A 272,787-nucleotide genomic window follows, 5' to 3' on the forward strand; every position below is an offset into this window, starting at 1 on the left:
CCTGTCCTGGGGAGGAGATTCCAGCTCCTCCTGGTTCCTGGACACATCCAGCCTGTCCTGGGGAGGAGATTCCAGCCTCTCCTGGTTCCTGGACACATCCAGCCTGTCCTGGGGAGGAGATTCCAGCTCCTCCTGGTTCCTGGACACATCCAGCCTGTGCTGGGGAGGAGATTCCAGCCTCTCCTGATTCCTGGACACATCCAGCCTGTCCTGGGGATGCTCCAGCCTCTCCTGGTTCCTGGACACATCCAGCCTGTGCTGGGGAGGAGATTCCAGCCTCTCCTGGTTCCTGGACACATCCAGCCTGTCCTGGGGAGGAGATTCCAGCCTCTCCTGGTTCCTGGACACATCCAGCCTGTCCTGGGGAGGAGATTCCAGCCTCTCCTGGTTCCCGGGACACATCCAGCCTGTCCTGGGGAGGAGATTCCAGCCTCTCCTGGTTCCCGGGACACATCCAGCCTGTCCTGGGGATGCTCCAGCCTCTCCTGGTTCCCGGGACACATCCAGCCTGCCCTGCCCTGCCCCGGAGGCTCCAGGCCCGGAACTCCCAGCCTGGCGGGGCTTTTCTCCCTCCTGGCACTCCCGTAAGGATGTCATTCCACCCAACAAGTCCGGGATGATCAGATTTCGCCATGGCAACGCGTTATTATAAATGCAAATGGAGACCGGGCAAGGGGGAAGCCTTTGGTTCTCCTAATGAGATGACAAAAGGGGATAACAGTGAAATATTCCCCGCGCTTTGAATCTGGAAAAATCCTCCTCTCCTCTGCCATCTTTTTTTCTGGAGAGCTGCTCAAGATGTTTTGGCTGGAGCCCCTGGAAGAAATCATTTGGTTTAATTTTATTTTTGTTTAGCCAGTGGTGGGGCTGACACTTCACCTGCACCGTCGGGAGGTCTGAGTGGCTGCTGCTGCTTTGGGAATTTGATCTCCAGAGGGACAAGGAAAAGATCAGTGGGAACATCACTCCTTTTAAACGAGGATTTCACAGCCAGAAGCTCTTCTACCCCGACCTTTCATTTGTGTTTACAGCACCTGAGCCACTCCCACGTTCATTAGACATTTTCTGCATGTGGAATAAGGGAACTAATTGGGTTTAATTTTGACAAAGAGAAGCCCTAGGATGTGTGGAGGTCATTAAGGGGGAAACGCTGTGCAGGACCTCGTGCAGGGAGCACCTGTAGCATCTTGTTGTCCGAGTTCTCCAGCAGTATTTACCTTCCTCACTTGTGCAGGAAACTTTAAAGAGTTCCGTGCAAACAGCACCGAGCAGCCTCAGCACCAGCTCACTCCCACCGCGGGGGGAGAGGAGAAATTGGAATTATTGCACGTGCCCATCCCAGCTACTTTCCATGCCAAAGAAAGGAAAAATGCCCAAAGCCCAGGAGGGCAGGGGCGGGAGCTGCCCCACTCCCACGTGTGAGGAGCAGCGTGTGGGGACACTTCCCCCGGGAGCCTCCGCAGGGATTCCCGAGGTTCCGAGCCGATCCCAAAGCTGGAGCAGCTGCTCCTCACTCCCCTGGTCGGGCTGCAAACCCCGTCAGGCGCTGCCCCATTCACGGAGCCCTTTCAAGGTCCTTTAAAAATCCATTTCTTTAATGCTCCTGCAAACTCCCCCCTGCCCGCCCAGCTTTTTTTTTTTTTTTTTTGCTAATTTGATGAAGACCACACACATAAAATCAAATGCTTTTGTCATTTGCTTCTCATTGTCCCCCCTTGGTGAAAGGAAGCATCGCCCGCGTGGCCTGATCATAAACATCAGAGTTCAGAGCCTGGCTCCTCTCCAAATGTTCATTTTTCAGGGCAGCATTTGGGATAATTGTGGGGCTTCATGGCAACTATCAGTTACGGGAGTGGCTGCAAGCACCAGGACAGTTCCTGTGTGCTGGGAGTGTCCAGGGCAGGGAACGGACCTGGGAAGGGGCTGGAGAATCCCTGAGGGAGCTGGGAAGGGAATGGAGAGTTCCTGAGGAGCTGGGAAGGGGCTGGAGAGTTCCTGAGGGAGCTGGGAAGGGAATGGAGAGTTCCTGAGGGAGCTGGGAATGGAATGGAGAGTTCCTGAGGGAGCTGGGAAGGGGCTGGAGAGTTCCTGAGGGAGCTGGGAAGGGGCTGGAGAGTTCCTGAGGGAGCTGGGAAGGGGCTGGAGAGTTCCTGAGGGAGCTGGGAAGGGAATGGAGAGTTCCTGAGGAGCTGGGAAGGGGCTGAGCTGGAGCAAAGGAGGCTCAGGGGGACCTTGTGGCTCTCACAGCTCCTGCCAGGAGGGGACAGCCGGGGGGTCGGGCTCTGCTCCAGGAACAGGGACAGGAGGAGAGGGAACGGCCTCAGGCTGGGCCAGGGCAGGCTCAGCTGGGACAGCAGCAGCAATTTCCCCATGGAAAGGGTGCTCAGGCCCTGGCAGGGGCTGCCCACGGAGCTTTGCAGTGCCCATCCCTGCAGGTGTCCCCTGGAGGTGGCACTGAGTGCTCTGGGCTGGGGACAAGGTGGGCATGGGGCCCAGCTGGGACTCCCTGGGAATAATTTTAAAGAATAACAATTGTGAAAATCATCCTGACTCCAATCTCACCCATTTCTTCCCAAATCTTCACAATTCACTGCTTTTGAGCCAACCCCTACTACTGGATTGGGATCCAGCCCTGAGAAGGAAATAGGGAATAGGTGAGATCTCATTTTAGAAAGGAAAAACGTCTTTAAAAACCCATCCAGCAGATGTTATGGAATGAAATGGAGACATTGTGCCCAAATCCACCTGTTCCCTGAAACTTGGAGATTTTCCCACTCCCAGTCTGTATTTCAGCTCCCCACTCTTTGTGGCAGGTGGATTTACACCAGCAGCCTGGTGGGTGGGTTTGTTCCTTGGTTGGAATCGCTGCTGGAATTTGGGATCCAATAAAGTGTAAGAAACCTGACTCTGTTCTTGTAAGTGCTTAAAAATGGTCACATCCAGAAAAAATACACTTACTTATTCCAAGCCTTTCATTCCAGTGTTTGCAGCTGGATATGTCACAGGAGCAGACCCAGATCCCAGAATCCCAAATCCCGGGGCTGGCAAAGCCCTCCCAGCCCAGGGAGTCCCAGCTGGGCCCCATGCCCACCTTGTCCCCAGCCCAGAGCACTCAGTGCCACCTCCAGGGGACACCTCCCAGCTCCCTCAGCCCCTTCCCAGCTCTCTTCCCTGCCCTGGACACACTCCAGCCCCTCGGTGCTTCTCCTGAAGACACTGAAGAAATGTCTTCATGAAATCCTGCTTTTATCTTAATTTTATTTGCATTCCCTGTTCCCAAGCACACAAACCCAAGAAAGCATCTTCATGAGGCAGTAACCCCAAAGGCTCAGCCAGAGGGACAGGTCACAGGATTGTTCCTCCCTGTTAAACATTCCCCTTGCCCTGGGTGTGAGCTCTTCCCAGCCCCCCAAACCCCTTATCTGGGAAAAAAAGGAAAAGAGCAGAGGGAAGGAGTGGATTGGTGAGGAAGGAGTGGATTGTGAGGGAAGGAGTGGATTGGTGAGGGAAGGAGTGGATGCTGAGGGAAGCAGTGCATTGCTGAGGGAAGCAGTGGATGCTGAGGGAAGCAGTGCATTGCTGAGCAGCAGTGCATTGCTGAGGGAAGCAGTGCATTGCTGAGCAGCAGTGCATTGCTGAGCAGCAGTGCATTGCTGAGCAGCAGTGCATTGCTGAGGGAAGCAGTGCATTGCTGAGCAGCAGTGCATTGCTGAGCAGCAGTGCATTGCTGAGCAGCAGTGCAGCCTAGGGGCCACCACGATGCCCATCCTGCGAGGCTGAGCTGGGGTCACTGCTGGAATGGCCACTGGCAACCTGGACTGGGGTCGCTGGGGGGCACCTGGGGAGCTCCTGGAGTTCCTTGGATTGCTGGGGGAAGCTGCAAGAAGCTCCTGGCTCAGGATCTCAGCATTTAGCCGGGCACAGTGAATGCCATGCCAGGAGCCCCTGCCCGAGCTGGGACGGCCCAAAGCTGCCAGGAACACACCAGCAAGGACCCAGGGGCCGTGTCCTGAGCCCCAGGACCCCTGTCTTGTCCCCACAGCGCCCTGTCCTGTTCCAAACTGTCCTGAGCCATCTCGTCCCCCTGTCCTATTTCCCTGGCGCCCCATCCCATTCCTCCCTGTCCTGTCCCCACAGTCCCATCCCATTCCTCCCTGTCCTGTCCCCACAGTCCTGTCCCATTTCCTCAGAGCCCCTGTCCCATTTGCCCTGTCCTGAGCTGTCCCACTCCCCCAGCCCGCTGTCCCATGCCCAGCAGCTCGGGTGGGGATCAGCCACGGCACCCCAGCAGCCGCCCCGGGCCCGTCCGCTCCGGTTTGCGGTGACAGAGCCGCGCCCCGGGGACAACCGGAGCTGCCTGGGGACAGCAGCGAGGGTGAAGAGGAATCCCAGCAGGAGGAAAACTGGAGCCATCTCCGTGCTCCCCGGCCCGGGAAGCCAAGCCGCGGAGGGGCAGCGCGGCCGGAGCTGCCCGGGAAGCAGCGGGAGCTGCGCGAAGGGCAGAGCCCGCGGGGGAACCGGGACCGGGACGCTCGGGGAGGTCAGGGGAGGTTCGGAAAGGTCAGAGGAGGTTCGGGGAGGTCAGAGGAGGTTCGGGGAGGTCAGAGGAGGTTTGGGGAGGTTCGGGGACGTTTGGGGAGGGTCGGGGACATTTGGGGAGGTCAGAGGAGGTTTCAGGGGTCTCAGGGGTTCGGGGACATTCGGGGAGGTTCGGGGACGTTTGGGGAGGTCAGAGGAGGTCTGGGGAGGTCAGAGGAGGTTTGGGGAGGTCAGGGGAGGTTTGGGCAGGTCAGAGGAGGTTCGGGGAGGTCAGAGGAGGTTTGGGCAGGTCAGAGGAGGTTTGGGGAGGTCAGAGGAGGTTTCAGGGGTTCGGGGAGGTTCGGGGACATTTGGGGAGGTCAGAGGAGGTTTGGGGAGGTCAGAGGAGGTTCGGGGAGGTCAGAGGAGGTTTGGGGAGGTCAGAGGAGGTTTGGGGAGGTCAGAGGAGGTTTCAGGGGTTTGGGGACGTTTGGGGAGGTCAGAGGAGGTTCGGGGAGGTCAGAGGAGGTTCGGGGAGGTCAGAGGAGGTTCGGGGAGGTCAGAGGAGTTTCAGGGGTCTCAGGGGTTCGGGGACATTCGGGACACCCGCGGGGGGGGCGCGCTCCCGACGGCGCCCGCGACACCAGCGCCCCCCGGCGGCGCCGCGCGGAACTGCAGGACCCCACCGGCACCGGGATCGAGGGGACAGAACCGGGCCAGAACCGGGCCAGAACCGGGGATCGATGGGCCAGAACCGAGCCAGAACTGGGCCAGAACCGGGGATCGATGGGCCAGAACCGGGGATCGATGGGCCAGAACCGGGACAGAACCGGGGATCGATGGGCCAGAACCGGGCCAGAACCGGGGATCGATGGGCCAGAACCGGGCCAGAACCGGGCCAGAACCGGGGATCGATGGGCCAGAACCGGGGATCGAGGGGCCAGAACCGGGCCAGAACCGGGGATCGATGGGACAGAACCGGGGATCGATGGGCCAGAACCGGGCCAGAACCGGGGATCGAGGGGACAGAACCGGGCCAGAACCGGGGATCAATGGGCCAGAACCGGGGCAGAACCAGGGTTCAAGCGCTGGCACAGAACCGGACCAGGGTTTGTGAGTCGGGCCAGAACCGGGCCCAGCCCGAGGCCGTTCCCTCTCCCGTCGCTGTCCCTGGAAGCAGGGAGTGCCCGGCTGTCCCCCCTCCCCGGAGCTGTGCAGAGGGACAGTGCCCCGTGTCCCCGTGGGAAGCAGCACGCACCTCCAGCACCGCTGCTCCCTGCCCACCACCACAGGAGCGTCCCAGCAGCAGCGCCCGTTCCTTCAGCATTCCACCTTTTATTGAGTTCTCGGGGTGGGGTGTGGTTCACGAGTTCAATAAATACTGCAGAACTGCCTGGACCCCACTGAGTTCGAGCAGGGAGTGAGTACAGGAGCAGTAAATAGATAAGAGGTTGAGAAAATCTAAGAACTACCTGGGGTGAAGTGGATCTCCCTGAAAAGAGGTGGCAGGTGATCTTCACCAATGGCGTGTGGCCCTCACAAAATGGCACCTGACCTGTGGCCAAGGACAGCATTGGCCCCATGGCAGGAAACTGCCCGAGCAATTGGATCAAACCAGTGAATTTCATGCAGAATAAAATGCAGGGCAGCAGCTCTGCCTTTCTGTCCCCACTGGAGGACACCAGCCCGTGCCAGGCTGTCCTGGCCAGCTGAGGGAGAAGAGCACAGGAAGCAACACCCCTGCCACCCATCTGCTCCTTCCAAAGGTGTTCTGGAAAGGCCAGAGGACAAGGAGAGGGAGCAGCAGTGGGAGGAGGAGGCTCTGGCAGGCTGGGGACACTGCAGGTGTGTCAGGACACAGCTGCCTGTGCCCTGGCAGACACTGACCACCCTCCCCCGGGGGGTTCCCAGCCCAGGAAACGGGACCAGCCTGTGCTGCTCCCTCTGGCACACGAGGAGCAGTGTCTGGTGACTGCAAGGCACGGCCTGGAGTGCCCAGGACAGAGCTGTGAGTGGCACCAGCACCTCGCTGTCGCCAGTCCCGCCTGCAGGGTTCTGTGGAAGGCCACGCCAGAGCGCTGAAATCCCTGGAAAGCCCAGCTACTAAAGCAATACTCAGCCCATCCCCGTGGATGGGGAAGCTACACCACCCCCTCCCAGCCCCAGCCCCAGCCCCAGCCCCCTGACGTTCCTCCAGATGCTCCTGTCCCTGCAGCTCCAGCCAGGGGCAGAGGCTCTGCCGGAGCCGTGGGCGATCCCTTAGGAGCCACACATCAGGCACTCCTCCCTGTTCTCCAGGGAGCACACCATGGCTGCCTTGTTCCTCTCCTTCTCCTCCTCCTCCCTGGACGCCTTCTCCCGCTCCCGCAACTTCTCCTTGTTGAGGGTGAACTGGATGGGGTTGGCAGCGGGCTTTGTCCGGAGGTAGTACATGCCAGTCTTCAAGCCCTGGGGACATGGGGGGACCTCAGCGCTGGCAGCAGCACAGCGGGCACCCCCAGCTCCGGGGATGCTCCAGGGGAAAGCAGGATTCTTGGAAGGAAACAGCTGTTTGCCCTTCCCAGAATCGCTGAGACCAGCTTGCTGTGCCAGAATTTATCAGTGCCAAACTTGCCAGGCCCTATTTGTTGGGAACAGCCCCCCAGTCCCAGGTACAGCACTTGTTTTTTGGGAACAAGCCCTCCAGTCCCAAGTACAGTTCCTATTTGTTGGGAACAAGCCCCCAGTCCAAGGTAATGCCCCTGTTTTTGGGAACAACACCCCAGCCCCAGCCCCGTTTTGGGAAGGAGCCCCAGGAACCCCCTCTGCTGCCCCGTTTTGGGGAAGGAGCCCCAGGAACCCCCTCTGCTGCCCCGTTTTGGGGAAGGAGCCCCAGGAACCCCCTCTGCTGCCCCGTTTTGGGGAAGGAGCCCCAGGAGCCCCTTCTGCTGCCCCAATTTGGGGAAGGATCCCCAGGAACCCCAGCTGCTGCCCCGTTTTGGGGAAGGAGCCCCAGGAACCCCCTCTGCTGCCCCGTTTTGGGAAGGAGCCCCAGGAACCCCCTCTGCTGCCCCGTTTTGGGAAGGAGCCCCAGGAACCCCCTCTGCTGCCCCGTTTTGGGAAGGAGCCCCAGGAACCCCCTCTGCTGCCCCGTTTTGGGAAGGAGCCCCAGGAACCCCCTCTGCTGCCCCGTTTTGGGAAGGAGCCCCAGGAACCCCCTCTGCTGCCCCGTTTTGGGAAGGAGCCCAGCTGTACCTGTTTCCAGCCGTAGAAGTGCATGCTGGTGAGCTTCCCGTAGTTGGGCTCGGCGATGTGGATGTTCAGGGACTGGCTCTGGTCGATGAAGGCCCCTCTGTCTGCAGCCATCTTCAGGATGGTTTTTTGGGAGATCTCCCACACGGTCTTGTAGAGCTGCTTCAGGTCATCGGGAATCTCAGGAATGTTCTAGAAGAAGAAGAGGCGTTTTCCAGGCTGGAAAGCACTGACTGCCCAGATATCCCTATTTATATCATGGAATTCTTCAGTGATTGCTGGGGCTCCAGCAATCCTGACTGGAACTGAGGCCTGTACAGCTGAGCTCTATCCCTGAGTCCAAACATGGAATCCCAGAATGGTTTGGGTCTGGAGGGACCTTAAAGTTCACCCAGTGCCACCTCCCACTGCCATGGCAGGGACACCTCCCACTGTCCCAGGCTGCTCCAGCCCGTGTCCAACCTGGCCTTGGGCACTGCCAGGGATCCAGGGCAGCCCCAGCTGCTCTGGGAATTCCATCCCAGCCCTGCCCACCCTGCCAGGGAACAATTCCCAATTCCCAATCTCCCAGCCAGCCCTGCCCTCTGGCAGGGGGAGCCATTCCTTAGGTCCTGTCCTCCCAGCCCTTGTAAACTGTCTCTCTCCATGTTTCCTGTTGGCTCCTTTAGGTCCTGGAAGGCTGCAATTAGGTCACCCCTGGAGCCTTCTCCAGGCTGAACAATCCCAATTCTCTCTCCTTTCCTTGCAGGAGAGGTGCTCCATCCCTCTGGTAACTTGGTGGCCTCCTCTGGACATCCTGAGTCTGCAAGCACCAAGCACACCTGCAGACAGCCTCATCTCCCCCTCAGCAGCTACATGTGGACAGGCTGGAGAGCAGGAAAGGCTCTTCCCCAGAGGTGCTGGCACTGCCCAGGGAATGGGCACGGCCCCGAGGCTGCCAGAGCTGCAGGAGCCTTTGGCCAGCGCTGCCAGGGATGCCCAGGGTGGGGTTGGTGGGTCTGGGCAGGGCAGGATGGCACTGGGGGGTCCCTGGGGGTCCCTTCAGCTCAGGAGATTCTATGATGCTCCCTGCTGTGAAACCACCCCTTTATCACCTTCCTGCTAGGTGGGGATCCAGGAGGTGCCTGGCAGGAATCCCTGCCCTGCTGGCCCTGTACCTGGATGGAGCCGTTGTGGGCGATGATCTGGTTCTTCATCTCCTCGTTCCACAGGCCCCTCTCCGTCAGATCCTTCAGCAAGTGGGGATTCACAACCTGGGAGGGACAGAGCCAAAAGACTTTAAATGGCTGAACAACTTCCTGCCCATTCCCTCCCCCCTGAAGTGTTCTAGGCCAGGCTGGACAGGCAGGAGCAGCCTGGGGTACTGGAAGGTGTCCCTGCCATGGCAAGAGCTGGAACTACATGATCTCTAAGTCCCTCCAAACCATTCTGGGATTCTGCTGGACATGGCAAATCAGCAGGGGGCTGTATGGAACTGCCCTGCATGAGGAACTCCAACATGGGAAAACAAGGGATCTTCCTGTTGTTGGGCCACTGGCCACAACCCGAGTTCCTAAAGAAGGGTGTGAACAATCAAGACTGATGTCAGCAGGGGAAAAAGCAGACCAAGGGCAGGCTGAGTATTGGGAAGAAAACACAGCCACCTTTTCCTGCTGCGACTGGGGTCCCTGTCCCCCAGCCCTACACAGGGAGGCAGAGCAATGATCCTCCTGATCCACCTCCCCTCTCCTGTCTGATCCTACAGCCAGGAGGAATGGAGAGCACTGAGACACCCCAGAGGGGATGGACACACCTCCCAAACAGGGACAGCCTCCCCTTGTCTCCACAGGGGGCTTTGCTAACTCCAGCCTCCAGAACTCATCTTGTTTCACTCCCTTTCCTGACTGACAGACCCCTCTGAGCCTCTGGAGCTCTTCCATGGCCCCTTCAGACCCTTGAGTGCTTCACAGCTCGCTCTCAGGACCTGGTTTCAGCCACTCTTCCCATGTCCCTTCCATGACATCACCACCCCCTCAGCAGTTATTCCTGCAGCCCACCTTGAGGCTTTTCCCAGACAAAAGCAGAACTTGTTTACAACTTCACCTATTCCATGGTGACTGTGGAACACACAGAGCTGGACTCCTGCAGCAGCAGTGCTCCAGGTCCCCCTGGTGCTTGGACACAAGCATCCAGCTGAACTGAGCCCCCAGGTGTGAGGCCTCCCCTTGCCTCTAGCCATAAAAACTCAGCAGGAGCAAAGCTCGTGCCCAGAGCTCACCTGGAACTCCCCCGAGAGCACCCTGCGGGTGTAGATGTTGCTGGTGTAGGGCTCGATGGACTCGTTGTTGCCCAGGATCTGGGCAGTGGAGGCCGTTGGCATGGGGGAGATGAGGAGGCTGTTCCTGACACCGTACCTGGGGACAGCAGGCAAAGGTAGGGAGCTGCAGCCAAGGGACACAGGACAGGAGAGAGCAGGAACAGCACGGACTGGGAAATCTGGGATAGCCTGCAAAGCCCCACATCGCCCACAGGGAACAGGGAAGCACCACTGAGCTGGCACTGTGGGCAGATCAAGTGGAATTGCTGTTCTCACCCCTCACCAGAGGCTTTCCCAAGTGAGTCAGTCACGGATGGGGTGCAGGGAAGACAATCTGCCAGGCACTGCACGATCCACAGCCCTGAGGCAGAACTGAACCAGCAGCCCATGAAGAGGCTGAAACCTCTCCACACACAGGACAGGGAACAGATTTACAATTAAAAATTAGAGCCAAACAGACAGAATTAGTCAGTGACAGGCACTTAACACTTCAATGATTCCTGTCTTGAGGATGTTCAAGGCTCAGCTTTTCCCTGGCAGCAGGGAAGAGCCCCCAGCTCATGGCTCACTCCTCACTACATTTGTTTAATGGGAATACAAACCTTCCTGCTGGATGCATCTAAAATGGAATTTAGAGCTCAGCTACAGCAGAGCAGTGAGGGTGTGCTCCTCAGCCTTGGAAGAACAAGAAGGAAAGAAAGCCACCCAAAAAACAGCTCACAGGAAAGATCTGCTGGGGTGGGGGGAGCACATGTTTTCACACTTGGACCCTGCCTTTAGTTCTCAGTAGACAGATCATATCAAATTCATATCCAAAGCCAGGCTGGACGGGGCTTGGAGCAGCCTGGGACATGGAAGGTGTCCCTGCCATGGCAGAGGTGGCCCTGGCTGGGCTTTGAGGTCCTTCCCACCCAATCCAGTCTGAATTTTATCTGACATCTACTACAAACCATGCAGGGTTACTCACTTGGCAATCTTCTCCTTCAAAGCCTTCCAGTCCCAAAGGTCAGAGGGGGTGACATTCCACATGTCATACTGAAGGATCTGAGGAACACAGTTTGGTCCCAGTTAGAGAGGGCACTCTTTTCTCCATGTTTTATAAACCCCATTGGAAATGAACCTGTTTTTCCTCTTAATTCTTCCCTCCCATTAGATCTCAGTGAAGCTCTGGTATGACCTAACAAACCCTCCATCTTGTGACTGCTCCAGGACACAGCCAGAGTCTGATTGTCTTTTCAAATCACAGAATCCCAGAATATCCTGAGCTGAAGGAACCCCCAGGGACCCCCCAGTGCCAGCCCTGCCCTGCCCAGACCCCACCAACCCCAGCCTGGGCATCCCTGGCAGCACTGGCCAAAGGCTCCTGGAGCTCTGGCAGCCTCGGGGCCGTGCCCATTCCCTGGGCAGTGCCAGCACCTCTGGGGAAGAGCCTTTCCCTGATTGCAGCCTGAGCTGGCCTGGCCCAGCCCCAGGCGCTCCCTGGTGCTGTCCCTGGCCCAGAGCAGAGATCGGAGCTGTCCCTGCAGCCCCGGGGAGCTCTGACCTCAGGCTGCTCCAGGCTGAGCTGCCCCAGGGACCTCGGGGGTCCCTCTGGACCTTCCCCACCTCGTGTCCCTCCTCTGGGCACTTTCCAACAGCTTCTGACCTTTTATTGAGACAGCCAGAACTGTCCCCAGCGCTGGAGGTGAGGCTGTCCCAGCCCAGAGCTGAGTGGGACAATCCCTTCCCTCTGGGCAGTGATGGTGGGCCTGGTGTCCCCAGGACAGGGATGTCCCTCCTGGCTGCAGGGCACTGCTGACTCACATCCCACTTGCCAGAACCAGCTCCCTGCAGGTCTCTGCAGCAGCCCAGGCACAGGACCAGCTCCCCAGAGCTTTCCCTGTCCCATCCTGGCACACACTCACCCCCTTGCTGACGGGCGAGCCCTGGTAGGTGTCGTAGGGGCCCTGCTCCCGGGCCAGCTCGCAGCTGGCCTCCAGGGCCCCGTAGTAGATGGTCTCGAAGATGTGCTGGTTGAGGCGCTGCGCCTCGGCGCTCTCGAAGGGGAACCTCATGAGGATGAAGGCGTCGGCCAGGCCCTGCACGCCGATGCCGATGGGCCGGTGCCGCCGGTTGGAGCGCTCGGCCTGCGGGACAGCGCGGACACGGCCTCAGCACAGCTGGGACACGGCACAGCACAGCTGGGACACGGCACAGCACAGCTGGGACACGGCACAGCACAGCACAGCTGGGACACGGCACCTCAGCACAGCACAGCTGGGACACGGCACAGCACAGCTGGGACACGGCACCTCAGCACAGCTGGGACACGGCACCTCAGCACAGCACAGCTGGGACATGGCACAGCACAGCTGGGACACGGCACCTCAGCACAGCTGGGACACGGCACAGCACAGCTGGGACACGGCCCAGCACAGCTGGGACACGGCACAGCACAGCAGGGACACGGCACAGCACAGCTGGGACACGGCACAGCACAGCTGGGACACGGCACCTCAGCACAGCAGGGACACGGCACAGCACAGCTGGGACACGGCACAGCACAGCACGGACACAGCACAGCACAGCTGGGACACGGCACCTCAGCACAGCTGGGACACGGCACCTCAGCACAGCTGGGACACGGCAGCAAAGCCTCTGCTGCTGCAGCGTGCCCTCAGCTCTGCACAGTGCTCCTGCCAGCCTCACACTGCCTGCTGCAGCCCACACTGGGGGATAGTCTCAGCTCAGAGAGAAAAAAAGAGAGATCTCTGCCAGGCTCAGCCTGGGAAAAAGTCCGGGAGCAATGTAAACTATTATTATCTCTCTGTTCATATTGTCTATAGATAAGTTGTACCACACTGACCTAGGTCCAGTGCACCAATCAGGTGAAATGGTTTTACTTTAAGACCAATGGAATTAATGTTCACGATGTTCTCTATAAAAGAGAGAGGTGTTTTTGAATAAAGATGGTTCTTTGCCTTCATATTGTTTGTAGATATCTCCTACCACGCTGACCTAAGTCCAGTGTACCAATCAGGTGAAATGTTTTTACTTTAAGACCAATGAGATTAATATTCACGATGTTCTCTATAAAAGAGAGGTGTTTTTGAATGAAGATCATTCTTTGCCTTTTGAAGATGGACTCTCCTCATTCCCATCCCTGCCTCAACAGCGACACAGACTGAGTTTGTCAGACCTGAGCACACTCAGTTGTTTAACCCAGCAAAGGGAGCCAGGATTTCCAGGAGAACACTCAGCACCTTCTGATACATGGAGACATTTAACAGAGCAGAATCACAGAATCACTGAGGTTGGAAAACCCCTCTGAGCCCACCAAGTCCAACTGTTCCCCAGCAGAGCCAAGGCCACCACTGACCATGTCCCCAGGTGCCACACCCACATGGATATTAAATCCCCTCCAGGGATGAGGACTTCACCACTGCCCTGGGCATTCAGTGCCAGAGATGGACAGCCCTATCCATTAAGAAATTTTTCTTAATGTTCAACTTAAATCTCTCTTGCCAGGGGTTGAGGCCATTTCCTCGTGTCCTTTTCCTTGCTCTCTGGGAGCAGAGGCTGACCCCCACTCTTGTCAGGGGGTTGTAAAACCAACCAAAATGAGCTACACTATCTGAGGATCTTTCCAGGATCCTTCTCTGCGTTCCACTTCCCACTCTGTTCCTAGTGGTGGTCTGTGCTGCATGGAGATCCTCACGCATGAAAAGATCCCAATGGCAGAAGCAGAGGGGGAAGCTTTCCTACAACTGCTTCACCACGGAGCTGCTGTGGGCTGGAGCTCAGGCAGGCACTGCCAGGTCCCACCTGGGAACAGGTGGTTCACAGAGCTCCCCTGTGATTCCTTGTGTCCCAGACTGCCCTGGGCAGGATTCAGGCCCAGCCCAGCACTCACCTCTGGCACAGGGTAGTAGTTGATGTCAATGATTTTGTTGAGGTTTCGGACGATGACCTTGGTGACCTCAGCCAGCTTCTTGAAGTCGTAGGTGTGCTCGGGGGTCACGTACATGTTCAGGGCGATGGAGGCCAGGTTACACACAGCCACCTGTGGGCACAGACAGGGCATCACTGGGGACAGGCCCAGACCACACAGCTCTGCCCCAAGCACAGGACAACCCGCCAGGGAACCTGCCAGCCAGGGAAAGTGCACCCCTTGGTCCTCTGGCATGCCACAAGCTGTGCAAAAGGTCACAACAATTCAGGGAAGGTCAGTAGAAATTGGTATTACCAGAAAAATCCTGCCCTGGTCAGTCCCACTGCCTGGAAAACAACCTTACACAGAATCCCAGAAGGGTCTGGGTTGGAAGGAATTTTTAAGCCTGATTTGTTCTGTGGAAGGTACATTCTTCTCTCTTTCAAGATTTTTTTCATAGAGAAGCACAGAAGGAAGAGAAAACATTTCAAAAAAATTTCTATTTCTGCTTTTTGTTTTTCTCACGTAGAATGGATTTAGAGAATTGTTTCCCTGAGGTGATTGCTTGATTGGATTCTGGTGAGGATTGTTTGAGCCTGATAGCCAATCCAACCCACCTGGGGCTGGGCTCAAGACAGAGGGTTACGAGTTGTGAGTTAGATACAGTAGTTAGAAAAACTAGGTATACAGTTTTAGTATCTCCTTTAAATAGTATATTAATGTATTATAGTATAGTTATAATAAAAAAATCTTTCAACCTTCTGAACTAGAGTCAAATATCATAATTTCTTCCCACCGGGGTCATCTGCATTTACAATATTGCTCCTTGTCACTTCCCCTTTGAAGGACGTCTTGTGTCATCCCAAACCTGCCACAGGAGTGGGAAGGGAACCCACGGCCCATGGAAGGGCTGTGAGTCCTCAGGTCAGGAGTTTCTCAGCTGCCTGCCCCCTTCCCAAGCAACAGTCAGACATATCCCAGAGAGGTGCCACAGGAGCTCTCCCAGCCAGAGATGCCACAGGAGCTCTCCCAGCCAGAGAGGTGCCACAGGAGCTCTCCCAGCCAGAGAGGTGCCACAGGAGCTCTCCCAGCTCCCCAGTGCTCCGAGCTCCCGCTCTGCACCCACCTCCTCCTTGCTGGTGTATTCCACGATCTCGGTGCACAGGTTGCTGCACTTGATGGTGCCCAAGTTCTGCTGGTTGCTCTTCCTGTTGCAGGAGTCCTTGTAGAGCATGTAGGGGGTGCCAGTCTCGGTCTGGGACTCGATGATGGCGTACCAGAGCTGCTGGGCCTTCACCACCCTGCGCACGCGGCCCTGCCGCTCGTAGCTGCAACGCACCCGCAGCCCTGTCAGCCCCGAGCCCCAGAAACCAGGGAAAGCCTCAGGGCTCCTCGGGCCTGGGGCAGCCACGGCCCTCCTCACTGCTGAGCTCTGCACGGGCAGCCCTGGGGCAGGCAGCAGCACTGTCCTTGGGTAAGGGAAACCAATCTCCCACCACAGCAGTTCCACACGGAGCCACGGAGTGCCCTGAGTGGGGATCGCTGCAGGATGTCCCTCCAGCAGGGACACTGTCCCTCTAGCAGGCTGAAAGGGTCATTCACACACAGCTCCACCCTGACAGGTCACAGCCCCACCCTCACATTTTTATGCATGTGGCAATGAGCCACGGCCACCTCTGAGCCCCCTCCCACAAGCCCGTGCCACGGCCCCAGATCCCACGGGACACGGGCAGCTCTGGCAGGCCACGGCACCACTTACAGGTCTGCTCACTCTTCTTACCTCTCATAGAGCTTCTCAAATTCCTCTCCCCAGACATCATCCAGGCCAGGACACTCATTTGGGCACATTAAGGACCAGTCCTGTGCAGGGGAAAAATATTCAGAGGAAATCTTTAGGCACTTTTAGTTAAAGCTGTGGCTACCCCATCCCTGTGAGTGTCCGAGGCCAGGCTGGATGGGGTTTGGAGCAATCTGGGACAGTGAAAGATGTCCCTGCCCATGGCAGAGGGTGGCACTGCATGAGTTTTAAGGTCCCTCCCAAGCCAAACCAGTCTGAGATGCTGTGAAATACAAGCAGCCGTAAGAACAATTTACTGAGAAATGTTGATACCTTAAGGAAGCCCCAGAGTCAAAATAGCCCAACAGTCCAAGAACGAGCCATGGACTGTAAGACTAAGTCCTGAAGCAAAACACAGAGCTGGAGTTGCCCAGCTCCATTCTCCACCTGCACAGCCAAGTCCTCAAACAAGGTGCAGCAGCTCTTCCAGGAAGGTCCTGGAAGGAGCAAAGCAGCTCTGCAGCCCTTGCTGAGCTCCTTCCAGGGCTGCTCACGTGCTCCTCCACTAGCAGAGCTTTTCTGTGCCAGCCAAGTTCTCACCTGGTTGGTTTCCACTCGCTTCATGAAGAGATCAGGGATCCAGAGTGCAAAGAACAGGTCCCTAGCTCGCTGCTCTTCTTTCCCTGTGTTCTTCTTCAAGTCCAGGAACTCAAAGATGTCCAAGTGCCACGGCTCCAGGTAGATGGCAAAAGCCCCAGGTCTCTGGGACACGGAACACAATCCAGATCAGAACAAACTGTCCTTGGAAAGAAACCTGCTGCCCTGCTCCCGAGTGCCCACAACTTCCCAAACCAGCTAGGAACCGGGGGGCAGCCCAGATACCAACACGGGGGAAAATGCCCTTTTGGGATGATGTGTCACCCACAACCACTCCATCAGCTCCCTGGTGTTCGTGGGACAGCCCTGGCCGGTGTGGAAGCTCTCCATGACCTGAGTCTCCTTCTGGACCCTGGTTTGAGGTACCTTGTTTCCACCTTGATCCACGTAGCGGGCGGTGTTGTTGTAGACCCTCAGCATGGGAACCAGCCCGTTGGAATTCCCGTTTGTCTGCAGGGACACAGGAAAACCATCAGTACAAGCAACTCCCTGCAGGGGCTGACCACTTCCTGTGGGTCTTTCCTCAGGCTGCAGAGCTCTTACACTGATCACCACCAATTATTTCTAGTCCCTTCCCCACACCTTCTCTGACAAAAGTTTGCATATCAGCTATGTGTCCCAGAGTTAATAAAATGCCCTTCCTAACTTCTTGGCCCTATGTTATGTCACCTAAAGGCTTGCAGGGTTTACACACACTGTAACAAGAAACCCCAAACGCACATCCATGGACGGTCTGGGGCAATTAGAGACACAGAAAGGCAAGGGGCTAGTGCACAAGTCTCTGGGCATATTCCTAGGCTGCTAACAGACAAACATTGGAATTGTCTGGCCAAACACTGGAACAAGATCCTCTGCTTGGAAGGGTTTCTATTAGGAAGCCGAAACAGGGAGGAAAACCAACCTTCCTGCCTTAGGCCAAGGGGCTGCTGAGGGAGGCTCAGTGCTGTGTGAAGTGAGTGAGAGGCAGCTCTGGTCTGGGCTCTGCTGGGAGCAGCAGCAGTGTCCCTGTGCTGTCCCTGTCTGGGTGAGCCAGGGTGGCACAGGCACTCACCCCAGCGATGTAGCTGCCCGTGGCACGGATGCAGCTCACGGCGAGGCCGATGCCCCCGGCAGACTTGGAGATGAGGGCACACTGCTTCAGGGTGTCGTAGATGCCCTCGATGCTGTCGTCCTTCATGCACAGCAGGAAGCAGCTGAAGGAAACAAACGGTTTCAGTGGTCAAAGATGGAAGGAAAAGTCATGTTTCACCAGGCTGCAAAAACCAGGGCAAAGAGAGGACCTTTAGCGTGCTCCACAAAGCAATCCCACAGGTGTGCAATAAAGGAGAAACCAGAAAACACTGTGAGCAATACCTGTACTGCTGATACCTCTGTATCAAACATTTTCAATCAAAGAATCATGAGCTGGAAGGAACCACAAGGATCAGAGTCCAGTTTATGGCCCTGCACAACCCCAGCCTGGGCATCCCTGGCAGCGCTGGCCAAAAGCTCCTGGAGCTCTGGCAGCCTCGGGGCCGTGCCCATTCCCTGGGCAGTGCCAGCACTCCCTGGGAAAGAGCCTTTTCCCTATAAAACATTGATACAAACCTTCATAAAAATATAATCCTTTTCCTGATATATACGATATCAAAAGTCTATCAGTTATGCTTGCTGCTTTTAGGAAAGACTTACCAGGATTCTACTGGTAACCTGCAGCAGACTATACACATCAGGAACTTTCCAATATAATCCAGCCATGCAAAGGTTTCCAATATCTCTAGAGCTGACAGAAACCTGGGTATTTTTCCCCAAGCACAGCTAAAACTTGCCAGCGGCTGCTCAAAACTTCACAAAACACAGGCAGGAACTCAGCTGCTCATTTCAGAGGCTGTGCAAGCGTCTCGCTTGAGCAGCTGTGATGACCCCCGAGGCCCTCCCTGCGGGCAGGCTGCAGTGAGGAGAGGGGCAGCACCTGGAGAGCTGGGGGCGGTTGGTGCCCGCGTTGAAGAGCGTGGGCGAGGCGTGGGTGAACCAGCGCTCCGACAGCAGGTTGTAGGTCTCGATGGCGGCGTCGATGTCGGCCTTGTGGATGCCCACAGACACCCTCATCAGCATGTGCTGGGGACGTTCAGCAACTGCAGGGACACAGGGCCAGGCAGTTCCAGGGGTTGGCTCAGCAGGGACCTCACAGCCCACCCAGGGCCACCCCTGCCACGGCAGGGACACCTCCCACTGTCCCAGGCTGCTCCAGCCCCAGTGTCCAACCTGGCCCTGGGCACTGCCAGGGATCCAGGGGAATCTGGGAATTCCATCCCAGCCCTGCCCACCCTGCCAGGGAACAATTCCCAATTCCCAATCTCCCACCCAGCCCTGCCCTCTGGCAGTGGGAGCCATTCCCTGTGTGCTGTCCCTCCATCCCTGGAAATTGTCTCTCTCCAGCTTTCCTGGGGCTCCTCCAGGCCCTGCCAGGCCACCCTGAGCTCAGCCCAAAGCTTCTCCTGTGCAGGTGAACAATCCCAGCTGTGCCAGCCTTTCCTGCCAGCAGAGCTGCTCCATCCCTCTGCTCATCCTGGAGCCTCCCCTGGGCTCTCTGCAGCAGCTCCAGCTCCTCCTGGGCTGGGGCAGGGCTGGGGCAGCTCTGCAGGTGGGCTCTCACCTGAGCACAGGGGCACAATCCCCCTTTTCCTGCTGCCCACACTGCAATGTGCCCAGGGCACCAGGATTTTGGGATGGCAAGGCTCGTGGCTGGGACATGCCCAGCCCCTCACCCACCAAGCAAACCCAAAAAGGCAGGGAGGAAGAAGACTCCATGTGACAGTCACAGAGGTCACAGCAAGCTCCAAACGCTGCAGTGGGACACTTGGGAGCCAGAGTTTTCATGGAATCACAGAGATTGGGGCTGGAAGGAACTTGAGTTCTCCAGCACAGCTCCTGCTCAGAGAGCACCAGGCCTGTTTATTCAGGACTTCATGCCATCAGGCTTTGAAAAGCTCAAGGAACAATCTGCTCCAATTCTCAGCTGCTCTCATGGAGCAGGGAAAACCCCTACCTGTATTAACAGTTAAATTCAATCAAACATGCAGCCCAGAATCCAATTATGTTTCAGCTTTATGTTACTGTAATTCATCTCTGACCCTTCTGGTATCCCAGGACATCCAAGCCAAGGGCCTGCCTCACTGGCAGCACAGCACCTAAACTTGGCTTTAATTCAATTGAAATTAACTCAAAATTTTTAAGAAGTACTCAGCACTAGGAACAGCCCTTACCTTTGGAGTTGATTTTCAGCAAGTAGGAGCGTTCCAGGGTCTTTAAAGAGAGGATGGATTTTAGCAGACAGGCAGACTTTAATTTTTTTAAAAACCCTGTCAACTCCAAACTCAGTCATCTCCACACCCCTCATCCCAGGCTTTGCCAGCCCTGCACTCTGCTGCTTCTCTCTTTATTAGCTTAATTAAAATACACAAGTCCACGGGAAGGTTCCAACACTGCTTTGGATTACAGAGTGTGGAGCATGGGCAGGAGGGTCCACACTGTCCTGAGCCCACAGGACCTCCCTGGCAGACCCAGAGCACAGCAGCCCAGCTGAGCTGGGTGTGAGGCAGCAGAGCAGCCCCTGGGTGCTGTGGGGACATCCAGCAGCACGGGCAGGATAAACGTGTGGGGTGACACACTGAGAGAACTGCTCCACTGATCGGTGGGAAAAGCAAAAATCCCTTCTGCGGCTTACTGAGGATTAGAGTATTTCCTTTAGGAGTGGCATCCTACAACACTCAGTGTGATCTGCTGTGAATCCCAGCCCAACAGTTAAAATATTCCAGCAGCAAGAAAACACCATGATTTCTCCCAAAGGGCAGCTGCTTTGCGCAGGTGCCCTTCACCTTCACAGCCCCACTGGTGTCCCACCCCCTCCTGTGCCCCGCTTTGCCCCAGTCCAGATGATCCCACAAGCATTCCCATGCTTCCCAGCAGACCTAGGAGCAACGTGTTCTTTACCTTAAAGCCAAAGTAGTTGTAGGAGAAGTCTCTGTCGTAGATGATGGCAGAGTTCAGGCGCTGGCAGGAAACAACAAAATTTACAAGCTGTAAAAATGCTATTTATACCTGCTGGCATTCCTGGCCCCAAAGCTCTGCTGTGCGAGGGGCACCAGAGCACAGGAATGAAGCAGGAACAGCACTTCCCTCAAAACAACAAAAGCACAGCTTCAACAACCTTTTTTCTCTCGGTTTTTGGCTGAATTTACTGAAATCTGACTGGACAACAAGAAACAGAACAAAGGACCAAAGGAACTTCCCGGTTGGAACACAGACCTGGAATGATCTGGAAGCTGAACCCAAATCACTTCTCTTCCTCCTGTGCTGCCTCACTTTGCTCCAGCACAAGGTACTTTTTCTCAAATTAATTACTTGTGCTGATCGTGGCAATGGGAACATCCAAGAAAACAAATTTTACTACACGACATCCATAGAGGAAGAAAACTCCTATATCCCCTCTTACACTTTCCACTCATGCCCTGCACTGGTTTCTGTGTTGGCTTTTTACCCTAAAACAAGCATGTCTTGCTTAAAAAATAAGAAAAGCACATTATTTAAGTTTTCAAACTTCAGTGCAATAGTTCAGAAGTGTAAAAACCCGACTACTTACATCTTTGTTGGCCAGAACTATGTCGAGAGTCTCTTTGGAGATCATTGGGGAGTGCTTCCCGTTGTGAGGGTTGATGTAGGTGTAGAGATCTTCCATCACATCTGTGAGGGAAAGGGCTGTGAGCAGGACATGTCCATGCCTGTCCCAGCAGCATGTGGCACTGGGATTCAGGGATGGAGTCCTTGGAAATAACCCTCTCCAACACCCCAAACACACAACTGCTCTTCTGCTGCTCAGCACTGCCAACCTGAACAACCCACAAATTCTGTCAAAGCCCCGCTGTAAGAAGTAACCAATGAGGAGGAAAGTGGGTACAACTCGATCTCAACCCATCACATTTTTCACCATTCCATTTCTATAGCCAGGCCATTCCCTTCGCCTTGGGGAACTGCTGGGTTTCTTCTCCACGGCATTTTCGGCCAGCCTGGGCCCTCAGGAGCTCCCACTCGAGAATCTCCCAGTTTGTGTGCCCCAAACCTCTCCCTCTGTCTGTGCCCCCAGCAGGCACGTTCACCCACCACTGAAGGCTTTCTTGGTCTCCTTGTGCAGGTTGGACACGGCGATGCGGGCGGCCAGGATGGCGTAGTCGGGGTGCTTGGTGGTCAGCGTGGCCGCGGTCTCTGCGGCCAGAGTGTCCAGCTCCACCGTGGTGACCCCGCTGTACAGCCCCTGGATCACCTTCATGGTGATCTGCGCCTGCAGGAGGGACACGCCGAGCTCAGGGAGCCCCAGCACCCACAGCTCAGAGGGATCCAGCACCCACAGCACCCCTCGCTGTGCGGGAGGAGCAGAGCGAACTGCAACACCAGCCTGGGAGAGCTGGGAACGCTCCTGGACAGGGATGGAGGGACAGCACCCAGGGAATGGCTCCCACTGCCAGAGGGCAGGGCCGGGTGGGAGACTGGGAATTGTTCCCTGGCAGGGTGGGCAGGGCTGGCATGGAATTCCCAGATTCCCCTGGATCCTTGGCAGTGCCCAAGGCCAGGTTGGACACTGGGGCTGGAGCAGCCTGGGACAGTGGGAGGTGTCCCCATGGCAGGGGTGGCCCTGGGTGGGCTTTGGGGTCCCTCCAGCCCAAACCCTTCTGGGACTCTGTAAGGATGGCTTCTAGGCAGTAGGACTGACCAGTCCCTGCTGAACCTTTGTGAACTGCTGCTACTTTTGCACAACTCATGGGATTCACAGCCTTGCAGGGAATGTTACCACAGGGTTTGGGAGGGTTACTGCTGGCCTGGGAAGCTTCTGGCACAAGCAGATCCAAATCCCAAAGGAGAAACTGAGCTCCAGGAAAAGAGCTCACACACACTGCAAAGTGAATAAGAATTCAGGGGCACAAGGAGGCAGGAGGACTCGGAATTTCACTTCTGTCTTCAGCATCAACTCCCAGTCAAGGGCACTTCCCACTGTGGTCACCAAGTCACCAGTGTCCTCCTGCCATCCATCCAAAGACTTTTGGGTACAGGACCAATGGCAACTGTGTGATGGGTGGGATTTCAGGTGGGAGAATGGATCATGAGAACTTGGGACATGGGAAAAGCCTTAACTGGTGACTCCAAATGAGATTGGCCAATCTGGGTCTGAAACCTGCCTAAGCACCTACAGACACCAATGGATCCAACGGGGAGTCACAGGCTTTGGAAGGACAAGCTTCCATGAGTGGGATCAATGCCCACCCCAAATCAGCTCAGAAAACCAAGCAAAGATGTGGCAGTGGTGGGGAATTCTGTCCTGGCGTTTGACAGAGCTCCAGCTTTGCAGACTGACACTGGGAGCAGCCTGCCAAATCCAAAATATGGGACTTGGAGCAACACAACTCGTTTTGTTAACTGCCAGGGGCCCAATGGCTTCCCCAAGGTTTGAGAACAGGATCTATGGCAGGGAAAGGGGATTCTCCCCTCCACAGCCTCTGCACCCGGGAAGCAAAACCCCTCAGGGCACAAACAATGGCCACAAACCCATTCTGGATGTGTCTGCCGAGAGCTGAGGGAACCACAGGACGTGCTGGGCGGGAGGGGACCCCCAGGAACCCCCACAGGACACCCCGGGAGCTCCTGCCCGTGTTTCCAGCCAGCTTTGGCCAGCAGGAGCAGGGACCAGGGCAGGATCAGTGCAGGGCAGGGGCACTCACGGGATCCACGAAGTCGGCGTTGAGGCCGTAGCAGAGCTTCTGGATGCGCGAGGTGATCTTGTCAAACATGACCCGCTCCTGGCGCCCATCTAGGACACGGCACACAGCGAGAGCCAGGTCAGCACAGGGCAGCACAGAGTGCCCCCGTGCAGCACAGGGCAGCACAGAGTGCCCCAGGGCAGCACAGGGCAGCACAGAGTGCCCCAGGGCAGCCCCAGTGCAGCACAGAGTGCCCCAGTGCAGCCCCAGTGCAGCACGGAGTGCCACAGCGAGAGCCAGGGCAGCACAGGGCACCCCAGTGCAGCCCCAGTGCAGCACAGAGCACCCCAGTGAGAGCCAGGTCAGCACAGAGTGCCCCAGTGCAGCACAGTGCAGCACAGAGTGCCCCAGTGCAGCCCCAGTGCAGCACGGAGTGCCACAGTGAGAGCCAGGTCAGCACAGAGTGCCCCAGTGCAGCACAGAGTGCCCCAGTGCAGCACGGAGTGCCCCAGTGCAGCCCCAGTGCAGCACAGAGTGCCACAGTGAGAGCCAGGGCAGCACAGGGCACCCCAGTGCAGCCCAGTCAGAACCAGTTCAGCACAGAATGCCCCTGCCCAGCCCCACCAGTGCACCCCAGTAAGAACCAGTTCAGCACAGAACACCCCAGTAAGAACCAGTTCATCACAGAATGCCTCTGCCCAGCCCCACCAGTGCACCCCAGTAAGAACCAGTTAATCACAGAATGCCCCAGTAAGAACCAGTTCAGCACAGAACGCCCCAGTAAGAACCAGTTCAGCACAGAACGCCCCAGTAAGAACCAGTCCAGCACAGAATGCCCCAGTAAGAAACAGTTAATCACAGAACGCCCCAGTAAGAACCAGTCCAGCACAGAACGCCCCAGTAAGAACCAGTCCAGCACAGAACGCCCCAGTAAGAACCAGTTCAGCACAGAACGGCCCTGCCCAGCCCCAGCAGTGCAGCCCAGCGCAGCCCCCTGCCCAGCCCTCCCTTGGCAGCTGTGGCATCTCCGGGGCACCAGGCCTGGTACGCGCTGGGCTGGTCAAGGCCAGGGAACGCTCCCCCTGCACCCCAGAGCTCCCACCCAAACCGCACCAGCCCAATTCCAGGGTGGCCCGGGGGAGCTCTGTCACTCTGGGCCCCCCCAGAGCCCAGGGGAGCCCATCCTCCGTGCCAGGGCTCCCTTGAAGGAGAGGGGCACCCCCAGGGCCGAGGGGCGTCTAATCCCCCCTCACACGGCGCCCCAAAGCTGAGGGGGACCCGTCCCCCACCCACCAGGAGGGATCCCTCCAGAGCGGGGGGATTTCCACGCCAGGGACCCCCACGGCAGGCGGAACCCCAGAACGGGGCAGGGACCCCATTTCCACCCCGCGGGTGCCCTGGGCAGGGCAGAGCCCCCCTCAATCCCGACACTCGGGACCCGCGGGGCGGCGGGAGCGCTCACCTCGCTTCACGACGTGCATGGCGGCGGCGGCGGGTGCCCCTCAGTGCGTCTCGGTGCCCTCAGTCCCCTCAATCCCCCTCAGACCCTCAGTCCCTCAGTCTCCTCAGTCCCTCCGGTCCCTCCGCGCCCGCCGCTTCCCGCGCCCGCCGCGCGCGCCCCGCCCCGCTGAGGCCGCCGCCGCCATCTTCCCTCCGGGCACGGCTCCCCCACTCCGCCTCGCCCCTTCCCGCCCCGCCCCGCTCCCGGCGCTGCCTGTGGCCGCCGGCGGACACCGATCGCGGCCCTCGTCCCCGTACTGTCCCCGCTTTCCCCCCGGGAATCGCCGCCCCGCCGGGGAACGGCGCCAATGCCGCCCGCTTCAAAGATGGCGGCGCCAGCGCTCCCGCCCGGCCGGCGGGGAGGGGCCGGAGGGACGGGCCGGGCCGAGGGCGCCAAGGACGGGGCCCGCCGAGGGACAAAACACCTTCGTCCCGGAACTAATTCACTGCGCTAATTGCAATTATCCTGAATCAAGGCCAGGCGCGACATGGGTGATTAAACTGCGGCTCCCGTGCCCGCGGAGGCGCTGGGCTCCCCGGCCCTGGGGTGCCCAAGGAACAATCCGAGGCTCTGCCTCAGCCTCTGGCCAGGCCACAGGAGCAGCAGGGAAGGAGCTGGAATGGCAGAAAGTTCTCTCCTGTGAAAAACGCAGCTTGGTTTTTAAAATTTTACAAGTTTTATAATATGCTAAAATGGTTATAAAAATAGTAATGCAATTAGAGTAATAAAATTTAGAGTTAGGACACTTACAAGACAATAAAAAGCAAAGAATTACCGACGTCCAGATGATCTCGGGCACTTAAGCCACAACAAGCATGCCTTGTGAACAAAGGAATAACCTTTAAAACAATACGCTGTTGCATATTCATATATCCTTCATGGTTATGCATACATTCTATTTAAAACAAGAAATTCAGTCTGTTATATTTCAACTGCTTCTTTTAATCCCCATGGCATCTTCGAGTCTGAGCAAGGCCTGAAGAAATGAGGAATTTTAATTAAGGAAATTAGAATTTTTGTTCTGATAAGAAACCCGTAAAACTCTCCAGCCCCGCTCGGGTGTCCCTGGCAGCAGCTGTGGCCCTGGAGCCAGGCTGGCAGCAGAACATCCCCTGGCTGTGCACTGCAGCCCCTGCCCCACGCTGGCACAGCCAAATTCGGCAGCACCCTGCCAGTGCTGGGCTTGCTCCGTGCCAGGACAACGAGGCACCCACCGGCCTTGGGCACAGGCTGACCCCGAGGGCTCGGAGACAGCCCGGGGCTCGAGGAGCTGGGAATTCTGCTGTGTACTGCCTGAGCCCTGTCCGTGTGTCCTGAGCCCTGTCCCTGTGTCCTGTCCCGTGTCCTGAGCCCTGTCCTGTGTCCTGTCCCGTGTCCTGAGCCCTGTCCGTGTGTCCTGAGCCCTGTCCTGAGCCCTGTCCGTGTGTCCTGAGCCCTGTCCTGAGCCCTGTCCATGTGTCCTGAGCCCTGTCCGTGTGTCCTGAGCCCTGTCCATGTGTCCTGAGCCCTGTCCGTGTGTCCTGAGCCCTGTCCCGTGTCCTGTCCCCGAGTCCTGAGCCCTGTCCATGTGTCCTGAGTCCTGTCTGTGTGTCCTGAGCCCTGTCCTGTGTCCTGAGCCCTCTCCCCATGTCCTGAGCCCTGTCTGTGTGTCCTGAGCCCTGTCCTGAGCCCTGTCCGTGTGTCCTGAGCCCTGTCCCCGTGTCCTGAGCCCTGTCCCCGTGTCCTGAGCCCTGTCCCCGTGTCCTGAGCCCTGTCCTGTGTCCTGAGTCCTGTCCGTGTGTCCTGAGCTCTGTCCTTGTGTCCTGAGCCCTGTCCTGAGCCCTGTCTGTGTGTCCTGAGCCCTGTCCGTGTGTCCTGAGCCCTGTCCGTGTGTCCTGAGCCCTGTCCTGTGTCCTGAGCCCTGTCCTGTGTCCTGAGCCCTGTCTGTGTGTCCTGAGCCCTGTCCTGTGTCCTGAGCCCTGTCCGTGTGTCCTGAGCCCTGTCCTGAGCCCTGTCCGTGTGTCCTGAGCCCTGTCCGTGTGTCCTGAGCCCTGTCCTGAGCCCTGTCCCGTGTCCTGAGCCCTGTCCGTGTGTCCTGAGCCCTGTCCTGAGCCCTGTCCGTGTGTCCTGAGCCCTGTCCGTGTGTCCTGAGCCCTGTCTGTGTGTCCTGAGCCCTGTCCGTGTGTCCCGTGTCCTGTCCCCGAGTCCTGAGCCCTGTCTGTGTGTCCTGAGCCCTGTCCTGAGCCCTGTCCCCGTGTCCTGAGCCCTGTCCCGTGTCCTGAGCCCTGTCCCGTGTCCTGAGCCCTCTCCCCATGTCCTGAGCCCTGTCCTGTGTCCTGAGCCCTGTCCCCGAGTCCTGAGCCCTGTCCTGTGTCCTGAGCCCTGTCCCGTGTCCTGAGCCCTGTCCTGTGTCCTGAGCCCTGTCCATGTGTCCTGAGCCCTGTCCTGAGTCCTGTCCCGTGTCCTGTCCCCGTGTCCTGAGCCCTGTCTGTGTGTCCTGAGCCCTGTCCCATGTCCTGAGCCCTGTCCTGTGTCCTGAGCCCTGTCCTGTGTCCTGTCCCGTGTCCTGAGCCCTGTCCGTGTGTCCTGAGCCCTGTCCGTGTGTCCTGAGCCCGGCCCGGCGCTGCCAGAGCCCGCTGGGGGTTCCCTGGATGCCCCCATGGAGGCAGCCAGCCCTAATGAGTGTTAATGAGCGCTAATGAACTCCAGGATAAGGAGGAGCCCCCCCAGAGGCTGCGGGGTTGAAGTGAGCCCAAAGGCTGAGCTGGAGCTGTGCCCCTGGAGAGGCCCTGGGAGGGCTCGGGAAGAGGATTTCTGCCCAGGAAAGTGTAATTTAAGCAGATTTCTGCCCAGGATGTGATTTAAGCAGATTTCTGACCAGGAAAGTGTAATTTAAGCAGATTTCTGCCCAGGAAAGTGTGATTTAAGCAGATTTCTGACCAGGAAAGTGTAATTTAAGCAGATTTCTGCCCTGGAGAGTGTGATTTCGGCGGATTTCTGCCCTGGAAAATGTGATTTCAGCCCAAACCCAGGCAGTGGGGCTGCAGGGGCTGCCCCGAGCAGCTGTTGGTGAGCCTGGGTGTGCAGAGATGTCAGGAGAGGAACACCCGGGGACATCCCACGGGATGGACGCTGCTGCCCCCCTTGTGCCACCATCCCCAGCCCAGCTGGTGCCAGCCACTGCCCCAGTCTGCCTCATCGTCCCAGAGGGAAGAGGTGACAGGACCCAGCTCTGGCCCCTCCGTTTGGGAAGGACCTTGGGACACTGAGCACATCCAGAGAGGGGCTGGGAGCACAAACCCTGTGAGGAACCCTGAGGGAGCTGGGGGTGCCCAGCCTGGAGAACAGGAGGCTCAGGGGTGACCTTGTCACTGCCCACAGCTCCTGGAAGGTGCCTGTGCCCAGCTGGGGCTGGGCTCTTTCTCCAGGAGCTGACAGAGCCAGAGCTCACAGCCTCGAGCTGCACCCAGGGAAATCCAGGCTGGACATCAGGGAAAAGTTTTTACAGAAATGGTGACAAAGTTCTGGAGTGGCTGCCCGGGGAGGTGGTGGAGTCACCACCCCTGGGTGTGTTTAACCAAGCCTGGATGTGGCACTGGGTGCCAGGGCTGGGTTGAGGTGCTGGGGCTGGGCTGGACTCGATGCCTGGAAGGTCTCTTCCAGCCCAATGATTTTGTGAATTCTGGGAATTCTGTGATTCTGTGACCCGCTGCTCACGCAGCTGCCCCATCTCCTGAAGCAGTTTGGGGGTGGCTGCCTGGCCCTGTCCCGGCTGCCAGCAGTGTCCCCGCGGCAGTGGCAGTGCCAGGATGTCCCTGGGGTGGATTCGCTGTGCCTGTGGAGCCGTGACCCAGGTGCCACGGGAGAGGACGATGGCAGGGCCTGGTCAGGGACAGCCGTGGTGTCCCTGTCCCCGGTGACCTGGCCAGGAACACATCCCCAGCTGGCACCAGTGCCCCGACCCCACTGTGCCGGGAGCCTGGGAAGGGCTGCAAGGAGAGAGCAACAGCCAGCAGCTCGTAAAATAGACTACATGCTTTATTGGATTGAAAAGTTTTATGAAATGACAAAAAACAAAAAAACAAAAATCCACCTTAAATCAAGAGTTGGCAGATGCGTCAACAGTTGCAGTTTGGTGGATCCCCAACCCCTTCTCCAGAAGCATCCACAGGTCTCTGCCACCACAAGCAGCTCCGGCCCCGACCCCGCCGGCCCCGCTCCTGGGGCGCCCTGCCCGTGACAGAGGGGTGCCCCACAAATTGGGGTGCCCACGAACTAGGGAGCCCACAAATTGGGGAGCCCACAAATTGGGGTGCCCATTAATCGGGGTGCCCATGGTTTGGGGTGGCCACAGAATTGGGGTGCCCACGAATTGGGGTGCCCATTAATCAGGGTGCCCACGGAATCGGGGTGCCCAAGGACTGAGGTGCCCACGAATCAGGGTGCCCACAGAATCGGGGTGCCCAGGCAGCAGCCCCAGTTGTGGGGCCGAGCGCGTCCCCCCGTCCCCAGGGAAATGCAGGCACTTAAAAGTCATTGAGAGGAATTTTTCAGTTATCCCAAAGCAACAGTGAAATGAACTCCCACCTACGGAACAGAAAACACCTTTGTAGCCCTTCCTGAATCGTCAAGACACAAATATATTACTCTGGCATAAAGCAAGGCCCCGGGGCTCTCGGCATCCCGCCCGGCCTCCTCTTCCTCCTCCCCCCAGCGTGCATCCTCCTCTGCCTCGGCAGCAGCCCCCCAGCCCCGGGATGTGTGCGATGGGGAGGACAGGGACCTGGGCTGGGGGCTCGAGTGGGGTGCGGGCCTTTGGGGGCTCCCCTGCAGCCCCGGGGCGGGGGGATGCTCCCGGAGGGGCTGGAGAGGGGGCACGGCTCAGCCCCGGGGCTGGGGCAGGGCTCAGGTGGCCCGAGTGGGGACCCCTCCACGGCCGGGGCTGTGCCAGGACACCCCGGGGCTGTGAGCAGCAGGACGTGACCCACAGAGTGCCGAGGGAGGACGGGAGAGCCCTGGCTCGGCTGGCACAGCCAGGGACACCCGGCGTGTGCCTCGGGGGCACTGCCTGAGCCCCCTGCGTCCCTGCGGGCACAGAGCCCCAGCACCGGCCTGCGCCAGGGGAGCGCTGCCACGGTCCTGCCAGCCGGGCACAGCCTGCCCCTGCCCGGGGAGCCCCGCTCGGCCTGGTCCCTCCCTCTGGCCCTGCCCAGGGGCCACGGGGACTGCCCTGCTCCCGGGAGCCCTCTCCTCTCCTCCACTCCCTCCTCTCCTCCTGTCCGTGGGATGTGGCAGCCGGACCGGGCTCTGCTCCAGCACCACTCGGGATGGCGCTTCCCTCTCTGTCCCTGTCGCTGGGCACGGGGGCACGGCGGAGGCTGCCCAGGGAAGTAAAGGCAGGGACAGGCGTGGGCTCCTCCTGCCGTGTGTCCCGGCCTGCCGCAGCCAGCCCAGCGGGCAGAGCAGCGCGGGGACAGCGCCGTCCCCACCGGGAGCACACGAGTACCGGCCAGGGCAGCGTGTCCCTGCTCCTGCAGCGAGAGCTGCGATCCCCAGCCAGGGGATCCCCTCCCCGGGGCCGCAGCCGAGGGGCCGGGCTGCAAAAGGGACTCGGAGAAAGGAGGGAGAAGCGCTGGAGTCACCCCGGGCTGCAAAAGGGACTCGGAGAAAGGAGGGAGAAGCGCTGGAGTCACCCCGGGGGGAGCGGCCGGCGCCGCCCCGACCCTCCCTCGGCCTGTGCAAAAGTTGGAGGAGGCAGGAAAACAAATTAATAACAACAATAAAAAACAAAACAAAATTAAAAAAAAAACCCTAAAACCACATTGAAACCAAACCCAAAGGCCGCGTGGCTGAGCAGAGCAGGAGTAACTGGAAGCCATGCACAGCGAAGCCGGGACCGCAGCGCTCCGAGGGAGGGCAGGGGCGGCTCTCCCCGCGGGGAGGCGTCGCGCTTCTTGTCTCGGAGATGAGGAAATAAATAAGTTTAAACGTTTAAATAGCTCCTCCCGTGCCGGCGCTGGGGGACTCGGGGCCCGGGGGCTGCCGGGGCCGCGCTGCGCTCCCGGTGCACGGCCGGCCCCGGGCCCGGCGGGACGCGTCCGGGGGCTCCCCCCTACTTCTTGGGCTTCTTGAAGATCTTTAGGGGGAACTTTTTCTTGCTCTGGCCGAGGTCAACCTCGTCGCCCGTCAGGCTGCTGTCCTCGTCCCCCGGGCTCTTCTTGGCGGCCAGCTGCGGGATGCGGGTGTTCCGGGCGCCGCCGGGCCGGCAGTCAGAGATGGGGGAGGGGGTGTCGGGCTCGGTGGAGCTGGGGCTGTGCGACCGCGACGAATCCGAGGGGCTGGGCTTGCCGGCCGTCGGGTGGCTGATCTCCCCCAGGCTGGAGGACTTCTCCATGCCGTGGTTCACCATCATCATCTTCTTCATCACCATGGGGCTCTCGGGCAGCCGCTCCTGCAAAGCCGCCAGGGCGGGGGGCTCCCCGTGCCGGCTGCCGCCGTTGGGGGTGGGCGCGCCGGGGCCCGGGGGCCCGGGGACAGCCTCCTCCATGGACCTGGTCAGCAGCGTGGGCCGGGCAGCCAGCAGCTTGGGCGCCGAGCTGGGGATGCGCTGGTGGTCGCTCAGGTGCGGGATGGAGGAGTCGGAGTCGCAGCGAGTTAAATCTCTGCGGTGGAGAGCGAGAGACGGGTCAGCCCCGGCCCGGCCCGCCGCACACACGGATGGCAGCAGCGGCTGGGGGGCGAGGGGACCCCAGACCCCCGGGAGAGGCTGGCAGAGAGCCCTGCCCACCCCCGGCGCTGCCCCGCTCTGCCAGGGGTGCCCGGGCCGGGGCTCACCCCGGGGAGCTCGAGGGAGCGAGGACAGGGAACCGGGACAGGCTCGTCCCTCCCCGTGGATCCCAGGAGATCCCTCATTCTGGGATGGGATCGGTCCCTCCCCGTGGATCCTGGGAGATCCCTCATTCTGGGATGGGATCGGTCCCTCCCCGTGGATCCTGGGAGATCCCTCATTCTGGGATGGGATCGGTCCCTCCCCATGGGTACTGGGAAATCCCTCGTTCTGGGAAGGGATCCATCCCTCCCCATGGGTACTGGGAGATCCCTCATTCTGGGATGGGATCGGTCCCTCCCCATGGGTCCTGGGAGATCCCTCATTCTGGGATGGGATCGGTTCCTCCCCGTGGATCCAGGGAGATCCCTCATTCTGGGATGGGATCGGTCCCTCCCCATGGGTACTGGGAGATCCCTCATTCTGGGATGGGATCGGTCCCTCCCCGTGGATCCCAGGAGATCCCTCATTCTGGGAAGGGATCCATCCCTCCCCATGGGTCCTGGGAGATCCCTCATTCTGGGATGGGATCGGTCCCTCCCTGTGGATCCTGGGAGATCCCTCATTCTGGGATGGGATCGGTCCCTCCCCATGGGTACCGGGAGACCCCTCATTCTGGGATGGGATCGGTCCCTCCCCATGGGTACTGGGAGATCCCTCATTCTGGGAAGGGATCCATCTCTGCCCATGGATCCCGGGAGATCCCTCACTCCGGGATGGGATCCATTCCTGCCCAAGGATCCCAGAGAGATCGCTCATTCCGGGATGGGATCCTTCATTCCAGGATAGGATCCGTCCCTCCCCACGGATCCGGGGGGCCGGGAGCGCTCCCATCTCACCCCAGGTTCCCCAGAGGGTCCCTCAGCCCTCGCCACATCCGTGTGTGCCCGCGGCCCCGAGCCCTGCCGTGCCCCTGCCCGGCCGTGCCCCTGCCCGCTGCCGGGCTCCAGCCCCCGCGGGAGGACCCGGAGCCGGCCGTGCCCGCACGAAGCCATGCCCAGCCCCGCCGCTGCACGGGTTTGTGCCCAGCCTGTGCCTACCGCTGCCGGGCTCCCTGCGGAGCGGAGGGCAGGCTACGAGGGAAATGACAAGTCACAGCTCGCTGTCCCGGCTGGATGGCTGCTGGCCCCCTCCCCCGGCGCCTCCCAGGGGTGCCACAGCAAGGAGAGGCTGCCCGGGCAGCGGGATGGGGCCAGGGGCACCGGCCCTGCCCCACGCACAGCAGGGTGCAGCGGGATGGGAGGAAATGGAGAGGAAAGGAGCCGGGGAAGAGAAGCGGAAGGGGATGAGAAGAGATGGGAGGTGCTGACCTGTCCTTGCCCTGGAGCCCCCCTGATCTCTGCTCCTGGCACAGACCCCTGCACAAGGGTCACCAAACCTGCCTGGCACTGCCCCGAGCCCCCAGGTCATCTCCTACGGTACCACCACCAGCATCAGCCTGAGGCAGCTGCAGACACCGGCAAGACAAGGGAAAACCTTCCCAACAGAGCTGGAGATGCCCAGGCAGGACTGAGGAGATGTTTGGGGATCCCAGACTGGTTTGGGTGAGAAGGCACCGGGAGCCCACCCAGGGCCATGGCAGGGACACCTCCCACTGTGCCAGGCTGCTCCAGCCCCAGTGTCCAACCTGGCCTTGGGCACTGCCAGGGATCCAGGGGAATCTGGGAATTCCATCCCAGCCCTGCCCACCCTGCCAGGGAACAATTCCCAATTCCCAATCTCCCACCCAGCCCTGCCCTCTGGCAGTAGGGAGCCATTCCCTGGCTCCTGTCCCTCCATCCCTAGAAATTGTCTCTCTGCAGCTTTCCTGGGGCTCCTCCAGGCCCTGCCAGGCCACCCTGAGCTCAGCCCAAAGCTTCTCCCACCAATGCCCAGCTCCTGCTCCCCAGGGCTGCTCCCAGTCCCTTCTCCCAGGCTGTTGGTGCTGGGATTGCCCCGAGCCAGCTGCAGGACCTTGTCCTTGGTGCTGCTGAGCTGCAGGAGGCTCACGGTGCCAGCTCTCCAGCCTGTCCAGGTGCCCCTGGATGCCCCATCCCGTCCCTGCGCTGTGTGCCACAGCTCCGTGTCCCTGCCAGGTGCGGGCTGCCCTGGCTCTGTGTCCCTGTGGATGTTTCCAGCGCTGCTCCCAGCCCTGCCCTCTGAGGAAGGCACTCCTGCTGCTCTCCACAAGCTGATGGCACACGCTGGCGTTCTGCCACGGGCAGCCCGGACAGGCCCAGAACATTCTCCTCATGCTGGAACAAGAGCTTTTCTTTAACAGAAGCCACGGAGCAAAGCCAGGCCCTCGTTCGGCAGCTCCAGGGAACGCAGAGGAAAACGGGATCCTGTGGGTGCCTGGATTCAGCCCGGGATCTACCGGGGGAGCCCAGCTGTGCAGAACACCTCAGCTTCCTCTTCCCCAGCAGCAGAGGGCCATGGGCACTGCTGGCACTGTCCTCGTCCTCCCACGGAGCCAGCCCGGCCGATGCCCGAGTGCCACGGCGCATCCCGGGTGAGCCGCCAGAGAACGGAGCAGTCCAACGGCGTCAATGAGTCCCAGGTTATCCTGCCAGGGACACCGCTGCCACCACCACACCTGTGGGGCCACCAGCAGATACTGCAGAATGTCACCGCCACGGCCCACGGTGTCACTGGGTCACTGGTGTCACTGGGGTCACTGGTGTCACTGGGTCACTGGTGTCACTGGTGTCATGGGGTCACTGGTGTCACTGGGGTCATGGGGTCACTGGTGTCATGGGGTCACTGGGTCACTGGTGTCACGGGGTTACTGGTGTCACTGTGGTCACTGTGGTCACTGGGGTCATGGGGTCAGGGGGTCACTAGTGTCATGGGGTCACTGGTGTCACTGTGGTCACTGGTGTCACTGTGGTCACTGGTGTCATGGTGTCACGGGGTCACTGGTGTCACTGGTGTCACTGGGTCACTGGTGTCACTGGTGTCATGGGGTCACTGGTGTCACGGGGTCACTGGTGTCACTGGTGTCACTGGTGGCACTGGGGTCATGGGGTCACTGGTGTCACTGGTGTCATGGGGTCACTGGTGTCACTGGTGTCACTGGGAGCAGCAGCAGCTGTGGAACACAGTGGAGCTGAATGAACTCGGGGTGCTGGAGCCCACTCCAAAACGTGCACGCACCCACAAGCCCGGGCTGGGACACCTCGGGACACTGCCAGTGCCTGCAGATGGAATGTCACTGCCACCGCAGCCTCCAGCTCCTTCAAGGAATTCAGGAATCTCCGGCTCTTCCCAAATGTTTCTCACTCAGGGCTTACCACACCTGCAAAGGGGAATTCCTGCCGGAATTCCTGCCTGGACACTCCTCTCCCAGGGAAGTGGCACAAGTGCCCACCTGCACATGCTGAGCCCTTGCTGAGGTGCCACCAGAGTAGAACATCCACCTCTGGAGGTTTATTTCCTGCACAAATCCCTGGGAAGTGCCCCTTTCCAGGAGAACCGAGCAGACTTGGGCTGCAGAGGCTGGCAGCAGCCCAAGGGCCGGGAAAGGAGCGAGGCTGCGGGGCAGAACCTTGGCAGGGGAAGGATGGTGCTGGTCAGAGGCAGGGCCAGGCAGGATCAGATCCTGGCAGGAATGCAGTGTCCGCTCTGCACTCAGGAGGAACAGGAGGTGGGGAGCCCCGAGGGACCCCCACGGCCCCGGCTGGGGATGGGGCACAGCGACACCTGCTCCCGGCACAGTCACCGTCCCAGCTCCAGCACAGGATCTTCTTCTCCAGGAGATCCAACCCGTCCCTTCTGGCTGCCACAATCCCAGAGGCACAGATCCGGCTGAGGGTCGCTGGTATAAACCCTTTCAAACAGCAAGAGGGCAGCAAACGCAGGAGAAAATGGATTTTTTCCAACTGAGGAGACTTCAAGGATGTGTGAAGAGGGCGAGCGCTCCTCGCTGGGCTCCAGAGCTGCTCCTCTCCCGCAGGGCTGGCAGGTTCCAATCCAGCAGGGACCAAGGCAGCCCTGCAGCGTGTGCAGAAGGTGGACAGCAGATGGACAGGCAGGCTCTGCTCCAGGAGGGTTTTCTGCCCCAGAGCAGGCGCTGGGAACCCGATCCCAGGACAGCTGGCCCGCCCCGGTGACACCAGAGCAGCATTCCCACCGTGTCACCTCCGGGGACATCCTGCTCTGCCTGTGGCACAGGGCCCTGGCCCCACTCCTGGGGTGGCTGTTCTCTGGGACCCTCGGCCCCGCAGGGGATGCACCACCGGGGTTCCACCTCCCTGAGCCCCAGCTCATGCTCTGGTCTCATCCGGGGCACTGAAGGAGCTGCTGGCCAGGAGCACGCCACTCCCGAATTCCTACTCTGCTCGTGCACAATCCCTCCAGCTGTAAGTCAGGAATCTATTCCTGAAGGACACAGGGAAGAGCTGGTGACAGCAGCACCCACCAGAGCAGCAGCAGTGCCCACCCTGCTGTGCCAGGCTCCAGGACATCCTGGCACTCAGGAGACACCCACCACGCCAGGACAATGCAAGGGACACCTGGCACAGGCAGAGACCTCCTGCATTCCCACTGGGGCACCACAGGCTGATTCTGGGAGCTGAACACCGATGGCCAGGAACTTGTGGGGTTTCCTTCAGCCCCAAAGAGCCTTTTCCTGGTGGTTCCCACAAGGAAGTGCACAACGGCAGGACAGGATTCCTGGGGCCACACGGGCTGGGTCACAGGCAGCAAGAGGAGTGGGCACTCCTGAGTCCATGCCAGCACCAGAGGAAGGAAAGAGCATTCCCAGGATACTGCCATCATCCCAGGTGAGGCTCAGCCACTGATTTCCATGAGGATTATGCTCCTGAACTGTTGTGGCACACTGCCAAGAGGAAAAGCTATCCCAGGACAGGCTGGCCTTGATGGGATCCCAGGAAGGATCCCAGGAAGTGTTTCTGCAGAGCAGCAGGAGCCCCTGGAGCTCATCCCTCCTGGAAACCACAGAGCAGCAACTGGACAGGGAAGTACCTGGGAGCCTTCCTCCACGCCAGCAGTGCTCCCTGCTCTTTTCCACGGATCCAGGCACTCCTGCAGCTCCACACAGCGACCCTGCCAGCACTCAGCTGCCCAAGGCAGGACGGATCTGCTCCCCTGGCTCCCTCCCACCCCACCAGGATCCACCTGAGCCGGGAGGGAGGGAGGGAGGGAGGGTGAGGAGATGGGGATGGTGAACAGAAGCAGCAGAGAGCAAAGCATGGAATAAGGAAAGCCTGGAGTACAGGAAGCCTGGGAGTGGAGGGGGAGCAGGGAGGAGCAGGAGGAGGATGGAGAACCAACACCTGTTTTTCCCCAGCCCTGCAGCCCATGAGGGGCTTCTCTGGGTGTCCCCACTGGGTCCAGCCCGGCATGGCCCAGGAGCTGCCCCGGGAGTGCTCCAGCAGCCACAGAGCCCCGGCTGCCTCAGCCCTCTGTGTGTGCCTCAGGAGCACCCTCGGCTGCCGGGCTCCGTGCCCGTGGCACCAGGGACCAAGGCTTTTCTTAAGGCAAACTCCCAAATTTGCTGTGGGGCTGAGCCTCAACGAAGACCCGACAGCAGCTTCCTCCCTTCCAGCCTGCAAGAGCTGTGAATTACTCATTTCCCTGGATTCCTGACTCTCTCCCTTCCCTGAGCTTTGGCTGCCGCCTCCCTTCCTGGCTGGAGAAGGGCCTGGGCACGGGCACTTGGTGCTACACTCCCATCTCCGTGGTTTCACCCAGCTGAGGCAGGCACTGGCAGCAGAAACCTCTGTGCACACGCAGCCCCTCCAGCCCCTCTCCCCCCGGGGACCCCCCGAGCCCGGACCCGCTCTGACCTTACTGGCGCCGGATCCTCTGAAGCCAATTGCAAAAGAGAAGCAGAGAGTGAGGAGGTGAGGGAGCGGCTCCCTGCCCGGGAAGGCGGGCAGGACTCCGGAGACAGCGGCCGCAGCCTGCAGGCTCGGGGCAGCTCCTGGAGAAGCTGCTCCCGCGAGCTCTGCCCGGCCTGGGCTCTGCTGGGCGCGGGGCAGGCTCCAGCAGCCACCAGGGCACCGTCCTCCCCCGAGGGAGCCAGGGCTCTCTGGGGCTCTGCTCCGCGCACCGACTCCCCGAAGGGCCTGCTGAGGCTCCCCACCGTCCTGCCTGCCTCCCCGGAGGCCGAGGGCTGTCAGCAAAGGCCTCGGGGAGCGGGGCTGCCAAGGAGGAGCAGCAATCGCCGGCCCGGCAGCGGCGCTTTTAGGGACGCGTCGGAGCAGGGCGTGCCGGCGACGCGGCCGGGTGAAAACGAGCATCAGCACGCCGCAAACCCACGTCTCCGGGTGCCCAACTCCTCGTTCCTGCTGCTGGGCTGGGCAGGGCGAGCTGCCTGCTGCGGGGCAGCCGCAGCAAAGCCCAGCGGGGACGTTCTCGCTCCGTGGCTTCTCCTGCGGCACCGGCCGGGCTTTGCCACGGGAGCAGGGACAGGACTGTCCTGCTGGCACCCAGGGGTGGCCAGCGGGGCTCTGACCAGGGCAGGCCACACTCATCCCCCCCTAAGGACCTCTGCCACTGTCCCCTTCCCTCGCTGGGGTCCCCACACTGGATCCCATCTCCCTCTGCCACTCTCAGGGGGTCTGCAGGGATCAGGCTTTATCCCAGGCAGGAATTCTACGTGTCCCGGGCCTCAGTGGGAATAAATCACATTTAAGCAGCTGTTTTGGACACAGGACATGAGCCCCAGGCTCCCTCCTGCAGAGCCAGGGAGGCAATGGAAGCAGGGACCAGCAGCATTCCCAGCTTTTACCAGTCAAACTGGGACAGCTGCAGTTGAGCTCCCGCTGGTAGGAGTTAATTAATTACACTGCTTCTCATCATCCCCAACCAGCCATTACCGAATTAACTGAGATGCTGCTCTTTCATTCTCCATTGTGGAGCAGGTGCAGGAATTGCCCCCTCGGTATTCCAGACTCCGGAATGTGCCTGGGGCTGCCCAGCTTGGAGGCACACGGGGCGGGGAGGGGGAGCAACATCCAAACCAGAGCCTGAACAAGGCCAGGAGAGATCCCAGCACCTGAGGGCAGGGGTACCCACAGGTGAGGGGATAACGGGACACCGGGCTGCGATGGGTGAGGATGTGGTGACTGGGAATGTTTCCCTGCCCGGAGAAATGGTGGTGGAAGGGCATTTCCCCCCTCCTCTGCCTCACCTAGAGACTCCCAGCCTTCCCCCAGCAGTCTGCTCCCCAGTCCTGAGGAGCAGCAGACTGTTTAATTTTGCCATGGAGAAAGCATGGAACATAGATGGAATGACCTGGCAGGGACAGGATTCCCTGGTCCATCACAGCCTTCCCACTGCCTGCACGGAGTGCCTGGGACACCTGAGGCCACGAGCACACATCCCACTGCCCCAGGGAGATCCCACAGGGACACAGCACCCTGGGACTGGCTGCACCCCTGACCCCGGGGCATGAGGACAGGGATGTCACTCGGGTGAAAGCCACCCCAGGAGCCTGATCCTGTGCTTGGGACACACGGCATTCCTGTCAGGATGTCAGGGCCCCCCTGGAGCACCAGGCAGGATTCCTGCTCCTCCCTGTCACCAGCCCTGTGAGCTGGGACAGCTCTGGGATTGAGAGATGGAGGATAACCAGTCCCCAGGGTGTGCCAGCTCTCCAAAGAGCCAGCTGAAAGGGACCAAGCTAAAGCCAACCAAAGCAGCTCCAACTCCCTCCTCGGACATTCCTCAGCCAAAACACCCCCATTCCTCATCCCTACAGACCAGAGGCAGAGTCACTCCAGAACACATTCCTGAACTGCCACTCTAGCGCCTCCGAAAACAATCCCAATTTTCTCCAACTGCTACCTCGTGGTCCCCCACCCATCATGTTCCCTTTGCAATTCACTCGTGAGGACCCCAGGAGATGCAGGCTTCAAATCAGGCCAGGTTTGGTGATCAGTTCTGTTGCCTCCTCATATCCCCCTGTTTAGGGAATACCGAGCACCTGGGAGCTCTCATTTGCTCAGCTGCAGTAGAACACCACCCGAGCACCTTGGGAATGCCCAAAACCGAGCTCGTGGGCGTGGGGATGGCCCACGGAATCCTCCTTAGAGGCTCCAGCGGCTCGGGAGAGCAGCGGAAGGAACGAAAGCGAAAAATCGCGGAACGAAGGCCCAAAAGGAAAGGGCAGAAGGAACGTGGGAGAAAGAGCACCCCAGCAAGCGTCAGCTCTGAGGCACGGCAGGCAGGAGGCAGCTAGAAAAGAAACAGCAATATACCCAAAGCTCCCAGTGCGACAGCGAACTCCAGAGGTGACATCAGGAGGGGGCAGGTCGGGGATGGAATCCATCTGGAGGAAATAAGAGGTGGTGTGATGGTAATAGATAGGGTGGACATGGCAAGCAGGAGCAGGTGCGGTGGTGGTGGATGAAGAGCAGGAGGTGGAGGTGGAGGCAGGCGATGGGCTGGAGCCGGGCAGGTCGGAGCTGAAGGACTGTCCGGAGGTGAGGCTGTGCATTCGGCGCAGGGACACTCGGCCCGCCCGCAGCGGGGCCGCGGGGCCCGCCTCGGGCTGCCCCGGCACGAGACTCTCTACCAACCTCTGCGATCCGTGGCCGTGCTGCGGCTCCACCAGGCGCTGCCGGACTGTGCTGGGCAAGGCCGGAGCTGCAACGACACGCGGGGCACGGTGAGGGAGGGCACGGCCGCGGAGCTCCGACCACAGACACTGAGCCGGCCCGCGGAGCTCCACCAGGAGAGACTGACCCAGCCCAGAGAGACTGACCCAGCCCGTGGAGCTCCACCAGGAGAGACTGACCAGCCCATGGAGCTCCACCAGCAAAGACTGACCCAGCCCGTGGAGCTCCACCAGGAGAGACTGACCCAGCCCAGAGAGACTGACCAGCCCAGAGAGACTGACCCAGCCCATGGAGCTCCACCAGGAGAGACTGAGCCAGCCCATGGAGCTCCACCAGCAAAGACTGACCCAGCCCGTGGAGCTCCACCAGGAGAGACTGACCCAGCCTGTGGAGCTCCACCAGGAGAGAGCGAGGGCACAGCCTGTCCTGCAGAGCTCTGCCAGGAGAGACTGACCCAGCCCAGAGAGACTGACCCAGCCCGTGGAGCTCCACCAGCAGAGACTGACCCAGCCTGTGGAGCTCCACCAGGAGAGACTGACCCAGCCCAGAGAGACTGACCAGCCCAGAGAGACTGACCCAGCCCATGGAGCTCCACCAGGACAGACTGAGCCAGCCCATGGAGCTCCACCAGGAGAGAGCGAGGGCACAGCCTGGCCCGTGGAGCTCCACCAGGAGTGACCCAGCCCATGGAGCTCCACCAAGAGAGAGTGAGGGCACAGCCTGTCCTATGGAGCTCCACCAGCCCTGGCACCAGCACAGCAGCACCACCCCATTGGCACCATCCCAGTAGCATCATCCTAATCCCACCAGCACCATCCCAGCAGCATCATCCCAGTCCCACTGGCACCATCCCAGCAGCACCACCCCAGTCCCCCTGGCACCATCCCAGCAGCATCATCCCAGTCCCCCTGGCACCATCCCAGCAGCATCATCCCAGTCCCACTGACACCATCCCAGCAGCACCATCCCAGCGTCCCTGTGCCACCAGCACTGTCCCACCTCGTGCCAGCAGTTAAGGCCTGTTTAATGCAGAAGCAGCTTTAAGCTGGTGCTGAACATGCTGGGTTAATGCCCAGCCCATGGAAAACTCCAGCATTGGTGATGCAGGTGCCTCTGAACACCTTATCTGAGCATCTTGCCTGACGCAGAGAGCGGCTGCATGATTCATCCCACCTGGAGCCACCACCTGGCTCCTGGAGAGCCAGAACTGGGCACCTCCAGGGCCTTTCCACCCTCTCATGGTCCCAGGCCTGCTGCCCGGGTGGGACCCTCACAGCCCAAAGCAGAAGCCCCAGGTGAGCAGGGCAGTGTTGGCACCTGAAGCTCTGCTGAATTCACTGTGTGGGGGCAGCACCAGGAGCAGAGCAGTGGCAGCACAGAATCATACAGGGACTGGGTTGGGCTGGAGGGACCTTAAAGATCATCTCCTCCCACCTCTGCCATGGCAGGGACACCTCCCACTGCCCCAGGCTGCTCCAAGCCCAGTGTCCAACCTGGCCTTGGGCACTGCCAGGGATGTGGCAGTTCCCTGTTTGGTTGAAAATGTTTGGGTTGAGGATATTTGGCAGGAATTGTTCCCTGGCAGGGTGGGCAGGGCTGGGATGGAATTCCCAGAGCAGCTGGAGCTTCCCCTGGATCCCTGGCAGTGCCCAAGGCCAGGTTGGGCACTGGGGCTGGAGCAGCCTGGCACAGTGGGAGGTGTCCCCATGGCAGGGGTGGCACTGGGTGGGCTTTAGGGTCGCTCCCATCCCAGACTTTCTGGGATTCACTCCTGATTCCCCCATGCCTGCACTGGTGACTGTGGCCCCCGAGCGGCCTCAGCTGCTGCCAGCCTGTTCTGTGACCACCGTGACTGATCAGAGACCCCCTCAACCTGAGAAATATCCTCCTCTGGCTGCTAATTCCCCTTGGTTTGGGGAACCACACGGGAATGTCCTTTGGAGTCCCAGCCCCAGCTCCTGCCCTGCCTTCAAAGCTCCTCGGGATCTCTCCAGCCCGGTGGTCACACCTGGCTGGAACTGGAGCCCAGCAGCCCCTGAGCAGCTGCCTGTGCCCCACACCTGCCCCCAGGGTCACCCCCAGAGCCAGGGGAGGCCCCCTCACCTGCCTGGAGCCTTGGGAATGCTCCCCTCCATCATGGAGAGCGGGATCCCAGGGCTGCAGCCCCATCCCCAGCCAGCCAGGCTGGCTTTATTCCACCCCCTGCTGCCATTGCATACAAGATGATCCTCCCTTGGCAGGAGATAAGGTGTTCAGGATTGCTCAGGATTTCTTATGTGCATAAGAAATGAATGTTCCAATGGGTTAAAAAGATGCAGAGACAGGAAAGCTCAGAAATGGAGGAGAGCTCCTTTGGGAATGGAAGAACCAGCAACCCCTGCTCTGGAAAATCCCAGCTGGACACACAGGGCTCCTCTGGCAGAATGACTCAGGACTGAAAGATCCACAGGGATGCATTTCCAGTGGAAGAAGGAATAAGAAGGAATAATTCTGACAACTTGGCTGTCTCCACAGCCCCAAGGTGAATCCCAGTCTTTCCCACTGCCCCTTGCTCCCTACAGTGTCCATCCATGAACGTGGAATCTTACACCATCTATTCTATTGCAAGAATTTTTTTTTTTTTTAGCTCCAGAGCTGCAATTCCAATTTGGGAATCTCACTGTGGAGGGTTCACAGGGATCTGACTGCAGAGTAACTCACTGGGGTGATGGGTTTCTGCTACAGGTTTCTTTTTCCCTTGGGCCACACTTTTTCCCCTAAGGATTCCCCATTTTTTTCCTGGTGTTCCACCTCTCATTTCCCAACTCAGTACTTCCCTGCTTTGTGTTCTCCTTCTCCAAGACTTACCCTGCCATGAGCTCTGGAGGGGGACCTGGCTTCCCAGACCCACGTTTTACCAACATTCCCCAAACTCCCTGCCCAGCACCCCAAGGAAAAGCCCTCCCAGCACGAGGCTGGCACATCCAGCTCCTGTGCCCCCTCCGAGGGGAGGCTTCCAAAGGAAGCCAAGGCCAGGAGGCTGAGTGCCTCGCCAGGGCACACAGGGACAGCTTTCCCTAAGGCTGGCACTGCTCAGTTTATCCCTGCTCAGGGATTCTGCAGGGAGGGATGGGGCAGCAGGGAAGGAGGTGGGATGGGACAGGGAATGCTGTCACCTCCTCCCGCCCTCACTGGGTCCTTCATCTCCAGCTCAGGGGTGAAATGGAATAAGTCCAACCCCCCAGATTCCCTAGCTGCACCCAGGAGCACGTGGGAGCTGCAGCTGAGATTCTTCTTCATCCCACCAGACTCTTCCCGGGGTTAGTGCAGGTGGCGATGGCTCAGTGAGGACAGAACATTCATTAGTTCCCGTGCCAGAAAGATGGAAAACTGGTGGATGTATTTTAGTCCAGAAAAAGGCCAGAAGGCAGAATAAAAAAATGGAAATAAAATTGAAGAGAACCAAACCAGGGTATTTCCAGAGGGACTGATCCTCCGAGGACAGCGAGGAGCGGTCGCTGAACCTGCGCCCGAAAAGCCAGGCTGCATCTGGGGGCCAGCCAGGTGGGAACAGGAAAGAGAGAGATGCCATTTACTGGGAGCAGCACCAGGGGTCCTCAGCAACACACTTGGGCAGGAGAAACTCGGCACTGCTCTCCTGAGGCAGGGTTTGCACACCAAGGAAGGAAATCCTACAGGGAAAGGCTCCCTTGCTTTGGGAACTGCAGTGCCCAGTGCTGGCTGGAGGTGCTTCACTTCAGGGAGGGCGGTGGGCAGGAGGGGCAGGCAGCTGGGCAGGAGGGTGGGCAGGCTCTCTGCCCAGCTCTGGATGATGGAAGTGCTCCCTGGAAATGTCTCACTCAAGGAGTCTCAAGTGCCAAGAAGCTGAGGCTGAAATCGGGGCTGAAGGCTCACACGGGGCCCAGCTGAGGTCCTCAGGTGTCACCTGGGACTGTCCAAGCATCCCTGCCACCAGTGTCCAGCTGGGGCTGTGCCAGGGCTGGACAGAGATGTCCACCTCGATTCTGAGGGCGACTGGGAATGACAAGGAGCAGGATGTGTCCCTTCCCTGAAGCTTTAGTGTCCCAAAACACAGCTGATGCCACAAACTGGCTCCAGCGCCCACGTCTGCAGGGCCCTGGGAACACACAGGTAACCCCCTTCCTCCTGCCCCACCAAGGCCTCCAAGCTCTGCCTCCCCTGGCCCCTGCCCCTGGACCTCCCCCAGACCGAGGGGACGTGGCCCTGGCACACAGGGCACCTCCTGCAGCACACAGTGCCAGCCCTGAGGCCCTTCTGCTGCCCCAAACAGCCCTGCCTTGGACTAAGTCACCCAGAGTGGCCCCGAGCAGCTGGGGCTGCCCTGGGTCCCTGGCAGTGCCCAAGGCCAGGGGCTGGAGCAGCCTGGCACAGTGGGAGGTGTCCCTGCCATGGCAGGGGTGGCACTAGAGGAGCTTTAAGGTCCTTCCAAGCCCATCCACTCTGTGATCCCATGATTCCATGACAGTGCCTGGATCAGGGTGCTGTGCCCTGCCAGGTGCTGTCCCCAGGCCCTGTCCCTGCTCTCCAGCTCCCTCAGCCTCTGGTGCAATACCCAAGGGGAGACTATTTGGAAGATGCCCTTTTGGGAGAAGCAAGCAGGGCCTGGGCCAGCTGCAGGCAGGAACAGCAGCCAGGGCTGACCCCCAGGCGCTGCAGAGAAGGTGACAGTGCAACCCAGCCCAGGAGCTCAGCAGCTGGGGGGTCACAGGCACAGGGTGAGCCACACTCAGCCCTCCCTCCATGGGCTCTGGGCCTGGCAGAGCAGGGACAGCCACGCTGGGAGTGACCAGCAAGGAGGGACAGCCACCTGGGAGTGACCAACGAGGAGGGACAGCCACCCTGGGAGTGACCAGCAAGGAGGGACTGCCACCTGGGAGTGACCAACGAGGAGGGACAGCCACCTGGGAGTGACCAGCAAGGAGGGACTGCCACCTGGGATTGACCAACGAGGAGGGACAGCCACCCTGGGAGTGACCAACGAGGAGGGACAGCACCCTGGGAGTGACCAACGAGGAGGGACAGCACCCTGGGAGTGACCAACGAGCAGGGACAGCCACCCTGGGAGTGACCAACGAGGAGGGACAGCCACGCTGGGAGTGACCAACGAGGAGGGACAGCACCCTGGGAGTGACCAACGAGCAGGGACAGCCACGCTGGGAGTGACCAACAAAGAGGGACAGCACCCTGGGAGTGACCAACGAGCAGGGACAGCCACGCTGGCTGACCCCAAGCCCTGCACAGAGCTGGAGCTGGGGCAGCCTCTGCTCCAGGGAGTGTCTGACAGGTCCCTGAGGCTGGCAGACTGCTGCTCCCACAGGAGTGCTGCAGGATGCAGGTCCAGCTGTGCCTCAGGAGAGGGCAGCTTTGAGTCTCTACATCCCAAGAAAGTGCTCAGGCCAAGGGGACACCAGGATAATCCCGTTTCCTGTCCCACTGCCGTGTCTACCCATGCCTTTGGTGGGGGTTTTGGTAAATGCTTGAATCCCTGAGTTGACCAGAACAGCACAGGTAGAAGGAAATGATGACTAACCATCCCTAAATTACAGTTCTGCTGCAATGAACGGGCTGCAGACAACCCCAGAGTGGGGCCTGGCCTGTCAGGGATGCTCCTGACCCTGATGGACCAGCTGTGTCTTTGGGCATGGAAACCCCAGCTTGGGTCCATGAACCCCTCCTGACAGGTGAACTACAGATCCAGCTCTGCTCTGTGCCACAGCCCCAACCCCGCAGACACAGCCCCCGTTCCCAGGGAACTCCCAGAGCCCCATTCCCAGAGAGCTCCCAGAGCCTCTATTTTCAGGGAGTCCCCCATTCCCAGGGAGCCCCTGCATCCCCGGGGAGCTCAGGGAGCTGCATTCCCAGGGAGTTTCTCCCATTCCCAGGGAGCCCCCCGATTCTCCAGGAGCTCCCGTTGCCCCATTCCACAGAAGTCCCCCATCCACGGGAGCCCCCTGTACCCAGGGAGTTCTCCGTTCCCTAGGAGCACCCCCATTCCCAAGGAGCTCCCAGAGCCCCCATTCCCAGGTAGTTCCCCCATTCCCAGGGAGCCTCCACTGCCCTATTCCCAGGGAGTTCCCCCATTCCCTAGGAGCTCCCCATTCCCCAGGAGCTCCCCCATCCCCGGGAGCCCTGCATCCCCTAGGAGGTCCCCATTCCCCAGGAGCCCCCCATTCCCAGGGAGTCCCCCCATCCCCAGAGCCCCCCAACCCCAGGGAGCCCCTCCATTCCCCAGGAGCTCCCCCCATCCTCAGAGCCCCCCAACCCCAGGGAGCCCCTCCATTCCCCAGGAGCTCCCCCATCCCCGGGAGCCCCCCATCCCCTAGGAGCTCCCCATTCCCCAGGAGCCCCCCATCCCGGGAGCCACGTACATTGGATGGACATGGGTGACACCAGCTCCTCGTCCAGGTCATCCACGTCGTCGGTGATGACGAAGTGCGAGGGGTTGGGCCGGGGCGTGCCCATCCAGGCGGGGTCGATGTTGAGGGCCGAGGCCAGCGAGTGCAGGCCGGGGTTGGTGACGATCTGGAAGCCGCAGAGCAGCTCGATCTGCTGCCAGCGGTGCAGGCGCTCGCGCAGCGCCGCCGTCACCTCGCTCAGCGCCTGCCTGGGGACGGCACAGGGACAGGGCAGCGGGGTGGGCACGGGGCACAGGGACAGGGCAGCGGGGTGGGCACGGGGCACAGGGACAGGGCAGCGGGGTGGGCACGGGGCACAGGGACAGGGCAGCGGGGCATGGAGCACAGGGACAGGGCAGCGGGGTGGGCACGGGGCACAGGGACAGGGCAGCGGGGCACGGAGCACACGGGACAGGGCAGCGGGGTGGGCACGGAGCACAGGGACAGGGCAGCGGGGTGGGCACGGGGCACAGGGACAGGGCAGCGGGGCACGGAGCACACGGGACAGGGCAGCGGGGTGGGCACGGGGCACAGGGACAGGGCAGCGGGATGGGCACGGAGCACACGGGACAGGGCAGTGGGGTGGGCACGGAGCACACGGGACAGGGCAGCGGGGTGGGCACGGAGCACACGGGACAGGGCAGCGGGGTGGGCACGGAGCAGACAGGACAGGGCAGCGGGGTGGGCACGGAGCACAGGGACAGGGCAGCGGGATGGGCACGGAGCACAGGGACAGGGCAGTGGGATGGGCACGGAGCACACGGGACAGGGCAGCGGGGTGGGCACGGGGCACAGGGACAGGGCAGCGCCGCTCCCACCCAGCACCGCTGCCCACTGGCACTAACGCACCGATGGGAACATCTCATAATGTAACAGATCTTTAAATGTATCATGTTATAAAATAATATTATAAAAATAATAAAAGCACTTTATAAAATAATAATATTAAAAATTGTATAATACAATTAATTTTAAATTTGAATATATTATATTATAAAAAGAATAAAATAATATTAATAATTTTATAATAGAATATATTTTTAAAATAAATTTTAAATTTATTATATTACAAAATAATGTTATGAAATCTAAAATTTATTTTAAATATGCATTATAAAAATATTATAAAAATAACAAAATATTATAAATTAATAATATTAATAATTTTATAATAGAATTAAAATATATTTTAAAATATTCTATTATAAAATATTATTAATAAATTTAAAATTTATTTTTAAAAGTATTATATTTTATAATTTTGTAAATTTTAATAATATATACATATTCTATATTAATATATAGAATACATAGCATATATGTATTATATTATATGTATTATGTATATTATTAATATATAATATACTATGGACAATATATATTATACATTATATATAATATATTATATATATTATATATATATTATATATTATATATTATATATTATATATTATATATTATATATTATATATTATATATTATATATTATATATCATAGATTAATAATATATGGACATAATATATATAATATACATATTTTTATAATATAATACATTTTTAAAATGTACTATATAAATCTATCAAATCACTCAGAATCTAGTTATAAAAACAGCTCCATGAAAGTGTATCAAAAATTAAAGTTGATAGCAGAACCTAGATAAATAGGGCAGAGCTGGCTGGGAGTTGGGAATTGGGAACTGTTCCCTGGCAGGGTGGGCAGGGCTGGGATGGAATTCCCAGATTCCCCTGGATCCCTGGCAGTGCCCAGGGCCAGGTTGGACACTGGGGCTGGAGCAGCCTGGCACAGTGGGAGGTGTCCCTGCCATGGCTGGGTGGCACTGGCTGGGATTTGGGGTCCCTCCCAATGAAGCCATTCCAGAACAATCCCTTAAGCATCCTTCAGCCTCCTGAACCTCGTTGTGGCAGGACCTTTACTTGCTCCACGTAACTGTGACCCCTTGTTTCTCCCAGTAAAATCAGAAGGCCGCTGATGAAGAGGAGCAGGTCCAAGCCCAGGTCACTGAGCAGGGCAGAAGTTCAGCACAACGAGCCCCAGAGCCCTGTGAGGTGAGGATGCTCCTGCCTGGCCCAGGGGAGGGCTGGAAGGGGGTGCTGAGCAGACACTCACTTTGCAGTTAAGATTTTATGATCCACATCATCCAGAGAGGAACTGTGAGCAACGTGGAACGTCCCAAAGAGGGTGTTTCGCTTCTTTTTGATCTTTTCAGCCTGGAATATCAACAGAGAAGGGTCACAGGAAGAAGACAACCCGAAGGTTCCTCCAGGCCTTGGACATCCTGGATGGGCTGGGACAGGAACAGTCCCTGCAGCTGCCTGCACGTGGGGGAATGGTGGGAATCATGTTGTTACTGAGGAATGTTCTTCTCCCTGACACTGGGCTGAAGGGACTCCCCAGCAGCAAGTGGCAGGTGGGGATTTCATGCTCCCTTCTCCCAGTTTCTCAAAAATCTGAGGGAAGGCTGAACTTTCAGGGCAGAGTTGGAGTCCCATCCCTGGAGGGATTTCACAGCCCTGTGGATGTGGCACCTGGGGACACGGGGCAGTGGTGCCCTTGGCACTGCTCGGGGAATAGGTGGACTGGAAGGTCTCCGAGGGTTTCTCCAACCCAAAGCATTCCATGATTCCATGACCCAGGCACCTCACTCAGTGAAGGGCTCTCACACATTGGCTGGTCTCTCCTATGAATAACCACCAAACACACCCCAGGGTGTGTGCCCAGGAGGATTTCTGGTTGGAGGCTGAGTTTGTGCTGTTGTGTCAAAAATTAAAGTTTCCTCCCACAGCTCTCCCATTCCCACTCCAGTGGCATGAACCTGGGACTTAGGGAAGCCAAGGATGTGGGTGCAAGAATTGACACAGCCAAAGGAAAACTGCTGGAATGTTAAAATGTTCCCAACCAAAGCAGATTAAGGCAGACAGTTTCCCCTGCTGCCAGCTCAGCTCCATATGGCCATGGGGACGAGTCACAACAGCTCCCTGGGCTCATCCCTCAGGGCTGGCACCCGAAATCCCAGATCAGGAACGCAGCGATGATTCAGGACCTCGGGATTCCACTGCCTGTGCACGCTCATCACCCAGAGCAGGGAGGTGCTGAGAGGTGCAAAGCTCACCCAGCACAGCAATCCCTGCCCCAGATTCCCAGGGCTGCAGGCTCCAACAGCACCCAGCTTGGGAGCTGCCCATCCCGAGAGCCCGTGGCTCAGGAGCATCATCCTCATCCTCATCCTCATCCTCAACCCTGCTCACACCTCGCTTGGGCTGCACTTTTACAAGATGCAAATTTAAGGCATGAAGAGAGAAACTGCCCTTGAGCTAAGGGAGGGCAAGGCTGGATGGGAGACTGGGAATTGGGAATTGTTCCCTGGCATGGTGGGCAGGGGCTGGGATGGAATTCCCAGAGCAGCTGGGGCTGCCCCTGGATCCCTGGCAGTGCCCAAGGCCAGGTTGGACACTGGGGCTGGAGCAGCCTGGGATATAACCAAAGTTGTCCCTGCCCACGGAATGAGCTGAACGTTAAGGTCCTTCCCAGCCTAAGCCCTCCTGGGATTCCACGATGCCACAAACCCAAGAGGATGCAGAGAAACCCTGCAGGCTTCACCCCCAAACCTCCCCCAGCCCCAGCACGGGGCCGCTGCAGCTCTCACCCCTTCCTTGGCCACCAGCAGCTGCTTCTCTGCGTTCTGCTTCTTGATGTTGTAGTACTGCACCTCCACCTCGTGGGTCAGCTGCAGCCACTTCTGCAGGGCCTCGGGGGCAGCCCAGCTGCAGTGGGACTCCAGCTCCTTCTCCGCGTTCTTCAGCGCCATCCGCACCTGGGGAGTGCCCGCGACACCGTGGGGCGGCCGCGGGGACACGGCCTCCGCTGCTGCCCGCTGCTGCCAGCCCCTTCCCGGGCAGCTGCACCAGCCCCGGCAGTGGGGAGCCCCTCTGGAGGTGCCCTGGTATGAGGGAACCCTCTGCACCAGCCCTGGCAGCAGGGAATCCTCTGGAGGAGCCCTGGCATGAGGGAACCCTCTGCATCAGCCCTGGCAGCAGGGAACCCTCTGGAGGAGCCCTGGCAGCAGGGACCCCTCTGGAGGAGCCCTGGCAGCAGGGAACCCTCTGCATCAGCCCTGGCAGCAGGGAACCCTCTGGAGGAGCCCTGGCAGCAGGGAACCCTCTGCACCAGCCCTGGCAGCACAGAACCCCTCTGTACCAGCCCTGGCAGCAGGGACCCCTCTGGAGGGGCGCTGCCACCCCGGGGGCTGTGGCAGAGGAGCTGCCCACGCTGCAGGCTAACCCCAGAGCCTCCCTCGGATGGCTCCTGCCACCCTGCAGCTGAGCTCCCTCCCCAGGAATTCCCAGCCTGACCCCTCCACGCCACCGTGAGCCCTCTGGTTTCCTGGTTTTCCACCAGGAAAACCCTCTGGAGCAGACGGTGCACGAGGCTGCTCAAAGGGAATTAGGCTCGCAGAGAGGACGCTCTGGGGGCGTGCTGCAGCCTCTAGAACCTCTGCAGAGCTCGCTGCCTGTCTGCAAATCCCCCACATCCCCCTGCTGAGGCAGAGCTCCTGACAGGCAATCCCTGCCTCACCACAGCTCCGAGCCAAGCCCAGGGAGCTCGTCAGGAGACAACTTCCACACTGCAGAAAGTGAGAACAATATTTAGACACAAAACATGTGCTGCTGGTCAGGAACAGAAACAGCCTGGCTGGATCAGCCATTCCTGAGGTCTCTCCTTCCAGCCCAGCCCAGGCTCCTGACACCCCACAGAGATGCAGGATGAGAAGGGACTGGCTGAGAAGCCAGCTGAGGACACTGCAGCCTGGCAGAAAAGCCTTTAGGGGTGCAGCCCACCAGGAATGAACTCGTCCTTTGCAGTGCCCACCCTGCGGAGAGGCTCTCGCAGCCCTGGCACCTGGCAAGCCCTGCAGGAAGGGAAGGGCAGGATGGCACCACAACCCCGGGACACGCTGCAGGGACGGGGCTCTGCAACCACAGCCCCCCGGGGCTGCACAGTGCACAGCAGCTCTGCCTCCCACCCCAGGCAGAGCTGCTCCTGCAGCTCCCAGCCCACGGGCACAGCCCTTCCTGGCGGCCGTGGGCGGGTGAGGAGCAGTTTTTGTGAAGGATTGCTCACACTTGGAGCTTTTCCCTGGTTGTGCTCCTCTTTAACTCGGTCACATCTCACCCAGCCCAGCCCAGCGGGGTTTCAGGGAGCCAAGAGCCCCGGGGTACAGGCAGATCCCTAAAATTCTGTATTTCACCCAGAAGGACCACCCAGCCAGGGGAAGCCCCAGGGCACCACACACAAGAGGTCAAACACTTCTACCACTTGTGTGTGATCCAGGGTTGTTCGGTATAAAACTGCCTAAATCAGCCCCAGAGTGCCAAATTCAGTCCCAGACCCCAGGTTTTTCCTGGCTTTTCCCATCACACACCAGCAGCACCTGCCAGGCTTTTTCTGTCAGCTGCTGCTCCCACCTCAGCAGAACTCTGACCATCAAACACAGGTACCTGGGATTTGGGAACACAGAGAAAACATGGGTAGGAAATCTGTCCCTGGTTGGTTGGGGTAGAGGAGTGCTTGTAACACTCACAGGAACAATGTTTTTAGGGAATGGTGGGAAAGGGAAGTGCTGTGGAAGAGGCAAGGACCAGTGGCTAAAATGAGTGTCCACAACCCAAACTCTTGTGGTTCTGCAGGGAATCCATGCAAACAGGAGTTATGTTGTGTGTCTCCATTCTCCTGGGAAGATCTTTAAGACCCCATTTGGATCACTAAGAGCAACAATTTATAAGGAAATTTATAAAGAAGTTATACTCTGCCCTGGTGAGACCCCACCTGCAGAGCCTCCAGCCCTGGGGCCAACATCAGGAGGATGTGGAGCCCTAGGAGCCAGTCCAGAGGAGCCACGGGGCTGCTCCAGGGCTGGAGCCAGGCTGGGAGAGCTGGGAATGTTCAACCTGGAGAGGAGAAGCTCCAGGCAGAGCTCAGAGCCCTGCCAGGGCCTGGAGGGGCTCCAGGAGAGCTGCAGAGGGACTGGGGACAAGGATGGAGGGACAGGAGCCAGGGAATGGCTCCCACTGCCAGAGGGCAGGGCTGGGTGGGAGATTGGGAATTGGGAATTGTTCCCTGGCAGGGTGGGCAGGGCTGGGATGGAATTCCCAGAGCAGCTGCAGCTGCCCCTGGATCCCTGGCAGTGCCCAGGGCCAGGTTGGACACTGGGGCTGGAGCAGCCTGGCACAGTGGGAGGTGTCCCCAGGGCAGGGGTGGGATGGGATGAGATTTAAGATGTCTCCAGCCCAAACCAGACTGAGATTCCATTCCACAATTCCCTCAGTGCTTTCTGGGTCCGTGGCCCTGCTGGGGCCTGTGGAAGGTGACCCAGTGAGCAGGGAGAGATGGATGAAGTTCCTGGGACACTTCTCCATCCGCACACCCAACCCCAGCAGGACCATCCCAAGCCTGCAGCGTGGCTCTGGTGATCAGAACCAGCTGGTGCAGAAGGAGGTGGTGGTTAATGCTCCTGGGAGCAGGCACTGTGCTGGACTGGGGGAGCTGTGGGGTCACAGGGGTGACAGGTTAATGTCACGAGTGTCCTGGAGCCGAGGGACAGTGCTGGGTTAGGGTCACACAGTGCTGCTGGCACTCTGCAGTACTCACCTCCCGACGGCCCGGGCACCCAGAGTCACGGCAGCTCCCGGCTCCTTACGGGAACGCAGGGCAAGGGCAGGGGAGAGAGCTGGGCTGCTCCAGGGCCAGGGCTGGGGGCACCCGAGGCTGCCCCAGCTCTGTGTGCCAGCAGGGACACCCAGGCCCAGGAGAGGCTGCACGGCCACAGAGGCTGGGTAAGAGCACTCCTGGAAACAGGCACTGAGGGGCTCGGGGCTGCTGCTCTCCCAGGCAGGAGGGGAATTTGCTGCTTGCACCCCTGCACTGCCCCAGGGCTCCCAGGACACTGGGGCCAGCCTTGCCAGGGGCAGCCCTGGATCCCTGCCCGGCTTTGTCCCCATCCTCCGTGGTGGCAAAAGAGACTGGACACAGCTGGGAGGATACACACACACGGCCTTGGAACATCCTTGGAACATCCTTGGAACAGCCAGACCTGCACCTGCCTGGCTCCTGCAGGTCTGGCTTTCAGTTTAAACTGATCTGCAACTTGGAGCCAGGTGACAACTGTCCCTCAGGTGAGACAGGAAGTAGCTACTGGGATTGTGGGTTTGGACTTCCTTGTAGGTTTGGGGAGGTTAAGGTTGGATACTGGGAAAATTTCCTTATGGAAAGGGTTGTCCTGGCACAGGCTGCCCAGGGCAATGCTGGAGTCACATCCATGGAGGATGTGGCAATGGGGACATGGTCAGTGGTGGCCGTGTCTGTGCTGGGGAATGGCCTCAGAGGGCTGTTCCAACCCAAGCCTTACACACCCCTCTGATCCACGAGAAAACATGGAAAGTGTAACTGAACTCATTCTAAATCTGCCCTAAAACCATGAACACAAATAAAGAAGGACTGCATGGACTGGGGAGGGAGTCAGAAATCCCAGAGGGTGCAGCTCCGGGCAAGTCCAACCCCCCTGCTCCTGCTGGGATGTCACCAGGTGCCAGCACCTGCCCTGTCCAGCACCACAGCAGCGACTGGGATGTGGAATGGACATGATGGAGAAGAGACTTGGGGCTTTTCCCCCACAAAGGGGAGTGGGAAAGCAAAGGCAGGAGAGCAGCAGCATCACTGGATTCAGGGGGGATGGAGAGCAGAGAGGACTGCTGTCCCTCAGGAGCCAGGACTGGCAGTGGCACTGGGAAATGTCTTTGCTGGTGACAGGGACACAGAGCCAGGGCAGCCCGCACCTGGCAGGGACATGGAGCTGTGGGCACACAGCGCAGGGACGGGATGGGGCATCCAGGGGCACCTGGACAGGCTGGAGAGCTGGCACCGTGAGCCTCCTGCAGCTCAGCAGCACCAAGGACAAGGTCCTGCAGCTGGCTCGGGGCAATCCCAGCACCAACAGCCTGGGAGAAGGGACTGGGAGCAGCCCTGGGGAGCAGGAGCTGGGCATTGGTGGGAGAAGCTCCACTGGCCCTGGCCACGAGCACTGGGAGACCTGAAATCCCCGTGACCTGGGCTGATCCCAGCAGGAAAGGGATTGGGATTGTGCCCCTGTGCCCCTGAGCCCACCTGCAGAGCTGCCCCAGCCCTGCCCCAGCTCAGGAGGAGCTGGAGCTGCTGCAGAGAGCCCAGGGGAGGCTCCAGGATGAGCAGAGGGATGGAGCAGCTCTGCTGGCAGGAAAGGCTGGCACAGCTGGGATTGTTCACCTGCACAGGAGAAGCTTTGGGCTGAGGTCAGGGTGGCCTGGCAGGGCCTGGAGGGGCTCCAGGAGAGCTGCAGAGGGACTGGGGACAAGGATGGAGGGACAGGAGCCAGGGAATGGCTCCCACTGCCAGAGGGCAGGGCTGGGTGGGAGATTGGGAATTGGGAATTGTTCCCTGGCAGGGTGGGCAGGGGCTGGGATGGAATTCCCAGAGAATCCCCTGGATCCCTGGCAGTGCCCAAGGCCAGGCTGGACACTGGGGCTGGAGCAGCCTGGCACAGTGGGAGGTGTCCCTGCCATGGCAGGGGTGGCACTGGGTGGGATTTAAGGACCCCCCCAATGCAGCCACTCTGTTTCATGATTCCCCAGAGGGATGCAGCAGCAGTGCCCCCAGTGCCACGTCCCTGTGCAGTGCCTGCCCCAGGTGAGCCCTCACCTGCTCCAGCTCCTGCTCGGCGTACTTCTGCCGGCTGAGCTCGTTCTCGGTGCCCTCGCGCAGCTCCCGCAGCCTGTGTGCCTCCTGCTTGGCAATGCTGATCTCGTCCTGCAGCTTCTTCTCCAGGTGCACCTTCTCCACCTCCACGGAGCGGTGCTCCTCCTGCGCCTTCTGCAGCCTGCAACGCACACAGAGCCAGGGCAGTGCTGGGCTGGCTCCCCGTGCCCCAGGCAGCCAGGAGCTGCCCTGCAGAGCCAGATCTGTGCCCTGCTCTGTCCATCAGAGCCAGGGCAGTGCTGGGCTGGCTCCCTGGGCCCCAGGCAGCCAGGAGCTGCCCTGCAGAGCCAGATCTGTGCCCTGCTCTGCCCATCAGAGCCAGGGCAGTGCTGGGCTGGCTCCCTGGGCCCCAGGCAGCCAGGGGCTGCCCTGCAGAGCCAGATCTGGGCTGTGTTCTGCCCTGCAGAGCCAGATCTGTGCCCTGCTCTGCCCATCAGAGCCAGCTCTGGGCTGTGTCCTGCCCTGCAGAGCCAGCTCTGGGCTGTGTCCTGCCCATCAGAACCAGCTCTGAGCTGTGTTCTGCCCTGCAGAGCCAGATCTGTGCCCTGCTCTGCCCATCAGAGCCAGCTCTGGGCTGTGTTCTGCCTGCAGAGCCAGCCCTGTGCCCTGCCTTGCTCACCAGAGCCAGCTCTGCTCTGCTCTGTTCTTCTCATCAAAGCCAGCCCTGCTCTGCCCTGCTCTGCCCATCAAAGCCAGCCCTGTGCCCTGCTCTGCCCTTGGGGATGCCAGGGAAACAGTTCACCATGGCTGGGAAGAAAGGAAATTGTCAACTGCTCGGGCTCAGTTTGATTTGTTTATCAAATACCCAGGGTGCATTTTCTTCGTTTCCCACAGCACACCCAGATTTCCTCTAACAAGGCTCAAATTAAGCTCAATTTTCAGTATTTTCACCCAAACGAAGCCTTTGATAAAACAAAGCAGGGGAAGATCTGCCAGAGCACATCAGGCCACCCAGACGGGACGGATCCATGTTCCTCCAAAAACATCCTGCAAACTCAGACATGCCTGCATCTTGCCTGGACCTTCTTATTCCTCTCATGACAGAACTGATCAGTAGGAACTTGTGGCAGCAATGAAACCCTGAATCTCCATGGATCAGTGGGATCCTCCATGAGGAGCTGCCCTGTGCTGAGGCTCCCAGCAGGGCTGTGAGCCTGGCAGGGCACCAGCTGGGCCAGGGACCCTCAGAGAGGATCCCAGTGCCACCTGTCCCCGGGGAGATGGCACCCACCTGGAGCTGTCCCAGGGAATTCAAGTGAGACCAAGAACTGTCCCAGGGGATTCAACAGAGACCAGGAACTGTCCCAGGGGATTCAACAGAGACCAAGAACTGTCCCAGGGGATTCAACAGAGACCAGGAACTGTCCCAGGGAATTCAACAGAGACCAGGAACTGTCCCAGGGGATTCAACAGAGACCTGGAGCTGTCCCAGGGGATTCAACAGAAACCAGGAACTGTCCCAGGGGATTCAACAGAGACCAGGAACTGTCCCAGGGGATTCAAGAGAGACCAGGAACCGTCCCAGGGGATTCAACAGAGACCAAGGACTGTCCCAGGGGATTCAACAGAAACCAAGGACTGTCCCAGGGGATTCAACAGAGATCAGGAACTGTCCCAGGGGAGTTCAACAAAAAGCTGTCCCCAGGGGAAGACATGGTTAGCCAAGACCATTACCAAGAGGAATTCAACAGAGACACGGAGCTGTCCCAAAGTGAAGGTGACAGTGAAGAAGAGGTGCTGCAGAACTGAAAACACGTGTTGACACAGGCTGGCACAGCCCTGCAGTCACCAGGACACCCCACACGCCCTGCTGGCACTGCCCGGGGCCCGTCGTGCCCCACAGCCATGGGCACTCACACAGGTGACACGCTGTGACGTGTCCCCCTCGTGCCTGGCCAGGGGCATGAGCAGAGGTTTGGGGTGACGTGTCCCCCTCGTGCCTGGCCAGGGGCATGAGCAGGAGTTTGGGGCACGGCTGAGGGGTGTTATGGCTGTTTGCAGCTGAGCAGGGCAGGGGCAGCCCCTGAGGCAGCGGCTCCTGGGGGGAGGACAGACCATCCCCAGCACCAGGAACCAGCAGTGAGACCAACCTGCCATGGGGACACCTCCCACTGTGCCAGGTTGCTCCAGCCCCAGTGTCCAACCTGGCCTTGGGATGCAGGGGCAGCCCCAGCTGCTCCAGGCAACCGGGGGCTCACGTTCCAGAAGATTCCACACAATCAGCTCTTCCACACTTCTCCAAAACAGACCTGCCCACTCCTTCCAGGCTTCACTAGGACGTGCCAAGACTTGATGATCTTGATGAGTCACTTAATGGACTGGGAAGTGCCACTACTGCGGGGTGTTCTCAAACGTGCTCTGAAGATGAATAAAGGCTGGGGTTTGGAATGAACATTCCCAACTCCTCAGAGCGTGTCTGAGCTGCTTAGCACATTCCAGCAGCACTGGAGAGGCACTCTGCACCTTCCAGAGGTCTGCTCAGCACTGAGCTTCACCCAGCCACTACAGAAGGGCCCTTCGAGCCCTGGAGAAGAAATCTCTGAGCACAACTTCTCCCCAGGCCCCGGAGCACCAGGGCTCTCCGGAGCTTTCTCTGCTCCTGTGGCAGCTGAAGATCCCCGCTGGACCCCGCTGGGCCAGGACGAGGAAGTGAAGAAGGAGATTTCCCTCAGGAGGCCTGCCAAGGCCCCCAGCTCACCCCCGTGTCCCCGAGCTCCTGCTCGGTGCCCTCTGTGGAGGACGAGCCCGCCGAGCTGCTCCGTGCGAGCACTGGCGGTTTTGTGTTGCTTCCTGAGGGGCTTTAGAGCATTAGTTGAACTTCCCAGGAACATCCACTTGTTTACATGGCTCTGCCCTCAGCAGCAGCGCCCAAGGTCGCTCCCCACAGGCGCAGTCCCAGTTTGGAGCTCGAAGGTGACACCCAGCTGCTCCAGGGATGGACACAGGGAAGGGATTCCTGTCTCCTTCCAGATGCAGGAAAAATAAACCAAACTTTCTCTGGGAGGGCTTCCAAGCTGTAACATTAAACTCCACGAGGCTGTGTGGAAGCAGCTGTGGGCTGGAGCCACAGAAGGGAGCGGACTCTGTGCCAGGGGAAGGTCCCAGCGTGGCTCCATCACCTGGGAGCTCGCTCTCCTCGCAGATACCAACTGGTGCCACCTCACTGGGGAACAGGAGCCCTTCCAGCAACGCTCATGGGCAGGAGGAACCCCTGGGGGCTGTCATGGGCTCGTGGGCAAGAAGTGAGGCTGCAGACCTGGGCCTACACCATTCAGAATCCCAAAACTGGCTGGCTGCAGCTCTGCAGGGCAGCCTGACGTGCTCAGGATCCTGGTGCCCGCACAGGGCACTCACCACACCCCATGATGAGAGCCTGGCATCAGACTCATGTTCACAGAAGTCACTGGAAATGCAGCCATCAGCTCCCAGGGCAGCCTGGTTAAGGTTTGTCCTCCCAAACTCCACTGAAACCTCACGGAAAATCGTTCCAACCCCAGACTATCCTGCTCTGTTATTTGCTAAATCTGCCCTTAAAATATTCCATTGCCAGAGCACCCCATGGGTTTGCCATCACCAGGGCTGATGGCTCTCCCTGTCCCAGAAGATCCCTATGTCCAGAGGCTCTCTTGGAGCACGTTCTCCCATCAGCAGTTCTACTGGAACCATTGCAGTGATTCCTGGGAGTAGAGACCTCATTCCTGAGGCTGCAGGTGTTGATCCATATGCCAAAAGCCCAGATATTCCTATTTAATACTTCAAAATGATGTATGCAACACCCTTTTGACTCAGGTATTGCTTCCCCACACAGCTCCAGGAATTCAAGAAGGGATGTGTAAAATCCCTGACTCTCCCACTGCTCCAACACCCTTTTTTGCCATCAAAAGCCAAGGTGAAACAACCTTGGATGACAAATGCCACATGAGCTGGATGGCATGGCAGGAGTGGGACTGGACAAGCTAAGGTCCCTCTGAACCCAAAGCATTCCCTGCTGCTGTGACTGGGAAAGAACAAGAACAACCTGCTCCAGGAGTCCCTGCAGGAGGAGCCAGCCCCAGCTGAGCTCCAGGGGCTGCTGGCAGCTCTGCCAGTCCCTCAGGAAGGGGCTGACCGTGGTGAGAGGCTCCACGGCAGCTGGAAACAAGCATTTCCTGAAACCTGGAGGCACAGAACCGTGCAGGAAGAGCCCAGCGCTCCAGCAGCATGGACAGCAGGAACCTACCTCTCCTGTAGGTCATGGAGAGACTGCTCAGCCCTGTGGAGACCCTCCAGGTCCTTCATCATCTTCTTCATGTGCTCCTTGGAGTAGCGGTTCTGGATGTAGGCGAACCAGCAGCCGCCCACGCCGATGACGATGGACACCACCAGCATGAAGTCCTTGAGGTGGTTGTGACGAGTCACTGCGAGAGACAGAGACCCTGCTGGAGCCAAAGCACCCAGGGAGAGCTCCAAGGGCTCTGCCTGCACCAGTGGGACAGCAGAACTCGGGGCAGTCTTACAGGGAATCGGGGCACAGCATTCACCAAGGGAAACGCTGAGCTGTGCCCGTATTTCAGGGGGAAAACAGAAGCTTGACAACATTTATTCAATTGGCAGGCACAGCCACAGCAACAAAAAGATGAAATTCCGAATCTTCCAGCTTCAATTTGCCTGGCAATAAGTGGTACAGGGGAAACTGCAGATAGGAAACCCTCCAGAGTGGCTGTGATCTCACAGAGCAGCACAGGTAACTAAGAACAAAATAAACATTTGGAAAAACACTGCTGAGATCACAGAGCTGGGGCAGCTCAAGTGTCCAACTGTCAAGTTGCCAAACTTTCCATCAGACTCACAACTCAGTGTGGAAATTCTCTGTTTCAACAGTTAATTCAAGAAAAGGTGTTGATGCATGTGAGAGGATGAAAGCAATTAAGTGGGGGCTCAAGTGCTAAACAAAGCCCAAAAAGATGAGTCAAGCAGATTTTTTTCCTCTAACTCAACCAAGTGTGAGCGGGAAAAGCCACAAACAAAAGAGCAGCTCAGTCCAGTGAGCTGGGACTTAATGATCAGTGTAATTTGGTTTGGAACCAAACAACAGGCAATTCACACCAGATAGAAGGAAAATGCCTGTACTGAGGGGGCAGGCCCTGGCACAGGGTGCCCAGAGAAGCTGTGGCTCTGAAGCTGTCCCTGCCATGGCAGGGGTGGGTTAGACAGGAGCTGGAGCTAAACCACATCTGTCCCACTGGCAGAGCTGGGGGGGACACAGGAGGGGACCTGGGAGGTGGAAACCCGAGTTGGAAAGGCAGAGCACAGCACGGAGTGACCCGGATGGACACGCGGGGCCAGGGCTGCTGCTCCCTGGCCGTGATGCAAGGCTTTCCCTGCGGAGGGAGAGGGACAGGACCCCTCCCCAGAGCCCAGGAGCCAGCCAAGCACCACCTCCCCCAGCACCTGTGACCCATCACTGCCTGAGAACAGGCAGAGCAAAGCCAACAGTCAGAGCTAAACAAGGCGAGCGCTGGCCCCGCTCCCTCCGGACGGATTCTCACAACATCCTCTTCCAGGGAGCAGATCCTGGCAAGTGCCTGCAGATCCCTCAGCCCCAGCCCCTGCAGGTCCCATCTGGAGAGCAGGGGGCTGACATCTTCTTCCAGGGAGCAGATCCTGGCAAGTGCCTGCAGATCCCTCAGCCCCAGCCCCTGCAGGTCCCGTCTGGAGAGCAGGGGGCTGACGTGTTCAGGTGCTGTGTGTTCCACCCTCCCACAGCCACCACAGCCACCACAGCCACCACAGCCCTGCTCTCCCACCCACCCGGGGCCACTCCTGCCAGCCCCACCCCAGGCTGGTCCCTGTCCTGGCCCTGCTGCCAGCTGTGCCCAGCTCCAGCACAGCAGCACTGCACATCCTCCCTCTGCACCGGCGCTGCCCAAAGACACGGGGATAAGGAAACTGAGGAAAACTCAGCTTGGATGGAAATGCAGAAGCATGGGATGCCAGGATGGTTTAGTTTGGAAAGGACCTCAAATCCCACCCAGTGCCACCCCTGCCATGGCAGGGACACCTCCCACTGTGCCAGGCTGCTCCAGCCCCAGTGTCCAACCTGGCCTTGGGCACTGCCAGGGATCCAGGGGAATCTGGGAATTCCATCCCAGCCCTGCCCACCCTGCCAGGGAACAATTCCCAGTTCCCAATCTCCCACCCAGCCCTGCCCTCTGGCAGTGGGAGCCATTCCCCCTTGGCCTGGCCCCACAGAGCAGAGGGGCTCCAGCCCTGGGAGCATCTCCATTTTCTCACCTTCACTGTAGATGCTTTTTTCTGGTATCTGATCCTGCCAACCCTCCTGCAGCTCCAGACCTTCCCCCCTTGTTCAATCATTTCATTCTTTCAAACACCAAGCCCAGGCAGAGCTGCAAACCCAGCAGGACACCAAGTCCCGCAGCTGAGCAGAACAATCAGTCTGTGATAAAACTGTGCCTGCTCTCCCTCCTGTCCCAGAAATAACAGGAGATGAGAAAGGGAGAGAAGTCTGCTTTCCGTGGTGTATGTGGCTTTTCCCGCAGCCTTTGCAGGTGCGGGGTGAGCCAGGCCTGCCTGGGGCTGGGAGCAGCCACGGCCACAGGGTGCAGGACAGGCTGTGCCAGCCCCTCTGAGGGCTGAAAGCACAGCCAGCTGCACAGAACAGTCTGAGCCTCGGCCTCGGGCTCTGCCCAGGGCACGGGGGCAGCAGGGAAGGAGCTGAAGTGACAGAAAGTTCTCTCCCAAGTTCAAAAGCAGCAGAGCTGCACCTGCAGAGCTCCAGCCCTGGGACACCAGCAGCAGGAGCACCTGGAGCTGCTGGAGAGAGCCCAGAGGAGAGCCCTGGGGCTGGAGCCAGGCTGGGAGAGCTGGGAATGTTCAACCTGGAGAGGAGAAGCTCCAGGGAGAGCTCAGAGCCCTGCCAGGGCCTGGAGGGGCTCCAGGAGAGCTGCAGAGGGACTGGGGACAAGGATGGAGGAACAGGAGCCAGGGAATGGCTCCCACTGCCAGAGGGCAGGGCTGGATGGGAGATTGGGAATTGGGAATTGTTCCCTGGCAGGGTGGGCAGGGCTGGGATGGGAGATTGGGAACTGGGAATTGTTCCCTGGCAGGGTGGGCAGGGCTGGGATGGAATTCCCAGATTCCCCTGGGTCCCTGGCAGTGCCCAAGGCCAGGCTGGACACTGGGGCTGGAGCAGCCTGGGACAGTGGGAGGTGTCCCTGCCATGGCAGGGGTGGGATTTGAGGTCCCTTCAACCCAAACTATTCTAGGATTCCATGTTTCACCTGAAGTTGTGGTATTTTGTGGTAGATAAATTCCTGAACCACAGGAGCAGGACCCCAAAGGGACAGACACAGCAGGAATCACCTCATCTTGCTTACATTATAATTGTACCACGCTCGCTTGCACTTGGATTAATTGCAGAGCTGAAGTGGTCAGACCTGTTTGCTGGAGGAAATGGCAGGGCTGGAGTCTGGCAGCAGGAACCAGACCTGGGGGGATGGCAGGAGCCTGCAGATCCACATGGAAACTGGCCATGGAATCTGGCTGAAACCCCTGCCACGAGCCAGACATGCAGCCCTGGAGCCCTGGGCTGGGCAAAGCTTCACGCAGCAGCAGGAACAGCACTGTGTCCACCTGCTGTGATCCCCACGGGCAGCAGGTGTCTGGATTTAGGAGCCTGCAGGAGGAGGGGGGCTCCAATGGAGGCTGCTTTTATCAATGCTTTTACACCTGTGGTGAACAGAGCTTCAAGAGAGGAGCCAAACCCTTGAACTCTGTTCCTGTGCACCACTTCCCACTGCCAGCAGCTCAGAGACCCCAGCTCCCCTCCAGAGCCACCTCCCCTGGCCATGGGAAAGGAGGTGCAAAGCACTTGTGCAGCTTTGCAGGTCACTGAGCACTGCCCAAAGCTGCCACTTGCTGATGGCTCCTGAAAGGTGTTTTGCAATCCATTCCCGAAGGAATTGGTTTAGATAAACAACCACACCCCGTGACTGGAGACAAAGCCATCCAGATGACCAGAAACCAGCAGATTTTACCTTCTGAAAAGGGATCAATCTCTCCTTCAGCAGCAGATTTAAAGTGTATTTCCTCTTCTCACACACCCCGAATACGCAGTCATAGAACCATGGCTTTGGGTTGGGAGGGACCTCCAAGCTCATCCCATTCCGTGAGCAGGGACAACTTCCACAGCACAGGCTGCTCCAAGCCCCCAGGCAGGAGCTGGGTGAGCAGCCTGGGCTGGAAAAGCCCCAGGCAGGAGCTGGGAGCTGGGTGAGCAGCCCTGGGCTGGAAAGGTCCCAGGCAGGAGCTGGGAGCTGGGTGAGCAGCCCTGGGCTGGAAAAGCCCCAGGCAGGAGCTGGGTGAGCAGCCCTGGGCTGGAAAGGTCCCAGGCAGGAGCTGGGTGAGCAGCCCTGGCTCTGGAGCACCAAGGCTCCCTGCACACTTTGATCTCCGTGCCCCAGGGAGGGTCAGGCTGCAGGGCCAGGGAGCTGCAGGGCAGAACGAACAGCTCCAGCATGGCAACAGACATTAATTCCCAGCCAGTACAAGCCATTCACTCTGCAAATTACATCTGCCATTTACACAGCACAACAAGTCTGTAAAAATTCTGCCCCCAGCACAGGAGTCGCTGGGCTGGAGCCACTGCTGGAGGAGCTCACCCAGAACGGCTCCACCAGCCCTGGCCAGGCCACCAACTCATCAAAAACCTTCACAATTAACACAGGCAATAAATAAAAACCAAACTGTGCCTGTGCAAAAGGAGGCTTCTCAATAACTGAGCAAAAATGGCTGATGGTGCAAGCCAGGCTTGTGATTCCCTTTCTGTGGCTCTGCCAAGCCTCACGCTGTGGTCCACACTGTGCAGGCAGTTTTCCCAGGATTGGGTGGGAATGGCTGGAGAGCAGCCCTGGGGAGCAGGACTTGGGGGTGCTGGAGTGGGAGAGGCCAGACAAGCCCCAGCCACGAGCACTGGAACCCCAAAATTCCTGTAGTGTTCCGTCTCACAGGCAGCAGGAAAGGGGGGATTCCACCCCTCTGCACCCAAAGCCCAGGAGAAAGCCATGCCAGCTAAGCAGAGACAAAAGCACCTTCAGCAGGGAGCAGCCAGGAGCCAGAGGGAACTGGGAGCACCTGGAGCGTGGAGATCCACATCAGAGAGCTTAAGATCCTGATAAGCATCAAAGGAGCCCAGGGCCTCCCAGCAGCCACCCTGAACTTCCCATCCAGCCTGCTGCTCCTGCCCTCCTCCAGAGCAGGGTAGCTGACAGCCTGAGTCACCAGCAGAGCCTCAGGACACAACAGTGGAGCCCCAGGAAAGCCCAGGATCATGAGAGAGCTCCAGGACATGCAGCAGCTGCCCTGGGAGCAGGCAGGACTGCTGCCTCCAGCACCATGGAAGGGCAGCAGGTTATACTGTGCACACAGGAGATGCCAGCAGGACAGTGGCAGATCCCAGCTGCACCTCTGGGAGAGCCCTCTGGGACGGGCATGCCAGCCCAGGATGCTCCAGGAATCCCAGACCAGCCCGCTCCTGCTCCAGGGGACTGTGCTGGGAGGACTCCCCCAGGTGAGGCTGCAGTTTGGGTCACCAGGCCTGGCTCTGGTGCCCGGTCTGAGCACCCCTGGTGGCCTGGGGGTCTCTCCCCAGCCTGGCAGCCGGGTTTGGGTACTCACACAGAGGAGGCCCGAAGAGCACCGTGTCCAGAGCCTTGAGCTGCAGCTTCTGCCGGTGGCTGCGGTCGGTCATCTTGAGCACCGTGCCCATCATGGTGGCGTTGTTCACCGCCAGCCTGCACGGGAGAAACGAGCTGCGGGCACATCCACCAGGGCCAGCAACGCAGCAGGCACCAGGGAGCTGCAGGGCAGGGCCTGGGCGCTCCCTGCTGCCAGGGCAAACCCCTCGCTGCTGTGGGCTCTAACCAGGGTGTCTCTGGGACACTTTGCAGCGGCATTTTTGGGACTGGGAGAGTGCAGGAAAAAACAGGGCCAGGCCTAATTCATGAACCTGAGAGCATGACAGACTGATTTCCCATCAAAACCCATCTTTTGGTGTCCTACCAATCACTAATAACTGTTTTTTAACCAAATCCCTGTTGCCTTTACATCTGGTGTCACAGAGCACAAACCACAGCTCTCCCTTGGAAGGAATGTGGACACATTGTGCTGCCTCAAAAACACCCTCATTTTATCCCCCGTTAATCTCTCCTTCCCAGTCAGCTGAAAAGGCCCTTTTGCAGCAACAGGAACCTTATCTAAAAACAATGCACTGAGGTTTTTCAAACCTGTTACAAGTTTAGGCTGACTCCCAGCCAGTGCTCCTCTTACAGGGAATGGACTTCAAGACCACCCAGTGCCACCCATGCCATGGCAGGGACACTTTCCACTGTGCCAGGCTGCTCCAGCCCCAGTGTCCAGCCTGGCCCTGGGCACTGCCAGGGATCCAGGGGCAGCCCCAGCTGCTCTGGGCACCTGTGCCAGGGCTGCCCACCCTGCCAGGGAACAATTCCCTCCCTGTATCTAACCTGAATTTCCCCTCTTTTCGCTCACAGCTGGAGCAGAACTGGGCAGTGCACAGGCCAAGGAACTTCAGGTGCTGAGAGCAGCTGACTCCTGCCAGGCCCTGGTTCTTTTCCTGCACACATCCCACGGGGACACTGCGGGCACTGACCCGGGACATGGCAATGACCAGATTGACACTGACCCGGGACTGGCACTGACCCGGACATGGCACTGACCAGATTGGCACTGACCCGGGACTGGCACTGACCTGGGCATGGCGTGGCCGCTGAGCTGCAGCTTGCGGAAGGTCTCCTCGTACTGGGGCAGCTCCACGTAGGAAATGAGCCACTGCACCACCTCGTCCACCGTCCAGTTGTACACTGCAGAGAGCACAGCAGGCCCACAGCTCATCCGGGGTGCACGAGGTACCAGGGAGTCCCAGCTTCGGGTGGGGAGGGACGCAGAGCCCACCCAGGGCCACTCCTGCCACACCTCCCACTGTCCCAGGTGCTCCAGCCCCAGTGTCCAACCTGGCCCTGGGCACTGCCAGGGATCCAGGGGCAGCCCCAGCTGCTCTGGGAATTCCATCCCAGCCCTGCCCACCCTGCCAGGGAACAATTCCCAATTCCCAGTCTCCCACCCAGCCCTGCCCTCTGGCAGTGGGACACTCCAGGCAGCCCTGCAGGACCTCAGCCTCCCCCTCGTGGGACCATTTTTGCCCAGACTAGGGAACTCCTGAGGTTCTGCTGCCCCTGAGCCCCCACAGACCCCACATGGCACGGGAACATCTGCCTGGAGCTTTCCCTGTGACAACACACCCCTCTCCCAGGGCTGTTTGCCCCTGTGCTCCCAGTTCCCCAAATTAAAACATGCAACGAGGCCATCAGATAGAGGAGCAGAGGAGGCTCCACCTCTGGCCATGGCACCAGCAGGGCTCGGGCAGGGCAGCCTGGCAGGGCCAACACCCAAAGCAGTGCAGGTGACAGCTGGGATCCCTGGGATTTCTATCAGCCAGCTGATCCTGCTGCCTCCATACTCCCAACAGGGAATGCTCATCCTCAGCACATGCCCAAAGGTCCTGGATTCTGAGGGCAGCCCCCAGATCCTCACCCCCTGCTCCAGACCCATGGCACAGGGTGCCCAGAGCAGCTGGGGCTGCCCTGGATCCCTGGCAGTGCCCAAGGCCAGGTTGGACACTGGGGCTGGAGCAGCCTGGCACAGTGGGAGGTGTCCCTGCCATGGCAGGGGTGGCACTGGGTGGGCTCTGAGGTCCCTCCCAACCCAAACCAGTCTGGGATTCTGGGATTCCCTCTGAGCTCTGACTAAGAAAAGCACATAGGGAGAAATGCCGGGAAAAACCATCGGAAGCAGCTTGGGAAAGGATCTGTGGGAGGAGGTGGAGCAGGAGCTGCAGCCCCAGTGAACCTGGTGAACTTTGCTCCTTAACCTCCTCCCCTGGGCACCTGTGGATTATTTTTGGAGCTGTCATGCAGTTCCAGAGCCATAAATTATGAAACCTTAGGAAATCACGCTCCTGCCTTTGCCACTTTGTTGTGCTGTACTTACAGCAATGCTCTGAAGGCAAACACAGTCCCAGAATCCCAGACTGGTTTGGGTTGGGAGGGACCCTAAATCCCACCCAGTGCCACCCCTGCCATGGCAGGGACACCTCCCACTGTGCCAGGCTGCTCCAGCCCCAGTGTCCAGCCTGGCCTGGGACACCTCAGATGTGTTTATTGGTCAGGGGCTTTGTTACACTTGAATTTATCATCCCCTGGCCCTGTCCTGCTGCAATGCTCACCCTGACTGGGCCCACGAGCACAGAAACATCTTCCCAAGCTCCAGACAGCCCAATGCCTCCCACGGGGAGCTGAGGGTGAGGGAGAGGAGGGATGGGTGACCGGGGAGAGATGAGGGAGCTGGGGGACGTGAGGAAGCTGAGAGAGATCAGGGAGATGGAGCTGAGAAATGAGATGGGAGATCTGGGAGAGATGAGCGAGATGGAGCTCAGAGAAATGAGAGGAGAGATCTGGGTGAGATGAGGGAGATGGAGCTCAGGAAATGAGATGGGAGACCTGGGAGAGATGAAGGAGATGGAGCTCAGGAAATGAGATGGGAGATCTGGGAGAGATGAAGGAGATGGAGCTCAGGAAATGAGATGGGAGATCTGGGAGAGATGAAGGAGATGGAGCTGTGACAGATGGGGGAGATGAGAGCGATGGGTGAGCTCAGAGAGCTGACTGAGCTGATGAAGTGGAGAAAGATGAAGATGAGGAAGCTGAGGGAGCTCACAAACCTGAGGGAGCTGAGAGAAATGAGGGAGGTGGAGCTCAGAGAAATGACAGATGAGGGATCTGGCAAGGATGAGGATCTGGCAGGGATCAGTGAGCTCAGGGATGGAGCTCAGAGCTAACTGAGTGGCTGAAGCTGAGGGAGATGAGGGAGCAGAGGCAGAGCCCAGCTCTGAGCAAGGACAGCAAGGCCCCAGAGAAAGGTGCCATCCATCCCCAGGACGCTGGCACGGTGATCCAGCTGCAGGCTGGCACAGATGAAGCCACCAGCCTGCCCTGGCTGCGGGGAGCTCCGCAGTCCTGCTCGTGCCCCACACCCTGGGGGACTCCTGTGGCTGCGGGCACCCGCGGGATGCCACGATGGAAGGGTGGGAGAAGCCTCGGGCCCTGCGTGCTGGCACCACCAGCACCGTGCCACAGGGCGTGTGCCACGTGCCCAGCCAGCAGCACTGCTGGCCCTGCCTCCCCCGAGCCCATGGCTGCTCTCACTTCCACATGCAGCCGTGCTTGTCGTGGGAAGAAGTCCCTGAGAACCACAGGCACCGAGATGAGCAGGGCCCTGCCCTGCCTCCTCAGCCCAAGGGCTGATCTGGCACTGCTTCCACGGCTCTGGCAGGGCCAGGCTCGCCCAGGTGCCATCCCTCAGACCCAGCACCTTGTAACAGCATCACAGCCTTTAAATTCTGTCAGAATTAAAGGGCAGAAATATCTTTCTCCTTTCCACGTGTGACCAGGGACAGCAGCAATGGAAGGGACGAAGAGCAATGGCTTGGAAACAAATGACACAGGCCCAGGCACACAGGCTGTGGGATGGAAGTGCCCTTCACACCCACAGGAAGGAGCAGACCTTTCCTACAAGCCTGATTCACCACTTCAGTTCAAACTCCAAAATTAGGCTTCAAATTTCCCTGGAAGTGTTCCAGGCCAGGCTGGACACTGGGGCTGGAGCAGCCTGGCACAGTGGGAGCTGTCCCTGCTGGCAGGCGTGGCACTGGGTGGGCTCTGAGGTCCCTCCAACCCAAACTCCTGTAGTTCCATGACATCAGAGCCCCCTTCAGAAAGCAGTCACTTATTCTATCAGCCAGATCCACAAGATGATGAAAGGGAAAACAAGAGCAGGAGTCAGTCCAGCACTGTGCCACGGCAGCCCTGCCAGGGACGTGGATGTCCGTGGTGTGCCAGGGGCAGGGACAGAGCCAGGATAGCTCAGTAATTAGGAGGCCTGGCAAGTATCAGGGCATGTCCTCCTCCATCCCCTAATGATTTCTACCCTTTCCCAGCTGACAGCAGAATACACTCCAGGCAAAGCCGTGTGTAAACAGCCCTGCAATGGGGTAAATATTTCTTACACAAAGCACTCCTTGCACACAGGAGGCAAAGGGACTCAGAGTCATGGAATCACTGAGGCTGGAAAATCCCTCTGAGCCCACAGACTCCAACCATCCCCAGCACTGACCGTGTTCCCCAGTGCCACATCCACAGAGCTGTGACATCCCCCCAGGATGTGTTTCCATCCCTGTCCTGGGCAATTGTGTCACTTCTAAAGTGATCTGGACAAGAATTTTCAACACATCCTTGTCCAGCTCCATGGGAGAGCGTCTGGTCTGGGATACACAGCTCTGGAATCATGACATGGATATCACAGAGACTGCTTTGGGTTGGGAGGGACCCAGAGCCCACCCAGTGCCACCCCAGCCATGGCAGGGGCACCTCCCACTGTCCCAGGCTGCTCCAGCCCCAGTGTCCAACCTGGCCTTGGGCACTGCCAGGGATCCAGGGGAATCTGGGAATTCCATCCCAGCCCTGCCCACCCTGCCAGGGAACAATTCCCAATTCCCAATCTCCCACCCAGCCCTGCCCTCTGGCAGTGGGAGCCATTCCCTGGCTCCTGTCCCTCCATCCTTGTCCCCAGTCCCTCTGCAGCTCTCCTGGAGCCCTGCCAGGGCTCTGAGCTCTGCCTGGAGCCCTCTCTCCTCATGCACAGCCCCACTGTTTCCAGTCCTGGCTGCAAATGCTGCTCTCAGTGTCCACTCAGTGCCCCTGGGACTGGGGACTGCTGCACTCCCTGCAGCTGCCTCCACAGCTCTGGGAACACAGAGCACACCCCACCAGAGGAACTGAAGGGCTAATACAGAAAAGTCAAATACAAACAGGACACAAGTGAGAAACCGAAACTGCTATGGCTGTGAACTGATTAGAAGATTAATATCCAGTATCTCAAGGAGTGGATGTAGGTAGTACTCCTCTTTTAGAGCTGAGGAGCACTGAAATGAATTGGATTAATAATTTCAGTGGAACTACCACAGAACTTTTCACACAGAAAGCACTGGGGAAGCACTTGCCAATCTGAAAAGTTTGTTTCAAGATTCCCAAGTTTCAGGAAGTTTCTCAGCAGAGGCTGAACTGCCACCACCTCCCTGGGTGCTGGGATGAATAACAGCATTTTGGAACAGCTACAAGTTATTTCTATATGGACTGGACTTATGTCACTTCCTGCATTTTACTCTCCCTTCTTTTCAATGTGAAGGAGCTTTTCATGTTCCAAGCGTTTTTCCTAAGGAAAACACAACCTGCAGGAAAGCTCCCAAGCAGCTCTACTGAATATTGAGGATGTTATCACCCCATTACAACTCATCTGGAACCGGGTGCTTGAAGAACCTGGAATTTGGCTGTATTTAACACATTTCTAGGGCAGAGGAACAAAACAAGAACTGATCCTTTGGTGGCCACCCTCAGGTGCAGCAGGAACAGTTTGGAAGGACCAACTCCAAGGAAATCCTGGGAATCCACACCTCCAACAGGGAGCTGGAAGAGTACAAGGCCTGGTCCAAGGGAGGAAAAAAGCACCACATTCCTCCTGAGAGCTGCACACTCTGCCCAGGGCATCTGAAATCCCAACTCTTTGGCACTCTTGGGAAAGGATTTCTTGGCTTTTTGCCCTTTTTTTACCTTCGGATGTTTTCCAGGCCTTCCAGAGATCTTCCACACTGATGAGCTTGTCCTCTCCATGGAAAGTGCTGTGCTTGACTGCTGGGTCATGGTAATTCAAGTCTTCCCTCAAGAACTAGGAGAGGAATTAACAGCAGGATTAACTTTGGTTCATCTTTTAGGGAGATGAGGAGCATAAAAAAAATTCTGAATAGTAAGAATTTTGATGGGGAAGTCGTAATAAATATGAATTAAAACCCATAATGGATATATTAGATATATAAGATAAACACATGTATCTTTTATACAGATATTAAGTATATTCCCTGCAGTACCCCTGAATATTTCTGTTCCTGGGGAGACCAGCTAGGACATATTCAGTAAGTAAATACATTAAATTCATTTTAATACAGAGAAGGGATAATCAATTAGAACCTTTGGTCTTGGGATTCCAGACTTTTCTTTGAATTACAGCAATACCAAAAATTCACCTAAGTGGCACAATGGAACCAGCTTTGTGTCAACGGAGTAAGAACCCAAAAATTATTATTGGATTTGACCTGCACCTTCAAATCCAAGCTGGAACAAATGCCATGGGCAGGAGGGGAGGCAGTTCCATTGAAAAATATAGATAAATCCATGTATCCTAGCTCAGTGGGAGCCCAGAGCAGCTGGGGCTGCCCTGGATCCCTGGCAGTGCCCAGTTCCAGGTTGGACACTGGGGCTGGAGCAGCCTGGCACAGTGGGAGGTGTCCCTGCCATGGCAGGGGAGGCACTGGGTGGGCTTTGAAATCCCTCCTAAACCAAACCATTCCATGATTCCATGGAAGAGGAGCTGTGAGGTGCTTCCCAACCCAAACCAGGCTGTGAAATCCAGCAGCAGACAGAGAAGCACTCACACGCCACGCCCAACAGATGGAACCAAGCTCGAGGATAACTCCACGTTCCCACCCCCAGGACACAATCCCCACAGGCAGCTCCATCCTTGGGCTGCTCCCTGTGCAAGAGGCGATACCCAGACCCAGCAAACACCCTCAGGTCTGGAGATGGTGCTTTAACACCAGGCAGGGCACCGAGAAGGTCTGGGCAGCTCCAGATTCCAGCTCCCTGCAGGGCAGCGCAGCTGCTGCCGAGGCAGCTCCAGCCCAGGGCTCTGCCAGAGGGCAGGAAAAGGGCAGGAAAATGGGAGAATTTGGGAACTCTGTGCTTCCAGCAGGGGCTGAGCCTCGGGGCTCCGCTGTGCCGATCCCGAGGGGCGCCGTGCCCCCGTGGGTGCCGCCGTGACCGTGCCAGAGGGCGGCAATGTCACCGGTGTCACCACCGGCAGTGTCACTGGTGTCACCACCGGCGTCACCGGCCCTGCCCCAGCGCCCAGCACGTCAGCTGCTGCTCTGTAAATTTAGCTCGGGAGCAGAGACAGGAAAAGTGATCCCTCAGCTTCCCTCCTCAGCTTCCCTCGGGCTCACGGCACCCAAAACAAACCCGAGGGCTCGGCGGAGGGGACAGGGCTGGGCTGGGGGATGTCCCAAAAAATGAGCAGGGAGGGGATGCAGGATGGGGCTGGGTAGCTGGGCTGGGCCCACCAAAGCCCAGAGACCTTAAAGCACATTTTCCACCAGTACCTTCTGGGGAAAAGACCAAATCACAGAAGCCCAGACTGGTGTGGGTTGGGAAGGACCTTAAAGTCCACCCAGTCCCAGCTCTGCCATGGACAGGGGCACCTTGCACTGTCCCAGGCACAGGAAGCACGGTGCACAGCACTGAGCCACCTGCAAACCACTGAAAGCAGCGCTGCCAAGTGTTAAAGATCCCCCTGACCCCGGGCCTGGAGACACCCAAAGCTCCAAGCCCTGGACAGAGGGAGGACCAGACCATTGCCAAGGTCCCACACAGACCATCTCCAAGGTCCCATCCAGACACCCCAGCCTCAGCCAGGCTGTGAACCCACAAGGAAACAGTCAAACCTGAGAATCCACACCAAGTTCAGGGAAAGACAACCCCTGGTCAAACCAGCCAAAAGCAACAGGACCAGAACCACTGCTACAAACCCCAGGAGGAGCTGGGATCAGCTGAGTGGCAACACTCAGCCTGGGAATGCTAATCTTTGAGTTCTGGGGCCTCCAACAGTAGGAGAACCTGGAGCTGCTGGAGAGCCCAGAGGAGGCCCCGGAGCTGCTGCAGGGCTGGAGCCCCTCTGGAGCCAGGATGGCAGAGCTGGGGGGGCTCACCTGGAGAGGAGAAGCTCCAGGGAGAGCTCAGAGCCCTGCCAGGGCCTGGAGGGGCTCCAGGAGAGCTGCAGAGGGACTGGGGACAAACTTGCTGGCTGAAGGCACACTCAGAAATGAGCAGATCCACAAAATGGGATTTTCTGGAGGATTTATTTCCCATAGAATCACAGCATCTCCTGAGTTGGAAGGGACCCAAAAGGATCATCAAGTCCAAGTCCTGGCTCTGCACAGCCCCAGCAATCCCACCTTGTGCCTGAGAGCACTGTCCAACCACTCCCTGAACTCTGTTCTGTGGTGTTTTTATCTGCAGAAGCTCCAGCTACTGAAGTGATTTTTCAAAGCTTCCCATCCCTCCCACATCCCTGGATGTGTGCCACCTCCCTCCCTCCCGCTGCGCTGAGCCACGGCCAGGCCCGGCCCCGTGCCGGGGCTCGCTGAGCTCCCCAGCTTCCCCAGCTGCTCCCAGCCCCACCAGAGGCACAGACAGCTCCTGTCCCCAAGGCTCTCCCTGCCCAGTGACCCAGGCAGCAGGACCCGGCCCTGGGAAGAGGCACAGAGACACTGAGCAGCAACACAAACCATGCTTCCTGAGGAAACCAGGCTGGCAGCATCCCAGCGCCCTGGCACGGGCACCCACACCCCAAAGAGCCGGAGCTGCCTTTGCTGTGAGCATGGAGACAGGAATAGATCCCTCATTAGAAGATTTCCCCATGAGGGACAGTTCTTTCACTTTAATCGAGGCCACTTCATTGAAAATTCACTTCCCAGCAGGAAAACTGCAAGGATGATTTATGGACAGCGTGAAGCTGTAGACAAAACTCCACCCATAATTTATTTTAAAAATACTTGTCTTGTCTTTGTGTCCCCTTCTGCCCAGGCAGGGGTTTCAGTCCAAACGAAATACTCCCATCACTTACCCCCAAAGGGCAGGGGCCAAAATAATAAAGGAAAATATAAAGTTCCCAATCAACCAGGAAAATGCCCACCCCTGGAAGTGTTCCAATCCAAGGCTGGACTGGGCTTAGAGCAACCTGGGATAATGGAAGGTGTCTCTGCCCGTGGCAGGTGGTGGAACTGGATGCGTTTAAAGTCCCTCCCAACCCAGACCATCCTGGAAGTCCATGAACCCCATAAAAGGTTTAAATTTGAGCCTCCTGCATTCTTCCCAATAATCCCCCTGCAGCTGTCCCCCCACAGCTCAGAGTTAAACCTGACTGCAGGGTCCATGTGGGGGAGAGTGATAACCTTGACAGGGAGAACACAGCAGGAGCCAGCTCAGAGAGGGAAATTCCTGCAATGCCTCACTGAGTGGTTCCAGAGCTTATTAACAGGTGAACTTAATGCAACTTCAATCAAAGCTTAGCAGAGGTAAAGCAGCAACTGCATGGCTGGAATCCAGGGACAGGGAATCACCGAGGTTGGAAAAGACATCCAAAATCATGGAGTCCAACTGTACAGACAACAGCCTGAGTGCTCTGGCTCAGGGCAATCCCAGCACCAACAGCCTGGGAGAAGGGGCTGGGAGCAGCCCTGGGGAGCAGGAGCTGGGCATTGGTGGGAGAAGCTCCACAGGCCCTGGCCACGAGCACTGGGAGACCTGAAATCCCCGTGCCCTGGGCTGATCCCAGCAGGAAAGGGATTGGGATTGTGCCCCTGTGCCTCACTCAGGCTGGACAGCCCTTTCCAGGAGGAATTCTCCCAATATCCAAGCTGAAATTCCCCTGGTTCAATTAAGGCCTTCCCCTCTCCTCCTGTCCCTGTTCCCCTGGCTGTCCCCTCCTGGCAGGAGCTGTGAGAGCCACAAGGTCCCCCTGAGCCTCCTTTGCTCCAGGCTCAGCCTCTCTTGTGCTCCACATCCTCTTCCAGCCCTGCTGCCCTCCCAGAAGCAGAGCAGAGGTGCTGGGAGCAGGAGCAGCCCTGCCAGGGCTCAGCACTGCTCAGCTCCAGCTCAGAGGGGTTTGGGGAGTGGCTGTAAGAGCACCAAGGCAGTGATTTGGGGCTGTTGGAAAAACCCATGGAATACCCCACCCTGGCAGTGTCTCTGTGCCAAAGCTCTCAGCACACGTTCCCAGCAGTGTTTTGCACCAGGAGCTCTCAATGACTCCAGTGTGAGTGGGGGCAAGATTTGCTCAGAGACACAAAATTGCCAGCTCTGCCCAGCCCTAAGGACAAGAGGCTTATTCCTCATTTAATGCCAGGGAGCAGCACACTTGGGCTGAACTGGGCTGCCCCAGTTCCTGGGAAGAGGCTGAGCTGCAGCTCCAGCCAGTGCAGGGAGCTGCCTCCAGGGAAACACCTCCAGTGGTGGAGGAAATGCAACTGGAAGCTTTTCAATTGTTTTCATTACTCAGTCAAGTGGCACTGAGGCAGAGGGAACAGCCCTGCGAGCTGGGAACAGCCACCCAAAACCAGCAGCTCCTGGCAGCAGGGGCCTGTGCTGAGTCCCTGGGGACTGTCACTGCTCCAGAGGGACACTGCTGGATTTGGAACAGCAGCTGTGGCTGCCCCTGGATCCCTGGCAGTGCCCAGGGCCAGGTTGGACACTGGGGCTGGAGCAGCCTGGCACAGTGGGAGGTGTCCCTGCCATGGCAGGGGTGGCACTGGGTGGGATTTGAGATCTCTTCCAGCCAAACCAGGCTGGGGTTCTGTGACCTGGGACTGCAGAGCTACCCATGAGTGGCAGCACCCACATGCTTCCTCCCAGCTTCCAACACTCTGACTTTCCTGTTTAGCTGCCAGTTCTCCATAGAAGACAGAATTCCTCACTTCCAACGAGCACCCACCACAACTGAGGCAACACTGCAAACAAAGAGCTTTCCCTTTTCCAGCAGACTCTTATTTCCAGCCCTGCTTGTGTAAACAAATAACAACTTTCTTTCTCTTCAATCCTTTATCAGCTAAAGTGTCCAAGCTGACACAACAGAAAGCTGCTCCTTTTTCTGCAGTGAGCATACAGATTGAAACTGCTTTACTTGGCTGGTGGAAGAATGCAGTAAACATAAAATCATGGAATGATTTGGCTTAGGAGGGACATTAAAGCTCATTTAATCCCACCACCTGCCACTATCCCAGGTTGCTCCAAGCCTCATCCAACCTGGCCTTGGGCACTGCCAGGGATGGAGCAGCCACAGCTGCTCTGAGAACAGTGAAGTGGCTCCAAACCCCCAGCAGTGAGGAGAAGCCCCAGGCAGCACTGGTGACAGTGCTGAGACACCACAAGGTGACACATGGCTTCCTCTGTGCTGAGGAGGAGGCACCAAGCCCAACTGTATCCCCAGCCACAGCAGCCTGACTGTGAGAGCAGCCCCAGCACCGGGCTGGACAAGGCCCTGCTGATACCTTGGCTTTTAAGAGTCTCTGTTCTGTTTTGGTGTGTGCAGCTTTTAGTTTTATATTAAGTGTTACTAGGATCTTTTCACAGCGTGGGGAAGACAAAACAATCCTATTCCAGCTGGAGACTCAAGGACAATCTCTTCAAACCTCAGCCCCAAAGCTCAAACAACGTGAAAAGAGGAGGACAGGCAAGTGAGCAAGGAGGATGAAACTTCATCATTTGAAGCTATTAACTGGCGAGTTGACTCCTGTATGCAAATGGACTAATAAAAATGTGAGATCTCCCGACCAAGCCCTTTTGCCCATGTTGGAGCCATCTGCGCAGAGCCAGGACTGTGGCTCTGGTGCTGCCCTTCAACAGATATCCTCTTTCTTCCTCCCAGCTCCATCCAGCTCCGTTCCAGCAGCTCAAGGCCCCGCACTGACCTCGTCGCTCTCCTCCACGTCCACGTTGCCGTTGGCGTCGTCGTCCATCTGCTTGTGGATGTTGCGCACGGCCTCGAAGCTGAGCTGCTCGTCCTCGTCGTGGCACAGCGCCTTGTCGATGCGGCAGAACTCTGCTGGGGAGAACAGCAGCATGTCAGGATGAGCACCGACCCCTGCAGCATCGACCCCTGCAGCATTGACCCCTGCAGCACCGACCCCTGCAGCATTGACCCCTGCAGCACCGACCCCTGCAGCACTGACCCCTGCAGCACCAAACCCCTGCAGCATTGACCCCTGCAGCATTGACCCCTGCAGCACCGACCCCTGCAGCATCGACCCCTGCAGCATTGACCCCTGCAGCACCGACCCCTGCAGCATTGACCCCTGCAGCATTGACCCCTGCAGCACCGACCCCTGCAGCATTGACCCCTGCAGCACTGACCCCTGTAGCACCGACCCCTGCAGCATTGACCCCTGCAGCATCGACCCCTGCAGCACCGACCCCTGCAGCACCGACCCCTGCAGCATTGACCCCTGCAGCATTGACCCCTGCAGCACCGACCCCTGCAGCATTGACCCCTGCAGCATTGACCCCTGCAGCATTGACCCCTGCAGCACCGACCCCTGCAGCATTGACCCCTGCAGCATTGACCCCTGCAGCATTGACCCCTGCAGCACCGACCCCTGCAGCACCAAACCCCTGCAGCATTGACCCCTGCAGCATTGACTCCTGCAGCACTGACCCCTGCAGCACTGACCCCTGCAGCATTGACCCCTGCAGCACATCAGGAGCAGCAGCAACCCCAGCAGCACTGACCCTTGGCATGCCCCTGCAGCTGCCTGGGCTGTGAAAGCCACGATGGGCAGGGCAGGGTGCCCCTCTCAGCCCAGCTCTCCAGCAGGGCAGGGCAGGGTGCCCCTCTCAGCCCAGCTCTCCAGCAGGGCAGGGCAGGGTGCCCCTCTCAGCCCAGCTCTCCAGCAGGGCAGGGCAGGGCACCCCTCTCAGCCCAGCTCTCCAGCAGGGCAGGGCAGGGCAGGGTGCCCCTCTCAGCCCAGCTCTCCAGCAGGGCAGGGCAGGGCAGGGTGCCCCTCTCAGCCCAGCTCTCCAGCAGGGCAGGGCAGGGCAGGGTGCCCCTCTCAGCCCAGCTCTCCAGCAGGGCAGGGCAGGGTGCCCCTCTCAGCCCAGCTCTCCAGCAGGGCAGGGCAGGGTGCCCCTCTCAGCCCAGCTCTCCAGCAAGGGCTGGCTCCTGCCCACAGCCCCAGCTCCACGTCTCCCTTGGAGGCTGTTGGTGTTGGCACCACGTGCAGCCGGGGCGTTTGGGGAGGAAGAGCTGTGTGTTTATAAAACATGGCAATTAAAACCCTTCCCTCTTCCTGATTATGGAACAGGCCCTTCTGGCTGCTTTTCACATCATTTTCTACTTTCTAAGACTAACACTTTACATTTTGCTGCGTGCCCGCGCCCATGCGAGCACCAAACCGGGCTGATCCAGCCCTGCCATGGCACTGCCAGGGGGTGACACCAGAGCCAGGGATGGGGAATCCTGAGGGACATGGGCAGGCTGCAGAGCTGGGACCACGCCACAGCCACGGAGTTCACAGGGCTGGGAGAGCTGGGGGTGTTCACCTGCAGAAGAGATACCCGAGAGCCCCTTCCAGGGCCTAAAGGGGGGTCAGGAGAACTGGAGAGGGACTGGGGACAAGGGAATGCTCCCCACTGGCAAGATGGCCTGGCAATGATGCAGCCTCCTGCAGAGGCAGGGCTGGTGTCCTGCTCTTCCCAAGCCTCAGAAGGTCAGTCCATGCTAACTCACGTCTGTCCGTGTGGCATGGGGAGCTGGTGACCAAACCATGGGTGAACTGGGAACCTTCCCCAGGGCTCTCCACTCCCCCAGGCCACTCCTGAAGGGACACCCAAACCACATGGGTCTGGAAGAACACTGGATGCCCTGAGGCTGATTTGGAGAGATTCGGGGCTCCTCTCCTACCCTGCAGGAGCTCTCTCGTGGCTCAGAACTTTGGCTGGGCCTTTCTGTGCTGGCTGCTCCTGTTATCTCCGAGGCAGCGAGCAGGGACACAAGATGGTCTCTGTGTTTGTGCTGCCCTTGGACACGACTCCAGAAGGAAAAATGAAGCCAGGCTAAACTATATCTCCCAAAATATTACATGGTTATCTTGTTCCGAGCCTGTGCTTGTTGTTGTTGCAGGGAAGAACGTGGCAACGCTGTAGCAAAGTTTGGATCTTAGGAAGGGAAGGTCGTGTTATTGTAAAAGTGGGTTCATTCAGATTAACCCCCTCCTGACCACGGAGCTCCTGAGCCCTGGCTCATGTCAGCCCGAGGGGTTCAACCAGGGAAAGAGACCTGAAGGGATGAAGGACTGGGAGAGATTTCCTGCCACCCCAAGGACAACCCCTGGGTATTTGCAACACAAATGCCAGGAATGAAGATTGTCTGGGAGCAGCAGCAAGAGCAATAAAACAAGGCTTTAAAGAGCTGCCAGGTGCTGATAATCAACTGCACCATCAACAGCAATCAAACCAAGCCCGGGAGGAATTTGGTGCTTTCATCAAGACCAAAAAGAGCCTGAATATGGGACACAAGTGATTTAATCAGCAGACAACCCTGAAGTGGTAACAGAATGGTCCCAACATTTCAGCAGCCACGATGGGCTCCTCATTGCCCCCTCCCTGCTATCTCCCTTCCTCTGTTATCTCCACGGGCTGCAGCTGCAGGAATACCCAAATGAAGCAACAAAGACCAGCATCAGCCACTTTGCCTAAGACTGATGGAAGATTAAACCTAAAGATCATAGCACAGAATCGTCCTTTGTGTGGGAAGGGGCCTTAAATATCATCCACACCTTCCACTGCCCCAGGCTGCTCCAAGTCCTGTCCTGACAAGCCTGGGTACTTCAAGCAGGCTATCCCAACACCTTCACGGAACAAAAGCTTTAAAATGAATGCCAAATTGGCTTTCAGTAAATCTCCCTCTCCAGAACGTCCAGCCCTGATGTTTGCTCCAGCAGCTTCCCCAAGAGACACCTGCTGCCTGGTCCAACCCAGGGCTGTGACTCCTGGAGTCCTGAGGAGCACCACCACTCCACCCCTCTGAGCCATGGGGAACCTTCTGTCTCCATCTCTTTGGTGCCTCCAGCCTGCTCGTTATCTCCCCACCATCACTCACAGGCTGCATCTGCAGAACAGAGTCCCCTCCCTCCCAAAGGGTGTCCTTGATGGGCCATTAACCGGGCACCCCAAAACGGGCCAGCTTCCCATCCCTCCTGCTGCCCCCATACCCCTCCTGCTGCCCCTTCCATCCCATTGCCGACCCTCCCATCCCTCCTCCTGCCCCTTCCATCCCTCCTGGCACTCTCCCATCCCTCCCTCTGCTCTCCCATCCCTCCTGCTGGCCCCCTCCATCCCTCACTCCTCAGGCCTGCTGTCCCCACCAAAGGCACTCTGCAGCCTCTGTTCAGGGGGTCCTGCTGCCACTCCAAAGGTGCCACCACCCAGATCATCAAAGGACACTGAGGCCCATGTGCTAAAGCAGAGCTGGAATTTCACTGAGTTACCGAGCCTGAAAAAGTCCTTGGCCACCATCGAGTCCAGCTGTTGTCCCCAGCACTGCTAAGGCCACCACTGACCACGTCCCCAAGTGTTGCATCTGTGAAATCCATCCAGGGAAGTGACTCCACCTGTGCCAGGGCTGGACAACACCTTCCACTAAGGAATTCTTCCCAGTATCCATCCTGAACCTCCCCAGTGCAATCTGAAGCCATTTTCACCGAGCACGGAAGGCAGCTGGGGTTGGTTTTGTAACAGATTACAAAGATGAGTCTGAGGGTAGTCCTGGCTGGCACAAGCCACCCAGAGAAGCTGGGGAGCCTCCAGCACGGGGCCACCCAAAACTCAACGGGACACGGCCCTGGACCAGCAGCTCTGCCTGGGCAGGCTGGACAGGACGATCTCCAGAGCTCCCCTGCGACATCACTTCATTCCAGACCTTTCCTTTCTCATGGGAGATTCTCTCTAACGAGGATTTTGTTTGTTTAATTTCCCTTGATTTCCTCCTTCGAGGTCCCATTATCTCCAATAATGCCCCATGCTCCTTGCAGCTCGAGCTCTGCAGCAGCAGCAGCCCTAGGGACAGCACTGAACAGCAGCTTAATTATTACAATTGTCATTTACATAACTGGCTTTTATAAACACCGGGAGGGCAGCCAAGGAAAAAAGCCCTATATTTGGGGAAAAAGAACTGTTTACATATTTCACCCATGTAAACAAGGGCTCGGCTGAACTTCCGTGCTCAGGGTTCCTCCCCTGAAACTCTGGGTTTCAACTAAAAAATGCCAAGGACAACTTCAGGAATTCTAACAAAGGCTGTGAGGGATGTGTCCAGAGATTTCCATTCCCTCTGGAGGGGTAAGGAATAGCAAGTGGAACCCTGGGATATCTTGAAAGGCTGCACAGCAGCAGCACAGAGAGCAAGGCTAAAAGGGCACAGTAATAATCCTGGGCTTGCAGCTCTGGTTCCCAAACATCAGAGCCTGGTGGAGCTACCAGAGTCTCCAGCCATTCCCACTGTCAGGAAAGCCCTCGGAGTGGTGTTATACTGCTATACTTCAAGCTGACACTGTACAGCTTATTTACCACAGAGAGAACTGTCAGACTCCAGCTGTAATGCACCACACTTGGCCACGAACACGTGGGAAATTCACATATAAATCCTTTTTGTAAAAAAAAAAAAAAAAAAAAGGATTTATCAAACAGAATCAGGATTTTAGCACATGCTCATTCTCCTGTACCTTTCGACCTACTTTCCCTGGCAAACTCTTTCCCTGGGAGGTGCAGAGCCAGGGCATGAGTCTTGCTCTGGGCAGGCAGCAACCCAGAGGGCAGGGCTGGATGGGAGATTGGGAATTGGGAATTGTTCCCTGGCAGGGTGGGCAGGGCTGGGATGGAATTCCCAGAGCAGCTGGGGCTGCCCTGGATCCCTGGCAGTGCCCAAGGCCAGGTTGGACACTGGGGCTGGAGCAGCCTGGCACAGTGGGAGGTGTCCCTGCCATGGCAGGGGTGGCACTGGGTGGCCTGTGAGGTCCCTCCAGCCCAAATCAGCCTGCTCCATGACCAAAATGGACCTCATCCATGTTCCTCCCTTTTAGTGTGGAAACTCCTGGAGTGACCCTCCCAGCAGTTTTGGGATGTAGGACCTGGCAGCTGAGTGGAGTTTGCTCAGAGCAAACGAAGGAGAGCACTCAAGTATCTGCTCACCAGGGAATTACTCCTGTGCTCTTGCTCCTGGGTTCCCATCACCCTTGGGACAGCAGGGTCTGGAGCAGTTCAACAGGGACTCACTGCACTCAGTTTTCCACTTCATGGAATCCCACACTGGTCGGGGGTGGGAGGGACCTTAAAGCCCATCCAGTGCCAGCCCCAGGTTGCTCCAACCTTCAGTGACTGTGGAAGTTTCAGCAGCAAAAACCCAAACCCTTGTACCCAATTCAGATTAAACAGTCTAGAAAAAATGTAAATCCAAGCAGAGGTTGGACCGTTTGATCTCCCAGAGACTTTTAAAGAAGTACCAACGCCCTCGGGTGTCTCTGCTGCAAGGGCCAACCCTAAATGCTCACAAACCATTTAATACCTGCCCAGAGAACCAGGCTGTACCCAGCTCCGGGGGCCAAAGCTGTCTCTGTTCTGGGAGTCTCAGGATCAGCATGACAAAGCCACCCAGGGTCACACAGATGCAGGAGGAAGCCCTGTGCAATCCACGGAGCCTTCCGGCACCACCAAGCTGAACACAGCCACAGGAAGGAATTAAGCAGCCAACGGAGGTTATTGTACAGTCATGAACTTACAGTCAATCAAAACCTTAAAATTCCTTCCCCAAATGGGCTCCTCTCCTTGGCACACGCTTAGCATTTATTTACTACCATCAATTCTCTCACCACCAAGTGCAATCAGCCTTTTTCATCCTCTCCATGCACCAATTTACTGATTTAATGTCATCCCTTTGCTTCCAGACATCCTCCATCTTCCCTTCCCTGTAGCAGCAAAGCCCTTTCACCCCGGCTTCCACCCAGTTCCTCCACCAGAACTCTGTCACCCTACTTTTCATCAAGTGCTTCACTCTTTCCACCCCATTACACAACACACACCCCCAAATCACACACAGCCCCCCAAAAACAAGGCTGGTTTCTGTTGGAGTGGGAACACATGCACCCATCCCACCCCAGGAGCTGCCTGTCCTGGCAGTGCCCACCCCTCCTGCTGTCCCAACACACCACCCACTATCTGGGAACAAGCAGGCCGTGTCCAGCAGGGCTTTTGGGAATGACTCCAGCCTCGCTGTGCCTCCCAAACCTCCCCAGAGCAGATCTGGGCACCCTGGCTTGGGTGCTCCAGCCTCCAAGTGCCAACTTCACCCATTTCCTTCCAGAGAGATCTCTGTGTGTGCGTGCTTCCCTCAGCCCAAGGCCTGTGGGACATTTCTCCTGGGCTGAAAAAACAAGATAACACAGGTTGTTCTGGTACCACCCTGCCAGGCACAGCGGCTCTGCCCACGGGCAGCTCCAAAATACCACGTCACGGCCTTCTCTGAGGAGCAGCACAGCCAAAATATCCCGTGGGCAGGGAAGTTCTAAGGAGCTGAAATAACTGGAGATTGGGTTACTTCATAACCATAAACCACGTCATCTGACTGCTGACACATTCCTGCCCCACTGTGGGGAACGAAACGGAATCATCTGAACTGCAGCCACAGCCAGGGCCATCCAACACTGATGGGAGACTTTTTACACGGGCAGACACTAACAGGACATGGGAAATGGTTTCAAACGAAGAGAGGAGAGTTACACTGGAGACTGGGGGAAGTTCTTCCCTCTGAGATGGGTGAGGCCGTGGCCCAGAAATCTGTGGTTGCTCCTGGATCCCTGGAAGTGCCCAAGGATGGGATCTGGAGCAATCTGGGATAGTGGAAGGTGTCCTGCCCATGGCAGGGGGTGGCACCAGATGAGCTTTTTGGTTCCTGCCAGCTCAGTCCACTGCAGGACTCTGTGATTCCATGTGCTGGGAATGCTCTGCAGAGCCCTGGCAGTGCTGTGCACCAGAGGAATCCACAGGACTGGAATCCTGTGGCACCTGCTCCAGGGACCCAGGATCAACATTTCCACTCTGCAAAGAGACAGGATTATCCCATGGCCCACAACAGCTCTCCGGTGATTTTCACAGAATCCCAAAATGGTTTGGGTTGGGAAGAACCTGAAACCTCCCACTGTCCCAGGCTGCTCCAGCCCCAGTGTCCAGCCCAGCCCTGGACACTTCCAGGGATGCAGGAGCAGCCCCAGCTTCTGTTCAGTGTACTCTGAAAGAGTCCCAGTGAGGGGTGGGAAGGAATCCAAGAGCCTCTGAGCCCCCGTCCCAGCCGTGAGTCACCGCTCCAGGCAGCCCCAGCCCACGGCACCGAGCGCCGGCTGCTGCACACTGGGATCCAAACTCATAATCATGGAGTGAAAGAGAAATCTGAAAGTCAGGGAACCACATAATGGATGAGTGACTCATCCCTGCCTGAAAAATTGAAGATGCCAAAGAAAGCTTAGAAGTTAAAGAAAAGCCCACACCATTGCTGCTGTTCCATCCTGCCAGCCCTGAGCCAGGAGATCCATCCCCACTTCCCAGGGCCGGCTCTGGGCACCAGGTCTGTGACACCCATGGCAAAGAACACCTGAAGCAGGAAGAGAGTGAGATACAGAAGCAAAAAAATTTGGTAGCTCTGACAAGGTAACAAAAGTACAAAATTCCTCTCTTGCTGTCAGAATTTGGTGAGAAATCATAGAATGGCAGAAAGGCTCATGTTGGGAGGGACCTCAAAGCCCATCCACTGCCAACCCTGCCATGGCAGGGTTGCCTTCCCCTGTCCCAGGCTGCTCCAAGCCCCACCCAGCCCTGACCTCTGGCAGTAGGGAGCCATTCCCTGGCTCCTGTCCCTCCATCCTTGTCCCCAGTCCCTCTGCAGCTCTCCTGGAGCCCCTCCAGGCCCTGGCAGGGCTCTGAGCTCTCCCTGGAGCCTTCTCCTCCCCAGCTCTCCCAGCCTGGCTGCAGCTCTTGGAGCCTCTCCGTGGCCTCCTTTGGACTTGTTCCCACAGCTCCATGTCCATTCCAAGCTGGAGGCTCAGGATGGAGAGCTCAGAGCTAACCCAAAATCCAGGCTCACAGCCCAGTGCTGTCTCACCTTCACAGCCTCACAGGATGGCTCAGGGAGCCCACAGTCCTGGGAGCAATGTGGACCTTCAGAAGGGCTCTTCCCTGCATTTCCTGGCCTCTTCCTCCTCCTCCCCAGCAGCCCAGGCTCCGAGGACTGCCCTGAGCCCTTCCCAGACACACTCTCATAATTAATCCAAGGGAAGACGCACCATTCCCATGCTGCCGTACAAGGACAGCTTCTCCCAGTTCCAGCCTTATTTATCTCACCAAGAACTGATGATTCCCATGTTCACAGGAACCCTGCAGAGCAGGAAACAGGGTGACAACAGCCTCTGCCTTGGCCGTGGCACATGCTGCACAATCTGCCTTTCCCCCAGCCAGAAGGAAAGAGCTGCTCCCAAACCACCCACCCTGCTGCAGCCAGCTCGTGCCTTTCCCAGCAAAGTCCTTCCCTTCCACGGAAGAACAGGACTCCAAGAGGGCAAGGCCCTGCCAGGGCCAGGTGCTGCCTGTCCTACAGGAAATCCCTAACCCTACCCTCAATTATCCAACCTCAACAACAGCCTGCAGCCACCACCTTGTCTTCTCTGGGAATACAAACCCTTCCCAGGGATCCCGTTATCCTCTGCTTCCCCAAATCAAGCAAAGCCACTCTCCTGTATTCCCTCCTTACAAGGATCAGGACAGCAGCAAAAGGGGACCCAGGGCAGATGTAGATCCTGGCACAAGGAGGAAGGGAAAGCCAAAGGCATGGGAAGAAGGGTGAGGAAAGGAGCAGGAGGAGGAAGGAAGGAGCTTGTGAATAACACAAGTCCACAAAAAAGCCAAGTTCTGTTATGCTTGGTGCTCACAGACCTGCTCGGTTCCAGGCACAAACGGCCACAGTTGGGAATCCTGCAGTAAGGAGAAGATCCTGGATGTGCCTGGGCAGTGCCTCAGCCATGGAATGCTATCAGATCTCACATGGGACAAGCTCAGTGACATGGCAGGACACGGGTTTAGAGGTGAATGGGGAATAAAGTGACATCTCTCTGCAGGACAGGCTGCAGGAGAGTGCTCACACCGCTCCCGAGGGGGAATCCTGACCTCCACTCACACGTGGGGAGGAGAAAGACCTTCCCAGAAAACCCCACACATCTCTTTTCCACTGAGTGTCACTGCAAAGGATCACCCCGAGCCCCAGGTACTTCCTTTCCCCAAGCCCAGTCACTGCCAGGGGACACCAGGCAGCACACGGGGTGGCAGAGTGTGAAAAGCAGCAATTTAGGGGCAGCACCAGCAGCACAAATGAAAACAAATCCTCGTTCTAGCAGGCAAAGATCATTCTCACTAGGAAAACAGCAGTATAAAGTATTTTCCCTTCCTTGCCAGCCACACACGAGCACTTTGGGTTATATCAGGGCCAGGAGAATGAGAGAATCCCAGAATATCCTGAGCTGAAGGGACCCCCAGGGATCCCCCAGTGCCAGCCCTGCCCTGCCCAGACCCACCAACCCCACCCTGGGCATCCCTGGCAGCGCTGGCCAAAGGCTCCTGGAGCTCTGGCAGCCTCGGGGCCGTGCCCATTCCCTGGGCAGTGCCAGCACCTCTGGGGAAGAGCCTTTCCCTGATTGCAGCCTGAGCTGGCCTGGCCCAGCCCCAGGTGCTCCCGCAGGTAGAAAAAAATCATTCATGGATAGGATGGGCAAAGAGCAATGATCCCAAATATGCTGCTACAAGGCAGGTGTTCCTGAATTCTAAACCTTCTGCCCCAAAGTGAGAGCTGCTGGTTGTTAATCCAATAGGAAAATGAGAAGCCCCCCCAGCTCTGAGTGGCACCGTGCCAGCAGTGAAGGAGCCCTGCCTGCCTGGAGCTGCCTCACTGAAAAGGTTGTTACTAAAAAAACAATTTAAAAAGAAAGTCTTGAAATGAGTCACTGTGGAACCACGATTAAATTGGGAATTTTATGCTTTGCTACTCTGGAAGATGGAAATGCTACTTTTGGATGAGACAGTGGGGAGACTCACTCGTCGGATAAAAAACACCTCTCCTAAAGTGGCTGTTTTCTGAGGGTGATCAGGGAAAGAGGAACTTTCCAGAACAGATACACACCAAGAGCAGCACTGGAACCCTGAGGCTCCTCATCCCAGCAGGGTCCTGGCAGTGCTGGGGCAGCAAAAGGTGACACAAAACGTGAGGTGTCACCTCTAGGCCATGAAACCTGGGGGTGAGAGCAGGAGCTGCCAAAATCAGAAGAGAATCCCAAATCCCTGGGGCTGGCAAAGCCCTCCCAGCCCAGGGAGTCCCAGCTGGGCCCCATGCCCACCTTGTCCCCAGCCCAGAGCACTCAGTGCCACCTCCAGGGGACACCTGCAGGGATGGGCACTGCAAAGCTCCCTGGGCAGCCCCTGCCAGGGCCTGAGCACCCTTTCCATGGGGAAATTGCTGCTGCTGTCCCAGCTGAGCCTGCCCTGGCCCAGCCTGGGGCCGTTCCCTCTTGTGCTGTCAAGAGGGAAGGAGAGAAGAAGGGAGCAGAGGAAGAGGAAAGGAGGGATGTCGGGATGGAGGGAATGCTCTCCAGAGATCACAAGTGGTGATTCCATCAGCTCAGCAGCTCCTGAAACCTCACCCTTGGTCTGAAAAATCCACAGGGAGAGGCAGCTCCCACACCTGGCTTCCCTGGGGACCAGGAGACACATGGCCACTTGTGCTTTAGGAACAGCAGGGATTTCAGAGTGATCTCAAACCTCAGATGCTCTTTCCCTGAACATAGATTTTCCAAAATCCTTCAGGGCCTTTGCAGTAATAAAGATGCTTCAAGAGACAAGCTGGGAACTCCTTGGACAACATACTCTTCATCCTCAGCACACAGGGAAGAGCTCTGGCGTGATGCAACCCCTGTTGCAGTTCAGCACTTTAAACTGATGTTGTGTAAGCAAAAACCCAAGGAAGGAAACCCCCAAACCTTTCCTGAGCCCAGCTCCAGTGCCACCCCACAGCTGCTGCTCCTCTGCCTGTGCTAAACTCTCCCTGAGACTGCCCAGAGTCACCTGGGAACACTGAGTGTAGAATGCCCAGAAACTCCTCAAATTAGAGCAGATCTGGGGCTCCCCCCGAGAAGGGCAGCTCACCTTTTCCCCATCATTCCTAAACCCTGGATTAGCTGTGCCTTCCCCCAGCAGCTGGAGAGGCCTTACAAGGTTTGGAGCATGCCCTTGCTCTGAGCCCTGTGCGGAGAGGAGCCGGTTTTAGGGGAAGTTGAGGCAGGAGAGGGGCAGTTTTCCAAACCCCAGCCACTGGGAGTCAGATTGGGACAGCCAAGCCATGGAATCCCAGACTGGTTTGGGTTGGGAGGGACCTCAGAGCTCACCCAGTGCCACCCCTGCCATGGCAGGGACACCTCCCACTGTCCCTGTGTCCAGCCCCAGTGTCCAGCCTGGCCTTGGGCACTGCCAGGGATCCAGGGGCAGCCACAGCTGCTCTGGGCACCCTGTGCCAGGGCCTCAGCACCTTTCTAGGGAACAATTCCTAATTCCCAAGAATTCCTAATCGATCCCTTGCACCAGGAACCTGCACACACACCTTTAGTGCCCCTCAGGGCTGTGGGCTCAGGTGCCGCTTCCACCCACCCCAGACCCACGGCACGCCCCGATGCCACCCTGCTGCCGTCCCCACAGACCCCGCGATCCCTGTCCCCTGTCCCCAGCCCGAGGGGGAGCCAGGACCCTGCCAGGGAGCCAGGCCCGCGGCTGAACGAGCAGATCCTCCCAGAGCCATGACCCGCTAAGGAAATGTCCCCCGGAGCTTCACTGAGGGGATAAATCACCGGGAGGGGAAGGGAACGGCCCAGGCCTCGGAGCCGCAGGGACCCGTGCTCCCAGGGCAAACAAATAAATTCCTCCTCGGGCTCCTGCCTCAGGGCTCCATAAATCCTGCGGGCACACAGGGGCACAAGGTGGGAGCTCTGTGAACGGCAGCCGAGCCCAGCAGAGCTGCGGGCCCGCTCTGGGCTCTGCCTCCCCTCACGGCCCTGCCACAGCCTCACAGAGCACAAAGCAAGAGCTGGGGATGCTCAGGGCATGAAACACAAACCAAGAGCTGAGGGTGCTTAGGGCACACAGCCTCAAAACACAAACCAAGATCTGAGGGTGCTCAGGGCACAAAACACAAACCAAGAGCTGAGGGTGCTCAGGGCACACAGCCTCAAAACACAAACCAAGAGCTGAGGGTGCTCAGGGCACAAAGCACAAACCAAGAGCTGAGGATGCTTAGGGCACACAGCCTCAAAACACAAACCAAGAGCTGAGGGTGCTCAGGGCACACAGCACAAACCAAGAGCTGAGGGTGCTCAGAGCACACAGCACAAACCAAGAGCTGAGGGTGCTTAGGGCACACAGCCTCAAAACACAAACCAAGATCTGAGGGTGCTCAGAGCACGAAACACAAACCAAGAGCTGAGGGTGCTCAGGGCACACAGCACAAACCAAGAGCTGAGGGTGCTCAGGGCACACAGCACAAACCAAGAGCTGAGGGGGCTCAGGGCACAAACCAAGAGCTGAGGGGGCTCAGGGCACAAAACACAAACCAAGAGCTGAGGGGGCTCAGGGCACACAGCACAAACCAAGAGCTGAGGGTGCTCAGGGCACACAGCCTCAAAACACAAACCAAGAGCTGAGGGTGCTCAGAGCACGAAACACAAACCAAGAGCTGAGGGTGCTCAGAGCCATGGACGAAGCTCTGGGATCCTGTCGGAGTCCAGCACATCCCTCTGGCTGCCCTGGCTGGCTCTAGACCCTGGCAGGGGGCTCAAAGACCTGACAAGAAGTCAACACCTGTGGCTTTGATTTTAGCCCATGGAAAAAACTGACAATTCTGTATGAGAAATTACAAGCCAAGGGTTTGAGTAGTGGGACAGGTGAATTGACACAGGGTGGAAAAGTAGAATTTTGGGGACTTTTAGAATGTAATTCAGGGGTACAAGATGGAAGAATTTGGGCATGTCCTAGCCTTTTCTTTCTTCTTGCACTCCACGTCATGGTGTGATGGTGATGCTTTTCTATTGGCTTGGGATGGAGACATAATGTCCAACATAGATGTTAGATATTGGTGCATTGTTATAAACAGACGATATGTAACGTTTGATATAAAAGGTAATAAAAACTGCCCGAGACGCCGGCCAGGCTGCCATGGCTTCTGGACTAGGCGGACCTCGGCAGGCCAGAGAGAAAATATTATAGATAAGGAGAAATAACCTTGAAAACTCGACTTCATGTACCCCAGACCTCTCCTGTGGCTGCTGGGCTAGGGAAACAAGGACTTTCACGTTGCTGGGGTCTCACCAGCTGACCCTGACAGATCCCCCTCCTGCGGCTGGGCACGCCACACGGGGAATATTCCCCAGGGGAGCAGTGCCCTGGCACCAACAGCTCTCACCCACAGCAGCCTCAGAACTCGCAGCCCCCTCACAGAGCACAGGACAGGCACCAGGCTGCAGCAAACAGCAGCGGGGAAGGGCTGGGGACCACCCCAGGAACGCAGCGCAGTGCCCGTGGCTGCCATGGACACACAACACTTCGTTTAGCAGAGTTAATTACAGAGCAGCACAGCTTCCAGCCAGCTGAGGCTGCCTCCGAGATGTCAAACACACAAAGTGGCCTTGACTTATTTGAAAAGATTCTTGTTCCCAAGCACATGTGGGAGGGACCAAGACTTTCTGCATGACATTAACCACCAAACTTGAGGAAACAGCAGCTTTCTGTGTGAAAATTAAAAGTAAAATATTTTCTTTACTCAAAAAAACAAAAAAAACACAACAAAATGAAACTTAATAGAACATTATTATTGTCATGAACAGCTTAGAAGTTAAATTCTTAAAAAACGCACCTGGGCTGAAATCCATCCAGTGCCACCCCTGCTATGGCAGGGACACCTCCCACTGTCCCAGGCTGCTCCAGCCCCAGTGTCCAACCTGGCCTTGGGCACTGCCAGGGATCCAGGGGCAGCCCCAGCTGTTCTGGGAATTCCATCCCAGCCCTGCCCACCCTGCCAGGGAACAATTCCCAATTCCCAATCTCCCACCCAGCCCTGCCCTCTGGCAGTAGGGAGCCATTCCCTGGCTCCTGTCCCTCCATCCTTGTCCCCAGTCCCTCTGCAGCTCTCCTGGAGCCCCTCCAGGCCCTGCCAGGGCTCTGAGCTCTCCCTGGAGCTTCTCCTCTCCAGGTTGAACATTCCCAGCTCTCCCAGCCTGGCTGCAGAGGGGCTCCAGCTCTCCAAGCATCTCTGTGGCCTCCTCCGATGGGCCCGAGCCAGCAGCCCGGTGGCCACCACGTGCACACGCTGCTGTCTGCTGGGGCCACCATCCTGAGCTGCAGGGAGAGTGTGTTTGCAAACAAGAAGTGAAATTGCCATGCCCCACGGCCCAGCTCTGCAGCTCGGGGCTGGGGCAAGGAGGGTTTAAGGGTGAGCAGCCAGCCAGGAACAGCAGAGCTGCCAGCCCAGGTGGGCACTGCCACGCCATGGCCAAGCACCAAGCCCGGGGTGCAGTGATCAGCCACAGCTGAAGGCTCCCAGGCTGCGTTTCCCTTTTCCACAGAATCTCTCTCCCCTGCTTTGCCCCCTCCCCTCCTTTTCTCTCTCCTGCTCTCTCCAGCAGCTCCAGGTCTTTCCTGTGAGGGGACCCCCGAACTGGAGCAGCTCTGCTCTGGGGTCAGCCCAGGGAAGGGGGTTTTGGGGCCGGAGCTGCTATTCCTGCTGAAGGAGTTCAGAGCCCATCCCAGCCAATCCCACTCCCTGATAACCTGGCTGCAAACTTTATTTGCCCAGAGTTTTGGACACTTCATTTGGAGAGAAAAAAACGTTTGTAAGGAAAAATAAATGTTACTTTTTCATGTAAGTCTTGTATCTTCAGGCTTCATCAGCTGATCTGAGAAAAATCCCCAAAACCCAAAAAAGGAACCTGAGTTTTCCTCTGTCAATTCTCCTGCCCAGTACCAGCACAGGACAGCCACTGGCTGTACTGGTGGCGTTTCTTTCCCAAGAACAGAAGTGTCACCTCTGCAGCACTTCTGTGCCCAGCCAGAACACACAGGACTAAGTTTAGCCATCGTTAGGCCACAGATAAATCCCTCCTAACCCCATCCACTCCCAGAGCCAAGGAGGCACCAGCAAACCAAACCATCTCCAGAGAGGTCTGCATTCACCCAAATCTGACTCTTTCAACTCATTGTTCAGGGCTAACTCCTTGCAGCTCTTCCAGGACCGGAGAAGCAGCAGCCCTGGGGTCTGAGCAGCAACACTTGGGTGTGTTGGGCTGCAAAACTCCTGCCAGAGTGTGAAATTCTGGGTTATTTCTGCGGGGCTGCGCTGACTCGGCGTTCAGCACCAGCCACAGGCACGCTGAAGGACTGTGTTTACCAAAGGCATAACTCTGGCTACCAGGGAAGCTCCCTGCCAAATCCCAACTCAAACACCCAGGTGACTCAGGAGGACAAGCCCAGACTCCTCTGGATCTTCTTTAATATCTCATTTATTCAGGAAAAAAACACTCTGTACCCTCCAGGCAGAAAATATTCTTTCCAGCAGCAGCATCAAGGGGAAAAGGAGCTTTCCTCCCTCCTCTGCTGCAAACAGGGAAATTCCCTGCAGCTTCCCTGAAAATTCTTGTCCAAACCAATTGCAAGCAGCCCAGGCTGCCAGGGCAGGGATGGAATCGCATCCCTGGAGGGATTTAACAGCCCTGTGGATGTGGCACTTGGGGACATGGCTTAGCTGAACTCTGCAAGGGCTTTCCCAACCAAAATAATTCCAGGATACTCCCCAGTAAACCCAGCCCTTTCTCACCTTGGGCACCAAAGCCTGCATGAGTATTTCCCCCAGTGCTCACACAAAGACTCTAGTGAACAATAAAGCCATCTTCCTCCTCCTTTCCAACACAAATTCCCTTGTTTCTCTAGGACAGAAGGTGCTGGATTTACTCCCAGGTGTCAGTGAAGCCCCAGCCTTCCTGGGAATGATGTGCCACCATGCTGCCCTTGGAGAGGCTCTCCAGTCCCTGCTCTGCCAGGTGACTTCTGCACAGCAATGAGATCTCTGCACTTACTCCTGCCTCGGGAACAGGAACACGTGGTTCGTGGTGCTTCCACAGCCCACAGCACCACGAGGCTGAACATCCAGAGCCCATGAGGAACTCCAAGGAGTTGGAAGTGACATTCCCTGCACAGGTGTTTGGCAGATACCAAACAGGCTGAAGAAGCCACCTGAGCTTGAACCATAGAGCAAGACTTGGGTTTGGTTTAACAATTCCAGTGCCCTGAGTGAACAGCAGCTGGGGTTTCTCCCAACCCCAAAGGAATCACGAGAATGAACCCACTACACATTGTCAGTGGGAGTAAGATGAGCTGGGCTGAAATGTCCCTTTTCCACATCTCAGGCAACCTCCAGCCCAGTCCCAGTGCTCCTGGCAGGACCCAGGAGCAGCACATCCCACGGCCCTGTGGGCACAGCAGGCCCGTGCTGATCCCTGCCTTTCCTGCTGCTTCTCCCACACAGAGCTCAGCTTTGTCCTGATCCTCCCATATTCCCAATCTCAGCTTCTCAGGAGGGCACCAGGGCCATGACACTGCTGGGATTTGACTTTGTCCTGATCCTCCCATATTCCCAATCTCAGCTTCTCAGGAGGGCACCAGGGCCATGACACTGCTGGGATTTGGGGCTCCCTGTGCAGAGCCCAGGTGGCTCCTCCAAAACCCTGAGTGCTGCCAACACAGCCAAGAGCCCCAGGTACTGCAGAGCTGCTGGCTGGGATGAGCTGGGACAGTGGGATGGCAGGATAGCAGGATACCTCCTCCCAGCAGAGTCCCAGGGAGCAGGAAAGCATCTCAGCCATTTCACCTTGTTAGGCTGAGCAGCTGAAAATAGCCGCGGGATGAAAAACAAACCAGCTGGACAAGTTCTCCACAGTGTGAGGCTCTGGCCAGCAGCGAGCGAGCTCTGTCCTGTCCTGTCCCCTGTCCAGAGCTCTGTCCTGACCAGAGCTCTGCCCTGTCCAGAGCTCTGTCCTGCCCAGAGCTCTGTCCTGTCCTGTCCCCTGTCCTGAGCTCTGTCCTGCCCAGAGCTCTGCCTTGTCCTGTCCCCTGTCCAGAGCTTTGTCTTGTCCTGTCCCCTGTCCAGAGCTCTGTCCTGACCAGAGCTCTGTCCTGTCCCCTGACCAGAGCTCTGTCCTGTCCTGAGCTCTGTCCTGCCCAGAGCTCTGTCCTGCCCTGTCCCCTGTCCAGAGCTTTGTCTTGTCCTGTCCCCTGTCCAGAGCTCTGTCCTGACCCCTGTCCAGAGCTCTGCCCTGACCAGAGCTCTGTCCTGCCCAGAGCTCTGTCCTGCCCTGTCCCCTGTCCAGAGCTCTGTCCTGACCAGAGCTCTGTCCTGACCAGAGCTCTGTCTTGTCCTGTCCCCTGTCCAGAGCTTTGTCTTGTCCTGTCCCCTGTCCAGAGCTCTGTCCTGACCCCTGTCCTGAGTTCTGCCCTGAACTCTGTCTTGTCCCCTCCCTGCTCAGAGCTCCGTCCTGCCCAGGGAGCTTTGTCCTGCCCCTGCCCAGGGGGCTCCAGAGTGGTCAGTGCCACTGGAGCAGTCCCCCAGGCCAGCCCTCGGGAAGGGAGGGGTGGCAGGGAGGGCAGTGCCCCATCCTGCACACCTCTGAAGATATCCATCTGCAGGATGGCACAGGAATGCCAGACATTCCCATTAAGGGCTGAGCCTCACCCTTTGGTGCATGAAACATTTTTCCTCCTTTTCCAAGAGGAAAAGTAGAAGACGGGAGAAGAAATAACCAACAACCCCACTTCTCACACCAAGTGCTGTCAGGAAAACTTCTCTAGGAATCATCCTGCAGTGTGGGAGAACAGCAGTGAATGGCCCCAGATATCCCTTTCCACCCTCTTTTTTTGTTAACAATACAGCAAATGAAATGAACAGGAAACCCATTTATCTCCAAACCTCCAGGAAGCAGTGTGGTCCATGAGAAACCTCTGAGAGCAGCAGGACCAGAGGCCAGGAGGGCAGTGATGGGATGGGGACAGCCTTGGGGTGGCACAGGGGTAGCACCCATGGTGGGATGAGATGGGATGGGGACAGCCCCCACCAAGAGATCCCTCTGCCAGGTGTGCTGCCATCACCATTCCCACAAAACCATCAGCATTCCAGCTTAGCTTCCACACTTCCCAGTTCCACACTTTTGGAGCATGCCCTCTTTCATCCAGAGGCCCTCCGGGACTCATTAATTAACTGACTCTCGCCTCAGCAGCCCAGGCTGCAGGAGTGCCACTCCCTGAGGAAGCTGAGGCTCCTCTTCATCCTGCCAGCACTGCAGGATGCACTCTCACTCCTCCTGGGACATCCCAGCCAGAGGCAGCCTGGGCTCCAGGAGGGAGCTGGGTGGGTGTCAGGACAAAGAGAAATGGGGCTGCTCTGGCAGAGCCTGGCACAGCCCAACCCCTCCTGGCAGCATCAGCAGCTGTGCTGGGTTTGTGCCCCAAACTGACACGCCAGGCAGTGCCACCTGGATCCACACATCCCACAGACAAAAGCATGGCATGGACAGAACTTCCCTGCCGGTCCTTTGCACAGGTTTGGAAAGAAAACACGAGACCCTCATTCTGCAGTTACAGCCCAGTGCCAGTGTGAAACCCCAGGAACACCGAACTGCTGTCGCCTTCCCAAAACACCCCGAGGTGCTCAGACCTTCCATCAGCCATTTCCCCACCCACACTCATCCCTGCACTCAGATCCAGCTCCAGAAATGCCAACCAGGGGGGGAAGCTGGGAAGCTGCAGAAGGATCTGCCCTGCCGGAGATGGGATCAGCTCCCTCAGCAGCAACCCTGAGCTCAGCCCCAGCAGGTGGGAAAAGCCGGCACACACGGATTAAGAGGGAATAACCCTTCCACAACCTGCCTGGCCTGGAGGTCTCCTCCCCTCACCTGCATTCCTGGAGCTGCTCTGTGACAAGCACGAGGCCTTCAGGCCAGCACAAGGTGCCAAACCTGGATTTCTGCCTTCCAACTGCAAAGCTGCTGAACAAACCCACCCAGGCACCCTGAACAACACAGCTGCTAGGAGCAGAATACTTCCACAATTATTTCTGTCCCCCCAAAAATTAGTTTCTATCCTCCATCCATCTCTATCCAGTTAGAAAAAAATAACTTTTTCTCCCTTTGGCTTACTCACCCATTAATTATGTCCTGGCACTCTTACAGATCTAAACACATGCATTGCTTAGCAGCTTTAATCCTGAATTATTCCTCCCTTTCCTGCAATCCAAAGCCTCCCTTGCCTAGGAAGGGGCAGGCTGTTCCAACCAGCAAGCTGTTCCTTTGTAAGTCAGAGAGGAACATTCCTTAAGTTCTCCTGTTTATTGCGTTTTCATCCTCCCAGAACAGCCGAATTTACGGCACCGGAGCTCCAAACCTGCAGAGAAGAATTAAACTGACCTTAAAACTCTGTCCTTCGGGGAAAAACAAACACTGTGCTACAAAAATAGTGCCTTTTCCTGCAAAACGTGTGTGTGTGTTAGCAAACATCCCCGTTTCCAACTGCACTGCTGCTGCTTCCACGTTCCGAGAGCTGCTGGCATCAGCAATTCCCAAACCCTGGAGAAGGAGAAGGGCTGGTGGAACTGAGAACGTGCAGAGCTCCTCGGTGGGATAAAGAGCACTCCCAAGGAGGAAGTGCCTCTGTGGATGCTGCAAATGTCTCTTATGGCAAACCTCAGCAAGGTGTGGATATATATATATATATATACACACATGTGTGACAAAGCAAGCTGTCTCCCCCTCAGGCTGGTGAGAGACTTCCAAGGAGCACTTGGTGGCTCCCAAAGTCAAGCCCCACAGATGTCCGTGACACACAGTGAGTTAATGCATTTTCCAAAGTGGAAAAAATAGGTTACTTAAAAATAGGTCCATAATCCAAACAAACAAGCATCCCGGTACTATTTCACAGAGGGAAAACAGGCAGGCAGGGACAGTCCTGGGACACAACCATGCCTGGCTCCCCAGTGACTTCTAATGCTCCTCTCGAGGTTTTCCATCCACTGCGGGGCCGGGCACTTCGGCCAGGACTGCCAGGAAAAGCTCCTGAGCACAGTCCTGCCATCACTCCTTACCATTAATTGTATTATTATGATTATGGCATGGCCCTCAGAGCCCTGCCAGGGCCTGGAGGGGCTCCAGGAGAGCTGCAGAGGGACTGGGGACAAGGATGGAGGGACAGGAGCCAGGGAATGGCTCCCACTGCCAGAGGGCAGGGCTGGGTGGGAGATTGGGAATTATTCCTTGTGGGTGGTGAGGCCCAGTGTGAGGCAGGAGCTCCTCAAGGCTCCCATGTGCTGCAGGAGTGACAGAGCAATGGCTTTAATTAAAGAGTCCTTGGTCCCTGCCAGCACCAGCTCCTAAAACTGAACTGGAGCTCTGGAGGTGCCAGAAAATTAATCAGGCACGGCTGCAGGGGCTGGGGAAACAAAGGTGAGGGAAAATTAAAGTGTTCCAGAGAGCCCAGCTTGGACCAGCCACAGGAGCAGAGCAGACTCAGCAGGACAGCACTGCCTCCACAGGAAACATCCCCAAATTCCAGCAGCAGAGTCTGGAGGGTGGGAGGGGGAAGCAGCAGGTCCCAGGCTGCACCTGGTAACAGGAGAATGCAGAAAAGAGGCCCAAGCCCCCATTATTCACAGCATCCCACACTGCTTTGGGCTTGGAGGCACCTCACAGGCCACCCAGTGCCACCCCTGCATGTCAGGGACACCTCCCACTGCCCCAGGCTGCTCCAGCCCCAGTGTCCAACCTGGCCTTGGGCACTGCCAGGGATCCAGAGGAATCTGGGAATTCCATCCCAGCCCTGCCCACCCTGCCAGGGAAGGATTCCTCCCCAGCAGGACCTGATGACTGACACAAGGAGGGGTGATGGAATCTCCTTGTCCAGCTGGGGGCAGGGGGATCCCCAGCCCCTCAGCCAGCAGCAGGGAAGGTCCCAGCTCCTGCTTGCAGCACCTTCCTGCTCCTGGGCCAGCCAGAACAGGGACACCTTGGTCCCAGTGGCAACCCCAGGGCTGCCCAGGGACAGCCACAGCTCTGCCGCCTGCCAGGAGTTTGTTTCTCCCTCTCTGGATTTAAAGCAAAGCTAATTAATGGAGGAAACAGCTTTCTTAACACTGTAAGTTTGTGCAATTAGGGCTCTGGGCAGCAGAATGCCAGGCTGGGCACAGTCCAGAACCGAAGGGTGTCCAGGGCTGGCACTGACCCTGGGCTTGGAAGCACCAGGGACACGAGCCACTGCCAGAGCCTCTTCCACCAACACAGCCTCCAAGTGGGACAAGCAGCAGGACAGGGACAAGGCCAGGGAAAAGTGCTGCTGGTCAGCCACCAGCTTGCAGAAAGGGATTTTTCACTAACAAATCCCTGGGGCTGGCAAAGCCCTCCCAGCCCAGGGAGTCCCAGCTGGGCCCCAGGCCCACCTTGTCCCCAGCCCAGAGCACTCAGTGCCACCTCCAGGGGACACCTGCAGGGATGGGCACTGCAAAGCTCCCTGGGCAGCCAGTAAACACCAGGATGGCCCTTCAGCTCCCTTCCCTCCCCAGATGCCAGGCAGATCATGAAGCACACCTCACTGGAGGGTAGCTCACCTCCCCAGGGCTGTCCCTGGACACCCACCCGTCCCTCCAGCCCCTGCCAGGGGAGGAGAGAGCTCCCACAGGGAATTGTGATGTACCAACACACTCAGGCAGCCCACGAGCCAAACACCACCTGAGCAGGCCAGAGAAACACAAAGTGCTTGTTCTTCACACTCCTCCTGGGATAAGGCTCTGCTGTAGGGCCAGCAGAGCATCCCAGACCTTGCAGCTGCACCACGAGGGATGTCAGGAGGCTCCTTCCCCACACGCTTTCTGCTCCATGCCCTCCTGAGAGCAAAGGATGGAAAGGACAGAGGGATTGCTGCCTTGGACTTCCACGTGGGTGTGTGTATCCCTGCCCCACGGCGGGAAAGGCCAACCCAGAGCCCGGTTTGGAGCAGGAGCTGCAGCTCCCTGCAGCCCCAGCAGCTCCCTGCAGCCTCCTGAGGGAAGGGACCACCCCAGGGCGCAGCAAACATGGAGACAGCTGCTTCCCAAGGGAGCAAATAAATAAATCTAACAAGAAATTACATTAAGGTCCTCTCTCTGATCCAGCTGAGCATTACTCCAAGTTTCTGGGCCAAGCAGGGAAGGGAATGAGCTGGAAGGAGCCAGGAGCTCCCCAGCAGCCCCAGCGCTGCCCAGTCGGCCCCGCTCCTCCTCCTCCTCCACATGAGGCCACTTTGCTGCCAAAACACAATTCTTCCAGCTCTCAGAATGGCAATTCCTCGAGATGAGTTTCATTCCCGATGGAGGCTGAGGCTGAGCAATCCACCAACTGAGCTGGGGAAGAACATGGACTTTTCCCTGGCAGAGCTCTCCAGGTATTCTCACAACGGCTTTGAGTCCCTCACCCAACCCAAAGCTGCTGCTCACAGGTGCAAGCTCTACTCAGTGAGCATGCACCCCTCAAAGGAATTGACAGCAGAATCTCCTTACAAGGCATTTTATCAAAGCAAGGAGGGCACAGCGGGTCACTGTGCCCCATGAACTCCCCCAGACTGCACAAGGACAGAGACCCAGCCTGTTCCACCCTGCAAGACGAGCCATCACTGAGCCCCCACAGCTCCACTGAGGCCAGGTCCTGCTCACAGGTCAAAAGTCCTCACTGCTGGCTTCAAGCCCAAACCCACCCCTTCCCAAGGCAGAGCTTTTGCAGCAGAGGATTCACTTCTAATGAACCCCTGGGCCCTGGGATGGCAAGGACAGACAGGGCTTGGGCACAGAAATTCCCTTCTCCCCCTCTGGAATCAATGACGGTGACCAGCCTGTGGCTGCAGCCCCCCTTCCTCAGCCTGACTTTGTCCCACAGGATGCTCCCAGGGTTTAAGGGCAGCTCCAGGTGTTCCAGGCACACAGGAACAGCCCTGGGCACATCCCCCAGCTTTGGACACGACACTGTCAGGATGTGGTTTTAACTTGTGCTTTAAACCATTGAGATAACAGCAAAGATGACTCAAGAAAGGTTGTGATGAAGGAAACAAGACAGGGAAGCAGGAGACACGGCAGGAGAAAGGAAGAGGAGCTGCTGTGAAAGAGGAAAAGCTACCAAACCTGTGCCAACCTTGCACCAGGGTCCAGCCCTCACCACCCCTGAGGCACAAGCTCCACATCCCCAAAAATGCCTCCACCCAACACACAGCTCAGAGCCCAGCTCTGTGCTGCTGCAGGAAAGAGGGAAAACCCACAGCAGCACCCCTGACCTGCCCCCAGGACAGCAGAACAGGGATCCAACAGGGATCCAACAGGATCCCTGTGCGTGCCAGAGCTCAGGAAGGAACGCTGTGCACAAGGAAACAAGGCTCAGGGCACTGCACACTTGCACTTCCACATTACTGCAGGGAGAAGCTGTCACCACTGAGGGAACCAGGGATCAACCCCAGCCATCCAAACCCCACCTCTCCACAGTCAGCTTTTCTTGGATCTCCTGCAGCCACACCTGGAAGTGCCTACCTGTGCTAGGCTGCACAGAGGGCAAGCAATTAAAATAAAAACAGCCCTAAATTCCACACACTGGTTACAGGTGATGTGATTTAAGGACGAAGAGCCAGCTGAGCAAGATTAGTAATTTAAATGAGATGAAATTTAAGACACTTGACCCAAACAGTAGGTCACATTTTTGATAGCCCACATAAAACTTGTGTAAAACACTGTCTACAGCCCCAAGGATGTTCTGATAAGGACCAGAAAAAGGACCAAAACCTGGTCGATCAGGGCAACAGCCAGATTACAGCAAATGAGCACAGAGAGATGGGGAAAAAATTCCTGGAAGTCCAGTTTGCCCCTGAGGAGCCTGGTTTGCCCCCTTTTAGGGGGTGTGAAAAGGTCCCAGGCCAGGCTGCAGCCTGACAAATTCGGGCTAAAAATAACCAGGGCGGGTGCAAACAATGCCGTGGGCCCGTCACACATCCTGTGACAGTGGCAGGATCCCAAACCTGGGCTCGGGCAAGGCCAGGGGCTCCTTCTGCCTGGCCTGGCCTCCAAACCCCCACACTGGTGAAATGCCTCCTGTGCTGCGCGTGGAACCAAACTTCAATGGGATCCCGGCAGAAAGGGATTAGAGATCAAAGATTAAGGCCTCAATTGGCCTCTGAGTGAGTCAAAGCCAGGAGAAAATCTGGTTTTCCCCGGGGTTCAGTCACCCACTCTGATTTTCCAGCATTGATAAACACACCCGTTTCAAACCCTTGTTTAAAAATATCTCCCAGGAATAGGGATCATTTCCTAATCCTCGACAAAACCTGCTGCTGCCTCCCCTGAGTGTGCAGAGGAACCTCAGCAGCCCAAGTGCTGCAAGCCCAGGCTCCTGCTCTCTGCAAGCACTTCCCTACACTGCCTGAAAAACTTCCCCAGTGCCTACGTTTTAGCATTAAAATCCTGCCATCCTAATTAATTAATAAAAATAAATAAAAAGCACCTTTGCACGTTGGAAAACGTGTCAGTACCGAGCACTTTCACTTTCAATAAACGTCCAACACTCACCTCCGCCTCACACCAAGCAGCCAACACCTTCTGCTTCCAGGGAAAACACCAGGAAAAGCTCTCCTGTGCCGGCTAAGGACATTCGTTCCCTGCTGGGAGCTGGGAGCAACAGCTCAGAGAGCTGCAGCAGCAGCGCAGGGGACACAGTGCAGGGGCAGGGGAGGGCAGGGAGCCCTCCCAGCCGGACGGACACGGAGCAGGGCACACCAGTGCCCCCGGCCACGTTCCTGCAGGTGTGGGGCTGCGGCCGCAGCCAGCCCGGAATCCCAGCACGGCCCCGAGTGCCCCGGAGCCAACAGCAGCCGTGCCGGGGCACTGCTGGGGCTGCCTCCGCTCGCCAAGAGCACAGCCAGCAGCTGAATCAGCCGGGCTGCCACACTTCTGCAGGGCCTCCAAAAATAACTGCGCTGCAAATTCCTTGGAGGCACAAACCTTGCTTCACAAGGACTGCGGAGATCCAGTTTCCGTAGCGGAGCACACTGGATGCGAAGGGCCCGAGGGTCCCGGGGCAGGGGACGAGGAGCCCTCGGCCCGGAGGCACCCGGAGCGAGGCACGGAGCCCTTCCCCGGCCGGGACCCGCCGAGCTGCCCGGGGCTCCGCCGCTCCCGGGCCGGCTCCTTGCCCCGCTCCCACCGACCAGCCCCGCGCGGAGCCGAGCCCATCAAACACCAGCAGCCACACATCGGCCCCAGCCCTTCCTGCGCCCGAATCCCCCCGGCTGCAGCCCGGCCCCGGGAGAGCCTGCCGGCGGTGCCGGCACCCGGCGGCTCGGGGCTCCCGGCGCCCGCGGCTGCACGGAGCCGGCGGTCCGGGCTCACAGCGGGGTTCACGGCCAGCTCCAGCTGACCTCGGGCACCGCCACAAGGACACAGAGCCCACGGAGGTGCCACCAGCGCGGCCACAGCGGGGACAAACGCACGGGGAGCCGGCGGCTCGGCCGCGCTGCCCCTCGGCTCCCGGGGCACAGGATGGGAAGGAGGGAGGCAGAGTCCCCTCGGCTCTCGGGGCACAGGGGATGGGAAGGAGGGAGGCAGAGTCCCCTCGGCTCTCGGGGCACAGGATGGGAAGGAGGGAGGCAGAGTCCCCGTGGCTCCCGGGGCACAGGGGATGGGAAGGAGGGAGGCAGAGTCCCCGTGGCTCCCGGGGCACAGGATGGGAAGGAGGGAGGCAGAGTCCCCGTGGCTCTCGGGGCACAGGATGGGAAGGAGGGAGGCAGAGTCCCCGTGGCTCTCGGGGCGCAGGGGATGGGAAGGAGGGAGGCAGAGTCCCCGTGGCTCTCGGGGCGCAGGGGATGGGAAGGAGGGAGGCAGAGTCCCCGTGGCTCTCGGGGCACAGGGGATGGGAAGGAGGGAGGCAGAGTCCCCGTGGCTCTCGGGGCACAGGATGGGAAGGAGGGAGGCAGAGTCCCCTCGGCTCTCGGGGCGCAGGGGATGGGAAGGAGAGAAGCAGAGCGGCTCGGCCGCGCTGCCCGCGCTCCTCGGGTGGGACTCGCCGGTCCCGGCGGAGCAGGGCACAGCCCGGGGGTCCCCAGCCGGGAACGGCTCCACGCGGAATTCCCACACCGTTCCCGGCTCCCGGCCAGCACAGAGTAAAGCAACGCGAATCATGTGAAATGCCGCTCGCCGCCGATGCGATTGAGCGGAGCGGAGCGCAATGTTCTAAACGAGCTGGAATGTAAAACTTTTAACCCGGACAGCCGGAGCCCGCAGCAGGAACACACAGGGGTTATTGCGGGGTTATTTCGGTCCTTGCGGGGTCCCGAAGCGGGGAGCAGCGCAGCTCTTGTCCGAAAGGCGGAGGAATGGCCCCAAAACGGAGCGCGGGGGGGCTGGCACGGCCTTCCCCGGGCAGCGCCCGAGGCCGGCGGGGCGGGCAGGGCAGGCGGGCTCGCTCACCTGCGATGGCCGAGTCGTCCAGGTGGGAGCCGGGGGCCCGCTCGGCGCGGCCGGGATGCTGCAGCAGCAGCAGCAGGAGCAGGAGGAAGAGGCCGCACAGCGCCCGCACGGCCCGGCCCGGCCGCGGCTCCATTTCCGCGTCCCCGCCGCCGTCAGCTGCTCCTCGGCATGGGCACCGGCTGGGGGCCGCGGGTGTCCCGGTGATCCCGGCTGTCCCGGCACCGCCGTCAGCTGCGGCCGCGCACCGGCTACCGGAACCCTCCGCCCCCCCGCCCGCAGTGGTGTCTCCCAGGACAGCCTCCCCCCCGCCGCAGTGGTCTCTCCCGGGACAGCCCCAGTCCCCCCGCCCTCAGTGGTCTCTTCCCGGGATAACCCTGCCGGCGCCCCGCGGCTCTGCCGGGATAATGCTCCTTCCCGCCACCCTCGCTGTTGTCCCACCGGCCCGCTCCGTCCCTCCGCCGCCTCCTGGCAGCGGTGCCTCCCGGAAAATCCCGCTCTGTCTGTGCCGGGACAGCCCCGCGCCCCCCCGCGCCGCCGCGGTGGTCTCGTCCGCCCCCCCCGCGCGCCGCGCTACGCACCGGGCCCTGGCGCCGCCGCGCGCGCTGACAGGGGGCGTGGCCAAGCGCCGACGGGCCATGCCCAAAGGGGGCGGGGCCAACGGGGCGGGAGCGGGGCCACGCCCCTGAGCCCGCCCGCGCGCGCGCGGCGCTGGCCCGCAGCGACCCCTGGCGGGCGGAGCGGGGAATGGCGGGGCCGGGACAGCGCGACAGGGACACAGCGACAGGGACACATCGTGACAGGGACACAGCGACAGGGACACATCGTGACATGGGACACACGGACAGGGACACACCGACAGGGGATACACAACGACAGGGACACATCGTGACAGGGACACACCGACAGGGACACAGCGACAGGGGATACACAACGACAGGGACACATCGTGACAGGGACACAGCGACAGGGACACATCGTGACAGGGACACACCGACAGGGACACACCGACAGGGACACATCGTGACAGGGACACACCGACAGGGACACAGCGACAGGGACACATCGTGACATGGGACACACCGACAGGGACACACGGACAGGGACACACCGACAGGGACACATCGTGACATGGGACACACCGACAGGGACACACGGACAGGGACACACCAACAGGGACACAGCAACAGGGACACATCGTGACATGGGACACAGCGACAGGGACACATCGACAGGGACACACCGACAGGGACACATCGTGACATGGGACACATCGTGACATGGGACACACCGACAGGGGATACACAGAGACAGGGACACATCGTGACATGGGACACAGCGACAGGGACACACGGACAGGGACACATCGTGACAGGGACACAGCGACAGGGACACAGCGACAGGGACACAGCGACAGGGGATACACAGCGACAGGGACACATCGTGACATGGGACACACCGACAGGGACACACCGACAGGGGATACACAGCGACAGGGGATACACAACGACAGGGACACAGCGACAGGGACACATCGTGAAATGGGACACACCGACAGGGACACAGCGACAGGGACACACGGACAGGGACACATCGTGACATGGGACACACCGACAGGGACACACCGACAGGGACACATCGTGACATGGGACACATCGTGACATGGGACAACCGACAGGGACACATTGTGACAGGGACACAGCGACAGGGGATACACTGCGACAGGGACACACCGACAGGGACACACCGACAGGGACACATCGTGACAGGGACACAGCGACAGGGACACACCGACAGGGACACACCGACAGGGACACAGCGACAGGGACACATCGTGACATGGGACACAGCGACAGGGACACATCGACAGGGACACACCGACAGGGACACATCGTGACATGGGACACATCGTGACATGGGACACACCGACAGGGACACACCGACAGGGACACATCGTGACAGGGACACACCGACAGGGACACACCGACAGGGACACAACGACAGGGACACAGTGACAGGGACACACCGACAGGGGATACACCGACAGGGACACAGGACAGGGACACAGTGACAGGGACACACCACAACAGGGACACACCGTGACAGAGGACACACACCATGTGACATACCGACATGGGACACACCGTGACAGGGGACACACCTAACATGTGACACACCCCGACACATGACACACCCTGACATGTCACCCCCCCCCCCCCCATGTCACAGCACCCCGCTCTCTGAGGGGACACTCTGGGGTCCCAGCCCGTGGTTCCCGCTTCCCGGGGGGATTTAGGAAATTCCAGCACCTCCTGGAGCTGTGACACCCCAGGGCCACACACCCCCGGCTGGATCAGTGCCACCAGTGTGTCCTGAGGCCACCAGCTGCGGGGGGACGGGGAGGGGACACAGGCAGGGGACACGTCCTGTTCCACCCCTCACATCTGTCCCACCCCTCACCCTGTCCCCCTCTGGCCGGGTGTTCTGGGAAGTGACACCCCTGTCCCTGGAGCAGGCTCCTCCCATGTCCCCGCTCTGGGGTGGGGGTCCCAGGCTGGCCCCTCGTGGGGTTCCCCGGACACGGCGAGTGTCCGGCTGGGGCACGGGACCGGCCTCTGTCCGGGTGATGTCCAGCCTCTGTCCGGGTGATGTCCAGCCTCTGTCCGGGCTGATGTCCAGCCTCCGTCCGGGCTGATGTCCAGCCTCCATCCAGGCTGATGTCCAGCCTCCGTCCGGGCTGATGTCCAGCCTCTGTCCGGGCTGATGTCCAGCCTCCATCCAGGCTGATGTCCAGCCTCTGTCCGGGCTGATGTCCAGCCTCTGTCCGGGTGATGTCCGGCCTCTGTCCGGGTGATGTCCAGCCTCTGTCCGGGCTGATGTCCGGCCTCTGTCCGGGCTGATGTCCAGCCTCTGTCCGGGTGATGTCCAGCCTCTGTCCGGGCTGATGTCCAGCCTCTGTCCGGCTGATGTCCAGCCTCTGTCCAGGCTGATGTCCAGCCTCTGTCTGGGTGATGTCCAGCCTCTGTCCGTGCTGATGTCCGGCCTCTGTCCGGGTGATGTCCAGCCTCTGTCCGGGCTGGTGTCCAGCCTCTGTCCGGGCTGATGTCCGGCCTCTGTCCGGGCTGATGTCCGGCCTCTGTCCGGGTGATGTCCAGCCTCTGTCCGGGCTGATGTCCAGCCTCCGTCCGGGCTGATGTCCAGCCTCTGTCCGGGCTGATGTCCGGCCTCCATCCAGGCTGATGTCCAGCCTCTGTCCGGGCTGATGTCCGGCCTCTGTCCGGGCTGATGTCCAGCCTCCATCCAGGCTGATGTCCGGCCTCTGTCCGGGTGATGTCCAGCTTCTGTCCGGGCTGATGTCCGGCCTCCGCCGGGTGCCACCTCTGGTCCCCGTGCTGGCACTGGGCAAGATGCCGACTGTGGGCGGGGGTCCCACAGCTGCAGACCCCGGGATGGGGATGGGGACAGGCCCCTCGCTCCCGGGAACTGCCTCCCTCCATCCCCGGCTGTCCCCACGAGCCCCAGGGACCCTGACGGGCTGCGGGCACTGCTGGGGGGACCTGGCCCTTATGGGGGCTCGCAGCTTGGGGGAGCCGGCCCTTGGGGGTCCCTCACAGCAGCCGGGCTCCTCCGGCCCGGCCCGGCCCAGCTCGGGGCTGGGGACACTCCCGCAGCAGCCCGGGGCCGCCTGCTCCCCTTGGGGTGCAGCAGGGGAGCCCCAGCTCCCCAGGGGCAGCTGGACCCCCTTTGCTGTCACCCCCGGTGCTGTCACCCCCGGTGCTGTCACCCCCGGTGCTGTCACCCCCGGTGCTGTCACCCCGGTGCTGTCACCCCCGGCGCTGTCACCCCCTCCCCACCCACACCCCCGACAGCCCGAGGGCAGGGGGTGTCACCTCCCCCCGCCATCAGCCCCCGAGGCCCCGGGTAGCCCCGGGTGGGGTGGGCTCCCCTCCCTTCTCACCCCCTGCACCCCCAGAGCTCTGGTCCCCCTGGGCTGGCAGTGGCCGCCCCGGGGTGTCCCGGTCACCTCGGGGTGTCCCTGTCCCCAGTCCTGTCCCCAGCGGTGGGGTCGGGGTGAGCGGCGGGGGGCCAAGGGGGGTCTCAGGGGTTGAGGGGTGGGGTCAGGGATGAGTGCCAGGGCTGCGGAGGGCAGGGGTGGGGTTCGGGGGGTCAGAGGGGGTGCCAAAGGTGGGGGGCTCAGGGATGGGGGCTCAATGATGGGGGGCTCAGGGATGGGAGATCAGGGATGGGGGGCTCGGGGATGGGGGGCTCAGGCATGGGGGCTCAGAGATGGGGGGCTCAGGGATGGGAGGCTCAATGATGAGGGTTTAGGGATGGGTGGCTCAATGATGGGGGGCTCAGGGATGGGGGGCTCAGGGATGGGGGGCTCAATGATGGGGGTCTCAGAGATGGGGGGCTCAGGGATGGGGGGCTCAATGATGGGGGGCTCAATGATGGGAGGCTCAATGATAGGGGCTCAGGGATAGGAGGCTCAGGGATGGGGGGCTCAGGGATGGGGGGCTCAGGGATGGGAGGCTCAGGGATGGGGGGCTCAGGGATGGGAGATCAGGGATGGGGGGCTCAGGGATGGGGGGCTCAGGGATGGGGGCTCAGGGATGGGGGCTCAGGGATAGGAGGCTCAGGGATGGGGGGCTCAGGGATGGGAGGCTCAGGGATGGGGGGCTCAGGGATGGGAGATCAGGGATGGGGGGCTCAGGGATGGGGGGCTCAGGGATGGGGGCTCAGGGATGGGGGGCTCAGGGATGGGAGGCTCAGGGATGGGGGCTCAGGGATAGGAGGCTCAGGGATGGGGGGCTCAGGGATGGGGGGCTCAGGGATGGGAGGCTCAGGGATGGGGGGCTCAGGGATGGGAGATCAGGGATGGGGGGCTCAGGGATGGGAGGCTCAGGGATAGGAGGCTCAGGGATGGGGGCTCAGGGATGGGGGGCTCAGGGATGGGGGGCTCAGGGATGGGGGCTCGGGGGGCGCAGGCAGCTGGCGAGGGAGGAGGGTCCCTGCTCCCCACGCGGCCCCGGGGCTGCGGGTCCCTGCTCGGGGCGGTCTGGGGGGTCGTGCCCCGGGGTCGTGCCCAAAGCCGCCGCCGGCTCAGCCCGCAGCCCCGTGCCGGTGCCCGCAGCCCGGGGCGATGGCGGGGGGCGCAGGGGCTGCGCTGCCGGCCGGGAGCGAGGAAGGAAGCGGCGGGCGCGGGGGGCCGGGCGCGGCGGGGGAAGTTTCTCCGCGGGACCGCCCGGGGCGGCGGAGGAGGCGGCCGCAGACTTCCTCCTCTTCCTCCTCCTCCTCTTCGTCCTGCTCTTCGTGCTCCTGCCGCCGCCGCCCCGGCCCCGCGCCCGCCGCCGCGCCATGCCCCGGGGTGAGTGCGGGGCCGGGGCCGGGGGTCCCGCGGCCGGGGGTCCCGCGGCCGGGGGTCCCGCGGCCGGGGGTCCCGCGGCCGGGGTCCGCGCCGGGCTCCCAGCGGGGCGGGAGGAGCCGCCTCTCGGGGCCAGGGCGGGGGCGGCGGCAGCGGGACCCGCCCGGAGCGGGAGCGCGGGGATAACGGGACCGCCTGGGATAACGGAGCCGCCGGGGAGAACGGGGGTGGGATCGCGGAGCTCCGGGATAACGGGACCGGCGGGGGTAAGGGAGCCGTCAGGGATAACGGGACAGCCGGGGTAACGGGGGACCGGGGTGCCGGAGGAGCGGAGTTTTGGGTGGGAGCGGGCCCGGCAGCAGCCGGGACAGAGCGGGGACAGAAACCCCTCGGTGGGACCCCCGCCCCCGGCCCCGCGCCCACCGAATCCGCAGCCGCACCGCTGCCCGCTCCCGGCCCCGCGCTGCGGGGGCTGCGCTGACACCGGGGGGGGCTGCAGGCCCGCGGGACCCCCGGCCCCTGTCCTGACCCACCGACCCCCTGCACTGACCCCCCCTGACCGACCCACCGACCCCCTGCACTGACCCCCCGTCCCCTCCCTGCACTGACCCCCTGCACTGACCCCCCCTGACCGACCCACCGACCCCCTGCACTGACCCCCCCTGACCGACCCACCGACCCCCTGCACTGACCCCCCCTGACCGACCCACCGACCCCCTGCACTGACCCCCCCTGACCGACCCGCCGGCTCCCTCACTGCTCCCCACTGCTCTGCCCCCCCAACCCCCGTGCAATGACCACTGAGCTCCGCATTGACCAGCAGTGCGCTGACCCCACTGACCTCCCCCGGCACTGCTGCACTGCGCTGACCCCCGACCCCCGACCTGAGTCCCTGCACGACCCACCGAGCCCCCTACACCGACCCAGTGACGCCTCCAGCACTGCCCACCATGCCGACCCCACTGCCCCCACTGCACCCACTGCCCCCTGCACTGCCCCCTGCACTGACCCCTGCACTGCCCCCACTGCACCCACTGCCCCCTGCACTGCCCCCTGCACTGACCCCTGCACTGCCCCCACAGTGACCCACTGCCCCCTGCACTGCCCCCTGCACTGCCCCCACTGCCCCCTGCACTGCCCCCACAGTGACCCACTGCCCCCTGCACTGACCCCTGCACTGCCCCCTGCACTGACCCCCACAGTGACCCACTGCTCCTGCACTGCCCCCACAGTGACCCACTGCCCCCTGCACTGCCCCCCTCAGTGTGACCCCAGCCATTCCCTGCAGGCCTGCCACACGTGTGCAGAGTGCCAGGGCTGTCCCTGCTGCTGGGGCGCCTGCCATGGGTGCTTGCCATGGGGTGTCCCCTGGGGTCACTGGGTCACTCAGTCAGCGTGGGGCCACCCACGGGTCCCCCGGATGCTGTGGGCAGTGTGGATGTGTGCCGGGGCTGGGGGATGCTGGGCTTCCTCCGCTTGGCTCGGGGCAAGGAGAAGCCGCTGGGCTACTGAGGCACCGTTTGTGGCCTATGGGGACAAGGTGTGGTGGGAGTGTGGTGAGAGGAGCCCACGGGGACGGGCTGTGGTGGGAGGGGGCTGGCCCGGGCACCAGGAGTGTCTGTGAGCAGTTGTGGAGGTGCTGGGCCGTGCTGGCCGCGGTGCAGGTGTGGGCTGTGCCCTCGTGCATGGAAGTGGGTTTGGTTTGGTTTGGTTTGGTTTGGTTTGGTTTGGTTTGCTTTGCTTTGCTTTGCTTTGCTTTGCTTTGCTTTGCTTTGCTTTGGCTGTGGCCCAGAGAGGCACCAGGTTTGCCACCCAGCACTGGGACCTGCTGGGGGACATGGAGCCTGGCCTGTCCTGCCTGACTCCATCTCTCCGTCCATCCATCATCCATCCATCATCCATCCATCCATCCATCCATCATCCATCCATCCATCCATCCATCATCCATCCATCCATCCATCCATCCATCCATCCATCCATCCATCATCCATCCATCATCCATCAATTCATCCATCCATCATCCATCCATCCATCCATCCATCCATCCATCCATCCATCATCCATCCATCATCCATCAATTCATCCATCCATCCATCATCCATCCATCCATCCATCCATCCATCCATCCATCCATCCATCATCCATTATCCATCCATCCATCATCCATCTATCCATCATCCATCCATCCATCCATCCATCCATGCATCCATCCATCCATCCATCAATTCATCCATCATCCATCCATCATCCATCATCCATCCATCCATCCATGATTCATCTATCCATCATCCATCCATCATCCATCATCCATCCATCCATCCATGATCCATCTATCCATCATCCATCCCTCCATCCATCCATCCATCATCCATCCATCCATCCATCCATCCATCCATCCATCATCCATCCATCCATCCATCCATCCATCCATTCATCCATCATCCATCATCCATCCATCCATCATCCATCCATCATCCATCATCCATCCATCCATCCATGATTCATCCATCCATCATCCATCCATCATCCATGATCCATCCATCCATCCATGATCCATCTATCCATCATCCCTCCATCCATCCATCCATCCATCTGTCCATCATCCATCCGTCTGTCCATCTGTCCATCCGTCCCTCCACCCCCAGGATCCCTGTGCTCCAGCCCTGTGGCTGTGGGAGCAGTGGCCAGGCCCAGGAGTGGCCACATCCCCCCGAGGGCCTGGATCCCCTCCAGCCCCGGAGCTCCGAGCTCTGGCAGCACCTGGAGCTGAGGCCGAGGGCCGGGAGTGGCCGTGGCCATGGCGAGGGGCAGAGCGGGACCCGGCCTGGGAGGGAAATAAAATGAGGAAATTAGTCACGCCAGCTGGAAAATGAGGGAAATCAAAATCCTCCGAGTCAGCATGGAAGTTATTTTAGCTGCCACGGCAGAGCCGGGGCCGAGCTGGGGGGGCCCTGGGGGGTCCCTGCATCCCCACCAGGGCCACGGACCCCCGTGGGGTCCCTGCCTGGGATTTAGAGATTTCAGCAGTTTTATTCATTTCCTCTTTCTGCTGCTGAGCAGGCTGCAGGGCACGAGTGCCCCAGTGACGGGGCTGGTGACCCCCGGCCCTGGGTGGGCGCGGGCACGACCCTCGGGGAGGGGTGCCCGGGGAGGGGCGCCCGGGGCAGGGCGGGGTGCTGGGGGCACGGTGGGGTGCGAGGTGCCCGAAGTGGGGCGTGCCGGGGCTGTGGGGCGGGGAAGGGCTGGTGGGGCGGGCAGGGTCGGTTCAGGGAGGTCGGGGCAGGGCTGGGGACCGTGGGACGGGGAGCTCACGGGGGCGGCTGCTCCACTTCCCCGGCGGAAAACCCCCGGGGGCTGCCCCGGCCGGGAGCGCTGGCAGACGGTTTTGCTTCCCTTTTCTGCTGAAGAGATGAGTCGCTTTTCCCGTGCCAGGGGGTGGCGATGGGAGGGGGGACTCCGTGTGCCACCCACACCCCCTCGCCGCCTGCCCCTCTCCCCAGCCCCCAGACGCCATCCACCGCAGTGGAGCGTGGCCGGGGCGCGGGTGCCGAGCCCGGGGCTGGGCGCGGCCCCGTGCTCCCAGCCCTCCTTCCCCGGGGCCGGGAAGGGGCCGGTGCCCCATGGGCTGTGTGCCCCGCGGGCTGTCCCTCAGCCCCACTCTGACCCCGGCATCCCGGGGGCCAGGAGGGGTTAAATGTGCTGCCGGCCGCGGATCTGCCGGGAGAACAGAGCTGGCCTTGTGCCGGCAGGGCAGGGAGCTGGCAGCAGGCGCTGGGGGCACACAGGGCCGAGGCACCCACCCAGGGTCCCCGGACCGGCCCATCCTGGCCCCGGGGCAGCGTGGTGCAGGGACACGGGTGACCCCCAGCCCCTGCCCGGCACCACGAGCGTGCCACCGGGCAGCCCCTGGCCCTGCCCTGGAACGGGGCTCCTGCCTGCCCTCCTGTCCCGTCTGGGGGACACAGGGACCCGGGGCTCAGGAGGCAGGGCGCTGGTCCCTCCTCATCCTCCCTGGAAGACGAGTGTGAGTCAGGGGCTTGGCTGGGGCTGTGCCGTGGTGGCTGTGGCTGCAAACCTTGGCTGTGACAGGGCCGGAGCCCCCCTGGCACCACATCCCCTCCTCGGCACCCAGACAGACTCGGAGCTGCTGCGGGGGCTCTGCCCTGCACAAAGCCCCTCCTCAGCGAGGCATTTGCCCTGTGAGTGTGAGCCGTGCCCGCGGGTCCCCTTGTTGTGCCACGGGCACCTCGTACCTGGTGCTGGCAGTGCCAGGGCTGGCAGGAGCCCGAACGCTCCTGTGTGAGCCCTCGGGCACTGTGGTGTGTGCCGTGGTGTGTGCCCAGATTTGCTGAGTGCCGGTGACAAACCTGGGGACACTCTGGGGCTCCACACCCCCAGGAGTGCTGGGTGATGGAGAAGTGACCCCTGGCCTCTATCTAGTCCCTCCTTCTCCTCCTCTTCCTCCCCTCCATTTCCCAGTGGTGATGCCCTTCATGGGCAGGAGTGTTTCCTCTGCACCGGGATGGGGATGGGAATAAGGGTGAAGATGGGGAGGGGATGGGGAGGGGATAGGATGGTTCCTGCCAGGTGCAGCTCATCCCGAGGTGCCCACAGTCAGTTTGGGCTCAGCATGAGCAGTGTGTGTCACGGCCCACTGTGGGATGGGCACAGGCCCAGGCTGGGGCTCAGGGGTGCTTCGGGTCCAGACTGGGTCAGATGGGCCAAATGGGGCCTTGGGGTGACAGGGGCAGCTGTGTCCCCCTCCAGGGGCTGCCCTGGTACCCCCCAGCCCTGGGAGCCCTGGGCCGAGGGATGGAGTGGCTGCAGGACAGAAGGGGCACAGGGGATGTGGGTGGCAGCTGTGCAAGGTGAATGTCGCTGAGGGTGGCCCTGTGCAGCCATGGAGGGACCCCAGACTCCCCTAGTTCTGATCCTGGTCCATGACCCTGAGCATGTTCCTCCCACTGCCCTGCTCCAGCTCCTCCTGCTCCAGCTCCTTCTCCCACTGTCCTGGTCTCCTTGATCCTGTCCCACTGTTTGATTCTGGTCCGTGCCCGTCACTCTCGTGCTCCTGCTGCCAGCGCCCCGTCCTGCCCCTCCCGCAGCCCAGCCCTGCCTGCCCGGCTGAGCGCCGGGGCCCGGCGGTGCGAGGGAACCTGCGGGCTGACTTTGCTCCCGGACCGGCGGCCAAGGGCCCGGCCGGTGTTCGCGGCCCCCGGGGACCCTGCAGGCGGCTTCCTGCGGGGTGGGGCCGGGGCCCCGCTGCTCCCCGGTCCCGCAGCAGGGATGCGGAGCCCTGCCCGCGGAAGCAGGCTTGCAGCGGGGAAACTGAGGCACAGCGCTGCGGGGCGTTCCTGGCAGCGCCCGGTGCCTGTCCCGGGGGTCGGGCACAGCCGGGCACAGCCGCAGGAAGCCGCGTGTCAGCGGGAAGAGGAAGAGCGACTTCCCCATGCGAGGGGCAGGGACGGGCCGGGGCTCGGCCCGGGGCTCGGGCCGGGGGCTCGGGCCCTTCCCCGCCCCACCCCGAGGACTCAGCGGGCCCTGGCAGCGGGGACCCCCGCCCAGGGCTCCGGGACACTGCGGCTTCTCTGCCCCGCACCTCTGCTCCCTGCCTGTCCCTGGCACACGAGTGGGGTGCCCGTCCTCCCGCTGTGACCCCGTGGGTGGGCAGCAGCTGCCACGGCCGGATCGCGGGGGGAAAGGGGCTGCCGGCCCCAGGGTGGGCAGCTCCCCGCCCCAGCACCGTGGGCTGGGCAGGGCTTGGCAGCGCCTGGCTCCGGCCAGCAGCAGGAAGGGGAGCAGGATGCAGCCCGTAATGGGAATTGCAGAAGGAACCTGAGGAAGGAAGACGCGCGCCGGGATGGGGGATAAACACAGCTGCCGGAGCGGACGTTGGCTCGGGGGCCACCCAGCCACAGCGCCAGCCCGGCCTCTGCCCGCCGGGAGCATCACCAGCCCTGCCTGGTGCGGGCAGGATGGCGCTGGGGCTGATGGTGATGGTGCACGGGCTGCCAGAGCCCCGGTATGCTCCTGCTCCCTGCCCTGCTGCCCTCCGTCCCGTTCTGAGCTGAGGCACAGCACGGGTGGCACAGCACAGGTGGCACAGCACGGGTGGCACAGCACGGGTGGCACAGCACGGGATGGCACAGCACGGGTGGCACAGCCTGGCTGCCATGCATGCAGCACCCTGGGGACAATGTGGTCCCCGTTCACGCTGGCTGTGGTGGCACACACGTGTCCCTGGGTCATGGCAGGCAGATCCCCATTGCAGGGTCTCTGTCAGGGGGATTTGCCTGCCTGGGAAGCTGATCTGGGCACTGGTCGGGTGGTGAACCAAGGGGGTGACCCCTGTGCAGCCTCCAGCCTGGGGGTGTCAGAGGGGGCCCACGCTGACCCAGCCCAGGAGCGTGCCCTCCCTGAGCCTGTTCTCTTCCCGCAGGCTGCTGAGGGGTCACCAGCACCGCCGGGATGCAGAGCATCAAGTGCGTGGTGGTGGGAGACGGGGCGGTGGGCAAGACCTGCCTGCTCATCTGCTACACCACCAACGCCTTCCCCAAGGAGTACATCCCCACCGTGTTCGACAACTACAGCGCCCAGAACACGGTGGACGGCAGGACTATTAACTTAAACCTGTGGGACACGGCTGGCCAGGAGGAGTACGACCGCCTGCGGACGCTTTCCTACCCCCAGACCAACGTCTTCATCATCTGCTTCTCCATCGCCAGCCCGCCCTCCTACGAGAACGTCAAGCACAAGTGGTACCCTGAGGTGTGCCACCACTGCCCCAGCGTGCCCATCCTCCTCGTCGGCACCAAGAAGGATCTGAGGAACAACCCCGAGACCATGAAGCGGCTCAAGGAGCAGAACCAGGCGCCCATCACCACCCAGCAGGGCATCAGCCTGTCCAAGCAGATCCGCGCCGTCAAGTACCTGGAGTGCTCGGCGCTCAACCAGGAGGGCATCAAGGATGTGTTCACCGAGGCCGTGAGGGCCGTGCTCAACCCAGCCCCGGCCAAGCCCAAGAAGCCCTGCGTGCTCTTGTGACAGGGCTGAGAGACGATGCTGCCCCTGCCCCCGGCGTCCCCCCACTCCTCCTGCCCCCCTGCCACCCCGTGCCTCCCCAGCCTCGGTGGGACGGGGCCGCCAGCCCGAAGCCGCCAGCTTGAATAATACAGACCTTGTTTGCACTAACTGGCCGCCCGCCCCGGGGGCACCGCGCTCCCGTCCCGGCTGTCAGCGGCTGCTTTTGGTGACGCCTCTCCGGTCCTGGCACAGCAACGCTTCCTGAGAAGGGGATGGGCCAACCCCACTCCAGCCCTGAGCGCCCCGCGGGGACCTGCCACCCCGAGACCTCCATGGGGACCTGCCACCGCCACCCTCTAAACCAGCTGGGGCACAGGGAGTCCCCAGCCCCTCTGTGCCAGCCCTGGCATTTGCCCGGCCTGGAGCATCTTGCTGGCACTGCCCCACGCTGCCCCGGGATCCCCCTGGCAGCACCAGGGGCTCCTGGGGGGTGTTTGGGGTGAGCCCCACACCAGGGACCTCCAGCCCTGCTGAGAGCACAGCCAGTGTGGCCAGAGCAGAGTTCCTGCCCTGGCTGGTGCTGGAGCTCCACAGGGCAGCAGGACTCACCTGTAACCAGCTGCCCCCAGAGTCGCTTCTCCTGAAATAAAAACCTGCCCAGGCCCCCTGTGTCCTGTGCTCTGCCCCACACACCCACCTTTCCTGGGCATGGGGACACTCCCTGGAGGGACATGGGTGTCACCGGCCCGACCTGGGCTGGGACCCCTCACTGGGCCAGGGCCGAGCTGAGGGTGCTCGTGGTGCCTGCCAGGGCTCTCTTCTGGGGTAACTGCCAGGGGAAGCTTGGGATGTCCCTGCCATAGCCCCACCGTCTCTGTGCCCAGCTGAGCTCCCACCTGGGGGCTTGGGGACATTGAAGGGACAGCAATGGGGAAGTGCAGGGGGTGCCCATGGGGACATTGAACAGGAATGGGGACGCTGAGGATGGAGACACTGCAGGAATTGGCACACAGGTGGTGTCCCCACCCGGGCACCCCCAGCCCCAGTACTGCCTCTGCAATGGCAGGTGGAGGGCAGAACCCTCTGTTCCCATGCCCAGGGGTGTCCTCGGTGTTCCCGTGTCCTGTGGCTGGCGATGGCAGCACCGAGGGACCAGTGGCATCCCCAGCCGCTCTCGCCACCCCCTCGCCATCCCCCGGCACGTGCTGGCGGGGGGCCAGGACCGGACACGGGCCCCTTGTCCGGCCCCGGGGCTTCCTGCAGGAAGGGCAGAGACCCGGCGCCCGCCACAAGCCGCCTTTGTTCCCTGCTCCCGTTTGCAGCCAGAGCCGGGCAGGCGTGGGCAGCGGGGCAGGCTGGGCAGTGGGGCAGGCTGGGCAGAGGGGCAGGCTGGGCAGAGGGGCAGGCGTGGGCAGTGGGGCAGGCTGGGCAGTGGGGCAGGCTGGGCAGTGGGGCAGGCGTGGGCAGTGGGGCAGGCTGGGCAGGCTGGGCAGTGGGGCAGAAGGGCAGGCTGGGCAGTGGGGCAGGCTGGGCAGTGGGGCAGGCGTGGGCAGTGGGGCAGGCGTGGGCAGTGGGGCAGGCGTGGGCAGTGGGGCAGGCTGGGCAGGCTGGGCAGTGGGGCAGAAGGGCAGGCTGGGCAGTGGGGCAGGCAGGGCAGGCTGGGTAGGCTGGGCAGAGGGACAGGCTGGGCAGAGGGGCAGAGGGGCAGTGGGGCAGGCTGGGCAGAGGGGCAGGCTGGGCAGAGGGGCAGGCTGGGCAGTGGGGCAGGCTGGGCAGTGGGGCAGGCTGGGCAGGGGGGCAGGCTGGGCAGCGAGGCAGGCTGGGCAGAGGGGCAGGCAGGGGGGCAGGCTGGGCAGTGGGGCAGGCTGGGCAGTGGGGCAGGCTGGGCAGAGGGGCAGGCAGGGGGGCAGGCTGGGCAGTGGGGCAGGCTGGGCAGTGGGGCAGGCTGGGCAGCGGGGCAGGCTGGGCAGAGGGGCAGGCAGGGGGGCAGGCTGGGCAGCGAGGCAGGCTGGGCAGAGGGGCAGGCAGGGGGGCAGGCTGGGCAGTGGGGCAGGCTGGGCAGTGGGGCAGGCTGGGTAGTGGGGCAGGCTGGGCAGAGGGGCAGTGGGGCAGGCTGGGCAGTGGGGCAGGCTGGGCAGTGGGGCAGTGGGGCAGGCTGGGTAGTGGGGCAGGCTGGGCAGTGGGGCAGTGGGGCAGGCTGGGTAGTGGGGCAGGCTGGGCAGCAGGGCAGGCTGGGCAGCAGGGCCGGGGGCTCTGGCCACGGCCCAGCCCCGGCCGCACCTCTGGGAGCCTCCCGGGGCCGCAGCAGAGCGTGGCCCCCACAGGCCCCACCCTGAGCCCACGGCAAGGAGACACGGCCCCACGGGCACTGCACAGCCACGGGCTCCTGGGTCCCTGCTGCACCAAATCTGCTCCCACCATGGGCATCCAACATCCCTGTCCTGGTCTGTCTGGGGGAGGATCCCCACCGCCACGTCCTGCTCCTGCTCTGGGGATCCCCATGCCCATGTCCTGATTCCATTGTGGTGGATCCCCATGGCCATCTCCTGCTCCTGCTCTGGGGATCCCTACTGCCATGTCCTGCTCCCGTTTTGGGGATCCCCACAGCCATGTCTGGGTGCCACTGTGGTGGATCCCCACGGCCATGTCCTGCTCCTGCTCTGGGGATCCCTACAGCCATGTCCTGATCCCACTGTGGTGGATCCCCATGGCTATGTCCAGCTCCTGTTTTGGGGATCCCCACAGCCATGTCTGGGTGCCACTGTGGTGGATCCCCATGGCTATGTCCAGCTTCTGTTTTGGGGATCTCCATGGCCATGTCTGGGTCCTGCTGTGGTGGGTTTCCGTGCCCATGTCCTGGTGCCGTTTTGGGGATCCCCAGGGCCATGTCCTGGTCCCACTGTGGGGATCCCTACAGCCATGTCCTGGTCCCACTGTGGGGCTGGCGAGGTGCCACCCTGGTGGGGTTTGGTGTACAAGTGTGTGCTGGGATGAGGAGGGGATCCCACGATGCCACAAGCAGGACACAGCCCCGCCCTGGCCCAGCACAGCAGGATGAGCTCATTGCCCTTCCCCTCCCAGCTGCTCCCGGGGCGGCCGCAGCGAGGGCAGGGCCCCACCATGGCCGGGACAGGGGAACCAGGGCCCCGGCAGCTCCCCTGTCCCTGCCCAGCCCCGGCGGTGCCAGCCCCGGCAGTGCCAGCCCCAGCGGTGCCAGCCCCAGCTCTCCTGGCTCCAGGCTCTGTGCCCGGGGCTGTGCCCGCTCTGGCCCTGCAGCATCCCCAAGATCTGCAGGATCTGCAGCCAAGTCACGGCCCCAGGAGCCGGGCGGGGAGCGGGCCGCCAGCTGCGGGGTGGGCTCGGTGCCACGCCTCCAGCCCAGCTCCTGGCCAGTTCCCAGCCTCGCTGAGCCTTCCCGGGCTTCATCCGGCATCCAGGCCGTGTCCCACACCACAGCCCCACCAGGCAGGATTCACATTCCACACGCCAGCGATCCACATCCTGCAGGGATCTGCATCCTGGGCCTCAGCTCCAGGGAGCCACACCCCAGAACCAGGGCTGTGGATCCAGGGGTCACATCTTGCACCCCAGCTCCAACAGCCAGGATCCACATCCCATACTCCAGCCCCGGTGCCCAGGCTCCATGTCCTGCACCCCATTCCAGCCCCACCCTGCCCATGGTGCTGGTCTGGACCTGTTGGCTGTTCCAGGCCATGCCAGGCTGGGCCAGGTGGAAATGCTGTGGAGGCTGCTGAGAGCTCACAAAAATACTTCGTGCTTTATTTCCACCTCAAAGCCAAGGCGCTGCGGGGGCAGCGTGTCACACGCATGCAGGGACACGGATGGAGCCCATGGATGGGGACACTGACGATGGACACGCATGGCAGGACCCGCTCGAAGCCAGCTCGGCCCCGGCTCTGCCAGGGCCCCGCAGCTCCTGCTGGAGGAGGCTCTGCCCAGCCCTGGGATGAGCACTGGGACATCCCAGGGAACTCTCGCTGGTGGCTGTGCTCAGGTGGAGGGCAGGGAGGGACCCACACCGGTCCTTCCTGGCCAAGCCTGGGGTGGGACGAGCCCCGGCACGTGCAGACCTCCCCAAAATCAAGACAGCTCCAGGTGCCCCTTCCAGCAGCATTGCAGGAGGAGCCTGGGGACACTGTCAGCCCCCATCTGCCATCCAGCCACGTCCCCTGTGCCCTGGCAGCCAGAGCTGCACACTGGGGGCACTGCTGAACCCCAGCAGTTCCCAGCTCCAGGGGAACTGCACAGGGGAAGCCATGGGGACGCTGAGGCAAAGACCTCCAGCACCAGCACACTCAGCCTTCCTCCCCAGACTGGGCTGGAACAGGCACAGCACCCCTGGAATAGCCTGTGCTGCTGGGGGAGCTTCTGGGAAAGGCAGGAGTGAGATGTGCTTGCTCCCAGCACCTGCTCTGCCCCGTGTGCTCCCACCCTGCTCCAGGCAGTCCCTGCATGGCCCAGCACCTTCCCACTCCCCTCCCGGGCACTCCGGCACAGAGGGGCCAGGACCCTGCCCCAGTCCAGTGAGAGACCAGTGCCTGAAACCAGCCCAAAAGGCCACCAGCCCTTTTTGAGGACTTGCCCCTAGACCCCCAGCCTGGAGGAGGAACCGTGAGAGCCCCCAGGCCAAGAAAGCTCAGGAGAGGGCTGGAGCCCCGTGTCCTGATAGCGGGAGCAGCATCCTGCTCTCCCTGGAACATTCTCCAAAGCAAAGGCTGCAGGCCGCTGTTCCTCCTCTGTGCTGCCCTCTGGAGCTGGAGCCACACTGCGGGTGCAGCTGGGGCCAGACACTCTGGATCTCGGGAGGACCCTGGCAGCAGCTGCACAGCAAACACCCGGCAGGACAGGGACAGGAGCCCCAGCAGCAGGGCTCCTAGAAGTGCTTGTCCTCCAGCAGCGAGCTCACCACCAGCTCCTTGTTGCCGAAGTCCCAGAAGGCAGTCATGTGGAAGGCCATGTTGGAGAGGACAACCAGGTACTCCAGGAAGGCGAAGACAGTGTACACTGGGGGAGGAAACACAGCAGGTGAGGAGACCCACAGCTGCATCTGCCCTGGGAGCTGGGGAGGGCCTCTGGGCCCCCTGTTTGGGACAGCAGAGCAGGGGCTGGGGGGCTTGACCCCCCCACCAGGGAAGAACTGTGGCTGGAGCTTCCCTGGGCTGGGATTTGGAAGGCAAAGCATCACATTAGGAGGATGTCAGACATCAGGAAGAATTCTTAGACATCAGAAGGAATTTTTTCATAGAAGGGGTGGTCAGGCATTAGAAGAGGCTGCCCAGGGAGGTTTGGAATGCCCATCCCTGGAGGTGTCCAAGGGAGGCCTGGAGGTGGCACTCAGTGCTCTGGGCTGGGGACAAGGTGGGACTTGCTGATCCCAGGGATCTCTTCCAACCTTAACGATCCTGTGATTCAGTGATTCTGTGACCGCCCAGCCCCTTCCCCCGGCAGCCCCCTCACCTCCAGGGCTGCAGTACCAGTTGTGGTGGAAGTAAACGCACACAGCGAACGCGAACGTGATGAAGGTGCAGAAGAACAGCAGCTGCTTCCACTTGTACGACTTGCGCTCCTGGAAGAGACCAAGGGCTGGGTGATGCCAGAGCAGCCATCCATCCCATCCCATCCCATCCCATCCCATCCCATCCCATCCCATCCCATCCCAGGGAAGCTCTGCCCTGGCCCCACACAGCCCGGGGGGCTCTGCACCCTGGCTGCTTGTGCAGAGCCCCACAGGCCAGCCCCAGGGGTGGCTTGGGCTGTGCCCCGGGCACACAGGGCTCACACCTACAGGGAGATACAGGGTGTGAGGGAGCCATGGGGGCCCAGCAAATATGGGGCCTGTGGTGCTGGGATGCTCAGGGAACTCCTTGAGGACGGGCCAAGGATCTCCCAGAGGCAGATCCCCTGGCCCGGGTGGCTGCAGGTGGCCCCAGGGCACAGGGAATTCAGCGGGTGTTGCACTCCCTCACCCACAGCAGCAGCAGGGAGGAGGAAACCACATGAAGGGTGGCAGCCAGGGCGGGTGCTGCGCTGGAGAGCTCGCCCAGCATGCCCTGGCACCGGAGGGGCCCCATCCTGCCCCCAGCCCCACCTCTGATGGGGCAGGAACAGAGCACGGGGATGCTGCCAGCAGCCCCACATCCCCAGCCCCACATCACCAGCTTCTGTCCCCCAGAGCTCAGCCTTTGTGACAGGGCAGGGGCCGGGCCTGTCCCCTGTGATAGGCTCCCCAGCCCACTCCCCAGCACCCCAAAGCTGGGGGCCGTGGGTGCAGTGACCCCCTGGAGCCACAGCAGGTACCAGCTCCAGTTCCCTTCTTCTATTTCTGCCATCACACTGATGGGAGGGTGGTCATGGATAAGGATCCTACAGCCTGGCGGGCAGAGGAGCCCCAGACCGTGGCTGGAGCCCCGTGCAGTGCAAGGGAGCCCTGGAGCAGGAGGGCCCCAAGGGGGGACAGCCCCGCAGAAGGGGCTGGGGATGCCACAGACAGCCCAGGCTGTTACAGGTGGGAGGGGAATTTCCCCCTTGCTTGACGCTTCACGTGAGACAAAGATTCCATTCCGAGGGAGCACTGACAATAAGGAAAATTTAAATTGCCCCATCACACTTTCCATTACCCCCGGAATGCATGCCAGGGGCCCGGCCGGGGAGGAAAACCCAGAGAGGAAGGACGGATTCACGGGCACTCCACCACGCGGGGCCGGGCGGTGGCGGGGCCGGTCCTTCCCGCTGGGACCCACGGTCCCGCGGCCGGCGCAGCCGAGCCCGGCGGGCTGGAGGAGCAGCGGCGGCGGCGCAGAGCCCGAGCCGGGGCGCGGCGCCGAGTTTCACACCGGAAAAGCGGCTCGGAACAGCGCTGCCACCGCGCTGCCACCGCGCTTCACCGCGCTCCCACGGCAAACGGCTGCGCTGCCCCCGCCGCGCCCACCCGCCCCACCGGGCCCCGGGGACACCGGGGACACCGGGAGCCGCGGGGACACCGGGAGCCGCGGGGACACCGGGACCCGCCGCACCCACCCCGCCGGGCCCCGGGGACACCGGGAGCCGCGGGGACACCGGGGACACCGGGAGCCGCGGGGACACCGGGAGCCGCGGGGACACCGGGGACCCACCGCACCCACCCGCCCCGCCGGGCCCCGGGGACACCGGGGACACCGGGAGCCGCGGGGACACCGGGACCCGCCGCACCCACCCGCCCCGCCGGGCCCCGGGGACACCGGGCAGCTGCTCCTCCGGGAGCACGGAGGCACAGACCTGCCGGGTCACCCAGCTCCAAAGCCCTGAGATGGCCCGGCAGGAGCCACCCCGGGTCACCAGAGCGACCCGGCACCTCTGCGTGCCCTCTGAGCTCCCCCTGTCCCGGTCTGGGCCGAGGATTATCACACGGATAATTAGGCGTTAATCCCTAATTCCAGGGCACAGCTGGCTCAGCCCAGTGCCAGGGGATCACAGGGCACCTGGTGACATGCCACGATGCTGAGCAGAGCTGGCTTGGAAGGTGGCACCTCGGGGAAGGTCCCTGCAGGAGCACGGGCAGGATGCCCAGGCACAGCAGGGGACTGGGGTGTGTGAGCACCCCGTGGGACGTGGGAGCTGGAGGGGCACCCTGCCCTGCTGCAGCAGCAAGGGACGGGGCCAGCCCACCCTTCGGGCAGCACGGTGGGAGCTCCAGGAGCTGCTGCATGGAGGAGCTGCCCATCCCTCACTGCTGTGGGCTGGACCCACTGCCCTGCTCAGGGCTCAGACAGTGCCAGGAACTCTCCCTGCTTTCCACAGCCCCAGCTTTGCGGGGATCCTGCACTTGGGGACATCCCAGGGAGCATGGTGGCCAGAGGAGGGCACCAAGATCAGAGGGATTGAGTAGCTCTGCTGTGAGGAAAGACTGGGAGAATTAGGATTGCTCTGCCTGGACAGGACCAGGAACCCCCAGGTCAGAGCCCTGGAGAGGAGCTGGAAGCTCCAAGCACCCTGGCAAGAAGCCACCAAACTCTGGCTGCCTGTGAGGAAAGAATTAGAAAATCCCAAGGACGGGGTGCTCCCAGCTGAGCTGGTGCCAGGCTCCCCTGTGGCCTGTCTGGGGCTGCTGCACTGGCACAGCTGGGGCTGCCAACTTCCTCCTGGCAAGACAGACCAGGGCACCCACGGCCCCTGCAACCCCCCAGTGTCACACAGCCACCCCAGCCACCGTGGCTGCATGTGTGTCTGGCCCAGAAAAGCACAGGGGAATTATATTTAGTGCCCAGCTGGCAGGCCAGATCGGAGGCACAATCCCCAGCAGGTGAAGGTGATCAGGAGCAGGAGGCTGGACATGCTCTGGGATGCTGCTCCCAGCCCAGCCCAGCCCAGGGACACGCTCTGGGATGCTGCTCCCAGCCCAGGGACACGCTCTGGGATGCTGCTCCCAGCCCACAGAAGGCACTGGGGGTCTCATTCCCCCACCCTGGGGAGCCCCAAGGCCTGCAAATGCAGCTCTGAGGGCTGAGGTGGCTGCTGTGAGCTACCAGCAAGGAGGCACAGGAGCCTCCTGCTTCTTCCACTGCCTCCAGAGAGAAGGACTGTGCCTAGCCCCCAGCTCCTGGCGGGGACAGGGATGACAGTGATCTTAACTCAAGCAGCAACAGCTGCCTCTGCACTCCGCTGGTTCTGCCCAGGAGCCACCATCCCTTTCTGAGGCACAAGTGGCACCTGCAGGGCTGTGTGTCACACACCAGTCCCAGCTCCCCTCGAGGTTTCCGGGTCTGAGCAGAGAGCCCGGAGCCAAAGGGCCCCACACAGAGCTCAGCTATTTATAGAGGGCTTGTCTGAGCCACTGCAGCGCTCCCAGGGGCTGCGAGGAGCTGGGGTGAAACCACGCGTGGTCACCAAGCTGCCTGTGGTCCCTGCTGCTCACAGCGCCCTGCTGGGCAGGGACACGGCTCAGCCACCCTGCTCCAGCCCCAGGGGCTCAGCTGGGCCCAGGGGACAGAGGGGGCTGTGCCCCAGAAGCTCCTGTGCCTTTGCACTGGCTGCAGCCCGGGCTGGGCTCAGCTGTGTGCCCTGCCAGGGGACTGGGACATTGTGGGAGAGAGCCCAGGGGCCAGTGGCACAGCAGGACCCAGCTCCATGAGCCACAGAATGGACTAGAAGTGACCTCACAGCCCACCCAGTGCCACCCTTCCACGGCAGGGACACCTCCCACTGTGCCAGGCTGCTCCAGCCCCAGTGTCCAGCCTGGCCTTGGGCACTGCCAGGGATCCAGGGGAATCTGGGAATTCCATCCCAGCCCTGCCCACCCTGCCAGGGAACAATTCCCAATTCCCAATCTCCCAGCCAGCCCTGCCCTGTGGCAGTGGGAGCCATTCCCTGGCTCCTGTCCCTCCATCCTTGTCCCCAGTCCCTCTGCAGCTCTCCTGGAGCCCCTCCAGGCCCTGGCAGGGCTCTGAGCTCTCCCTGGAGCTTCTCCTCTGCAGGTTGAACATTCCCAGCTCTCCCAGCCTGGCTGCAGAGGGGCTCCAGTTCTCCAAGCATCTCTGTGGCCTCCTCCGATGGGCCCGAGCCAGCAGCCCGGTGGCCACCACGTGCACACGCTGCTGTCTGCTGGGGCCACCACCCTGAGCTGCAGGGAGAAAGTGTGTTTGCAAACAAGAAGTGAAATTGCCGTGCCCCATGGCCCAGCTCTGCAGCTCGGGGCTGGGGCAAGGAGGGTTTAAGGGTGAGCAGCCAGCCAGGAACAGCAGAGCTGCCAGCCCAGGTGGGCACTGCCACGCCATGGCCAAGCACCAAGCCCAGGGTGCAGTGATCAGCCACAGCTGAAGGCTCCCAGGCTGCGTTTCCCTTTTCCACAGAATCTCTCTCCCCTGCTTTGCCCCCTCCCCACCTTTTCTCTCTCCTGCTCTCTCTTTTCTCCCCTCCCACAGAGCTTTATTTTCCTTTCTCTCACCATTTGCCACCTCGAAACTGGAAACCACCCGTACTTCCCCATTACAAACCAGTTCCTCTGCACCTTCCTGCCCTCCCAGAACAGCAGTTGCAACAGGAGCCCGGCTGGACCAGAAGCTTTTGCAAGACCAATTCCTGTCCCTCCTACGATGCCAGACCTGGGGAGCTTCACCCCTGCCAGCAGCACTAAAAGCAGTGCCAGCTGTGGGGCGGGGAAGGCACAGCCCCCCTGCTCCCTCGTCCTTCCAGCTCCCCACATGGAGCTTGTCCTGGAGATGGTCCCAGGTTTGGCCCTGGAGAACCTGAACCCTGGGGGGACCCTCTGCTGAGGAGGAGGGAAGGACAGTACACCGTGGGACCGCAGCCATCCCCCACCTGTCCCCTCCTGCCATCGCCAGCTCCAGGGCTGGGGGCAGCAAATGTGAACAAAGGCCCCACAAGGGACACCAACGGAGCCAGGGTCTGTCCCCAAGGCGCTGTGATGCACACGCAGGGATCAGCTGTGCCCTGGCCTAAGACAGCCCCACGAGGTGGCTGGGCAGCGCACTGGCACTGCCCAAGCCCTTGGACGCAGCAAGGATGTGGCAGTGGCACCGCCCCGTCCCGCTGCCCTGCCGAGCCAAGCAAGCCGCGGGTGCCACAGGAGCCGTGCCAAGCCTGCCAGGGAGGGCTTGGAGCCTGAGGAATCCAGGCAGAGAATGGGAGAATCCCCAGGAGACCCTGCTCAGCCCGGAGATCCGTGGGAATGATGGGTGGCAGGAGCCCAACGCGCACCACCGGACACGGGGACACGGCAGCTGCAGAGTGACCAGGAGTCCCTTAGCCGAAGGTGACGCCTGGTGGTGTGACAAGCACTGTGCCCTCTTCACCCGACACAGCCGGTCTGGGAGCTGTGTCACCCCGCAGCGCCTTCCTCTTCCTCCTCCTCCCCTACCCTCGTGCCCTGGGCGACAGCTCCATCCTGTGGGTGCACATGAAGTGCCGGGGACAGCGGAGCTGGCACAGGGACACCAGAGCTGGCACAGAGACGCCAGAGCTGGCACAGGGACACCAGAGCTGGCACAGGGACACTGCACCCACGCTGGCCTCAGGTCAGGGCTGGCCCTGGAGGGCTCCTGGCTCCTCTCTCCAGCTTTGGGGGGACCACGCGCCCCCGAGGGCAGCTCCCCTCCACCAGCAGGGTTGTTCCAGGATGGGAGGAAGCCGGTGGTGGCACTGTGCCAGGCGGTGGCATGTCAGCCAAGGTGTCACCACGTTCCCTGCCCTTCCCCCCACGGATGTGCCGATTCCTCCAGTCCTCGGGTAGAGTCACAGAAACCGAGGAGGCTGGAAAATCCCTGAGTGCAACTGCTCCCCAGCAGTGCCACCATTAACCCATGTCCCCAAGTGTCACATCCACACAGCTGTAAAATGCCTCCAGGGATGGGGACTCCACCCCTGTGCCAGGGCTGGACAGCCCTGCCTAGGAAGGAATTTCCCTAATATCCAGTGTGAATCTCTCCTGGCACAATTTGAGGCTGATTCCTCCTGTTCCCTGGAGCAGAGCCCGACCCCCCGGCTGTCCCCTCCTGTCAGGGAGTTGTGCAGAGCCCCAAGGTCCCCCCTGAGCCTCCTTTGCTCCAGGCTGAGATCCTTCAGCCCCTTCCCCAGCTCCATTCCCTCCCTGGACATGCTCCAGCCCCCCAAAGGCTCTCTTGCCCTGAGAGGCCTAAAGCTGCGCCCAGGATCCGGGATGCCTCACCCCTGCCTTTTGCAGGGGAGATGAACCAGCCCCAGTGGGTGACGTGTCAGGGGAGGAGATCTGGGGCCTTGGAGGTCTCACCCAGAAAAACAAGAAGCCAAAACAATACGACAGAAATAAAGGAAGCTGTGGGAAAGCTGCCAGGGAATGACTGAGAGCTCCCGCTATTCCCATATCAGCAGAGAGAACAGATCACTTCCTACTGAGCGAGGAGAGTCTCAGCATCCCCACAAGTCCCTTTCCTTAGGAGCCTTCGAGCCAAACAGCTGCTGGAAGCTTCTTTTCCAGGCCTCTGGAGTCAGGCAGCAGCGACAGGCTCCGTGAATTGGCGGAAGAGGAGGATAAGCAGCAGTGACAGAGCAGGAGCTGCTCCAGGACTGTGGAGCTGGGCCCCCAGCACTCATCCTGCTGGGACTGAGGAGCTCAGCCCCCAGCACTCATCCTGCTGGGACTGAGCAGCTGAGCCCCCAGCACTCATCCTGCTGGGACTGAGGAGCTCAGCCCCCAGCACTCATCCTGCTGGGACTGAGGAGCTGAGCCCCCAGCACTCATCCTGCTGGGACTGAGGAGCTCAGCCCCCCAACACTCATCCTGCTGGGACTGAGGAGCTGGGCCCCCCAGCACTCATCCTGCTGGGACTGAGGAGCTCAGCCCCCAGCACTCATCCTGCTGGGACTGAGGAGCTCAGCCCCCCAGCACTCATCCTGCTGGGACTGCAGAGCTGAGCCCCCAGCACTCATCCTGCTGGGACTGAGGAGCTCAGCCCCCCAGCACTCATCCTGCTGGGACTGAGGAGCTCAGCCCCCAACACTCATCCTGCTGGGACTGAGGAGCTGAGCCCCCCAGCACTCATCCTGCTGGGACTGAGGAGCTGAGCCCCCCAGCACTCATCCTGCTGGGACTGAGGAGCTCAGCCCCCCAGCACTCATCCTGCTGGGACTGAGGAGCTCAGCCCCCCAGCACTCATCCTGCTGGGACTGAGGAGCTGAGCCCCCCAGCACTCATCCTGCTGGAACACAGACCCCAGCCTAGCACCCACCCTGCAGCACTCTCACAGTCCCTTGGGAGAGGCTTGTCCAGCGCTCAGCAGCCTCTCAGCCTGGGACAAGGCACACGCCTCCCAAGGGCTCTGCTCTGCAAGCTCCCACCTTCCTGGGGCAACACAGGCCCAGGACCCCCACCACTGAACACTGGGACCATGACTAGGATCAGCTGGGGAGAAGTATCTCAGGGGAAAGGACAGAGAGATCCAGGCAGTCCAGATCCACAGGTGAAGGCAAGCATGCAGGATCCACATGGGCACAGACACAGGTCCCACACAGCCCCAAACCTGGATATCCTGCCCACAGTCCAGGACAAACCTGGATGTCCTGCCTGAGGCCCAGGACTCACACCACAAAGCAGCACAGAAGCTGCATCCAGGCAATGGGGCCAGGAGCCCCTGGCTGGATCCTCCACCAGGCCCACTGCCCCCACAGGCAGCCCCTAAACCCCTGACCCTTCCCAGAAAAGGAGCCAGAGCCAGCCTGCTCACATTCACTCTGGAGCAAAGGGAGAACAACTCCTGCTGCCCGCTGCTCCCAGCTTGCAGGACCAGCAATTCCCAGCACAGGGAAGCCAACCTCAGCTTAGAAACAGGCATGGAGAAGGGATGAGCAATCCCAGTCCACAGGGATGCTAGGTGGTTTCCAATATGATCTCTCAATGAAAACTCAATCAGACACTGGGAGGAAATCCTTCCCTGGCAGGGTGAGCAGCCCTGGCACAGGTGCTCAGAGCAGCTGGGGCTGCCCCTGGATCCCTGGCAGTGCCCAAGGCCAGGCTGGACATTGGGGCTGGAGCAGCCTGGCACAGTGGAAGGTGTCCCTGCCATGGCAGGGGTGGCACTGGGTGGGCTTTGAGGTCCCTTCCCACCCAAACCAGAAAATAGGAAATAAAAGCTTCCTTCCCATTTTGCTTTGGTAAATGGATTTTGTTGACTTCTTCTGTTTCACCTGCTGCTGTTGGCTCCTCTAGCACCTGCTCAGGGTTATTTCACAGGCAAGGACAGCCAATTTAGTGACAGCCCAGAGTTCTTCCCAGCTCCCAGCATGGCCCCAGAGCCCCCTCCCAGCTCCCAGCACAGAGAGAAGAAAGGAAAGTGTCTGTACCTCGGGACTTACTGTGTGTTTCTTAGTCATTCTCCAGAGGATGCAGGTGAGCAGCATGTGGCCCAGGGCCGACGTGATGAACACGATGAAGGCATTTTCGTGGATTGCTGGATTGACAAACAACAGGTTTCCTGTTCAATCCAAGCCAGGAGCTCTGCTGGGAGCCCCAGCATCCCGGTGATGCTGGGACTCCAGCGGGGTCTTGGCAGGAGACAGGCCCAGCACAGCTCCATAACCTGCTCGTGCTGCCTCAGGGTCCCCTGGAAGGGGATAAAACTGCCTGGAAGACTCATCCCAAAGGCCCAGGAGGGTTTTTCTGTGCTCTGGGACCATCACTTCACGTGGCTGTAAACTCAGGGACCCTCAAGAGCAGCTTAGCATTGCCACTGTTGTTCTAGGGATGGGGAAACTGAGGCATGGGGAGGGGGTGCAGAGTAAGCCAGTTCCAAATGCATCTTCTGGCCTCCTGTATTACCTACCTGCCCATTAGGAGCATCAGCAGCTTCATCTGCAGCACTGAGGTTGCCTTGTGCATATACCTGGACTAGCCCAGGTACAGGATCAGGATGGGAAAGCAGCTGGAGCAAGGCTAAGCCAGAGCTGTTCCAGAGGCCCCAAACCCCACACACCCCTGCACCTTCAGGTGAGAGATTTTCCAAGTGCTGCTGTGATAACGAGTCCCCAGCCTCGTCTCCAGAAGCTGAGCCTCAGGCTGAATTCCCAGCCACCTGAAGAGCAGGAATGCCTGTCTCCATTTGCCCTCTCCGTGCCAGGGGAAGGGAAGCATGTGAGGAGTGAGGTGCAGCAGGTGGGAGAGGTCAGACCGGGTCTCCCGCGGGGATGATTAACCTGAGCTCAGCTCAGGGCTGACACTTTCCCCGGAGCTGGGGATTAGTCTGGGCTGAGGATCCCAGGAAGTGGGTCAGCCTCAGCTCCCAGGGCTCTGCACCGGGCCAGGCCAGGCTGCCCAGCTAGCCAAACCCCAGAGCAGCACCTGCATTCCCAAGGGCAGGGCCCTGGCCTGGACAGGCTGGAGAAGGCTCTGGGGCGGGCCAGGCTGCAGACCCTGCCATGAGGGGGGCTGGGACACCTTGCCAAGGGGACAGGGAATGCTGGCAGGAGATAAGGAGGGTGAGCTGGGCAGGGACAGGTCCCAGACCACAGACCCCCATCAGCAGGAGGTTCCTGTCCTGCCATCCCAGGCACTGGGCTCCACCATGGACAATCCTCACCCCAAAGGCTGGGGGAGATTCTAGGACTCTGTTCAAAGCATCATAGCCCTGGATCCCAGAACAGTTTGGGTTGGGAGGGACCTTAAAAACCTTTCCATCCCAACCCCTGCCATGGCAGGAACACCTCCCACTGGCCCTGGGCACTGCCAGGAATCCAGGGGCAGCCCCAGCTGCTCTGGGAATTCCATCCCAGCCCTGCCCACCCTGCCAGGGAACAATTCCCAATTCCCAATCTCCCATCCAGCCCTGCCCTCTGGCAGTGGGAGCCATTCCCCTTGTCCTGGCACTCCATTCTTTGTTCAAAGTCCCTCTCCAGCCCGCAGCTGGACACAATATCCATCATCACCACCCCGCTGTGCAGGGAAAGCCAACACACTACTGTCCTGCTGACACATCCAGCACGGGGTTTGTTCCCACTGCAACAGCACCACCTTGCTGGCTCCTGCATTTCAGTGCTCTCCACTTAAACCCCTGGTGCCTCCTCCAGATCTCAGGATGAAACAGCAGCTGGAGATCAGCACTGCCACTTACGTTCTTCTGACATGAGACCATGTGGGGCAAGATAATTTCCCAGCCTGTCATGGCCAGGTTTTGGACACATGGATTCAACCCAAAAAACTCTGATTCTGTTTTCAGGAACTATTAGAGGGCTGGAGTCCCTCAGCTCTGGAGCCAGGCTGGCAGAGCTGGGGGTGCTCACCTGCAGAGGAGAAGCTCCAGGGAGAGCTCAGAGCCCTGCCAGGGCCTGGAGGGGCTCCAGGAGAGCTGCAGAGGGACTGGGGACAAGGATGGAGGGACAGGAGCCAGGGAATGGCTCCCACTGCCAGAGGGCAGGGCTGGGTGGGAGATTGGGAATTGGGAATTGTTCCCTGGCAGGGTGGGCAGGGCTGGGATGGAATTCCCAGATTCCCCTGGATCCCTGGCAGTGCCCAAGGCCAGGCTGGACACTGGGGCTGGAGCAGCCTGGCACAGTGGGAGGTGTTCCCAGGGCAGGGGTGGCACTGGGTGGGATTTGAGGTCCCTCCCAGCCCAAACCAGTGTGGCATTTTCTGATTCTATGTAATTTTCCCCAGAAATTCCTGGGGAGGGTACGTGAAGGCTGCTGGAGCAGAGCCAGCTCAGGGCCCAGCCCTGCTGTGGGGATGGAGGGGAGCAGGCTGAGCTCTGACCCACCTTGCTCACCTGCCCTCAGCCCTGGATCAGGCCTCGGCACACGGCTGGAACCAAGTGCCCAGGCCTGGTCCAGGCTCCATCCCCAACCTGAAGCCATGGCTTCAACCAAGCATCAGCAACCAAGAACTGTGGGAAAAGCATGGCTGTCTGCCATGCACACTTCATTCCTCTGTAACTACTACCTTTAATGGACTCTCTGGGGGTTTTTAACAGTTTTTGTCTCTCCAAACTGCCTCACTGCAAAGCAGTGGCCCAAGGCAGGGCTCAGCAGGGCAGGGCCGGGGCGGGGGGCGACACCTACCATAGTTTTCGGTGGAGGACACGTAGGTGAGGATGAGGAGGGCGAAGTTCTCGAGCAGGTTGAGCAGCAGGGTGACGTGGCACAGGCGCAGGTAGCGGGGGTGGGGGCAGTGGCAGCTCTGGTAATGGTTCCAGTAGGCCACGGCCACGAGGACGCGCGGGGCCGAGTGCAGGCCGATGCACAGGCGCCACACGTAGCGCTGCGGCGTCTCGCCGCCGATGGCCGCGCTGATGGACGGCAGGTAGTTGGGCACCTGCAGGACACGGGCTCGTGGGGACAGCCACACGGCACAGCCCGCCACGCAGCCTCTCCACACACTGAAACTGTGCTTTTTTAAATCCTCAGGGAGTTTACTCCTAGTCCCACAGCCAGGGAATGTATCGACAGCGCCCCGGTCCATCCTACAGGCCGTGGATCCCACAGCGCTGCTGGGGCAGTGCTGGGGGCCCTGCTCAGGTTTCTCACTTTTACACTCTTGATTGTCCATAGAATCCCAGAATGGTTTTGGCTGGAAGGACCTTAAGGCCCAGGGACACCTCCCACTGTCCCAGGCTGCTCCAGCCCCAATGTCCAACCTGGCCCTGGGCACTGCCAGGGATCCAGGGGCAGCCCCAGCTGCTCTGGGAATTCCAGCCCAGCCCTGCCCACCCTGCCAGGGAACAATTCCCAATTCCCAATCTCCCACCCAGCCCTGCCCCTTTCCTGGCACTCCAGGCCCTGCTAAAGCTGTCCTGCTGCTGTGAGATGACTCCTGCCCTCCATTCCCAGCTCGTGTCCTGCTGCTCATCCAGCGGCCTGAAAGCCCTGAGCCCAATCCCATCCCACATGGAGTGCCAGGCCCTCCCTCCCCAGACACCTGGGGCTCCTCTGAACTCCAGCAGACCTGGGGGCAGCAGCTCTGGACCAACCCATCCTCAGGATATTATATTTCCCTTCAGCTTCCCCACATTTATTCCTCACTGCAATAACCCCCAGCGTGCCCGGTCCAGACACCAGCCTGACCAGTCTGTAGTGCCTTCAGTCCCAGCAAAAGCCAAACCTGCTGCCACCAGTCCTGAGGCACCACAAGGACAATGAAACAGTGCAGCTTGTTCTGGGTTCTGTAACACTTGTGGTGGGAAAGCCCAAGAGAGGAGCCCAGAAGGAGACAGAAGAGGAGATGGGAATCCAGAATGTGGCTAGGAGCCCAAGAGGAGAAGGGAGCCCAGAAGGAGGGAGAGGAGCCCAGGAGGACACAGGAGCTCTGTCACCCCCCAGGAATATGGGTTTTTCCCAGAGAGTCTCTCACCCCACAGTGGGTCGCAGTCGTCTCTCGGAAGTTGAAGAGCAGAGACCAGATGACACAGAAGAGGAACCCAAAGAGGGGGCAGAACACAGTCCCGAGGGCCAGCGTGGTGAAACGCAGCCGGAACAGGATCCCGTCCCGATCCAGCGGCAGCGGGACCTGCAGCATCTTGGAAACCTGGAAATAAAGAAACAGATGCAAGGCTGGGTGCTCTGTGCTGCTCTGGGCAGGGTGACAAGGTGGGGATCACTCACAGGCTGGGCTCGAAGACACGGGGGGGCTTTTTGAAACTCGGGGATTCTGTCCAGCCCCACACAGCCTGGGGCAGGGGCTCCACACAGCTCAGCCCCTCACAGTGTGAGTGACCCCACAGACACACAGCTCAGCCCCTCACAGTCTGAGTGACCCCACAGACACACAGCTCAGCCCCTCACAGTCTGAGTGACCCCACAGACACACAGCTCAGCCCTCACACCCCGAGTGACCCCACAGACACACAGCTCAGCCCCTCACACCCTGAGTGATCCCACAGACACACAGCTCAGCCCCTCACAGTCTGAGTGACCCCACAGACACACAGCTCAGCCCCTCACAGTCTGAGTGACCCCACAGACACACAGCTCAGCCCCTCACACCCCAAGTGACCCCACAGACACACAGCTCAGCCCTCACACCCCGAGTGACCCCACAGACACACAGCTCAGCCCCTCACAGTCTGAGTGACCCCACAGACACACAGCTCAGCCCTCACACCCCGAGTGACCCCACAGACACACAGCTCAGCCCCTCACAGTCTGAGTGATCCCACAGACACACAGCTCAGCCCTCACACCCCGAGTGACCCCACAGACACACAGCTCAGCCCCTCACAGTCTGAGTGACCCCACAGACACACAGCTCAGCCCCTCACACCCCGAGTGACCCCACAGACACACAGCTCAGCCCTCACACCCCAAGTGACCCCACAGACACACAGCTCAGCCCCTCACAGTGTGAGTGACCCCACAGACACACAGCTCAGCCCCTCACACCCCGAGTGACCCCACACACAGCTCAGCCCTCACACCCCAAGTGACCCCACAGACACACAGCTCAGCCCTCACACCCTGAATGGCCCCACAGCTGCAGGATGGGCAGCCAAAGAAAACCCCATTGTGGGGACACAAGCACCTCGAGACTCACGGACAACAGGGAGCAGGGCAGGGCAGGGCAGAGCAGGGCAGAGCAGGGCAGAGCAGGGCCGTTCCCTGCAGCCCTCCAGAGGGATCTGGCAGGAAGGGCACGTGAACCCTGTCCCATGGCATCCATCCAGACTATTCCCTGTGCTGGGACAGCGCTGACACAGCCAGGCCACTGCTGTCAGTCCTGCCAGGAGCCGCAGCTCCTCCAGCACAGCCCGGCTCCATGGCCTGGCTCCCCCAGCCCGGCTCCACAGCCCGGCTCCCCCAGCCCGGTTCCCCCAGCCTGTGCTCACCCCGCCACACCCGGTCCTGCACGGGCAGCTCTGCTTGGGGCTGGGCCAGGCCAGCTCAGGCTGCAATCAGGGAAAGTCTCTTCCCCAGAGGTGCTGGCACTGCCCAGGCTGCCCAGGGAATGGGCACGGCCCCGAGGCTGCCAGAGCTCCAGGAGCCTTTGGCCAGCGCTGCCAGGGATGCCCAGGCTGGGGTTGGTGGGGTCTGGATCAATGATCCCTGGGGGTCTGGATCAATAATCCCGGTGGGTCTGGATCAATGATCCCTGGGGGTCTGGATCAATGATCCCTGGGGGTCTGGGTCAATGATCCCTGGGGGTCTGGGTCAATGATCCCTGGGGGTCTGGATCAATGATCCCTGGGGGTCTGGGTCAATGATCCCTGGGGGTCTGGGTCAATGATCCCTGGGGGTCTGGATCAATGATCCCTGGGGGTCTGGGTCAATGATCCCTGGGGGTCTGGGTCAATGATCCCGGTGGGTCTGGGTCAATGATCCCGGTGGGTCTGGGTCAATGATCCCGGTGGGTCTGGGTCAATGATCCCTGGGGGTCTGGGTCAATGATCCCGGTGGGTCTGGGTCAATGATCCCTGGGGGTCTGGGTCAATGATCCCGGTGGGTCTGGGTCAATGATCCCTGGGGGTCTGGATCAATGATCCCTGGGGGTCTGGGTCAATGATCCCTGGGGGTCTGGGTCAATGATCCCGGTGGGTCTGGGTCAATGATCCCGGTGGGTCCCTCCAGCTCAGGACATTCCATGACTCCACACACCCCCGGCTGCAGGATCGCGGCAGCACAAGCCCCCCAGAGCAACGAAGCCGGGGCTCGTCATCTGGGGACCGCGGGGACAGGCGCCTCTGGAGCCGGCAGACCCCAGAGCAGGGGTCCCCAGCGCCAAGGGATCAGGCTGGGACGGATCCCACCTCAGCAGCGCCCGGCTGCGGGACAAATCCGATTTACGGACAATCCCTGAGCCGTCTGCAGTGCCCCAGGGCAGCACGGCCGCCCTGCCGGCAGCAAAAGCCCCGCACAGCGGGGGACAGAGCCCCAGTGAAGGCACCGACCCCACGCACCGAGGGGCACCGAGCCAGGCTCAGCCCCAGCCGCGCTGCTGGGGAGAGGGGATTATTTGAGGATAAAAGCAAAGGGAAGCTCCAAAGCGCCGGGACTGGGTGTGGAGGGGGTCCCCGGCAGGACCAGGGGCGGCGGATGGAGCCCCCCAGACCCGGCTCGGCCAGAGCCCCGAGCGCGGCGGGGAGCCCGGAGCAGGAGCCGCAGCCGCCGCCCTCGCTGCCGCGGGGTCTCGGCCGAAGGGCGCACACGAAAGGCACGCGTTTCGTACCGAGCTGCACGGCCCCGACCTGTCCCGCGGAGAGGGGCTGCAGCACCCCGGGGGCTCCGCGCAGAGCCCCCGAGACCCCTCCCCGGGCACCCCCGGCTCCCCGCGGGTCCCCCCGCCGCACAGCCCCAGGCTCTGGCAGTGAGCGACCCTGCGGGCAGCCCACGTCCTGAGACCCCTCCCCAGGACCCGCGTGTGCCACGGCGCCGGACACGCCGCTCACCGCTCAGCCGCGCTGCCGCTGCCCCATGGCCCGGCCGGCAGCCCCACCACGCCTCCTCCTCCTTTTCCGCCTCCTCCTCTTCCTCCTTTTCTCCCACCTCTTCCTCTTCCCCCCCCACCACAACCCCGCTGCGGCCCCCTTAAGAGGCGGGGCCCAGCTCCCGCGCGCCGCCACACACGATTGGTCCTCTCGGCAGAAGTCCCGCCCCCTCTCCAGCGCCCCGGATGTCAGGGTGGCGCCGCGACTCGGGCCGTTCTGGACCCTTCCGCGGCGCCAAGCCCCGCCCCCCTCCGCCCGTTCGGCCAATGGGCGCTCAGTGCGCCAAGCCCCTTCGCCCAATCAGCGCTGAGCTAAGGGCGCGAGCGGAGGGGCGCGGCCAATGGGAGGCGGGAGCGCGGCGGGAGGGGCGGGGCCGAGGCGGTGTCGAGGCGGCGCGCGGGGCAGGCCGGGAGTGCGCGCGCGGGCTGTGACGCAGCTGCGGCCCCGTGAGGCGGCGGCGGCACCGCGGGCCCGACTCGGCCCGGCCCGGCCGCTCCGAGCGGCGCTCCCCGGCACCCGCGACGGCACCGGGGCCCAACCCGGCCCGGCCGCTCCGAGCGGCGCTCCCGGGCACCCGCGGTGGCACCGGGGCCCGGCCCGGCCCGGCCCGGCCGCTCCGAGCGGCGCTCCCCGGCACCCGCGGTGGCGCCGGGGCCCGGCCCTGCGCGGCACCTGCGGTGAGCACCACGGCCCGGCCGCCCTGCGCTCCCGGCGTGGCTGCGGCGCTGCCGCCAGGCTTTTTGTGCCGGGAGACCGGGTGGTCGCGGAGGGGGAGGGCGCGGGGAGGCCCCGGGACGGAGGAAGGGCCGGAGGGAGGCGGGAAGGCCGAGAGCGGGTGGGATTTCTCGGTGGCCCGGCCCCGGTTATCTCCGGAGTACCTGCCCGCTTTTGGGCATTTTTGGCCGTCCCTGTGCAGGTCCGGTTGGAGATTCCGGGTGTTTTCCACGCGGGATACGCGGCTCTGGATGTGGGTAACGGCCCGGCTGTCTCCGGGGCCGGGAGTTACTTACTGTCGTGTTAATAAGCTGCAGTTTAAAGTTAGGTTGCTTATATGTGACTGGAAGTTGTGTCGATGACGTGAGTTTCCTTGGGTGGTTTTAGGGGGATTGTGTGGTGTTGCTGTTAAACTTCAATTAGAGCCTTTTGCCGCAAGGATCCCTCCTCAGCTGGGGCTGCAGAGAGTGGGAGATGGATGTTGTGTAAAACCCACGGGTTTTGCTGTTTCTGGTCCAGCTCCTGAGTTCACAGAATCCCCAAATTCCTGAGGCTGGCAAAGCCCTCCCAGCCCAGGGAGTCCCAGCTGGGCCCCATGCCCACCTTGTCCCCAGCCCAGAGCACTCAGTGCCACCTCCAGGGACACCTGCAGGGATGGGCACTGCAAAGCTCCCTGGGCAGCCCCTGCCAGGGCCTGAGCACCCTTTCCATGGGGAAATTGCTGCTGCTGTCCCAGCTGAGCCTGCCCTGGCCCAGCCTGAGGCCGTTCCCTCTCCTCCTGTCCCTGTTCCTGGAGCAGAGCCCGACCCCCCGGCTGTCCCCTCCTGGCAGGAGCTGTGAGAGCCACAAGGTCCCCCTGAGCCTCCTTTGCTCCAGCTCAGCCCCTTCCCAGCTCCCTCAGGAACTCTCCAGCCTCTTCCCAGCTCCCTCAGGGATTCTCCAGCCCCTTTCCCAGCTCCATTCCCTGCACTGGTCACACTCCAGCCCCTCCAGGTCTGTCCTGCAGGAGCAGAGCTGGACACAGTTTTTAAGGTGCAGGGAAGGAGGGGTGGCTTTGAAGTAGAACAAAATGCATGCTGTGGGAGGGGGAAATCTTTCCATAACGCACTTTTTCTTAGAAAATTATTTTTTAGTTCTCTTCTAAGGTAGAGTTTGGTGTTCAGTGATTTCAGGAGGACGTGAGAGCAGTGACTTAGAAAAGAGGAACCACAGAAAATGAGTGACTTGTGAGTTTGCAGATAAGGCTGAGAGTCACAACATCGGACAGCTGGAAAGTGCAGGTGATTTTTATCTGGCCTGAAAGGGAGACTTGCACTGGGACAAGGGGAGATGCTTGAAAATACTCCACAGAAATGGAGAAGTGTGTTTGGGAGCAGGTACTGGTGGAAAGGGAGCTGGGGGGATCAGTCTGGAGTAAAGGATGTGCAGGGTGGACTCTACTCCCTGACAGGTCAGCTGGGACAGCAGCAGCAATTTCCCCATGGAAAGGGTGCTCAGGCCCTGGCAGGGGCTGCCCAGGGAGCTTTGCAGTGCCCATCCCTGCAGGTGTCCCCTGGAGGTGGCACTGAGTGCTCTGGGCTGGGGACAAGGTGGGCATGGGGCCCAGCTGGGACTCCCTGGGCTGGGAGGGCTTTGCCAGCCCCGGGATCCCATGGGAGAAGGTGAGGAGGGCTCAGGGTGCAGTGTTGCCCTGTGCCAGAGGAGCTTTCCCAGGAGCTCCTCTCAGCTTGGGGAGCTCTGAGAGTTTGTCAGGGCAGCTTTTCCTGGCTTTTTCACTGAAATTCCTCTTCCTGTCACAAATGAAGCCTGTAAGGATTTGCCTGTTAATGTGTGGAGACCTCTAACACTCCAAAACTGTGCTGTGTGTCTGTTGGAGTAGTTGGAGGTGACACTAAAAATCAGCTTTTTAGTTCTCCTGCCAGGGGGTTGTGGGGTAAGGCTGGTTGTTGTGGGCTGATTTAGTCTCCAGCTGTGCAGGGATGGCTGTGGCTGCTCCAGGTCTGGATTTGGCCATTCCCAGAAAGCACTGTTGGTGTTAGGGAAACAAACACTTCAGTTTCAAGACAGAGGGATGTAGAGATTTCCCTGGGGCAGGCTGGCCTGGGCAGTGCCCAGTCCCTAAAGGGCAGCTTTGGCTTTAACAGGAATTGTTGGCTTTGGGAATATTCCTGGTGTGGGCCATCCTTGAATTACTGATGTTCTCAATTCTGCAGTGCTGTGTGTGGCCATTTCTGCCAGGGAGTACCTGGGAATGTGGGGGAATTCCTGCATTTCCTGCTGAATTTGGAGGGAGGGTGGGGTAATACTAGCATTGTTTTGGTTAATGGGACATTATTTTAAGAATGCATATTTTTTTCTGGTTAGTGTAATTTTCTTCTGGCTAATATGGGTTTTCATGGATCATTACACCCATTATTTTTGGTTAACAAGGCATTTTTGGGGGTAATACTGGCTTTTTTTAACTTTGACTTTTTCTTGCTAATACGGCTTTTTTTGGATCAACGTGGCATTTTGTTTTTTCTAGTCCTAGCTTTTTTTTGTTGCTAGTACTGCTGTTTTGGTGATAATATGAACATTATTTGGGGTAGTACTGGCTTTTTTTGTTAATCTGGCATGTTTTTGGCTAATCTGGACCTTTCAGTGGCGAAGCTGCAGGAAAACACCACAGATCCCTGACGGTGTGCCTGAGGAGCTGTGGGGATTGTGCTGGGTTTGTTGACAAAACTCGGAGAGCTGGAGCAGAGTTTGTAGCTGTTGGTGCTGGGGAGGAGGCTGGGGAGAGCCAGCAGGGAACGTGCTGTAAATAAACCGTGGGAGCTGGAGAGGGAATGGGGCCAGGCAAAACTGCCCTGGAACAGAACTGCAGGGGAGGGCAGAAGTGGGGGGCAGAGGGAGCCTGGGTTCCCTAAATCCCTGTGCACTGCATTCCCCTCTGTCATGCTCAAAGCAGCTGGCAAAGAGTGGAACAGGAAAACCATTCCTGGAAACCCCTGGATTGCTGTGGGATCGTTGCATCCAGGACACAGGCCGAGATGGGCAGGAACTCCAGCCATAATTAAGGGTGACACCTTAATTTTAGTGACACCTCCTTAGCTGTGGTTTCGCTGGAATGTTGATGCCCTTGCCCCTCCTGGGGTTGTGGCAGAGTTTGGAATCACATAGTGCCATGGGGCTGGTGCCGAAGGATTCTGATGGGATTGCTGCCCTCAGCAGTGAGGGAGGTAGAAAATGAGTTTGCAGGGTGAGCTTTCAATAAAACCTGAATTCTGCCTTCCAGATCTAGGAAGAAAACCTGATACATCCTGAAAATGTTTAACAAATCCTTTGGAACTCCATTCGGAGGCAGCACCGGCTTTGGGACAACTTCAACTTTTGGGCAAAGTAAGTGAAATATCCCGGGTGGTTTTTAATGAGGTGTCTTTTCCTGGAGTGCAGCTCAGAGAGTCTCATGGAGATGGTGATCCCACATGGGATGGAATTAGGGAGCTGCTGGATGCTCCAGCTGGCTTGGAAGAGGTTCAGGAGCCTTAGGCTTCACCCTTAACCAACCAAGGTTTCAGTTTGGGAGGACAACCAGGGCTCCATGTCTGCTGTGGAAATTCCTTCCGTGGGAAGAGTGGAAAATGCAGTGCTTAGGGGAGGCGGTGCCGCTGGGGTGTTTGGGGCTGGGGCCGATCCGCAGGGGGTTTGTTGGGAAGCTTGGAAGGGAGCGGGGTGTGTTCTGGGGGCTGTCTGGGGAGCTGCAGCCTGCGGGGCTCACCGGGCTGTGCTTGCAGATGCTGGCTTTGGTACGACCAGCGGAGGGGCCTTCGGCACCTCGGCCTTCGGCTCCAGCAACAACACGGGCAGCCTGTTCGGGAGCACGCAGACAAAGCCAGGTACTGCCCGGGCTGCCTGGAGGAGGGAGGGACGGAGGGAAAACCCCCAAACCAAGGAATCGTCAACAAAAACAACCAAAAAACACCCTCCCGAGCCCAGGAGAGCATGAACCTGTCACAGCTCCCAAGCAGAGGAGGCTGTGAAGGATTAACAGCCTGTTTCTATCTGCAGGAGGGCTGTTCGGGTCCACCACGTTCAACCAACCAGCCACCTCCTCCACCAGCACTGGCTTTGGCTTTGGAACGTCCACTGGCACATCCAACAGCCTCTTCGGAACCACCAGCACTGGTGGAAGCCTCTTCTCATCCCAGAGTAATGCCTTTGCCCAGAACAAACCAGCTGGTTTTGGAAGTGAGTGAATCTGGTTCCCCCCTGCAGCTGGGTGGGAGAGCAGTGGGAGCTGCATGTACCTGGGGGCTGGGACAGGGCTCAGGGTGGGGCTGGGGGGGCTTCTCCTGGAGGATACAGTGACATCCCTGTCCCCACAGGAGCTGTGGGGGAGCTCACATGCTCCTGAATCTGTAGCTATGATTTCAGCTCTACATTTTAAAATAAATTGACAAACTGTTTGGCTGGAAATTTTTATCCTGAATACTGTTTTGGTGCTATTTGATTTCAGGTTTTTATCCTGTGACAGAGCAGTTACAGTGGGTTTGTCTGTGGCAGAAGACAGGGAATGCTGTTAAACTCTTCTGTAATTTCATGAGGCAAAAACAAGTGCTTGCAGCCCCCTCTGAACAAAGAAAAGGAGCCTCACTGATTCTCTTTACTATAAAGTTTCTGGATTATTTTCTTCCTACTTATTGGGAGTAGAAGGAAACTGGCTGCTGTGGTTTGTCTGGAGTTTCTGGGGTGCTGAATTAAGGACACTTCTGCAGCAGAGAAGTGCATTAGCAGCACCATCATCTTCCAGCTTTGCTGTCAAATTATTTTTCCCAGCTGTTTTTTCGTTTTCAAACCAGTTTCTAATTTGAGTAAAGTATTAGGGTGTAATTTTTAAATACTTAATCCGGGTTTGTTTTAATACTGATGTTGTTATTTTTCTATGCTTTATTCAGACTTTGGTACGAGCACCAGCAGTGGAGGGCTCTTTGGGACCACCAACACCACTTCCAACCCCTTTGGGAGCACATCTGGCTCTCTCTTTGGCCCAACCAGCTTTACTGCTGCTCCAACTGGCACAACTATTAAATTTAATGTAAGTTCTGCTCTTTCTTCTTAGTCCAGCCTGTTCACTGGGAGAAGTATTCATTTTGCAGTCATTCAGTGGTGTCTTGGTCGCTGAGGTGAAAAAATGAGTTAATGTGCAAGTGCTCTGAACCGATTTGAAAACATCCCTTCTCAAACACTGTAGAATTTCAGGCTTGCTGGGTGTAGAGCCAACGCTGAAGGAGTAAAGGAGCTCCTAAAGCTGAGCCTTCCCAGCAGGTGCCATGGAATTCAAGCTGATCCATGGCAAAAGCTGGCAGCAGTAAGGGTTAGAGACATCTTGGGATGGGTCAGAACCAGCACAGCTTTCCTGGTCTGGGAATGGGACCTGGAAGGAAAGGAGTGGTGTCCTGTCTCCTCTGGACGAGTCCCCTTTAAGACAGGATGCAGTAACTGCTACAAAGTTCTGTGGCAGTTGGACCTGGAGGGTGGCCAGCAGAGAGGCCTTGAGGAACTGGGCTACCTGGGGCCTGCTGCAGGAGGGACTCTGTTCCCCAAACACTTGTTCATGCAGATCTCATCCCTCTTCATTTTTGGACTGAGCTGATGTAAGACTGAGGTTCTGGGGGCAGAGCTGTGCTGCTGCCTGGGCTCTTGCAGTGCTGCTGATTTGTACTTCCATAGCACTGTTAAAAAAGGGGGGGGGGGATAGTGAAATTCATGCAGAGCTCCAGGATTTATGTCAGAAGCTGAGGTAAACTGCTTTTAAAGTGGAACTGAAAGCAGAATTGCTGGGAGTTGTTTTGAGTGTTCCTGTGGGTAATTCCAATGTTGATAATCATTAAACATACCTGGGTGAGGTCTCAGCTGTACAAATAATGATGGAATCATAAAACCATGCAACCACACAAGGCTTGGGTTGGGAGTGGCCCTAAATCCCACCAATTCCCACCCCTGCCACGGCAGGGACACCTCCCACTGTCCCAGGCTGCTCCAGCCCCAGTGTCCAACCTGGCCTTGGGCACTGCCAGAGATCCAGGGGCAGCCCCAGCTGCTCTGGGAATTCCATCCCAGCACTGCCCACCCTGCCAGGGAACAATTCCCAATTCCCAATCTTCCATCCCAGCCCTGCCCTCTGCAGTGGGAGCCATTCCCTGGCTCCTGTCCCTCCATCCTTGTCCCCAGTCCCTCTGCAGCTCTCCTGGAGCCCCTTCAGGCCCAGGCAGGGCTCTGAGCTCTCCCTGGAGCTTCTCCTCTCCAGGTGAGCCCTCCCAGCTCTGCCAGCCTGGCTGCAGAGGGGCTCCAGCCCTGCAGCAGCTCCGGGCCTGCTCTGCACTCACTCCTGGAACTCCACATCCTCCTGGTCATGGGCCCCAGGACTACAGGCTCTGCAGGTGGGGGTCTTGCCTGAGCAGGGCAGTCACACAGAGCTGCAGGTCTGTACTAGGTGTAGGATTTCCCAGGATCTGCAGGGAGTTCTGGCTGTGTTCCCTCAAGTCTGGCTGGATTTTAACGTGGCCCTCCCTCCATTCCTGGCAGCCCCCAACCGGCACCGACACCATGGTGAAGTCCGGCGTCAGCACCAACATCAACACCAAGCACCAGTGCATCACTGCCATGAAGGAGTACGAGAGCAAGTCCCTCGAGGTCAGTGCAGGGGACACAGCCTTACCTCGGGCTTTCTGGGCCACAGTTACTGTCTGTGCTCATTAACGCAAAAATATTAATGAACCGCCAGTGCATCACACACGAGAGACATTGTCAAGTAAAACAGTTAATGCAACACCATGTTAATTGCAGTTGGGTTTAAGTGCTTAATGCAGGTCTGGAAGAGCTGAAATTCCATCTTGTCAGAAGGACATGAGATCCTGTTTGGAACAGCCCTGCTCTGCTGAGATAACAGCAGGATCGCAGGCAGAGCTCAGCTGTTTGTTATAAACTAATGTTCCCAAGGATTTATCCTGGGTCTTCCCTTTTGGGTCGGTTTTGGACCCTTCAGAACAGATAGTTTATAAAATAGGCTCTGGGATGTCAAATTTAAGTCCAAACATGGGTCTAAGTTCACGTCCTGTTTTTGGTGTCCTTATTTTTAAAAATGTGGGTGTTGCAGCTTTTCTTGAGGTTTCACCTTGGTGAGATGGGGTGCTGTGTGAGTGCGGTAAGGACACTTGCCTGCCCTTATCCAGTGTAAAAAGAGCTGGATTTTCCTCTAGGAACTCCGTTTGGAAGACTACCAGGCAAATAGGAAAGGGCCCACGAATCCTGTAGGAGCAGGAGCAACTGCTGGCTTGTTTGGCTCTTCCACTGCCACGTCCAGCACAGCCACAGGACTGTTTGGCTCTTCCACTACCAATACAGGCTTCTCCTATGGACAGAATAAAACTGCTTTTGGAACCAGTAAGTACTGCCTGGCCCTGGTGTTCTGTGAGTGCATGTGCAAGTATTCTGTTGAACCATTTAGAATTCTGTGATGCAAAATGTTGAAACACTGCAGTGAGCTCAGAGTTGTGCTGGTTGTATTGCCAGCATTCACTGGTGAAGCTCCTTGCCATAGAAATCTGTTTTCTTGCTTTCTCTTGGAAAAATTTAAACAGCAATTGGATTTTTATTAGGTTTTGCTGCAAACTAAAAAGTAAGTAGATCATAGAATCCCAGAATGGTTTGGGTTAGAAGGGACCTTGAAGCCTACCCAGTGCCACCCCTGCCATGGCAGGGACACCTCCCACTGTCCCAGGCTGCTCCAGCCCCAGTGTCCAACCTGCCCTTGGGCACTGCCAGGGATCCAGGGGCAGCCCCAGCTGCTCTGGGCACCCTGTGCCAGGGCCTCCCCACCCTGCCAGGGATGGATTTTTCCCTAGGTAATGGATATTTGTCTTTCTGGAATTTGACTGGAAACAGATCCAAATCCTCCAGGCTGTAGGAATGGAAGTGGTTGTTGGATGAGCAGAGACAGCACCAGGGAGCGCCTGGGGCTGGGCCAGGCCAGCTCAGGCTGCAATCAGGGAAAGGTTCTTCCCCAGAGGTGCCGGCAATGCCCAGGGAATGGGCACGGCCCCGAGGCTGCCAGAGCTCCAGGAGCCTTTGGGCAGCACTGCCAGGGAAGCCCAGGGTGGGGCTGGTGGGGTCTGGGCAGGGCAGGGCTGGCACTGGATGGTCCCTACAGCCCAGGCTATTCTGTGACCTTTTTTCCTGTGTGGATCTGCCAGGCCGGGTCTCTAACTGCTGTTGGTGTCCCAGGTACGACCGGCTTTGGCACGGGCACCACCGGCGGGCTCTTTGGGCAGCAGTCCCAGACCACGAATCTGTTCAACAAACCTTTCGGCCAGGCCACCACCACGCAGAACACTGGCTTCTCCTTCGGGGGCACCAGCACCCTGGGCCAGCCCAACACCAGCACCATGGTAAGAGGGGCTGGCAGTGGGCTGCAGCACTGGCATGTGCCTCACGTTCCACTACAGCGGGGTAAAAGCAGGGTGCGATGGAGCGAGGAGCCTCCTGGCAGTCAGCTTTGTTCCTGACAACTGGAGAGCAGTCAGCTGCTCACAAATCATGTACCCACTCAAGCAGCTGCTCTCCAGCAACTCCTGTGCTTCCGATCATTTCCACACAGATAATGTCATCCCACTGTCAACCTTCTGTGGGAATTCAAATCCTGGGCTTTCTGGTGACAAATGAGCAACATTTGGGGGCTTTTGCAACAGAAAGATTCTATGTAGTTGTAACTTGTTGTATAACTAGAGGCTTTGGCTCCAAATATCCCATGTTCTTTGTGAATTTCTTGCGGCTTCTCCCAGAAAACCCCGTGAAATGTTTCTTTTCCATCTCCCTGGCTCAAAGCAATGAGGAAATTCCAATATCCTTTAAATCCTGGAACATAAATTTTTGGTTTGTGTTTTTTTTTATTTCTTGTTAGTAACTAATTTCTTGGAGGAGGACTAAAGCTTCTGGAATGCTCTTCACCCCTCCTCTTCCCCCAGCACGAGGGCAAATGCAGCCTTGTTTTATTGCCTGATTTTGCCTGCTGGATCTGTTGTTGGTGGTGCTGGACGTGGAAAAGCCTGGGAACATTACCTTAACCTGGTTCCTTTTTGTAGGGTCTCTTTGGGGTCACCCAGCCCTCGCAGCCTGGAAGCCTTTTTGGGACAGCTGCCAATACAAATGCTGGGACTGGATTTGGAACGGGAACTGGCCTTTTTGGACAAGCCAACACGGGATTTGGTGTTGGTGGTTCGGTATGTCTCTGCCTCCGTAATAAAGAGAGAAAACCAAGCAGAGCCCTCTTCCGGGGTGCTGACTGCACAGAAGCTGTGTAGCTTAGGAATTAGGATGTCTGAGATACAAAAGTCAGGTGGTTTGCTGTAAACTGGAGGACAAACAGGTGTAGTAGAGTCATTTTTTTAAACAAATGATGTGTGGAGTGATAAAAGCAGCAGGAGATACTGAGGTTCTCAGTGCCTGGGGTGCCTCAGCACAAGGTTGGAAATACAGGTTATAAGTTGTGGTGGACCAAAACCAAACTTGGTTTTTGATATTCAGTCATTTTGGTACTGGTGGAGCAAAAATCACAGGATCACTGAGCCTGGAAAAGTGCCGTAAAGCCTCTCGAGTCTGACCCTAACAGCTGCTTTTGGGGGACCTTGCAGGTGGCTTGGGATAACCCCACTCATGGGAGGGTGGCCTGGGGGGGCTCAGCTGTGCTTAGCTTTGGTTCTGCTTCCTTGCCTGCAGCGAAACACCAATACAATTCCTGTGGTATCAGCATTCCAGGTTTCCAAATTCCTGTTGTTTTCCTTTCAGACCCTGTTTGGGAACAAGCCTGCTGGGTTTGGAGCCACCACGACCAGCGCTCCCTCGTTCGGTACCACCACGGGTGGGGGCCTCTTCGGTAAGAAACCTGCTCTGAGTTTAGGAACCCCTGCAAACCCTTCCAGTTTGGGAACAGGGAGAAGAAATGCGGTTTCAATCATTTAAATCTGTACTGTGTGTAGCACACGCTGTGGAGAGCACATGCTGAGTACTGTAGTGTTGGAATTGTCTGGTGAGCAGTGGTCCTGGCACACAGGAATGTGCTGGGCTGTGCCTTTGCTCTTGGTGGGGTTCCCTGTGGATGATCAAATGCCATTGTTTCGGTGAGTTAAGGGAATTTTCAGCCTGGGATGCCAGGAGAGCCCCTGGGATCCAGGGGAGCATTGGGAAGGGCATTCCCAGCAGATCAGGGAGGGAATCCTCCTGCTCTGCTCAGCTCCAGGGAGGCTCATCTGGAGTGTCCCGTTCAGTTCTGGGCTCCACAGTTCAAGGAAGACCAGGAGCTACTGGAGAGGCTCCAAGGAAGGCCACAGAGATGATTTGGGGTCTGGAGCATCTCTGGTGGGGAGAGGCTGTGGGAGCTGGGGTGGTCGGTCTGGAGAAGGGAAGGCTGAGAGGGGACCCATCAATCCACACAAATGGCCCTTCCGTGTGCCCAGATGGCCCTTCCGTGTGCCCAAATGCCTCTCCATGCACACAAATGCCCTCTCCATCCATCTGCATCTCTCCAGGGGTGCCAGGATGGTGCCAGGCTCTGCTCAGTGGTGCCAGTGGCAGGCCAAGGAGCAATGGCCAGGAACTAAACCACGGCAGTTCCAGCCCAGCCTGAGGAAGAACTTCCTTCCCTGGAGGGGCAGAGCCCTGGAAGAGCTGCCCAGGCAGGGGCTGGAGTCTCCCCCTCTGGAGACCTCCCAGACCCCCTGGGCACCTCTGGAGACCTCCCAGACCCCCAGGGCACCTCTGGAGACCTCCCAGACCCCCTGGGCACGTTCCTGTGTCGCTGCTGCAGGGGGCCCTGCCTGGGCAGAGCTGGGCTGGTAGACTCAGAGGTCCCTTCCAAGTCTAACCATGCTGTAATTCTGTGGTTGAAAACTCCTAAAATCAAGGATTCAAGGGTTTGTTAGGAAGCTATGAGCACCCTGTGTTAGCACAGCAGCACTGGGAGAATTGGGATAAAACCAGTGATCCCTGGGCTTGGGTGGGTGTCAGGAGATCTGCACTGCAGTGAAGGTGAATTGACTCAGCTCCTCTTTAGCTGGTGGCTGTTGTCCTTGGTGGTGTGAAGGACCAAAGTCCTGAGTCCTGGTGGCCTCTGATGTGAGAATTGATGTTGGGTGGGTGTGACTGAGCGGGAGGAATGTGTAGGAGTGGATGAAGGGAGTGGCAGTTTCTTTCATGGGACTCTGAAATCTCTCCTGCCTTTTTAATTCTGGATTTCAGAGCAACAAAACTGTGTCTGAGAGTGAGCAGGAGGGGGTTGGACCCTGCCATCCCTGTTCTGCAGTGCTGTTTTGTGTTGCTTACTTGAAGCAGTGGAGCCTGCTGTGTCAGCCTGCCCATAGAGACAGGGAGGAACTCGAGGGAACTTGCTGATCTTTTAGGCCCTTCCCTGTTGGAATCCTGGATGCTGAGACTTTTAAACTTTAGCATCCAAGATTCCAACACTTCCCAAATGAAGCTCTGAGCAGTTCTCAGTGCTCTGAACCAGGGCAGCACCTTGGCAGGCAGGGTTTGACTGTGGTGAGCAGTCCTGGGCAAACCTCCCAGGGGTGTGAAAGTGCTTTTGAGTTCATGTTCTGCTGCTCAGGATCTCCATGGCCCCACAGTGTGTTGGCAGTGTTTGGTGGAGACCAGCCTTTGCAGTATGTGGTTTTGGTTTGCCTGTGCAGCAGTTTATAGGAGGAATGGAGATGGATTCCAAGGAGTTGATGCATACCTGCAGTTTTTCAGTTTAATCCTGACTTTGTGTACTAACCAAGCATGGGATGGGGTCAGCATCTGCAGTAGAACTGAGCTCATGGTGGATTTGGGGTGGTCTTGTTCCAGCTATAGCTGTGCCCTTCAACTGTGCAGATCTGAGTTCCCACCTGCTCTGTGGTGAGGGTCAGAGAAATGTGTGTGGTTTAAGCAGGGTGAAATGAGGCTTGTTCCCTCCAGGCACTCAAAAAACCCCTGCATGTTTTACTCCATTACCAGATAAAACAGTATCATGTTAGCCCTGTCTTTCTGGGAAACTGAAGTTTGTAACAAACTGAAAAGCTTAAGAAGGCAGACCAACATTTTTCTGTGCTGCTTTAATGCTATATTTATAACTAAAATGTGTTTATTGCCAGTGAAGTCCCTTCTTGCTGCTTAATCTGTCAGTTTAACCTGCGCTGCTGGAAGCAGTGAGAAATTTGACTTTGGCAGGGCTCTTCAACCCTCTGGGGCGTATTTATTTAAATACATGGTTTTCATTTCATCTCTAATGAGCTGCTCGTTCTGTTGTTGAAGGTTTTGGTGCCAACACTGCTGGAAATAGCTTGTTTGGAAATAAGCCTGCGACTGGGACTCTGGGCACTGGACTTGGAACAGGGTTTGGAACAGGTAAGCAGTTTCCCAGCTCATTCCTGGGCAGCTCCAGCCCTCAGGCTGCAGTGCTGGTCCAGCCTGGGCATTGCCTGTAGCTGAGTTGGGAAAGGCTGGGTGGGGCATGTTTCAGCTTCAAGCCAGGATGGCTCAGGGCAGCTCCAAGGGGAGCTTAGCACAGTGCCAAGTGGCCTGACAGAAACGGGGCAGCACTGGTGGGATTGGTGAGGCTCTGTGCTCAGAGCCTCTGCTGCCTGCAGCGTCCATGGGCATGGAGAGTGTTTCATGCAGTCCAGTAAGGAACTGATTGCTTGTTGTGCCAGTGACCTTGTCAGAGTCCTGTAGTAACTGACAGCCACCTCTCATGTCACAGCTCTGGGGGCAGGACAGACGTCCTTGTTTGGAAACACGCAGCCGAAGCTGGGGGGAACGCTGGGAACGGGGGCCTTTGGAGCCCCAGGATTCAACACATCCACAGCCACCCTGGGCTTCGGGGCCCCCCAGCCTGCCGTAGGTGAGTGTCCATGAGCCTGCTGCTTGCTGCCTTGTTCTCATGGGCCTGAAGGCAGGAGCACACCCTTCCCAAAGGGTTTGGAATGACAGAGCATCTCCTCAGGCCGCTTCTGTTCTCACTCACAGTGCAGACTGTGTTGATGACCCTTTTTCTGCTAGTTATATGGATATTTTTAAAGGAATTCCAAGTTGCTTTATGTGCCAAATAATTACACCTATTTTAGAGCATTGTCTTGAAGATCAGTAACGTTTCCCAAATTGAATTTGGGCAGCAAGAATAGATGTGCACAAAGAAAAGTAAGGGAAGTGCAAAGTTGGATTTTTCAGTACTTCCAGATAGGAGAGGCCTAGAGGGCCTTTATTAACAGGAATGCTGTGCCTTTGGGATAAAAATAAGACGCAGTTGTCTCCAGCTCTCCTGACTTCCTGCAGATCCTGACAGTAAGCTGTTCTTCTGAGAGTGGTTTTGTTGTTCTTTGAGAATGCCTGCATCCCACCCTGTTTTTGTTGGAATTAATAATTAATAATAAATCCAAACAAAATAATTAAGCTGCTTTTGGTGGCTTGAATGTTTCATGGGGTGAAGTCCTAGAGCATTTTAATAGGCATTAAAATGAAATGCTTTAAGACAGAGAGACAATATTTCGAATCCATTGCAGAGGGGACTCTAGAGTTGTATGTTGTGGTAGCAGTAATGTCAAAATTCTGCATTAATTATTTTCCCTGCACACGCTTCCAGAAACCACCAGGACTGACTGTTCTGGCACTGCTCTGTAGCCCTCTGTGTCCTCAGCTTTTCACCCATGAGAACTCTGACTCTGGTTGCACACTCTGATGGAGGAAGGAGATACTCTGGGAGCTGCTGTGTTTCTCCCTGCCCTGGTTCTGTTCCCAGAGCTCTAAAACTGAAATGCTGCTCCTTTTGTAGCTCTGACAGACCCCAACGCCTCTGCAGCCCAGCAAGCTGTCCTGCAGCAGCACCTCAACAGCCTGACCTACTCACCCTTTGGAGACTCCCCTCTCTTCAGAAACCCCATGTCAGACCCGAAGAAGAAGGAAGAGGTAAGTGCCCGTCAGCACTGAGCTCATTTCATGGGTGACAGTTGGAATTACTTTGTGTGCAGTCCTCACTTCAGTGCACACTGAGCAGCCAAGTAGGTTGCTCTCTGTGCTCTGCCAGTGGTGCAGTGGCTTTTTACCATCCAGGACACAGAGGGCTTCATTTTATTCCAGTGGAAAGCTCCCTGCCCATGGCAGGGGGGTTGGAAGTGCATGATCTTTTAAGGTACTTTCCAGCCCAAACCATTCCATGATTTCCTGCTATGGAGTTCCTGTGCTCCCAGCTGCTGATTTGGAATAAATATGGATCGTTGTTAACGCTTGGAAAATAATTGTAGTGCTTTGCTTAGGACATTCCTAGGAGTCTCTGATAAACCTTGCCCTGTTGCTTTGTTCAAAAGATGACAAAACAAACGCTTCCCAGGCTTTTGAGGTGATAGGGGAGGTTCTGGGTGTCTGCTGCCCCTGGGCAGATGCTGGGGGCTGGAGGTGAGTCCTGCCTGGCAGCTGGAGCCCGGGGGTGCCCATGGATCCAGGCTGGTGGCTGGGGCTGTGCGTGGAGCCCCCTAACCTGGGTGCAATTACTGCTCCCCTTTACTTACCACCCCCTTTGCCTTTCAGGGGCCTGGGCTGGAGCACCCTAAAGCTCTGTCCCCGTGCCTGAGATGTCCAACTGTCCATCTTTCTGTTCCAGAGGCTGAAGCCAACCAACCCAGCAGCCCAGAAGGCCCTGACGACTCCCACCCACTACAAGCTGACCCCACGCCCCGCGACCAGAGTGCGGCCCAAGGCCCTGCAGTCAGCGGGCTCGGCCAAATCCCAGCTCTTTGATGGGCTGGATGATGATGAGCCCTCCCTGTCCAACGGAGCCTTCATGCCAAAGTGAGCATCTTTTTTGTCTCTGTGAGAATCTTCTGGAAACTCGTGTGTATTACCCCAAATCTCAGGATTTTGTGCCCTGGCTCAGATTGGAAGAACAATAACAAGTTGTCTGTAAGACTTCACTGGAACTGTTTTCTGTAGAGGAGAGGAAAAGGTTCACTTTAGACTGTTGAGGCCGAATAAGCTGTAAAATGAGGCCAGCCTGTGATGGGAGCAAAGCTCCTATAAAGTCATTGGGGAATTCTTACAAGGAAAGCTTGCACAGGGTAGTACTTCCTGCTCCTGAACTGGGAGTGTCAACAATACTAGGTTTGCTCATGCCCTAAGTATGGAGGCAGATTTCTGATGGTTTTATGCCAGCTCTGGTTCTGTTTCAGAGCCACAGATGTTTCTGTAAGAAATAAATTATGGATCTGCCTAAGTGAAGTTTTGGGTTCAGTTTTTAGCTACATCAGTGGCAGTCACATAGAAAAGGGTTTGGCAAGGTTTGGAGTTGAGTAGAAACAAAAAACTAAATGATTAAGGTGACCCTGCTGTAAAATCAACCTGCATCTGTGGGCCAGACCTTCTGTGCTTCTAGAAAAGCTGATTTAGGAAACAGAGAACACTGTGGTTTGCTGAACTTGGGCTTTGAGCCATTCACTGACTTCTGGTTTTTACACGTCTATATAAAACAAGGCCTTGAGTAGAATTCCCAAAACAATTTTAGGATCTGTTACAGGAGACTTGATGTGTCTGGGTTGTGGGAACATGTCTTAGAGCTGGTTCCTGGTCCTTGGAGCATCTGAATTAAGTATGAAATATACATGTATGCAGTGGATAGATCCAAATTCCCCTTCCTTGCTGCGTTATGTTTTTAGGAAGAGCATCAAGAAGCTGGTTCTGAAGAACCTCAGCAGCAGCAACCTGTTTTCCCCCGTGAGCAGAGAGAACGAGGACCTGGCGTCGCCGTCGGAGTACCCAGAGAATGGGGACAGGTGAGCGAGTCACCCTGCAGGGCAGTGTCCTCAGAAATGCAGACTGGTTCTGCCTGTCCCTAAATTACAGCAGTGCAGCAGCCCCTTCTCAGGGATGTCACTTCACTGTTCCTTGAGAGCAGTTGACCGGCTAGGAGATGCATTTCCTCCGGCACTAACCATGTGTTCTTCCTGTGTGGGCACTGCCAGCTCACCCCACCCAAAATCTGGGTCAGAGAGCAGGGACTTTTGTTCTGGACGAGTCTCTCTTCCTTCCGTGTATCAAGAAACCAGGATATTCCTTGGGAGAAGCGCTAAACCTGACTCTGAGGGGAGAAGAACCTCTGCTGGTCAGTCCTCAGTGATGTGGGAATTACAAGGGAGCTCCACTGATCTTCATGTCTCATATTTCTATTTTCTATGTATGTGTTTTGTACAGATTACAGTGAGGAACCTCTAAGGCTACATCTCTCCCCTGCAAAAGCCAGAATTCCAACCTCCTCTAAAAAGCCTGTGGCCATATTTCAGTTGAACTCTGATTTTTGCTTTGGTTTTCTTTTAATCAGAGTCTGGAAAAAACCTGCCCAGCTCACCATGTTGATTTTATTGAAAGCTACTAAAATAAGAGCTGCTGTGGCAGCGAGGTCACCCAGGCCCTGTGGGTATTGCTGTTACACCCCCTTTTGAGGCTTCTCTCCAGCCTGAGCTCCCTGTTCCACTCAGCTCTGCACAGGGCACGTGCTTTAGTCCCCAGCACGTGGGGGCTGTTCAGTCTCACCACTGTCCTTGCTGTAGCGGGAGCCTCAGTGGCAGAGGCGGTCAGGCAGGAGCAGAGGGAAGGGGGGTAATCACTGACACTGCAGTTGGTGTGGTCCTGTTTGCTCTTTGTGTGGAAAGAGCAGAATTTTAATCATAGAATCAGAGTCTCCTGAGCAGGGAGAGACTCAAGGGATCACCCAAGTCCCTGTCCCTGCACAGGAATGTTGGCGTAAGTCCCTCGGAACAAAGTAATTCACACAGTCCTTCCTCTGCGCAGGTTCTTCCTGTCGGTGCCTCCCGAGGAGAACCACAGGCAGGACGGGGAGCGGGAGGATGAGGAGGAGGCCCACGAGGTGACCAGGTTTTACACCAACCCCATAGCCAAGCCCATTCCCCAGAGCCTGGAGGGCAGCGGGCACAAGTCCCACTCGAGCATGGACGACACCATCGTGGCGCTGAACATGCGCGCGGCGCTGCGCAACGGGCTGGAGGGCAGCAGCGAGGACGCCTCCTTCCAGGAGGATTCCCTGCAGGAGGAGTGGGACAAGGAGGTCGAGCCTGGGGCCCAGCTGCATCCTGCAGGTGAGCCATTGCATGCAGAGCTTTGTGCTCTTTGACACCCTCAGATTTTGCTTTTCCCCTCCTTCCACCAGAATCCAAATCTTGCTTTTCTTGCCTAGTGCAGAAATTTTAGCTGCTGAGTCAGTAAGCATTTTAATTTTATCCCCCAATTTTATATCACATGTGTTGGAGTTCTTTAAACTTGAGAAAGTAAAGGGAAAAGATTCGTTAATCCTTCCAGGTAATACTTCTGTGGCATGTGATGGAGCTGGCAGGTGACATGTGCAAATGAAATGTGTCTAGATATTTTGTAGATGGAGAATGCTTTTGGGAAATAGGAAGATTATTAGACAGATTAACAGATGAAGAATTGGAGTCTGTTAAATGTAGAAGAAGCTGCAGTTTGGTCAGCAGTGCCTGAGGCCCCAGGCTACTAAGCCTGGGAGAGTGTTTCCTTCAGGTGTTGATGCATTTGCAATTTTTCCTCTCCCTGTGCACCTTATTCCCTTCATGTTTGCACACCTGCTGCTCTCTGGCAGGTGCCTGGGCAGAACCTGCCAGAGCAGTTGATTTAAATGTGCTCTGGAGGCTGTGGAATGAAGGTGTTGTGGTATCTGTTGGCTTTGAGTGCCCTGGTTTTCAGTTCCTCTGAGGCTTCCAGCTGCAGCTGAACCTCCAGCTGTTCAGGCTGGCAGAAGAAATGGGATAACAGTCTGAGAATGCTGATACATTGCTGCCAGCCCTGTTCTCAGGGAATGTTGTGTTGCAGGGATCGTCCTGACACGAGCTGGCTACTACACCATCCCGACCCTGGAGGAGCTGGCCCGGCTGACCAACGACAGGAAAGAATGTATCGTGACAGACTTCACCATCGGCCGCACGGGTGAGACCCCCGGCCCAGGAAGGGCCTTCACCCTGGGCCAGGGGTCCTAAAGCTGCAGAACCCGTGTTCCAAACCCTCAGCCTGGCTGTCACCAGTGCCCTTGCTTTGGCAGCAATTTGCATCACAGTATTGTAGGATTTTAGGATAAAATAAATCCCAGTATCACAGACTGATTTGGTTTGGGTAGGACATTAAAACTCATCCCATTCCATGGGCAGGGACACCTTCCACTGTCCCAGGCTGCTCCAAGCCCCAGTGTCCAGCCTGGCCTTTGGCACTGCCAGGGATCCAGGGGAATCTGGGAATTCCATCCCAGCCCTGCCCACCCTGCCAGGGAACAATTCCCAGTTCCCAATCTCCCACCCATCCCTGCCCTCTGGCAGTGGGAGCCATTCCCTGGCTCCTGTCCCTCCATCCTTGTCCCCAGTCCCTCTGCAGCTCTCCTGGAGCCCCTCCAGGCCCTGGCAGGGCTCTGAGCTCTCCCTGGAGCCTTCCCCTTCTCCAGGTTGAATATTCCCAGCTCTCCCAGCCATTTGATATTGATGTCAAAGTTGATAATGCTCCTCCAGAGCTTTCTCAGGGGGAAGGATGTGCCACTTTGCTTGGGAGACAGGATGGGGCTGGGTGGGGACAGGAGGAGCACAGCAGGAACGTGGGCTCTCTGGCACATGACTTTTCACAGACAATTTAATTGTGACCTTTTGGGTTGTTTTGCAGGTTATGGATCGATTTACTTCGAAGGAGAAGTAAATCTAACAAATCTAAACCTGGATGAGATTGTACATATCCGGAGAAAAGAAGTTATTGTTTACCCTGATGACGAAAAGAAGCCTCCCATTGGGGAAGGGTTGAATAGGTAAGTTAGAATCCTGACAGTGCCGTGCTTGCAGGCTGCAACCAAGGGACAAATCCAAATGGTGCGTTGGGTTGACAGTGTCAGCGAGTCGCTTCCAGGTTCCTGAAGCACAAACTGGGTTTAATGTGAGTTTCCCTGGCCGGGGCTGTGCTGGGGCTGTGCCCTGCTGCCCTGCCCAGGTTGCCCAGCCCCTGTCCTGTTGCAGGCGGGCCGAGGTGACCCTGGACGGCGTGTGGCCCACAGACAAGACGTCGCGGTGCCTGATCAAGAGCCCTGAGCGGCTGGCCGAGATGGACTACGAGGGCCGGCTGGAGGCCGTGTCCCGCAAGCAGGGCGCGCGCTTCAAGGAGTACCGCCCCGAGACCGGCTCCTGGGTCTTCAAGGTGAGCCCCGTGCCACCCTGGGCTGCGGGCTGCAGCGTCCCCAGTGTCCCCAAGGCTGGGCACGGCGTCCTGGTGGCTCCTTAACACATCCCAAACGGCGGGGGGGCAGCAGTTTAATCACAGCAAACGCGCTCTGTTACAGAGTGCCAGCAGCAAATGCCATAGAGGGGACAGAAAGGAAATAAACGATAGAGAGGAGGGGAAAGGGGATTATAGCTATCAAATGGAGAGATGAGATCCTCAATGGTCCAGCCACGTGGATTCGCTGTTGTCCATCGGGGTGTCTTCCCAAAAAGTTACAGTTCATACAGTTTTTAGCCAAAGCAAGTGGAATCTGGCCAGAAGGTGGGCAAGATTGCTGGGCCATTGACAAGAGCCCCTTGGTCTGTGAAGCAGGTGCTGGCATACAGGTACAGGGACCAGCCACCACTTGTCACAACCTGCTGGAATGCAGCGTTCTGTAGAAGCACAGCAAGTGCACCTGCAAACAGTCACTTGGCAAGTGTCCACATCCACCTCGGCCAGGCCAGAGCTCCTGTCAGGGGTCTGCAGGGTCCTTGTGATGGTCCTGAGGCAAATGCAGGAAACTTTGGACCATCTCTTACACCAGCTCAAGGCATTTCTGACTTTGGACAGCTGTCTCGAGTCCCTCTGGTGAGAACTGTCCTCACCAAAGCAGCTCCTCCTTCCTGGCAGTGTTCAGGGTTGGGTTGGATGGGGCTTGGAGCAAGCTGGAAGGTGCCCCTGTCCATGGAATGAATGAGCTTTAAGGTCCCTCCCAGTCCAAACCAGTCTGAGGTTCTGTGGTGAAAACTGTGGCCTCAGACCTGCGTAGAGCAGTTGGTTTTGGTCTGTAGAGAGGTTGAATTTATTGCTGGTGTCCCAAGAGTTGTGTGCTAGGACACCTGTATAGGGCACAATTACACCTGCCCAGTGTTCAGGCCTTCCAGAAATTTCCCTTCCTAGCTGTGACACGTTTGTCCTTCTTAACACAGGTAGCACACTTTTCCAAGTATGGCTTGCAAGACTCTGATGAAGAAGAGGAAGATCATGCTTTAAAAGTGGACACCAAGAAGTTAAAGACCATGCCTGTGCCACCCCCAGGGCACCTGCCACCCCAGCAGATGGCCCTGAACGGCAAGCCAGCGCCCCCGGCTCAGGTAGAAGGAGAGCAGTGACTGAAGGGGGTTGATGACATGGAATTTGGAGAATAGCTGGTGCCTGGGAAGGGGGTGGTCGGAGTAACGTGCAAGCTGGAGAGTGAAGCCTTACAGAAACTCTTCTGAGCTCTGCCTGAGTGGCTGTGTGTTGTTTTCCTTTGAGGCACTTGACATTTCAGACTGAGGACGGGGCGGGAAGGCTTTCAACCCTTGTTTCTTGTTTGAATTCTAGTCTGAGTTTGGCAGATTTGCACCTCTTCTGGAAGAACCCTTGTTTTTGTGACTATTAAATGCACGCCCGTAATGCCACCGCCATGTGCTGCCTGCCTGGACAGTGATGCCGTGCACTCAGTTGCCTTTACCATCATTAGTGTGCAAGACTGTCTACTTTTCATTTTAAGAATGTGCTCTATTTTTATTAAAATAATACTTTTTTAAAGGCTGGCTATATGCTGGCTTCATAAACATATATGTGTTGGATGTGACTGCTTTAAACCTTTGCAAAACATCCTTAGTGCTGGGCCCATCTTACACACAGGAATGTTTGATCCAGTTCACTGGGAATACCAGGAGCCCAGGTGGGCAAGAGGCCCATGGTCCCTGGGCTGTGCCAGCCTCAGGGTGGGCACAGCCCCAGGGCAGGGATTGTCCCCCAGGGCAGGGATTATCCCCTGTGCTGGGCACTCTGTGACACCTCCAGGGCTCTGTCCAGTTCTAGGCAAGAGAGACCTGGAGGGGCTGGAGCGTGACCAAGGCAGGGAACAGAGCTGGGAATGGGCTGGAGAGTTCCTGAGGGAGCTGGGAAGGGGCTGAGCCTGGAGAAAAGGCAGCTCAGGGGGGGACCTTGTGGCTCTGCACAGCTCCTGCCAGGAGGAGTGGAGCAGGAAATGGCCTCAAGTTATGCCAGGGAAGATTTAGGTTGGATATTGGGAAAACTTCTTCCTGAAAAGGGCTGTCCAGCCCTGGCAAAGGTTGCCCAGGGCAGTGGTGAAGTCACCTCCCTGAGGGATTCCACAGCCTGTGGATGTGGCACTTGGGACGGGGTCAGCGGTGGCCCTGGCAGTGCTGGGGCACGGTTGGACTTGCTGGGCTCAGAGGCTTTCCTACCTCAGTAGCTCTGTGTTTCTAACCTAGAACTCCTCCCTGGTATCCAGTTTGAGTCTGTGCTGACCATTTCTGTGGCAGGAGAGCAGAGCTCTCCCCACAGGTGATCCCTGTACCTCAATTCCAGAAGCACCATCTGCTGCCTGGGCAGTGCACCCTGCTGCTGGGGCAGGCTGCTGGCTTCTGCATGGAGAATCCCAGAGCAGTGGCCAGCTGCTGCTCCAGCTCTCCAGGCTCCTTGGCTAATTAACACCCAGTCATTCATCCCTCTGCTGGAGTACATCCTTAATTATTTGCATTTTGAGCTGCACACGTGGCTGCCCAAGAGCATCACTTCAGCTCCCCTCCCTGCTTCATGTTCAGACTGGGGGGACCAGAGCTGAGGTTTTAAACACTTGGGAATACTGGAAATGTCACTGATGTTTTCAAATATTCTTGCACAATCCAGAGTACTTAGCAAAAACTCCTCCAGGTTAATTAATCTCTCTGATTTGCATAACATTAACTTAGGTTTTAATTTCTGAAATTAGGAAAAACATCAGTTTCCCAAAACCCTAAGAAACATCATAGCATTGCTTAAAACTTCCCAAGAACTTGGTGTAGAACACGTCCGGTAATACTATTATTTGGGCTGTAAGAAACATTTAGTATCTAGACTTGGTTTTTGTTGTCTTCACTCACAAAGTTAAATATTAATGAATTTATTAATATTGCAAGGGAGCTTGCTGCATTAAAGCCCAATGAAGGGAGCAGTGAAACTTGTGTGTTTGTAACCATATTTTGACTTGTAAATCTGTTCCACACGTGGGGCCAGGCTCAGATTCTGCATCTCCCATTCAGTTCCATCCTTACAGATGTCCCAGGTGCTTTTATCTCAGCTGAGAACATTCACCCCATCCTGGCTGGCTGTACAGAACTAAGCACAGCCTTGTGAGTGCTCCTTAATTCCTGAACAGAACTCCCAGGATGCTCTCTGCCTAGGTTTCCTCACTCCTGTTTTTGCATCACTTCAGTGCTCTGTGCTGTGTTTTTTTCTGGGAAGCTGGAAGTGTGAGGCTTTCATAGAACACAAAGCTGAGTCATGAGATGGTTAAACTGGAACCAAATAGTACAAGGGAGCTCAGGTCTCACAGAGCAAGCTGGGCAAAAGTACAGCCCATGTGAGCAGTTAGCTATGGAATCATGGAAGGGTTTAGGTTAGAGGGACCTCAAAGCCCGTCCAGTGCCACCCCTGCCACGGCAGGGACACCTTCCACTGTCCCAGGCTGCTCTACCAGGGATCCAGGGGCACTACCAGGGATCCAGGGGCAGCCACAGCTGCTCTGGGAACCTGTGCCAGGACCTGCCCACCCTGCCAGTAGCCATGTGAAAAGCAGATCTTTGGGAATGTAGGCTCTGTGATTGGAGTTTGTACCACGGGGGATGGATCTGGGATGGGGGGAGGGAGGCAGGACACACAGAGCTCTTCCTTCCTCGGCATGTGAGAACTGCAGTGCTGAAGAACAGTTTCCTAAACTGAATGGCAGAGCTGGGAAAACTCCAGGAGGGCACCGCTGCTCTGGGACTGCTCCTTCCCTGGCATGGCACACCCCGAAGGTTCTGTGTGTGCATCCCTGACCTTGGTGCACAGCCTTGGCGGAGCCGGAGCGCTCGGCAGTGCCCACGGGTGCTGGTGGGAGCCGTGGCTGTCCTGGCTGAGCTGTGCCCTGTGGTGTGACCTGGCCTCTGTCTCTGCAGCCCCTGGAGCTGGAGCAGCTGGGCAGGGCGGTGGAGCTGGACAGTGACATGGCAGACGTCACCCAGGAGCCAGCCCAGGAGCCCTCGGCAGAGGACGCCCTGGCCGAGGAGCAGGAGGCAGTGCCAGCGTCCACGCACATCGCGTCCAGCCAGGGCATCAACCCCTACGTCCTGCAGGTCAGTGTCCTGCCCTGCTCCTCCCCGGGAAGTGAGCGGAGCCCTTCTCCAGGAGCACGAGGGTGTTCACACAGCAGCCTGCAATGATCAGTGCATGCTGTGGCGTGGGACTGAGCTCACACACCACACCTCTGCCCTGGGGAACGCCCCACGCGTGGAGAGCTCAGTGCTGGCACGGAACACCTGAAAGCCAGAGCTCAGTTTCCAGAGCTCTGGCCTGTGGGCACTGGGATAAGCTGAACTGATACCAGAGCAGCTGCCTTGGGCTCCTTCTGCCTTGGTAGAAAAAAATGTTTTGGGGTAACTAGTCTTGATCTGGGGCTTGGTGCTGATGGTTTTATTTCACAGTAGCACAGAAGATTTGGGTTGGGAAAAACCATAAAGCTCGTCTCATCCCACCCCTGCCATGGCAGGGACACCTCCCACTGTCCCAGGCTGCTCCAGCCCCAGTGTCCAGCCTGGCCTTGGGCACTGCCAGGGATCCAGGGGCAGCCCCAGCTGCTCTGGGAATTCCATCCCAGCCCTGCCCACCCTGCCAGGGAACAATTCCCAATCTCCCATCCAGCCCTGCCCTCTGGCAGTGGGAGCCATCCCTGGGTCCTGTCCCTCCGGCATTTGTAGTTTTTGTGGAAGGACAGAGCCTTGAACACTTTAGGGCTTCTACCTGCAATGACAAATAGACCAGAAGTTATTCCTTAAGCTGGCAAACAGCAGACAGAGCTAAGATCTAAAAAATCAGGATCATTGTGGGATGTCACTCCCAGTGAGTCCTGTGCACTATTTTACAATAGTTGTAAAACCTCATCCATCAGCAACAAGCCTGGGCTCTGCCTCCATTGTTCCTTGGAATATCTGCAGCATGGCTGTGTTGTTTGATCATGTGCTGCATGTAGGAGGTTTTTTTGGGTGGGAAGAGCTATTTTGATGAGCTTATTGAGCTGCTGCTGTGGGAGGGGTTGCTGATGTTCTGGCTTGGCTTCCCACATCCTCAGATCATGAAAGCTTCCTTGCTTGCTGATGACGACGACCTGGATTTGATTCTGGATTATCCTGGGAAGCAGCCTGTCAAGATGGATGCTTCCCAAGAGATCTGCTCCCCAAGGCTTCCTATTTCAAAATCACAAGGACAGAAGAGACATTCAGGTATGGTGAGAAGCCACACAGGTTGTGTGAAGAAAGGTGAATTTTAACATGAACAGGCAAAATCATGGTGTCTGCAGCAGTTCCTTCCTGCCACTCCTTCCTCCTCTCTTCGTTCCCTGCTCCAGCACAAGCCCTGCCCTGATACTCCAGTGCCTGGAGCACCTCCTCACCTCCTCTGAAGCTTGCACTGATATTTTAATTTTTTTTTCTTGTCTTGTTTTTTTCCTGCTTGTGTGGGTTTTTTTCTCCTTTTAAGATCTCCCAGAGGCACTGATTTTGCAGCTTGGTTTGGAGGTGGCCTTTGGTGGGTCTGCTGTGGGCACCAGCTGTGCCCTGCACAGGGGCAGCCCCTACCAGATTCCCCCACTGCCCAAACCTGGCTCCTTGCACTCAGTGGTGCTTTCCATAGGGATATTGGGGAATACCTCTGGGAACAAGCAGGAAGGTGCTCCCTGATGGAGGAAACCCATTCATTCAGATCTGTTAATCAATCAAAGCCCACGTGACTGGCAGGGACAGCCCTGAGGTGTGTGTGGGGCCAGCGTGAGCCCTGGTGATCCGTGTGCCACCCCACTGCTGTTCGATGTCCTGATTCCAACATTAAATCGGGGACTCCTTTGGGAATGGCCCAGTTTGGGCTGGTGCTGTGCCTCTCCCCTTCCTGGAGCACCCCATGTGTGGGCAGTGCTGGAGGCTCAGTGGGACTCAGCACCGCACACAGTCACACTTGGCTCCATGTTCCCATCACACCGTCCAGACATTTGCCGCTGCCTGTTCTGGGAATTCCTGAAATCCTTTCAAAGCCCAGAAATGCCCTGGGAAACACAGGTGCCCTTGCACTGACACGTTGTTCCTGCTTCTCCCCGTCAGCTGCCGGGCTGCTGCAGTCCAAGTTTGCCAGTGTCCTTTTCCACGCCCCGAGTGCTGCTGTGGCAGATGCCAAGGGCCCGAGGACTTTGGGCAGTCCCCCCTCGGCCGCGCCGTGGTCGGCGGCGTCTCCGCTGGCCCCGGCGTTCGCGGTGCCCGCGGCGGCGCCCGAGGTGCAGGTGAGGACGGTGGGGGCGCGCAGGCAGCGCGGGCTCGTCCCCCTGGAGAGGTCCATCACCTACGGGAAAGGGAAGCTCCTGATGGACATGGGACTCTTCATGGGCCGCTCCTTCCGGGTTGGCTGGGGACCCAACTGGACGCTGGCCAATTGTGGAGATCAGTTGAGTGGCTCGAGTGAAGTGGAAGATGCTCAGCTGGAGCCCGTGGAATACGGATTCCTGCCAACTCCTGTGGCTCCCAAATCGTGAGTAGTGGTTTCCTTCAGGATGGATGTGACATTCTCACCCTTCTGGCAGAATCCTGGTTGTGGGTCACTGTTCCTTCTGACATGCAGGAGTGGTGCAAGATGCTGTTAGCCATGGAGATCTCCTTCATGGCCCTTCTCCACAAAAATGTCTCTGTCAAATCCTGGAATAGCATAGTAAGAGGATTTGGTTTTTCTTTTTTATCAAACAAATAGCATTGTCACCCAGCACAAGATTAAAGGGAAGGTTCAGAGTTGTTGTCCAGAAAGCTTCCAATCTCTTGGTTCTCCCTGAGGATATCTGCCCTTCCTGAGGAAGTTCTAGTAATTCCCAGGCACCTTCATAGTGCCTGTGCATCCAGCAGCACATGGGCCTTTAGGGTCTCCATACCTGAACTAGACTGAAATATAGCTCATTTCAGTGCTCCAGAAAGCTTGTCTGGATGTTCTCCAGCATATGTGAAGTGCTGAGGAATGAGCTGGGATGAAGGTGTGCTTGCTGCCTCTGCAGATTTCAGTGAGTCACAGTTTATTCACCAAATCACAGAAGGTTTGGGTTCAGAGACTTAAAGACCATATTGTTCCAACCCACTGCTGTGGCCAGGGACACCTTCCACTACCCCAGGCTGTTCAGGGTCCCAAACCCTGGCTCCAAATCCCAGACTTGCCAGAACCTTCATGCCTTCAGTCATGTTTTAATTAGGACAAGGTGCAGGATGAGCTGCTCCACTTGCATGGAGAACATGCAGAACTTCTGCTACCTGATCTATCTCCTCTTTTCCTCCAGACTCACAGAATCCCCTTTCAAAGTTCATGTGGAAAAGTTGAGCTTGGAGCAGTGGAAAATGGACAGAGACAAGGAGCTGTATCTCACCCCTCTGGAGATAAAGCTGAAGCACAGCACTGTCCACATGGATGAGCCCTGTCCTCTCCTGGCCCCCAACCCTGGAGTCTCTGCTATCCATGACTATGCTGACTGGGTCAGGAATGCATCTGAAGATCCCACTGTGGCAGAGAGTGAGTACAGAATGATCCTTCTCACAGAATGGTTTAGGTTGGAGCAGCCCCTCCCAGCTGTGCCTTGTGCCCACCTTGTCGCGAGGCCAGAGCACTGAATGTTACCTCCAGGGGACACCTGCAGGGATGGGCACTCCAACCGTCCCTGGGCAGCCCCTGCCAAACACACTGGGGACAGTGAACCCTCCAGGGTGGGGACAGTGAACCCTCCAGGGTGGGGACAGAGAACCCTCCAGAGTTATTCTCACATGAGCCTCTCTGAGTTCTGTGCTTCCACTCCTGACGCCGGTGTGTGTCCCCGCAGCCATTGTGAAGCACTGGTGCTTGGCCTGGACGTTGTGCGAGGCGCTCTGGGGCAAGCTGAAGGAGCTGGAGGCCAGCCTGGAGGAGCCCAGCGAGTACGTGCTGGCGCTGGAGCGCCGCCGGGCCTTCTCGCGCTGGCTGTCGGAGACGGCGGCCGGGCGCATCGAGGACGAGGTGGCCCTGTCCCGGCACGGCAGCCACGTCGAGGCTGTGTTCAGCTGCCTCACGGGCAAGAGGATCGGCGAGGCCTGCAGGCTGGCACAGCAGGCAGGTGAGCACCCCGGGGTGCTGGCACTGCCCGGGGAATGGGCACGGCCCTGAGGCTGCCAGAGCTCCAGGAGCCTTTGGCCAGCGCTGCCAGGGATGCCCAAGGTGGGGTTGGTGGGGTCTGGGCAGGGCACGGTGGCACTGGGGGTTCCCTGTGGGTATTCTGTGATTCTGTAAGGTTCCTAAATCACAACTTTTGTGTAGAGGAGAAAGGACACCCACAAAGGGAGTTTAAACTTAGAGGGCTCATAGTCACTGGCTGCTCTGCATGTGGAATGTCCCCTTGTCAGTGACCACAAAATCATGGAAGGGACTTTAAAGTCCATCCAGTCCCACTTCCTGCTGTAGGCAGGGACTCCCTCCACTATCCAAGGTAGCTCCAAGCCCCGTCCAACCTGGCCTTGAAGATTGTGTAGGGGCTGCTGCTGGACTCCCTGGTCCCCTTCACTCTGGCAACTACTCCCAGTAAGGAAGTGCTGCTGGAGTGCATTTGGAACTGGGAGGTTTCATAGCTTTGAATTTTTAATGAATGCTCTTTTTAATTGAGCTTCTGTCCAGACATTTTATATTTGAGTTAAAAACATGTCTTTTCAGAGCCTTATGGCAGGTTTCATCCCTGTCTTTCATACCAGGTGTTTATGGAGTGGTTTATTTTGTAAGAAACATTGGAGTGGTGGCCTCCCCATTCCTGGAAGTGTTCCACGCTCCAGTGGTGGGGCTTGGAGCAAGTGACCTAGTGGAAGGTGTCCCTGCCCGTGGCAGGAACGGGATGAGCTTTGGGGTCCCTCCCAGCCCCAAGGCCTGAGGGGCTCCGAGGTGTGCAGCTCTGGGTGTCCCTGCAGGTGACCACCGGCTGGCGCTGCTGCTGTCGCAGCTGGCCGGGAGCCAGCCCGTGCGGGACCTGCTGACCCTGCAGCTGGTGGACTGGCACCGCCTGCACAGCGACCGCTTCATGCAGGAGGAGCGGCTGCGCCTCTTCGCCCTGCTGGCGGGCAAGCCGGTAAGGACGGCCCCGGGCGCTGCTGAGCCGGGCGAGGGAGCACCGAGGGCCGGCGAGCTGGCCTCAGGTGTTTCCTTCAGCTGCACGGGGCTTTGTCATTCAGCCATAGGTGTTTGTTTCCTTCGGCTGCCCGGTGACATTTCAGGGTCCGAAAGCCAGGCTCACGGGGAGAGTCCAGCTCCCTGTGCCTCGAGAGGCAGGGGCTGCACAACAGTACAAAGATGATGGGCAGTGGGGCAATAGGGAGGGAGTGGCTGAGGGGCATAGGAAAAGGGAAGGAGCCAATGGGGTCTAACAGCTTTTGAGGGAAGCTTCTTGTGCCTCCCTAGCCCAGGGAATGCGTCTCAGGGTCCCCACAACTCCCCATTTTGATGTTGTTAAGAAAGCTTCTCTGAAGGATCAATTCAATCAACACAAAATGATAAAAACAATCAAAAGCGCCCATAAGACAATTTTCAAAATGCAAACAATCCTGAGTGCCCAATGTCCAAACAGATTTTCTGGAGCATGTTAGAGCTGGCAAGAGGGATGGCAAGGTTTTCTTAGTATGCTTTTTTAGGAAACTGAGTCAGGAGAAGGTTTCTTCAGCAGGGTCTGGTTCTCTGAAACCTGTGGCAGTGTTGCTGGCTGTGACAGACTCTGTGTGAGGTGTACCTGTTGGTAACTCCAGATAGAAATCATTAACTTTTAAGAGAAAGATGGTTACCTTAGGGAAACTTTTCCTTTCTTACCCTCCCAATCACCCCCGCTCTGGTGGGCCGTGCTGGGCAGCCACGGGCACTGCAGGGAGGGGCTCCTCTCCCAGAGCCACCTGTGCTGCTGCACACAGCAGCAGGTGTGGCTGAGCAGGGTGTGTGGCACCAGGTGTGGCAGCTCTCCGAGAGGATCAGCGTCAACGTGTGCTCGCTGCTGGACTGGAAGCGCTGCGTGGCCGTGCACCTCTGGTACCTGCTGCCCCCCACCGCCTCCATCTCCAAGGCTCTGGCCATGTACGAGTCGGCCTTTCAGGTGGGTCACTCCCTCCTGCCAAAGGAGCCCTCCAGGGTGCTCCTGCCTCTCTGGTGCTGCGTGGAGGCTCCTGTGAGCAGCCAGGAATTGCTGAGTGTGGGATTGAGCATAGGATGTGGGGGGGAATGGCTTCCCACTGCCAGAGGGTGAGTTAGGTGAGATACCAGGAAAGAATTCCTCCCTGGGAGGGTGGGCATGCCCGGGCACAGGGTGCCCAGAGCAGCTGTGGCTGCTCCTGGATCCATGGAAGCGTCCCAAGCCAGGGTGGACAGGGCTTGGAGCAGCCTGGCACAGTGGAAGGTGTCCCTATGGTAGGGAGTGAAGCTGGATGAACTTTAAGGTACTTCCAACCCAAACCATTCTGTGATTCTATAGAATCATAAATTCTGTGGAGAAAACCCACTTATGGAGTGTTTCCAGGTTTTGTCTAGCTGTTTGACAGCTGGACAAAATTAGGAAGAGGGACAGTGGCCATCAGCAGGAAAGCCTTTTTGAGGCAGGCAGGTTTTCCCACTGGGGTCATTAATCCTCAGCTGCCTAGTCCAGCAGCCCATGGTGCTCCACACCCAGCGTGTGCCCCCTCAGCCCCCCAGACACTGTCCACACCCCTGTGGCTGCATGCATTATGCAGAGCCCTGTGCGCTGCTGCAGAGCTCTCAGCTCTGTGTGCAGCAGGACAAAGGGTTCTGCTGAAAAACGTGTTTAATCATTTAACTAAAGCCAGCTCAGCCCTCCATCCTCAAGGCAGCCTAAGCACAGCAGCAAGTCTGGAAACTTGTCACTGATGTCTGCTGCAGTATTTAGTGTGCACACTGTTGAGCACTTTTGAGTACCCAGCTGCAGTGAAAGTTCTTGGTTGATTGTTTTGGCTGCCTCAGAGTGTGCAGTGCTGCTTGTGGCTGCCCAGACCCTGCTTAGCTGCAGAGAGAAGGCTCCCTGGGATGCACCCACATCATTCCATCAAGGCCTACGTGGTTTTGCAGCTACAAAAGCCTTTGGGAATACAGGCTGTGTGTGAGAGCTGGCTGTACCTCCAGGCAGTGGTCTTTAAGAGCTTGGTGGGAGACGTGAACATTCCCAAACATTTTGGGTTCAGGTTTTTCATGTTGGTCCATAGTTCTGGGGAGGTTCCAGCTGCAGGTGCAGAAGGAGTCTCCTGAGCCTGCTGAGCTGTGGAATTCAGTTTTGTTCAGAATACTATCTTCAAACTTACTGTTGAAACTATCTTCCTAGAACACCTCAGAGTGTGAAAAATACGCCTGCTGTCCTCTGCCTCCTTACCTGGAAGATTCTGGGTATGTCATTGAGGAAGATGACAATGGTGGAAGGCCCCTGAGAGATGTCTGCTTCCATTTGTTAAAGCTCTACAGTGACAGGTAAGTGGGCAAAGGGTTCAGTAAGTATTTAGAAAAGTCATGATCAGTCAGTGATTTCCTGAGTTCACCAACCAGGAGTGTGAAATCAGCCTGAACCTCTTAGAGCAATCTGAAATCAGCCCCACATACACTCCTGACAAAGGTGGTGTCACCTGGGGATGGTAGAGATGGAATTGTTGGAACCCAGGGCAATAGGGAACCTTATGCTTTGGGGCACATTTGTGGGGGTTTAGGTGCTTTCTGTGTCTGAAGAGTGCAGGAAGGCTTCTCTGTAGCTGCCTTTTTTGAAGGCAGTGAGAAATCTTCAGAGGAGCACATACAGAGGAAAAGGGGTGACAGTCTGGGTGCAGACTCATAGGAATTTTAGCAGTAAATACTGTCCATTTTTTTTCTTAGAAAACCAACCCTCACATGGATGTAAGTCACACATGTGGAGATGGGTGAAGGGAGGGGGTTGGATTTGACTTTGTGGGTGCAATCAGCTCTCCCAGTTACCAGTTTTCCTCTGCAGGTCCTATGAGCTTGACCAGCTGCTGGATCCCAGGAGTGTCACCTCTGACCCGCTGGATTTCCGCCTCAGCTGGCACCTGTGGGAGGTGCTCCGGGCCCTGAACTACTGCCACCTGTCCCAGCAGAGCTGGGGGGTGCTGAACACCAGTTATGCTGCCCAGCTGGAGAGCGAGGGGCTATGGGAATGGGCCGTGTTCGTGATGCTGCACGAGCCTGACACGCAGTGAGTGACCCTGTGTGACTGTCCGGGGCATGGAGACACCCTGAGTGACCCTGTGTGACTGTCCTGGGCATGGGCACGCAGTGAGTGACCCTGTGTGACTGTCGTGGGTCTGGAGACACCCTGAGTGACCCTGTGTGACTGTCCGGGGTCTGGAGACACCCTGAGTGACCCTGTGTGACTGTCCTGGAGACACCCTGAGTGACCCTGTGTGACTGTCCTGGGTCTGGAGACACCCTGAGTGACCCTGTGTGACTGTCCGGGGTCTGGAGACACCCTGAGTGACCCTGTGTGACTGTCCTGGGCATGGAGACACCCTGAGTGACCCTGTGTGACTGTCCTGGGTCTGGAGTCACCCTGAGTGACCCTGTGTGACTGTCCTGGGCATGGAGACACCCTGAGTGACCCTGTGTGACTGTCCTGGGTCTGGAGACACCCTGAGTGACCCTGTGTGACTGTCCTGGGCATGGACACGCAGTGAGTGACCCTGTGTGACTGTCCTGTGCATGGAGACACCCTGAGTGACCCTGTGTGACTGTCCTGGGCATGGACATGCAGTGAGTCACCCTGTGTGACTGTCCTGGGCATGGAGACACCCTGAGTGACCCTGTGTGACTGTCCTGGGCATGGGCACGCAGTGAGTGACCCTGTGTGACTGTCCGGGGTCTGGAGACACCCTGAGTGACCCTGTGTGACTGTCCGGGGTCTGGAGACACCCTGAGTGACCCTGTGTGACTGTCCTGGGCATGGAGACACCCTGAGTGACCCTGTGTGACTGTCCTGTGCATGGAGACACCCTGAGTGACCCTGTGTGACTGTCCTGTGCCTGGAGTCACCCTGAGTGACCCTGTGTGACTGTCCTGTGCATGGAGACATCCTGAGTGACCCTGTGTGACTGTCCTGGGCCTGGAAAGAGCATGGGGTCAGTTCTAAAGTCCTGTGGCTGTAGTGGCTTCTCCCGCATGCAGCTGTGCACCTGCAGGGCTTTGTGCCCCGTGGGAAAGTCCTGCATTCCAGACTGGTGGGGTGGGAGGGCCCCGAAGGCGCTCTCCCCGCGGTGGGAGGGCCCCGAAGGCGCTCTCCCCGCGGTGGGTGGCGGGAGGCAGAGCTGTGACAGGCTGTCCTGCTGTGCTGTCCCCAGTGTCCGGGAGAAGGCCGTGCGGGAGCTGCTGAGCCGGCACTGCGCCCTGGCCGAGAGCCCCGAGTCCTGGGCCAAGGAGACCTTCCTGACCCAGCGCCTCTGCGTGCCCCCGCGCTGGATCCACGAGGCCAAGGCGGTTCGGGCCAGGATGGAGGGTGACAAGCACAAGGAGGCGCTTTTCCTCTTCAAGGCTGGGCACTGGAACCAGTGCCACAAGCTGGTTGTCAGGCACTTGGCCTCAGGTGGGTCTGGCTGCTCCTCTCGCATCCTGTCCTTTGAGCACCACTCAAAGGCATGGCTGGAGTAGGAGTGGGAGCCCCTCTGCTCTGGAGCCAGGCTGGGAGAGCTGGGGGGGCTCACTTGGAGAGGAGGGGCTCCAGGAGAGCTGCAGAGGGACCACAGACAAGTGGAAAGGGATGGGATTGGATGGTATTAAAGGTCCCTCCCAACCCAAACCAGTGAGTGACTCCATGATTCCAAGCCATGGGGTGACCAGTGAAGGGATCAGAGGGCCTGGCAGTCCCAAACCAGCTCTCCCTGGATACCTGGTGTGGTGCTTTTCCTAGGCAAACAGGGAAGTGGGGCAGTGCTTTCCCTGCTGCACAGCCCTGGAGCACAGAGGCCTCTGGGTGTAAGGGCAGCAGTGGTCTTGCTGTTCCCTGATCTGTGGGTGTCCCTGCTGTGGGAGACGAGGTGGCCTCTGTTCCTCTCCTGTTGTCTCCAGATGCAATTATCAACGAGAACTACAAGTACCTGAAAGGATTCCTGGAGGACCTGGCGCCTCCGGAGCGCAGCGCGCTCATCCAGGACTGGGAGCTGGCAGGGCTGGTCTACCTCGACTACATCCGTGTCAACGAGATGCTGGACAGGATTCAGCAGGTAGGAGCAGCTGCCTTCCCTGTGACCTGGGAGCTCACACGCTGTCTGCAGAGGCTCTTGCTGACTGTTGAGGGGGAGTTGGTGCTTCTCTGTGGCAGCACTTCAAACTGAAGTGGGGCATCTCTGAAACTGGGCTTTGCTGTCTGCTGCCACAGCAAGGGCTGGGCTGTGCCCTGCAGACGTGCCCTGTGGGTGTGAGACAGTGACAAGTGAAAGGGATGGGACAAACCCAGCGGTCTCTGTGTCCATTCCCCACATTCCTGTCCAAGCTTCCCCTTTCCCTGCTCTGGTGTGAATTCAGGCAGGTTTTGGTGTAGTGTCACCTGGTGGGTGAGTTTGGCTGCGCTGTGCTGCCTTGGAGCTGACTGGTGTTTTCTTCCAGCTGGATGTTTCCACCTACGAGCTGGAGCGGTTACACACCAAAGTGACGTCCCTGTGCAACAGGATAGAGCAGCTGCAGTGCCACACGGCCAAGGACCGCCTGGCTCAGTCAGGTATGGTGACACCCTGTCCCGCAGCTCCCTGGGACAGCCAGTCCACACCTGGCTGACACCCGGGCAGCAGCTGTATCCCAGACATTAGGTGGGAAAGGACCTTTGAGATTGAGTCCAGCCATTCCCCAGCACTGCCAAGGCCACAGGTGTCCCAAGTCACATCCACACAGCTGTGAAATCCCTCCAGGGATGGGGACTCCCCACCTCCCTGGGCAGCTGTGGAAGGGCTGCACAGCCCTATCTGGGAAGGGATTTTCTCAATATCCATCATGAGCCCGTTCCCCCTCCTCCTGTCCCTGTTCTCTGGGAGCAGAGCCCAACACCCCCTAGCTGCCCCTTCCTGCCAAGGAGTTAAGGAGCGTGGGCCTCCTTTTCTGCAGGCTGAGCCGCCTCAACCCTTTGTGGGATGTTTTCCCCAATACCCAACCTAAACCTCCCGTGGCACAGCCCGTTTCCTCTCCCCCTGTGGCTGCGCTGCCTTCACTGCCGAGCTGCCCCCGCCCCCGGGCTTGCTGCGAGCGCTCCCGGGGCGGAGCGCGGGCAGAGCCGCTGTCCCCGCTCTTGCAGACATGGCGAAGCGTGTGGCCAACGTGCTGCGGGTGGTGCTGAGCCTGCAGCAGGGCCCCGAGCCGGGCCCCGAGCCCGCGGAGCCGCGCGTGCCCCTGCGGCTGCTGGCCCCGCACATCGGCCGCCTGCCCATGCCCGAGGACTACGCGCTGGAGGAGCTGCGCGGGCTCACCCAGGCCTACCTGCGCGAGCTGGCGCTGGCCGCGCACTGACCGCCCGCCCGGCCGGCCGCGACCAAGCCGGACTCGCCGCGGGACTCGCAGCCGGGCGGAGCCGCCCGTCGGAACCGGCTCCGCGCCCGGCCCCGGCGCCGCCCGGGCGCACCGAAGGTCTTCGTGCATGAGGAGTATCGGAAGGTTTTTATCAAAAAAATATAAATAAATGCTCTAGATTATTTTCCTGTCTTTTTGAAAACCACAAATAAAATGTTTATAGTACTCCCATGGGTTCCTTTGCTTTTTAGGGCAGGGTTGGGTTTGTAGCTGTGTGTCCTTTGCTGCGTCACCCCAGAGTGGTTGGGCTGGGTGGATGGGGAGAAAGGACAGCCCAGGAATGTGTGATACAATCCCACCTTGCCTTCGGTGGTGATCAGGGTGGGCTCCTTCAGAATCTTGGGAGGAAACATCATTGGTCTCCAGGACAGAGTGTGGGCAACCCAGCTAAACCAGATTGTGGCCTTTGGGTACTGAAAGGGCTCGTGTAGAAGGGCTGGAGAGGGACCCAGGGAATGGCTCCCACTGCCAGAGGGCAGGGCTGGATGGGAGGTTGGGAATTGGGAATTGTTCCCTGGCAGGATGGGCAGCCCTGGCACAGGTGCCCAGAGCAGCTGGGGCTGCCCCTGGATCCCTGGCAGTGCCCAAGGCCAGGCTGGACACTGGGGCTGGAGCAGCCTGGCACAGTGGGAGGTGTCCCTGGCCGCTGGCACGTTCAGGTGACACTGGCTGTGTGCAGGGGCCGGGTCACTGCGGCTTTGCCTCCTTCCATTACTGTAATTGGGCCTGAGCAGCCCCGGCCCGGGCGGGACGGGCTGGGATGAATAATTCACCGCCTGGAAACAAAACCTCCGGCCTCAAAACCGCTCGGCATCTGCCGCCACCGGGGCTCGGCGTGGGAAAGGTGCCAGGAGGCGCCGGGGGAGAGGAGCCGGTGGATTCCCCGGGGCTGGAGCTGGGGGATGCTCCGGCACCCCTGCCCCTCGCTGCTTTGTGTCCTGGCTCCCTCACCTCTCGGGATTTTCCTCCCACCGAACGGGAACGATCTGCCCCTTCCCTCGCTCTTTCCCGACACCGGAGAGCGGGATGTCCCTTGCTGTGCAGGGCGCTCGCTGCACTCCGGGGCGGCTCCTCCGGCCGGCGGTGTGGCCGCCCGCGGGTGCGGTGTCCCCGCGCTGGGGCAGGTGACAGCACCGCGCGGCTGCCACCCGCGCCGCCCAAACCCATCCCCGCGGGGCCAGGCCGCACCCGGAGCCCATCGCGCCCTGCCCGCCCCCAGCCGGGGCCGGCGGGGGTCGCGCACCGGGACCCCTCGCCGAGGGCGCTGGGGCCGTGCCCCCCCGCCCTGTCCCCGCCTGACGTCAGCGCCGTGTCCCGCACCTGCGGCGGGATGGAGCCCGCAGCTCGCCTGTGCCTCGCCCTCTGCCTCGCCGGCGTCCTCCCGGCCCCGGGTGAGCGGGGGGGCTCGAGGGACGCGGACCCTCCCCCGGGAGCGGGGGGCGGCCCCGGTGCCCGGGACAGCGTCGCCCCGCACGCAGGGAATCCCGGGGCCGGGCGCTGGGCTGGCGGCGAGGAGGGGCGGGGGTCCCGCCGTGCTCCCCCGTCCCTCCCAGCTGCCGCAGGGTCCCTCCCCGGGTCCTGGGGATCCCTCGGGGCTGCACCCCGGCCCCTCCGAGCCCCGCTCCGGGTGTCCCCAGGCTGCCGGGGGGCGCCGGGAAGGTTCGCCTACAAACTGCTCCACGACCTCTTCGCCAACTACTCCAGCGCCCTGCGCCCCGTGGAGGACACGGACCGGGCGCTCAACGTCACCCTCAAGGTCACCTTGGCCCAGATCATCGACATGGTGAGCCCCGCGCCCTGCTCCCCGCAGCGGCTCCTGCTCGACCCTTGGAACCAGCCCGGGTCCGTCCGCAAAGCAGCCCAGGTGGCCTCGAGTCAGCTCAGAGCCCTTTGCAGACAGCCCCGTCCCCCCAAAACCAGCACGACCCCCTCGAATCCAGCTCAGCTCCGCGGGGCACCCGGAGAGGCCACCGGGCTGGGGGCCGGGGGGAGGGGGTGGCCCCGGGGTCCATCGCCCCACGCCCACCCTCTCCCCTCGGCAGGACGAGAGGAACCAGGTCCTCACCTGCTACCTGTGGGTCCGCCAGACCTGGCTGGACGCGCACCTCACCTGGGACAAGGACGAGTACGGCGGCATCGACAGCATCCGCATCCCCAGCAGCTACGTCTGGCGGCCGGACATCATCCTCTACAACAAGTGCGTTGTGTTGGCCCCGCGGCCGCTCCGGGCCCGGGGGCCCGGCTGGGGCCGGGGGCTGCGCGGCGCTGCCAGCCTCGGGCCGGGGCGGGAGGCTCCTGGAGGGGAGGTGCAGGGGGATGAGGGGCGGGGTGCTGGCAGCGGCCCGGTGTGCCCGGGGCTGGCCCCAGCAGGAGGGGACAGCCAGGGGCGGCACAGGGAGGGGATGTGGCCCCACGGGCACCCTCCCTGCCCAGCGCCGATGAGCACTTCGGCGGCTCCATGGAGACCAACGTGGTGCTGCGCTCCGACGGGCACATCATGTGGGACTCGCCCGCCATCACCAAGAGCTCCTGCAAGGTGGACGTGTCCTACTTCCCCTTCGACGGGCAGCGGTGCCGCCTCACCTTCGGCTCCTGGACCTACAACGGGAACCAGATCGACCTCCGCAACCAGCTGGACAGCGGGGACCTGACGGACTTCGTGGAGAACGTGGAGTGGGAGGTGCTGGGCATGCCGGCCACGAGGAACGTCGTCACCTACGGCTGCTGCTCCGAGCCCTACCCCGACGTCACCTACACCCTGCTCCTGCGCCGCCGCGCCTCCTTCTACATCTTCAACCTGCTCCTGCCCTGCATCATGGTCTCCTTCCTGGCGCCGCTGGGCTTCTACCTGCCGGCCGACTCGGGGGAGAAGGTGTCGCTGGGGGTGACGGTGCTGCTGGCCCTCACCGTGTTCCAGCTGCTGGTGGCCGAGAGCATGCCCCCCTCGGAGAGCGTCCCGCTCATCGGTGAGCGCAGCGCCGGGCGCCGTGCCGGGGCTGGGGCAGGGCTCGGCACGGGGGGAGCCGGGGACCCCCGTGCCCCCTGCCAGCGCCCGCTGCCCCACAGGGAAGTACTACATCGCCACCATGACCATGATCACGGCCTCCACGGCGCTCACCATCTTCATCATGAACGTGCACCACTGCGGGCCGGGGGCCCGGCCCGTGCCGCCCTGGGCGCGCCGGCTCATCCTGCAGCACCTGGCGCGGCTCTGCTGCGTCCGCGAGGTGGGCGAGAGCTGCAAGAGCCCCCCGCGGGCCCCGGGCGGGCGGGCGGCTGCGGGGGATGCCGGGGGAGCGGGGCAGCGCCCCGGGGAGGGGCAGGTGGGCACGGAGGTGCGGGGCTGCCCCTGGGACCACTGCCTGTGCCACCACGACGCCCTGCTGAGGAACGTGGGGTACCTCGCCGGCTGCTTCCGCCGCCACCGCGCCAACCAGCGCCGCACCGGCGAGTGGAAGAAGGTGGCCAAGGTGATGGACCGCTTCTTCATGTGGGTCTTCTTCCTCATGGTCTTCCTCATGAGCGTGCTGGTCCTGGGCAACGCTGCCTGAGGCTCTGCGGAGCCGGCGCTGCGAAGCCCCGGGGACGGCTCGGGGGTCTCCTGAGGGAGACACGAATGCCCCCGGTCTCCCCGAGCTGCGGGGCGGGAGCTGCACCGTCCCTGGGGAGGAGGTGCTGAGCGTGGCACCCCCAGTGCAGGGCTGAGGGGTGCCAGCCCCTGTCCGGCTGCACCAGAGTGGGCACCCACGTCCCCTGTGGCATCCTGCACCTGAGAAATCCACCTGGAAATAAACCGTGGAACGCGTCTCCGGCCCCTGCTGCCTGGGACAAGGGTGTTCCTGGCTGAGGGTGGCCCTGGGAGGGGTGGGGGGACCGGCCCTGAGCCTTGGCTGAGGGATGGGTCTCCCCACGAGAGAGGCGTGGGCCTCCCCACGAGAGAGGCGTGGGGCTCCCCACGAGAGGGGCGTGGGGCTCCCCACGAGAGGGGCGTGGGGCTCCCCACGAGAGGGGCGTGGGGCTTCCCCCAGGAAGGAGCGCGGGGCCGGCAGGAGCTCTGGAGATGCGGCCCAGCCTGGCCAGGGCGGGCTGGTGCCTCGTCCATCAGTGCCCACCCAGCCCAGGCTGGGGCAGCCACCGGCCCTGGGCAGCCTCGGGGAACCCTGCCCAGCTCCGGGAAGGGAAGGGAAGGGAAGGGAAGGGAAGGGAAGGGAAGGGAAGGGAAGGGAAGGGAAGGGAAGGGAAGGGAAGGGAAGGGAAGGGAAGGGAAGGGAAGGGAAGGGAAGGGAAGGGAAGGGAAGGGGAAGGTGATAAACTCTCCAGGACTGATGGGTGCTGTGATGGGGAGAGGCTCTCCTGGGCACAGAGAGCACCCAAGGAGGAGTTTAGGATTCTTGGGGAAGCAAGGAGGGAGGCAGCAGGAATGGAGAGAGATGGCCTTTGGAAGAAGGGGCAGCAAAGCAGGAGGTGACAAGGATCCTGAAGTCCTGGAGGGAAAACAAGAAGTCCCAGCAGCTCCAGATGAACCTTGGGAACACCTCCAGGAGCTCATGGAGCTGCGTGGGGAGCTGCCGTGGGGGCTGCAGCTGCCCAGCACCACCTGTGTGCTCCTGGGCAGCCCCACGGCTCCACTTGGATAACCCAGCACGTGGGCATGTCCCCGTGGTCTGCCTGTCCTGTGATGTCACACACGGGGCTCTTGCTGCCCCACACTGTCACAAAGGGCCTCTGCCCACCTGCTGGGGTATAAAAGGGGCCATGGGATGCTGTGACACCGCAGACGGGCATCACCAGGGCCTCTGCCACCCCAGCTGGGTTGGGGACCCTTCACTGGGGCCCCGCAGGTCACCGGGGAACCTCTTCACCAACCTGTGCTGGTGACCGGGATGGTGCCATGGAGCTCCTCAGCATCTTCACCCTGGGTGAGCTGGTGGCAGTCACGATGGTGGTGCTGCAGCTCATCCTGGTCATTGTCATGCTACGGGACAAGTGTCTATGGGTAGGTGGCCTCTGATCTGCTGTGTGGGCTGGGCTGGGCTGTGTGGATTTGGGGTGTGTTGGTGTGGCATGCGTGGCAGGACAATGTGGTGCATTCTGGGGAGCTGCTCTTGTCTCGCCCGTCTGGGGTTCTTGCAGAGGATCCGTCAGAACTCAAAGCACGCGAGCGCAGTGAGCGGCCGGCCGGAGGGGCAGAGCAACGTGGGCAGAGCACGGAGATCAGCAGAGATGGAGCTGCCCCATGGCAGCTCCCCACGCCGTTCCATGAGCTCCAGGAGGCGTTTCCCAAGGTTCATCCGGAGCTGCCAGGACTCCCAGGCGCTCTTCGAGGAGCGCCGCGGGGAGCTGGAGGCACAGCTGTCCCAGTGGCCGAGGATGCCGAGGGGCTGCAGGGCGGCCCGGCCCGAGGGGCCCACGGAGCCGGGGCTGCTGGGGGGCAGAGAGGCGCCGCAGGGCCCCCGGGAGGAGCGGCCCACGGCGGGCACGGACGGCGTGACCAAGAAGGACAAAGCCAAGGCCGGGAGAAGAGGCAGCGGCAGCGCCCCGGAGCCGGAGTGTGACCGCGGCTGCACGGCCATGGCCTGGTTCATCCCCGGGGACGTGCAGATCGCCGAGGCCGCGGGCTCGGAGGGCAGCGGCAGCAGCAGCAGCAGCAGCTCGCTGGGGCTGACCTTCAGCATCCAGAGCGCAGACCCCTGGTGGGGCCCGGTGCTGCCCCCCGCGCCACGGCCGCTGCCGCTGCCCCCGGGCCGGGACCGGGAGCCGGGCCGGGCGCTGGGCAAGCTCCATGCCCGGCTCGCGGGGTGCCTGGCAGCCTGGTGCAGCCGCCGCCTCCCTCTGCGCTGCTGCCGCCGCCGCTGAGCCGCTGCCCCCGCGGGCAGAGCCGCAGGAACGCAACGCGGCGGTGTCCAGGCTGTGGCCGTGGCCGTGTCCATGCCCATGTCCATGCCCATGCCTGTGTCCGTGTCCACATCCGTGCCCATGTCCATGTCCACATCCGTGCCCATGTCCGTGTCCACGTTCGTGTCCATGTCCGTGTCCACATCTGTGTCCATGCCCGTGTCCATGTCCGTGTCCATGTCTGTGCCTGTGCCCATGCCCATGTCCATGCCCATGTCTATGTCTGTGTCCGTGCCCACTGCTGTGTCCATTGTCATGTCCATGTCCTTGTCCGTGTCCATGCCTGTGCCTGTGATCATGGCCGTGTCCATGTCCGTGCCCATGTCCATGTCCGTGCCCCTGCCTGTGCCCGTGCCCATGCTCGTGTCCATGCCTGTGTCTGTCTGTGCCCGTGCCCACTCACATGTCCGTTGCTGTGTCCATGCCCGTGCCCATGCGGAGCATCTGCAGCTGGCCCAGCCACTGGCACATGCCCAGCCCAGCCCAGCCCTGCCCAGCCCTGCCCAGCCCGGCCTGGAAGGGAGCAGCTTGCTCAGGCAGGACCTGGCTCTCCCAAACCCACGTTCTCCAGGCCTGATCCCTGCGTACCTCAGACTTTTCCTCATTTCTTTGCCTCAGTGTTTCCTCTCAGCAATGAAAAAAAACCAACCAAAAAAAAATCCCCCAACAAAACCAAACCAAAGCTGAGGTGGTATTTGTAAAAGTCACGTTTAGTGTCTTTCACAGCAGCAGCACATTAAGTTCTAGCGGGGCTTTGGCCCGTCTCGTTTCCCCTGCAGGACTTCAGGACATCCTTGTCACCTCCTGCTTTGCTGCCCCTTATTCCAAAGGCCATCCCTCTCCATTCCTGCTGCCTCCCTCCTTGCTTCCCTGAGAACCCCAAACTCCTCCTTGGGTGCTCTCTGCGCCCAGGAGAGCCTCCCCGCATCACAGCACTTCTTCTTCTTGTCTCTTTTCTTGTTTTTTGTAATTTGTTTCTATTCTCTCACGAGTGTCTTTCTCACAGCCCTGTGCCCAAGGCTGCCAGGGCTCTCCCCTGGGCTCCTGGGTGTCCCAGAGGGATTTCTGACTGCCCCACATTGTCACAAAGAGGGTTCTGGCTGCTCCATGATGTCACACAGGGGACTCTGCCAGACTGCCAGGCTATAAAAGGGGCCCCACAGGAGCAGACAGTGCTGGGCACAACAGTCTGGCAGTGTCTTGGCAGCCAACAGCCTCGGCCTCTGCCACCCCACCAGGGTTGGATTTCCATCACTGGGACCCCGCAGGTCACAGGGGAGCCTCCTCACCAGCCTGTGCTGGTGACCTGGAGCTCCAGGGATGGTGCCATGGGGTGCCCCAAGACCTGCAGCCAAGGTTCGCCCAAAGCTCCCCGGCGCCCTTGGAGGAGCGCCGCGGGGAGCTGGAGGCGCGGCTGCCCCGGCGGCCGAGGATGCCGAGGGGCTGCGGGGCGGCCCAGCCTGAGGGGCCCGTGGAGCCGGGGCTGCTGGGGGGCAGAGAGGCGCCGCAGGGCCCCCGGGAGGAGCGGCCCACGGCGGGCACGCACGGCACGGCCAGGAAGGACAAAGCCAAGGCCAGGAGACGAGGCAGGAGCACGTTCCTGGAGCTGGAGCAGCACGTTCCTGGACGAGGCAGCAGCTCCCCGGCCATGGACCGGTTCCTGCCCCCTGGAGAAGGGCAGAGCTTCGGCCCCAGGGCACCAAGGCACAGCATCGGCGCGCCGGGGCCGGGCAGGACCGGCACCGCTGCGCGGGGCAGGGCGTCCCGTTCGCTGCCCAGGCCCCGGCAGCGGGAGCCCGGGGACGGTGGCAGGGGGGCAGGATGCGGCCTCCTGGGGCTCTGCTCCTCCCTGAGGGAGCTCGTGGTGGGCTGCTGGACGCGGCACATGCAGCGCCGCCGCAGCCACCGCGTGCGCTTCGCCAGCCCCCTGGTGACAGTGAGGTACATTGACTAGCGGGGCTGTGGACATCGCCCTCCAAGCCTTGGAATTCATTTCTCATTAATAAATTGCCAAAACCCATGAGTGTCTTACTTTCACCCTTTCAACTCTGCCCCCCGTCCCTCCAGGGATGCGGGAAGGTGTTCCTAGCCATGGCAGGGGGATTGGAATGAGATGGGTTTTAAGGTCCCTCCCAACCCAAACCACTCTGTGATTACACAGTGATGCCACTGCTCGTTCTGGAACTCCGTGGCATGGCTTTCTTGCTGGGTGGGAGTTGGTCACGTCAGGCACTCCCCAGGGGAACCGTGCCAGCGTTTGTGGTGCAGCTCTCAGTGTGGAGAGAGCCCTGTGCTGAGCTGGACTCAAACCCGTGGCTGGTTCCTGCAGTGTTGGAACTCAAAATGTCTCTCAGACATTTTTAGAGGTTCCAGGCCTGCAGGGCAGGGTCCAGGACTCAGGGCTGTGCCAGACTCCAGCCCGGTGTCCCTGCTGGCTGCGGCTCGCTGGGTGTCACTGCAGCTGGGCAGGGACAGGCTCCCAGCAAAGCCCAGCCCTCCCCACCTCCCACTGAATGCGGGGGCTAAAAGGTGCCGAAGAAAACCAGACTGGTGATGGTCTGCACTGTGCCAGGCAGGAGAACCCGGGTTCTGTGCATGCCAGGCCAGCAGGGCAGCTCCTCAGTGTTCTTTGAAACATGAAGAAGAAGCTCTCACCTGCCAGCTGGAGCTGCTGATCTCCTGGCCAGGAGAGTGCCTGGGGCCCAGCCTGGTCACAGAATCATGGAACGCTTTCACTTGAAAAGGACCTTTTAAATCCCACCCAGTGCCACCCCTGCCATGGCAGGGACACCTTCCACTGTGCCAGGCTGCTCCAGCCCTGGTGTCCAACCTGGCCTTGGGCACTGCCAGGGATCCAGGGGAATCTGGGAATTCCATCCCAGCCCTGCCCACCCTGCCAGGGAACAATTCCCAGTTCCCAATCTCCCACCCAGCCCTGCCCTCTGGCAGTGGGAGCCATTCCCTGTTGTCCCATCTCTCCATTCCTCATTCTCCATCTCTCTTGCAGGCCCCTTCAAATGCCACCTGCAGCAGGCCCAAGAGGCTGAGCCAGTGCACAGTTGAGGTAGAGGCTGAATCTCCATCCCATCAACTTTTGCTCTTTATTCCCTTTCTAACACCCTGACCACGCCCTCAGGCAGCCTCTGAGGCAATAAATACAACAGATAACCAGCCCCATCCTAATCAAGAACCTGCTGGACTTCCGGGGAAGCCGACTGCCAGCTCATCTCGTGGATCCAAAAGCGCTGCAAGGGCAGGAGCAGCTCCGGGGCTGCAGGTGCATCTCCGTGTCGCAGAGCAGGAGAAGCTGTCCCTGCGTCCCTGCCGGGCTGTGCAGGGCTGCGGGTGGCAGGGGAAGGACGGAGGACAGCGAGGGGCCACGTCCGCGCACAGCGGGGTCTGCTCGGGAGCCCGCGGGCGAGGGCGGTGCCGGATGGAGCTGCCCGGAGGAAACGCTGCGGGCACGGCGGGGATGTGCGGGGAGCAGCCGAGGCAGCGATCCATCCTTCACCGAGCGGGGACCGCAACCGGCAAACGGCACCGGCCCGCTTCTGCCCCGGCTCTGGCCCAGCAAACCGGCATGGACGTCCCAGCGGGGCAACCGGAACCGGCCCGCTTCTGCCCCGGTTCTGGCCCAGCACTCGATCCCCGGTTCTGGCCCATCGATCCCCGGTTCTGGCCCGGTTCTGTCCCAACGGTCCCCGGTTCTGACCCAGTTCTGTCCCATCGATCCCCGGTTCTGGCCCATTGATCCCCGGTTCTGTCCCATCGATCCCCAGTTCTGGCCCGGTTCTTGCCCATCGATCCCCAGTTCTGGCCCATCGATCCCCGGTTCTGTCCCGGTTCTGGCCCATCGATCCCCGGTTCTGTCCCGGTTCTGGCCCATCGATCCCTGGTTCTGTCCCGGTTCTGGCCCATCGATCCCCGGTTCTGGCCCATCGATCCCCGGTTCTGGCCCATCGATCCCCGGTTCTGTCCCGGTTCTGGCCCATCGATCCCCGGTTCTGGCCCATCGATCCCCGGTTCTGGCCCATCGATCCCCGGTTCTGGCCCGGTTCTGGCCCATCGATCCCCGGTTCTGTCCCGGTTCTGTCCCCTCGATCCCGGTGCCGGTGCGGGTCCTGCAGTTCCGAGCGCCGCCGCCGGGGGGCGCTGGTGTCGCGGGCGCCGTCGGGAGCGCGCCCCCCGCGGGTGTCCCGAATGTCCCCGAACCCCTGAAACCTCCTCTGACCTCCCCGAACCTCCTCTGACCTCCCTGAAACTCCTCTGACCTGCCCAAACCTCCTCTGACCTCCCGAAACCTCCTCTGACCTCCCCGAACCTCCTCTGACCTCCCCAAACCTCCTCTGACCTCCCCAAATGTCCCCGAACCTCCCCGAACCCCTGAAACCTCCTCTGACCTCCCCAAACCTCCTCTGACCTCCCCAAACGTCCCCGAACCTCCCCGAATGTCCTTCCCTGACCTCCCCACACCTAACCCAGCCCTTCCCGAGCAGGGCTGGCTGTGGGCATCCGGCACATCGCGGTTTCACAGTGCCACCTCCAGGGGACACCTGCAGGGATGGGCACTGCAAAGCTCCCTGGGCAGCCCCTGCCAGGGCCTGAGCACCCTTTCCAGGGGGAAATTGCTGCTGCTGTCCCAGCTGAGCCTGCCCTGGCCCAGCCTGAGGCCGTTCCCTCTCCTCCTGTCCCTGTTCCTGGAGCAGAGCCCGACCCCCCGGCTGTCCCCTCCTGGCAGGAGCTGTGAGAGCCACAAGGTCCCCCTGAGCCTCCTTTGCTCCAGCTCAGCCCCTTCCCAGCTCCCTCAGGAACTCTCCAGCCCCTTCCCAGCTCCCTCAGGAACTCTCCATTCCCTTCCCAGCTCCCTCAGGAACTCTCCAGCCCCTTCCCAGCTCCCTCAGGAACTCTCCAGCCCCTTCCCAGCTCCCTCAGGAACTCTCCAGCCCCTTCCCAGCTCCGTTCCCTGCCCTGGACATGCTCCAGCCCCTCCAGGTCCATTGCAGAGGGCCAAGGAGGGGACATTTGTGGAAGGTGGGAGCTCTTCCATCTCCAGCTGTGTGGGACGTGTCCACGGGAGGCTTGAACTTCATCCCCTCTGGGTGAGTGGTCCCAGCAGGAGCTGCCAGGGTAACTCCTGTCCGTGTCCCCCTGTCCGTCCTGGGTGGCAGCAGCTCCCGTGTACCACAGCCCTTCCCAGCGTTTCTCTCCAAGCCCCGTGGCCCTGGCAGCTTCGTGTATTCCTGCTGCTCCCGAGCCCGGAGCTCTCCTGTCTGCTAGCTTCAACTCATTCCTGGGAAATTCTCCCAGAGGTGAAAGCTGCGCAGTACGGGAAGCTGTCTGTCTGTCTGTCTATCTGTCTGTCTGTCTGTCTGTCAGGACGTACCCACGGTGTCCAGCCCTGAGCCCGCAGCCCATGGGATCCTGCGCTGTGCCGGTGCTCCGCAGGCTCAGGGGACGGGCACGCCAGGAGCCCAGGCCAGGGAAAGCTGCTGTGGTGCCAGGGAACAGGGAGCCTGTCCCCGCAGTGCCAGGGAACAGGGAGCCTGTCCCCGCAGTGCCAGGGAACAGGGAGCCTGTCCCTGCAGTGCCAGGGAACAGGGAGCCTGTTCCTGCCGTGCCAGGGAACAGGGAGCCTGTCCCAGCCGTGCCAGGGAACAGGGAGCCTGTCCCAGCCATGCCAGGGAACAGGGAACATGTACCAGCCGTGCCAGGGAACAGGGAGCCTGTCCCAGCCGTGCCAGGGAACAGGGAACATGTACCAGCCGTGCCAGGGAACAGGGAGCCTGTCCCAGCCGTGCCAGGGAACAGGGAGCCTGTCCCTGCCGTGCCAGGGAACAGGGAACCTGTCCCCGCCGTGCCAGGGAACAGGGAGCCTGTCCCAGCCGTGCCAGGGAACAGGGAACATGTACCAGCTGTGCCAGGGAACAGGGAGCCTGTCCCCGCCGTGCCAGGGAACAGGGAACCTGTCCCCGCCGTGCCAGGGAACAGGGAGCCTGTCCCAGCCATGCCAGGGAACAGGGAGCCTGTCCCAGCCATGCCAGGGAACAGGGAGCCTGTCCCAGCCGTGCCAGGGAACAGGGAGCCTGTCCCAGCCATGCCAGGGAACAGGGAGCCTGTCCCAGCCGTGCCAGGGAACAGGGAGCCTGTCCCAGCCGTGCCAGGGAACAGGGAGCCTGTCCCAGCCATGCTAGGGAACAGGGAGCCTGTCCCAGCCGTGCCAGGAGCCTGGCATGGGAGCAGCCCGGCTCGGCACGGCCCCGGGAGCGTGTGCCTGCAGCCAGGATCCAGGGATATGGCAAGAGCTGCCCCGAGCCTGCTCCTAAATCCTCATTTCCTCCGGGCAGGGATGCTCTGGGACGTGCCCCTCCGGAATCTGTCCTGCTCCCCGTGAAGTTGGAACTTCCCCAGCTTTTGGCTGGGTCACACGGTGCATTTGGGGCTCTGCCCCATTGCCAAGGCCACCCGAAACCCCTCCTGCCCCGGGGTGGGGGCAGCCCTTGGCTCCAGGTTTCACCCCGCCGCTGAAGCTCTGGGCTCTGCCCGGGAATTCTCCCAGAGCCCTGACTTGGAGCTGTAAGATGTCTGACTTCTTTCCTTGCCTTTTTACCTCTACGTGTTTGATGCTTCTTAATTTGTGGGAGCAAAGCCTAATGGAGATCCTTAACTCTGCATCCGCAATGCAGCAGGCAAACACGGAGCTCTCCCCCACTCCCAGGCCCTTTCCCATCTATTTTCCTATTTGAAAAATTACAATTTCTTTATGCATCACTTCGTGGTCCTCCCAACTTTCTGTAGACACTTAGAAATATCAGCTGGCAAATAGAGCAAGATGCTCCCAGACCTCCTTGTCTGCACAGAACTCATTTATGTTCCATAAAAAATGAGGCTTTTATGCTGGGGGAAGATACTAATTCCCTGGAGTCCTTGCATTGCCCAGGATTTTTTTTTTTTTTTTCCCACAAGTATAGAAGTCAAACTCAGTAAAAGCATAAAATATTGCCGAGCAGCTCTTTGGCTTTAATATTCATGTGGCAGCTGCCGCTCGCTCCTGCTTCCCCACGAGCCTCGTCCCCACGCACAGCAACACCTTGTAGGTGTGGGGACGTGGAGCTGCTCGTTAATTTGGGCCCGGGCTCAGAGCCTGCAGGAGTGAAGTGCTGAAGGCCTGGACGGTGCTGCTGAGGCTGAGGGGTGAGCTGGGCAGCTCTGCCTGGGGCTGCTCCTGCGGGCATCCCTGCGCCGGCCAGGGAGGCTCTGAGCTGCTCAGCACCGAGCGACAGCCACGGGCTCCCCCAGGACCCCAGCTTGGCCCCAGTGGGCTGAGGAGGGGGAGCAGAGCCCCTCGCTGGGTCCCTGCTCCTCCAGGGCTGTGCTGCGGCGAGGGGATGGGGGAGCCGTGGGTCCGAGTGCAGGACCTGCAGGAATCAGAGCAGGATGGAGCCTGGAGACACCAGCCGTCCCTCCCCTCCCTGCCCAAACCTCCCGCCACTCCCTGATTTACTGGCCCAGTCACAGGGAGCACGGCCTGGGAGAAATCCAGCCCCGTTTGGCACGGGGGTTAGCAGCACAGACACCATTACACACAGAGGGTGCTTGGGGTTAGTCAGGCTGAGAGCTAATTATGACATTAATGTAATTAGAACAAAAGAGCCAAAGTCCTTAGGGAGAATTCCTGACTGCAGGGGGAGGGCACAAGTAAGATAACCCAACCAAAGGTACTGTGGAAATAATGAAATACTTAAAATTGACATAAACCAAAGCAAATACTCTGATTAAGGGGTGGAAGGGGTGAAACTGCTGCAGAGGAAGGGAGAGGTTTGGGGAAGTGTTGGGGCCGGGAGGTTGGACATGCCAGCATCACTTTAGAGCCCTCGGGGACGGCGTGAGCAGCCTGCTGAGCCTTGCCTCTGGAGCAGCTGCCCCTTCCCTCGGTGCTGGGCCTGGGCGCAGAGGAGCTGACACAGGCTGGAAAGTGGCACGTGCCATGTGGCTCCAGCCCTGCCTAACTGGGGCTCCCACCGTGCCACCCCGCCGAGGGCAGGGGGACAGCGGCGTGGCCACACAGCGAGTTCGGGGCTCAGAGCAGCCCCAGGGTCAGGGGTGCCCCTGGAGCACAGCGGGGACAGGGCTCAGAGCAGCCCCAGGGTCAGGGGTGCCCCTGGAGCACAGCAAGGACGAGGCTCAGAGTGCCCCAGGGTCAGGGGTGCCCCTGGAGCACAGCGAGTTTGGGGCTCAGAGCAGCCCCAGGGTCAGGGGTGCCCCTGGAGCACAGAGGGGACGGGGCTCAGAGTGCCCCAGGGTCAGGGGTGCCCCTGGAGCACAGCAGGGACAGGGCTCAGAGCAGCCCCAGGGTCAGGGGTGCCCCTGGAGCACAGTGAGTTTGGGGCTCAGAGCAGCCCCAGGGTCAGGGGTGCCCCTGGAGCACAGCAGGGACAGGGCTCAGAGCAGCCCCAGGGTCAGGGGTGCCCCTGGAGCACAGCGGGGACAGGGCTCAGAGCAGCCCCAGGGTCAGGGGTGCCCCTGGAGCACAGTGAGTTTGGGGCTCAGAGCAGCCCCAGGGTCAGGGGTGCCCCTGGAGCACAGCAAGGACGAGGCTCAGAGTGCCCCAGGGTCAGGGGTGCCCCTGGAGCACAGCGGGGACGGGGCTCAGAGCAGCCCCAGGGTCAGGGGTGCCCCGGGAAGGGCTGGTCGGGGCTGCAGGGTCAGGGGTGCAGCACAGGGGGGGTCCCAAAGCCCGTTCACTGCCCCACTGCTGGCAGCTCATCCCTTTGCTTGCACTCCGAGCGCTGCAGTCTCAGCCCCCAAGAGCAAACATGGAAATGGAAACCAAGCAGAGGTGGTGGCCTCTGGCCGGATCCTCCTGGAGAGCTCTGCCACCACCCGGGGATGTTCAGGTGAAGAGGTTTTCCCTGGCCCAGAGGTCTCTTGTCCTCTGCTGTGATTCATGCTGGGTTTAACAGTGTCTGCCAGTCTGGCTGCCAGCCTCAGGTGCTTTTTTACACCCTGTCAGCTCCACCAAATTGTGCTGTTCCTCCACAATCCTTGTTTTTCCCTGCAGTCCGTGTGGTTTCCCCCCAGCCCTCGTGGTTTCCCCCCAGCCTCTGCCCCTGTGTGTGCCCCCAGCCCCTCGGGGCAGGCTGGCAGCTCTGCAGCCCCGGCTCCCACCCTGTGCCCTGCAGGGAAGGCTCCTGCCTGGCCCTGGAGCTGACTCCCCGAGAGCTCGCTGGGTTTCCATGGAAGCTGGGGCTGCTCCACAGCCTCTCCACAGCCTCCTCTGCACAGGGATCCCCGGCAGCAGCCGGGCACAACAGCAAGCATTCATCCACACCTGGCTCTTGTCCTGGGGTCCCGTGATTGCCACCAGAGGGTGGGACACCGAAGGAGCTGTCACACGGGCAGGGCCTCCTGGGGCTCATCCTGGCCAGGCCAGCGAGCAGCTGGGAGCAAAGGGAGCCAAACAGCACCAGAAGGTTCCTGGGCACTGGTCCTGGCTCTTCCATTGCCGTGAGTGCCCCTAAGCCGGGCCCAGGTGGGCACAGGGACCTGCCACAGGTGAGCCACAGCCCAGATACCCTGACTGAAGGCCAGGAGAGCTCCGTGGATCAGCTGAGGCTGGAGAGTTGGGGGGGCTCACCTGGAGAGGAGAAGCTCCAGGGAGAGCTCAGAGCCCTGCCAGGGCCTGGAGGGGCTCCAGGAGAGCTGCAGAGGGACTGGGGACAAGGATGGAGGGACAGGAGCCAGGGAATGGCTCCCACTGCCAGAGGGCAGGGTGGGATGGGAGATTGGGAATTGGGAATTGTTCCCTGGCAGGGTGGGCAGGGCTGGCATGGAATTCCCAGAGCAGCTGGGGCTGCCCCTGGATCCCTGGCAGTGCCCAGGGCCAGGTTGGACACTGGGGCTGGAGCAGCCTGGGACAGTGGGAGGTGTCCCCATGGCAGGGGTGGCACTGGGTGGGATTTGGGGTCCCTCCAGCCCAAACCTTGTGTGATTCCGTGGTTCTGACGTGGGTCAGAGGAGCTCAGTCCCATGCTCAGGGCTGTTCCCAGAGCTGTCCTCAGGCAAGTCCTGGATGCAAACCCAGCCTGAAGCCCCCGTGCTGCTGCCCATGCCCGAGAGTGGGCACAGGGTGGCAGGTCAGGGGGGTGACAGGGGCAGCAAGGGAGTGGCACAGGGAGACGGGACAGCAATGCAGGGAGGTGGCAGCAGGGTGGTGACAGTGCAGGGAGGTGGCAGGGGGTGGCAGCGGGGTGGTGACAGTGCAGGGAGGTGGCAGGGGGTGGCAGGGAAGTGGCAGAGGTGGCAGAGAGGTGACAGCGAAGCGGTGGCACCGCAGCGCGGTGACAGTGCTGCCTTCTGGCCAGGAGGGGCCTCCTGCCACCCACACGTAGTGCCATGCCCAGTGTCACCACCGGGCTCCAGCACGGCCCGGCCCGGCTGCTGCTCGCCCCGGCACAGGGAGAGGCTGGGAGCGGCATCCATTTATTGTGCTCCTTCGCAGAGAGCCTGGCACCATGAGCGTCACCATCATCACCATCACCATCACCATCATCATCATCACCATCACCATCATCACCATCACCATCAGCATCATCACCATCATCACCATCACCATCAGCATCATCATCACCATCGCCATCACCATCACCATCACCATCACCATCACCACCATCACCATCATCACCATCACCATCACCATCATCACCATCACCATCATCACCATCACCATCAGCATCATCATCATCACCATCGCCATCACAATCACCATCACCATCACCATCACCATCACCACCATCACCATCACCATCACCACCATCACCATCACCACCATCACCATCACCATCAGCATCATCATCACCACCATCACCATCACCATCATCACCATCACCATCATCATCATCACCATCACCATCAGCATCATCATCACCACCATCACCACCATCACCATCAGCATCATCATCATCACCATCGCCATCACCATCACCATCACCATCACCATCACCACCATCACCATCACCATCACCACCATCACCATCACCACCATCACCATCACCATCATCATCATCACCATCACCATCAGCATCATCATCACCACCATCACCATCATCACCATCACCACCATCACTATCACCATCATCATCACCATCGCCATCACCATCACCATCACCATCATCACCATCACCATCACCATCACCAGCTCAGCAGCGTGCCAGAGTGACCTTCTCCCGGTCACTCGGCAGCAGAGAGGGACACCCCCGCAGCCGCCCTTGCAGAGGGGCAGCTCCGAAGGGCCAGACTCCTGCTGGAGGGCTGCTCATGGAATTAAGGAACGGCTGGGGCTGGATGTGACCCGAGAGCGTCCCCGGAGCCACCTCGGCCACCCCTGCCGGGGTCACCGCGGGGCGTGTGACACAGCAGCGCCGAGCTGGCCTGGCCCCAGGGACCTGCTCCTGCCAGGGGGACAGTGCCACTGGCCCAGACCCTGAACCCTCACCCTGCCAGGTTTGGGGTGTGTGACACTGCCACCGGCCCTGAACCCTCACCCTGCCCAGGTTTGGGGTGTGTGACACTGCCACCAGTCCCTGAACCCTCACCCTGCCCAGGTTTGGGGTGTGTGACACTGCCACCAGTCCCTGAACCCTCACCCTGCCCAGGTTTGGGGTGTGTGACACTGCCACCGGCCCCTCACCCTGCCAGGTTTGGGGTGTGGGCACTGCCACCGGACACTCATCCTGCCCAAGTTTGGGGTGTGTGACACTGCCACCGGCCCCGGCCCCTCACCCTGCCCAGGTTTGGGACGTGTGGCACTGCCATCAGCCCTGGCACCTCACCCTGCCCAATTTTGGGACGTGTGGCACTGCCATCAGCCCTGGCCCCTCACCCTGCCCAATTTTGGGACGTGTGGCGGCGGCAGCAGCCGCCCCTCCCCGGCCCCACTGTCCTGCTGCCCCAGCGCCCTCCCGGGCTCTCCGACAAGTCAAAGTTAAAAGCGACTGAACTTTGATTATTGTGTTTTTTCCAGCAGGTTCCCTTCCTGGGCGAGTCCAATTAGTGCTAACGAGCGGGCTGGTAATTACAGCTCTGGCCCCAGGAGCATCGAGCGCTGCGGGCCGGGCGCTGCGGCCCCCCGGCGCTGCCCGGGGGCCAATTAACGGGATTGGCACCGATGGGATTGGCACCGACGGGATTGGCGCCGATGGGGCTGTCACCGACGGGACTGGCACCGACGGGATTGTCACCGACGGGATTGGCACCGACGGGATTGGCACCGACGGGACTGGCACCGACCGGCGGGACTGGCACCGGCAGGATTGGCACCGACAGGATTGTCACCGATGGGACTGGCACCAACCGACGGGATTGTCACCGGCGGGATTGGCACCGACGGGATTGTCACCGACGGGATTGGCACCGACGGGATTGGCACCGATGGGACTGGCACCGACCGACGGGATTGTCACCGGCGGGACTGTCACCGACCGGTTGTCACCGGGGACCGCCCTGGGAACCGTCCGTCAGCCTGGTCCCCGCGGCCGTCGGTCATCGCAGAACTGCGACTGCAGGACCCCGGTCCCCGATCCCGGACAATTCCCCCAGGAATTAATTAATTAACTCCTTCCCAGCCCCGGCTCTGCCCGAGGGCCCTGGGGCATCTCTGCTCCCTTCTCTGCCCGTCCCCTCTCCAGAGGGAGGCAAGTTTGTGCCCCGCTGTCCCTTGGTGCCCGTCGTGGCCAGGCAGGAACTGTCGCGGGGTGTCCCAGGGGTCCCCCGAACCCTCTGCTGCTGGGGCTGCTCCATCCCTCCATCCCTCTGTTCCTCCATCCCTCATCCCTCCTTCCCTCCATCCATCATCCCTCCATCCCTCTATCCCTCCATCCCTCCCCTCCATCCCTCTGTCCCTCCATCCCTCTGTTCCTCTGTCCCTCCATCCCTCATCCCTCCATCCCTCCATCCCTCCATCCCTCTGTTCCTCCATCCCTCGTCCCTCCATCCCTCCATCCCTCCGTCCCTCTGTTCCCTCATCCCTCCATCCCTCCATCTCTCCATCCCTCTGTCCCTCTATCCCTCCATCCCTCCGTCCCTCCATCCCTCATCCCTCCATCCCTCTGTTCCTCCATCCCTCCATCCCTCCATCCCTCCATCCCTCCATCCCTCATCCCTCCATCCCTCATCCCTCATCCCTGCATCCCTCCCTCCCTCCCTCCCTCCCTCCCCGGGGCGGATCCGTGCGGGGCAGCTCCTGCTGCCGGCAGCACGAGTCAAGCAGAATCTTTCCTGGAGAAGCCAAAGGTGCCCTCCCCAAACCCAGCCCAGCTGAGGCAGTTTTAGGGGCCGAAAGTGCCCCGGTAAAATGGGGAAAGCTGTGCCACTGGCAGCCCCGGGGGATGGGACCAAACAGGACCCTTTGTGCTGCAGCTCCCAGAAGGTTGGACACTGCAGGACACAAGGAAATGCTGCTGGGCAGTGCTAATTTAGCAGGAATTAAATAAACATTAATTCTGAGTGACCTGAGGCTGGACTATGGCTGTGGTGGAGGGACAGTGCAGGTTCTGGGCTGCTCCATGGCCGTGGTGGAGGCACGGTGCAGGTTCTGGGCTGGTCCATGGCTGTGCTGGAGGGATGGTGCAGGTTCTGGGCTGCTCCAGGCAGGAGGATGGGTGGGAGCTGGGCTCTGGCCCAGTCTGGGCCCCAAGCAGCCGGTGCTGGACTTGCTGAAACCTGCAGGGCTCAACTGCTTGCTTTGAACACTGAGCAGGAGGAGTTAAAAACCAGCGAGCCCTGGCTCAGAGCTGGAACTGTCCTGAGGCTCAGAGCTGGAATCATCCTGAGGCTCAGCTGGAACTGTCCTGAGGCTCAGAGCTGGAATCGTCCTGAGGCTGAGCTGGAACTGTCCTGAGGCTCAGAGCTGGAATCATCCTGAGGCTCAGCTGGAATTGTCCTGAGGCTCAGCTGGAACTGTCCTGAGGCTCAGAGCTGGAACTGTCCTGAGGCTCAGCTGGAATCATCCTGAGGCTCAGAGCTGGAATTGTCCTGAGGCTCAGCTGGAATTGTCCTGAGGCTCAGAGCTGGAATCGTCCTGAGGCTCAGCTGGAACTGTCCTGAGGCTCAGCTGGAATCATCCTGAGGCTCAGCTGGAATCATCCTGAGGCTCAGAGCTGGAATTGTCCTGAGGCTCAGAGCTGGAATTGTCCTGAGGCTCAGAGCTGGAATTGATCTGAGGCTCAGAGCTGGAATTGTCCTGAGGCTCACCTGGAATTGTCCTGAGGCTCAGCTGGAATTGTCCTGAGGCTCAGAGCTGGAATTGTCCTGAGGCTCACCTGGAATTGTCCTGAGGCTCAGAGCTGGAACTGTCCTGAGGCTCAGCTGGAATTGTCCTGAGGCTCAGAGCTGGAATTGATCTGAGGCTCAGAGCTGGAATTGTCCTGAGGCTCACCTGGAATTGTCCTGAGGCTCAGCTGGAATTGTCCTGAGGCTCAGCTGGAATTATCCTGAGGCTCAGAGCTGGAACTGTCCTGAGGCTCAGCTGGAATTGTCCTGAGGCTCAGCTGGAATCATCCTGATGCTCAGAGCTGGAATTATCCTCAGGCTCAGAGCTGGAACTGTCCTGAGGCTCAGCTGGAATTATCCTGAGGCTCAGCTGGAATTATCCTGAGGCTCAGAGCAGGAATCGTCCTGAGGCTCAGAGCTGGAACTGTCCTGAGGCTCAGCTGGAATTGTCCTGAGGCTCAGCTGGAATTATCCTGAGGCTCACTACTCTGCTGTCCCTCCTGGGCTCGGGCTGGCCAGCAGCAGGGAAGGGCCTTGGGGACACCTGGGGACAGCAGCAGGAGCACTGCCAGCAGGACAGGAGATGGACCTTCCCTCCTGCCCACCCCTGGACAGGCCATACCTGCACTGCTGGCTCCTGTGCTGGGCTCTCCAGGACAGGAGACACTTGGGTATGGTGGGCATCCATGGACAGTGATGGGACAAGGGGGAATGGCTTTCATTAACAGAGGAGAGATGTTGATGGGATATTGGGAAGAGATCCCTCCCTGGCAGGGTGGGCAGGGCTGGGATGGAATTCCCAGATTCCCCTGGATCCCTGGCAGTGCCCAAGGCCAGGTTGGACACTGGAGCTGGAGCAGCCTGGCACAGTGGGAGGTGTCCCTGCCATGGCAGGGGTGGCACTGGGTGGGCTTTAAGGCCCCTCCCAACACAAACCATCCTGGAATTCCACAATTTCCAAGTGGTATCTTGGAAAGGAGGAGTGCATTGGCCCAAGGAACAGTTGCCCAAACCCATCTGCACTGGCCCTTTGGTTTCCTGTGATTTGGCAGTGCCGTGTCAGCATCAGGCAGGTCTAGGTTCCCTTTCTGGAGAGCTGGACCTCCCTGGGGGACCATTCACTGCTCTCAGCTTCACAGCTGGTCTGGGATGGCAGAAATCTTTTCCTGCCCCTCTGAATCTGAGCCACCCCAAGAACTTGGGTGAAGCTGGCTGACAGAAAGTGCAGCCGGGAAAGGCTGCTCCCTGCTGCTCCCTGGCCCGGGGGACACGGCACCACTGCAGCTCCGGCTGGGATCCCACCATGCAGAGCCCAGTTCAAACGCTTCTGCCCCTGCTCCACCCTTGCCCGTGTGTGGGGCTGAAGGCCAAACCATGCAGAGCAGGTCCTGTCAACCCCCTCCAGTTACACCGAATTTTCCCCCTCTGGACCTCGCAGGATTTACTCAGTTATGCTTGCCTGGAAGAAATTGGAGTGTCCGGGTTAGTCAGGGCATGCAGAGGTGGGGGAGAATATCCACCCACTGACTGGCACACAGGGGCTGATCCCCTCAGGGTTATAACCTCCTGCTTTAACACTGTCTGTCTGCTCCTCCCGGCTTGGCATCCTCCTCCTGCCTTCCCTTGGCAGAGATCCCTTACGGCAGAGTCCTTGGGAAACGAAAAGCTATAAAATCAACACAAACGGAAGGCCCAGAGCACGGCACTTCCTCATCTCCCCTCACAGTTCCCTGTCTCTCTTATTGAGGCTTTTTTGCACATTGTCACGTTCTGTGACCTGATAGGAGTTGGAAGCTGTTAAGTGGAGAAGTCAAACAAAAGCAGACAAAGGCATCTGTCCCCTGCATGGAGCAGGGAGGTCCCAGCCTCCCTGCGAGAAAGACAATCAGAGAACTTTATTTCTTAATGTCATTTATTTGACTGGCAGCTTTAAACGATGTTAAACACCCTCTGTAAAAATAAAAACCAACCAGCCGCTGGCTCGGGTCATTGGTATGACAGGAAAAGCATCTCCAGAGGTCTCTGGTGGGCCCTGCCCCATTCGCGGGCACTTCCCGGGATAATCCCTGGGGAGCAGGGACACCATGGGATGGACGAGCTGCAATTGTCACCCTGAGATAATCCCTGGGGAGCAGGGACACTGAGGCATGGGCTGCAATTGTCACCCTGCCTGGGGAGCAGGGACACTGAGGGATGGGCTGCAATTGTCACCCCGGGATGATCCCTGGGGAGCAGGGACACTGAGGCATGGGCTGCCATTGTCACCCTGGTGTCAGAGCCCAGGTGATCCCGTCAATAGAGATTGAAAGGCTTGGAACCAAATTAAATTAGAGCAATCAACGGGGCTGCAGGAAGCAGCTGCAGCCGAACAAACCCAATCCCATTTTCTGCCCGCTGGAGGTTTCTCCAGCAGGAACCTGAGAGAGCTGCTCTGCCCGCTGCCCTCAGCTGAGGAGCTGCCACAGGGATCTCCTGGGAAGCACCAGAGCCAGGTGACCCAGAGACCTCATAGTGGAGCTGTCAGAGGCACCATAAATCACAGAGCAGACTGGTTTGGGCTGGGAAGGGACCCCAAATCCCACCCAGGGCCACCCGTGCCGTGGCAGGGACACCTCCCACTGTGCCAGCTGCTCCAGCCCCAGTGGCCAGCCTGGCCCTGGGCACCTGTTCTTCCTAACACCTAACCAGGGTGGCAGTGCCCTGCCTCCTCATCCTCTGCTCCAGTCCTGACTGGCGCCCCTGATGTGATCCAGCCCATTTCACAAATTCTGCTGGGAGCCCCCAGCTCTGTACCTTTCTGTCCCCATACCTGCTCTTGTGCCAGGGCATAAAGAACATTATCCATGGCTGAAATCCTAGTTTGTATTACAGAAAATGTGTGTTCAGCTACTTATAGATTAATTATACAATCAGAAACAAGTCAACTCCTTTGCAGTAATTTCCAAGTTTACTTAAAAGGTTTGATGTTTATTTGTTCCGTTTTTTTAAACTCTAGTCCTATTTTTACCTAAAAAAATATGCAGAGAATCAGAATTCAGCAGTGTAAGAATGGCAGTTTGGATACTGGCCAAGCAGAAAAGGATGCCCAGGCAGGTGGAGAAAGCTTCCAGGACACCCACCAGGATGGAGGAGGAGCTCCTGTTGAAGGAATCAGAAGCCATTCAGGAGAATCTTCATGTGTGTTTGAAAATATACACCAAATTCTGAGTCCCGAGGTACCAGGGGGATAAGATGGAGACTCTGCATCAGTGCAAGAGCCAGATCAGGAATCCACATAATTATGATGATGTGTGAAACAAAATATCATCCTTTCTTCCTGGAAAGGGTGCTCAGGCCCTGGCAGGGGCTGCCCAGGGAGCTTTGCAGTGCCCATCCCTGCAGGTGTCCCCTGGAGGTGGCACTGAGTGCTCTGGGCTGGGGACAAGGTGGGACTCCCTGGGCTGGGAGGGCTTTGCCAGCCCCAGGGATTTGGGATTCTGTGATCACAAAGTAGGGAAAATGGGTCAGAAATGCAGGGAAGAAGTTCATGTTTCAGTTTGTGCCACCAGGGATAACCAAGGGAGTTTTAGTCTGTTGCTTGTGAAGGGCTTATTCCTTTTTTGGTTGCTTGCCAGGGCTCAGCTGACATCCTGAAATGAGCTGCAGGAGGAGAGAACAAGGAGACCAAGGTCAGCTTCCAGCCCTGGCTTCCCTCAATGGGGCCAGCACAGGAAATTCCTCCAAATTTGTAGAGCAAAAAAGTGCTCTGGGACATTAAATGTGATCATGACATTCCCTTTTGCTGCTCTGCCTTCTGTCATCTGCCCATGACAGAAGCCTGCAAAGGCAGGCAGAAGAAAACACCTATTTCTGAGGGTTTATTCAGATGGGAGAAGCTTGAAGGTAACACAGACACGGCAGAGAACTTCTCTGGAGGGACAAGAAGAGTCTGAGTGTGGTGGGCAGGATTTACACCTTCATTTGTGCTGAAAATATTCCTGCTGCTTCTCCCCAGGAAGCAGCAAAGACCAGGCAGTGCTGGCACACCAGACTCACCTGGAGGATCACGCACCAGGAGTGTTCCAGAACACAGCAGGCTGTCCCTGGCAAGGCACAAACTCCCACGCTCTTAGCCCAAACACATGGGAGTTACCTCCCATCCCATCCCATTATTCCATCCCACCCCACCCCATCCCAATTTCCCATCCCCTCCCATCCCATCCCATCCCATCCCACCCCAATTTCCCATCCCATCCTGGCCCCTGGCTGCTGCCTCCCTCCATCCCTCCTCAGCAGCCCGGCAGTTACAGACTCGGGGCTGAGCACATTTCTTTTCCACCAGGAGAAGAACCTCAGGTGGGAGAAGGAGACCCCGAGCACTCGGAGGACGAGCTCAGCAGACTCTGCTCACCACGCAGCTGTGCAGGTGGAAACCACAGCGTGTTCTGGGCCGGGTGGCCCGTGTGACCCCGCCTGGGCGCCGGGACGTGCCCGTGCAGCAGCAGCAGCAGGAGGGGCAGAAAATCAGCAGGTGCTGCCCAGGGGATTGCTGCTGGGAGAGCGGCTGCTCCTGCACACGGGCTGGGCTTTCCCTGCCTGCAGCCCTGAGTGGAGCAGCACCGTCAGCTGCGGGTCCTGCTGGAGCCCCAAACCACCTCGCTGGAGCCCCTCTCTGGGTGGGCATCCCACCTCGGGGTCCCTGTCCCTGTGGGAGAAGAAAACCAGTGGTGTGTGTCCTGCCTCCCCTCCAGCCCTTGGCACAAGCAGGAAACGCTGAGACTCGTCCTGTTTCCCAGGGAACACAGACATGGAAGGGTTAAACCGGGCTGCTGGCACTTTGGGGATGGGATGCAATTTTCTCAGGCACTTGTATCCTCTGCCTTAGCCAAAATTCCAAAGGACCAGACCTCATCCCCTCGGCTTTCCAGGCATTTGACTTCCTTGACCCCAAAACAGTTTAATCTCTCCTCTAAGTCACTTTGAGTCCTCCCCACGACACAAACCAAGAGGTTTTCCAGCCTGGCTCCAGTCAGGAACAAAAACCAAGAGGTTTTTCAGCCTGGCTCCAGTCAGGAAAAAAAAACAAGAGGTTTTCCAGCCTGGCTCCAGTCAGGAACACAAATCAACATGTTCTTCAGCCTGGCTCCAGTCAGGAACTCAAACCAAGAGGTTTTCCAGCCTGGCTCCAGTCAGGAACTCAAACCAAGAGGTTTTCCAGCCTGGCTCCAGTCAGGAACTCACACCAAGAGGTTTTCCAGCCTGGCTCCAGTCAGGAACTCACACCAAGAGGTTTTCCAGCCTGGCTCCAGTCAGGAACTCACACCAAGAGGTTTTCCAGCCTGGCTTCAGTCAGGAACTCACACCAAGAGGTTTTCCAGCCTGGCTCCAGTCAGGAACTGAAACCAAGAGGTTTTCCAGCCTGGCTCCAGTCAGGAACTCACACCAAGAGGTTTTCCAGCCTGGCTCCAGTCAGGAACTCAAACCAAGAGGTTTTCCAGCCTGGCTCCAGTCAGGAACTCAAACCAAGAGGTTTTTCTGCCTGGCTCAGCCATCGTCACTGGCCATGTGAGGCTGAGCACTGCAAAGCCAATATTGTGACAAGGCTGCCCAGATGATGGTGGTGGTGATGGTTTATTGCTCAGAGGACTCTGTTTCCAGCCTGGCAGCTGTGACCCCTCTGGCAGCTGGCACAAGCCAACCCAGCAGGAAACACATCTCATGCCGGAATTGTTTGTTTGGAAAGGGCAAACACGTCTGAGATCCTGTAATCCTGAGCTTGGGAAAAAACAGCTCCTCCCTCCCTCCTCCCTCTCGGAGGTACTCGATCCTCTGGCAGCAGTTTCTGCACCTCATCCTCAGTGACAAAGCCCTCCAGGTTATTAAATAATGCTGCTCGGCCAGGCTCAGCTTTACTGGGTCCTTCACAGCGCTGCTCCAGCCTTATTTCCTTATCGCAGAATCCCAGACTGGTTTGGGTTGGGAGTGGCCCTAAATCCCACCCAGTGCCACCCCTGCCATGGCAGGGACACCTCCCACTGTCCCAGGCTGCTCCAGCCCCAGTGTCCAACCTGGCCTTGGGCACTGCCAGGGATCCAGGGGCAGCCGGAGCCCCTCAGCACCCTCCCAGGGAAAATTCCAGCCCAATTCCCATCTAAACTGACTCTCCTCAGGGCCACACACACACAGAGGTGTCCAGGGCCAGGTCCCAGCCCTGTGTGAAGCTGCCCCTTCGGGCTCAGGGGCCCTTCTGGCTCTCAGAGCTCCCTGGCAGGAGGGCACAGCCAGGTGGGTTTGGGCTCCCCACTGCTGTGACTCTGAACTCACCCCAAATCGCCCGTCCTGCCTTTTTCCCTTGCTACAAGCCGGTATCTCACTGGAGCTCAGCACTTTCCCAACCATCCATTCTCCTCCCAGTCATGTTTGCCATGCCTGGGTGTGTGCAAGCACCAGGGCTGGACTGGAGCTGGGAACCGCAGGCCAGCCAGGTGACAGGACTGGCAGACGTCACACCTGCGTGCCTGCAGCTTGTTTCAGGTGGGTTTAACTAAGGAAGAGCCGGGTAATTAGCGCTGTTGTAATGAACCTCAATGAGGCAGCCAGTGGTGGTTGCAGATGTGTGCCTGGCAGGTCTTGACCATAAAATTCGCTAAATCGGGGATGCCTGGAGGTGATGAAGCAGCTCATTGCCTCCATCAGAGCCAAAGCCCACTTCGATGTATTGCACTGCTGCCCAGCAGTTTTCTGGGTGCATTCTTACATATTCCACCTTGATTTGGCTGAAGTTTGGCTCAGAGCGTGGCTTTGCTCTTAAAAATACTGCCCCAATGCCAGGTTAAAAGTAAAAGATACATACCCAGGATGATGGGTGACCTGATCCTGCCTGTAGCTGCCACATCTGCAGGTGCTGCTTCTGTCCCACAGGCAGCGCCTCCAGCTGCAAAAACCTGCATGGAAATATTTAAATGTCTTGGGGAAGCTGATGTCCCTAATCACTGCTGGGACTTGAGGGACTGAATCATCATGGGGGAGAAGCTGCTGGGGGAATAGCCAGGAAGAGAAATGATAAACAAATGCACTACTCCCACTGCGGGGGTGAGGTCTGTCCCAGCACCAAACAAGGCCATGCAGGGGAGTATTTTAACCTGGGCTGGATGTGGAAGTGTTGGAGCCAGGCTGGCAGAGCTGGGAATGCTCAACCTGGAGAGGAGAAGCCCCAGGGAGAGCTCAGAGCCCTGCCAGGGCCTGGAGGGGCTCCAGGAGAGCTGCAGAGGGACTGGGGACAAGGATGGAGGGACAGGAGCCAGGGAATGGCTCCCACTGCCAGAGGGCAGGGCTGGGTGGGAGATTGGGAATTGGGAATTGTTCCCTGGCAGGGTGGACAGGGCTGGGATGGAGTTCTCAGAGCAGCTGGGGCTGCCCTGGATCCCTGGCAGTGCCCAAGGCCATGTTGGACACTGGGGCTGGAGCAGCCTGGCACAGTGGAAGTGTCCCAGGAGGGGACAGCCGGGGGGTCGGGCTCTGCTCCAGGAACAGGGACAGGAGGAGAGGGAACGGCCTCAGGCTGGGCCAGGGCAGGCTCAGCTGGGACAGCAGCAGCAATTTCCCCATGGAAAGGGTGCTCAGGCCCTGGCAGGGGCTGCCCAGGGAGCTTTGGAGTGCCCATCCCTGCAGGTGTCCCCTGGAGGTGGCACTGAGTGCTCTGGGCTGGGGACAAGGTGGGCATGGGGCCCAGCTGGGACTCCCTGGGCTGGGAGGGCTTTGCCAGCCCCAGGGATTTGGGATTCTGAGGGAGACCAGCTCCAGCTCATGGGGAAGAGCACAAACAGGAGAACACTGATTTTTTAATCTGTTTTTTCAGTTGTGTTTGTCCTCCAATGACTTCGGCATAATTTCTGTTGCCTGAATTAGTTATTGATGTGTGGGGCTGCTGCAGAGCTGATTCACAGATCAAACACAAATCAGCAGCTCTGAGACATGCTGAAGATAATGAAATCCATAATATTTCCACCGATTTAATGTACCTACCTCCTTTATTTCCCCCAAGTCTTAGAAGAAGAAACTGCAGAACTGGAATATTTATAAATCTGTACTGATAGCAAAGGTGGTTCCTCACGAGGCACAAGAGCAAGTCTGGCCTGTTTTACTGTTGAATCCCTGATCCAGCTCTTGCCATCCCTGCAGGTAAGAAATCCCCGCACCCAGGTGGCCCCTGCTGCCCTGAGGGTCCCAGGGTTTTGTAGGGTCTGTGTTTGCTTCCCCCAAGGTGTCCTCAGCAGCTCTTTCTCCAGCTCAGAGCCCACGGCCAGGGAAGGAGAAAATATAAATACAATATTTAAATACATACATACATACATATATAGATAGATATATATATAAAAGTATATATATATATATATAAAAATAAAATATAAATAGTCTTTTTTCACACCTGTGGGAGGTTCCCAATTTAGTTGTGCAGGAACTGAGCTTTGCACATACAGGAAAGGATGGAAATGGGTTGTTTTGAAGCTTTTTGTGAACCTCCCTATACCCAGAGCACTGGATATGAGGGATCACGGGGGATTTGAGATGCTGGGAGATGAGTGATGAACTGGACACTCAAACTCAGTGTGGGCTCATTCCTGTGCGGGTGTACCTGCTCAGGTGGGGCCCTTCAGGGGTGCACCTGCTCTGTTTGACATTTTCTGCCTGGAGCAGCCTGGCACAGGGGGAAGTGTCCCTGCCGTGGCAGGGTGGCACTGGGTGGGCTCTGAGGTCACTCACATCCCAAACCCATCTGGCATTCCGTGATTTTGTGATGGGTCAGTTCCTGATCCGTGTGGAACCAGCTGTGCCTGGCAGAGGACAGCCCAGAGCTCCCCCCTGGGCACCCTGCACCCCCCATTGCCAACACCCACCCCAAAACACCTCCCCACAAACGTCTCGAGCTGCTGTTTGCAAATAGGATTTTGCTGTGTGGATAATGAGTTAATTTGTTCCTAATTCAGGAAATGAAAATCTTAATTGGGTTTGTGCTAGAACTTTCTGCCTCCACAAAGTGTTATTGATTTTCTTCTTCCAAAAATAAATTTCCAGATTATAGGCAGTGATTAAAAGCAAGAGAAGGATGGCACAGTGGTTAATTGTAGATGAATGCTTTGTGCTGTCTGTCTGACAGTCGCTCAGGGATGTGCTGCAAGGGAAGGAGCAGTCCCAGCCAAGGGTTCCTGACGGGCTTCGAGAGCCCCAAAACCCAGCAGCTGCTGGGCTGCTGCAGCCCCTCCTGCAGCCCCTCCTGCATCCCTGTCCTGCATCCCTTCCTGCATCCCTGTCCTGCAGCCCTGTCCTGCATCCCTGTCCTGCATCCCTGTCCTGCAGCCCTGTCCTGCATCCCTGTCCTGCATCCCTGTCCTGCATCCCTGTCCTGCATCCCTGTCCTGCAGCCCTGTCCTGCATCCCTGTCCTGCATCCCTGTCCTGCAGCCCTTCCTGCAGCCCCAGTGCATGGTTTGCTGCAGGATGAGCAGCCTAAATCACAGTTCTCTGTGCTGAGAGCCCCTCCCCATCCCCAACCTTCCCAGTGGGGTCCCTGTGGGAGCTTCTGCCGTGAAAATGGAAACGGGAGCCAGGATCCTTCTGTGCATCTGCTTGCTCCTCAGGCCACAGGTGATGGGGTGGGCACAGTGGGCAACAGGGTGTGGACGTTGCCCATGGTGAGGTGGACAGGTGGGGCCAGGACCTCCCCAAAGCTGTGCAGAATGCCAGACTCTGCGATCAGAAAGGCTGGAAAAGCCCTCCCAGCCCAGGGAGTCCCACCTTGTCCCCAGCCCAGAGCACTCAGTGCCACCTCCAGGGGACACCTGCAGGGATGGGCACTCCAAAGCTCCCTGGGCAGCCCCTGCCAGGGCCTGAGCACCCTTTCCATGGGGAAATTGCTGCTGCTGTCCCAGCTGAGCCTGCCCTGGCCCAGCCTGAGGCTGTCTGCTCTTGTCCTGGTTTTATCATAGGATCACAAAATGATTTGAAATCTCACAGCCCACCCAGTGCCACCCCTGCCATGGCAGGGACACCTCCCACTGCCCCAGGCTGCTCTAACCTGGCCCTGGGCACTGCCAGGGATCCAGGGGCAGCCACAGCTGCTCTGGGAATTCCATCCCAGCCCTGCCCACCCTGCCAGGGAACAATTCCCAATTCCCAATCTCCCACCCAGCCCTGCCCTCTGGCAGTGGGAACCATTCCCTGTTCCTGTCCCTCCATCCTTGTCCCCAGTCCCTCTGCAGCTCTCCTGGAGCCCCCCAGGCCCTGGAGCACTCAGAGCCCTGGGCTGTGCCCTCTCCGAGGTGTGGAACAGGCAGCTGGAGGCTCCCCCATGGCCAGTGGGAACTCCCCACCACCTCCAGCTCTGTACCCCATCACTCACCCTCTCCGTGTGAAACTCATCACATTATAAAAAAACCAAAAACCCATTTGTGGTTATGAATCAGGAGGAGTGAACCGTGGGAGGTGGGGAGGAAGGAAATGAGCTTTGTGGTGCCTTCCCACCCAAACCATTCTGTGATTCCGAGATGGTTCCGTGAATCCTGTGACTGCTTTCTTGATCTCTGCTCTGTCTGCAGAAGCCTTTTGGGGATTTTGCTCTTGTTTCCTGGTGTGTAGTCCCGCCCTCTCTCTGTATCTCTCTCTAAATATGATATAGACCCACGTGCAAATACACAGATATAAAGTCTCCCTTGGTATAAATGAGGGAGCTGCACGGGGCAGCCAGGGGAGGAAGGCACCAGGGCTGGATCACTTCACTTCCCAAATGCAAAATTTGCATAGAGCAGGGTGAAAACCTCTGCATTTCCTGTGTACATCATTTTTGCTACTTTTTTCCTTCCTCCACTGCCCCAAATCTCTCTCTCCTTCCAATTTGGAATGGTGCTGTTTATTGAGAGAAGACAAGGAAAAGCTTGTAGGCATTCCTGTGGTGCTCACACCCTGGAGGACAAAGACTGAGCTGTGAGTCCCTGGGGAGCCCTGCAGGTTTTGTGGCTGCTCAAATGCAGCCCTGTGAGTACCAGGGCTAGCCCTGGTCCCCTCTGTCCTCTGCTGGCTCCTGGGCAAGTACAGCTGGGCTGCCTGAAGGGAACGGGGAAGATGCTCCTCTGAAAGGGCAATTTCTGTGAGGGCTTGATCCAAGGCAGAATTTACAGAAGTCTCTGGCAGAAGCAAAAACAGGGTGTAAGGAAAGTGCTGGGAGCACATTGCTTTGCTAAATATTCCTTTAGATGTCATATCTACAGCTGGGCTTGGGGCAGGAGGGGAACTGGGCGATCCTTATGGTCCCTTCAAACCTTTCTGTGCTGATTCTGGTTAAAAGGGACCCTAAAAGTCCACCTGGGGAAATAATTACAAATTCCCCTCGTTCTCTCAAGTGGCTCATGAGTAGGTGCTGGCTGCCCCTGGATCCCTGGCAGTGCCCAGGGCCAGGTTGGACACTGGGGCTGGAGCAGCCTGGCACAGTGGGAGGGGTCCCTGCCATGGCAGGGGTGGCACTGGGTGGGATTTAAGGTTCCTTCTCACCCAAACCAGTCTGAGATTCTGTGAGGAGTCCGAGACAAATTTGAATCAATCTGTGCTCCCCAGTTATGCGACAAGGGTTAACTCAGAGACCCAGACCTTCCCCTGGCCAGCCCTGGGGAGGGCTGAGCGGGGCCGAGCCAGCAGCAGCTGCTCAGCTGGAGGCTGCAGCGGGCACTGAGGCACCTGCACTACAGACACCCTGCTCAGAACACTGCCCTGCACATGCCCTGGCTGCCCCCGGTGCCTCCTGGGGCTGGGCACCGCAGCTGCTGCCCGGGCTCCGAGGCTGCAGCACCTCACTGAGGGACTGGGGTGTGCTGGGGGCTCTCTGACAGCCCCAGGGCAGGCAGAGCATCATTTCATCTGCAGTGTCCCTCTGAGAAAGACAGACCTGGAGGGGCTGGTAACGGAGCTGGGAGGGGCTGGAGAGTTCCTGAGGGAGCTGGGAAGGGGCTGCAGAATTCCTGAGGGAGCTGGGAAGGGGCTGGAGAGTTCCTGAGGGAGCTGGGAAGGGAATGGAGAGTTCCTGAGGAGCTGGGAAGGGGCTGGAGAGTTCCTGAGGGAGCTGGGAAGGGAATGGAGAGTTCCTGAGGGAGCTGGGAAGGGGCTGGAGAGTTCCTGAGGGAGCTGGGAAGGGAATTGAGAGTTCCTGAGGGAGCTGGGAAGGGGCTGGAGAGTTCCTGAGGGAGCTGGGAAGGGAATGGAGAGTTCCTGAGGGAGCTGGGAAGGGGCTGGAGAGTTCCTGAGGGAGCTGAAGGGGCTGAGCCTGGAGCAAAGGAGGCTCAGGGGAACCTTGTGGCTCTCACAGCTCCTGCCAGGAGGGGACAGCCGGGGGGTCGGGCTCTGCTCCAGGAACAGGGACAGCAGGAGAGGGAACGGCCTCAGGCTGGGCCAGGGCAGGCTCAGCTGGGACAGCAGCAGCAATTTCCCCATGGAAAGGGTGCTCAGGCCCTGGCAGGGGCTGCCCAGGGAACTTTGCAGTGCCCATCCCTGCAGGTGTCCCCTGGAGGTGGCACTGAGTGCTCTGGGCTGGGGACAAGGTGGGCATGGGGCCCAGCTGGGACTCCCTGGGCTGGGAGGGCTTTGCCAGCCCCAGGGATCCTGGGATTCTGGGATTCAGATTTTCTCTTATTTGAGCCTCCACATTTCTTCCTTTCCATTTAATCTTGTTGGAGCCAAGAAGTACAGATGGCATTTTCCTTCCCTTGGTTTCAATAATTGACCCGCAGGTCTTGCCGATAAAGCTCCCTAAAACATCAACCTCTGCCAAACTGAAACCAAAGGGAAGGAATCAGCACAGACCCAATGGGGCTGCACCTCCTCTCTGAGGGAGATGTTATCTCTCGTGGTGCCACCCCAGTGAGTTCAGCATGGACTCTTCAAACATGACTTTTCCCTGCCTTTTCCTTTCCCCCCACCGTCCCTTCCCTCCCCTGCCGGGTGCCTCGTCCCTCAGGAGCCAGCGGGGCAGCCAGCCCCATTCCCAGGCTGATCTCCCGGGCTCCATCCCAGCTCTCCTCCTACCCCAGCCAGGGACACCCAGCCTCTTTGTGCTGCTGAGAAGCGTTGGGGCACTTCCCAAAGGTGCACCAGACTCCTAAAAATGTGGGTATTTAAAGGGGACTGCAGCAGGGGAAGACACTTAAATGTCCCACTGCTGTCACTTGTTGTCTCTGCTGCTGTGCACAGCCCTGGCGGTGGTGATCCTGAGGCTGCTCCTCTGTGCCTTTCCCTTCATCGATCACAGTCATGGAATCCCAGTTTGGGTCAGGAGAGAGACCTCAGAGCCCACCCAGTGCCACCCTGCCAAGGCAGGGACACCCCCCACTGTCCCAGGCTTGTGAGGCTGTGGGCACGTGTGGCCAGCAGCTGGAACAGGCTGAGTGCTGTCATCGTCACCCAGCAGGGACTCGCTGCCATCCTGCTGTCCTGTGTGACCATCCTCAGGGCCATCCTACTGTCCTGTGTGACCATCCTCACCCAGGAGGGACTCACTGCCATCCTGCTGTCCTGTGTGACCATCCTCACCCAGGAGGGATCGCTGCCATCCTGCTGTCCTGTGTGACAATCCTCAGGGCCATCCTGCTGTCCTGTGTGACCATCCTCACCCAGGAGGGACTCGCTGCCATCCTGCTGTCCTGTGTGACCATCCTCACCCAGGAGGGATCGCTGCCATCCTGCTGTCCTGTGTGACCATTCTCAGGGCCATCCTGCTGTCCTGTGTGACCATCCTCACCCAGGAGGGATCGCTGCCATCCTGCTGTCCTGTGTGACCATCCTCAGGGCCATCCTGGTCACCGTCCCCCCAGGGTGTGACACAGTCTGCCCGTCACCCAGAGGCTTGGGAAGCAGCTGGCCCCCAGGCTGCTGGCCACTGCCCCTCTTCTGGTGGCCCCTGTCCTGCACCCCCAGTGCACAGCTGGAAAACAGCCCCGATCCCCCGCACCTCCTCCTGCTGCTCCCAGACCGGCTGCGGGGCTAACCCGGAGAGCCGGACCCCTCCTTGCATTCCCCCTACCCCTCCTTGCATTCCTCCTTCCCCCTCTCCAGCCTGGAGCTGCAGAGGGGCCATTCCCTAACACCAGCCGCCTCCTGCTGCTCCTCTCCAGGCTGCTTGCTGATGGGCAATGCCCCTCCTGCAAGAAATTCCTTGTGTTCCTTCCCATCCCTGGCACAGCTCCTCTCCACCGAGGGATGGGTTGTGCCAATCCACGTTATCTCTCTCCCGTTTTGGGAAGGGCAGCGAGAGGGCAGAGCTGCCCTCCCCGCGGGCACAGCGGAGCCCAGGCTGCTGGGAGCAGGCTTCCAGTGGGATTCCCTGCCAACAGGGATTTGGTCTCTGCAGGAACACAGACAGTGTTCCCAGGCTCGTGTTTTTGTTTGCGATCTCCCTGCTCAGCCCAGGCCATGAAGCTGTCAGTTCCCAGAGCTGTGTGACCCTCTGGACTCCTCAGCTCTCACTGCACAACCAGTGAGTCACATCTTTGCAGTTATGGAGACCAGAACTGGCGGCCCGTGGACACAAACCCAGAAATCTGAGTCACCTGGGACACAAACCCAGAAATGTGACTGCAGCCTCCTCGAAGGGTCTGCAGGGGACTGAGCCGTTTTTCCTGATTCGTGATATCATCTGCTCAGCCCATGGGCCTTTGGGGAACATCAGGAAAATCTGTCCCAGCAGCCAGGTCACGCTCCCAGTGAGGACAGGCTGCTCTGAATGGAGCTCCTGGGGCCCTGGGTGTGCAGTGCCCCCCAAAATCTCCCTGTGATGTGTGGGGCTGGCTGTGCATGGCCACGCTCCCCAGGTACTTTCGGCATGCATAAGTGACATGTTCATACCTGGGCTGCTGAGCTGCCCCTCTCAGAGCATCCAGTGGCCACTGAGGAGCTCCACCCCATCCCAGGGCAATCCCTCCTGCTTAACCACGCCTGGAATGGTGTAAAATTATCCTCCCTGCAAGGAAATTCCTGGTGGCTTTGTCCTGTCTGCAGGGTCCTGCCAGGCCCTTTCCTCGAGTCTTCCCCAGGGCTGGTCTCCTCCTCTGCAATCCTCTGGAATGTTTCAGCCCAGCCTGCTCCTTATCCTAGCAGCTGAGTGGAAAAGGTGAAAGAGAAAGGGAAACCACAGAATCCCAGACTGGTTTGGGTTGGAAGGGACCCTAAAGTTCTCCAGGTGCTCTCCTGGTGAGAACCCCCAGCTGTCCCAGCCTGGCTCCAGAGCAGAAACTTCACATCACCGTGAGCTTCCAGAGGGGCTCCAGCCCTGGAGCAGCTCCATGGCCTCCTCTGGACTCTCCAGCACCTCCACGTCCCTGCCTTGGGCTCCAGAGCTGGGCACACTGCGGGTGGGCTCTCCTGGGAGCAGAGATCGGGGCAGGTGGCCCTGCTGGCCCTGCTGGGGCCGTGCCCGCGCTCCCTCGGGGCTCTCCCCCGCTCCCACCCTGCCAGCTGCCCCCCACCCGCCTGTTCTCCAGCTGGGCCCTGCTCCCAGCCATCCTCTGTCTGCCTTTAATCATTGACAGCCCCACCAGCCTTCCCAGCAGTGCCTGTTTGCTCTGCTCTGTTTGACTTTCCACAGCAGCGCCCACAGCAATAATGGACAGACCAATTTTTCTACAAGTGCTTTCCAGCTGTCACTGCCTTCCCCCACCTGCATTTCCTCAGCTCTGGACCTGCACACTGTATTTGCCATCCCCGAATTCCATTTTGCCAGCAAACAGTCTGAGCTGTCAACATCCCCTTCGCACCAGCACCAGCACACGGGGGTCAGCTCAGGAGCTGCAGGATGCTCACAGGGATGTGAAGTTTCTGGTCTGGAGCCAGGCTGGCAGAGCTGGGAATGTTCAACCTGGAGAGGAGAAGCTCCAGGGAGAGCTCAGAGCCCTGCCAGGGCCTGGAGGGGCTCCAGGAGAGCTGCAGAGGGACTGGGGACAAGGATGGAGGGACAGGAGCCAGGGAATGGCTCCCACTGCCAGAGGGCAGGGCTGGCTGGGAGATTGGGAATTGGGAATTGTTCCCTGGCAGGGTGGGCAGGGCTGGGATGGAATTCCCAGATTCCCCTGGATCCCTGGCAGTGCCCAAGGCCAGGTTGGACACTGGGGCTGGAGCAGCCTGGGACAGTGGGAGGTGTCCCTGCCATGGCAGGGGTGGCACTGGGTGGGCTGTGAGGTCCCTTTCCAACCCAAATTTCTTTATGATGATGAATAAATGACACTGCCTCACTTCATTCTTATTCTGATCAACATTTGTACCAATCTCACAGTTTGGTCCCTTGTCCGACATTCCTTTGGTATCGGCTGACCCCACACAGCCCCCCAGAGATTCAGCTGGGCTTGTGCTGATGGATTGGAAAGAGTTTTTCTTCCCAGGAAGGGAAAGTGTCTGCAGCAGCACAATGTTCTTACCAGTAAAACTTCATCCGCTCTGCAAGAGAAAAAATGGGTCCTAAGGAGTTAAAGGAGTTAAGGAGCCTGACTCTGATACAGAGTCTGATCTGGGAGCCTCTGATGCATTCCACTGAGATATTTGTTCTCTTTATTGTTTTAGGATCAGCCACGGAACTCCTCTGCTCCTGTATTTTGGGATTTCAGTGTCCTTTGGAAGTGCAGGGCACTTCCTTGTAACCCAGCAGGAGCGGTGCGGTCCCGAGGGCAGTCACACATTCACTGGGGAAGCTTGCTGTGTCTGGGAATGGGACATGGGCTGCTGTCCGTGTTTTCTGACCTAGTCTGAGCACACCAAATCCTCTGTTTACGCCTCCATCTCCTCACCGCCAGACAGAGCAGCCCTTGGCCCGGGTAAACAGATTCCATACATGGATCTCAGCCTGAGAATGCAGCAGGCACCAGTGAGGCCCGCGGATGATGCAGGTTTCAAGTACACGGCGTGGGACACTATAAAGGGACATAGGGCTTTTCAAATGAGGAGAGAAACCTCCCAAAATGCAGCTTCTGAGTTTCCCCAGATCTGCGCCGAGTGTCCCAGACTTGGGGCTACCTGAGAAGACCAAGGTCCCGTGGCAGGAGGTGATGGTGGTGCGGCGGTGGAGCTCACCTGCTCTGAGCTGAGCTGAGCTGTCAGTGCAAACAAGGAAAGCTCAAACCAAACCCAGCCCCACGGGCCAGATCCCAAACGCTTCATCTCTGGTGTCCCTGGGGCTGGGACCATGGGAAGTGTTTGGAGCTTTTTAGGCCCTGCAGAGATAAACCCTCAGTTTTTGCCCTGGGCAGCCCCTGCCAGGCCTGAGCACCCTTTCCATGGGGAAATTGCTGCTGCTGTCCCAGCTGAGCCTGCCCTGCCCAGCCTGAGGCCGTTCCCTCTCTCCTGTCCCTGTTCCCCCCGGCTGTCCCCTCCTGGCAGGAGCTGTGAGAGCCCCAGGGTCCCCTGAGGTACAGCTGGTCTGTGAAAACAGCACAAAACCATCTCTGCATGGGCAGCACAGGTTCTGAGATCACTCAGCATCACAGCTGCTCATGCACTGGTTATAAATTCCCCTGGATCGTTCTCCCGTCCCTTCTGGAAGCAGAATCGTCTGATAATGTTTTGCCAGATTGAATTTTGACCACTTTGATGACATTCCAGTGATTTATTTTGAAGAAATCATTGCAGAATTGCAGCATAATTTTGTTACTGCCTCCCCTCACAGCTCTGCCTTCATTTCCTTGTGTTGTTAGTGAGATGCCTGCTGCAATATTTTCAAAAAATCCCATTAAAACAGAGTGATAAAGGAGAATGGACACATTTGGCCTTATGAGCATGAAACTACTTCAAACTGCAGAACATAATATCTGTTGAGGAAATCAAAACATGGAATCTTCTAAAGCTTTTCCGAATTATATCCCTGGAAGTGCTCCAGGCCAGGCTGGAAAGGCCTTGGAGCAACCTGGTCTGGTGGAAGGTGTCCCTGCCCATGGCAGGGGTGCAACAGGGTGAGCTTTAAGGTCCCTCCCAACCCAAACTGGCCTGGGATTCTATGGTTCTATATTCTGGAATTTTGGTATCTTTAAACTTTGTGAAGCAAGGTGAAGAAAAACGTGAAATTCATACACCACTTACGCACCTCAACCCTGCCTCCTTGATCTGGATGTGGCCAGGCAGCCTGGAAACCCTGGAATGAATTCTTTCTAGGAAGGAAATCCTCCTGCAGAACCCACCATAGCTGACCCTGTCCCTGGCAAGCACCTGGATCCATCTGGCCCACTTTGGGCAGCTGGGAATGCTCCAGAAATCAAAGTGGGCCTTTCGGTGACACTTTTGGTTGCTTTGGCAGAGCAGTGATCTCTCCACAGGTAACGCTGTGCCCTCGCCCCTGCCAGCCACTGCTGGTGGGCTGTGCTGGGGATGGGCAGCTGGAGGAGGACTGGGAGGAAGATTCCCCTCTGGAATGGCTCCTGCTTGTCCAAGAGTCCAGTGGTGCTGGGGCTGGGGGCTGGGCACTGCTGTCCTTGGGACCACCCAGCTGCAGGAGTCTCTCAGCTTTGCCTGACACTCCTTCCCCATCAGGGCAAATGTATTGCATCCCAGTTGTTATTCAGAACCCCAGAATGTCCTGAGCTGAAGGGACCCCCAGGGACCTCCCAGTGCCCTGCCCAGACCCACCAACCCCACCCTGGGCATCCCTGGCAGCGCTGCCCAAAGGCTCCTGGAGCTCTGGCAGCCTCGGGGCCGTGCCCATTCCCTGGGCAGTGCCAGCACCTCTGGGGAAGAGCCTTTCCCTGATTGCAGCCTGAGCTGGCCTGGCCCAGCCCCAGGCGCTCCCTGGTGCTGTCCCTGGCCCAGAGCAGAGATCGGAGCTGTCCCTGCAGCCCCGGGGAGCTCTGACCTCAGGCTGCTCCAGGCTGAGCTGCCCCAGGGACCTCGGGGGTCCCTCCGGACCTTCCCCACCTCGTGTCCCTCCTCTGGACACTGCCTAAGAGCTTCAGAGCTCTTTCACATGCAGCTCTCAGCCTGGCAGAGGTTGGGCTGTGCCTGGTCCCAGCCAGGGGCGGCCGGGCTGTGCTCTGAACCTCTCTGGCCTCTCCATTCAAGGCGGGCAAGCGAAACCCGCTGTTTGCAGATGTCTCTGGGACTGTTTGATTTTCCATCCCGTGCACTAAAAGCGGAGTCTGCTGCCTGCACAGCCCCGCTCCCCGCGCCCTCGGCGTTGCCCGAGCCCCCGTGGGTTATTTCCCTGATGGACCAAGCCAGGCATTAGCTGTGTCAATGTTTGCCCCTGCAGAGCTCACTCCCTCGGCAGCAGGGCTGTGGGGCACGGGGCTCCCGGGTGTCACTCCCACAGGAACTTGGCTGATTCCCTTGCCTTTCCCTGGGGTTTGTGCTGATTCCAGGTGAAGGCACCATTTCTCTCCTGGAACTGCCCCCTGCCCTCAGCCCTGCAGGAGCTGCAGCTGAGCAGGTGTGAGAAAGGAGTGGGAGCATCCATCTCCCTCTGTTGTTTCTCCCACGGTCAGTGCTGAGGTCATAGGATGGAGTTCATCAGACGATGAATCCCAGAATCCCAAATCCCGGGGCTGGCAAAGCCCTCCCAGCCCAGGGAGTCCCAGCTGGGCCCCATGCCCACCTTGTCCCCAGCCCAGAGCACTCAGTGCCACCTCCAGGGGACACCTGCAGGGATGGGCACTGCAAAGCTCCCTGGGCAGCCCCTGCCAGGGCCTGAGCACCCTTTCCATGGGGAAATTGCTGCTGCTGTCCCAGCTGAGCCTGCCCTGGCCCAGCCTGAGGCCGTTCCCTCTCCTCCTCTCCCTGTTCCTGGAGCAGAGCCCGACCCCCCGGCTGTCCCCTCCTGGCAGGAGCTGTGCAGAGTGAGAAAACGGGAAGGCAAGAGAAGGGAAAAGGGAAAGGGGAAAGGGGAATGGGAAGGCAAAGATTTGGTTGGAAGGAACCTACAACATTCAGTCTATCAGCCTGACCGCTCTAAGGAAACTCCTGTAGAAATCGAGATTGTCAGAAAAGGAATTTTCAGCCCTGAGCAGCGACAATAAAGGAATACAGGAAAGGTCTGTAAGATAAAAAATGGGGAGGAGATGATCCATATGGAATCATAATTCAGTTTCACTCATGCTACATGAACCAGGAAGAGGAAAACACGCCCTGAAAATGTCAGCATATTAAAGATATATTAGAGAATATTCTTAAATTGGTATTTGAGGCTGCTGCCAGCACAAACCTTTCTATGATTTTGATCAAGTAAAAAAGAAGATTTTAAAATGAGCTTATAGTGGAATTATGGAACTCATGACTGCTGGATGTGGTGAGACCCCAAAAGATGTGCAAAATGATCAGACAAGTCCACAGGTGAGAGACTTTTTGTTTTCTATGAAACACAGTGGCTGAGGTGCTGCCTCCCCCTCAGGAAACCTCTGAATTGATTGCCAGGTGCTGGGACATGTGCCAAGGGAATGATAAGCTGAAAATGACCTCCCTAAATGGCCATTAATAGCCATTCTTCATGGCAGGATGGCAAGCTGGAGGATTGTTTGGTTTGCTCAGTAGAACAGAACTCCAGGGTGGTTTGGTTGGAGGGGAGCCTCAAAGGCCATCCTGTTTCAGCCCCTGCCAAGGGCAGGAACACCTTTCACTAGAGCAGGATGCCCCAGGCTGGCCTTGAACCCTTCCAGGGATGGGGCAGCCACAGCTTGCTTTAATCACCCTGTTTTACAGTGTGAGATTGTTTCACCTTACCCCATACGCTCCAAATCCTACAATTCCTCTGCTTCGTGCCTCAAGAGTTGCCCACACCAAGCTGCCCACAGGGATGTCTCCCTGCTGTGCCCCCTCCAAGCCACTCCTGCTGGTTTTCTGCTCGACTCCCTTTCCCAGACTCGTGGGTACTGCTGTGTGGGCAGGGTGTCAGCAGCTTCCATCTAATTTCCCAGCTTGAATAAAATATCAGGAGCTTTCCCAGGAGCCCGGCTGGGGTGGGCACAGCCTGCCCTTGGCACCGGCAGCCTGTGCTGGAAGTGTTTGTGCTTTGAGGCTGAGCCAGGCAGAAACAGACTCTGCAGGGCACAGTTCAGGGGGTCATTGCTGAGAGGAGTGTGGGAAGGGAGGGCGAGGAGGGAAGGAAAAGGGCTGGAGGCTTGGGCATGGAATCCAGAATCCCAAATCCCAGGGCTGGCAAAGCCCTCCCAGCCCAGGGAGTCCCAGCTGGGCCCCATGCCCACCTTGTCCCCAGCCCAGAGCACTCAGTGCCACCTCCAGGGGACACCTGCAGGGATGGGCACTGCAAAGCTCCCTGGGCAGCCCCTGCCAGGGCCTGAGCACCCTTTCCATGGGGAAATTGCTGCTGCTGTCCCAGCTGAGCCTGCCCTGGCCCAGCCTGAGGCCGTTCCCTCTCCTGTCCTCCCATGTGAAACCTTTACAAGAGCCCATCCCTGGAGGTGTCCAAGGGAGGCCTGGACGTGGCACTCGGTGCCCTGGGCTGGGCACAAGGTGGGGCTCGGGCACAGGCTGGTCTCAGTGGCCTTGGACACTTCTCCAGTGTCCGTGATCCCGGGATTCTGTGAATTTCCCGGTGCCCATGGAGGGCAGTGCCCCAGCACAGATGGGTTTAAGCTGCAGCAGTGTCTTTCAGGGCCAGAGGCTGCATTTTCTGCAGACACCTCACGTGAGACAAACCCGTTTGCTCTCCCTGGCCTGGTTCAGTGGTTAAATTCCGTTTCCACCCCACAGCTGAGGGGGCAAAGATGAACTTATTGCCACAAGACATCTTGACACAGGCGGCTCCTGGGCCGCCTGAGGGGACACCTGGGGCTGTGTTTGCCTTTGTGACATCCAGTTTGTTTTTATGTGCAATATATTATGATTTTAATTAAACATTTGGTATCTCACCGGTCAAGGGGAAACAGCCAGAACTTCCTCTCTGTCATTCCCTCGGAGCGATGCTGCAAGCACTCCTGTTGCAAAATTTATGACTTCCACTACAGATTTACCCTCCCAATAAAAATTATGTGTATTGCCAGCACTGTGGCTACAGCAGTGCCAGCCATAAATCACCGGGAGCCATAAACATGTCACCAATAAACTATCAGGAGAAAATCCTGCCTGCTGGGAGAGCAGCACAAATGGAAATGCTCATTTACTGCACACACTCCTCCCGCTGTTTGCGCACGGGAGCCGGGGCTCACGGCTCGGGTGATTGGGCAGGGTCAGCGTTATAAGGGCAGCCTCCGGCCACGGGCACGGGCACGGGCACAGGCACGGGCAGGGGCACGAGCACGGGCACGGACATGGGATCTTCCTCTGCTGCTCGACACGGCTGAGCCTGCGCTGGCCCCAGAACCCCGGCACCCTCGGTAAGTGCAGGCAGCTCCCGAGCCCCTGTGGTGGCACAGTGACACGGGTGGGAGCTGTGGTGGCACAGTGACATGGGTGGGAGCTGTGCTGGCCCAGTGATACAGGTGGGAGTTGTGCCCAGTTTGGCTCCCTGAGCTGCTTTGGTGGCACAGCGACACGGGTGGGAGCTGTGGTGGCACAGTGACATGGATGGGAGCTGTGCCCAGTGCTGCTCCTTTGGTGGCACAGTGGCACAGTGGTCCCCGTGGCCCCAGTGCCACTCGGGTGGTCCCCGTGGCTCGTGGTGGCCGTGGGCGGGGTGTGTGGAGGGAGGGGCTGTTGGCATCTGCTGTGGAGCCATCGGGGGTGCCCATGGCTTGGTGTGAGCCCCAGCTGCTCTCCTGCTCCTCGGGGCCGGCTCAGTGTGGGCACAGCCCTGGCCGTGGTCGCTGGCCTGGCCTCCTGTCAGCAGGCAGCGGGGCTCTCGGGACCTGGCTCCCGGGGTCCCCGTGGACCTGCTGCCCTCACTGACCCTCGCTCAGTGCCTGGGTGGGCAGCGATGCCCCTGGGGTCCCTGCTGACCTGCTGCCCTCGCTGAGCCTCACTTGCTGGCTGGGTAGGCAGCGATGCTCCCGGGGTCCCTGCTGACCTGCTGCCCTCGCTGAGCCTCGCTCGGTGCCTGGGTGGGCAGCGATGCCCCTGGGGTCCCTGCTGACCTGCTGCCCTCGCTGAGCCTCGCTCAGTGCCTGGGTGGGCAGCGATGCTCCCGGGGTCCCTGCTGACCTGCTGCCCTCGCTGAGCCTCGCTCAGTGCCTGGGTGGGCAGCGATGCTCCCGGGGTCCCTGCTGACCTGCTGCCCTCGCTGAGCCTCGCTCAGTGCCTGGGTGGGCAGCGATGCTCCCGGGGTCCCTGCTGACCTGCTGCCCTCGCTGAGCCTCACTTGCTGGCTGGGTAGGCAGCGATGCTCCCGGGGTCCCTGCTGACCTGCTGCCCTCGCTGAGCCTCACTTGCTGGCTGGGTAGGCAGCGATGCTCCCGGGGTCCCTGCTGACCTGCTGCCCTCGCTGAGCCTCACTTGCTGGCTGGGTAGGCAGCGATGCTCCCGGGGTCCCTGCTGACCTGCTGCCCTCGCTGAGCCTCACTCGGTGCCTGGGTGGGCAGCGATGCTCCTGGGAAAGAGCAGGCTCTCCTCTCGGGGAGAAGCAGAGGTGTGAGCCCTGCCCGCCCAGCCCCGGCCCAAGGCCCTGCGCCCACCCTCGCTGACAAGGGCGCTTCAAACACCAGCATTTGGAGTTCCTGGTGAACACCAAAGGCAGACACAGGCAGAAAGGCAGGAGGTGGCTTTAAAGGCATGAGAAGGGATGACACCGTGTCCTCCGTGAGGGTTCTGGTGCCTGGCCTCTTCTCCCAGGCAGGCTGGGCTGCTGCTGGGGAGCAGGAGCACCTCGGGCACTGGGCAGGAGACACCCTGGCCATGGCTGGACGGCTCAGCAGCCACTTCCCAGGGCTGCCACCCATCTTCAGCTTGGCATCCTCCAGGAATGGGAGCTTTGCTCCCTCCTCAGGGCTTGGCTGCACAAGAAAGGTGCAATTGCCACGCCGTGACAGGCAGCCAGGAGATCTTTTCTGCCCTGGTTTTGTGGCTCTGTGGTTCTGTGACAGACACATGCCTGCTGTAAGCTGAGCTGTGTTACCCCCACACACAGAAACGCACATAAACATACCTGCCTGGTTGTTTATGCATTTCACAGATTATATGTGTGTATATTTACACACACCCCTTACAGACACACATGGAACACAGAGGGGTAAAACGGTCTGGGGGTGGAATCTGTATCTGTAACATGTTGGGGCACATAACAAACAGAGCAGCTCAAGGGGGAGCAGAGTGAATCAATCCTGTTTCTGAGTGACTTCTGTGCTGTGGTGGGAGCTGCTGGTGTTGGACAAAGTCAGGTTTGAGGGAAAGTTTTCTTACAAGTGAGACATCTCCTAGAGACCCAGGGAGTTCTCACCAGTCCATCTGCTTGGTGCTCTAACAGTCTCTTTGTGCACCTCCATTCTCCTGGAGAGCTGTTGAATCTCAGTGTCTCTGAGAGCTCTGGATGCCTGCCAGAGGCTGTGCTCAGGGACACAGGCCTGCACACACTCAGACTTTTTAGGTTTTTAACCCAGGCCCCAGATGTGACTGAGCTGCAGGAGTCAGCAGATTGAATTCACTGCTCAGGCAGCAGAATCCTGGAATGGTCTGAGTAAAAAGGGACCTCAAAGCTCATCCAGGGCCACCCCAGCCATGGCAGGGACACCTCCCACTGTCCCAGGCTGCTCCAGCCCCAGTGTCCAACCTGGCCTTGGGCACTGCCAGGGATCCAGGGCAGCCCCAGCTGCTCTGGGCAGCTGTGCCAGGGCTGCCCACCCTCCAGGTGCTGCTGCACTGGCAGAAAGGGGCAACTCGTACCTTTGGGGAGCTCTGAGCCAGCAGCGAGGACCAGAGGTGCCCATGGGCAGTTTCCCATGGTAGCACCAGGCTGTGTGGAGCATCGGGGGATGCAGCAGCTGCCCACCCATGGCCAAGCCCCCCTGTGCTGCCCAGGCTCTCCTGAGGCAGGGCTGAGAGCTGAGATTGTCCCTTCAGCACCTGGCACGGCAGGGCTGCAGGGCAGGGTGGCTCTGATGCCATCACCTGGCTCTGCCCCACCTGGAGGAAATCAAATTATTTGGGGTTTTCCCCCATCCCATCAGTTATGTGCTGCTTTTGCCCCGGAGCAGGAAGATGTTTGTCCTTGCTAAGCTCAGGATTTATTGTCACATCAGACTCCCAAGCTGAGATCTAATGAAGAAAATCGTATTAGGACCCTAAAAAAATACGTCATGGAAGAATTGTCTGTTAATCAAAGATGAGCTGTGTTACAGCAAACCCTCTGGCTCTTATGCAGACACACTGTGGCCTGAGTTCTGTATCCTGTGGAAGGTGAAGGAAGACAGAAGTCACAAATATTCTTTTGCATTAATGACCTCTTCTTGCACATTTGCTGCTTTCCCCCACCCACCCAGCAGATCACTCTGTCACTGAGGGGCTCAGGGACCCTGCCAGCCTCTCCAGCATTGTCACAGGAAATGTAGGAAACTGGATTGTGCCAAGGCTCGGAGGTTCATTGGATAATTCATGTTGGAGAGACTTCTGAAGATCTCTGGTCCAACACCTGCCTCATGCAGGACCAGCTGGGACTTCTCATGGCTTTGCCCAGTTGGATCCTGAAAACTTCTGTGCATGGAGATATGCAGCCTCTGAGCAACCTGCTCCAATGCTTGATGGGGAAACATTTCTCATTTAATTCAGTCTCAGCCACCCTCGTGTGAACTTCCACCTGCTGCCTCCCATCCTTCTTCCATGCTCTGCTGTGAAGATCCTGGCCCAGTGTCCGTGGTACCTCCTTGGAGCAGGATCCCTTCAAGGCTTCTCTTCTCGAGGCTGAGCAAGCCTCTTTCCTGGATCTCTCATTCCACCTGTCCCACTGACATCCTGCTGAACTGGGGCAGACACTGCCGGGTCTCTGCCAAGTCCTCCCTGCCCTCTCCTCTGGATCCTGGTGTAAAACACCCCCCATATCCCCTGTGCCCCCTCCCCTCCACTCATCCCCAGGGCCTTTCCCAGGATCCTCCCAGGGCTCTGAACCTGGAGCATCTTGTGTTTGCCTTGTGCTCTGCCCTGTGCTCTGCCCTGTGCTCTGCCCTGTGCTTTGGCTGTTCTCAGGTGTCCCAGGCACCACACAGAGCCTGTGTCCGTGTGGGGTTTTCCTCATTTATTCCCCTCCACCTGGCAGTAAGATTGTGAAAAGAGCAGGCCTTGCGTGTGAGTAGCACTGAAAATCTACCTTGCCCTGGGACCCATCCTCTGAGCTGAGAGCAGGAGGGTCTGAGCAGCTGATTCTCTGCTCTGCTGCAACTCATGGAATCCCAGGCTGGTTCAGGCAGGGAGGGCTCAAAGCCCCTCCTGTTCCACATCTCCACGGGCAGGGACAGCTTCCACTGGCCCGGAGTTAAACACTCACAGGGATGGGGTAGCCACAGCTTCTCCGGGCAGCCTGTGCCAGTGCCAATGCCAACAAATTCTGCATTTGTTTCCAGGGCTGGTTTCCTAAATAAGAAATGTCAGGGTTAAACTTTCACAATTTTCACACCTTTTGATCTCCAGTTGGCATAAAAAAGCAGCCTTGGTTTAGCAGCTTGGTCGTGGTTGGGATGAGCGTGGAAAAGGCATTTGCTCAGTCCACAGAGCATCTCAAACTCTGGAATTTGGGGACAACTGTGGAATAGTGGAATGTTTTCCTTTTCATTCTAAAGCATTTCAAGTATTTCTTTTTTTTTTCTCCTCTTTTTCAACAAAAACTGTCCATCCTTTTCCTTCAGTTTAGGATTTAATGGGTGAACAGGGGTGTAGCTGCATGTGACACTGTTCCCAACAGCACAGGCATCCCTGCAGAGGCTGGTGGGGAGGTGGAGGGCTGTGCAGCTCCCCTGTTCAGGCAGAGTGCAGCTACGTGGAGCTTGTGTTGTTGGTTTGTTTTAGGTCTAGGCCATGTGAGAGCTGAGCTGGGATGGAGCATGACTCACACGCCCCGTGGGAATTCAATGGCTCCTTCCATCAGCCTTCAGCTTTCCTCATGATGGGCATCCCGGGCCTGGAAGCCCTTCACCCCTGGATCTCCATCCCCTTCTGTGCGCTCTACCTTGCTGCTCTGCTGGGGAACTGCGCCATCCTGTTCATCATCAGGAGGACCCCCAGCCTCCACGAGCCCATGTACTACTTCCTGTCCATGCTGGCAGTCACCGACCTGGGCTTGGCTCTCTGCACCCTGCCCACCACGCTGGGCCTCTTTTGGTTCGACGTGCGCAGCATTGGCTTCGACGCCTGCCTCGCTCAGATGTACTTCATCCACATCCTGTCCTTCATCGAGTCCTCCGTGCTCCTGGCCATGGCCTTCGACCGCTTCATCGCCATCTCCCACCCCCTGAGACACCCGGCCATCCTGACCAAGAGCACTGTCCTAAAGATAGGCCTGGCCATTGTGCTGAGGGGGATGGTCTCGCTGCTCCCCATCCCCTTCCTGCTCAAGAGACTGACCTACTGCGGCAAGACCGAGCTGTCCCACTCCTTCTGCTTCCATCCCGACATCATGAACCTGGCCTGTGCGGATATAAAGGTCAACGTCTTCTACGGGATGATCGTTCTCTTATCCACGGTGGGGATGGACTTCATCTTCATCGTGCTGTCCTACGTCCTCATTATCAGAACCGTGGTCAGCCTCACCACCAAGGAGGAGTGTCTGAAGGCTTTGAACACCTGTGTCTCCCACATCTGTGCTGTCCTCGTGTTCTTCATCCCCATGATCGCACTGTCCATGATCCATCGCTTTGGGAAGAACGTTCCTCCTCTCGTTAACACCTTGGTGGCCTACACCTACCTCATCATTCCCCCTGCTCTCAACCCCGTTATCTACAGCATAAAATCCACCCACATCCGGGAGGCTTTGCTCAGGGCCCTGTGCAGGAAGCGTGGGTCTGACTGGTAGTTTCCTCCACCAGTTCTGCCAGAAAGTGCTGATGGGCTGGGCTCTCTGTCAGACCTCTGGACTGGGCTCTCTGTCAGACCTCTGGACTGGGTTCTCTGTCAGACCTCTGGACTGGGCTCTCTGTCAGACCTCTGGACTAGGCTCTCTGTCAGACCTCTGGACTGGGCTCTCTGTCAGACCCTGGGACTGGTTCCTTGGTCAGAGCTCTTGGCCTGGTTTCCCAGTCAGAGCTGGTGGACTGCTCTCTTGCTGCTCCATCCATGCAGGTCACTGCCAGAGGAAATAACTGCAGATCCACTGGGATGCTGTCCCCCAGCCCAGAGCTGTGAGCTTCCATGTTATGTCCTAACATGGTGCTTTCCTCCCCTCCTGCACAGAGCATTTCTCATTAGGCCTTGTTGAGGGGCCCAGAGCACTCTCAGCCCTTGAAAATCATGCTCAGCCATCATCCAGTTGTCCGGAGTGCCGTGCCCATCCCCAGTGACAAACCAGCTGCTTGTGCACTGCTTTTGGAAGTCTTTGAGTCTTACCAGCTTGCCAAGTCTAATTAATGTCCCAGCCATTGTCCTGCATTGAATGCCACATATGTGCAGCATCTGCAATAAAATCCAGCTCTGTGATGTGAAAGGTCACAGGATTTGAGGAGGCCTTTTTTCTGTCGATATGATGCAGCAAGATTAGGCTGGAGCTGCCTGAAATCTTCAGGGTGTGCTGCAGATGAGCAGGACTGGATGAGCCAGGTGTGTCTCTGGATGGGCCTGGGGGTCTGGTGGGGCTGGAAGCTCTCTTGCAAAAAAAGAGGGGAGTTAAAAAACTTTGTAGGAATGGCTCAGCCTCCTGACACTGGGGCCCACGTGCTGCTGCCTTCCATCGGAGCTCTGCTGGTGCTGGCTGTGCCCCTCAGCGGGCTGGGAGGAGATCCCCAGGGGCATCCAGGGGTGGCAGATGCAGCACGTCCCAGCACCTCCTTGCTCTGCTGGAGGCTGGGTGTGAGCCAGGCAGGCAGAAAGTGTCATGGTTCTCCTGGCTCCCACAGACAGAATCAAATGTCCCAAAATCACAGAACAGAACCACAGAACCACCAGGGCTGGAAAAGCCCTCGCAGACCTGTGACTGATTGCCCACCTTGTCACTCACACCACAGCACCGAGAGCCACATCCAGTTGTAAATATTTCACTCCTCCAAATGGCAGAGCTGCAGTTCTGTTGGTCTCAAACCACATTTTGGCCAGTCTTGAGCACGGTGGAGAAGAGGAAGCAGCAGTCAGTGTTTACTTTGGAGGGATGAAGCAGCAAAGGCATGGGGACAGGATCCCAGCCCTGAACTGTCCTGGTTTTGCCTGACACTGAGCACTTCACCAGCCCAGATCAGACTTTCTATTCCATGCAGTAGCTGGAGAGAAAAAAATTGAGAGGAAAAAATAATGGAGCGGAAACAGCTCCATAAAAAAGCAGAAAGAGGGCAGGGAGGATTCCTGAGGGGAGGATTCCCAGGCCACTGCTTGCTCTGTGTTGTGCTCATTATCTCGCTGTGTCCCAGGGCCCCTAGCCCAGGGTGAGACACCAACAGCCCCCGGGAGCTCAGCCTGGGGAGCAGGTCCCACTGCCACTGGGGAAGGGGAGAGCTCTGCTGAAATACCTCTGATCCAAACTGGAGCTTGCAGGAAAAATTTACAGACGAGAACAGAACAAAGAGCTTTGCTGTGGAGATGCCTGGCTTGCAGCATCCTCACACGGGAGTCTGAAATTGATGATTGAGGGTTCTGAGAGGATTCTGAGTCTGCTCCCATTCTGAAAACTTCCAGAGTTCACCCCTGGATGTCCGTGTTTCCTGGCTGCAGCTGTTCTCCAAAACGGCTCCGAAACAAAAAGCCCGAGGAGCCTCTGCCACAGTAAGAAAATGGTTGTGGGGGACTTGGAGGGCAAAGTGTGGGGGATTTATCAGCACATCTGTCAGCACAGCTGGAGAGCAGAGTGGAGGGGGAATGAAGGAGGGAGAGATGAAGGTTGGAGGGGAGAGGAAGGGGAAGGGAAAGAGGGAGAGGCAGAGAAGTAGAAAGAAGGAGAAGAAAGATGGGAGAGATGGGGTTGTTTGGTCCAGAGAAGAGAAGTTCCAGGGAGAGCTCAGAGCCCTGCCAGGGCCTGGAGGGGCTCCAGGAGAGCTGCAGAGGGACTGGGGACAAGGATGGAGGGACAGGAGCCAGGGAATGGCTCCCACTGCCAGAGGGCAGGGCTGGGTGGGAGATTGGGAATTGGGAATTGTTCCCTGGCAGGGTGGGCAGGGCTGGGATGGAATTCCCAGATTCCCCTGGATCCCTGGCAGTGCCCAAGGCCAGGTTGGACACTGGGGCTGGAGCAGCCTGGGACAGTGGGAGGTGTCCCTGCCATGGCTGGGGTGGGATGGGATGAGCTTTGAGGTTCCTCCCAGCCCAAACCATTCCATGGTTCTTTGATGAGGTGGGGATTGGTCAAAGGTTGGACTCAATGATCCTGGATTTCCAACCTCAGTGATTCTGTGATTCTGTGATTTACTGCTGGGGTGCTGCTTGGGTCCCCCTAGGAAAATAAACCTGCATTGACTGGTGTTTCAAAGACACGGATCCAGTTTCCACCTCTGCAGAAATCCAGGCCCTCTCAGCACCTGCCCTGCCCACCAGCAATCCCAAATCCTGATCTGCTTATGAAAACCTGCCTACATTTTTCAGTGCCAGAGAATTAGAGAGAACTGAAGCATCAGGGGCTGTCTCAGTGCCTGTCTCACAGCCCCATTCCCTCAGGGAAATGATCAGGAGGGCAGGACTTTTCCCGTGAGACTCAGGTAATCCCGTCAGGGCTGGCAGCTGAGGTGCCTCAGGACCTGTTGGTGATTACTGATTCTCCTCGTTCGTTCCGTTTGTGTCTTAATTCACGCGCTTGGCTGACAACGCCATCCCTGGAATAGATTTTGGGCACAGTGACAGCAACAGTTCCTCCCACACTGTGTGTAAATTGGGTATAAAAAGCTACAATGTGAGTCCTACTCGTTATACATCCAAGATGGAAAAGCCCCACAGCAGGAGAACAAAGCCTGATGCTATTTTAGGCCTTCAGCACAGATGTGCAATAAAAACCCCATGTTTCGCAGCCCAACATTACTTATAAAATAACTCCATTAATAACCTGCAGAGCTTGCCATAAAGCCACTTTGCATCGTTGATTTGCACAGATTGGGCACGAAAGGAATAACCAGAAAGCTCAGGCTGAGCTTGACCTTGTGCTGCCCATCCAGGGCAGGAGGGACGGTGGGTTTATTTCAGCACAGGTACTGGCTTGGTGCCTGAAAATAGAAAGGGACCTAAAGCAAAGCCTTTTATGTATCTTCAGGCCACTATCCTTGGATCACAGCACTCCTGGAAAATCTACAGATACAGAATAAGGTGAATAATCTGATTCTTTTTTCCTGCAGATATTCTGTTTTTTCCATACATGTTTTTCATAGGATGAAAATCCAATTTGTATGTGCAAAAACATTTGAAAGCTCCATGTCTGCCTGTGCCTGTGAGCTGTTCTGGGGAGGGCTGGGTCGTGGGAGGCAGCACTGCCAGCTTCAGCCTCACTGAGCACATTTCTGACAGGCCACAGCACATATGGAAAAAATCAAGCAGCACTGAAGTATTACAGAAAGCACTAAAAATCTGCTGGGCTTTTTGTTATAATTTTTAATTTTGTCCTTTAAAGAGAAAAGCAAACAAGTTCAGCTGATGGGTTTACTATTCAAAAGGTTGATTTTATGGTGTTCTGCCTTTTAGAGAATTCAGGCAATTCCCGTTTGAACTGAAATGTCAGCATTTTGTCACTGCATATGTTGTTGCATAGAGCCATAAGGGGGTAAAAAAGCGGGAGAGGAGCTCTCTGCACCGGCGTGGCAGCTCTGAGGATGCCAGGAAAGGCCCTGAGGGATCCCAAGCCATGGGAAAGGGCTGCTAAAAAGTTTTCACTTCCCTTGCAGCAGGAAGTGCCCGGGCGTAGCATGAGCGGCCCTGGCCCTGAGGGCCATGCCCTTCTCCAACAGCTCTGAGCTCAGCCCGTCCTTCGTGCTGGCCAGCCTGCCGGGGCTGGAGGCGGCGCAGTCCTGGATGGCCATCCCGCTGTGCTCGGCCTACGCGCTGGCGGTGCTGGCCAACGGCGCCGTGCTGCTGGTGGTGCGCGCCGAGCCCAGCCTGCACGCGCCCATGTACTTCTTCCTCTGCATGCTGGCCGCCATCGACCTGGCGCTGGCCACGGCCACCGTGCCGCGCATCCTCTGCTTCTACTGGTTCGGCAGCCGGGAGATCAGCTTCGCCGCCTGCCTGCTCCAGATGTTCCTCATCCACACGCTCTCGGCCGTCGAGTCCACCGTGCTGCTGGCCATGGCCGTGGACCGCTACGTGGCCATCTGCCACCCGCTGCGGCACGCCGCCGTCCTCACCAACGGCGCCACGGCCAAGATCGGGCTGCTGGCCGTGGCCAGGGGCGTGCTCTTCTTCCTGCCGCTGCCGCTGCTCCTCCTGCCCCTGCCCTTCTGCGGCCCCCGCGTGCTGTCCCACTCCTTCTGCCTGCACCAGGACGTGATGAACCTGGCCTGCGCCAACACCACCCCCAGCGTGGTGTACGGGCTCACCGCCATCCTGCTGGTCATGGGGCTGGACGCCGTCCTCATCTGCCTCTCCTACCTGCTCATCCTTAAGGCCGTCCTGCGCCTCGCGGCCTGGAGGGAGCGGCTCAAGGTGTTCAGCACCTGCATCGCCCACATCTGCGTGGTGCTGGCCTTCTACGTGCCCCTGATCGGGCTGTCCGTGGTGCACAGGTTTGGGAAGGACCTGGCTCCGCTGGTCCACATCATCATGGGCAACATCTACATCCTGGTGCCCGCCGTGCTCAACCCTATCATCTACGGGGTGAGGACCAAGCAGATCCAGAGGAGGATCCTGAGTTTGATTCACGTCACTGACAGAGCTCCCCGGTGACCCGAGCTCGGCCGCTGCCCCCCGTCCTCACTCTGGCTCACCTTGTCCTACGCTCAGAGCCCTTGGGGCCGGACTGTCCTCTCCATGTGCTCTGAGGTGCTGCCACCAGGCAAAAGCTGATGGTAAACTCCTCCAGAGAGTGTTTGCCCTCACCAAACTCAGAGAGAAATGACTGCAATGATCGAAATCCAAGCCCAGCCTGGCAGGTTCCACAAGAAGGGAAAAGCGACTCAGCCAATTTACACAGATGTCCCAGCATTGCACCTCTTGGTTCCCGTCTCACCTCCAACAGCAGCAGAGCAGAGAAAATGCCGGGTGGTTTGGGATGATTTAGTTAATTCATTGTTTTTCATGTGGGGCACAGACACATTCCAGAAGTTTTGTCAGAAAATTTGCACGTAGCACCCTTCTTTAAGTAAAATAATTACAGGACACCCGTCCAAAGTGACATTACAGATGCAGAAATGCATATCAGAGAAAGAGCATCCCCCTCTCTGGTCTTGTTCTGATCTGCTCTGCGCTCTGTCAAAACCCCTCAACCTCCTCATAGCAGATGCTGGGTAAAAATTCAGACTCAGAGTTAGTGGTAGCAATTGTAAAAATGATTTAAATTAGTAATTGTACTCAATAAAAAGAAAACCTCTCAAGGGAAAAAAATAAGCAAGTTATAAATGTCAGTGATGACTTCAAGCTGAAGGAAGTCTCGTTTCCAAGCTGAAGGATGTTTCGTTTCCAAGCCAAAGGTGTTGCACGCTGGGAATCCCTAAAGCATCCTGTCACCAGCACCACTGACCAGTCTGACACCATCCTCTGGCACGCCTCGGGGAGACGTGCATGGACTGATGGGAACCCCTCTCAGTGTCCTCGTTATCCTGAGTTGTGGTTTCACACTCGAGGGGAAATCAGGGATGTTCCCACTGCACAGAGATCCCTCAGGGAGCGGTGCCGGAGCTGAGCTCCCGTTTGTCACCGTGGGTTTTGCTGCCCCAGGGTGGCACAAGGCCCTGCCCTAACTGTTCTTGGGGAAATGCAGCAGCACTGGTCTGATCTGCACTCCAGCAGGAGGCCCAGGTGCTCTCAAACCCCAGCGTCTCCATGAGGATCCCAGAATCCCAAATCCTGGGGCTGGCAAAGCCCTCCCAGCCCAGGGAGTCCCAGCTGGGCCCCATGCCCACCTTGTCCCCAGCCCAGAGCACTCAGTGCCACCTCCAGGGGACACCTGCAGGGATGGGCACTGCAAAGCTCCCTGGGCAGCCCCTGCCAGGGCCTGAGCACCCTTTCCATGGGGAAATTGCTGCTGCTGTCCCAGCTGAGCCTGCCCTGGCCCAGCCTGAGGCCGTTCCCTCTCCTCCTGTCCCTGTTCCTGGAGCAGAGCCCGACCCCCCGGCTGTCCCCTCCTGGCAGGAGCTGTGAGAGCCACAAGGTCCCCCTGAGCCTCCTTTGCTCCAGCTCAGCCCCTTCCCAGCTCCCTCAGGAGCTCTCCAGCCCCTTCCCAGCTCCCTCAGGAACTCTCCAGCCCCTTCCCAGCTCCCTCAGGAACTCTCCATTCCCTTCCCAGCTCACCCAGGAACTCTCCAGCCCCTTCCCAGCTCCCTCAGGAACTCTCCAGCCCCTTCCCAGCTCCCTCAGCCCCTCCTCACGGAGTGACTCTCTAGTACAGGGGCAGGTCCCAGAGCTCAGGGTCTCTTGTCTGTGACTTTAGGAGGGAGATCTCACCAAAGGCTCTGTCGTGGGCCCCCAGTGCTGCGATGTTTGGTGGAGTTTGGTGCAGTTTCTTCTCAGCTCCAATGAATGCTGAGAGTAAAATAAAACTTAATTTTTGTAGTCTGTGCTGGTCCAGCTTCACTCTTGGTATTACCTTTTCTGCTAAATTCAACTCCAATTTATTTCAAAATAAATTCTTTCATTTAGGCGAGTTACAAATGGTTCTCATCTGGGACTTCAAGGCAATTCTGTCCTCTGTCATTTTTGGCATATTCTGGTTTAATAGAGCTTAGAAGGGCAAAAAAAAAATTTGCAAAAATGAAAACAATCTGTACCTGTCTGATGTGATTTGGGAAAAGTGAATGAATTTTTCAGAGGCATTATGGGTCTAAACCCTTTTCAGGTGGCCATGGCATTGAGAAATGGCTCCTGCTCATTCCCCATATGTTCCTGTTTTTTCCTCTTGTGCCGAGAAAAAAAATAATAAAGAAAAATGAATGAACTACTCTGGAATGCTGTATTGTATTTCCTACTCATTTATTTCTCAGAGAGTTAATAGAGGCTCGGAACAGGAAGGCATGATGGATTGATTTCTCCTGGGTGCAGGTAAAAACTCACATCTTGTTCTCCAAAGTTTAGTCATGGAGTGCTGCTTTGCTGGGGAACAGAACATGCTGGAACACGGCACTTGTCTTTGCCACTTTCCTCCTGGAATGTCCAGTGCTGAGGGCCCAGGTCACCTCTCCTGCAGCAGAAGGAAAACCTCAGCCCACCCATGGGGACACCACATCTCCACCCAGAGCAGGGCCGGGCCAGAGGTGGGGCTGGTGCAGCTGAGCTGGGAAGGGTTGGGTTCACTTGGCTGAAAAGGGAAGGGTGGGGACAAGGTGAGGGATGCTTGGAGGGAGGGATGGGGGAAAGAGGAGGATGGGGGAAAGAGGAGGATGGGGGAAAGAGGAGGATGGGGGAGGTGGGAAGAGGATGGGGAGTCACAGGAGCCTGGAGCTGGCAACAGAGGCAACAAGAACACACATAGGGCTGCAGCAGATGGAGATTACTAGAAGATCTCCTGGGAGATGGCCCCCAAGTATTCTCCTCTCCTCTCCTCTCCTCTCCTCTCCTCTCCTCTCCTCTCCTCTCCTCTCCTCTCCTCTCCTCTCCTCTCCTCTCCTCTCCTCTCCTCTCCTCTCCTCTCCTCTCCTCTCCTCTCCTCTCCTCTCCTCTCCTCTCCTCTCCTCTCCTCTCCTCTCCTCTCCTCTCCTCTCCTCTCCTCTCCTCTCCTCTCCTCTCCTCTCCTCTCCTCTCCTCTCCTCTCCTCTCCTCTCCTCTCCTCTCCTCTCCTCTCCTCTCCTCTCCTCTCCTCTCCTCATTAAGGTTGGAAAAGCCCTCTAAGCACGAGTCTGACCATTAACCCAGCACTGACGGGTTCCCCACTACAGCACATCCCAAAGCACCTTATCCATGGTTTTAGAACACCTGCAGGGATGGGCACTGCAAAGCTCCCTGGGCAGCCCCTGCCAGGGCCTGAGCACCCTTTCCATGGGGAAATTGCTGCTGCTGTCCCAGCTGAGCCTGCCCTGGCCCAGCCTGAGGCCGTTCCCTCTCCTCCTGTCCCTGTTCCTGGAGCAGAGCCCGACCCCCCGGCTGTCCCCTCCTGGCAGGAGCTGTGAGAGCCACAAGGTCCCCCTGAGCCTCCTTTGCTCCAGCTCAGCCCCTTCCCAGCTCCCTCGGGAACTCTCCATTCCCTTCCCAGCTCCCTCAGGAACTCTCCAGCCCCTTCCCAGCTCCTTCAGGAACTCTCCATTCCCTTCCCAGCTCCCTCGGGAACTCTCCAGCCCCTTCCCAGCTCCCTCAGGAACTCTCCAGCCCCTTCAGCTCCCTCAGGAACTCTCCATTCCCTTCCCAGCTCCCTCAGGAACTCTCCATTCCCTTCCCAGCTCCCTCAGGAACTCTCCATTCCCTTCCCAGCTCCCTCAGGAACTCTCCATTCCCTTCCCAGCTCCCTCAGGAACTCTCCAGCCCCTTCCCAGCTCCCTCAGGAACTCTCCATTCCCTTCCCAGCTCCCTCAGGAACTCTCCAGCCCCTTCCCACCTTTGCCCACCTCTGTGCCAGAGTCTCCCAGGCTGCCTGGGGGTTGGATACAGCTCCCAGCTATGGAAGGGCTTTATTTGCTGAACATTTTGATTGCAATTGGCTTTGCCGAATATTTGGCAAAGAGGGGCTGCACTGCCTGAGCTCCACACAGCACCAAGTGAACTGAACAAACACGGTTCAGGTTCCCAAATCTGCCTTGTTACATCATCATCATCCTCCATCTGTGCCACGGGCATGGTGCTGGTGCTCCTGACTTCTCTCTCCACGCCTGGATTAAAGCTGGGGATGAAAAGCAGCCAAGAAGGAATAGATTGCTGTTGTTTGGATTGATTGTTGTTTGGAAAGGATCATTAATACATAACACAGCAGTGTTAATTGCAAACCCAGCAATTAAACCCAAATTTAACCTTGAACTGCCCAGGCAAGGGCAATGGATCTGGGGAAGGGTAGGGTGGGGATCAGGCTCTGTTCCCAGGGAACAGGGAGAGGAGGAGAGGGAACGGCCTCAGGCTGGGCCAGGGCAGGCTCAGCTGGGACAGCAGCAGCAATTTCCCCATGGAAAGGGTGCTCAGGCCCTGGCAGGGGCTGCCCAGGGAGCTTTGCAGTGCCCATCCCTGCAGGTGTCCCCTGGAGGTGGCACTGAGTGCTCTGGGCTGGGGACAAGGTGGGCATGGGGCCCAGCTGGGACTCCCTGGGCTGGGAGGGCTTTGCCAGCCCCAGGGATTTGGGATTGTGGTCTAGTGGAAGGTGTCCCTGCCCATGGCAGATGGTTGGAACTCAATCTATCAGGTTCCTTCCAACACAAGCCCTTCTATAATTCTAGGATGGCTCTTAGATCTCCTTCAGATCAAAGCATTGGAACAAACCAGGCACAGAACAGCACAATACAGCCCTGTTTGCGAGGTCACCAGCACTGAGTGGGTTAAAAGCTGCCACCTTCTCTGGCTTCTGTCTCTAATTATGCCTGAAGTAGGAAGAGATGCAGAGCTCCCTGCTGGGATTGATGTGTCAGGCACAAAAACACCTCAGGTCTCTGCAGAGCAGGGGGTCCCTGGGGCGGGTGAGTGCTCAGGGCTGGGGCAGCAGCGCTGGCCCTGCTGGAAGGGAATGGATCTGCTGGAAGGGAAGGGATCTGCTGGAAGGGAAGTGATCTGCTGGAAGGGAAGGGATCTGCTGGAAGGGAATGGATCTGCAGGAATGGATCTGCAGGAAGGGAATGGATCTGCAGGAATGGACCTGCAGGAAGGGAAGGGCTCTGCTGGAAGGGAATGGATCTGCAGGAATGGATCTGCAGGAAGGGAATGGCTCTGCAGGAATGGACCTGCATTAAGGGAAGGGCTCTGCAGGAAAGGCTCTGCTGGAAGGGCTCTGCTGGAAGGGCTCATCAGGGGTGGCCCTGGTGTGCCCGGTGCTGCTGCAGGGGTGGCCCTGGTGAGCCTCAGGTGCTTCTGCTCCACCAGGCACCCCTGAGCCAGCACCTGCTGCGAGCACAGGCTGTGGTGGCACTGGGGACACCGGGGCCACTGTCACTCGTGGCTCCTCGTGGCTCTCCTGGTGGCGGGGCTGCCCTGGTGCCTCTCTCTGTGTCCCACACCAGGATCCTGTCGAGGCTGCCGTGCAGAGAGGCACCTGCAGCACCTGCAGCCCCCACACCTGTGTCCTCCTGGCCTTTTACAGCCCTGCCCTCTTGGCAGCCAGGGCATCCCTCCCCTGCCCGCCTGTACCTGCCCGTGGCCCGCCCTGAACCCGCTGTGAGAGAAGCTCTGGGATAGGGTGTTCGTCCTCTTCCAGCACCACAAGGGACCCTGGCCCCGATGGTTCCACTTGAGCACTCAAAGGCCTTTTCCAACCTTTTTGGTTCCGTATGGGCCTCAAGCCGTGCTCATAACTTCCTGCAGCTGTGGGAGAACTCAACAAGGGATAACACTGGGACTGCTCAGGGAGGAGCCTCCCTCCCTACCTGGAGTTTAAGAGATCCATTCATGCAGAAATCACTGGGTTCTCTTCTCTGTTACCACTGTCCAGGAGGTTTCATCCATTGCCTGATGGAACTTGGCATAAAAGCATTCAATCTGGCTTCTACATCACTGGGAGTGCAGAGTTCACCCCTCACAGGAGTTAAACTCCTCACTGCTGAAATCCTCTCACAATTTAAAAAAATTCTCTCCTGACTCATTATTTTCACTGCGAGGCTGAGCAGTTCTGAAAGACCTTCCTGCAGCAGATTTCACCTTATGAAGAGCGTTCCTGCCCTGTGTGGTGGCACTGAAAAGCCCCATAAGAAGGTGCATTCACATCTCTCCTTCCTGTCTCCACAGAGGGTCTGCAAGGAAAGTTTCCTCCTGCCTGAACTCCCTTGTTGAGGTTGTTGAGGTAAGGAGACAACGGCACCTTCCCACCCTGCTTTGACACCATTCCCAGCCTATTTGGCTCCTGTGCCAGCTCCAGCTGGGGTTCACTCAGGAGCTGTTTGCATCATCCCCTCTGACACAGCAGATCAGCCAAAAAAAAGGAAGAAGATGAAGAAGAAGCATGGAACGAGCCTGGGAGCCCTTGTGGAGGAGGATGCAAAGACATTCACTGGCAGCCTGGAGGGAAGATGCTCAGGCAGCTCCCATTTGAGTTTGGATAGAGAAATACCTATTTCAATATTGGTATTTAAGGCAAAAGGACCTGGGTTTTTCTGGCTGCTTCCCCCATGTCAGCTCCAGATAAACATCAGCTCCCTGCCGTGGGGGCAGCGAGGATCACTTTCAGAGCGAGGGGTCACCAAGAGCTGGTTGCCCCCAGACCCTTTTTTCCTGTCAGGGAGAGCTGTGCACACCATTCATCCAGCCAGGGCAGAGCAGGGGTGACACAAGCTGCCCTTGGCCGCGCCAGATGTGCCACGCTGTGACCCTGGCAGCCACCTGAGACTGCTTCCTGCAGAGCAGGACCTGCACCACCTCAGGGCCAGCAACCCCTGAGGAAGGACAACCCTTGCCCTTTTCCAGCCTGGCCAGGTGGGGAAGTAGCAGTGAAATCTTCTCTTCCCAGCATGCAGAAGTGGCTCCTGGGCAGCACAGGGAGCTGCCAGAGCTCTCCCCTCCAGGAGAGGGTGATGTGGTTATTGCAGACTTCATTGGTGCTAGAAAACAGCACTCCAGTTTGTACATACAGGCACAGCCAAGTCCAAAATCTGCCACCCTGGGCTGGCAGATGTTCACAGTGCTGCTTTTTGGCGCCCACAAGCTGCTGGGTGCTTGGCAAAGCCTGGCTGCCCTGCCCGGGCTCTCAGCTGTGCTCAGCTTGGAGAAGCACAAGCTGCCTGGCACAGAGGCACTTCCCCGGGCTCTGCAGCTGCCAAGGGGGGGAAAGATCATCATGGGGCTTTTCCACAGAAAGAAGGAAAACAGAGGTGCAAATGACTTAAGATAATAATAATAATAATAATAATAATAATAATAATAATAATAATAGTGACAAAAATAGATTTAAAGTGGGGGTGAGGCTCCCTGCCAGCAGAGATGTGCTCTGCAGCACTCACGCAGAAGGGATCCAGGAATCTTCCCCCATACAGCACCGAATCCACACCCAGATCTCCGAGTGGGGGAGATCTCCAGGTGATGTCCCAGCCAGCTCCTGGTGCCTGCACAGGTCTCCTCCTCTGGGCCTGGGAAGGCCAGAGCAAGGAGCAGCGAGCTCCCAGCTCCCATGCCAGGGGTGGGGTTTGTGTGGGATATACCCTGGGGTTCCTGTGGGATGCTCCCTGGGGTGTCTGTGGGATGTTCCCTGGGGTGTCTGTGGGATGCTCCCTGGGGTGTCTGTGGGATGCTCCCTGGGGTCCCTGTGGGATGCTCCCTGGGGTGTCTGTGGGATGGTCCCTGCTGTTCCTGTGGGATGCTCCCTGGGGTCCCTGTGGAATGCTCCCTGGGGTTCCTGTGGGATGCTCCCTGGGGTGTCTGTGGGATGCTCCCTGCTGTTCCTGTGGGATGCTCCCCGGGGTGTCTGTGGGATGCTCCCTGCTGTTCCTGTGGGATGCTCCCCGGGGTGTCTGTGGGATGCTCCCTGGGGTGTCTGTGGGATGCTCCCTGGGGTTCCTGTGGGATGTTCCTGCTTTCCCCTGCTCCTCAGCCGGGGTGCCATTCTGCAGCCCCGTTGCTCCCTGGAGCAGCACGGTCAGGCAGGATCACTGTGCCAGTGGAGTGGGAGCTCTGAGCCCAGCACAGCAGGGACCCCCTCCACCCACCACCCACCCTCCCTCAGCCAGCCACGGGCTCCCGCGGCCCCACGGCGCTCTGGCTTTTGGGAGTTGGCCTTCTCCTGGCCGGGGCTGAGGACAAACCTAAAATTCCCTCTGGTGTCTCGGCCAAGCCTCAGCTCCAGACCCCCATCGTCTCAGGGACACAAAGCTTTGCTGTGTGTCCTCACTGCTCTTGTACAACTTTGGTGAAGTCTTGTGCAGGATGAGCAGGATCTGCTGTGGGACCCGCTGTGGGATCTGCTGTGGGATCTGCTGTGGGACCCGCTGTGGGATCTGCTGTGAGATCTGCTGTGGGATCTGCTGTGGGACCTGCTGTGGGACCTGCTGTGGGACCCGCTGTGAGATCTGCTGTGAGATCTGCTGTGGGATCTGCTGTGGGACCTGCTGTGGGACCCGCTGTGGGACCCGCTGTGAGATCTGCTGCTTGGTCAGAGAGGCTGCACTGGGAAAACAAGGAACAGGCTGAGACCCTTCAAGAGTCCAGGCCATGGCCCTGCCCGTGGCTGGGTGGGACGAGGGGAGCCTGAAGGTCCCTCCCAGCCCAGGCACCCCGACCCTGCTGCTCCTCCAGACCCGGCCACAGAGGCAACCTCAGCCCCCTCAGCGCCTGAGCTCCCCCAGCCCCCTGAGCCCCCTCAGCCCCTCAATCCCCCTCAGCCCCTGAGCTCCCCTAGCCCCTCAATCCCCCTCAGCCCCTCAGCTCCCTCAGCCCCTGAGCTCCCCTAGCCCCTCAATCCCCCTCAGCCCCTCAGCTCCCTCAGCTCCCCCAATCCCCCTCAATCCCCCTCAGCTCCCCCAGCCCCTTCAGCCCCCCTAGCCCCTCAATCCCCCTCAGCCCCCTCAGCCCCTCCAATCCCCCTCAATCCCCCTCAGCCCCTCAATCCCCCTCAACTCCCCCAGCCCCTCAGTCCCCGCAGCCCCTCAGCCCCCTCAATCCCCCTCAGCCCCCCCAGCCCCTCAATCCCCCCCAGCCCCCTGAGCCCCCCAGCCCCCTCAGCCCCCCAGCCCCCTCAGCCCCTCAGCCCCCTCAGCCCCCCAATCCCCCTCAGCTCCCCCAGCCCCCTGAGCCCCCCAGCCCCTCAATCCCCCCCAGCCCCCCAGCCCGGAGACGGGAGCGCTGCGGCCGTCCCCGCTCCGTGTCCCCGCAGCCCCGGCACCGTGCGCTCCCGGAGCTGCGGAGGCAGCGGCAGCCGCCAGAACGGACCTGCCACCCCCGCTGCCCCGAGGGCACGGGGCACTCCTCGGGCCGAAGGCACTGGCAAATCCAGAACCCTTTGTTCCCCCATTTCCGAGTTCATTCGCCATCCCAGCTACTGCTGCAAGCCCAGCTGCTCCCGCTGCCAGGCATTTCAGCCAATATTTATTAGGAAAACGCACAGCAACTACCATTCTTATCAGGAATGCTGTTCTCGCAGCTGCAGCTGTGAGGAAAATTAGGCAGCACGTGCCCAGATCTCGGCACAGCGCTGGCAGCCCAGGCTCCCCAGCCCTGCCCTCGGGGAACGCCGGGCTCTGTGGAATACAAATATACAGATATACAAATATACAAGTAAATATACAAGTAAATATACAAATATACAAATATAATACATCACGGCAGAGATGCTTCAAGGGCTCGAGCCTGGAACGCAGAGCCGTGCCTTTGGGGCTGTCAGGAAAACATTAACATCAAGCTGTAAAATGCCCCTCGAGCTGACACTAATGAGTTCCTGACTGCCCCGCTGCTCTTTTCAGGGGCTGGTGCGGGAGAAGTTAAGCTTTTCCAGCCCCCAGCATTCAAAGAATTCGCACTCAATCTATCTGTGTAAACAGAGAACTTGGCATCGTTTAGCTGAGGACTGAACTCATCAGCATGCCATGAGAAATGGAACTGGTGTGTTTTCAGCTGCCCCACGTCTCAGACAAAGCTGCAGACATCTGCACCTCCTCTCCTCCCTTCAGCAGCTCAAAAATTAGCTTGATAAGTTAAATTAGCAGACGGCTTTCCAGCACGGAAATACAGATTTAATATTTGAATCTGAGCGTGCAAGCTCCGACGTGCACGGCATCCTCATCCTCTGCAACACCCCGCAAAAACAAGCGGGTGCACCTGAGGCACCCAGGGGAGATGCACGAAAACGCTGCCACCAAACGCGGCCAGCAGCAGGGCTGGGCGCTGAGGTCTCTGTGCGCAGCGAGACTCCTGCGCTTCACCCCGAGCGAGGAGAGACTGGGGGAACCAGAAGCCAGCAGCAGCTCAGAAATGTGGCTCCTGCACGTGCCTGGGTCTGTGCCGCAGAGAACTGGGGCTGGAAGGGCCCTGACAGAGCGGGGGAACAAAGGCAAGATGAGGCAGATCCGCTCTGACAAGTCCCTCTGGGGTTTCCAGCCTTCCTTCCTCCAAAGTCACCAAGGGATGGGAAATCCTTTCACATCCACACGCCGTTTGTGAGGGGCTTCGCAGCTCTGCTGCAGTTTCCATGGCATCAGATGGTGGCGGTGAGGGAGGAGAAAGTTGTGCTGCTGCTCCCAGCCAGCCCCTGCACCGGGGAGCAAGGAGGACAGGGTCCCCCTGCAGCCTCCCTGCTGCTCGAACATCCTACGAGATCTGCAGGGACCCCTTTGTGCCACAGACAGAGATTTTCTGTCCGAACATCTCTGAGGCATGACAAAAACTGAAACGGTCCCTGCAGGAGCAGAGATGCTTTGGGCAAGTCGGGAATTTCCTCTCGGTTCCTGAAGAAAACGACATCTTTATTTACCTCTCAAAAGCGATGGAGCATCTTTTAAACATCGGAGCAAGTACAGTGCCAGTCCCCCTCCCTGGCACACACGTCCCAGGGGCGGCCGATGCTGTGGCTGCAATCCGACCCCACCAGCTCGGGCTCCTGAAACGCTCCTGACGCTGCCACTCCTGACAGAATTCCCTCGCGAGGTGTAAAACCGTGCCTATAAATACATGAGAAATAACCCCGGCAGGGGCAGCACAGAGCTGCTTAAAGAGTATTTCTGGCTGGTGCTAGAAGTGAACTGGGGACTTTCTCTGCTCCAGTAATTTTGACAAGTGTGGGGATAAGGCCAAGATAAAAATAATTACATCTGATAGTCCCCTGGTTCACCTGCTCCTGACTAACATTTGAATAAGAATTCTTTAAAATATGCTGGGAGTTGCAATCAGCACAGATTTGGTTCAGGTCTGATTTAGAAAAGATGGAAAACACCTGAGTCCCTCTGAATGCAGCTCTGGAATGTGAGAAGTTCACCCCAGCAGGTTGATGGATTGTTCTCCACAGCATGACAAAACTTTGATGGATGAGCTGCACATGGTGCTGCCTGGGATGGAAAGGAAGGGGATGTCCACAACAACTGCAGAGAGTAATGACAGCAGAATTCAGGAGAGGAGGATTGCGCTTTGGCAAAATGGGTAGGAAAAGGCATTGGCAAAGTGTTAAATTGTAGAAATCACCATTGTGATCTGTGATCAGCCACTGGGAGATGGCACCTCCTGGAGCCCACCACAAAAATGCCAGACTGGTTTGGGTTGGAGGGACCCCAAATCCCACCCAGTGCCACCCTGCCATGGCAGGGACACCTCCCACTGTGCCAGGCTGCTCCAGCCCCAGTGTCCAACCCGGCCTTGGGCACTGCCAGGGATCCAGGGGAATCTGGGAATTCCATCCCAGTCCTGCCCACCCTGCCAGGGAACAATTCCCAATTCCCAATCTCCCACCCAGCCCTGCCCTGTGGCAGTGGGAGCCATTCCCTGGCTCCTGTCCCTCCATCCTTGTCCCCGGCCCCTCTGCAGCATCTTCTGGGCCCTGCAGAGCTGGGGAGCCCCGGGCTGTCCCAGCCCCGCAGGGTTGGGGGGTCCTGGGCTGCCCCAGCCCCAGCCCGGGGGTCACTGGTGGGTGGCACTGGCTCCCATGCCAGCCCAGCCCCTCCCTGCCCAGCACGGACACACGGACACTGCAGGGGAGCTGACGGACGTGTTTATTGGGGGTTTATTGGGGGTTTACTGCAGGTTTATTGGGGGTTTATTGGAGGGTTTATTGAGGAGGTTCCTGGGGTTTCTTTGGGGCTTCTTGGAGGGTTTCTTGGAGCGTTTCTTGGGGGTTTCGTGGGGGTTTCTTGGGAGTTTCTTGGGGGTTTATTGGAGGGTTTCTTGGAGAGTCTGTTGGGGGGTTTATTGGGGGGGTTTATTGGAAGGTCTGTTGGGGGGTTTCTTGGGGGTTTCTTGGGGTTTATTGGGGGTTTCTTGGGGGGTTTAATGGGGGCTTTCTTGGGGTTTTCTTGGAGAGTTTCTTGGAGGGTTTACTGGGGTCAGGGCTCCCCGTGGGCCAGAGCGTGGCCACCACACCCAGGAGCCTCTGCCAGGCAGACTGGCACGCAGGGGTGAAATCCCTGCCCAGGTGGGAGGCGAGGACGATGACGAGGATGTCCCCAGGGAGCTGAGCAGAGAGGGGTGGGTGGGTCAGTGCTGCTGGGAGCTGCTGGTCAGCCGGAGCAGAGCTGGCAGCCCGGGCTGTCCTGGCTGGGGCTGAGCTGCCAGACCTGCTGCCACCAAGGCTCTGCTGGCCCTGGGAGCCCTTCACCACCCTCCCGTGGCCTTTGGCTCCAAACAGCTCCTCTTTCATGTCTCCCTGCTTTCTCTGCTGCAGATTTCCCCCCTCCCCAGTCCCTCTCCTTCCTGTCCCCCACACACCACTTGCAGCCCACAGGTTTCTTCCCCTGACTTCTCCCTGAGGCAGAATTGCCCTTCTGGAGGGGCTCTCGCACCCTGCACACTCCTCCTCCTCCTCCTCTTCCTCCTCAGCCCTGGTTACGGGCTCACTCCCTGCTCCCTGCCACAGCAGAATTCTCAGTCCTCCCACAGACAGCTCTGGGTTTTGGGAAAACAATATTTGTTTCATTCTTCAAAATAACAACAAAAAAAAAAAAAATCTAGAAAGAAAGAAACTCAAACTGGTTTTCCGTTTTTGGAATGCTAAAGTGTTTGGATTTGGCCTGAGGTCCACCTTGAAAACCACTATTTTTTTTCTTTTTCTCTTTAGACATAAATGAAGAGAATGGTCCTTTTTTAATTAAAAGTGTGGGAGGAGGAGGGAGTGTGCCATGCCCCATGCTGGGCAAAGCAGGACTCTGCTCCTGGTTCTGTCTATCTTGCAGTGGGAGCTTGGATGTCCTGAAATGCTCTGCTGAGCCTCCCTCTGCCCTGAGTGCTCCAGCCCAGGCTGCAGGTTCCCCTGGGGCTGTCCCTCCATCTCTCCATGCCTGCCCTCCCTTGTGCTGTGCTGGCACTAAAAATGGACTTTTGAGGGAGAAACTCACAGACACGGTGGCAAAGACCTTTGTACAAACCTCTCCTGGGTGCTACACAGGGATTCCCCCTCAGCAGCCCAAGCAAATGTCCCTGGCAGAGCAGGAGCCAGGTCTGGCTGTGCCCACGCAGCCAGGGGAGGGCTGGCACGGCACGCACGGTGCTGGCAGGAGCCGACCTGCCCGTTCACACAGCTCACTCGTGTCTGCCCGTGAACTATCCCCCTCATGGGAAACTGCTCCTATCTGTCCTGAAGCCTATGAAAAGTCATGAAATATTTGGGGGTTTGGTGACTCTGTGCCTGCCCAGCCTCCCTGCAGGGAGAAAAACCCTGTGGGACTTGCTGGGAGTCATCTCCTCTCCTGCTCAGTGTGTACCTTGCCAGCAGGAGCAAAATGCCTCTTTCTTTGGGTGTCGTGACTGAGAAAGGGCATTTATGGGTCACGGGGGCTTCTAACACCTTCCTGTGGGTCAGGGGCAGAGAGGGAGTGCCCAGAGATGTGGGTGAGGCAGAGACAGAACATGGCACAACCCAGCTGCCAGAAGTCCTGGTGTGAATAGCTTTACCCAATATTTTCCCTTCCTTTCAGCCAAGCATCACTTTTGCCTTGTCATGCTCCGTTCAGATGTGCTTCCCAAGCCAAGAACAAACCCTACCCGAAAGAGTCCTGCTCTGCAGACACCTAGACCCACCCAAAACTCCCATCCAGGAAATTAAGTCTCTGCTCTCGGCAGGATCGCCCCCCCATCAGTGCAGAGTGGGCGGCCAGGGTGGGAGGGATGTGAATAAACAAAGTCTGCTCAGGCCTTGATAGCAAAATGTTTATCTAAAACCTGCCCCCACCCAGCTGCTGCTGGGTCCGTGTGACTCAGCTGATTTTGGGTAGGTTTTACACCAGGGATGAGCCAGGGTAGATTAAAGTCTTCAATTTGTTTATCCTCCCCCCCAGAAAATATGAATGCTCTCAGTTTCCCTTGTCTAAGAGAGACATGCAGGTTTTGCAGTAAAATTCTGAGTAGTTTCGCTGTGCAAAGCCCCCGGCGTGACCCTGGGAGGGCAGGACTCGATCAACCCAAAATCCTGAAAGCACAACTTCCAGAGGCAAGTCCCACGCAGCCACCTAGAGCAAAGGCTGGGGGCATTTCCTGTGACCCCCTCCCGGAGCTGCCCGCCCAGGCAGCCGTGCCCCCAAGCCCCCCACGCCCTCAGGGACACACAGACACGGGCAGGCTTCACAGCACGAGCTTTATTTGGCTGTCAGAAGCGGTGGGCTCGGACGGCAGCGGGTGCGGGCGCTGCCGGGCGCTCCTGCGGCTCCTCAGTGGTACTTGCGGGCCAGGGCGTGGGCAACCACGCGCACCAGCTTCTGCCAGGCAGCCTGGCAGTCGGGAGTGAAGTCCTTGCCGAAGTGGCCGGCCAGGACGACGACCAGGATGTCACCCAGGAGCTGTGGGGACAGGAGCAGCCTCGGGTTAGCAGTGCCCCATCCAGCCCCACTCGCACTGCACCCAGGGAAGCCTCCAGGAAATCTGCAGTCTTAAAAACCTCCCCCAGGTCCTTTCTAAGGTGCGCCTTAAACCTGGTCTCTGCTCGCACTCTGAAGGTTCAGGTTCTGCTGCTATGTGGGAAGAGTAAGCAGAAATTCTCTAGAGTCTTTTAGAGTAAGTTCTTCTTTGTCCCTTCTGGCTTTGTCTTGGAGTTTGTCTCCAGCAGAAGACCCAGCCGAGCTCCCAGCACAGCAGGAGCCAGTCAACCCCGCAGAGCACAAACAAGGAGCTCATGCTGACACAGGGGCACTTCTGCCAGCCCCAGCCCAGGGTCAAAGGGTGGGGTTAATTCCCCACTGAGACACTCAGCAAAGTTGTCTCTCTGTAGATACTCTTTTCCTTTTGGCATTCCAGCTGCCATCTCTGGCTCCTCACTCATCTCTCTCTTCTCCTCTGTGCCAAACTTTGCTCTAGCTCCTTCTCTTCCCCCTTGGCTCCAGCCTCTTCCTGCTCAACACCTGCTCTCACTTATTCCCTCAGTGGAACCACGTCCTCCCCTGCCCTGCCCGCTGCCCACAGCCACTGCCACCTCTCAGCCCGTGTGGTGCCTCCTCCCCAGGCTGCACGGGTCCCTTCCCTCTCTGTCCCCTGCACCTCCCGCTCATGCCACCCAGCCCCTCTTCCTCCCGCACTGCCCAGCTGGGCAAATCCCCCTCCTGGTGGGGACCAGGCTCGGGGACACCCTGCACTGGGGAGGGCAGCTCAGGGCAGGACTCACCCTGAAGTTCTCAGGGTCCACGTGCAGCTTGTCGCAGTGCAGCTCGGACAGCTGGGAAAAGGTGTTCTTGATGCTGTCCAGGTTCTTGACGGCTTCCCCGAAGGAGGTGAGCACCTTCTTGCCGTGGGCTTGCACCTTGGGGTTGCCAAGGACGGCGGTGGGGCTGGACAGGTTCCCGAAGGAGGCGAAGAACCTCTGGGTCCAGGGGTAGACGATCAGCAGCCTGGGGACAGACAGACAGACAGACAGAGTCAGGTCAGCGCTCCCGTGGCTGCAGTGGTTCCCCGCAGGTGCCCGGGCAGGGCCGGGGCTGCACCCACCTGGCCAGGGCCTCGCCGCCGCACTCGGCCACGTTGACCTTGCCCCAGAGGCCGGTGATGAGCTGCTTCTCCTCAGCTGTCCACTGCACCATGGTGTCGGCAGGAGGGCTGCGTGTCGGCACGGAGGAACTCTGGGCTCTGCTCCCGAGGGATCGCACGCTGGGGAGCCGCTGCCCGGCCCCGCTTTTATCCCCGCGCGGGGCCCCTCCTCTGCCCGGGACACCCCGGCATTGGCGGGGCCCGTGGCACCGGGAGGGGACCCGGCTCAGGGTGGGGCCCAGGGCAAGCTGCCCGGCTCCGGCGTGGGCTCGGCGGCCAGCCGCCCTGCCCGGCCTGATTTCCACCCTGCTGGTGCCCTTATCTCCCGGCGAGGTCCCACACGGGTTCTGCAGCGGCGCCCCGGGGGCTGCCAGGCTGCTGCCCCTTGGAGCCAGCCCCTGAGGCTGGAGCGGCACTCGGGGTTCTCCCTCTGAACGCACCAGCTTCTCCTCCTCCTCTCCCTGCAGGGCCTGTCCCTCTGCTTCCCATCGGCTCTTCAGGAGTTTGATTCACTTCAGGATGACACGGCTAAAACCACGGCAAGGCCTCGCAGCCAAGAGGGAGCTCCCGTCCCAAAGAACCTCTCGGCAAAGCTCAGGCAGGGCTGGAAAGGAGATGTTATAAGCCAGGGAAACCAGCTCCCTGTTGGCTCACAGGGCATGAGGAGAGCTGGGAACACTGGGATTACTGGGATCCCACAGAATCCCCAAATCCCTGGGGCTGGCAAAGCCCTCCCAGCCCAGGGAGTCCCAGCTGGGCCCCATGCCCACCTTGTCCCCAGCCCAGAGCACTCAGTGCCACCTCCAGGGGACACCTGCAGGGATGGGCACTGCAAAGCTCCCTGGGCAGCCCCTGCCAGGGCCTGAGCACCCTTTCCAGGAAGAAAAAACATCTGCACAGATGTGCAGCCTGACAGGGGCTCAGCAGCCAGAGGATCAGTCCTGAGAAGGGGGAGAGGCAGCTGGGTCTCCTGGGGCTGCCCTTCTGCCCCTGTGCCCAGCTGAAGGTGGGACTGGGGTGCAGGGGACTCATGGGGCACGGGGATGCCCTGCTGGGGTCTGGATGACCTTGGAGCAAAGTGTTTGTGCTTGTTCTGCTCACTGCAGGAGGGGCTCAGCCAAGGACCCTGGCCAGGCTGGGGTGGCACTGTTCCCTCTGCAAGCAGCACTGTGGTGTTTGATGGGTCACAGAACCCCAGACTGGGCTGGGCTGCAAGGGACCTGAAATCTCATCCAGTCCATCCCCTGCCATAGACACAGACACCTTCCACTGTTCCAGATTTTTTCCAAGTCCCATCCAACCGATTCTTGAGGGCTGTGTCTGGTACAGTCTTTGCTAATCTAAGAATGACAATGGCTTTCAATAAAACCCCAAGCCAACAAAGCCCCACATGCAGGAAGTTACAAGCCATGGCCCCAATCTCCCTGTCACTTCTCCCAGTGCACATTTTTGCACTGTTCTTCTCTGCTCACTCTGTGAAAGTCTTCAAACATTAAACCAAGCAGTGTCACCTGATGTCTCCAAAAAGTGACAGGGCGTTCCTGTTTGTATTTTGTGGTGTTTATTTGGGTTTAGTCCAGAACACTGCCCTGGGATCTCCGTCTTGGATGAGTTTCACTTGCGTGAAGGAGATTGTGGCTCATTTTATCCCACGTTTGTGAGCATTTCCTCCCCCAGCCCCCTGTCCCTCCCTCCCCGTTCCCACAAAGAGCCAGACATCTCCTGGTGGCTGGAGCAGCTGGTTTATTGTGTGACTGGAGCCCAGCAGGACCCGAGGAGATTCCCCAGGAGTGTCTCCAGGCAGGCAGGCTCCCAGGGGGCTCAGTGGTACTCGTGGGCCAGCGCGTGGGCCACCACACGGACCATCTTCTGCCAGGCAGCCTGGCAGGCGGGGGTGAATTCCTTGCCGAAGTGGCCGGCCAGGACGACGATGAGGATGTCACCCAGGAGCTGGCAGGGAGGGAGCAGAAGCTGTCACTGGTGCTGCCCCCGCTCCCCTCCCAGCCCTCCCCACTGTCCCCTCTGTGAGCTCAGAGCACAGCAAGGAGCAGATTTGTGCTGGCCCCAGGCACAGCTCGGGGTCTGGCACACCCCGGGACCCCTGGGTGTGCAGGATCCTCCCCAGCACCTTCCTGTGCCTGCTCTGCACTGTCCTCCCTCGTTCTCTACTGGCTTTACCCCTTCCCTTCCCTTCCCTTCCCTTCCCTTCCCTTCCCTTCCCTTCCCTTCCCTTCCCTTCCCTTCCCTTCCCTTCCCTTCCCTTCCCTTCCCTTCCCTTCCCTTCCCTTCCCTTCCCTTCCCTTCCCTTCCCATCCCTCCCGCCCTGGCTGTCCCTGGGCTCAGAGCCCTCCTGCCACAGTGGCTGTGCTTTTTTCCCTTCTGGTTCAACCACTGCCTCACAGCCCAGCTCAGCCCTTCCCTCTAAAGCCCGCGTCAGCTCTTCCCTTCTGGCTGCTCCAGGGTATTTCTGCTGACCAGGACACACAGTCTGTGCATCTCTGCCCGCTCTCCTCACCTGCCTGGCTGCCTCCCCTCACAGGTCCCAGCCCCATAACTCCTCTCTGTTCCCCCCGAACGTGACTGTCCCTTCCCTCCACTGCTCCTAGCCTCCACGGGCTCTCAGGCAGCCCCAGGGCTTCTCTCGAGGTCTCAGTGACTGGCAGACCCCTCTGAGACCCCTGAAGCCCCTCCAGAGCCCAGCCCCTCTGCCCAGCCCAGGCTGGAGCTGAGCGTGGCTCACCCTGAAGTTCTCGGGGTCCACGTGCAGCTTGTCGCAGTGGAGTTTGCTCAGCTGAGCAAAGCATTTCTTGATGCTGTCCAGGTTCTTGATGGCTTCCCCGAAGGAGGTGAGCACCTTCTTGCCGTGGGCACGGACCATGGGGTTGCCGATGACGGCCGTGGGGCTGGACAGGTTCCCGAAGGAGGCGAAGAACCTCTGGGTCCAAGGGTAGACGATCAGCAGCCTGGGGAGAGGTGGAGGGACACAGACAGACACAGAGACGTCGATGTTCCAGCGACAGGAGTGGTTCCACCACAGGTGCCCGGGCAGGGCTGGGGCTGCACCCACCTGGCCAGGGCCTCGGCGCCGCACTCGGCCACGTTGACCTTGCCCCAGAGGCCGGTGATGAGCTGCTTCTCCTCGGCTGTCCAGTTCACCATGGTGCCGGCAGAGAGTTCCCGGGCTTCCCTGAACGATGCCGAGGACGTGGCTCCCGAGGCCGCCCCAGGGATTTTTATACACGGCTCGGGCTAATCTCAGCCACGGTTCACTGCCTGGGGCTGGGGAGGGAGCGGGGCTGCACGAGGGGAGATAGTGGGTTTGGAAGCTGTCCAAGGGGGAGAGAGGCCCTTTCCCCCCTCTGTCTGTGCAGGGACAAGCATCACCTCAGCCCTGAGCACAGGTGGAGCTGCCGGCCCGCTGGGGCTTCCAGGGCTGTGTCCCTGCTGGGGAACACCCCCTCCTGCCAAGAGAATCCTTCACGGCGCTTTGCACGGAATTATGGAATCCCAGTCTGTGTCCGGAGGCACCTTAAAGCCCATCCAGTGCCACCCCTGCCATGGGCAGGGACACCTTCCAGTGTCCCAGCTGCTCCACCCGGCCCTGGGCACTGCCGGGGCAGCCACAGCCTCCCTGGGCACCCAGAGCCTCTCCAGCAGCTGCGTCTGTGCCCAGGGCGCTCACCAGCTGGCAGAAGCTAAAACATCAGTTTAAACTCCCAGAGAAAGAATTCCAAGGGCTTCTAAATGTGAAGATTATTGAGCCGTGGATAAATCTGAAGGCACTCTGCTGTGCTGGGCTGGCCCAGAGGCTGTTTGCAGCAGGGCCACTGGTCCACAGCACCGTCAGTGGCACAAGGTCCCAGGGAGGCAGACACAGCCCCCAGGTGCCTGTGAGGATGGCAGGGTGAGCCTGGCCAGGACTGCAGCAGCTCTGAGCAGTCCTGGACCCTGTGAGACCTGGCAAGAACCAAAGGCAAGCACAGCCCAGACAGTCCAGCCTTGGGCTCACCCTGGTGCTCCATTCGATTTTATAAGAAATTGATAATTCTCAGCGTGCTTGAAAATCCCCTGCTGTCTGCCTTGGGGGCAGCAGCCTGGCTAGGAGATTCGGGGGCTCAGGGAGTGCCTGCTCAGGGAGCTCTCTGGGACACAGGCTGGGAGGGGAAATGTTCATCCCCATGTGCTGAGCAGGGACAATTCCTCTAGCTCTCATTGTGTCTGCAGAGTCAAAGGGAGATCTCCTTTCCCCAGGGCAAGCCCAGCAACACCTGACAGCTTCTTCCCAGCTGGTTCCCAGAGGAGAGGCAGCTCTGCTCTCAGCCTGGGATGGATTTCACTACGCTCAGGACCCTTTCTTCCAGCATCCTTCCAGGGACGTTCCCTTTGGTGTGGGTGGAAAATCTCTGAACTCCTGGAACCACGAGATCATGGAATGGTTAAAGTTGGAAGGGATCTTCAGAACATCTCATTTCATCTCCCCTACCATAAGCAGGGAACCTTCTACTGGTCCAGGTCTTGGCCACACACTTGCCCCCTTCCATGGACAAGAACTTTGTCTCCTTTAGAGGGCCAAAGGCAGCTCCAGCGAGGGCCCTCCTGCCCCAAGCAGAGCTCCTTGGTCCCTGATTGCAGCAGTGTCCCCGCCAAACTTTACAGAGCCCTTATCAGCAGCAGTGGCATCTGTGCCCAGCTCTGCTCTGGAGCCACGCCAGCCTCCACGCTCCTCCAGAGAGCGCAGGGCCTTGTGTCTTAAGCCAGCAGGCCCTGAGGTTATCTTTGCTCCTATTTTAAAATCCCAGAAGGTTTGCTTTGGGAGGGACCTCACAGCCCACCCAGTGCCACCCCTGCCATGGCAGGGACACCTCCCACTGTCCCAGGCTGCTCCAGCCCCAGTGTCCAGCCTGGCCCTGGGCACTGCCAGGGATCCAGCGGCATCCTGCATCCAGGGGCATACTGCATCCAGGGCTCTCCTGTACTCCCCTGACCTGTTTTTGGGCCAGGTGGGCTGGCGGTAGCTGTGACGTTGCTCTGTCACCCCAGAGGGGGACAGCTGTCCCTGGGAGAGTGGGACACGCTGGCTGTGTGACACAGGCACCGCACCCTTGTCCCTGGCCCTAGCCCTGGACCACAGGGCTGTGTGGGTGCTGGTCAGAGAGCAGCACGTGCTCCACCGCACCGCTGGGACGGGCCCAGAGGAGAGGAGCAGCAGAATGACCCCCATGAGACCATTCACTGAGGTGGAAAGTCCCTGCTGAGGTCCCCGGCCACCACCCTGGGAGCTGACCCAGCCCTGGACAGCCCCAGGCCTGGGGTGCTGCAGGCTGCACCCCCATCCAGCCCTGCATGCTGGAAAATGCCACAGCTCTGGGCTGGAGCAGGACGTGGAGAATGCCCTCACCTCCTGCAATCCTGCCAAAATGCCCCTTTGCTGAAAGGGTGAGAGGAGAAGCTGTGCTGCAGGGAAGCTGGATTCAGATTTTGGGCTTTTTTCCCTAATTCTTTTCCCCCAGCCCCTCGGTGCTGCTGGCAGGGCTGGGCCTTTGCCTGCCTGGCTGCGCAGGATAGAGGGCTGAAGTGCACATCCCTGCTCTATCAGGAGAAAGGCAGAACATTTATTCCTAAATCATGCAAAACAAGGGTTTCATCACTGTGAGACACCAACATGTCCCTCCTTGTTGCTTTTTAGGTGGGTCCTGAAAAACCATTGCTGCAACTGTGATGCTTACACAGAATCTTTCAACTGCAGTGAAAAGATGTGCTTCCATTAAACCAAAATGAGCAAAAAAGGGCTCTAACCCATCCTGTGTGAGAGCTGCCCTCATCCCCTGCTCTTGGGATCTCACACATTTCAGATATCAAACTCTGGCCAATATGCACCAGTTTTTATCACTGATGCAGAAAATGCTTTTGATCAACTTAATACCTCAGTAGCAAACTATGGAGGGGTAAATTTCTGCCTGATCAGTGAATCTCTGTGAATTTATATCCTTGCAAACACCCCAGCAGGAGAGGCGCAGGGTCCACAGGCAGCCACAGAGACACAGAACACAAAGAATCCCAGAAAAGGTGGTTTTTATTGCCCGTTACAGACACAGGTGCCTCTCAAAGCCTCAGTGGTACTTGCGGGCCAGGGCGTGGGCCACCACCCCGACCAGCTTCTGCCACGTGGCCTGGCAGGCAGGGGTGAAGTCCTTGGTGAAGTGGGCGGCCAGGACGACGACCAGGATGTCACCCAGGAGCTGCAGAGGGGAAGGCAAGAGGGAAATCAGGTCAGCAGAGTGCTGGGCACCCCCTCGCCCTGCACAGCACCCAGGACAGGGACCCCAGCTCCCCAGTGGCCCAGGGAAGGTCTGCCAGCTGCAGGACAAGAGCCCTGTGCCGGCTGTGGGCATGAGTGCCCACCTGCCCCATCTCTGCTCCCTCTCACATTTTCCAGCCACTACACATTTTTCTGCCTCTCCTTTTTCTGCTGTGAAACCCCACACCTACTTCAGCTGAGGGTCAGTGCAAGGTTCACCTTCTACATCCCCAAAGCCAGGCTTAAACAGAGGCTGAAGCAGAGGCCAACATCCTCCTCCTTTTCTCCAGCCATGCCTGCACAAGCCCCCAGACTTTTAGAGAATCTCCCTGTGTTTGTCCACTCCGGTCAGCCATGCCCTGTTTGGTAGCTAAAATACAAGTTACTGATGCCTGTTGGAAACCCCCAGGCACTGAGATGCTCCGAGAAAGGAGGGACAGAGCATAAAGCTCCAAGGAGAGCTCACCCTGAAGTTCTCGGGGTCCACGTGCAGCTTGTCGCAGTGCAGCTCGGACAGCTTGGAGTAGGTGCCCTTGAGGTTGTCCAGGTTCTTGATGGCTTCCCCGAAGGAGGTGAGCACCTTCTTGCCGTGGGCGCGCACCTTGGGGTTGCCGACGATGGCCGTGGGGCTGGACAGGTTCCCGAAGTCCGAGAAGAACCTCTGGGTCCAGGGGTAGACGATCAGCAGCCTGGGGAGAGACAGAGGCAGCGAGAGCGCCCTGAGCGCCGCGCTCTGCCCGCAGGTGCCCGGGCAGGGCCGGGGCTGCACCCACCTGGCCAGGGCCTCGGCGCCGCACTCCTCCACGCTGACCCTGCCCCAGACGCTGGCGATGAGCTGCTTCTCCTCGGCTGACCAGTGCACCATGGTGGCGGCTCTGCTGGGCTGCAGGAGGGCACGGGGCTGAGCTGAGCCCGAGCCTGGGCCGGCTTTTATCCCCTGGGCCAGCCCTGCCCAGCGGGGGCCATTGGCTGGGACGGGCGGGGGTCCCCCCGGGGGTCCCCATGCTGTGGTCACTCTGCAGTGAGGTGTGGTCTCCAAGGAGAGCCCTGCAAGCCCCTTAACAGGCCAGGCCAGGACACAGGACCCTCTTATCTCTCCCTCCTTCAGCCCTGGCTGCCTGCTCACCGCAGGCATGGACACTGCACCCCTCCCTGAACGGGCACAGACCCCTCCGAGAGGTGCTTTAGAACTCTCTGGGTTGGAAAGGACTTCAAAGCTCATCTTGTTCCACCTCCTGCCATGGCAGGGACACCTTCCACTCTCCCTGCCTGGCCTTGGACACTTGCAGGGACGGTGTTGGTGAAGCAGAGGTCACCTCCTCAGCTCCAGGTTCCCAGGATCACCTGTGTGGGATGCCAGGGTGGGCTGCAGCTGTGAGCAGGCTCCTCTGCTCTGCTCTGTCCGGTGTGAGCCCTCCAGGGCTCTCTCCCTGCTGGAATGCACGGCCTTGCACAAGGACAGCAGGACCCTGCCCTGTCACAGCCCCATCAGCAGCACCCATTCCCACCAGGTCGAGGTCTGGCTACGGGCCATTCTCTGACTCTGGCTGACACCTGCACTGGTGTTTTCCTGGTTTCCAGGCCTCCAGTGCAGCTGTGCCCCTGTGCTCACACAGGCAAAGCCAGGATGCTGGAGGTGTCAGGCATCCAGACACAGCCACGGACATGGAATTGTTCCAGGCCAGGCAGGATGGGGCTTGGAGCACCCTGCTCTGGCAGAATGTGTCCCTGCCCAGTGCAGGGAGCTGGAACTGGGCATTATCTAACCCAAACCATTCCCAGACTCTTCACATCTGTGGTTTGGGTCTGACTGGGCAGTTTAAGAATTCTCATCCAGAACCCTGAAATCTTCCAGTTACAGACTGATACTGGTGCATTGATCTGGGAAGGCTGGAGAGGGACTTCTTACATGGGGAGGGTAGAATAGAACAAGGGGAAATGGCTCCCACTGCCAGAGGGCAGGGCTGGGTGGGAGATTGGGAATTGGGAATTGGGAATTGTTCCCTGGCAGGGTGGGCAGGGCTGGGATGGAATTCCCAGATTCCCCTGGATCCCTGGCAGTGCCCAAGACCAGGTTGGACACTGGGGCTGGAGCAGCCTGGCACAGTGGAGGCTGTCCCTGGCGTGGCAGGGGTGGCACTGATGAGGTTGAAGGTCTCTCCCAGCTGCACCAGTGTGGCACTGTGTGATCTCAGGCAGACACGGTGGCACGGCCGGTCACCGTGGCCCCCTTGGGCACTCACAGCTGCAGTCCCCTGCAGCTCCTCGCCCCTGGGCTCTGGGAGGCATTATTGATTTGTTCTGTGGCCGGCTGGGAGAGGCCCCGGGCAGCCCGGCAGGCTCTGATAGCCGGGCAGCAGCGGGGCTGTGCGCGGCAGATAAAGGTATCGGCCGGCCGAGCTCCTCACCTGCACAGCACACCCGTGCTTCGCAGGAGATCTGCGGGCCCCAGAGGCTGTCCAAATTCACCCTACGGAGCTCAAGGAGTGCGATGGAATACGTGCAGCCCTGAATTCCCAGGCAGGCATTCCCACCCCTGAGCCAGCAGCTGCTCGCCCAGCTGGGGATGACAATGAACGGCCCCAGTGGCCTCTGCATTTATTCCTTCTCTGCAGCCTGAATTCCTGGCATTGAAATTAAAACTCAGGCTGCATCTGGGGCTCTTCTTAGCAATGCACTCATCTCTGATAGGAGATTCATCTTCAGCTCTGCAAGGCCGAGCTTTAAAAGGGAAAAGATAATGATGCTTTTCTGCTGCATCTGAACCAGCAGCAGGGAAAAGCTCAGGGAGGGGCAGCAGGAGGGTGAGCCTGGGACAGGCAGGGCAACATCAAACACAGAGCTGGACAGGAGCGTTAACTGCAGCATTAATGTTATTTTTTAAGTGGGGTTAGTAAATGCTGGGTTTCTGGAGCCTGTTGAAACAAGCAGAGGCACAGCTCGTGGTGAGAAGCCTGGACCCACCTGTGACCCATCAGGGGCTGGTTTTACTGGTGTGGGAGCAAGATGGCTTTTCATGGATGGTTAATGATGGCCATAAAGAGCTGAGGGGGAAGGAGGAAGGCAGAGGAAACAGGAGGAAGAGAGGCAGAAGTAATTTCCTTTCAGCCAGGCCCACTCCATGCTGCTCTCCTGTACTGATCCCTCTAATGGCTGGTTTTATCCCCACAGCAGCTCTTTAACCTCAAATCCCTTCAGATGGGCACAACAGCAAAGGAATAACAGCAGGTGAATCAGCCCCTTAATCGGATTAGGGTCTTGTTCCTGTGCCTGGGGACTGTGTGTCATGGCAGTGGCCTTTTGCAGCCACTCTGAATGCACACACCAGCTCCAGCCATCCTGCCCCACTGGCCCCTTTGGCTGCGGCTAGTCTGCACTGGCTGGGAGGGCAGAGGTGATTTCCCACCACTGCACCACTGCTGCTGCACCCCGGTAAGGGGTGGCTTCAGGATGGAGCTCGGGGCAGCAGGGGATGTCAGGAACCCCTGGAAAACCAGAGAGGGGCTGGGGACAAGGGTGGAGGGACAGGAGCCAGGGAATGGCTCCCACTGCCAGAGGGCAGGGCTGGGTGGGAGACTGGGATTTGGGAATTGTTCCCTGGCAGGGTGGGCAGGCCCTGGCACAGGGTGCCCAGAGCAGCAGAGCAAAGCCGGATGCTCCCAGACTTAGGGAAAGGGGCAGAGCAGGTGCTCTAAGCCCATGCAGGATGGGGTCAGTGATGAATCCAGGGAAATGCAGAATGAGTGTGTCTGAATCAGCACAGTTTGTACAACTGCCCCTGGCTGGGACTGGCTGTTGCCCAAACATGGTGGAAAAGAATTTCTGGCAATGCAGTTTTTTCCTGAGCAGGGAGAGGGATCGTGGGAGACACCACAGGCAGCAGAGGTGGGGGCTCCACAGTGGAGACCCCAGGCAGGCTGGAATTGTAGAGCAGAGCTGGATGCCATCCCCACCAGGAGATGTCTCCTTCAGCCCCAGGCACTCTGCTTTCAACACAATGACATTCTATTTGTTTCTCTGCTGTAACAACCAGGGGAAATGCCATGGAGGTTAAATGAATTCCTCTCTGCCCCTAACAAAGTTCTCTCATTTCAGGATCCAGATTTAACCCTTGGTATCGTTTAGGTCTGACTCCAAGAGGTGTGGAGCACCCCTTGCTCTGACTGCTCCAGCTTGACCTTCATGCCATGTAATCACAGAAACATGGAATATCCTGAGCTGAAAGGGACAGAATCCCCAAATCCCCGGGGCTGGCAAAGCCCTCCCAGCCCAGGGAGTCCCAGCTGGGCCCCATGCCCACCTTGTCCCCAGCCCAGAGCACTCAGTGCCACCTCCAGGGGACACCTGCAGGGATGGGCACTGCAAAGCTCCCTGGGCAGCCCCTGCCAGGGCCTGAGCACCCTTTCCATGGGGAAATTCTTCCTAAAAAACAATCTGCAAGGATCATTGTGTCCAGCTTCTGACCCTACACAGGACCAAGAGCACCCCAGGAATCCCAACACGTGTCTCACTTCTCATACAAACATGTTTTAATTTCTTTGGAGCCTTTCACGATATTTTAGTTTCATAGGCAATCTCCTGGGTGTGGAATGTGGGTCCTGGGGACACTGCTGGGGGCTGGATGCAGCAGAAATGCCCAAGGACCTGCTGGGCACAGCAGACCTGCCCTGACCCTGTCTGTCCATCCCTGTCCCCGAGTCCCTGCAAAGGGACCTAGCAGGATGTGGCACTGGAGCCAGCCCAGTGCCACGGGCTTGAGGGTCTGCAGAGGGTGCAGGGGACAGGGGACAGGGGACAGGGGACAGGATGAGAGGCACAAGGTGAGGCCTGAGGGCCAGGATGTCTGAGGGAAAGCTAAATTTTAGTGAATGTGCATCTGAGTTATCCCTCAGCACAAGAACTCAGGAAAAACCATCCAGACAGGGGCAAAAGCAGATTCTCACTGCAGCCAGGCTGCCTCAGGACAGGCTTGTCCTGGAGGTTTGCTCTGCCCCTGGACTTGCTGGGCTCCATCTCAGCACAGCAGGGACCCGGGCCGTGGCTGCCAGCAGAGCCCCGGGCTGCAGGGGACACCGAGGCAAAGACAGTGAGGGGACACTGAGGCGGGGACACTGAGGGGACACTGAGGCAGGGACACCAAGGCAGGGTCACTGAGGCAGGGTCACTGAGGCAGGGTCACCGAGGGAACACTGAGGGGACACTGAGGCAGGGACACTGAGGCAGGGACACTGAGGGGACACTGAGGCAGGGACACTGACGCAGGGACACTGTGGCAGGGACACTGAGGGGACATTGAGGGGACACTGAGGGGACACTGAGGCAGGGTCACTAACGCAGGGACACCGAGGGGACACCAAGGCAGGGACACTGAGGGGACACTGAGGGGACACTGAGGCAGGGTCACTGAGGCAGGGACACTGAGGGGACACCGAGGTAGGGACACCGAGGCAGGGTCACTGAGGGGACACCGAGGCAGGGAGACCGAGGCAGGGAAACTGAGGCAGGGTCACTGAGAGGACACCGAGGCAGGGAGACCGAGGCAGGGAAACTGAGGCAGGGTCACTGAGGCAGGGACACCGACACAGGAACACTGAGGGGACACTGAGGCAAGGACACTGAGACAGGAACACTGAGGGGACACTGAGGCAGGGACACCAAGGGGACACTGAGGCAGGGACACTGAGGGGACACTGAGGCAGGGTCACTGAGGCAGGGTCACTGAGGCAGGGACACTGAGGCAGGGACACTGAGGCAGGGACACCAAGGCAAGGACACCAAGGCAGGGCCACGGTGTGTGGGCTGCGAAGGGAGGGCCAAGGGAGGCAGGCAGTGTTTGCAGCCGTGCCCGCAGCCCAGCCCCGTGCCCACCCTGGAGCTGTGCTGGCCCCGGGGCTCGGCTGCTGGCCCATCCCGGGCTATCAGCCGGGACCCCCGGCCGGGCTGGGCCTGCTCCCCCCTATCGGCCCGGGCACCCAGAGCCCCTCCCCAGGGCCGGTCCGATAGCCCCAGGCTGCAGCCCCAGATAAGCCTGGCCTGTGGCTCCGGCTGCTGGGAACGGGCAGGGTCAGCACGGGGGCTGGACAGACGGACGGACACACGATGGACAGATCTCCATCCATACAGCATTGCACCAGGGCCAGCTCTGCTGTGGAACCCCACACTGGTCTGGCTTGGGAGGGACCTTAAACCTCATCAGTGCCACCCCAGCCATGGCAGGGACACCTCCCCACTGTGCCAGGCTGCTCCAGCCCCAGTGTCCAACCTGGCCTTGGGCACTGCCAGGGATCCAGGGGAATCTGGGAATTCCATCCCAGCCCTGCCCACCCTGCCAGGGAACAATTCCCAATTCCCAATCTCCCACCCAGCCCTGCCCTCTGGCAGTGGGAGCCATTCCCTGGCTCCTGTCCCTCCATCCTTGTCCCCAGTCCCTCTGCAGCCCTGGAGCCCCTCCAGGCCCTGGCAGGGCTTTGAGCTCTCCCTGGAGCTTCTCCTCTCCTGTCCATGGGGTACATTGAGTTTTCCCTTCCTGTTTTCCTCTCAAGGCAGGAGAGAGCTGTACCAGGAGGGGGGTTCAGGGTCTCCTCCATCCCTGCCCGGTGCCCCCAGGAGGATTCACAGGGACCAGGAGGATGGGACAGGAATGACCTCAGCGAGCCCTTCCCTCTGCTCCTGCAGCCATGGGGCTGCTCCCCCATCCCCAGAACTGCCGGGCCCTGCTGCAGGAGAAGGAGCTGGAGGAAGCCTGGCTGGCTGTGCTGTGCTGTGCTGGCAGCAGAGGGTGCAGAGCAGGTACCTGTCACAGGGACATTCTCTTTTCTCTCAGGATTTTTCATAGAGCAGCACAGAGAGAAGAAAGAGAAAACAATTTCTGTTTCTGCTCCTTGTTTTCCCATGTGGAATGTGTTTGGAGAATTGTTTACCTGGGGTGATTGCTTAGTTGGATTCTGGTGAGGATTGTTTCAGCCTGATGGCCAATCCAACCCACCTGGGACTGGGTGCTCAGAGAGGGTCAAGAGTTGGGAGTTACATTTGGTAATTAGAAAAAGTAGGTTTGTAGTTTTAGTATCTCCTTTAAATAGTATATTAATGTATTATAGCATAGTTATAATAAAGAAATCATTCCGCCTCTGAACTGAGTCAGGCATCATCATTTCTTCCCACCGGGCTCACCTGCATTTACAACTGGTGCCCCTCAGCCAGGTAGCCCCAGACCCCCAGAGGAGGTCCTTGCTGTCGCTCAGCAGGCTCCAGCAGCCTTTGTCCCAGGCCAGGCGAGCTCCCAGGGTCTCACCAGTGCTCCCAGCACTGCAGCTGCCACAGGCCCAGCTGCCTCTGCCCCTCGCTGCCTTGCAGAAGGATCCCTTCCCCACAGGCCTCCAGAAAAAGCCCCAGGTTGTCTGGGAGCCACCGGAGCTGTCCTGGACCTCCCAGTCCTGGGGCACTTGCTAACAAAAAGTTTTCTGTGTGCGAGGATGCTTCCAGGTCAGGCAAGGCTTTTTCTCCTCCTGGCACGGCACCAGCTGGGCCAGGACATGTTTTACGGGTCTTGTTCTGCCTTTCCAGCCTTTAAAGCTGGCAATGGACAGAGCCAGACCTGTTCCCGTGTTGGGCTGGTTTTGGGAGGGCAGACCTGCCCCAACTCCACGTCTGACCCCAGCCTGCCAGCGGGCTCTTATTCATTTCCCTCTGCAGAGGCTGAGGGGCTGTTTGGGGCTGGAGGGAAGCTCCCCCCTGCCCCAGGTGGGGCACTGGTCCTGGTCCTCGGGGCAGCCCTTGGCAGAGCCTCTCCCACTGCCCGGACAGCGACCGTGGGGCTCATCCCCACCAAGGGTCCCAGGGCTTGTGAGAGAGAGGGGCACTGGCCTGAGCTCCGTCACTCCTTCTGCCCAGCTGTGCCCAGCACCAGCCCCGGGCAGAGCCAGGGAGCCCCAGGCAGCAGCTGAGCTGGGGTGGGCTCAGGGCACGTCCCGCTGACCCCGTTACACCCAGCCCAGGGCTCGGTCTGTCTGGGGCTCCTCCTCACACAGCCAGAGACAGGCAGAGAGGGAGCTCTGAGACCAGGGGCAGGAGCAGGACCAGGGGCAGGACTGGGACCAGGAGCAGGACTGAGACCAGGAGCAGGACCAGGACCAGGGGCAGGATTGGGACCAGGGGCAGGGTCTGAGCCAGGCTCAGCACCAGGACCGGGGGCAGGAGCAGGACTGGGGTCAGGACTGGGACCAGGGGCAGGATCTGAGCCAGGCTCAGCACCAGGACCGGGGGCAGGATCAGGACCAGGGGCAGGACCAGGACCAGGGGCAGGGACAGGATTGGGACCAGGGGCAGGACCAGGACTGTGGTCAAGATGTGGGCCAGGGTCAGAACCAGGACCAGGATCAGGACTAGGACTGGGGTCAGGATCGGGACCAGGGTCAGAACCAGGACCAGGGTCAGGACTGGGACCAGGGGCAGGACTGGGACCAGGGGCAGGACCAGGACCAGGGTCAGAACCAGGACCAGGGTTAGAACCAGGACTGGGGTCAGGTTTGGCATCAGGGCCAGGACCAGGGTCAGAGCCGGGGTCAAAGTGAGGGGTCTCACCCCCGTGCCCAGCACTGGAGCCCGTTCTCTGCAGTTTATGGGATGTTTATGGGCTCTCCCATCACAGACTGGGGGGATGAGTTTGCACAGGCTCGGGGTGCTGAGTCACGGTGCCGGCCCCAGCCTGGCCATGCTCAGCGCTGATAACTGGGGTGGCACAAACAGGAGCCTTGTGGGCAGTGATAAGGCAGCCCCTGGCCCCAGGGCAGTGTCCCCTTTCTGCTGAGTCAGACTCTGACACAGCAGAAAACATTTCTGCTGAGCCAGAGGGGGGAAACAGCTTTTTAAATTTATTATTTATTTTTCTTAGCAGAACCAGGAGGGCAGCTCCGCAGTCCCCAGCACGGGCTGCTGACTCCTGCATCAGTGAGGGGCTCAGGACCCTCCTCTGTCTGTGGGGCCGAGCCCGTGGCAGGCTCAGGAGCTCCACATTCCCAAAGGGATGGTGGGACACGTCCTGAGATCCAGCCTCCCTTCCCCATCCCCCTTCTGCTGCCCTGCTGCAAGTCTGGGGCAGGCCGTGTGCAAGGTGCCAGCTGCTGTTGAAAACTTTCCTGTTTCCCTAAGAGAGGGAATTTCACACCTTGTCCTCCTCCTGCCCTGCTCCCCCTCTGCTGGTCACAGGCAGGGCTCCCTTGGGGAAACTGAGGCACAAAGCAGAGCGGCTGCTTTCCAGAAGTGCCATGGAATGGTCATGGCAGGGCGGATCCCCTTCGGGACAGGGGCATGTTTGCTGTCCCATGTCCTGCTCCTAGCCAGGGACACAGCTAGATAAAGCCTACCTCAGAATGAATAGAATTCCTTAACATGTTTAGAATTCTTTCCTTAGAGTCTTAGCATCGTGGCATCCCAGACTGGTTTGGCTTGGAAGGGACATCAAAGCCCATCCATTTCTACCCCCTGCCATGGCAGGGACACCTTCTGCCGTGCCAGGCTGCTCCAGCCCTGTCCAGGCTGGCCTTAGCCAGGCCTTTACCCACGTTCTGACTGGACAGTGCTGCCCAGCCCATTTGGGGTGGGGGTGTAGTGTCCCCTTGACCAACCCAGCCCCAGGCCAGGCAGGTGGGTGCTGAGCCAGCTGTGCTCCAGCCAAGCTCCTCCTGTGCTCCCAACCCAGCCTTGTCCACTGGGACTGAGGAGCTTTTGGGTCTGGTTTAGGGTGGTTTAGGGTGATCCCGATCACGAAGTGACTGAGCTGGGAAGCACGAAGCTGTCCAGACTGAGCTCCGTGGATTCAAAGGCACAAAATTCACTCAGGATCTCCTGTGACCCCAGGAGCTTTTGTTTTTCACAAGTCCCATCCAAACAGGCCCTGAGTGGGGGTCTGGGGACACCAGCACTGCCTCAGGAAAGGCCTTTTCCTTTCTGCTTGGAATGTGGCAACTTCCCGGGGCAGCCTCTGCTGGTTCATGCCCAGGGAACCACAGACCTTTGGGGGATGCAAAAGGACCAAAAGACCCTCAGGATGAGGCAAAAGGACCAACCAGTTCTTTATTGACACAAACAGCAGCAGATCCACTTTTTCAGGCAGGGAAACTGAGGCACAGCTTAAAGCAGGGAGGGCAGGACAGCAGGAGGGACTGGGGCAGACCCGGTTTGTTCTCCCAGGAGCCCCCACCTGCCGTGAGACCCTGCTGCTCCCATCAGTGACTGGGATTTCCAGCAGAGCTGCTGGGGTTTCGCTGCTCCAAACCCATCCCTAATCTCGTCTCTGGGTTTTCCACCAGGCTGGGTTTGGTGCTGAGCTCTGCTCATTTGGGATTTCTCCACCCTCAGAGGTAAAACCCAGGCTGTGAGGCAGAGGGAGCAGAGCAGAGCTGGGGGTGAGCTGCCCCGACCCTACAAGGCTCAATTGACCCCACTCAGTTCCAGAGGTGTCCCAGACACGAGGCTGGAGCCAGGGGCAGCTGCTCCCCAGGGTTTGCAGCTTCCAGGTGTGGGAAGCACCTGCACCCCTGTCCCCGAAAAGCCCTGCCCCAAATCTCCTTGCTCTGCACCATCCCAGCCCCAGTGCCCGGGGAGCCTCCTCGCTGCCCAGTGTGTCCGTCCCTGCTAGGCAGGCAGGAAATGGCTCCGTGATGTGAGGGGGCACCCCGGCCCCAGCCCCGCTCTGCCCGGCTGCCGAGGGGAGCTGGGGAGCTGCTGCTGTGTGGCACGAAGGGTCCCCAGCCCCTGCAGCAGCCGGCACGGCCGTGCAAAGCTGGGGCAGGGGGGACGGCCACGGGGCACAGCAGAGCTCGGGCGGGCAGGGCGGGCGCTGAGCTGGCGCTGCGCTGCTTGCACTGGCCGGGCCAGGTGCTGCTGCTGAAGATGACTTTGTCCTCCTCCTTCCCTCTGTGTGCTGTGGGGACGCTTGTCGGAGAGCTCCTGGAGGACACAGTCAGCAGCTCTGTGCGGGCCCGGGCCAGCCCCGGAGCAGCCGCTGGCTGCAGGGAGCAGACCCTGGGAATCCCAGTTCTGGAGCTGGACAGTGGACATGGCTCTGGGCACGGCTCTGCACAGGCTCCTGGCTGCTCTGGGTGCCGGAGGGAAGGGAACCAAGCGGGCCAGGCTCGTGTCGTCCCTGAGGAGGAGCAGGGCTGGGTGCTGCGGGCCGTGCCCACGCGAGCGCTGCTGCTGTGGTGGCCCCGGGGACGGGCTCAGCTCTCGGGACATCCTTCAGCCACCAGGCCCCAGGCAGGCCGAGCTGGCCCCGGCCGTCCCGTGGTCCCGAGTGCGCCAGGGGTTGGCTGGGGGTCACCAGGAGGAGAGGGGCGTGGGCCTGGCAGGGTCCCCCTGCACTTCTGGGCTGGGGTCCCAAACAGGAGCTGACGCAGGAGCAGCCCCCGGCTTTGCCAAGGGACCTTTACAGAACGTGGCTTTGGGCTCAGCCAGGAACCAGAAACTCCAGGTGGCTTCTCTTTAAAATTACACAGGTTCTGGCCTCCCTGCTTTGTCTCTGCTTCACCTGGAGCGTTTTGCCTGGCTCAGGCTGTACCGCCAGCCTGCTGGAAACATCAGTCATTCCACAATTAGCAGGCATTAATTAGGCTGCTGGAGCTTCCAGGGGATGCTGCAGCTCAGCCTCCTCATCTGGCCCATTTAGACTTGGGATCACAGACTCACAGACAGGTTTGGGTTGGAAGGGACCTTAAATGCCATCTCATTCCGAGCCCCTGTGCTGCCAGTGCCACGTCCCCACGTGCCACTCCTCAATCTCTGCCCGGAGATCCCGGCAGAGCCAGGTGAGACCCCCTGTCCTCCCCCTCAGAGCTGTCCTCAGAGCCCGGCCCCTGGGAAGGAGCTTTGGGACACACCGTGGGTGGTAGAGGCTTCCCCAGGCTCAAAAAACCCCACAGGAGAGCCCCTGGGTCCTGAAACAGCCCCTGGGTCCCCCGACAGCCCCTGGGTCCCCAACAGCCCCTGGGTCCCCAAACAGCCCCTGGGTCCCCAACAGCCCCTGGGTCCCCAAAGAGCCCCTGGGTCCCCAAACAGCCCCTGGGTCCCCCGACAGCCCCTGGGTCCCCAAACAGCCCCTGGGTCCCCAAACAGCCCCTGGGTCCCCCGACAGCCCCTGGGTCCCCAACAGCCCCTGGGTCCCCAAACAGCCCCTGGGTCCCCAAAGAGCCCCTGGGTCTCGAGGGTAACTGGGGAGCCCGAAGGGTAACTGGGGAGCCCCGAGGGTAACTGGGGAGCCCGAAGGGTAACTGGGGAGCCCCGAGGATAACTGGGGAGCTCGAAGGATAACTGGGGAGCCCGAAGGGTAACTGGGAGCCCGAAGGGTAACTGGGGAGCCCCGAGGATAACTGGGGAGCCCGAAGGGTAACTGGGAGCCCGAAGGGTAACTGGGGAGCCCCGAGGATAACTGGGGAGCACGGAGGGTAACTGGGGAGCCCGAAGGGTAACTGGGGAGCACGGAGGGTAACTGGGGAGCCCGAAGGGTAACTGGGAGCCCGGGGACACCCGCACGGCCAGAGCCGGGTGCCGTCCTGCCCCTGCGAGGGATGTGCGGGCCGGACGCCGCAAATCCCCGTCCCCTTGCCGGGACTGCCCCGGCGCGGGGCGGGCGGCGGAGCGCGGCTCGATGCTTCCCTCTGCCGGGGCCGCGGCCGGAGCGGGCGGCCCGGGGCGGGGCGGGCGCGGGCTGCGGATGGGTGCGGGATGGGTGCGGGGTGCGGGATGGGTGCGGGATGGGTGTGGGGTGCAGGATGGGTGTCAGGGTGTGGGGTGCGAGTCAGGGTATGGGGTGCAGGATGGGGGTCAGGGTGTGGGGTGTGGGATGGGGATGTGGATGCAGGATGTGGGAAATGGGATGTGGGATATGGGATGCAGGATGTGGGATGCTGGATATGGGATGTGAGATATGGGATGTGGCTGCGGGATGCAGCATGTGGGATGTGAGATGCAGCATGTGAAATGCAGGATATGGGATACGGGATGTGAGGTGCAGGATGTGAGGTCCCGGATGTGGGATGCAGGATGTGGGATGCTGGATATGGGATGCGAGATATGGGATGTGGCTGTGGGATGCAGCATGTGGGATGTGAGATGTGGGATGTGAGATGCAGGATGTGAGATGCAGCATGTGAAATGCAGGATGTGGGATGCAGGATGTAGGATGCAGGATATAGCTGCAGGATGCAGGATGTGGATGCAGGATATAGCTGCAGGATGCAGGATGTGGATGCAGGGTGAGGGAGGCAGATGTAGAGGCAGGAGATGGGATGAGATGCAGAATCCAGAGGTAGGAGGCAGATGCAGGATGCAATAGGCAAGTGGAGGCTGTGGAAAATGGAAATGCAGGAGGTGGGTGTGGTTGCAGGGTGAGGGAGGTGGGATGCAGATGTGGATGAGGAAGCAGGACGAGGGAGGTGGGATGCAGATGTGGATGCAGATCTGGATGCAGGATGAGGGAGGTGGGATGCGGATATGGATGCAGATCTGGGTGCAGGATGAGGGAGGTGGGATGCAGATGTGGATGCAGATCTGAATGCAGGACGAGGGAGGTGGGATGCAGATGTGGATGCAGATCTGAATGCAGGATGAGGGAGGTGGGATGCAGATATGGATGAGGGATGCTCTAGTCCCTCCTCTCCCCATCACCCTGTGGCCTCAGCCTGCACTGGGAGTTCCCCAGGTCACCAAGAAGAGGAACCATCTCCACAGAGTCACACAGGCTGCCCCATGCCAGATGCACCCAGAGGCTCTGGGTGCCATGTCAGGACCTTCACAGAAAGGTTTTTTAATTCCATTCTTCCTTTTGTCACATTCCTCCTTTTCCTGGAGCAGGGAGACAGCCCAGAAGTCGAGTCCCTGTGAGAGGCTGCTCTCCTGCACAGCCTCTGCAGAGAAACTTCACCTGAAGGCTTCTCCCGAGGAACCTCAGCAAAGCCTCAGCCAGAGCCAGGACCCACGTGCCTTGGGAGGTCTGGGGGGTGTAACTGCCACCCCCTCCCTGCCCCAAGGATCATGGAATCATTAAAGTGGCAAAAGACCTCCAGGATGGAGAGAAACTATTTACAAGAGCCTGGAGGGACAGGAGCCAGGGAATGGCTCCCACTGCCAGAGGGCAGGGCTGGGTGGGAGATTGGGAATTGGGAATTGTTCCCTGGCAGGGTGGGCAGGGCTGGGATGGAATTCCCAGAGCAGCTGGGGCTGCCCCTGGATCCCTGGCAGTGCCCAGGGCCAGGTTGGACACTGGGGCTGGAGCAGCCTGGCACAGTGGGAGGTGTCCCTGCCGTGGCAGGGGTGGAAGTAGATGATCCTTAAGGTCCCTTCCACCCAAACCACTTCCAGATTCCATGATTCTCCGGTATGCCCTCACACCTGGGAGCCCCAGGCAGACCTGTGGCCAGCCCACCTCGGGGTGGGTCTCACAGCTCACAGCCTGTCTGGGATGCTGCAGCAGGCAGGAATCCCACCTCCAGGTGGGACCCCAATCCCTGTCAGCCCCTCTGCAGACCCGCAGACCTGGTCCTCAAAGCTGCCAATCTCTGGGAGCTGCATTTGCTTTTCTGGTTAATCTTCAACTCCCCTTTGTGCCCACAAGAATAACTGTTCCCACTGATAACCCCTGCCCGCTCCCTGTGATCCCTGTGGCTCTGCTTCCTAATTAACTGATGGAAATTACTGATATCCCTGGCACAATGGTGTGGATATCCAGCACTCTGCTATACAACTTTAGACTTTATTGAGGTATTTATTCATTATATTTTTTAGCAAAGAAAGCAGGCACAGCCTCATTTTCTATTAGATGTTTTTGTGGGAGAGAAATCAATAGAGGAAATTATGTTTGGTTCAAATATTTATGCTGTGACATCACTCAGGGTATGGGCATTTCTCCAAATGAACCACATGAAGTGTGCAAAGCACAAAGCCACATCTGACCATAAAAAATGGCATACACAGAGTCTTGGAATCGTGGAATGGTTTGAACTGGAAGGGACCTTAAAGGCCACAGAATCAGAGAATCATAGAATAGAATCATTGAGGCTGGCAAAGCCCTCCCAGCCCAGGGAGTCCCAGCTGGGCCCCATGCCCACCTTGTCCCCAGCCCAGAGCACTCAGTGCCACCTCCAGGGGACACCTGCAGGGATGGGCACTGCAAAGCTCCCTGGGCAGCCCCTGCCAGGGCCTGAGCACCCTTTCCATGGGGAAATTGCTGCTGCTGTCCCAGCTGAGCCTGCCCTGGCCCAGCCTGAGGCTGTGATTATCGTGAGAATTCACAACTCTTAGGTGGAATTTTCTCACCCCAGTCTGTGCAGTAATTCCAGTTGGCACCAGGTGATGAGTTTGCCCTTCAATTTTGAACATCCTTTCTGCTGTCTTTGTGAGCTGTGTTACCCCACCACCCCTGTGAGGCTCCAGCACACAGCCCCAGCTCCAGCCCAGCTCCTCCGTGGCTGTGGGGTCACTTTTGGCTTCCTGCAGCTTCCTGGTGGTCCAGGACTGACCCGATTTTTGCTCTGTGCACAACCAGAGTCACCACAGTGGGACCAGCAGCAGATGTTGGCCATGAGAATGTCAGCAGTGGGAGAAGAATTTTTCAGGGATTTGTGTCTTGGACAGGCTGATCACTGCAGCACGGGGGTTAGCACAGCACAGGTGTGAGAGGTGCAGGTGTTCAAGGCCCTGGTCTCACTGGTGGAGAAAGTGTGCATGGAATGCATCCTGTCGGGGCCAAAGCAGGGATTGGGAACAAAACCCCACAGCCCTGCAGCACCTGCAGCCCCTCGCTGTCAGCTGGCCTGGCACACCCAGCCCCAGTCCAGGACAGGGCCTGGAGCTGCTGGGTCCCCTCCTGCCCAGGAGCCCCAGCTCAGCCCCAGCTCCCCCAGCATCAGCACCAGCCCCCTCCTGCAGGTCTCCGGGTGACCTTGGGCTCAGGGGCACCCACCAGGCCCCCAGGCCCTTTTCCCGTTCTCCTTTCTGCTCAGATGGTCTTCCCCTGGAATAAAAGCACCGATTATAATGAACTTTAACCCAAAATCTGTGGGACAGGTCTGCTCAGGCCCCAGGCAGCAGCACAGTCTGCCCCCAGGCACTGGTTCACTCCTGCTAATTTTGGCTAATGCTAACGAGGAGCTGTTGTGGCTCAGCTGGGGGTTTGAGGTGATCAGTGCCCACCTCAGCCCCCCCGACAGCCTTGAGGCCACTGCAGCTTCCCACGGGAGCTGCCATCAGCAAAATCCTCAGGGAAACATCCTCCCCCTGCCAGCCGTGCCCTCTGGCACAGGGACTGAAGGGATTTGTTTCTTCTCTGGAATTTTCACCTAGTGGAAGGTGTCCCTGCCTGTGGCAGGGGTGGAACTGGATGGGTTTTAAGGTCCCTGCCAACCCAAAGCCTTCTGTTAGAATACATGAAATAAAAGCCTCTCTGAGCCCCTCAGAGAGAGAAAGGAATGCAGGGATTGAACTGGAACCTTTAGAGAAACTGAAGTATGTTAAGCCACACAGACATGAAGCAGGAGTGTAAGTTTTAGTTTTAAGTAAGTAGAAATATATGTTAGGAGACTGGGTTAGCAGTAAAAGGCCCTAAAGCCTAGTTTAAAGTTCAGTAGTGATACCTTTCACAAAATTAACTTAGTTCCAGACATCATGAAAACACAGCAGAGCATTGCTTGCATTTCTAGATAGAACAGATAGAACATCTGTGTGAACAGACAGAACTCTATGTGTAGGTTTTGGGTAAGAACAGACACTGCTTTTGCACATTAGAATTAAGCTTGGCTAGGTGTAAGAAGAATGTTTTAGAATCGTGTTTTTAGCTGATCAGATGGTTTATGAGTAAAATCCCCCTGTGTTAGGGGGCAGAAGAGGTAGTAGCAGCTGCTGCTAGCTGCTGCTGCTTCTGCTGCCTCTGCTCAGAACATCAAGACCCTGTGCCAGAAAGCTTTTAGCTTTTTTTAGCCTGGATTTTAATACTCTGAACTCTTCGCCTTCGAGGCTGGTGTATTCATGCAATAAACAACTTTACAGCAACCAGCAACTGCTCCTGTCTCTTTGAAGACCCAAGGCCAGCTCATACCTCGACCCCTTCTGTCTTTCCCTGGCCGTGCCAGCCTGGCTGAGCTGTGCCACAGCTCCTGCAGCCGTGCCAGAGCGTGGCCACTGCTGGCCACGGCTTTGTGCCGCGTTTGCAGGGTCCCGGGGCCCTGAGCCGTGCCAGCCCTGCTGCCTGGGCACTTGTCCTGTGGCTTTGCTCCCTCCAGCTTTCCCTCAGACCATGCAGTGGCTCTCTGCTCCTCGCTGCTGCTGCAAACTTGCCTCTGAGGGAGGCAGAGCACAGCAAACCTCTGGCTGGGGCACAGGGGCAAGGCTGCAGCACGTGGGGCAGGCACAGAATGCACAGCAGCACGGCAGGGCCCCAGGAGAGGGGACCAGGCTGTGGCACAGAGGGGCACAGGGCAGTGAGGGACGGGCACGGGCTGCCACTGCAGACCTCATGGCTACAAACACCTCTGGAATGCTCAGGTAAGGAAATACGAGCACAGAGAGGGACAAAAATGGTTTGGAGGTGACAAAGAGAGCAAAGAAGGAGCCTCTGGTGTGGAAAAATGCAGCATTTTTAGGTAAGGGGGTGTACGGGGATACAGGCAGGACAACAGGGAGATGGTGCAGTGCTCTGCATCAGCCCATGCACAAGTTCCCCCTGCAAGGACACGGTCTAGACATTCACACGGGACAGCCTGGAAAGTTCTTTGGCGAGATGGGGGGATCTGCACACCCAGAACACAGTGACTGTCCAGGGAAAGGTCACAGGAAATGTAATTCAGGGCTGAACCACAGCTAGATGGAAAAGCCTGTCCCTGGAAGTGTTCCAGGCCAGGCTGGACAGGGCTGGGAGCAAGCTGGGACAGTGGAAGCTGTCCATGCCCATGCAGGGCTGGAACTGGATGAGCTTTAATGTCCCTCCCAACCAAACACTCCTTTGACTCCGATTTCTGCTTTTCAACAAATTTTGTCTGAGTAAACATCAAGTCAACCAAGTGTCTGCTGGTACCAAATGGCTCCAGGACCAGCTGTGAAAATCTGCAGAAGTCCCTGCTGCAGAAGCCTGGGCAGGAAGGAGTAAAAGCATTGCTGGTGTCCACTGGAGCAAGAAATTTGAACCAGGATTAGAGCAGGATGTGTCTGGGAAGGGGCAGGGCCCTCGTGGGGCAGCCCCGTTTTGGGGCCAACTTCCCTGTTCTGGTCTGTGGTGACCGAGCAATACAAAGGACAGGGCAGCCCTGGGGCCAGGAGGGGCATCAGCTGCTGGCTGAGAGCAGATCCAGTGCAGAGGATCTACCAGGAGACCCCCAGAGCCCCTGGAGCCACTTCCAGAAAGGCCCAGAAGAACAGAGTGCAGGTGCTCCCAGGAAGGGCAGGGACCCCGATGCCAGGGAGGGGAAACTTTCCTACAAAAAGTGCCCCCAGACCCGGGCGGTGCCCCAGGACTCCCTGCTTGGATCAGTGCTGAAGCCAGGACTGGTGATCTCCTTTCCTATCCAGTCTCTCTTTCACACTCTTCTGCCTCCCTCTTTCATTTTACTCTTTTATTTTTCTCACTGTTACAACGTAGGGGCAAAACTTGTGTTGATTTCCAGGCCGAGTGTGGAGCTGGCCAATAAAACCTGGTTTTTGAGCTTTGTTTGTGGGACCCTTCTGGCTTTTGCCATTCCTTTGTGACCATGGGCACCTATGACTCTTGGGTGCTCCCTTCTACACAAGAGCGGGACGTGACACCTGGTACGACTGAGTCACCGAGCAATAAAACAACAGATTTCAAAGAAAAAGCAGCTGAGATGAGCACACAGTGATGCACTGGGGAGAGCACGTCAGATGGAAGATGACAGGCTGGTGGCTGACAATTATCTCTCAGGAACAAGCTGTCACTGCTCTGACAATGTTACAACACAGTTCAGTGATCAGCAGTTCCAAAAACAAAGCAGATATTAGAAATTCCCTGGCAAGGAGCAGGAAACGTGGCCAGGACAGTGCAGGGCATCTGAAACTGCCACAGTCCTGAGCCTCGGGGGGCAAAACTCTTCTGGTGGAGGCAGCAGAGGTGGCAAAGGGCCCGAAGTGGGTGCGGGGATCTGCCCAGTGACATCTCCAGTGTGAGAAGCACAAAGTTGTTTTCTACCTGCCAGGAGGGGACAGCCGGGGGGTCGGGCTCTGCTCCAGGAACAGGGACAGGAGGAGAGGGAACGGCCTCAGGCTGGGCCAGGGCAGGCTCAGCTGGGACAGCAGCAGCAATTTCCCCATGGAAAGGGTGCTCAGGCCCTGGCAGGGGCTGCCCAGGGAGCTTTGCAGTGCCCATCCCTGCAGGTGTCCCCTGGAGGTGGCACTGAGTGCTCTGGGCTGGGGACAATGTGGGGAGGTCCCTTCCAACCTCAGGGATTCTGTGATCACCAGAGCAGGGTCTACCAGAGCCTGAAGTGCTCACACATGAAATTTAGAAGGATTTGCTCTTCATGCAAGTGATTCATCACTGAAACAGCAGTGCTGTGTGTGAAGAAAAGAGCAAATCAGCCCCCAGACCTGCTCCAGGAGAAGACTCTGCTCCCATGCTGAGGGCGAGGGCTTTCCACAGGCTCTGGTGAAGCTTTCAGCTCCAGTGGATGTGCTCAGGGGTTACAAGGAGGTTCATTGCTGCCCCTCAGCACCTGCATTTCTGGTTTGTGGTGGGAGTTGTTCTTTTCCTTCTGAGGCAGCAGCCTGGGTGTCATTTGCTGCCTTTTGCACTTACCCGACTTGTTCCCTACCCAGAGCCCTGGGTCGGTCCCTGCTGGCTCCTCTGCCCAGTGCCATGGGCAGATGGCAGTGCCTGGTGCAGGGAGCAGAGAGGGCTTGGGGTGAAGCCCAGGGCTGAGCAGACAGCTGCTCTGGGAAGGAACGCTGGATCTCTCCCAGGCAGGAGGTGCTGCTTGCGAAAGGCTGGAGCGGCCCTGTCACCCAAACATTGTCCCCTGTGCTGCCAAACACTGGCACCAGCCCCAGCCCCAGCCCCTTGCAGAGGGGGAAGTTCCTCCCCAGAGGCAGCACCCGTGCCAGCAGCTTTGCAGTTAAAGCTGCCCCGGGAAGCTGCTGAGCTGAGTGTGTTGAGCGGTGTGCAGAGCTTAGAGGCTTTTTCGACTGGTAAGGCTGACGCTGATTTGGGGCACAAATGTAGTTGTAACGCAGGTTAGCTGCTTCCTAGCTCTCACGTTTCTGTGTCTGCCTCCCCAGGCCTGAAGCTGCTTTTTCTGGGGTGTTTTGTGCTGTTTTAATGCTGTAAATGCTTTGTCTTGCTTCTGTGTTCTGCAAAATTCTTCTTAAAATGTGTCTGCTTCAGACCCTTGTGCTGTGTCAACAAGGAATGGGAAGGAATTTTCTTGGTTAAGTCTTGATGTTGGTTGATTGGTGTGGGGTTGGTTTTAGGGCTTTTTTTTTAGAAAATGACTATAAAATTGGTCCCGGCCTCTAGGCAGGCAGAGGAGGCCAAGGATGTGTGAAATATCTTTTGTCACTCAAATCAGACCAGGCTGGAGCACCCTGGGATGGTGGGAGGTAACTGCACATGGCAGGGGTGGAATGAGATGGGCTTTAAGATTCCTCCCAGCCCAAACCCTCCTGTGATTCTTTGGTGATTCAGCCCTCCTGGAGACCTCGGGAGAGGGTTTCCAGGTCTCAGACGCAGATAAAGAAAATGTTTTCCTGTCCTAGCACAGCCCTGCAGCTCCTGGCCCACGCAGGCTGCTGTGCTTGGTGCATTCCCTGCCCCTCTGAGCACTCAGGAGAATCATCCCTGAGCTCCCCGTGTTTGGGGGGGTGCAGGAGGTTGGGGGGCTGGAAGCTGCTCTCTGAAGCAGTGGGGTGGCAAGAGGGCCCCGAATGAGGGGGTCTGGGAGCACCCCTCCTCGCCCAGGGGGATGGAGTGACCAGTCCCAGCTCTCCCGGGCTGTTTGTCCCGCTGATAACGGGGCCTGACCTTGCAGCCAGCCTCGGGGGGGCTGCACGGTGTCCTTGGTGCCACCCGCTGCTGCCAGCTCCTCAGGAGTGCCACAGCACCTCCCTCACTGCTGCCGGCACCCAACCCTGTCCTGGGCTGTCCCCTCTCTGCCATCCCTGTCCCTTCTCTCCCAGCCCTGTCCCCTCTCACACCCCTGTCCCCTCTCTACAGCCCTGTCCCCTCTCACATCCCTGTCCCCTCTCACACCCCTGTCCCCTCTCACATCTCTGTCCCCTCTCTCCAGCCCTGTCCCCTCTCTCACACCCCTGTCCCCTCTCCCATCTCTGTCCCTTCTCTCCCATCCGTGTCCCCTCTCACATCTCTGTCCCCTCTCTGCCATCCCTGTCCCCTCTCCCAGCCCTGTCCCCTCTCTCCCATCCCTGTCCCCTCTCCCACCCCTGTCCCCTCTCTCCCATCCCTGTCCCCTCTCTCCCATCCCTGTCCCCTCTCACATCCCTGTCCCCTCTCACATCTCTGTCCCCTCTCTCCCATCCCTGTCCCCTCTCACACCCCTGTCCCCTCTCCCACCCCTGTCCCCTCTCTCCCATCCCTGTCCCCTCTCTCACATCCCTGTCCCCTCTCCCAGCCCTGTCCCCTCTCCCACCCCTGTCCCCTCTCCCAGCCCTGTCCCCTCTCAGCTCGCTCCCGGGATGGCAGTGTCGCTGGCGGTGGCCCTGGTGGTGGCTCTGGCGCTGCTGGCCGCCGAGGCACTGAAGGAGCCGCTGCTGAACGTCTGCATGGACGCCAAACACCACAAGAGCGAGCCGGGCCCCGAGGGGAGCCTGTACGAGCAGGTGGGAGCAGGGCTGGGCTGGCCGGCGGTGGGGCACTGCAGGCACTGCGGGCACTGCGGGCACTGGGGCTCTGGGGCACTGTGAACACTGAGAACACTGTGGACACTGCGGGCACTGTGGACACTGCGGGCACTGTGGTCACTGCAGGCACTGCGGTCACTGCAGGCACTGCGGACACTGCGGGCACTGCGGGCTCTGGGGCACTGCGGGCACTGCGGGCACTGCGGGCACTGGGGCACTGCGGGCTCTGGGGCACTGGGGCACTGCGGGCACTGCGGGCTCTGCAGGCACTGGGGCACTGCGGGCTCTGCGGGCTCTGCGGGCTCTGCGGGCACTGTGGACACTGCGGGCACTGCGGGCACTGCGGGCACTGGGGCACTGCGGGCTCTGCGGGCTCTGCGGGCACTGCGGGCACTGCGGACACTGTGGACACTGTGGGCACTGCGGGCGCTGTGGGCTCTGGGGCACTGTGAACACTGTGGGCACTGCGGGCTCTGGGGCACTGTGAACACTGCAGGCACTGCGGGCACTGCGGGCTCTATGGGCACTGCGGGCTCTGGTGCACTGCGGGCACTGCGGGCTCTGCGGGCACTGCAGGCACTGTGAACACTGCGGGCACTGCCAGCACTGCAGGCTGGGCCATCACTCGCCCCAGGGCTGCAGCCTGCCCTGGCTGGGAGATCCCTCTGTCCCATCCTCCTGCAGCAGCTGCCCAAGCAGTGCCACTGCCGGGGGCTCTGCCACCATCTCTGACACCCCTGGAGCTCGGCTAGCCCGGAGCCCAGCCGGGAAAGGACGGGGAGAAGGGAGGAAGGGCTCTGCTCTGCTCCCTCGCAGGGTGGGACACTCTCCTTGCTCTGCCCTTGGCAGGGGAAGGAGGGTTTGGTTTGTTTCTGTCCCTTGGGCTGGCACAATTGCTCCGGAGCTGGTCTCCTGCCCCTCCAGCTCTGCCTTGCTGCGGTGCCCAGCTCCTGAAGCCAAAGTGACCGAGAGTTCGCTGGGTAGACAAAATGCCGTGGCTGCTGCGGGCTCTTGCGGTGGCTGTGCCCGCTGGAGCTGCTGCCCGTCCCCTCTGTTGCAGTGCTCCCCCTGGAAGGACAATGCCTGCTGCACAGCCAACACCAGCCTGGAAGCCCACAAGGACCAGTCCTACCTCTACAACTTCAACTGGAACCACTGTGGGGTGATGCCACCCAAGTGCAAGCGCCACTTCATCCAGGACACGTGCTTGTACGAGTGCTCACCCAACCTGGGGCCCTGGATCGAGCAGGTGGGGTCAGATCAGGGAACCGTGGAACTGTTTTGGGTTGGGAGGGACATTAAAACTCATCCTGTTCCACCCCTGCCATGGCAGGGACCCCTCCCACTGCCCCAGGCTGCTCCAGCCCCAGTGTCCAACCTGGCCTTGGGCACTGCCAGGGATCCAGGGCAGCCCCAGCTGCTCTGGGCACCTGTGCCAGGGCCTGCCCACCCTGCCAGGGAAGGATTTCTCTTCAATATCTAGGGTGTCTCAGCTTTTCCCACAGGCTAGAAAGATTGCAAGGGCTTTTCTGTCCTCAGACTGATGGAAGAACTCCTGTGTCAAGCCACATCTCTGCTGGGGCTGAGACTCCTCTGGGGTCAGCTGTGGTCCCCGTGGGAGGGGCTGGGAGGATCTGAGACGTGGCAGATCTTGCCCCTGGCCCCTGAGTGCTCCTGTGTCCCGCAGGTTGACAGCAGCTGGCGTCGGGAGAGGATCCTCCACGTGCCCCTCTGCAGGGAGGACTGCGAGGAGTGGTGGGAGGACTGCAAGGACGCCCTCACCTGCAAGGAGAACTGGCACAAGGGCTGGAACTGGGCCACAGGTCGGTGGGCTCTGGCAGGGGTGGGCTCTGGCAGCTTTCCTCACCCCCCAGGCAGGTCCCCGGCAGTGCCACTGCTGCCAGGACCCCTCTGTCCTCTCTGGGGTGGCCGGGCAGGTGGCACTGCCCCGCTCAGGTGTGGCTGTGGGCTGTGGGCAGGTGAGCTGCCCCTCGCAGGGGAAGGACAGGAGGAGGGCTGTGCTCCCACCAGGGTTTTGTGCCACGCTGCTCTGTCCCCAGGAACCTCTGCCGGATCGCTCCCTGTCTCACAAACGGGTGGGACCCTGCCTGGTGGCAGACCCGGGGTTTATTATCTGTATCATACAAGCAAAAAGCAAGAGACACAGGGAAATAATAACATCCATGCAAATCCACAGCAGAGACAAGATGGCAGCTTAGGCAAAGCCTTTTTCTGCATAGTCTTTGACCCAATAGCGTAAAAGAAAAGGTGCAAAGTCATTATACTCTAATCAATAAGACAAGGACCCACGTGGGTTTAACATTAACAAAAGGACTTCCATGAACCTCAAACAATACACAGTAATTCATTATTTAAGACTGAAACTTTTTCTATCTTTGCAAAGCATATATCTAGGACTTTTCACACCATGAACTATCAATAAGTTCTTGTTCTTCCTTGTTCCTTATGATAACTATAAATGTGTTCACTTGGTTCTGATTTTCCTCGCCTCCCATGAGAAGGTTTAGAAATTTCTCAGCCTTTCTCAGCTTTATGTCTACTTTCAGGGGCCTTTCTGCACTTTCTGAAGTATTGGCATTTTCTGTTCCTACAGGAACCAACCGCTGTCCCTGGGGCTCCATGTGCAGGCCCTTCAGCCAGGTCTTCCCCCGGCCCCAGGACCTGTGTGAGAAGATCTGGTCCAACTCCTTCCGCTACAGCCGCGAGCCGCGGGGCAGCGGCCGCTGCATCCAGATGTGGTTCGACCCTGCCCGGGGCAACCCCAACGTGGCTGTGGCACGGTTCTACGCCCGGAGCCAGAGATCCCAGCCGGGGCAGGCGGCCGGGGCCGCGCGGGCACCGCCCTGCCCCGTGCTGCTGCTGCTGCCCCCGGCCCTGCTGCTGCTGCCCGGGCGGCTGGGGGCTCTGGGCTCCCTGTGAGCACCTGTGAGGGGCACGGCCGGGCTGCCCAGCTGCCCTGCAGGAGCAACGCACACGCAACTGTCTGTCTGTCTGTCTGTCTGTCTGTCTGTCTGTCCCAGCGCCCAGCATGAGCTGTGTTGCTGGACCTTGGCACCACCTCTCGGCTGCTGACCAGAGCAGGGATTTTCGTGCCTCTGGGGA

The 272,787-nt window shown here is 58.8% G+C and overlaps 15 protein-coding genes and 1 long non-coding RNA gene across 47 annotated transcripts in view; 9 read left to right on the forward strand and 7 right to left on the reverse strand.

The window, feature by feature from the left end:
• Nucleotides 1-5,837: 5,837 nt before the first annotated feature.
• Nucleotides 5,838-24,708, reverse strand: RRM1 (ribonucleotide reductase catalytic subunit M1). The gene is made up of 19 exons (XM_021538750.3): nt 24,580-24,708; nt 23,139-23,227; nt 21,529-21,706; nt 21,011-21,111; nt 20,362-20,421; nt 19,635-19,674; nt 18,341-18,503; nt 17,441-17,582; nt 16,756-16,839; nt 16,333-16,494; nt 15,736-15,815; nt 15,082-15,283; nt 13,938-14,087; nt 11,950-12,171; nt 11,013-11,089; nt 10,007-10,142; nt 8,907-9,002; nt 7,753-7,941; nt 5,838-6,966 (listed from the first exon to the last, which is right to left on the reverse strand). Exons 1-19 carry the CDS (start codon nt 24,596-24,598, stop codon nt 6,778-6,780), a joined length of 2,379 nt encoding a protein of 792 aa, XP_021394425.1. The 5' UTR covers nt 24,599-24,708; the 3' UTR covers nt 5,838-6,777.
• Nucleotides 24,709-28,614: 3,906 nt separating this feature from the next.
• Nucleotides 28,615-104,168, reverse strand: STIM1 (stromal interaction molecule 1). Of its 16 annotated transcripts, XM_085587822.1 has the most exons (15): nt 103,633-104,167; nt 76,919-77,052; nt 70,953-71,067; nt 65,981-66,092; nt 64,888-65,003; nt 59,432-59,609; nt 55,156-55,333; nt 50,072-50,239; nt 48,535-48,635; nt 46,380-46,615; nt 43,438-43,518; nt 39,952-40,018; nt 39,631-39,701; nt 37,213-37,231; nt 28,615-31,259 (listed from the first exon to the last, which is right to left on the reverse strand). In XM_085587822.1, exons 1-15 carry the CDS (start codon nt 103,763-103,765, stop codon nt 30,710-30,712), a joined length of 2,259 nt encoding a protein of 752 aa, XP_085443948.1. In that variant the 5' UTR covers nt 103,766-104,167; the 3' UTR covers nt 28,615-30,709. The 16 variants fall into 16 exon arrangements, with proteins under 16 accessions (XP_085443948.1, XP_085443957.1, XP_085443925.1 ...); XM_085587831.1 differs by lacking the exon at nt 43,438-43,518 and having other exon boundaries at nt 103,633-104,165; XM_085587799.1 differs by lacking the exon at nt 37,213-37,231 and adding an exon at nt 96,315-96,554 and having other exon boundaries at nt 39,631-40,018; nt 103,633-103,769.
• A 4,658-nt stretch (nt 104,169-108,826) lies between these two features.
• Nucleotides 108,827-116,680, forward strand: RHOG (ras homolog family member G). The gene is made up of 2 exons (XM_077781735.2): nt 108,827-108,997; nt 115,434-116,680. Exon 2 carries the CDS (start codon nt 115,463-115,465, stop codon nt 116,036-116,038), a length of 576 nt encoding a protein of 191 aa, XP_077637861.1. The 5' UTR covers nt 108,827-108,997; nt 115,434-115,462; the 3' UTR covers nt 116,039-116,680.
• A 3,089-nt stretch (nt 116,681-119,769) lies between these two features.
• Nucleotides 119,770-136,937, reverse strand: PGAP2 (post-GPI attachment to proteins 2). Of its 3 annotated transcripts, none has more exons than XM_085587915.1 (6): nt 136,870-136,937; nt 133,842-134,015; nt 132,554-132,806; nt 129,860-129,954; nt 121,496-121,604; nt 119,770-121,042 (listed from the first exon to the last, which is right to left on the reverse strand). In XM_085587915.1, exons 2-6 carry the CDS (start codon nt 134,004-134,006, stop codon nt 120,912-120,914), a joined length of 753 nt encoding a protein of 250 aa, XP_085444041.1. In that variant the 5' UTR covers nt 134,007-134,015; nt 136,870-136,937; the 3' UTR covers nt 119,770-120,911. The 3 variants fall into 3 exon arrangements, with proteins under 3 accessions (XP_085444041.1, XP_085444030.1, XP_085444023.1); XM_085587904.1 differs by having other exon boundaries at nt 129,848-129,954; XM_085587897.1 differs by lacking the exon at nt 129,860-129,954.
• A 484-nt stretch (nt 136,938-137,421) lies between these two features.
• Nucleotides 137,422-172,707, forward strand: NUP98 (nucleoporin 98 and 96 precursor). 8 transcript variants are annotated; one of them, XM_085587735.1, is made up of 34 exons: nt 137,450-137,585; nt 138,756-138,902; nt 140,900-141,003; nt 141,399-141,500; nt 141,673-141,852; nt 142,560-142,699; nt 144,190-144,297; nt 144,864-145,047; nt 145,888-146,051; nt 146,745-146,882; nt 147,448-147,535; nt 149,950-150,042; nt 150,398-150,538; nt 151,466-151,599; nt 152,291-152,478; nt 153,339-153,455; nt 154,471-154,775; nt 155,524-155,637; nt 156,355-156,493; nt 156,699-156,876; nt 157,872-158,036; nt 160,878-161,054; nt 162,047-162,197; nt 163,068-163,488; nt 164,276-164,505; nt 164,810-165,079; nt 165,918-166,075; nt 166,940-167,083; nt 168,317-168,459; nt 168,971-169,192; nt 170,331-170,572; nt 171,055-171,209; nt 171,592-171,703; nt 172,271-172,707. In XM_085587735.1, exons 3-34 carry the CDS (start codon nt 140,931-140,933, stop codon nt 172,480-172,482), a joined length of 5,388 nt encoding a protein of 1,795 aa, XP_085443861.1. In that variant the 5' UTR covers nt 137,450-137,585; nt 138,756-138,902; nt 140,900-140,930; the 3' UTR covers nt 172,483-172,707. The 8 variants fall into 8 exon arrangements, with proteins under 8 accessions (XP_085443858.1, XP_085443893.1, XP_085443876.1 ...); XM_085587740.1 differs by having other exon boundaries at nt 137,547-137,585; nt 138,786-138,902; XM_085587732.1 differs by lacking the exon at nt 138,756-138,902 and having other exon boundaries at nt 137,422-137,585.
• A 149-nt stretch (nt 172,708-172,856) lies between these two features.
• On the forward strand, nt 172,857-176,347 carry CHRNA10 (cholinergic receptor nicotinic alpha 10 subunit). Its single transcript, XM_085587886.1, has 5 exons — nt 172,857-173,933; nt 174,180-174,325; nt 174,585-174,739; nt 174,976-175,508; nt 175,609-176,347. The coding sequence occupies exons 1-5, from the start codon at nt 173,303-173,305 to the stop codon at nt 176,091-176,093; spliced, it is 1,950 nt and encodes a 649-aa protein (XP_085444012.1). The 5' UTR covers nt 172,857-173,302; the 3' UTR covers nt 176,094-176,347.
• A 459-nt stretch (nt 176,348-176,806) lies between these two features.
• On the forward strand, nt 176,807-179,671 carry LOC146768865 (uncharacterized). The gene is made up of 2 exons (XM_085587970.1): nt 176,807-177,538; nt 177,676-179,671. Exons 1-2 carry the CDS (start codon nt 177,434-177,436, stop codon nt 178,396-178,398), a joined length of 828 nt encoding a protein of 275 aa, XP_085444096.1. The 5' UTR covers nt 176,807-177,433; the 3' UTR covers nt 178,399-179,671.
• LOC146768866 (uncharacterized) lies at nt 178,471-180,407 on the forward strand. Its single transcript, XM_085588557.1, has 2 exons — nt 178,471-178,842; nt 179,645-180,407. The coding sequence occupies exons 1-2, from the start codon at nt 178,471-178,473 to the stop codon at nt 180,389-180,391; spliced, it is 1,119 nt and encodes a 372-aa protein (XP_085444683.1). The 3' UTR covers nt 180,392-180,407.
• A 2,406-nt stretch (nt 180,408-182,813) lies between these two features.
• Nucleotides 182,814-189,956, forward strand: LOC146768867 (uncharacterized). The gene is made up of 2 exons (XM_085587927.1): nt 182,814-183,536; nt 188,936-189,956. The coding sequence occupies exons 1-2, from the start codon at nt 183,412-183,414 to the stop codon at nt 189,918-189,920; spliced, it is 1,110 nt and encodes a 369-aa protein (XP_085444053.1). The 5' UTR covers nt 182,814-183,411; the 3' UTR covers nt 189,921-189,956.
• A 4,610-nt stretch (nt 189,957-194,566) lies between these two features.
• LOC146768868 (uncharacterized) lies at nt 194,567-199,666 on the reverse strand. The gene is made up of 3 exons (XR_014957382.1): nt 199,535-199,666; nt 196,738-197,386; nt 194,567-196,341 (listed from the first exon to the last, which is right to left on the reverse strand). It is a non-coding gene; the product is annotated as an uncharacterized LOC146768868 (long non-coding RNA).
• A 16,458-nt stretch (nt 199,667-216,124) lies between these two features.
• LOC146768869 (olfactory receptor 51G2-like) lies at nt 216,125-220,573 on the forward strand. The gene has a single exon (XM_085587708.1). The coding sequence runs from the start codon at nt 219,595-219,597 to the stop codon at nt 220,567-220,569; it is 975 nt and encodes a 324-aa protein (XP_085443834.1). The 5' UTR covers nt 216,125-219,594; the 3' UTR covers nt 220,570-220,573.
• A 1,758-nt stretch (nt 220,574-222,331) lies between these two features.
• On the forward strand, nt 222,332-227,760 carry LOC146768870 (olfactory receptor 51E2-like). Of its 2 annotated transcripts, XM_085587716.1 has the most exons (3): nt 222,377-222,461; nt 223,933-223,985; nt 224,558-227,760. In XM_085587716.1, the coding sequence occupies exon 3, from the start codon at nt 224,604-224,606 to the stop codon at nt 225,552-225,554; it is 951 nt and encodes a 316-aa protein (XP_085443842.1). In that variant the 5' UTR covers nt 222,377-222,461; nt 223,933-223,985; nt 224,558-224,603; the 3' UTR covers nt 225,555-227,760. The 2 variants fall into 2 exon arrangements, with proteins under 2 accessions (XP_085443847.1, XP_085443842.1); XM_085587721.1 differs by lacking the exon at nt 223,933-223,985 and having other exon boundaries at nt 222,332-222,461.
• A 12,359-nt stretch (nt 227,761-240,119) lies between these two features.
• Nucleotides 240,120-241,639, reverse strand: LOC146768871 (hemoglobin subunit beta). The gene is made up of 3 exons (XM_085588007.1): nt 241,479-241,639; nt 241,159-241,381; nt 240,120-240,340 (listed from the first exon to the last, which is right to left on the reverse strand). Exons 1-3 carry the CDS (start codon nt 241,568-241,570, stop codon nt 240,212-240,214), a joined length of 444 nt encoding a protein of 147 aa, XP_085444133.1. The 5' UTR covers nt 241,571-241,639; the 3' UTR covers nt 240,120-240,211.
• A 1,601-nt stretch (nt 241,640-243,240) lies between these two features.
• Nucleotides 243,241-244,724, reverse strand: LOC146768872 (hemoglobin subunit beta-like). The gene is made up of 3 exons (XM_085588011.1): nt 244,585-244,724; nt 244,258-244,480; nt 243,241-243,467 (listed from the first exon to the last, which is right to left on the reverse strand). Exons 1-3 carry the CDS (start codon nt 244,674-244,676, stop codon nt 243,339-243,341), a joined length of 444 nt encoding a protein of 147 aa, XP_085444137.1. The 5' UTR covers nt 244,677-244,724; the 3' UTR covers nt 243,241-243,338.
• A 2,848-nt stretch (nt 244,725-247,572) lies between these two features.
• LOC146768873 (hemoglobin subunit rho) lies at nt 247,573-256,736 on the reverse strand. 5 transcript variants are annotated; one of them, XM_085587993.1, is made up of 5 exons: nt 254,986-255,206; nt 250,224-250,536; nt 248,589-248,698; nt 248,282-248,504; nt 247,573-247,756 (listed from the first exon to the last, which is right to left on the reverse strand). In XM_085587993.1, exons 3-5 carry the CDS (start codon nt 248,678-248,680, stop codon nt 247,628-247,630), a joined length of 444 nt encoding a protein of 147 aa, XP_085444119.1. In that variant the 5' UTR covers nt 248,681-248,698; nt 250,224-250,536; nt 254,986-255,206; the 3' UTR covers nt 247,573-247,627. The 5 variants fall into 5 exon arrangements, with proteins under 5 accessions (XP_085444119.1, XP_085444126.1, XP_085444114.1 ...); XM_085588000.1 differs by lacking the exons at nt 250,224-250,536; nt 254,986-255,206 and adding an exon at nt 256,396-256,736; XM_085587988.1 differs by lacking the exon at nt 250,224-250,536.
• A 234-nt stretch (nt 256,737-256,970) lies between these two features.
• LOC146768874 (folate receptor gamma-like) overlaps nt 256,971-272,787 on the forward strand; it is a 15,968-nt gene continuing 151 nt past the window's right edge. Inside the window, exons 1-5 of one of the 3 annotated variants that reach the window (XM_085587956.1) lie at nt 267,864-267,996; nt 269,472-269,643; nt 270,725-270,913; nt 271,352-271,487; nt 272,279-272,787. The exon at nt 272,279-272,787 is cut by the window's right edge and continues 151 nt beyond it. In XM_085587956.1, coding sequence (XP_085444082.1) covers nt 269,500-269,643; nt 270,725-270,913; nt 271,352-271,487; nt 272,279-272,604 — 795 coding nt within the window. In that variant the 5' untranslated portion in view covers nt 267,864-267,996; nt 269,472-269,499 and the 3' untranslated portion in view covers nt 272,605-272,787. Of the gene's footprint in view, nt 259,620-261,663; nt 267,997-269,093; nt 269,644-270,724; nt 270,914-271,351; nt 271,488-272,278 lie in introns of those variants that run through there. The other 2 variants (XM_085587948.1, XM_085587941.1) reach the window with 2 other exon arrangements.

The sequence above is a fragment of the Lonchura striata genome, chromosome 1 (genome assembly GCF_050655825.1).
Source record: "Lonchura striata isolate lonStrDom1 chromosome 1, ASM5065582v1, whole genome shotgun sequence".
Lineage (NCBI taxonomy): Eukaryota > Metazoa > Chordata > Aves > Passeriformes > Estrildidae > Lonchura > Lonchura striata.

Coding starts and splice junctions, on each gene's coding strand:
- LOC146768869 (XM_085587708.1), top strand. CDS start 219,595: ATGGAGCATGACTCACACGCCCCGTGGGAATTCAATGGCTCCTTCCAT.
- LOC146768873 (XM_085587983.1), bottom strand. CDS start 250,833: ATGAAAAGCCATCTTGCTCCCACACCAGTAAAACCAGCCCCTGATGGG. Junction 248,699..250,779: donor CAGCCCCTGATGGGTCACAG/GTGGGTCCAGGC, acceptor GCCCTCCTGCAG/CCCAGCAGAGCCGCCACCAT. Junction 248,505..248,588: donor GGCGCCGAGGCCCTGGCCAG/GTGGGTGCAGCC, acceptor GTCTCTCCCCAG/GCTGCTGATCGTCTACCCCT.
- LOC146768872 (XM_085588011.1), bottom strand. CDS start 244,676: ATGGTGAACTGGACAGCCGAGGAGAAGCAGCTCATCACCGGCCTCTGG. Junction 244,481..244,584: donor GGCGCCGAGGCCCTGGCCAG/GTGGGTGCAGCC, acceptor ACCTCTCCCCAG/GCTGCTGATCGTCTACCCTT. Junction 243,468..244,257: donor TGGACCCCGAGAACTTCAGG/GTGAGCCACGCT, acceptor CCTCCCTGCCAG/CTCCTGGGTGACATCCTCAT.
- LOC146768871 (XM_085588007.1), bottom strand. CDS start 241,570: ATGGTGCAGTGGACAGCTGAGGAGAAGCAGCTCATCACCGGCCTCTGG. Junction 241,382..241,478: donor GGCGGCGAGGCCCTGGCCAG/GTGGGTGCAGCC, acceptor GTCTGTCCCCAG/GCTGCTGATCGTCTACCCCT. Junction 240,341..241,158: donor TGGACCCTGAGAACTTCAGG/GTGAGTCCTGCC, acceptor CTGTCCCCACAG/CTCCTGGGTGACATCCTGGT.
- LOC146768867 (XM_085587927.1), top strand. CDS start 183,412: ATGCTCCAGCCCCTCCAGGTCCATTGCAGAGGGCCAAGGAGGGGACAT. Junction 183,537..188,935: donor TTGAACTTCATCCCCTCTGG/GTGAGTGGTCCC, acceptor GCTCCTTCGCAG/AGAGCCTGGCACCATGAGCG.
- CHRNA10 (XM_085587886.1), top strand. CDS start 173,303: ATGAATAATTCACCGCCTGGAAACAAAACCTCCGGCCTCAAAACCGCT. Junction 174,740..174,975: donor GACATCATCCTCTACAACAA/GTGCGTTGTGTT, acceptor CTCCCTGCCCAG/CGCCGATGAGCACTTCGGCG. Junction 175,509..175,608: donor GGAGAGCGTCCCGCTCATCG/GTGAGCGCAGCG, acceptor GCTGCCCCACAG/GGAAGTACTACATCGCCACC.
- NUP98 (XM_085587732.1), top strand. CDS start 140,931: ATGTTTAACAAATCCTTTGGAACTCCATTCGGAGGCAGCACCGGCTTT. Junction 146,052..146,744: donor AGCCCAACACCAGCACCATG/GTAAGAGGGGCT, acceptor TCCTTTTTGTAG/GGTCTCTTTGGGGTCACCCA. Junction 164,506..164,809: donor AGATCCCACTGTGGCAGAGA/GTGAGTACAGAA, acceptor GTGTCCCCGCAG/CCATTGTGAAGCACTGGTGC.
- RRM1 (XM_021538750.3), bottom strand. Junction 21,707..23,138: donor ACGCCGACTTCGTGGATCCC/GTGAGTGCCCCT, acceptor TCCCTCCTGCAG/GCGCAGATCACCATGAAGGT. Junction 15,816..16,332: donor AGCGAGTGGAAACCAACCAG/GTGAGAACTTGG, acceptor TCCCCTGCACAG/GACTGGTCCTTAATGTGCCC.
- LOC146768865 (XM_085587970.1), top strand. CDS start 177,434: ATGGAGCTCCTCAGCATCTTCACCCTGGGTGAGCTGGTGGCAGTCACG. Junction 177,539..177,675: donor TACGGGACAAGTGTCTATGG/GTAGGTGGCCTC, acceptor GGGTTCTTGCAG/AGGATCCGTCAGAACTCAAA.
- RHOG (XM_077781735.2), top strand. CDS start 115,463: ATGCAGAGCATCAAGTGCGTGGTGGTGGGAGACGGGGCGGTGGGCAAG.
- LOC146768866 (XM_085588557.1), top strand. CDS start 178,471: ATGCCCATGTCCATGCCCATGCCTGTGTCCGTGTCCACATCCGTGCCC. Junction 178,843..179,644: donor GTGCCCGTGCCCACTCACAT/GTCCGTTGCTGT, acceptor GTGTCTTGGCAG/CCAACAGCCTCGGCCTCTGC.
- PGAP2 (XM_085587897.1), bottom strand. CDS start 134,006: ATGCTGCAGGTCCCGCTGCCGCTGGATCGGGACGGGATCCTGTTCCGG. Junction 132,807..133,841: donor CGACTGCGACCCACTGTGGG/GTGAGAGACTCT, acceptor CGTGTCCTGCAG/GTGCCCAACTACCTGCCGTC. Junction 121,043..121,495: donor CTGGTACTGCAGCCCTGGAG/GTGAGGGGGCTG, acceptor TTCCTCCCCCAG/TGTACACTGTCTTCGCCTTC.
- LOC146768870 (XM_085587721.1), top strand. CDS start 224,604: ATGCCCTTCTCCAACAGCTCTGAGCTCAGCCCGTCCTTCGTGCTGGCC.
- STIM1 (XM_085587774.1), bottom strand. CDS start 103,765: ATGGAGCCGCGGCCGGGCCGGGCCGTGCGGGCGCTGTGCGGCCTCTTC. Junction 65,004..65,980: donor AGCGGCCACGCCATGCCCAG/GTCAGTGCCAGT, acceptor TCTCCCGTGCAG/GCTGGCGGTGAACAACGCCA. Junction 48,636..50,071: donor TGCTGGTGGCCAAGGAAGGG/GTGAGAGCTGCA, acceptor TTGATATTCCAG/GCTGAAAAGATCAAAAAGAA.